This window comes from Rhinatrema bivittatum, chromosome 4, assembly GCF_901001135.1.
Source record: "Rhinatrema bivittatum chromosome 4, aRhiBiv1.1, whole genome shotgun sequence".
NCBI lineage: Eukaryota > Metazoa > Chordata > Amphibia > Gymnophiona > Rhinatrematidae > Rhinatrema > Rhinatrema bivittatum.
Window position 1 is genome coordinate 394,302,120 of NC_042618.1, and position 288,358 is coordinate 394,590,477.

Below are 288,358 nucleotides of genomic sequence, written 5' to 3' on the forward strand. Positions count from 1 at the left end.
GGCACTGCGGCCTATGCCGAGGGATGCCGAGGCGGAGCACGCAAGTTACGCCTGCTTCAAGCAGGCGTAACTTGCACAATAAAGGTAGGGGGGGATTTAGGTAGGGCTGGGGGGTGGGGGGATGCAGAAGGAAAGTTCCCTCCGAGGCCGCTCCGATTTCGGAGCGGCCTCGGAGGGAACGGAGGCAGACTGCTCGGGTCGGCGTGCACAAGCTGCCGATTTTGCGCAGCCTTGCGCGCGCCGACCTAGGATTTTATAAGCTACGTGCATATCTTATAAAATCTGGCGTACTTTTGTTCGCGTCGGTTGCGCGAACAAAAGTACGCGCACACATACTTATTTAAGATCTACCTCTAAATGTGCACAGTGGCATATACGTGCATATATGGCTGTAAACAGATATACGCAAGTATTTTATAACCCATGTGTACATATGCGTATTTTATAAGAAGTGTGTATATTTCCTACTACATATGTGTGTTTGCAGGTCTATGCGCGAATACATGCAAAGCATTGAAACCACATAAATCACTGCACTGAATGCGGCTAACTTGACTACCTATTTTAAAAATATATGCACATATACTTTACATGCAAAAGTAAAGTAGGACTTACTCATGTAAGCTGTCCAAGTTTAAAACATGTGCATGTATTTGAAATTAACCAGTTACCAATTAGTCCTCCAGTTTACCCAGTCCTTCTCCAGGTCATCAATACCTTCCTGGTTCTTCAGCTTAGACTCCCTCCTCACCAATTCACCAAGACTTTCCACCCAGTCAGTACTACACAAGAAAGACATTTAATATCACTTACGCCAGATAATTAGCTGCTGTACAAAAATGCAACCAGTTGTCCCAGAACACCCTTTTTTTTTTTTATGTGCGCCTGTGAGCACATGAAAATGAAAATATGCATACTTTTATAAAATTATGGAATACGCGAGGCTACTTACTCATGTATGTGCTAATTTTTATGTGCATTAAAGTTTTGAAAAGTCACCCCACCATTTGTACCACAATTGAAAATATCTGTGCTTCCAGAATTGCTAGTCAGAATGCCAGGCCAATCATATAGATCTTTTCCCCACTCATATTTGTGTTTTTTATGAACCTTGTGTGAGTTTAATATTTCTTTGAGGAAGGGAGATGGGTCGATGTGAACATCTTTTTTTTTTTTTACTTTTTTCCTTAAGGAGACTGATAATTAGAAAAGCATTTGAATGTGAACAAGGCATACTAAAAACTCCAGAATACCCAGAATATACTGTTTGTTTTATCAAGAACAATGAATACATATTAATATGAATACTGACCTCAAACAGGCTGCAGCTTATATATCAGATATGAAGTTTTAAACGGGGGGAGAGAGAGGGAAAAATTCACATCCTTTAGTACAACAAAAAATGAGTTATATGCTTCTAAACCTAACCCTCTGGGTTGTCAATAAATCTGTTTGTTCATACTCAAAGAATGGAATTAGTCTGTTTTAACATTTTCTTTAATATGTTCCAGGTATTAAACAGTACTGAAGATGTCTTCCATGCCATAAAGAAAAGCAGATAAATTATTCCAGGACACAACAGAATATAACATTTTCATATTCAAAGCAACTGGATGCTGACATCACGCAACTGCACCGCTTGTATTATCAGTTTCCCACAACAACAGCTTTTAACGTTTAGCAACTTAACATTTCTGTACATGGATGTAATTTTTTAAATCAGACTTTGGTTATTTTAACGTTGCTGACATTTTGGTACAGGTACTCTAACTGTTAAGTTACTTTTCTGATGTTTAAAGATTATTTAATCAACAGAAGGTGAAGTCACTGGAGGTGTTAGACTCTGGTAGGCTATGTACTAAATTGATGATATGATGAATCATAAAACTATTTTTCCCCACTTACCACTGACTACAAAAATCATACTTCATAATGTCCCTATGAACAACATTTGGTGGATAAGTAACAATAAGAAGTGTCTGGATGAAGAACCGTTTTTAAAAATTCCAATGCATGCAGTTCCAGGTCTGTATATTTCTAACACAAACAATATCCTCTGAGATTCCAAAATACAAAAATATTTTGTCAGTACTTTCATTTACATTCCATTTACAATGAACATGTAAATAACTTAAGATATTTGCATTGTCTGATAAACAAATTACCACAGGAAAATAGGTACTAAAAGTGAAAACAAGCAAAATGATTTGCACAGGGTGGCATAAGTTAATAGTAAACTAGTGGCTAGAAACATATAGTGGTAACTAAGACATATGGAGGAATCCATCGGAAAGAATGGCATTATTTTGGCTGAACAGAACAAACCAGGTAATACAGTTTAAAGTGAAAGTTGCTTCAAAGTGAAATGTGCAAAAAAATTCACCATGCCAATAATTATGATTATTTATAGAAGTCAATCCATAACTTTGCCATATTATTTTAGATCCCAGTCCTTAGAACTTTTTCGTTACAAAAAAAAGCGCTTAAATCCAAAACAGTGCAAGTTTGTAAATTTTACATTCTTGGATCACGCCTGTACTGCCTTCTAAGAAATAATACAGTTTTTGCTTTTTCGCCTTTTTCTGCTGTGCAACTGTCCTCTGCCACCTAGGGTGGAAGACTTGGGTATGCCTCCACCACCACATGAACCATACTGGTGAATGAGGTCCTCACTGGTTACATATCGAAGATGAGTTGGTTGTGGAATTGGTTCACCTAGGAAATAACCTTCATTGTCAGATTCAGAAGAGGAGGAGCAAGTTGAGCACCAATCATATTCATTAAGATAGGGCCCCCACCTTTCACAAATATGATTCTGCAAAGCAAGATCAGATGCAGTCCTTTGATAATGGTTGTACATATCCCTTCTCTGGCCGGGTTCCATTGTGTCTCTTGATCCTCGTTGGAGCATAAATCGATCGTAGTCTTCTCTGGTTCTCAGAAAAGGCTTGTCTATCAATCTATTGCACTGCTCGCTAGCAAGGTGGAGGGCATTGTCTGAACGAGATCGCCTGGATCTCCTCTGTCTATGATGCCGATAGTTTTGATCATTGTCACGGGTTCGTCGTCGAGTGCGCTCACTTAACGGAGGAAATTTCACACTGCTTTGTCCTGCCATTTCATTCCCTGTCATTCCACCTTCAAACTGAAATCCCTGAAGCATTCTTCCATGCGATGACTTCTCCCTGTACTTGGCTGGATTTGCAAGCTGGTTTAGATTTGGCTCTATATCTTGGTATTGTTGTGCAGACAGCAAACTTCGAACTGATTCAACACTCCTAAACTGTGCAGAAGAATTTAGCGTCCCCATATTACTTAATTTTTCTGAAACGTTCATTCCGGAATCTTTGCTTAAGTCTGGCATTGAAAACCTGGAGAGATGCTCCTGACGCTTGGGTCCTCCGTCTGTAGATAAACCTTGTTGGGGGAGGGGGAAAGAGTTAATTGAAAGGTTAATTCATTATTAAAGACTTTGTCCAGAGAAAAACAATAGGAGCAAAAGATTAAATCTTGAATGGCTTTGGCATTTTTAATTTCACAAAGATGACAAAAACACTACAAAACTAACTAAATCAATTGATATTTAGAAAATAAAATAAAAACATTTTAAAGAAATAATTGTCATATTTCTTCCTAGATAGCATGAAACAGTAGTAATAATCATGAATTATGATATTTTCTGAGGAAATACCACATGTCCACCCCAGGTCTTCATTCTCAGGAAATGCTATGGACCAAAATCATTAAAGCAAATATAGTCAGCATGTACTGGTAATTACAAGGCCATTACAGTTGTTAATACATGAACAACATATGCTGTCTTCCTCAGAGTTGTTGTCCTCTTGTGAAAAAGGAAATCACTAAATCACTGTATTTTAAATCCTTTGTCTATCTTGCCATTATAATGTTACCAAGAGTGATAAAAGCATTGTTTTTTTAAATTTGTATAGTCTTCTAATTACAAGACATCCAGATTGGATAGTCCAAGCTCCATGTAGTAGACGTACGCTAATGAAAGTTAAATCAGCTTTCTAATTAGACTATAGCTCTCATATCCATGACATTTATAGAAACCTAGGGGTACATATTCAAAAGCCATTTAGATGGATAATGGGAAACAAGTTATCCAGCTAGAATTTAACCGGGTAAATTGGGGGCATTCCTGGGGCTGGAGATAGACGTTCTAGGGAGAAGGAGAGTTTGCTGGTTAAGTTACCTGGCTAACTAGACATGCCATAGGGCAGGTTTAGAGTTAGCTGGATAGATGGCTCAGCAGCTGAATATTTACCCCATAGAACATAGAAACATGACAGCAGAAAAAGACCATCTGCCCTATCTAGTCTGCCCATCCACACAATTGTTCAGCTATACAATACCTACCACCCTATCAATCCTTTTTAGCATTTGAGCAAAACTGTAAAAGTCCAATGATGTCATTTTTTTGACAAATAACAATCTGATACTAAATTTAAAGATTATGTTGTCATGACATGACATATATTGTCTTTAAAAATAAAAATGTCTTGCAGGCTAGAGCAAAGATCTCTTGGACAACTGTGGGTTTACGTGGACCTAGCTGGGAATTTCAACCTCCAAGCTTAAAAGCATCATTTTCTCTCTTTAAACTTTTAAACTCATTAGACCATAGACAACAATAGTAGGATTTGAAGAAGGAGTTTCACCCTGGCTGACTGCTTTACACAAATTTCCAAGCAATTTATCATGTAAGAGAGGACAACTCAAGAAATCTCTCCACCAAACATACTACAACAAATTATGAAAGAACTCATTCTTCTAATTAAGGTCTAGATTAATAACTGCTAAGAAGCCATAGCTAAAAGACAGATCTACAGCAACATTTTTCAGCTATGCAATTCTTTCAATTGATTATTTTATGTCTCAAAACCCTGAATGCTTAGTTTTGCTGTTGGCCTTTGAAGACTGGTACTTCTACAGCAGCCTTTGGACTGGTACTTCTTCAGCAGCCTTTGGACAAGATAATTTATTTTCCCTCTAATGCTTTTTTTGGTTGAGCAGCAGAGGTCAGTCAGTTCTCTTCTCCACCCCCAGGAAAATGAGTTAACGTCTGACGTTGCCTCTAAACCAATATGTAATAAATTTCAACACTGAGGTAGATATTGAGCTGCTGTGCAGCTTGGCTAGTTAGCTGGATAGATTTATCCAGCTAACTTATTCCATATATTCAGAGGCGTGGCTATGCCACTGAATATATCTGGCTATCTTAAAGTTAACTGAATAAGTTTATCCAGCTAACTTCAGAACAGCCCTATGGGCTAAGTTGGTTGCTCCCAGAATACTGTTGCCCTGCCTATCACTTAACTGGCTACTTAGCCGGGTAACTAGTTAAAAAGGTGAATAGTGGAGTGACCCAGGGATCTGTTCTAGAACCAATGGTTTTTAAATGGGAATGGAAATGGGAGCAACAAGTGAAGTGGTCAAATATGCCAATGACACAAAATTATTCAAAGTTGTCAACTCACAAGAAGATCGTGAGAAATTGTAAGAGGACACTGCAAAACTGGGAGATTGGGCATGCAAATGGCATATTAAATTTAATGTAGACAAGTATAAAGTGATGCACTCAGGGAAGAGTAGCCCACATTATAGCTACAAAATGCAAGGTTCCACATTAGGAGTCACCACTCAAGAAAAGGTCCTAGGTGTCATCATTGAAAATACATTGAAATCTTCTGCTCAGTGTGCAGTAGTATCCAAGAAAGCAAGTAGAATGCTAGGGATTATTAGGAAAGGAATGGAGAATAAAACAGAGAATATCATAATGCCTCTATATCGCTCCATGATGTGACCTCATCTTTAGTATTGTATTCAATTCTGGTCACCATACCTCAAGAATGATATAGCAGAATTAGAAAAGGTACAGAGAAGGGTGTCCAAGATGATAAAGGGGATGGAACAATTCCTCTATGAAGAAAGGCTAAAGAGGTTAGGACTCTTCAGCTTGGAAAAGAGATGGCTGAGGGGAGATATGATAGAGGTCTATAAAATAATGACTGGAATGGAACAAGTAAACATTAATCAGTTGTTTTTCAAAAAGTAAAAAGACAGGGGATACACAATTAAGTTACTGGGAAATACATTTAAAACCAATAAGGGAAAATATTTTTTTACTCATCGCATAATTAAGCTCTGGGATTCATTACCAGAGGATGGGGTGAAAGACATTAGTATAGCTGTGTTTAAAAAAGGTTTAACTTTGGACAAGTTCCTGGAGGAAAAGTCCATTAACAATTATTAAGGTACAGTTGCAGAAATCTACTGCTTATTGCTGGGATAAGCAGCTTAGAATCTATCTATCCCTTGGGATACTGTCAGGTACTTGTGCCCTGGCTTGGTCACTGCTGGATACAGGCTACTGGGCCTAATGGACTGACCCAGTATGGCAAGTCTTATGTTCTTGTATTCTTATACTGCACGAAAGTCCACTTTGAAAATTGGTGTAGTTTAACACAATGTTACAAAATTACTCTCATAATGGATGAGCATATGGGAGAAGCTTTCAAAAATATTAAACAAAATGACTGTTTGATGCCCAACTGTAAAATCTATAAAATCATGCAGCCAGTGCTGTTGCTTCAAAAATTCTAGACAGAATGACTAAGACATTTATTTATTTTTTTTACATAGAATATACAGTTATTTTTTTCCCTTTTTGAGGGAAAGAAGAGAAAGACAAGTTGCCTTAGATTGCTGCTGAATCTCTCTCTTCTGAATGTTCTTTTATAATATGAGAATCCCCTTTCCCATTGTTTCAGACCCCAACACCATAGCTGTTCAATTATTCCTTCTGTGGTACTGAGCACAGAACGGAAGGACAAGACGACATGCTTTTCCTCATACAAACTTTAATCTGTAAACACCACCAAATATGGAGGTGTGCATGGGAGAACTTCTAAGCGAAATTCTTCTGCCAAAGCAGCTCTGGGCTTGTGATGCACATGGATACATGAGATTCCTCAGAGCTTACTTTAAATTACACTTAATATAAACCAGGGTCATTATCCTTCACAATGCAGAAGTGATTTTTCTAGTTGGAATATTTAGAACATAACAGACAGACATCATGGGGCCAATATTCAACTGCGTTAAGTTGAATATTGCTATATATATAGCTATGTGGCTAACTTAACAGGGATATTCAGCAGCACGGCCACGCCAATGAATATCCCCGGCTATCTTAAAGTTAGCCAGATAAGTATATATGGTCTACTTTAGGACAGACCTACGGTGTGACCAGAGTTAGCCACATAAGTTATGCAGCTAACTGCCCCCCGAAGCCCCTAGAACGCTCTTGACTTATGTGGCTAAATTACAGAATTTAGCCGCATACGACTTTGAATATAGCCAGGTAACCATTTAGGTGGATAACTTTCAGTTATCCGTCTAAATGGCTTTTGAATAGCGACCTGAAAAATTCCTACTTTTAGGTATAGCCATGCTTTAGTCAACACAGTGGAGAGGCAAAATTAATTTAGGTTCTTCATGCATGAACTTCAACAAATACTATTACCTCTCTTTGCTGTAGGCTGAAAGGTGAGGTATAGGGTTATTTAAGATAAGATGTGGCTGTAATTTCTGCATTAAAACACAAGAGTATAATTCCCAAATCACGCTTGTGCAATTGCTGCTTGTAGGCGTGCAATATTTCTGAAAGCCAGTAACAATACAGCTCACAGAGTTACAACAGGTAAACTTTACTGAAGAAGTACCTCAAAACTCTGTGGGGCGGATTTTAAAAGCCCTGCACGCGTAAATCCGGAAGGATTTACGCGCGCAGGGCACTCGCGCGCCAGCGCACCTATTTTGCATAGGCCGCTGGCGCGCGTAAGTCCCGGGGCTTTCTAAAAGGGGCATGATGGGGGCGTGGCCGGAGCGACGCGGCGTTTTGGGGGCGGCGACGCGCGTGACGCGGCGTTTCGGGGGCTGCGATGCGGGCGTGGTTTCGGCCCGGGGGTGTTCCGGGGCATGGCTGCGGCCTCCGGACCAGCCCCTGGGACCGGAACACGGAGCGGGGCTGCTGGCCGGCGTGCGCAAAGTTAGGGGGGGGGGAGTTTAGATAGGGCCGGGGGGGTGGGTTAGGTAGGGGAAGGGAGGGGAAGGTGGTGGGAGGGCGAAGGAAAGTTCCCTCCGAGGCCGCTCCGAAATTGGGAACAGGCAGCGCACGCTGGGCTCGGCGCGCGCAGGTTGCACAAATGTGCACCCCTTGCGTGCGCCGACCCCGGATTTTATAAGATATGCGCGGCTACGCACGTATCTTATAAAATCCAGCGAACAAAAGTACACGATCGCGCAAATTTTTAAAATCTACCCCTGTATATATGTTAGATACAAATGAATCAGCATTCTTGTTATGTGATTGAATTATGAATGTATATGAAAAATGCGTGAATTGTTTAAGCCATTGGCACTACCGCTCACAAATTTCAAATTTGTGCAAAAACAGACCCTCTTTGTTTCTATTACCATGTGACCAATATATGCGTACATACATATGCTTCCAAACAAAAAATATTATTGAATTTCTCCAGTAACAGGATATACATTAAGGGTTCAATTTTCAAACCTGCGTGCACATGGACATGGCTATTTTATAACATGCGCGTGCGTTGGCACACGCACGATATAAAATACAGTTCCCATCCGCGCATGCACGCCAGATTTTAAAATCCATGCATGCATGTGCGGGTGGGTCAGGACTTGCACGTGCAGGGGGGTGGGGGGTGAATTTCAAAAAGCAACGGACTGGGAGGGAACTTCTCTATACCCCTACCTAACCTTCCTACCTTTTCTCCTCTCTTCCCCGACCTCTAACCCCCCTCCCTGCCTAGACCACGCCCCTAGCCCGCCCCTTTCCAATGGCCTGGCACATCTGCGCATACTGGGGGTTACACGTGTAGCGGGGCCCCTTTGAAATTGCACTAAAGTGGTTAGGACTGTTCAGCTTGGAGAAAATATGGCTGAGGGGGAGATATGATACAGGTCTTTAAAATCATGAGAAGTCTAGAATGGGTAAATGTGAATCGGTTATTTACTCTTTCAGATAATAGAAGGACTAGGGGGCACTCCATGAAGTTAGCAAGTAGCACATTTAAAACTAATCAGAGAAAATTCTTTCACTCAATGCACAAATAAGCTCTGGAATTTGTTGCCAGAAGATGTGGTTAGTGCAGTTAGCATAGCTGGGTTTAAAAAAGGTTTGATAAGTTCATGGAGGAGAAATCCATTAACTGCTATTAATCAAGTTATCTTACGGCCAAATTTTCAAACCCCCATGTGTAAAATCCCGGGGTTACGCACACGGCTGAGCCTTGCATTTTAGAAGGGGCCTGGCCGCTTTGCAGCGCGCGCAACTTACTCCAGCTCAGGAGCTGGCGTAAGTACTGAAATAAAGTAAAAAAAAGGTAGGTCGTGTTAAAGGGTCGGGGAGGAGATGGGAAGAGGGAGGGAGGGTAGGTGGGGGGTAGGAAAGTTCCCTCCCAGTCCGCTCCTTAGTTGCAGTGGACTGGGAGGGAACTGGGGGAGGCCTGATCTCGTCGCTGTGCATAAATTGGCCAAATCTAACCTCTCTGCGCGCGCTGGCCTGGATTTTATAACACGCACGCGCTGGCACACGCATATTATAAAATTGTGCGTCCATGTGCACACGCCGGGTTACGCGTGCACATGGAGGCATGCACGTATTTTTTAAAAATATACTCCTTAGAGAATAGCCATTGCTATTACTGGCATCAGTAGCATGGGATCTACTTAGTGTTTGGGTACTTGCCAGGTTCTTGTGGCCTGGTTTAGCCTCTGTTGGAAACAGGATGCTGGGCTTGATGGACCCTTGGTCTGATCCAGTATGGCAATTTCTTATGTTCTTATTGCACCCTTTTAAAATGTTTTGCTCATGAACATTCTACTGTGGGACATATTACAAATATAAAAAACAACAAAACAGTGATATGAAACGTATTCAATAAATAAGGGGCACTTGTATAAATCAACAATTGGATATGTAGCATGCTGACCATGTACTTGCAATATTTTCTAATTCGCATTCCTCACATATATACATATTTTATAATTTTTTACACATATAAAAAAGTCCTTTAAAAATTGTGTTGATTTGGTAGCCAAACAGGTCCTAACACTGTAAACATTAAAAAAGCTTTCATATTAATGTGTCATGCACAGAACACTCTCCTGCAATATTGAATAAAGCACATACCAATTTATACTGTTCCACTAAGGGTCTGAAGATAAAAACATGTCAGAACTGTTTTCTGAGAAACAGCCAACACGGTCTATGTTTTGATTTACATCTGTATCAAGGGGTGTACAATCACTGTCTTAATAGAGTATTAAAAGGGTATGCATGGAGAATGATGATTAGAAACCATTGCTGAGTTCATGGTCCATTTTATGAAAGAGTTAACTTGTAAGTGGATACTGTTCTGTTCAGAGGGTCACCACTAGATGGCATGATGGGACAGGAACCTTGAAGTATTACTGGGGGGAGCTTGCAGAGCCAGGTAGATGTTTCAAATACTGCTGTTAACAGCAAAAGTTCTTCTTTTACTAAACCACCTCCAATCTCTTCTGTGAGTGAATGGGTGACACCCATGACAGTCAGTATGCTGTATTCCCAATATTGATGTTTATGAATGCTCACTGTTCTTATGATTTTTGGATTTCTGAGGTTCAGTGGCCTTTTTTTGTGTTTGTTTGTTTTAATTGAATAAACCCTGGATTTTATTCAAGTAAGTGGTTGCTCCTATTTTGTTGATTAGCACCAGATGGATTCAGACACAGATAGATATGTGCTTACAAAGGAGGAGGAAACTTTACATAATATACTTATTTATGTCACTAACTGACAAAGAATGGGAGAAAACCCTTGGTAAATCAGGCTCAATGACAGCTGTAACAAATGATGAACAAGAATTACTGTGGGAGAACAAAACATCTGTATGTTGCAATCAAGATTTTGTACAAAGGGGTTTGTTGTAAAGATAAACCACTCTAAGCACTGTTACACGAGGACTGTGGCCAAAAGTCTAGGAACATCAGTATTTCCCCTTCACCGCATGCCAACAAAATGCTATTTCATTAGGTTCTATAACTGAATTTTCACATGACATGCTAGGGCTAGAAGTTTCTGGTTTTCTACCAGTGATTTTCCTTCATAAGATAGTTTATTCTCTATTTATGGTTGTTAAAAAAAAAAAAAAAAGGAATCAGACACTAAACATTGGGACAAAAATGAAGAAATTGCTCATAATTGGTACAATTTTCTATTTGGTCCCTGAGAAAAAGTAAAATAAAAAAACATTCTTCCCACTGTTTTTGGATGGCATCTTTAACATACACTGTATTCTAATCACTTAAAAGTAGAATAGAATAGACAAGTGAACCTATAACTTCTAATGATGTCATCACCATTAATATTTATCAATGTGTTCTGAGTACATATGCACACACCATTCATTTCTGTGTGCACACTATCCATTCATCAGATACGCGTGTACCGCTGAAACAAATCAAATGAATAGAGTAACAAATGCACATGCCTACCTTTACTGCACACACAAACACACACACACACACTTGGGGAAAAAATAAAACCTTCCACAGAAGAGCTTATTGTAGGTTCCTAATATTTTATTGCAGGCTTACCACTGAAATCAAAGATCCGGGATACTGTCATCACAGCAAACCAGCCAGATAGCGCACACTGACATTTAATGAAATTTATATATGATCACAACTAAAGTGTTATTCACTAAATGTTCATAGCTGGTACTAGCAAACATCTTGAAGTTGTCACTCTGCTATGAAAGATTGACCCTGGACATGATCTGATGCAGTTGAGTTCACCATAATGTTTACTAGTACTTTCTAGCTGGAGAAGTGAGCACAGTGTCTGCTGCTGAGCATAGACAGAGCTTTGAGTATTCTGGCAAATACAATCGTATTTCAAAGAGTGGGACCTAACAAAGCTTTTCTGTTTCCATTCCTCCTCAAGAATGTGCCTTTGTGATGGCAGATGTAGGCAAGAGGCCCTTTGTCTGAAATAACATTTGTTGATCCATGAAGTAAACTGTGACTAAGATGAAGCCAACATTAATATTAAACATCTAGTAAACAATAACTCTCTGCGCTGAGTGAAGATACAATGTCAATGTATAGTGGAAGCACAAATCAAGTACCAAGACCTCCCGAACACCTAACCCTCAGGATGGCAAAAATGCCAAGCCCTACTGAACTGACAGCGCAACAGATTTCTCCTTTCTATCAGCAGGCAAGTAGGGAGTCAACATTTCTTTGTGATAGGATTTTCTATTTCAGATGACTATAGGCCTGATTTACTAAGCTTCTCTCTCCTCCCCCTTTAGACACAGAATGGGAGAAAAGCCTTAGTAAATCAGGCCCAATGACTGTTGAAACAAATGATGTGCAAAGATTACTGTGGGAGAACAAAACATCTGTGTGTTGTAATCAAAATCTGGTACAAAGGGGTTTGGGAACATTGGGAACATCAGCATTTCTCCCTTCACTATATGTCATGCCAAGGTAAAGGAGCATCACTTTTTTTTTTATTGTTGCATTTTGACAACTGTGCCACAAAACCACAAGTCAGTTGTATGCAGAAGTATGTATTTGGTGCTAAAGGTTTTGATAGGGTACCCAGCTGCAAAGTTCCACATGCACTTTTAAGCATGCACAAAACAAACTGATATTCAAAGACAAGGGGGGCCTGCCCAAATGAAATCTGAAAATGAGACAGTTATGTGGAAGATGACTTATGCGCATACAATTAGATCAGGGGTGGCCAACTCCAGTCTTCGAGAGCCATAAACAGGCCAGGTTTTCAGGATATCCACAATAAATATGCATGAGATAGATTTGCATGCATTGCCTCCATTGCTTTCCTAACGCGTGCCCATCCACCTCTCCTGGGCATGCGGGAGGCGGTAGGGGAAACTGTGTGTCCCTAGTGCCCCCTTGGCATCGGGTGCCCAGGAGAAGTGGCTGTGCACAGATTAGGAAAATGGACCGAGGAGGCACTAGGGATGGGTGTGCGTTAGGAACTTTGCAGCTGGGTACCCTATCAAAATTTTAGCCCCAAATACATATTTTCTGCGTTTCTGTAAATGTTTGGGGCTCCTCAAGACTTAGCACTAGCTCCGGGGCTGGCAGTAATTTTTGAGGGTAAAAATGTGCTCATCGGGTGAACATTTAGTTTTTACATAAAGGGGTACTAGGTAATAGCCTCATCAACATGGCATTTACATGTGATGAGCGCTATTAGCTATGCGCTGGTTTGGACGCACGTTTTGGACATGCTAATACCCTTATTACATAAGGGGTTATGAACACGCGTCTAAAACGTGGATCCAACTGGAAGTTAACCTGTGCACTAGCCTGAGCGCATGGTATTGCATCGGCCTGTAAATGATGACTTATTCTTATTTTACACATGGGCTAAGAATGAATTCCATGCCAGCTATGAAGTATTATTAATTTTCTTACCTGACTAGTAGATACATAGATACATGAGAGAAAATAACAAAACAAAGTAGGTGGGTAAACAGTCTTTCCTCTCCAAAGACAACTAGCGATCTCACCCTGGGGTCTATGTACTAAAAGGCGTTAAACCAGTCTAGTAAGTGTGAGTTATCTGCCAATTTCAATGTCTGATATACAAAACTAACGAGATGCCAAAGGTAGCAGTGTCACCATAGCCATGGTAAAGACAGTGCAGGCACACTAATGCTGCCGTATTTGACAGCTCACGTGTTCTCGCCATTAACCATTCTAAACTGAAAGCTCAGCTATGGGCTTCTGTGTCCTCTTACCCACCATAAAGACAAAGGCCTCTGGATCTACCAACCCTTCTCTCCCTCTCCGAAAACTAGCTACTGGCCTCCAGGCTTTGGCATTTGGCTCAGTGGTGCCATTTTTATTTTGCTGTTCTGGCCAGTGGACGGGAATCTCGCTCCCTCTTGCCTGCAAAGGTTAGGACAACCTTGAGGGTGAGATGCATGTATGTGTGTGCTGGAAGGCTTTTTTCTGATTTCTGGGGTGGGCACAATAGGCTTACACATTCATAGCTAGCTTAGGGGCTGGACCCGGAGGATTTTGGTTGGTTTGAAAAGGGGTTAGGGGTTGGGGGGGGGGGGGGGGGGAGAGCTGTCAGACTTCTTAAGACCCAAGCTGCCTACATAGAAACATAGAAAATGATGGCAGAAAAGGACCAAACGGTTCATCCAGTCTGCCAAACAAACTTATGATAGCATCTGCTGCAACATACAAGTCACCCCCTTACTTGGTTTCCCAAACCGTCAAAGTCAGGGCCCTTGTTGGTTGCTGTCTGAGTCCAGTTTTGGAGTTGCATCCAAAGTATCAAGCATGTTGGCTAAGGGTAGTACCTGCCATACCAGTAAGTTACCCCCATTCTTATTTGTTTTCCCAGACCGTAAAATCCAATGTCCTTGTTGGTTGCTGCCTGAATCTATTTCCCCTTTTTCTCTTTTCCCCCTGCCATAAAAGCAGAGAGCAATAATAAGAGTTGCATCAACAGTATGAAGTCTTATTGGTTAATGGTAGTAACTGCCACACCAGCAAGTTACCCCCATGCACTCTTTTCTTCATTTCCATCCTCTAGCGTTTAGGAATCCACAGTATTTATCCCAAGCCCCTTTGAAATCTTTCACCGTTTTTACCTTCACCACCTCCTCCATAAGGGAATTCCAGACATCCACTACCCTCTCCATGAAGAAGTATTTTCTGATGTTGACTCTAAGTCATCCTCCCTGGAGTTTCATTTAGTGACCCCTAGTTCTACTGATTTCTTTCCAACGGAAAAGGTTTGTTGAATGTGCATCATTAAAACCTTTCAGATATCTGAAGGTCTGTATCATATCTCCCCTGCACCTCCTCTCCTCTGGGGTATACATATTTAGGTCCTTCAACCTCTCCTCATAAGTAATTTGATGGAGACCCCCCACCATTTTTGCTGCCCTTCTCTGGACTGCCTCCATCCTGTCTCTGTCCCTTTTGAGATATGGTCTACAGAACTGAACACAATACTCCAGGTGAGGCTTCACCAAGGACTTGTACAAAGGGCATTATCACTTCCTTTTTCTTACTGGTTATTCCTCTCTCTATGCAGCCCAGCATTCTTCTGGCTTTAGCTATCACCTTGTCACATTGCTTCACGGTCTTCAGATCGCTAGACACTATTACCCCAAGGTTCCTCTCTTGCTCCATGCACAACAGCCTTTCACCCCTTAAGACATACAGCTCTTTTTGGATTACTACACCCCAGATGCATGACTCTGCACTTCTTGGCATTGAATCCCAGCTGCCATATCTTTAATCAACATTCAAACTTCCTTAAATCACGTCTCATTCTCTCTATTCCTTCCGGTGTGTCCATTCTGTTGCAGATCTTAGTATCATCTGCAAAAAAGACAAACTTTACCTTCTATTCCTTCCACAATGTCGCTCACAAAGATATTGAACAGGACCGGTCCCAACACCGATCCTTGTGGCACTCTGCTTAACACCACTCTCTCTTCAGAATAGGTTCCATTTGCCATCACACGTTGTCTTCTATCCGTCAACCAGTTTGTAATCCAGGCCACCACCTTGGCGCTCACTCCCAAGCTTCCTCCATAGGTGTAGTTAACTTTTGGAGTGTTAGCAGGATATGCTAAGTCTAGGTATTAATGCTGCATAGTAAGCCACTGTTAATATCTAATGAGGTAATTTAAATATATATAGATTTTTAAATTTTATATAAATATATATATATATATATATATATATATTTATTTTATTTTTTACTTTTGGGGCATTTGTATGTGCATTATATTAATTGGTGGATACACTGATGTAAATGAAAATAGCAAATGCGAATGTACTTAGTACATGGGTGCTAGCTAATACCTGTGTTAATGCTAACGCCCATTAGTACAAAGGCTCCCATATGCCCTCAGTGTATAATTTGTTCAGCAGTAACTCATGGCCCTGTTTAAAATGATTGCTTTCTAATTACTGTACATGTTTGTGCAGCTCCCTTTTTTTGCAATGTTTTAGCTGTAAATGGACCGCTCTGATGTGATGACCTCTTAGGAGTTGAAAACAAGCACACGACAGATGTGTCAAGGGTTATTTTTCTGTCATTGAAGGCTTTATGCTGGAAATTAATTGACCACAAATGTCTAAGCAAAGAAACATCAGTTCTTTCCTGAGTAACTTAGGTAAAACACTTGCTTGTCATAGGGCCTTATTCTGCGAACTTAGAAAATCCAGCCCATGCAGAAGAATTTCTATCTAAAAAATATATAGCAAAATGTGACTGTAAACAATGACAATTTCCAGTCTGTTGCCTGAATTCTGATCAATCTGTATTCTGAAGATCACAAGAAAGTAATATGAGCTAGGCTGCAAGTATCATTTAAAATTAGGGCACAAAAGTAATATTGCTTGCATGGTTTTGAAATAGCACATCTTCTGCCCATCAGACTAATTTCCTGCAATTTCTAGAAGGGAAAAATTCCAAAGAAAAATACTGTACAAAGAAAAACGTATGCAAAGCGTGTTGTGGGATTTTAGTCCCACCCTTCTCCCCTGCAGTCTAAAGTTTTATGAAGTGTAAAACTTTAAAAAGATTTGAGGCTGTGCTCCTGCTCGCTTGGCTTGCCAACTCTGCCCGTGGGTTCATTGCTCTAGAGTCCATGTTCCTGCCTAGACGTAAAATGCAAGGAATGGCTGGATGGGGCGAGACATTTAAATTCCTGACCTTGCCCCCCCCCCCCAGCCTGAGCATATCTGAATGTTAAAGGGCACCCCCCAAAAAGAGGAGTTTAGAATTGCATACCAATTTCTAAGAGCGCATTTTATGGCTCCATGATGTGCATATATGTTATAGAAGCTCCAGGTGTGCTGATGTCTTGTAATTGTTCTGTGGAGGTGGAGAAATGGAGGTAGGTGTCTGTGTGGAAGGCATGAAAAGGTGTGGAGTGGATAGGCTTGCATGCATGTATGTATGTGGGGGGTAGGTGCAGGGTGTGTGTCTGTTGTGTGGAGTGCAAGTGGTGTACTGGTGGGGGTTGTGTGTGTGAAGGTGGGTGGGGGTACTCTTTCCCCTTTCTCTCTCCACTTTGTCCCCCTCTCCCTCTCCTCCCCTCATGTGTATGGATTGGTGGTGATATAGGTGAGGTGGATGTGGGAGGTTGGTAGGGTTGAAAGAAGGGGGGTAATTACACAATGTTAGGTTCTATCTTAGGAGTTACAACCCAGGAAAGAGATCTAGGAGTCATAGTGGATAATGTATTAAATCGTCAGCTCAGTTTGCTGTGGCGGTCAAAAAGGTAAACAGAATGTTAGGAATTATTAGGAAGGAAATGGCAAATAAAACAGTGGATGTCATAATGCCTCTGTATTGCTCCATGGTGAGATCGAACCTTGCATACTGTGTGCAATTCTGGTCTCCTCATCTCAAAATAGATATAGTTGCACTGGAGAACGTGCAGAGAAGGGCAACCAAAATGATAAGGGGCATGGATCGGCTCCCCTATGAGGAAAGGCTAAAGAAGTTAGGGCTGTTCAGTTTGGAGAAGAGATGGCTGAGGAGGGATATGATAGAGGTCTACAAAATCATGAAAGGATTTGAACAAGTTAATGTAAATGAGTTATTTACTCTCTCAGAAAATAGAAGGACTGGGGGCACTCCATGAAGTTAGCAAGTAGCTCATTTAAAACAAATCAAAGAAAATTCTTTTTCACAGTGCATAGTTAAGCTCTGGAATTCATTGCCAGAGGATGTGATTACAGTAGTTAGTGTAACTGGGTTTAAAAAAGGTTTGGATAAGTTTCTACAAGAAAATTCCATAAACTGCTATTAATTAATAGGCAATAGTAGCTTGAGATCTATTTAATGATTGGGTACTTGCAAGTACTTGTGACGTGGATTGACCACTGTTGGAAACAGAATGCTGGACTTGATGCACCCTTGGTCTGACCCAGTTTGGCATATCTTATGTTCTAGGGGTGTATTTTATATAGCAACAGAATAGATTTTTTATTTTACATAGAATAAAGATATTTTTTCCCCTTTGTTTTAAACTCTTAGTTCAGCTGTCTCTCTCTGCTGTGCTTCATGATGCATCTATCCACAAATTTGCTATTTCACTAAGTACAGTGAACAAGATGCAGAGAGAGAAAGTCGGCCTTGCATACAAGACCACATATGTGTGGGTGGGGGGATAACCATATAAAGTCTACCATTGACTAGGCCAATCAGATTTTGACAACACATCCTGACATAGCCAAGTGTTTCCTGGAGTCAGATAAGCCAATCACATATCTAGAAGATGTGGCCATAAGAATTGGCTAGAGATACCTAGGGCCGGATTTTAAGAGGTATGCACGGGTGTACATTTGTGCGTGCAATCCGGCGTGCACAAATGTACACCCGATTTTATAACATGCGTGCGCAGCCACGTATATGTCATAAAATCCAGGGTCAGCGCGCACAAGGGGGTGCACAATTGTGCAACTTGCTTGCGCCGAGCCGCGCAGCCTTCCTCTGTTCCCTCCGAGGCCGCTCCGAAATCGGAGCGCCTTGGAGGGAACTTTCCTTCCGCCCTCCCACTTCCTCTACCTAACCCACCCCCCAGCCCTACCTAAACCCCCCTTACCTTTATCTTATAAGTTGTGCATGCTGGCCAACAGCCGGCCCGCTATCCCGGGCACAGCAGCAAATGGCCGCTGTGCCTGAAGGCTCCGGCCCCGCCCCGGCCCTGGACCGCCCCACCCACACCCTGCCTCTTTTTTCAAGCCCCGGGACAATCGCGCATCCTGGGGCTTACGCGTGTCGCCGGGCCTATGCAAAATAGGCTCGGCTCACGCGTAATATGTGCCCCCTAGCAACCAAAAGGTAGCCAATCATGAATTAGATACTAATTATGACAAGCTAAACTCTGCCCATGATTACAACATATAAACCACCAGCACAGCAATCCAAACAAGGAAAAAAAGGAAGATTGGAGCAGAAAGTACCCAGGACTGAAGAGGGTTCCAGCAGTAAAGATAGATGTCCTGCTAAAGCCTTTTCATATTGGCCAAAAGACTTCTGATACAACCAAATTTCACATAAAAGAAATCTTAGATGGGGATTAGATATTTCTCTGACCAGCTTCACAGAATAAGCAATGAATGTGGTGAACTTTTATAAATAAACCTTCCACAATTCTTCATTTCAGATCTGATAAAGTGGGTCCTGGAATTAGGGGGATGGTCCCCTAGGGGCCCCAGCTTACAGTAAGAAGAATGGGAGTGATGTAGGTGGAGTATATATTGTGTGTGTGTCTGTGCAGGGGGTGGGAGGAATGTGTGCCAGGGTTGGAGGTGGTACAGGAGTAGGGTAGAGCAGTATTTCCCAACCCTCACCTGAAGGCACACCCAGCTAGTCAGGTTTTCAAGGATTGCCACAAAGAATATACATGAGAGCTTTGCATACCTCGAGTCTCCAATATATGCAAATCTATCTCATTCATATTCATTATGAATATCCTGAAAACCCATCTGGTTAGGTGTGCCTCCAAGAGAAGTCTGGGAAACACTGGTGTAGAGGATGCGTGTATGGTTGGGGAGGTGGTGGTGGTGTAGGGTTGTACATGTGCTGGCAGAAAGCGATGATGTTAGGATGGGTTGTGGGAAGAGATGCTGGTGTAGGTGTGTGTGTTGAGGGGATAGTGGAGGGTGGAGGTGTATGTGAGGGTGGTGGTGATGAAGGTGAGGTGTTTTGGTGGGTGCGGCGGTAGGAGGTATGTGTATGCATAAACAGATTTTCTCCCTCATATACTCCATTTTGTAGTCAGCCTCTCCCCTGCACTCTTCACCCCTCTGTCACATTTTTCCTACCCCTCACCTCCCTTCCTCTGTGTGTGAGGTTGGTGTTGGGGAGATGTATGTTGGGGGTAGAAGGGTGGTATTGGGTGCAATGTTTGGGATGTGTGTGTGCGCACAATTTTCCCCTTGCACTCTTCATGTCCCTGTACTTCCTTGCACTTTCTAGGTCTATCCCCTTGTCCCCACATGTAAGGGGGGGTGGGGTATAGAATGTTTGAGAGTAGTAGTGGTGTAAGAGGGATGGGGGGAAATGGAGTGGGTATTCACAATCTTTCTCCCTCATCCTCTACTTCCAATCCCTCTCCTCCTTCCTTGTGAGTTGGGGGTGTTGGCAGCGGCAGTGGTGTAGGTGGGGATATGCTTAAATCTCCCCCTTGCATTCTCCCCCTCCCTTCTCCCATCCTTCTCCTTCAATTCACTGCTCCCTTCACTAACCGCCCCCCCCCCCCCCCACCCTACTTCTCCTCTTCTATCCCATTCTCTTCAGTACCCTCCCCTCCCTTCTCCAACTCTCCTCTCCCCTCCCTTTTCCACTTCAGGGCTCCCTGGTGCTGGTGAGGCCTGGGAACTCCACAAGCCTTTCTATCTCCTCCACATCTGACTTACACCGGTGAGGCCTGGGAATCCACACCAACCTTTCTGCTGCCAACCCTGGCGCCGCTGCCACACTGATCCCACCAGACCTTGCCTCGACGCTACCTCTGCCACCCTGATCCTGCTGGTCCCGGCCCCACTCTTGAGGTCTCCTGCTACGGTTTCAGCAGCATGCTGAGCTGTCCTTTTGTTCTGAGTATTGCTATGCGTGCACATGTGCAGATGCACTGCAGTGTTCACCCTGAGTCCTTAACAATTTTATAATATGAAGAGACAAGAAAAGAAAGGAAATGTGTACATCCACACAATTTTAGACATTCCTTGAGCCATTGGTTTGACTTACTAAATCTTGTGAAATCCTATGCCTAGGTATGTCAGGCATTTCTCATAGAAAAACCAAGAGAGCCTTTCATCTGACCTAGGGGCTTTTGGACATGGAAAGCTGTGGGAATAGAACAGGTTTCTTGTCTTACGAAGTGTATCTTTTCACACCCAGTTACCATTTTTTTAAGGTTTTGAAAGCAGAGGTAATTTTCCATCTCTCAGTATTTGTATAATGCTATAGACCTGTAAAGCTCAGTTGGCAGGCTCGTTCTGAGCCTTCTTAGACAGTAATATTCCAGATGTTCCATATTATGTTGGGCAGATGACTAATCTGAATGCACAGCATCTGTCAACATCCAAACTGCTTTTGCAAATGCTAGTTTAATAGATTTGGGGCAATTTTTCAGTTCTGCTGCTCCAAAAATGTATTTGGAGTAAGTTTCTACACTATAGAAAAATAAGTTTCATTAAAAATAGAAACCTGCATGCACCAAACACAAAATAGGCCTATGGAACATCAAAATCTATATGCTAAAACAGTGTTCCTGCTGTTCAAAACAGGCATCATGTGTGTACAGACCTATTAAATAGTGTTATACGTACAAAAAAAATACTTTCAGCATCCCTAGAACAAGACAGGATCCCTAAGATGATGACCATATTGATATCCTCTGCCCTCTCCACCCCTGGCAGAGCTGATGGCTGATTTAAAACTTGCTGCAGGTTATCAGTGGGCCAAAGAAGGCAGGAAATGGACAGATATTTTCAATAGCTGACCTGACAAACTATCCAATTTAACCTCTTTTATGCAATTGTGTAATGCCACTTCATAGGGCACCCTTGGGGGGAGGGGGGAGTCAAAGGGGAAGGACATAATTTTAAAAACATCGTTCTCTATATTTTCAGGATCATGTATGCCAAGAACTGCTTGTTCCTTCTCTGGTAACTCTTTATTTCATGCCCAGCCTATTAAGGGTGATCAGCTCCCAGGTGGGGCCCAGTATGTACTAATTAAACAGTAACTAGGAATGCATCAACTGGGAAAAACACCCACAGAGGAAAGTCATTACATTTATATCTATTATGTATTTTATAAGAATATTAGGGGTTCCTAGTGATCACATCAGCACAACTGCACATGTATTCGCTGCAATGCATGCATGGACTGGCAAACAGTAGGGAGGGCAGGCTCCAGAAGGAGAAACAAATGCTGAAAGGGAGAGATCACGGAGGCTGCTCGATGAGAGGCAATTGCTTGCTTCAGAAGTTTCAGACAGGCATTAAGTCAGTGATGAGGCCGGCAGAAACAGCAGGCTCCAGTTGCAGACCAGATGCAGGCAAACAAAACGTTCAAACTCCTGCCAGGGCTTTACAACTTTGCAATATTCCCAGTCAATGATGGTATCGGTGGGGGACAGCAGGCAAACAAATCCTGTGAAACTTGAGTCACCAGGAAAACACACGAGGGAGGGAGAGGGTCAAGTACAGAGAGTGTGCAGGAGAGAAGCAGAGAGAGTGAGGAAGTAGACAGACAGTAAGAAGGAGGACAAAGTGGAGATTGCAAGAAAAAATAAAAAGTGTTCACATTCCTATACTCTCCCCCATGCTCTTCCATGTTCTCCCACCTCTATCACAGACAACCCACAAATATACCTCTGCCCCCACTCACCCATCTCTTACCATCAGCAGATAACAGAGAAACTCCTCTTCTGGCACCTCTCCACACACTTCCACCTGTATGCAACCTCCTATGGCCACTCACAGCACACACTGTACCACTAAGGATTTTCAACACTGACACCACCACCACCACACACCCACCCACTTACTCCCCTTGAGATCACCACCCTCCCTCACCCATTGAACACTCAATCACCCTCTCATACCATTGACAGCACAACTACCCACAACACACTTACCTCTATAATAAACAACCACACACACACCACTGCAACCCATCACAACATTCAAAATCCTCAAATCCTAATCTCTCCCAGAAACTCACCCCCTCACACCACAAAAATTTGTCCTCACACAATGTCATTTGCAGCTGCCCTACACATACGCCTACCTACAGCCATGTACTGTGCGCACACCACTCATCCCACCACTATACACCATCGATATCCCTCCACCACAAACCCTGTCACAACACTTAATCCCCCTACCACTCAACATCTAGTCAGTCATCCATCACCACTTAATCCAGCGACATTACTACAGTCTTCCCATACAGGCCCCCCCCCCCCACCCATACGCACACTACACCTACACTACCACAGTACAGTCATTCATAACATCACATACAAGAAAAATATATCCTCACGCGCTCCCCTCCAGATACACCCACTAACCTCCACATCCCCACAATGTGCACAGCGACTGCACACAAACAGCCCCATTCACACACAACTCACACCATCCATAAGACCATGTATTCAGTCACAACTTGCACACCCCGCCACACACATTGCACCACGCACATCCCCACACACCACCAACACACCCCCATGGCCCATATACTCACACTCCACATACACTGTACCCTTCCTACAAACACCCAACACAGTGGAAGAAGTGGTAAGTAAAGGGAGGAGTATGAGCGAAAGGGATGAGGAAGAGGGAAAAAAAATTGCATAAGGTGCAGAGACAAGGCTGTGGGAAGGTTGCACTATATGGATAGTGCAAAGCAGAGCCAGAGAAGGGAGATGGGGGAAAAAAAGGGAGTGGGGAGGCAGAGAAAATGTAGCATTGGAAGAAACAAATGTGAACCCGCCCACAATACACGTCCACACCCACACACAAAGATGCATTGCTGCCCTCTCCAATACATCTAACACACCAGGGCACACCCGCACATATACCCCAGTACCCCTGCACACCCCCCTCAACCATACGTATACACCTTCATACAAACCCCACTCAAATTCTCCATATGAACACACTCTCCCTTACAACTTCAAACCACAACATCCCAAATCCCAAATTTTCTTACACCCTCCTTGTAATGCTGCAAAACCTCACCTCCCAACATCCATTCACCTTTACAACCCAGACATATCCCATGTCAACTGCCTAGTCACCCCACACACTCTCCCACCCCACAACCATAGACACACCCACATATCCTATGCAGACTCCCCCACACACACTTTTTCAAAGCCCTCGCCACACCGCCCACACCCCCGACCCAAATAAAACCCCACAGCCAGTCACAGCACCGAAAACTGTCACAACTTATAGCAACACACTACCATATACAATAACTCCCACCAACACACCCCTGCAAAACTAAATTGCATCCCAACATGCCACCACCTTAGACATCAGGAGAGGGCCGGGAGGAATGGAGCCACACCACGGGGCCACAGAGGGAAGAAAACGTTATCGGCTGCACCAGCAGGGTAGGTGGAGTTCCAGAAACCTAGGGACCTTCGTTTTCAGTTATTTTATTTTTCCTGGGGATTTCAATGTGATTAAAAGAACAACAACAAAAAAAAAACAAACAAAGGAAAAATGTCTTTTCCACTGATTTTTTTTCTTGTGTATTATATAACAAAGTAGGTTTTTTTTCCACTGATTCTTTTTTTTTTTATCATCACAATGGAATTCCCAAGCAAAATAAATAAAAACTGAAAATAAAGGTCCCTACCCGGACTTCTCTAGCAGAAAAGAATCAACCATGGTGCGAGGAGAGGGAGGGACTACGAGCAGAGGTGCAACTCCGAAAGGCTGGTTGGGGGTTCTCCAATCCCCAACAGAGGAAGGAAGTGGCCCAAGGTGGAGGAGGAGAAAGAAGAAGAAGAAGAGCGCAATTAGATTGGGAGGGATGGAAGGAGGGGCCGGCCAAGGTCAGTAATGAGTCTCAGAGTAGGAGGGGAGGGCTGACTGAAAGGAAAGAAAAGAAGGGGAGGGGAAGACAAGAGAGTGCAGACACAACCCCCTCCCAAACACACAAACCCATATCACACACACAACCACCCTCGCCACCAGTCCCACACATACTCCCTTCACACTTAACCACACACACACATCTCAAACATACCACTGCCACCCCCATACCTCTCACACATGCCACCAACCCCCTACCCACACACCACCGCAGCCAACCCTCCTCCCCCACCGCGCCCCAAACACACAACCGCTGCCCCCACCAACCCCACCCCCCCAAACACACGTACACACACCACCGCCCCACAAATCACCACCACGACTTTATCTCCACAGGAGGATGAGGAAATAGGGACAAAATTGAGAGTGGAAAAGAATGACCCGAGCCATACATGCACACATCTCCCACTCACCCATCTTCACCTCCCCCCCCCCTAACAACATCCATCCATCCCTATACAAAATCTGCACATTCTCCCACTGCTGGGGTTTGCGAGCGAAGCAAGCAGGGGCACAGCCCAGCCAACCCAAGCACCTCTGAAAGTTCCATGTTAATCAGCAACAGATGAATCGGTTGCAAATATTAAAGGATTCATTGATCCTTTGACAGCTCTTCAGGGTTCTATCAAGGCCTGCAAATATTTCTTAAGAATATAGACTTTGCCCTTGGTCTTAACCTGGGTGCTCCATTTATGGTAGGGATAAGAAATAGGAGGGGGAGGAAGGCTGATGGTAGGGGGAGGGGCAGGGGCGACGGGAGTCTGGTAATATTGGATGAATGGAGCTTGGACCCAGACATACAAAACATACATTTACTGATGCAGAGAAAGTTTCAGGAATCTTTTTTCCTCCTTTTTTTTTTTTTTTTTCGCTGGAGGTCAGTTCTGTACTCATTGCTAGTTCACTTCTAACACACAGATTAAAAGATTTTCCTTTGCAGCAAGAAGCCATTTAGTTTTAATTTTCAATATGTGCTTTTTTTTAAACAATCATTTTCATCTTTAGCTCTGTTAAAACAAGTGGAGTGTATTTGGTGAACCTGTAAAATCAAATGGAACTATTTGAAAATGAGATTATTTAATGTCCCATTTGGTAAAATCATTGAGATGAAAGAGTAATTTAAAATAATTGGTTAGTGGCTTACAGTGAAGTAAGTAAAAAGGTGACACAAATTTGAGTTGCAGAAGTTTGTATAACGTGCAGTGCATATTTGCCCTTAGCAGCATTTGCATTTATGAGGCAGCCATGTCCTAGGCTAGCTACAATGAGCTCTTTCTGATTTGAGAAACACTGTCTTTGGTTGTCAGATCTGGCAACCGTATTATGCAGAGACCTGAACTAACTGCTGCTAAATTGTGCTTGGCAGGAAAAAAAAAAAAAAAGACATCACATCTAATTACACACAGGATAGGAAGTCTGAGAGGTACTAGTGACTTGGACAACTCCTGTCTGGGATTTTAATAGATCTTTGGTCACAGTACATTCTGCAACACTTAACACTTCTTTACATGGCTAATATCTGTCAGCAAATTCGGCATCCACCGCACTTCTCACAATACAGGAAAATAAGCATAAAGGCACTTGCTAATGACAAAAGTTTCCTTTTCCAAGCTTTTACATGTGAAATGTAAAAAAATGTAATGAAATACCCTGTTTAGAAATAGAAGAACAATAACTCAGGTTTGATGAGCTCAGCCATTTTCTCATCAGAGAGATGACGCCAAACATTTTTTTCCAATTAAAACAAACTGTATGAATGCTTTACGTTAAAGTACATTTGCTATATATTTATAAGCCAAGTGAAATGTCCTGTTTTGACTTCAAACTGAAATGTATGAAACTATAAATGAGAAGAGATCTTTTGCTGTTGCTTGCTGATACTAGCAGTAATTTAGAGGCAAGTTTTACTAAGGGGTCAGTTTTAAAAGGATTTAGGTGCTTAACTTTGAGAGTTAGGAACATAAATCAGCCTCTCTGAAAACTGACTAGGCCTAAATACCTAAATCTAGGTGCAACTAGATTTTCAATGTTCTAGTGAACTTTCCCAGGACTCTTCACCCCTCTCCTTAAACCTCTTTAAAAGGTATCAGCAGCAAGAGGTTTTGAAAATCTCAAGAGAGGCTATTCTGCTTATAAGGAAGATTTATTTATTGCTATCCAGAAGAAGTCTGGGGGAACAAGGAGAAACAGCCAGGACTGGGAGCTGAACCACAGATAGCTTGCACTTGACCGAGCTTTTGGAGGAATAATCGGTGGATGAAGTCAAGAAAGCTACTCTAATGATCATTTTTCTGTTTGTGCAGAATAGACGCAATAGACGAATATTATTTTTAGGGCAGAACATATGGATTTTTCTAGACCTTTAGAAAGCTGCTTAGGAATGTAGAAAGAAATTTATTGCTGTGTGCCAAGAGTCTATTGTTGGTCTCTCTCTCCTAATGTAGGTTTGTTTGTTGTTTCATTTTACTTTTTACTTTTAAGGTTGGCTTTTGGGACATTTTTCATTGGATCTTCTTAATTATTGGGGACTATACTTTTGTATGATGGCATTGTTGTTGGATTTTTATTTATATGGTTTCCTTGATGCTTCTTCCATTTTTCCTTTTTCAAGTATATACTGATGGAGGCCAGATCCCGATACCAGGGCCTTGGCCCGGGCCCAGGCCAGATGCCATGGCTCAGCCCAGAGGCTGGGTCCCAACACCGGGGACTCGACATGTACCCAACGCCAGGGCCTGGCCCAGAGACCGGCTCCTGACGCTGGGGCCTCGGTCCGGACCCAGGAGGCTGGGTCCCAATGCCTGGGCCTCAGATAGGTCAGGCCCAGGCCCAGCGCCAAGGCCTCGGAGCAGCTCCGACACATCTGACACCATCTTCTTCTTTAACTGATGCTGCCTGCTGGGGTTGTGCTGGAGTTAATTCACTCTGGGGCATTCGTCCCAGTGGACGGAGCCATTTTGATGTACAGCAAAGACCTGGCATTGGGCCTGGGTCCAGGTCGAGGCCCTGGTAGCACAACCCAGCCTCCGGACCGGGCCACGGTGTTGGGCTCAAGCCTAGACTCTGGCCTAGGCCAAGGTCCAGGTGTAAGGACCTGGCCTAGCCAATTCTGCGAAAACCCGATGGATCGGGTAAGTTTGTTTGGGAAGAGGAGCTCGGCCGAGACTCCGGCATCATGCTCAAGCCTTGTCTGCAGTGAATGCTTTGGGCCGTGGCCTCGAGCTTCCGCCAAGGTCTGAAGTATTCATTTAAAATGATTGCAATGACTCGGCCTTATTCATCGTGTTATGCAAATTTGTTTGAAATGAATGCACATTGCTAATAAGATGGAGGTGTCTAAACAGTGAGCGACAATGGTGGTGGAGAGATAGGTCAGGGAAGAGTCAGGCACTTAGCCAGAGGCGTATTAATAGGAGGAGGGCGAGGGAGGCGTCCATTGGTCCTACCATGTGACAGGGGCCTGCCAATGGCACTGATAATCCCTGTCACATGGTAAGGGCAAAGGGCCATCAGCGCCATTTTGTTTAGTGGCAGCCGACAGCGGGAGATTGCTCCCGGGACCCCCGCTGGACCACCAGGTACTTTAGAAAAGTTTTGGGGTGGTCGGGAGGGTGTGGGATTCTAAATAATTAAATTTAAAAGGTCGGGATGGGTTTTTTTTTTCTTCGGCTCGGGACAGCCAAACAAAAGCGCTCAGAACTGTGGGCAACGAAGATTTCCCGCGGTGGTTCTACAAACACAATACCGGAAACGACTCCGGTACCAATTCACATCCCTAGTGTGCATGTATGTGTGTGTGTGTGCGCATGCGTGCCCCCAGTCTACAACAATGTTAGGATGACAGATATGTAGTACGGGAGATTTTTAAAATTCTTATTAGTTTTAATTAAGGGTGTTATTTGATGTGTCTGCTGTTTTGAAATATTTTATCGATGTTTAGGAAATTTTAAAATTATATATTGGGTGGGGGGGGGGGGGGGGATGTGTGTGTGCCAAAGAAATATCTGCCCGGGTGCCTCTGCACTTAGCACTGATTTTCAGGACTAGGCAAATGCATTGCAGGTCTAAAATTGAGGACCTAAATTTAGAACAATTGTCAGCTGAAAGTCTAAACCCCTAAATTCAATTGAAATTCTTACTAAATTTAGGTGCTTAAATTCACGGCAATGTGTATTTTTGGAAAACTGACCTCCTGAGCCACCTGGTAGTAAGGTGTTTGTGTACCCACCTAACTTTACTCAGTTTTCAAAGAGAAGCTTCCCTATTGTACATGTATGTCTAACAGATGATAATACACATATGAACCAATCAGATTTCATTCTCTAGCACATAGAAAATGAAATTGTATGTGAAAAGCTTAGAGAAAAAACTGGACTGCCCCGGTGTGGTTTGATTCCCAGCTCAAGGCTTCCACTTCCTGTATCTGGCCGGAGGAAGCTGGGGATGCCTCAGTGGCAGTGCTCATAGCCCCTGGGTGGGAGGGTGTCATAGTTATCATGTCATGGCAGCAGGGCCGGTGCAAGGGGATTAGGCGCCCTAGGTGAGCCTTCTCCCTTGCGCCCCCCCCCCCCCCTCCGGTCTCGGCCCCGACTCCTACATCGTTCTCTATCACGCCCACCGGCTGTGTGGTTTCCTGGGTTGCAAGCAGGTTGGGCACTGCTTGCGGCCCGCCAAATCTCCACTCCTCTTTAACGCCGCTTGCAGCCCCATATGGTTCGCACCCAGTGGCGCACCAAGGGTCTCCGGCGCCTGAGGGCCAATGCATTTGTGTGCCCCTCCAGCATCCCCCCCTTAATCCTTCTTGTACTAATGCTTAAGGTCACAGAAAATCAGTGGCATCTCTAGACAGAAGAAATTTTTTTTTTTGGGGGGGTAGCCAAAATGACATTTCTTCATCACACCCACCTCTATAGCATGGATCCTGCTTTAAAATTGGTTACAAAAAAAAGTGTTAATAAAAAAGTCCAAAGGGTCTTCTGTGTAATTTTAAAAAGCTGGCCAGTTTCACACTTCTAGTGAAACTACTATAAAATTGTTTGATAGCCTCATTCAACTAATTCTATATGGCTATGAGAGTGAAGTCTGGAATATATAGGAAGGGACAGAATGTCAATACAAATCCTGCACCTCCACTTCTCTAACTCTGTGCATCCACTGAAATTCCCCCAAACAATGGAGCTTGGATGTTTCCCTTACAGCTCATCATAGTAAAAGATATTTTCAAATTCTGGTGTCATCTCACAGTAACAGCAGCACAAACACCTTCCACTGCCAGGCACATTGTGAACTAACACAAAACCCCGCAAAAAAAGACACTCAAAATCTATTCTGCAAACCCATCGTAACATAACAGTAATAACACAAAGGACTCAAACAACATACCTGTGAAAAAGCAAGGGTAAATATTACACTGGGTCCTAGAATACCAATATATCACCTACTGAGGAAACAAAACAAACCCGACTGCTAGACACTAATGCTAGCAGAATCTCTCATCACGGTCACACACAGACGCTCACCAAAATACAGAATACAAAATGAAGGAACACAAATTAGACAAAAACTGAAATGGAAACTCCAAGAAGCCAGACTCTGTGTATTAACAATAAAAAAAATGGAACCACCATTCCTCATAAAACAAATAAAATCAAGAAACATAAAGCATCAGTTATAATAGTAAAACCATAATAAAAGAATATTTTAAAACTACTGATAAATAGAATTTCTATTAATTAAAATCATAATAATTGTTTACAATTTCCCAAACACTAATAAAATATTTCAAAACAGCACATATATCAAATAACATTCAATAATTAAAACTAATACGGATTTTAAAAAGTCCCTGCTGTCCCCTTCTGTGGGAGCTCTTGATTTCCTGTCACCCTGATATTGTCGAGGATTAGGAGGTTATCCTCTCTCTCTCACACATACTCACATGTCCATTCTCTCTCACACATACACTGTCACATACCGTACATACACATTCATGCTCTTATACCCACCATAACCCCTCGCTCTCACTGACACTGACACACTCTCAGGCTCTAAGACACTCTCTCCCCCTCCACACCCCCCCCCCCACACAAACTGTTACTCCCTTGTATTTTCTCATACACCCTCATGCTCTCACACTCACTGGGTCCCTCACATACACACAAACACACACACCCAGGCAAGCTCCCAGTCATTCTCTCTCACACACACACACACACTGACCCCCAGGCAGGCTCCCATTAATTTTCACACCACTCCCTCCCCATCCCCCAGGCATGCACACATTCATTCTCACATACACAGACCCCCAGGCAGGCACCAATTCATTCACACACATACACCCCCAGGCAGACTTCCATTCATACACATGCACACACTAAAGGCAGACCCCCCCCCCTCTCTTTCTATTGCCAGCAACCTCGGAACCTCTCTCATTCCTCTGCTGCCACTGTCACTGCTGCCGCATGGCAATTGGGGAGGCGCGATTGCTGCTACTGGCACTGAAGCCCATTCTGCTGCCTCCTATGTGCAGGCCCCGTGGGCTTCCACTTCCTCCATGCTGATCTCGTACATTGTGAGATCCACGTAGAGAAATTGCTATTCTTGCACATTCCCAAAGATTACATGTGCCAATCACTAAAAAGTCTTTTTTACCTTTGCTGTCTGATCTTAGTTTTCTAATTGGTTGGTCACAGGCTTTTTTTTTCCACCTTCCCTTTCTTATTTTTTTGCCAATTCCTTTTATATTGTCTTTTTTTCTATTTCTTTTCTCTCCATCTTCTTTATTTATTTATTTAAAACCTTTTTTTATACCGGTGTTAGTGTGAACATCTCATCGGTTTACAATATAACAAAATGAATAGAAAATACAATTAACAAGGGAATAAAACAGGTGGGCGAAGAGAAACGCGGGAAAGCAGCATAGAAAGATAGTACAACTGGTGTAGAGTTCTTAACATAGGTAACTGTTGGAACATATCATGTTGGATAATATCATGAATGCTAGTTATTCCCTCAAATACACAGTCACGTTCTCATTCTCACATGCATTTCTCTCTCACACACACACACACAGGCTCACATGCTCTCTCTCATACAATCATTCATACACACAGTCTCTCACTGGCACATGCTGTCTGAGTCTCACACAAACAGGCTCTCTCTCACTCCCACATGCTGTCTTGCTCAAGCACAGGCTCTCACTGTCACATGCTCTCTCTCATACACACAGAGGCTCTAACATGCTGTCTCTGCATACATTCAGGTCCTCACTCCCACACACAGTCTCTCAACTTACTCTCACACACAATCTCTCAACTCATCTCATACACGCACACACACACACACACACTCTACAGACCCTCAGCCTCTCTTTCACCTCTGGGCCTCCTCTTCGCGGGGCGCCGCAGGATGGGCTGTGCAGCGGCCCTGATCTTCTCGGCCGCAGCGGCCCTGCTACCGGGCCTCTTCCTCTCCTCAGGCCGCTGCGACTTGGGATTCACGGCGGCCCGTATGCGCTGCTCCTCTTCTGCACTCGCTGATGCTCCTCCTCCTTCCTGCCCGCGCGGCTCCAGCAACGTTTACTTCCGGGGCCTCGCAGGCAGGAAGGAGGAGGAGCATCAGCGTGTTTAAATGCGATCTTTTTCTTCGGGCCATGGTGACGTGAGCCTCACCACGGCCCTGCCGATCTACCTGCTATATGCGTGTCACTGCTCAGCCGCCAGTGGGATGAGGTCCACTGGCAGCCGCATGAGCCTCCCTGCGCCCGGGATACCACTGCTCGTGGCACCCCCTAATACTTGTCGCCCTAGGCCCAGGCCTAGTTTGCCTAGTGTTTCCACCGGCCCTGCATGGCAGCACCTACCGGCTGGATTTAAGAGGAATGATTGCAGGGTTCTAGAAGGAGCCCTGGTGCTTGGGCCCTGTTTGAGGACAGTTGCCACAATGACTGGACTAAAATAAATTGAGAAGGGGATATAAAATAGGGGAGAAAAAAATCCCTGGTTAATTGCAAATGAAGCCTTACGGCATCAGATGCCAACCCTGGTCCCATTTGAGCTGAAAGCCCAAAGGAGCAGGAGGAAATTGTGGGATCAAAAACAAAAAACCTCTGCCTTAGTAGTGAACATTACAAAGGGTAATTGTAAAGCTGTGCTTTACTCGCAGAAATGGTCCTTTAGAAAACTGCACAACTGATCCATGCGTTACAAAATGTGCAGACACATTATATGCAGTCACTTTTACACGCATGGGGGAGAGGCATTACAGGGGGTGCAATCTGGGCAGGGAATGAGACTTATGTGCAATGCTTTTTGATTTAAAAATGTATGCATGTAAATTATCTTGGCAAAAATACACACAGAAACATGACGAAAGAAAAAGACCATATGGCCTATCTAGTCTGCCCATACACCCAGCTGATGTAAGAACATAAGAACATAAGAACATAAGAAATTGCCATGCTGGGTCAGACCAAGGGTCCATCAAGCCCAGCATCCTGTTTCCAACAGAGGCCAAACCAGGCCACAAGAACCTGGCAATTACCCAAACACCTAGAAGATCCCATGCTACTGATGCAATTAATAGCAGTGACTATTCCCTAAGTAAACTTGATTAATAGCAGTTAATGGACTTCTCTTCCAAGAACTTATCCAAACCTTTTTTGAACCCAGCTACACTAACTGCACTAACCACATCCTCTGGCAACAAATTCCAGAGATTTATTGTGCGTTGAGTGAAAAAGAATTTTCTCCGATTAGTCTTAAATGTGCTACTTGCTAACTTCATGGAATGCCCCCTAGTCCTTCTATTATTCAAAAGTGTAAATAACCGAGTCACATCTACTCGTTCAAGACCTCTCATGATCTTAAAGACCTCTATGATATCCCCCCTCAGCCGTCTCTTCTCCAAGCTGAACAGCCCTAACCTCTTCAGCCTTTCCTCATAGGGGAGCTGTTCCATCCCCTTTATCATTTTGGTTGCCCTTCTCTGTACCTTCTCCATTGCAACTATATCTTTTTTGAGATACGGCGACCAGAATTGTACACAGTATTCAAGGTGTGGTCTCACCATGGAGCGATATAGAGGCATTATGACATTTTCCGTTTTATTAACCATTCCCTTCCTAATAATTCCTAACATTTTATTTGCTTTTTTGACTGCTGCAGCACACTGAGCTGACGATTTCAATGTATTATCTACTATGACGCCTAGATCTCTTTCTTGGGTGGTAGCTCCTAATATGGAACCTAACATCGTGTAACTACAGCTAGGGTTATTTTTCCCTATATGCAACACCTTGCACTTGTCCACATTAAATTTCATCTGCCATTTGGATGCCCAATCTTCCAGTCTTGCAAGGTCCTCCTGTAATGTATCACAGTCTGCTTGTGATTTAACTACTCTGAATAATTTTGTATCATCTGCAAATTTGATAACGTCACTCATCGTATTCCTTTCCAGATCATTGATATATATATTGAAAAGCACCGGTCCAAGTACAGATCCCTGAGGCACTCCACTGTTTACCCTTTTCCACTGAGAAAATTGACCATTTAGTCCTACTCTCTGTTTCCTGTCTTTTAACCAGTTTGTAATCCACGAAAGGACATCGCCTCCTATCCCATGACTTTTTAGTTTTCGTAGAAGCCTCTCATGAGGGACTTTGTCAAACGCCTTCTGAAAATCCAAATACACTACATCTACCGGTTCACCTTTATCCACATGTTTATTAACCCCTTCAAAAAAATGAAGCAGGTTTGTTAGGCAAGACTTCCCTTGGGTAAATCCATGTTGACTGTGTCCCATTAAATCATGTCTTTCTATATGCTCTACAATTTTGATCTTGAGGATAGTTTCCACTATTTTTCCCGGCACTGAAGTTAGGCTCACTGGTCTATAGTTACCCGGATCACCCCTGGAGCCTTTTTTAAATATTGGGGTTACATTGGCCACCCTCCAGTCTTCAGGTACAATGGATGATTTTAATGATAGGTTACAAATTTTAACTAATAGGTCAGAAATTCATTTTTGAGTTCCTTTAGTACCCTGGGATGCATACCATCCGGTCCAGGTGACTTGCTACTCTTTAGTTTGTCAATCTGGCCTACTACATCTTCCAGGTTGACAGTGATTTCGTTCAGTTCGTCTGACTCATCACCCCTGAAAACCAACTCCGGAACTGGTATCTCCCCAACATCCTCACTAGTAAACACGGAAGCAAAGAATTCATTTAGTCTTTCTGCAATGGCCTTATCTTCCCTAAGAGCCCCTTTAACCCCTCGGTCATCTAATGGTCCAACCGACTCCCTCACAGGTTTCTTGCTTTGGATATATTTAAAAAAGTTTTTATTATGAGTTTTTGCCTCTATGGCCAACTTCATTTCAAATTCTCTCTTCGCTTGTTTTATCAATGTTTTACACTTAACTTGACAATGCTTATGTTGTATCCTATTTTCTTCAGATGGATCTTTCTTCCAATTTTTGAAGGATGATTTTTTGGCTAAAATAGCCTCTTTCACCTCACCTTTTAACCATGACGGTAATCGTTTTGCCTTCCTTCCACCTTTCTTAATGCATGGAATACATATGGACTGCGCCTCTAGGATTGTATTTTTAAACAATGTCCAAGCCTGTTGAACACTTTTAACCTTTGCAGCTGCACCTTTCAGTTTTTTTCTGACTATTTTCCTCATTTTATCAAAGTTTCCCTTTTGAAAGTTTAGTGTTAGAGCTGCAGATTTACTTATTGTCCCCCTACCAGTTATTAGTTTAAATTTGATCATGTTATGCTGTAGCTTTATAATTCCCATCACTCCCTCAGAGATCCTTTGCATTTACCCTATGCTTTCTTAAATTCAAGTACCATTTTTGTCACCATTTGGAACAGAAGGCCTTTCCATGCATCCACCATCCTCTCTGTAAAGAAATATTTCCTAAGATGACTCTTGAGTTTACCCCCTTTCACTCTCTTCTCATGACTTCTCGTTCTAGAGCCTCCTTTCCATTGAAAGAGGCTCACCTCTTGTGCATAGAAACCTTTGACATATTTAAAAGTCTCTATCCTATCTCACCTTTTCTCCAGGGTATACATGTTTAGATCTTTTGACTCTACCTCCATCTATTTTAGAAAGAAGACCTCTGACCATTTTAGTAGCCACATTCTGGATTGACTCCAACCTTTTAGAGATGCAGTCTCCAGAACTGGTCATGGTATTCCAAATGAGGTCTCATCAACTTCCTTTTTCCTGCTGTCTATTCGTCTCTCCCTATGCAGCTAAGCAACTTTCTGGCTTTTGCCATCGCTTTATCCACCTGTTTGGCCAAGTTAAGATCATCAGATACAATTACCTCCAGATCCTATTCTTCTTTCGACCTTGGAAGAATTTCATCTCCATTACTATATTCTCCCTTCAGTTTTTGCAACCTAAATGCATTACTCTGCATTTTTTTTAGTATTAAATCTTAGCTGTCAGACCATCCCTCAAGCTTCACTAGATCTCTCATGTCTTTCATGCTTTCCTGGCTGTCTACCCTGTTACAAATTCTGGTATCATCAGCAAAAACCAAATGGTTATGTTATGCTTGCCGGCCACGGAATCCCGCAACCGGTTTCCCTCACCTCCCGCCACCCTGCAGTAGCGGCAGTGGGCCCGAGCTTTCTGACAGCATCAGGGAGCCGCTGCTGATGCGAGCCGTCCCGTCCCAGGGCTACGGGAGTCTCCTCCCTCTCTTCCGCGGCCGGGACACCGCTGACTGCCATCCTTCTGCGAGCTCCTCCTAGGCGCTCGTGCACGCCTCCTCCCAGTTCTTAAAGGGCCAGTGGTGGGAAAATGCTGCCGGCCTTCCTTGATGACATCACAGGTCCAGCCTTATATAAGGCTGCATCTGGCTCCCAGCAGACGGCTTGGCAACAGGTCTCCTTGCTTCCTGAGAGTTCCTGCCTTCGCTCCTGCCCTCCTCGTCTCTTCTGCTTGACCTCGGCTTGACTTCGGACCGGACACTATGCTGCCTGCCACAACCATACGCCTGGACATTGACTACGAGCTACGCCGCCTGCCCCGACCTTTCGCCTGGACACTGACTACGAGCTCCAGGCCCTTCAAATGTGAACACCAAACAGAAATATTTGTTAACATTTTCCTCATTATCTTCTACATTCCTCCCCTTCACCTCTGAGTCTCACAATGCCACTTTTGCACTTCCTTCTATCATTAATGTACCAAAAAAATGTTATCCCCCCATTTTACCGTATTTGCTATTTTTCTGCCATTTGAATTTTTGCTTTCCTGATTACTTTCCCAGGTTCTCTTAGCTTTTCCAGATAGCCTGTTTTCCTGTTTTTGCGATCTCTTGTAATTTATGAACATTAAAAGACAAATTTTAAAAGCCCAGCAAATGCATCAATTTGGGGATGCGCAAAGATGTTGGGCTCACACGCACCAACCATATTTTAAAAAGCACCAAGATATGGGCATTTTGGGGCCTGACCAATAGATGTGCACTCAAGTGGCCCCGGTGCATACTGAGGTCCCCTGCCATGTAACTTTACATCTGCTATCGATGACATGTAAGTTATAAAATAAAAGGATCACACCATTTTGACGGGTTTTAAAAGGTCTGGGGTAAATGGGGGGGGGGGGGAGTGTAGACTATCAAACCAGAGGAGTTTGGAGGGTCTAGCAGTTAACTGGGTGAACTGGTGGACAAACTGGTAAACTGGCAATGGCGTGGGCATGTGCCCTTTTTAAAATCCCATGACTTATGCGGCAGAAGTGGGATTTATGCCCACAGGCACACGCAGACTGTGGCAGATTTTTAATCCTACGCGCGTGGGGTAATTTGTGTGCGCTACCCAGCGCGCACAAATGCACACCCGATTTTATAACATGCGCGCACTGCCACGTGCATGTTATAAAATCCAGGGTTGGCGCGCGCAAGGGGGTGCACACTTGTGCACCTTGCGCGTGCCGAGCCCTAGGGGAGCCCCGAAGGCTTTCCCCGTTCCCTCCAAGGCCGCTCCAAAATCGGCCCTCCTTTACAAGTCACTTTTCTTTCGCTCCCCCCCCACCTTCCCCTCCCTTCCCCATCTAACCCACCCTCCCGTCCTACCTAAATCCTCCCCCAGCTTATTTTATTTTTTTACGCCTGCCTCTTGCAGGCATATCTTGTGCGCGCCGGCCTGCTGCTGGCGCGCCAACCTCTGGCACAGCCGCTGTGCGGAGGCCACGGTCCCGCCCCTGGACCGCCGCCACACCCATGACCCCGCCCCCTTCCCGCCCCTTTTTCAAAGCCCTGGGACATATGCGCATCCTGGGGATTGCGTGCGCCGAGCTTATGCAAAATAGGCTCGGCACGTGCAGGGGCAGGTTTTCGGGGTTACACGCGTAATCCTTTGAAAATCTACCCCACTATTTTTATAGTATGCACTCATATACTTACACGCACATGGCCACATCCCTGGGTGCAGGCTGACACACATGAGCCAATGTGTGCCCGCGCACTGGTTTGAAAGTTACCGTCAAATCTTATTTCCCTTACCTTTTCAGCTCCTTCTTTAGAAAACCATTACTGCCTCTTTCTCCTCTTTCCACTTTCCTAACAAAAAGGTCAGTTGCCCTTATATGTCTTTTTAGTTTTGCCCAATGTTCTTTTACTTCCCTAGATTTTCCCATCCTGTTAATGACTCATTTAGGTACGCCCTCATTTCAACAAAGTCACTTTTCCTGAAGTCTAGCAGGAGTAATTGTATACATGTAGTTTTGCCGGGTTAATTTTCAAAGCAAACTTATGCGCGAAATTCCACTTTGAAAATTGGTGTTACTTGTGTACATAATATTTGCCAGCTAGCTTATGTGCAGTGTTAAAAATGACCCCCTTAATTGATACAGGATGAGTGTATGCCTTTTTACTTGCTTATGTGCTTGTGAAATGCTATACTCAGAGGGTCCAACTTTCCTTTACAAGTCACTTTTTGTGCAGATGACAAGCTTGAGTTTCACGCGTCCCCTGCTCAGTGCTGGTGAAGATCATTTTTCCAGTCTCTCAGACATTGCTGTGACAATGCATTGTTCATCCTCGCCTGGCTTCAGGCCATGCTCCCCCTTTTCTCCTGATGGTATCAGGCCATTCACACTGTGCATTGTCTGATGATAACAGCAGCTGGTAAAACCCAGCTTCACAGTTCTGTACAATAAACAGAAAGGACTACATAGCTACTGAGCAAGGGACATGCCTAAATCAAGCCCTCTCATGTTTACAAAGTGACTCTGCGTAGAGCAAAGATGCTTTAAGCCTCCAGTTTTAAGGTTTGTTCTGTCTCTCTCTCTCTATATATATATATAATTTTTTTTTTGTCATAGGAAAAAAAATCTCTATCAAAGTTATATTTCACAAGAAATAGAACAAAGCCAGGCTTGAGACAGATCATTGTGGAAAAAGACTGCCAGGGCAATGGAAAGTAAAGCGTCTTGCAACAATGTGGTTAGCAATCTGGCGGGGCCTCAAATTCACAGCTGGAGGTAGTAGACAGGACCATCTGAACCATGTGGGCAATGAAGTGTCCTACAGTATAGTAACTGAGCATAAACAAACTGAGACATATTTCCTAATTATTGCAGACCTGCTCTCTTGAATTCCGATATTGTCCTCATCTCCAGCAACACCCACCCCCCCCCCCCCCCAACAGGGAGGCTGTTCTATGCATCCGCCATCTTTTCTGTAAAGAAATATTAAGTTATATATAACTCCTGTCTAACCCTTTTCACTCTCATCCTATTGAAAGAAGCCCACCTCCCGTGCATTTATTTAAATGTCCCGATGACATCTCTACCTTCCTTCCTTTCCTCCAGAGTATGCAAGTTTAGATCTTTATGTCTGTTTCCATACACTTCACTATGAAGACTGCTGACCATTTTAGTAGCTGCCCTCTGGGCCAACCATTTGGTTTATATCTTTTTGAAGGGGGGAGGGATCATCAGAATGGTACATATCACTCCAAATCAGATCTCACCAAAGACTTATACAGAGGCAACATCCCTTTTCCTGTTGGCCATTCCTATACACCTATGCCTCCTTTTGCCAGTGCATTATAATATACCTTTTTGGCCACTTTATCATCAACAGATAGGATCACCCCCAAATCTCGCTCCTGTTTTGTGCACAGAAATTCACTCCCTATGCTTGTACTGCTCCCTTTTTTTGCAATCCAAATGCATGACCATTTTTTTTTATTAGCTGCCATACTCCAGACCATTCCTAAAGATTCACTACATCCTTTCTCATGTTTTCCCCCCTTCCACAGTATCACTTATGAAAACGTTAAGCAGAACCAGACTTCAGGATCAATCCCTGCTGCACACCACATGTAAACCCCATTTCCTTGGAGTGAACTTAACCAGTTTCTAACCCATCCCGAGTGTACTTAATTTATTTATAAATCACTGATGTAGAAGCATACCAAAGGACTTGCTTTAAATCCAAGTACATTATATTCAGCACTCTCCCCGATCTAACTCTCTGGTTACCCCGTCAAATAAAGTGATCAGATTCGTCTGAGAAGAATTACCTCTGGTAAAACAATGGTGTCTCAGATCCTGTAATCCAGTGGTTCTCAACCTTTTTTCTGTCGGGACACACCTGACAGATGGTTCTCACATGCGTGCAACACTGAACACATGACCATCATAGGGCTAAATGTAAAAGTACAGTTTGCATCCACAGGAACCCCCCTGACCCACAATTATGGATGTAAAGCAGAATTATGACATTCCCCGTTCAACTCACCTCACAAAAATATATTCTGGTTCTAGTGTCATCTCAGTAACAGCAACACAAACCCCAACAACCAGGCTCAATAGCCCTACTTATGAAAAGACAGCAGTTTATCACTAATGCATGTCCTCTTTAGAAAATGCAACAAATAAGACTGAGTCAGTAAAATACCTCACCTCGGTCACATACACAGAGCCGACCTAACATACTCCCAGGATCTTCAGTTATGTACATAAACTAATCCGCACGCAGTTACACTTGTATTATGGAATGCACTCAAACAGAAACAACCCTACCTATGAAAAATAGGCCCTAAACACCAATACACCTCCTATTAGGAAAACAGAACTAGCCAAGCAGCTATAGATCCCAACACAGAAATAATTGTATAATTATACTAATAAGCAGAATAAATGTTTCACAGCAACTATGAACAGAATAATATCCAACAATTAAAATTAAAATTATTTAAAATTCTCCAAACACCAATAAAATATTCCAAAACAGCAGACACATCACATAATATTCAGTAATTAAAATGGAAGTCAATCAAGAAAAATAAACTTAAAAAGCCACCTTTACTAACCCCCTCCAGCAACTCTCCTACTCCTCTTCCATGCAGGCCAGTAGCACACACCAGAAGCAGTAGTGGCTGAAGCTCTGTACTCATGGTCCTCTTCCTTAGTGCCCATGACCAGTCTCTCTGTCTCCCCCCATGACCAATTTATGTCTTTCACACACCAATCATCTCCCAACCAGTCTTTCTCTTACATACACACCAGTCACCTTCCCAAACAGTCTCTCTCTCTCATGCACACACACACACACACACACACACACACACACACACATACAGGCTTCCCACTCCCATGTTCTATCTTACATATACAGGCTTCTCACTCCCATGCCGTGTGTCACACACACCCATGTTTCTCACTCCTATGCTAGCTCTCTCCACATGCACAGGTTTCTCATTCCCATAATTACTTTCTCTCTCTCACACACACACACTCCAGTCATCTCCCTGACCAGTCACTTCCATTGTCTCTCCTATACACACACATCACCTCTCTGACCAGTTTCTCGCAATCACACACATGCTCTCTCTCACACACTTTACATAGATGATCTCAATCAAATGCTCTCACTTACACACAGGCTGTCAGACACAGTTACACATGCACACTGTCAATCACACATACATTCTCTCACTTACAGACAGGCTGACTGGCTATCTGTCTCTCATTTCCTGCCCCCCCCCCCCGAGCACAAATGGTAGCTGCAGCAGCCTCCTCCTCTAGCCCCCGCATGCCAAGAAAGAAGAAACCCATCGGCCACGGGAGGCTAATTCTGCTGTCTCCTGTGCCGATTTCTGGCTGCTTCTGATTTTGCTTCAGGCCCAAGCTACAGCTCGGGGCCGCCGCTACTTTTTCGTGCAGCATGGCTCTTTCTTCTTCCCGCACACCCCACTGCACATCACTTCCTGTTCCGGGCCAGGGTGGGGGCAGGTGCGGGAAGAAGAAAAGGCCCAGCCGCAGTTGCCAGCCTCCACTAACACTGCTGCCGTTCCCATCCAGGCTTGAACATGCTGATAGCCCGGGCGGCAACGGCAGCAGTGGAAGATAGCCTGCCTCTCGCTCGGTGAAGGAAGAAGGGGGTAGAGCAGCGGGAGACCGGTAGCACGCAACACACCTGCCACTGCTTGGCGACACACCGGTTGAGAAGCGCTGCTGTAATCCATAAGATTCTAGGAACTGCACTATTCTTCATTTTAGCAGCAAGTCCACTCGTTTACTCACTACAGAGGTCAGACTAACTAGTCTGTAGTTTTCAGACTCCTCCTTACTTCCTCAGAGAAACCAACTCTGCAGTCTCAAGTCCTTTGGAACCACTCTTGACTCTAAAGAAGCTTTGAAAACATCAGACAGCGGAGATGCCAGAACCTTCCTAAGTTCCCTAAGTTACCTTAATAATCTTGGATATATCCCATCCAGCTCCATTGCTTTATCTACTTTTAAGTTTCGCTAGCTCTTCACAAACACAGTCTTCTCAAAATTGTTTGTGGCCTGCCTTGTTTCCATTCCTATTTGTGGCAGTTTTCTGTGGCCTTGCTACTGACGTTTCCTCTGTGAACACTGAACAGAAACATTTGCCAAGCAATTTTGCTTTTTCCTTATCAGCCTCTACATATTCTCCCCTTTACCTTAGAGTTTTACAATCCTGTTTTTGCACTTCCTCCTGTCAATAACACCTAAAAAATGTTTTGTCCCCATTTTAATGTATTAGCTGTTTTTTTTCTTCCATTTGTGCCTTCACTCTCCTGAGTTCTTTCCCAGCATCTCGTAACATTTCCCAGATAGTTTTACCGGTCTTCTTTTTTTTGATCTCTTGTAGTTTATGAACACTTATTCCATTACCTTTTCAGTTACTTCTTCACATAAGAACATAAGAATTGCCATACTGGGTCAGACCAAGATCCATCAAGCCTGATATCCTGTCTCCGACAGTGGCCTGTCCAGGTCACAGTTACCCAGCAGAACCCCAATAGTTGATCTATTTCTTGAACCTCACGCCCAAGGATAAGCGCTGGCTTTCCCAAGTCTACCTGGCTAATAACTGTTTATGCACTTATCCTTCAGGAACTCGTCCAATCATTTCTTGAACCCCATTATTTTATGTGCATTGACCACATCCTCTGGCAACAGATTCCATAGTTTGACTGTGTGCTGAGTGAAAAAATATTTCCTATGATTTATTTTAAATCTGCCATTTGCTAGTTTCATAGAGTATTCCCTAGTGCTAGTATTATTTGAAAGGGTAAATAACTGTTCCCTATTTACCCTTTCTACCCCACCCATGATTTTATAAATCTCAATTACATCCCCTCTCAGTCATCAATTGTCCAAGCTAAAGAGCCCTAATCTGTTTAACCTTTCTCCATAAGGGAGCTTTTCCAACCCTTTTATCATTTTTGTTGTTCTTCTCTGTACCTTTTCTATGTCCACTATGCCATCAGAAAAACATAGTGGCTTTTCTTTCTCCTTAATTTATTTAAAAAAAAAAAAAAAAGTTTGTTGCCCTTACAATATTTCCTTTTAGTTTTGCCCACTGCTCTTCTACACTCCCCAGCTTATCCCATCTAGTTAAAGCCTCCTTCCATTACTCCCCTGACTTAAAGTTAGTTTTTCTGAAGTCCAGGACCCCTGCCTTTGAAGCTACCCTGGCTGCCAGTAGAGTTTCATCTGCAATTTAAGATCCTCTGCTTAGTATTAAATATTTTTGCATAATGTGGAAGTTTGTTTTTTTATATTTGTAATCAAACACTGTGTTCTCCTCAGGCATCACTGATGGTTTGAATCTTCTCTGAAAAATGTACACTTTAGTGGCACTAGGAAGTGTGCGGTTTTTTTGGAGCCAATTGTCTTATGATGCTCACACTGCTACGATGCACTTTCAAAAAGCTCATTAAGGCTTACTTCTTTGTGCAAACTTTTAAGTGACCTCCTATTTTTTTTTTTTTGCCTTACTTGGTTAGTTCTAAGCTTTGACTTATTGCTGCTGAAATTAAATGTATTTTGATTTAATGGATAGTTATAAAGCATTGTTTTTAAAAGTCAGCAGTATAACATTGATATGTTTTGTTATCCAATTGTGCTGCCATATCTGTTGCTGTTCCTCATTCTGAGAACTCTTTGCTAAAGAGCATGTATGAAGGCCAATAAACAAATGACGGCCTTTATTCTCTGGAACAGAGGAATGTACATTGCCCATTACAAAGAATGATTGGTAACTATCCATGGATACTTCTTCCCTTTTCTTTTCATTTTTAAGAAGAGTCTAAATGTTTATTTGCCTTGAGGCTCATTATATGGAAGGCCAAAGTCTATTCTTGCTCTCATTATTACTATAATTCATTCTTAGAATTTCATAAGAATTCTTTTTTTTTTTTTTGTAATGACAATCAAGCATGCTAGCTCATCTCAGCTGAAAAGTTCCAGCATGGTGATTTGTTGATATTCCAGTTTGTTTTGAAAGATGTTCTAGGGCATGGCATGTTATGTGTTCTAAAAAAATGTGCACAGGATTGGTAGGGACACAATTTTATCACATCTTTTTGATAACTCTAAAAAGGCAGACTCCTGACAAATATTCAAAACACAGATGCAGAATTAAAACTGAGATTTGGACATCATAGTTTGTGAATATTTAGCTATGTATGTTAATACCAAAATATCATAATTTACAGGAAAATGGTACTGTTTTTTTTTTTTTAGCATATCTAGCTGCAAAATAGCTCCTGTGCAGTTAGTTTCAGAATGAGTTGCCCCACACTGCTTTTTCTGATTTTTTACAGGAGTTGACGATAGGGTGAATACTGATGTAGCTCAAGAATTTATGACATCCCTTTGGTAAAAGCTGTATCAAATATCATCATATTGAAAAATCCAATCTCCCCCCCCCCCACCCATTTCCCTCCTTCCTGTCCATCAGGTCAATGGCATTGTCAGGTGACAGCAGGCTGGCAGCCTGGGAATGCAATAAGCATACACTCCCGATCTCTGCAGCTGCTGTTCCTTCTATGCTTACTGATTATGAAGGAAATGTGCAGCATGGAGAAACAGCAACCAAGGAGAACATACACTGACTGTGTCTCTGTCCTGCTGGTCTGCCACTACTCTGCCCACTGTACTGTGCTCCAAGAAACTGAAAAAAACCTATAAAGAGAGGAAGGGAGATGGAAAGGAACCTGGGGATAGGTTTTAGGAACCTAAGGAAGAAGGGGATAATGGGGAGGGGAGGGGAGGGATGGAGAAGTACCTAAGGAAAAGGAGGGAAGAGAGAAATCCAAAGGTATGGTGAGATGAAGAGGAACCTATGAGCACATGAAGAGAAAATGGAGAGGAACCTTGGGAGGAGAATGAATGGAATTTAAGGGGGATCGGACATGGAAAGATACTTAAGGAAGAAGAGAAGGAGGAGATGGAGAAGAACCTTGGGGGGGGGAGATAGAAAGAAATGTGAGGGAAGTAGGAAAAAGGGAACCTGTAGGAAAGTAGGAGAAATAGCAGAAGGGGAGAGTGAGAGATGAAAAAGGGATGACTACACCATCAGTAACCCCGCACACACTTGTTAAAATTCTGTATCTGATAACCTATGTCATGTATGAAATTCAGTTATCTTTATTGTATAAAACTAGATTGAAAAATGGAACAATTGTGCATCCTGTTCTTGCTTAAGCAGGACACAAGACAGTTTCTTATAAAATGGGGCAGTCTTGTACAAAGCAGGATACCTGGCCACTCTAGCTGAAGGGCTTAGTTTTCATTTGTATTGAATCTTTTACTTCTTTGCTTGGACTCTCATTTAGGGTGGCAATTAATGACAACAACTAGACTGAGACCACTACCTCATTTTGCACAGGCCACTGAACAACTTTCGGGTAGTCCTGGCTTTCAACCACCACCTGGACCAGATTTGACCTGGTGACCTAGATCTGTGTATCCCTCTGCCAACCGACTATGTCTCCCAATGCCATCATCTGTTGGCCTTTATAATAGCATGACTGCGCACCTCATTTCCTACAATTATTCAGCCTTGTGGAACCAACAGTGGCCCACAGAAGCCAGCTGGAGCTCTGCAGTCAAGAGCACAATGTTGCCTAGCAACATTAGAATGAATTCGTGAACACAAGTAGCAAAAAAAAAAAAAAAAAAAATCACCAAATGCTCCAGTTTCGAAATCTGAAAACTAGGATACATCATCAGGAGAATACTGGACAATGAGCTACAAGAGAATTGAGAATAAGATACATCAAGGTAGCCATGGAGAGGAGAGCTGGGAATGGATGAGCTCACCAAATAATTCTATTTCATGTTGCTACTAGAATTCCTTGGTAAGGCTACAATAAAACTATAGAAAAAGCAAAATGAAATAAGCCATTAAATCCTCACTGTTCCTCTGCACTTATTTTCCTGTTTAAAAATGTGTCTGAACATTAATTTTTCATTTGGATTTCCTGTTCACGATTTTCTTGAAGGTGCATTTATCTGAAATTTCTATAAATATATATATTTTTTTTTAAATGTGTGTAATTTTAATAAGGAAACATGGATTTGTTTGGGCAAGCCTGAGAGAGATTACATTTGAAATGATTGTTCAGCACTTCATTAATTTACATGTGAAGAGTTGTATGACCTTTGAACCAAGTGATTATTCATAAATGGTGAGTTTAGTGATATCACTACTCAATGATTAAAAATTACAATGTTCAGAATTGAATACAGTCATTGCACATAGACATCCTTTTTATATGTGGAGAAGGAGGTGAATTATTTTCTCCTTACTCCTTTGACACGTTCATTTTTTCTTCACCAGCTGCAACTAATGAGAAGGTATCAACAACATACCCCATTGCTGCGCTCTACCAGTAGGCCATGCGACTTTATGCCATGCTTTTGCATTAAAAAAAAATAATAATGAGGCTGTCAAACCCAGGGCCAGGAGTGCTACTAACCCTTTCCTCCTCTACACACTATTTTTAGAGTACTAGAACAGTGTCTCTCAACCAAATGTATGCATACGCTTGTGAGTACTTGGAAGCCTGTCAGAGGGTATACAGCCAGTCCACTACTGCCACGCAAGAGAGGGCAGTCCAAACTGCAGGAGAAAGCTATCTGCCACTGTACAGAATGAGCCAACTTCATGGTCCCTTCTCAACAAGAATCCAGTCCCAAATTTCAGCCTGCTTGTCAGACATCACCACTTAAACATCCCGCCACCACCTTTAACCTAACATGGACAAGCTGGAACTTCTTCTCTCCCCTCCCTCCACCCCCAAACAAACCCTCGTCTCTTTTTCTGTCTCTGTGGATGGTTCTCTCGTCCTCCTGGTTTCCTCAGCCTGTAGTCTTGGGGGGCATCTTTGATGCCTCTCTCTCCTTCTCTAAAGCATAATGTTTCTTCCATCCCTTTCTTTTTAAGCATACTACCAAAATTCTCATCCATTCTATTATCACCTCCTGCTTACACTACTGCACAGAGCCGTAACGTGCCTGTGGCCAATATGGCCTAGGCCATAGGTGCCGCCACCAGAAGGGCACCATGGTGCTGCTGGTGATGTTGCCCTAAGGAGGAGCAATGCCGCGTCCCTTCTGGAATTGCCAGCAGAGGCCTGAAGAGGAGGAGCTATGTTGCAGCCCTGCCGCAATCGCTGGCGGGTCCCTTTGAAGGGGGAGCAAAGCCGCAGCTCTGCCGGAATCGCAGGAGGGGCCTGGGAAGGAGGAGGAGCAACACTGCAGCCCTGCTGGAGGAGGAGGAGGATTGGTACAATATGCTCTGCAGGAAGGAGCTCAAAACAGAGCTGAGTCGACCCCAAAAAGAAATTCTGTTGGCTGTGAGGGATTAAAAAGTAGATTTCTGCTGCTATTTCAATAGGTGGGGAAGTTAAGAGTGTGTACATGTTGTGAGAGAAAGACAAGAGGAGCATGTCAGAGTATGGAAGATTGAGAGAGAGCATGTGTGTATGTGTGAGAGAATGAGAGCAGGTTTGTGCATATGTGTGAGTGCATGTGTATGTGTGAGCCTGTGCATGACAGAGTGCATACGTGTGAGAGTGAGAGAGAGCATATGCGTGTGTGTGTGTGTGACAGAGAGAGTATATGTGGGTGAAAAAATTTGTATGCAAACAACTTCCGTCCTCTCTTCCTGCTAATCCATGACAGTCTCAGGGCATCTGGAAATCAAATGTTTCTGGGGATGGAAAGCAGGGGATATTTAAAAATCCTTATCTTTTTTAATTATTGGGTGTTATTTAATGTATCTGTTTTGAAATATTTTATTGTGTTCAGAAAATATTTAATGAGTTTTAATTATTTGTTGTTCTATTTATGAGCTATTTTGAATTATACTCTTTATTCATGTGATTTTACTACTATTAATGAAATTTATATTTCTTGATTTTATTGTTTTTTTGAGGAATGGTAATGTTTGTTTTATTTTCCATTATTGCACTGCATATAGAGTCTGGCTTCTTGCGATTTCCAGTTCAGTTTTTGTTTGCACTTTTCCATTTATATTTTATGGACTCTTTATTCTGTATTTGGTGAGGGTTTCTCTGTGTTCTGCATGTGTGACCGAGGTGAGGTATTCTGCTAGTGTATAATTTCTGTGTAGAGATCTATAGCAGCTTGGCTTGTTATGCTTTCCTAATAGGGGGTGTATTGGTGATTTAGGTCCTATTATAATGCCTGCATTATTACATTTTCATAGGTAGGGTTGTTGCTGCTTGAATGCTGGCAGTTAGTGCTGTTTTGATAGAGATATTTTATTGTGTTGTAATTCTGTTTTCTTGTGACTTTCAGAGAGCTAAGCCCATGCCCGTGGTGTGTTATAGTAGGCTTAATACCATATGGATTCCAAGTGTCTGTTTTGCTTTTTTTGCAGGGTTTTCTGGTTGGCACAACAGCAGTACATGTAAATATAATATATATTGTAAGTAATATTTTATCTCAGAAGACTGTACTTTGAATAGCCTTTTTGATGTAAAATCTATTATAAATGTATAATTTTTAATTGTGTGTAGGGAGGATGTGACAAGGTGGGATGGGACTGCAAGGCTGTAAGGTTTACCTAGGATGCCTAACACCTTGTACCCACCTTGGCCATTGCGGTACAAACATTTGACAGTCTCCTAACTCGCAGTGTCATGTTTTGTGTAATGGGTGAGGGTGCAGCTTTTCACTTGGCTGTAGGCACCAAAATACTTGGCTACGGCTCTGCTACTGCAATTTGCTGCTGGCAGGCCTCCATCTTTCTCCATTGCAATCTATTCAAAATTTGGCTTCAACATCTTCCTTCAACTTCCCTCTGCTGGAGTCGCTACAATGGCCACGTCCGCACACAATTCAATTTTCTTTTACTCACTTATAAAATGCATTCACTCTGCAGCTCGCACCTCAGACTTTGGAGGGTGTGCATTACATATATATAAATAATACATTTAAGTTTAATAAATATAGTTATTTTCTCTTTTCTCTCCCGACACCCTTATTCATGAACTGTTTTCATCAACATGCAGGGCCAGTGCTAGTTTATTTTGCTGCCCTGTGTGAACAACTACTAATGCTGCCCCCCATCCCCCCACCCTGATTCATCCAGTTTCTGTCCTGGGCCTGTAAAAAAAAACAAAAAACACAACAGCTCCCTCCAACAATTTATATTTTTAATAACAGATGCCTGCTGCCCCCTCTCCCCCCCCCCCACCCCACCTGGGAACCCATGGTCCATGGAAGTTTATTAGACAAACCTTACAGCCATGCACACCTCCACACTCACCTTCTACACACATATACACAATTAAATTATGCATTTATAACAGATTTTACAGCAAAAAGAACATTTAAAAGTACAGTCTTCTAAGGCAAAATATCACTTACAATATACATATAATATTTACATGCACTGCTGTTGTGCCATCTAGAAAAAAAAGACATATGGAATTAGACCTTTTGGTTTGGGCTTGGCCCTCCCATACCAAAATAATCCAGACGGCCAGCACTCAAACAGTAACAACCTTATCAATGAAAAGGCAACACTGCATATATTACAGCAGACCCAGAATACCAATACCTTCCTATTAGGAAAACAGAACAAATCAGACTGCTATAGATCCCAACACAGAAACTACATGCCAGCAAAATATCTCATCTCAGTCACATATGTAGAGCAGACAGGCAGTCCCTGACCAAATACAGACCAGAAAGTATAAATAGAAACATGCAGAGAAGAACTGAACTGGAACCCCACAACAAGCCAGCCTCTATATGCAGAGCAACAATGGAAAAACAGAAACATTACCATTAAACAAATGAAATCAAGAAATATAAAACGTCAATCATAATAGTAAATCCATATTTATAAAAAAATAAATATTTCAAACTAGTCAACAAATAGAATATTCAAATTTTCCCAAACACCAATAAATTATTTCAAAACAGCAGACACATCAAACAGTAAGCAATAATTAAAAGAAATAAGGATAAAAAATGTCCCTCTCTCCATATCTAGGAACTTTTTATTTCCAGTTGCCCTGAGATTGCCATGAATTAATGGGGGTGAGTAGGGGAAGGCTCACATACACACAAAGACACACACACACAAATCCCAGGCAGGCTCCCATTCACATACACACATACACATACATTTCCCAGGCAAGCTCCCATACACACACTCATGGAGGCATGCTTCCTCTCTCTCACACACACGCAGGTAGGCTTCCTCTCTCTCACATACACAACACACACAGGCAGGTGGGTTTTCTGTCTCACACACACACACACATGTATACAGGCAGGCTTCCTCTCTCATACACACACGTATGCAGGCAGACTTCCTCTCGCACACAAAAACACACACACACACACACACACACACACACAGGCAGGCTTTGTCTTTCACACAAACAAAGACACAGGCAGGCTATTCCATGGTCACCTGCAGGCTGGGCTCTGGCAAAGGTCACATGACCTCTTCTCTTTTTTGGCAGTCAGTGGGTTGGTATCCACCGGTGGCCCAGCAGCCTCTTTTTCTTTGGCTGCCGGAGGGTTGGGCTCCACCAGTGGCCACGTAGCCTCTCCTCTTCTTCCGTTGCTGGCAGGTTAGGCTCCTCCAGTGCATCTGTAGCCTCTCCTCTTTTTTCGGCTGCTGGCAAACTGGGCTCCACCGGTGGCCCCATCGCCTCTCCTGCTACTGCTGCCTCTCAGATATGCTGCCTTGTGCCTGGTTGCAACAGGCCTGCAAACAACTCACTCTTATCTATTCTCTTCTCCTCCACCACCAATCCCCAACTCTGTATTTTCCACCTTGCTGCTCTGCCAAATGCCTGGAATAGACTTCCTGAATCAGTGTGGGTCATGCTTTTTCTCTGGCCATATTTAAATCCAGTTTAAAAACTTACCATTTTGAGTATCCTTTTAAATCCTGAGCTCTTCTCAACAGTAAATACACTTCTCATAGACTTTTGTTTGTCATGTATATTTATCTTGACTAGATTGTAAATTCCATGAAGTAGAGACTGTCTCTTATGTGTATCTGTACAGTGCTAGGTATGTCTAGTAGCACTTTAGAAATGATAAATATTAGCAGTAGCAAAAACAATAATCTATACTCCTAGCTAGACTACACCATAAATTATTTTTGGCTTATTTTCTGATGGGAGAGGTAAAGTGGATAGAGAAATGTTTACTTGTAATATTCATTCCCCTATCCTCATATTGGGCCAGATTTTCAAAAGCATGTACACATTTAAAAATGGATTTTACACGTGTAAATGCTCTTTACCCATGTAAAAGAGTTTCTGAACATTGCTACAATATGTTCTATTGAATTGTGCATAAGATTTACCCTTGTAAGTGCACTTTACGCACGTAAATGGCTTTTGAAAATAGGTACGGTAGTATGTTACATTTACAGACGTAACTCCTTTGAAAATTTACCTGAATGTGAGCAATGTAAACTTGGTCTATCCTACACTCCCTCCCATCCTGCCACAGCTTCCTCCATTTGTCCCCCAAGCTTCAAACTGGTGACGGTTTGTGAAAATTATCTTCCAGTTACTTCAGCACTGCTGGTTCTGCTGCACCGATGTCACTTCCTTTTAGTCTCAGTTTGAATTAAGCAACATCAGCATCTGACGTGTATGCTAGTCATTTAGCAGTTCAATGCACATTAAAAGACAGGCCAAAATAGTGCAGAGATACAAATATAACTTTTGTTTATGCATTTCGAATTTTTGCAACCTTGTGGGTACACAAGACAAACTCCTCTAAGGGGTACAGCAGTCATGAAAGATTGAAAAGCACTGAGCTAGAGAGCGCATGATATTAAATAGAAGTCAACAATAAGCTACAACACAAAGATTCAATCATGTGCATGATTCCAGTCTTCAAAGGCAAATTCTTTCAAGATTTACAATGAAGGCAGTACAGCGCTTGTTCCACAGTCTTACCTGTTAGATTGGAAAGAGCAAGAGATTCCATGGATCCTCTTGGAGTCCGTTCTGTAGGTGTCAGCTGCTTGCTGAACTTGAGTGCGTTGATGGGATGCCTGGTTCGACTCTGCTGAGCAGTCATGCTGCTTCCTTCATCGTAGCTGGGAACTCGGACATTTGTTCTCGTCTCACTGAAACTTTGGTTAGACGTGTCATTGAAACTTTCCTGCTGCCTGAGCCTTCCTTGATAATAATCATCCCTGCAATCCTGGGCAAAGCTCTCGCTGTGTCCCATCATAGCTGATGATAAGCTTCTCTTTTGATTACCAAAATGTTTTGCCCAGTTGTCTGGCTGAGCACTTGCTATCTGTCCAGGGCTATAGGTGGTCCTGATATTACACTGGCTAAGAAGTTGCAATGGGCTTTGTGAACGACTTCTTTCCATTTTGTTTCCATAATGGTACAATTCATCTCTGCTTCTCCATATCTGGTCCCGGTTTAGGCTTGGAGTTTGGCTAGACAAACTTAGTAAATCCATCTGCAATGATAAAGGATCCACATCTGCAGAAAGTCTATTGGATGTCACAAGTAATTGATTGCACGGATTTAATTTGCTTTCTTCCAGTTTTCCTTTGTTTTTGCCAATTTTCGCACTGTGACGCGATTCCTTTGCTCTCGCATTCTGAAATGTGGAGTCTGATGAGTCGGAGCCATTAGGATCTTCACCAGCGCTGCAAGCTCTGGAGCAAAATATCTGGCCATGTTTGGGCAGGAAAGGACGTCCCAGTAGTGATTTTTTACAATGAGCACAACAAAAGCAAGTCTCGGTGGCGTGCCAGTGCTGACCATCGTAAGTCATCTGACCCTGATCAATTCCTTTCAGAGAAAAACAAAAATATGTAGACAACATGAGTACCATAGCAGCAGACAGAGCTAAAATCTCGAAAAAGTTTGATCTATTAGTTTTGACAGCTGAATATTATTATTCTATTATTTTACTCATCCAAACTATTTAAAGCATGAACAGATGCAAAAGGAGAAGGCAATTGTCTATTCAACTTTGCAGAAACATTCCCCACTAGTTACTGGCTGATGTTTCTGTACCTGTAAAAAAAAAAAATGAGTTATCTGTGCCGTTTCCCTCATCTTTTAATAAAATTGAAAGAGATTCTTTCCTTTGGATGCCAGGCACAGTGAAATCAATCAAGGAACCAACCCAGCTTTTGTGGAAGTGGGAGCAAAGCAGGGTGGAGGTTTACTTGGCTCAGATGCTACTTTTCAGAACTCAATCCAGGGCAGGCTCAGCACAAGGAGTTTCCATTTTCCCCAAGTGTTCCTCCCTTTATGTGATTTTGTAATTTAAAAAAAAAAAAAATCCATTTAGTACTTTGCAATGCTGTCCACAAACAAAAACATCTCAGTGCTCTTTAGTAACAAATATACTGTTAGTCTGTTGTCATGGAAGAGCCTTTTATAGCTCTCAACTGACTGCACTCCATTAAAGAAAGGGTGAGCAACTCTGGCCCTTGAGGGCCTCTAAGCAATTGTGCTTTCAGGATGTCTTTAATGAACATGCATGAGATAGATTTAAATGCACACTCTCTCAACTGTGTGCAGATCTATTTTATGCATATTCATTAAGGTTATCCCACAACCCTGACTGGTTAGGGGCTCTCACAGATCAGAGCTGCCACCCCTGTATTACAAAGACAGTGAAATAGTTCTGTTTTTGGGGGGGTTTCAACTCCTAAAGCACTGTGGGATCTGTCAATACAAAATGCATGACTCCAGAGTCCAGAATGCTATCAGGAGCTGTAAAACCAGGACAGGCTCCAAGTGTCCCTGATAAATTGGACACAAATAATATACCCGTGTTCACAATTAAATATTTCAAATTTTATTCCTTATAATATTTAAAACACATAAAACATACCCTATTATATCAAAACATTCATACCTCATTCATTCTCTAAACATCATACCATACACAATATATTAAAATTCACAATACATCACTATTTCACTTTAACAACCAGTGCACAAATATTACAAACATATTGCAACAATCCCTAATTACACTGTAAACAATTTATTTCACAAACACTTTTGTAACAATTATTACTAGTCTTTAATGTTAATGTTCCCTGAACTCATCCTATTTCATATAACTTTCAATAAACTGCTTATTAAACAGATATCCCTTTTTAACCTAATTTAACAGATATCCCTTTAATATTAATTCCTTTTTAGACAGATGTCCCTTGTTAACCTTATTTAGTAAATGTCCCGACAGGAAGCTCCTGTTTCACCCGTTGGTTGCTTCAGGGGATTTATTCTTATGCTTACATCCAACGACTTCCAGATAATATCTTCTTAGACATACAACTCCAATTCCAAATCAAAGTTATTGGGGAACCTATATTTCAATCCACACTTAGTATCTTCCCTTTCCAATTCCTCTTTAGCAATTATTCATTTCATTGTTGCCATCTCCTTACTTTTTTCCACTGAAGCCATTTCGTATTGTCTGCACTCTACTCACATATTCATGCCAAAAATTGATACCAAAAATTGTTTTCGCCGAACAACTGTCTTTACTTCCACTTGCAACCAAGACCGCAACAGCTTACCCTCCGCGAAACAACGCCGCACAGTTGTTTCGCTATGCTGGGTTTACCTGTGGTAAACCCAGCATAGCTTAATAATATATGCCCGATAAATTGGAGCCAAGTGAGAGGTATGGGCAAGACTAGTTAAACATAAAGGAAATTCAGACTCTTTAGACACTTTCTGTAGCTGTGTAACCTCTCCATATCCCGATCTGAACTTACTTATGATTCAAATTCAATATCTAAAGGAAATAAGATTTCTTTCTCCTACAAGCTTGACTGATTATTTTAACCTGCAGCCACTGAATATATTTCTCAACTGGCATGCTTATATTTGACAAACAATTTTGTTTTCCTGTATCAAGTGAAATATTTGTAGAGTGTCATAGGTTATGAATCATAACTATGGCCTGTCCTGCATATCCTAGATCAGGGATGGTCCTAAAGAGCCATAAATGGGCAAGTTTTCAAGACATCCATAATGAATATGCTTGAGACAGATGTTCATAAAATGGAGACACTGCTTGCAAATCTATCTCGTGCATATTCATTGTAGACAGCCTGAAAATCAGACCTGATTGTGGCTCCTGAGGACCGGAGTTAGTCATGCCTGCTCTCAATAGAGATTGAGGTGTAATCTTGGAGTGAAGTCCCCTGAAAGAAAAAAAATCTACGTATCAGAAATGGTCTGCAAAAAAAAAAAAAGATTGTAGTCACAGACCCAAACCTAGATGTGCATTACTGAATTATAAGAAACAAGTGAATTAGAGATATGTCCATCTCATCTCATATTTTTTTCTGTTCATAATAATGCAATTTGTGATGGCAATCTAAGCAAGTCCACCCAGTGGGGAATATTCAGATTATGGATGGGGGGTCTGTAATGGTTTATATTCTATTACTTATGCTTCTCTCTCTCATATGTGTGTGTGTTTTGTGTGTATATATATATATATATATATATATATCTGTACACAAACACACACACACACACATAAAAATATATATTTATATATAAGGCTTGTGTCAGTCGGTCACACTATCGTGTCTGTTACACCCGAAAGGTGCACTATGCAAAGACAATATGCTCTGTCTGCAAAAAACTGTTCCACACACATACAGAGGCAGTCACACATGCACAAGCGCACACATACACAAACAGATACAGGCGCAGGTACAAGGCAGAAGGTTAGCCTAGAGTGCCTAGCACCCTTGCACTGGCCCTGCACACAAAGGTAGGGAAACAATCACACAGACACAAACATACACAGGTAGAGAGAGACACACACACACAAGACCCCCCAAAACACACACACATGCAGGCAGAAACACACAGATACACATACATGTACAGGCACCAACACACAGGCAGAGGCACAGGCTCTTGCACAAACATACACACTCAGGCTGTTATATATCTGACTACCACGTAACACCAGGCAATTTTCAATAGGATATACAATAAAACATTAGGGGCTGCAGGTAATTATTGCATCACATCTGTGCATGTGCGACGTAATGACCTAACCTGGAGCTTGGGGCAGAGGGGAGCTAAAGGCAGCAAGGGAGGAATTCCAACATCTGTACCATGGGGCCAATGAGTGCAGCTGCAGCGAAGCAGCAGAAGGGCTGATGAAGGATTCCCAGGCCCCACCAGCATAAAGGAAAGAAACCAGAGCTACAGCTGCAGAAGGTGGGGCTTCCCAGGCAAGATAAAATGCAGAGGTGATGTGGCAGGCGAAAGGCTGGTGGGGGTTCCTAGGCCTTACCAGCTGCAGGAGGATCACCTCAGAGCCCAAAGTGGGGAAAGACTAGAAGGAGGAAGAGAGGGGTGGGCAAGAGGAAGTGAAGGAGGTGAATAGGAGTGTGAGTAGGAGGGGGAGAAGGGGGAGGGAAGCAGTGGGAGAGTTTGAGAGGGGAGCAAAGGAGGGGGGCAGTGAGAGAATGAGGAAGGAGAGAGGCAGAGGGATAAGGGCCGGAGGAGAGAGGCAGTGGGAGGGGCAGTGGGAGGGGGCAGAATGCAAATCCTGCCCCTACAACACATAAACCACAACTGCCTCCTCCTCCTCCATCCCGACACACACACACACAGATACACACACGCCCCTGTCCCCCATGCACACGCCAACTCCTCTCCCATATACTAAATTCTCTTCCCCCCAACACACACGAACCTCCACTTTCCCCCTTCACACTCATTCTTACATCCCCAACCCTACACACACATATCAGTGAGGAGCGAGAGGACATTATTCCTCATCCAACTCATCCTACATCCACTCACCCTCATCCTACATCATCCTCACAACACAACACCCCTCTGGAGAAGGAGAAGAAGAAGAAGAGAGAAAGTGAAGGGAAGTGCACAGCTCCCGCCCACACCCCAAGTAGTTCCCCTACACCTTCTCACCAACACCCAGTCTTCCTCAGTTACTCCCGACATCCCCCAATCGCCCACTGTCACCACACCAGTCACTCCTCAACCCTCCAAAACACAGCCCTAGACATCCCCCACACAGATACCACACTCCCAGTCATTCCCAGACACACACACCAGTCATACCAACCTTGTAACACATATAGACAACCTGCCCCATCCACCAAGTGTGTCCCCCACCCCCACCTTACACAGAGGGGTGGAGGGAGAGTGGGTGCGGGCAAATGGAGAGTGTGAAAGGGAGACCACACACACACACACACACACACCTCTCCCCCATCATCTTTGATATGCACATCCCAACTCACCCCTTACATTACTCACACCAGCCCCATAAACACATACACCCTCTTACCTGCCCCCCCCCCCCCCACATACAGGGGGAATCTGTGGAGACTGCAAGGGGGACAGAGTCCATTCCCCAATACCCACACCCTAACTCTCACCTCCCCACAGAATACACTCATATCCCCCCCTCCCCCAACCAGCAAACACACACACACACACGGGGGAGGAGGGGAGAAGTGCAATGCACATATATTTGCACTACCACACTTGCGCAGGGGAAAGGATTGGAAAGAGGATAGAAAATGGGGTGGGCCCTCCTCCAACACTCACACACATTTACACTCAACTCACCTCCTGATAACCACTTACACAACCACAACACATCCACATCACTGCCCCATAGGCGGGGAGGAGAGGGGTAAGGGGAGAATGTGGGGAGTGCAAGGGGGAAAAAGTGTATGCACACACCCTTGCCCACACTAACCCAGCACCACATACATGTATACCACCACATACATGCACTCCATCATCACCATAGATCCCACCTTCACACACACTCTGCAAGCCTTCTGAGCTACACTCCTCCCCACTGAATGCCACCACTCCACACACACACACACATACACACACACACACAAACACAAAAACATCCCTACCTTCACTCCACTGTCCCCAACACAGCATGTACCACACTGATAAGGTATACATCCAGCTGATGGAATCATAAAACCTGCTTTCTGACTTTGCCAATCAATTATCCCCTGTCAAAGGGAAAAAAGGAGGCAGGGCTGAAAATTCTGTGGTACATTTTCAAAACCGTACGCACGTAAATCCCAGGGACATACATGCATGGCCGGGCTTACGCTCACCGGGCCAATTTTCAAAGGTCTGGCCATGCGTGTAAGTGCCGGGGCCTTGGGAAAGGGGTGGTCTGGGGGCGGGGCGTGGCTAGAGGCACCCAGCACAGTGGCCATTTGCCGCTGTGCTGGGTGACCGTGTGCTGGCAGGGTGCCAGCGCGTGCAACTTGCTCCTGCCCTGAGGCAGGAGCAAATGGTAAGACAAGGATTTTTTTTTTTGGGGGGGGGAGGGGTTAGGATAGGACTAAGGGCGGGAAGGCTAGGGGAAGGGGTAGGAAGGTGAGTATAGGGGGTAGAGAATGTTAGGGTTTAGACTGCGGAGTAGCAGCCTTGTTAGGGTTTACTCCCCCAGAGGGGAGGAGTTAGCAATTTGTTGTGGAACCTGCTAGGGAGTTGGCAACCTGTTGTGAATGAGCTCCCCAGAAGGGAGGAGTTAGCGATCTGATAGAGGTTTGCTCCTCCAGAGGGGAGGAGTTGGCACTCTGTTATAATCTCCGTGCGGAGTTGCAATCTGTTATGGTTCTGATGTCTGATGGACGGAGACATAGATGAGTTAGCACTCTGTTATGCTCAGCTCCTGAAGTGGGAGGAGTGAGCACACTGTAGTAAATAGGAGAATCCTTGAGCCGATGGCAAATGACAGCGCCTCCAAGAGGATATCCTGAGAGGGACCACCGGCTAGGCTTGAGTATGGAGACAGACACAGATAGTTCTTTCATTAGACAGGTTAGTAGAACCACCCGAGGTGGCAGAAGTGAGCTGGGATGCGCGGCAGGGCTGAAGTCCCTCAGATACTGGAACTGAGATCCCAGGGTTGCTGAGCTGTAGAGTGACTATAGATAGTGAGTAGACAGGGTATGCTGTATACATAGCCAGTAGTAGATGACAATCTCACATAGAATCTTAAGGAGGCTCAGTAGCTGGAAAGAGTTAGGCTCTCGAGAAACGAGTACCTGGTTCCAGGAAAAGCTCTGAGAAATCGGTGGCAACTCACGATAGTCTGTATCTGTAATAGCTTCTAGGCAATAGAGAATCTTCAGAGTCTTCAGGAACATAGGCCCTCGAGGAGCGAGTACCGGTTCCTATCTGCAATCTGAAAAAGAGAAAAGAGCGCGAGGCCCCCTGGTAAGTACGAGGAAGCAGAGTAGCTTGGACGAATCCATAGCGAGTCCAATTCGTAGTCCTTGCTAACTCGAATAGTCAGCACAAATGAAGACCTTTTATGTTGGAAGTGGATGACGCCATGCCCCTGAGGTTCGCGCCCCTGCTGGTACATACTTCGGAGCACGCGCGTGCGCCCCACGTCATCAGGAACATGGTGGATCCGCAGTGTCGAGCCAGTCCGGGGACGCCGGGAGAAGCGGCATGGAGACGCCGCAGCAACAAGCCGTCCAACAGGCCTGGAGGGAGTCGCCACAGAGGTAGAAAGGGTGGAGCGAGGGCGAAGAGCAGGCCCGAACGCAACAGTACCCCCCTTCAAAGGGCGATCTCCTCTTCGGGTACCAGGCTTAGGTTTCAAAGGATGTGCGAGGTGGAACTGATGAAGCATCTCTTTATCCAAGATATTGGTCTGAGGCTCTCAAGTGATCAAATCGGGGCCGAAACCTTCCCAAACCAGAAGGTATTCAAAATTCTTGCCTTTGTTACGAACATCCAGAATCTCTTTGATCTTGAGTTCAATTTCGTCTTTCACAGAGATAGATGGATCTTGAGATTCGGAAGAATCTTGCAGAGTGTTATTGATGGAATCAGCAGCAATGGGTGGAGCTGCTGTGGACATCACTGAGAGATTCAGTGGACGTGGTGGTGTAAATGAATGTCCAAAATCCACTTCTAAAGATGACTCTCCGTAGATGTAGCTGGATGAGAGTTGGTAGCGTCACCAGCAGAAACGGACTGGCTGGTTGCTAGAAATATCTTCTTTGGATCTATTAAGTGCTGTGGTTCATCAGGCACATCTGAATGAAATGAGTGTAACAGCGCGTCTGCTCTGGTGTTTCGATCTCCCGGTCGATACTTAAGCACAAAATCAAAATGGTTGAAGAATAAAGACCACCTGGCCTGTCTGTAATTCAAATATGCATGGCGGAGATATTCGAGGTTTTTGTGATCCGTGAAGATGTTTATTTGATGTTGAGCGCCTTCGAGCCATGGCCGCCACTCTTCAAATGCAAGCTTTATAGCTAGGAGCTCTTTGTCTACGATTCCGTAGTTCTTCTCGGCTGGAGAAAATCTTTGTGAGAAGAATGAACAGGGTCATAATGTCTTTGAGTCTCCCGCTTGGCTCAACATAGCCCCTACCCCCACATCTGAAGCATCAACTTCGACAATAATGGGGCCTGGATGCCGCAAGCACGGTTCAGTGGAGAAGGCAGTTTTCAATCTCTCGAATGTGGAAATGGCCTCTGTAGACCAATTTGAAGCATTGGCACCCTTACGGGTCATCGCAGTCAATGGTACAGTCAAAGAAGAGTAGTTCTTAATAAAACTGCAATAATAATTGGTGAACCCCAGGAATCTCTTCAAGGCCTTTAGGCTGGTGGGTTGAGACCAATTCTGGATACCTTCAAGTTTGTGAGAGTCCATCTGAAAACCCTCCTTAGACACGATGTAACCTAGAAAGGGCACTGAGTCTTTGTGAAATTCACCCTTAGAGAATTTGGCATACAGCCGATGTTTGCAGAGACGGTGGAGCACTTGCTTGACATCTGAGATGTGGGTCTCCACATCCTGGGAGATTAATATGTCATCCAGGTAGACCACCATGTTCTTGTATAACAGTCCCGCAAGATGTCATTCATCATATTTTGGAATGTAGCGGGTGCATTGCACAACCCGAACGGCATTACAAGGTACTCAAAATGGCCGTCTTGCGTATTGAAGGCCGTTTTCCATTCATCGCCACTTTGAATGCGAATAAGGATGTAGGCCCCCTTCAAATCAAGTTTTGAAAATATCTTGGCCCTCTGCAGCCTATCAAATAACTCTGAGATTAATGGCAAAGGGTAACGGTCTTTAATCGTGATCTCATTTAGACCACGATACATGGCCGTAGGGTACCGTCCTTTTTCCCCATGAAGAAAAAACCTGCGCTGGCTGGCAACTTAGATGGTCTAATATACCCTTTCTGGAGATTTTCTTTTATGTATTCGGACATAGCTGTATTCTCCAGAGCTGAGAGAGCGTATACCCATCCCTTCGGTGGTTCCGAATTGGGCTTCAGTCTTATGGCACAGTCATAGGATCTATGTAGAGGAAGAACATCAGCCGCCTCTTTGGAAAATACATCCCCGAAGGATGCATATTCAGGCAGCAGTCCTGGCATTGCTGGAGTCGTAGGCATGCAAATAATAGATGAGACCTCCTTGAGGCATTTCCCCTGACATTCAGGGCCCCATTGTGAAAGATCCAGAGATGCCCAGTCAAATTGGGGTTGATGCACATGCAGCCAGGGTAACCCCAGGACGATAGAGTGCATGGCCTTCTCCAGTACAAAGAAAGAGATTATTTCCATATGAAGTGCTCTGGTGCGAAGTGTAACTGGTACGATCTCGTAAGTCACGTCGCCCGACAAGGGCTCCCCATGAATGGAAGACAACAGTAGTGGATCTTTTAATTTGATAAGAGGGATCCTCAAGCATTCCACTAAACTTCTGGTGATGAAGTTGCCTCCTGCCCCTGAGTCCACCAGGGCAGGAGTCTGAACTGTGACTGGTCCATAAGTCAGAGAGACTGGAAGAGAAAGCGGAGGAGAGGATGTGGTAAGTCCCTTGAACAGTTTCTCTGTCGGGCTTGAATTCATCTGTCTCCCGAGCAAAATGGGACATATAGAAACATCATGACCGGGTTGACCACAGTACATACACCGGCTGTGTTTCTTCTGGCCTCTTCTCTCTTTAGGGGTCAAATGACCATGATCGAGTTGCATCAGTTCCTCTTTATCAACAGCAGGAATTGCTAGACCCATCCATAGCGCAGGGGCACTGGCCAGTGTCAACCCAGGTAGCACCTTAGGCCAGAGTTCCTTCACCTTGTCTCGGAGCCGACAGTCAATCCGAGTAGCTAAGGCTATCAATTCTTCCAGCGAGTCAGGTGTCTGATGAGCGGCTAGCTCGTCCTTCAAACGGGTATCCAGGCCTCTGCAGAAGAGAGCCTTGAGACATCTGGGGTCCCAGTGAAGTTCTGCTGCAAGAGTCTTGAATTCTATAGCAAATTCTGCCAGAGATCTGTTGCCTTGCTTCAAGTCCACCAAAGCAAATTCGGCAACAGACATACGAGCAGGGTCATCAAAAACGGATTTGAACAAGTCCACAAATCCTTCTATGTCCTGCAAAATAGGGTCCTTGCAAACCCACAAGGTAGATGCCCATGACAAGGCTCTCCCATCCAAGTATGACAGGATGTAGCTGGTTTTAGAGAGACTCGTGGGAAACAATAAAGGTTGTAAGGTGAAATGTAAGCTGTACTGGTTCAGAAAGCCCCGAGTCTTCTGGAGTTCTCCGGAGAATCGAATAGGCGCCGCCAGTGGAACAGCTGGCTTCAAAGTTACCTCCTGTAACTGACCTTCTTGTGTAGAAGCTGTGCCTTGTATCTTCTGTGTGTGAAGCTGATGGAATGCTGCAGTAACTTTCTCCAAGGTTTCCTGCTATTCTGAGATGCGTTGAGCCAGGCCCAGTATAGCCTGCAAAGCAGAGAGGTGTGCCGGGTCCATGGTTACTGACTTCCAATATCTTAAGCTGGATTCCCAGGAGTGCTGCTTCTCCAATTTTAAAGCCGGATTCACTGGAGTTAGCAATCTGTTAGAGTTTAGACTGCGGAGTAGCAGTCTTGTTAGGCTTTACTCCCCCAGAGGGGAGGAGTTAGCAATTTGTTGTGGAACCTGCTAGGGAGTTGGTAATCTGTTGTGAATGAGCTCCCCAGAAGGGAGGAGTTAGCGATCTGTTAGAGGTTTGCTCCTCCAGAGGGGAGGAGTTGGCACTTTGTCATAATCTCCGTGCTGAGTTGTAATCTGTTATGGATCTGATGTCTGATGGACGGAGACATAGATGAGCTAGCACTCTGTTATGCTCAGCTCCTGAAGTGGGAGGAGTGAGCACACTGTAGTAAATAGGTGAATCCTTGGGCCGATGGCAGATGACAGCACCTCCAAGAGGATATCCTGAGAGGGACCACCGGCTAGGCTTGAGTATGGGGACAGACACAGATAGTTCTTTTATCAGACAGGTTAGTAGAACCACCCGAGGTGGCAGTAGTGAGCTGGTATGCCCGGCAGGACTGAAGTCCCTCATATACTGTAACTGCGATCCCAGGGTTGCTGAGCTGTAGAGTGACTATAGATAGTGAGTAGACAGGGTATGCTGTATACAGAGCCAATAGTAGATGACAATCTCACATAGAATCTTAAGGAGGCTCAGTAGCTGGAAAGAGTTAGGCCCTCGAGAAGCGAGTACCTGGTTCCAGGGAAAGCTCTGAGAAAGCGGTGGCAACTCATGATAGTCTGTATCTGTAATAGCTTCTAGGCAATAGAGAATCTTCAGAGTCTTCAGGAACATAGTACCTCGAGGAGCGAGTACCGGTTTCTATCTGCAATCTGAAAAAGAGAAAAGAGAGTGAGGCCCCCGAGGAGCGGGTACCCCTGGTAAGTCCGAGGAGGCAGAGTAGCTTGGACGAATCCGAAGCGATTTGTAGTCCTTGCTAACTCGAATAGTCAGCGCAAGTGAAGACCTTTTATGTTGGAAGTGGATGTTGTCAATACAGGGGAACGCCCCTGAGGTTCGCGCCCTTGCTGGTACATACTTTGGAGCGCGCATGCGCGCCCTATGTCATCAGGAACACGGTGGATCCGCAGCGTCGAGCCGGTCCAGGGACGCTGGGGAGAAGCAGCATGGAGACGCCGCGGCAATAAGCCGTCCATCAGGCCCGGAGGGAGTTGCCACAGAGGTAAGAGGGTCGAGCGAGGGCGGAGAGCAAGCCCGAATGCAACAGCGAAGTTCCCTCCCAGGCCGCTCTTAAACTGGAGAGGACTGGGAGGGAACTGCGGAAGGCCGCGGGCATCAGTGTGCGCAGGTTGCACAAATGTGTACCCAATAGCATGCGCCGACTCCTGATTTTAGAACATGCGCACACCGGCGCGTGCATGTTATAAAATCGCGTGTCCATGTGTGCACGCCGGGTAGCGTGCGCACATGGACGCGCGCACAAGTTTTTAAAATCTACCCCTCTATTTTTTTCTTCCTACCTTTCCTTTCATTAAGGTCACTTGCCCTTCCCAGCCATTCCTTGCATTTTCCATTTAGGCACGGCTATGGAGCCCACTGGCAGGGTTGGTGGGCTAAGTGAGCAAGGGTGTAGCCCCTAGTATATATAGTGTATATATATATATATATATATCGATATCTGTATATAAAATCCTTTTGCATTGCAAGTCACTTGAGATCCATGGAAATTGTGAAAAAGGCTGATAATATGCTTTTTTTTGCACGTATGTCATACTTTCCTTTTTTTGTCACTGTTCTATGGATTACAAACTGGTACAAGACACTGACAGTCTACTATAGGACAGGGATGTTCACAAAATCGGTTATACAGCCATACAGTATTCTCTCTTCCCCCTCCCCGCATTACAGGGCTTGGACATATATACTGCATCTTCAACATGTATATGTCTTCTCTCTCTTTACTGTGCTGTTCACAACAAAATGCACTGTTACCTTGGAAACAGCCGCATCACATGGTATTTATAGAAGGGCTGCAGAACATCCTCCATGTTAATGTATTCTGCAAAATCTTCACTAGCAACCTCTGATATATAATGTATACATACACACACACATGCAGAGGTTTAAGCAAATGTTCCAAAAGCAAACAGACCAAATAAAGCCTCAAAAACTGCAGTTCAACTCTAACTGACCTAGTTCTTAATATTCCTAAAGGTTATTTTCTCATACTTTCTTTTTGGCAGCGATCTGGAACTGCTTCTTGCTGGGAGTAAAATAATTCCAAATCTGGATATATATATATATTTTTTTTAAAAAGGAATCCCTTTGCAGCTTTGTGCTCTGTGTTTCTCTGGTGATCAGCATGTGCTAGGCTAGGGTAGGGCTAACTGCACAGAAACAAAAGGATGCGTTGAAGAGCAGTGAATGTTTGCATTCCTTCAGTGAACTGCACATACACAGTGCACTGACAGCGTAGGATTCACTAAAATTTACAGCTACATTCCTAGCAAGTAGTTCACAGTGAAAAACTTATGCCGATCCTTTCACCACTGACATTCACATTACTGTGATTAGTTGGCAGGAGTCAAGAACATATTCTTTTTTTATGGTGAATGTTGTTTGAAAATGGTGTGCATAGAAGTATTTGGCTTTTTTATTCCTGTGGCAGGATATTTAATTCAATAAGAAATGCACAAAATGGGTGGAATATCTTACTATAATAAAGAGGAAAGTTGCCCCATGACTGCATTATCGGTATGCAAATTGAGCCCCGCCCCCTCCTTCCCTGTACGAAAATTGAGCCCCGCCCCCTCCTTCCCTGTATTCTCCAGTTCTGCCCCTCTCTGAATGAAAATTGAGCTCTGCCCCTTTCTCTTCCTGTATTCTCCAGCTCCGCCCCACTCTCAAGCGCTGCCTCTCTCGCTCTGTCTCTATGGACATTGAGCTCCAGCCTTCTCATGGTCTGTACTCTCCAGCTCTGCCCCCCTCTCTCTCTCCAAATTGTTCAATCTCTACTACTACACAGTACACCCAAGCTCAGTCTGCACTCTCTATTACCACGTCTCATTTATGCACTTCCTACACTTCTCAATATTTACCTGTCCTTGCACAAGCTTTTACTACTAGGTGACTACAACTAAATACTACTGAAATATCTGTCCCATTCCCAACACTAACGGTATCCTCCTACTGCTCTCACAAAGCAATAATCTTAACCAATAGCTTTAGATCAAGGCTGTCTAATGTATTGCCTCGAGCTTTGCCAAGAGATGGAGATTTAGACGCTTTGTAAGGTGAAGGCTCTCCATTTCAAGTAAGCTCTTAGTTGTAACTGGGATCATGAGTAACAGTGGAGTACAACTTTTAGGTTTTTTTTAGGAGGGGGTTGGGGGTGTTATGTCTAATTGCATGTCATTATATGTTTTAAGTAGTATTTGTTAGAGAACTGTATGTTGTACTAGTCCCAATTTGACTCTGCTATGGTCCATTAGTGAATTAACAGGCTATGAAAGGCATACATAAAATAAATAAAAGAATCTAGTGGTTAGTTTTTAAAAAATTTTATTTTTTTGCTCAGCAGTTTCCTCTTGCTGTTTTTGGACTTCTGGTTCAATCAAAACTGGCCTCGACTGGCGCCACAGTGCTACAGAGCCTTCATATTCACAAATACTCAGGTTTTTTCCACCATTTTTAAGGCTCTCCCCCTTCTCAGTCATTGTAGTGACAGTTCTTGGCCAGGGGCAGCAAGCCACAAAGCCTTCAAGAACCTGGTATGACTGCAATCCTGAGTGTAGCCATTAGGTGTTGCTGTTGTGCAATAGCTGGCATGCCCTCCCTCTTATGGGATTGTGACTGAAGCCACTGGACTGGCCCACTTTGCATTATTTTAAACTATCAAGAGTGCACACAGTTATTTTCTTGTGTTTTACCTGAACAGCTATTAAATGCAGGAAACATTTTCCTATTGGAAGAAATTGCTCTCTTTGGTTTAAGGCACATTACATTCTGGTTCTACAGTGGTTAACATATGCTTTCTTCTCCCAGCTTAAGAAGTTTGCTTCAACAAGATACAAATAACTTTTCTCATCTTCTCTGAATGTCAGTAAGCAATTGCCAGCATTATCCTTTGCTCTCACCTATGTGTTGGGCACAGGTATCACAGTACTCTGCATACAAGGACTCAAAGCAGTTGCAGCAATATGGACGTCCTTCCTTCATGATGTACCTCTGGCCCCCTAGAGCAGTTTCACATTCAAAACAGCAAAAGTGCTTCATATGCCAGTGTCTCCCTTCAGCCTCTGTGCATTCATCAGCAAAAATGATCTAAAAAAAGAAAAACCATCAGTAAAGCAGTTTTTATGAGTATCTGGGGAACTAAAAGCATTGATGAAAAAGCTGTGCCCTCTATGTTCTATTTATTTATTTATTTGTGGTTCTTACTCTCCTTCTCAGTGAGTGCCCAAAGTCACTCACTGAGAAGGAGTATAATACTCTGCTGTATAGACCTTCAGGCCATTGATTTGGTTTAAACTGTTCTCCTGCAATGCTACTCTTCTTCTGAAAGAAGTTCTTCTGGAAGAGGGTAAGAAATAAAACTGTACAGGAATATTCAATTCACATAGTAGTGTGTCCATGATGCCCACCGTGATTAAACCTATCAGATAACACTGGATGTTGGGATGCACGATTCTCTTGTTAACATGGTTATTTTGGCAGGAGGTGCAGGGAAATTGCAGCCTAAAAATACCTTTAAATGGAAAATAAACTTGGCAAGATTAAGAATTTGTAATTGATTTGGGGTGATTACTACTAAATGACATGTATTTCAGAAATACTGCACAGTACAAATCGTAAGTTGTCCTTTAAAAAAGAAGACAAAATGGATATACAAACCCTTGTGAGTCATATATTGCTAAATTAAATTCTGTTGGTCTATAATTAGATTCTTTTTTTAGGTTGTTACAGCTTGGACTGGACTAACAAGAGTTATAAAGATGATCTTATCCTTATCGTGTATAATATAGAAGCTTTTGAGACCATGTATATTCCATCTTCACATTATAAACAGCATACAGACACTATTCTCATCTATTTATATGTACATTAAACATTCGCTGAAACCTACCTTCCTTGAACCAAATACTTTATATTTATTTATTTATTTTCATAATTTATAGCCCACTCCAAGGGCTATAACAGGTAACAAAAAATACATACATAATTGTACAAACTATAAATAACACAATTAAAGAAAGCAAACATTTTAAACAATAAATACATGTATTAAACAGCAAATAATAATACAAAATAAACTTGTTAAAATGAGAAAACTATAATAAAAGTTACCTATCTACATTAAAAGCTTGCTTAAAAAAGAAAGCTTTAACATGCTTTATAAAAGTCAGAAAACACTCAATATTCCTGATTCCTTCACGAAATAACTAGATTAACAGAAATATTTATTTGAACGGTATACACACAAACACACGAGTGCTGGACAAAGTGAAGCTGTGCAGAGAGCCCTTCTCTTTAAATAGTACAGTAACTAGCATGCAGCTTTAGAAAACCAAAAATGTTCACAGGTATAAATGCTGTGCTATCTCTTTATATAAAGAGGGCAAGAGAAAACTGTTCCTGTTAGACCTCACAGAGGTCCATATGCTGGTCTCCTTTACATGCTATATACGATAACAGACAGGGATTTAGCAGTCAGTCATGCTAGCAACGAGTCAATGTTGTTTTTAATGTCATTTTTATATACCCGTTGTTTCCTGCTTTTGATATGCAAGTCACTCTTGGCAGCAGTTTGTTGGTAGGGTGTCAGACAAGTGAAATCTAATACGTAAATTTTACAAGCATTATTCAGTAAATTCTTTCTTCCCATGACAACATTTCTTTGGGAGGTAGATCCTTAGCCTGTACACTGCCATTGATACTTGACAGTTTTGTATACAGATAGTTTGTATGATTCATGACCAGGACAATTCTCTTCACTGTCCCTTTAAATTTTAAAAACTGATGGTCGAGAAAAGCCCAGAATAAACATCATTGACTTTTTGTATTAGATTACAGTTATTCTGCAGTCACATCACATTTTTCACATCCTTTTATCCTCTCTTTCCTCCCATTTCATTCTGTCATGGGAAATCTTACAGTTCGATTCTGGCTGAGGAATAATATAGCTGAAGGCAAGATATGCCTTTAACAGAATCTTATAAGCTCAGCAGGTCAGACACCGCTATGCATATAATATTTTCCAGAGCCCTTGCGTGACCTAGCCTAACTAGATTTTTCCCTCTTTGGGGGCCCAGTTACATTTTCTCAATACACAGCCTACAGTTATGATGATTAAAAATGAAAGGTGTCACGTGCAAAGATATAACAACTGCAATACTCTATGCATGGGAATATAAACATGGGATAAAAAAATACTCCAAGCCACGGTGGTCGTAGAGAAAAGCTGATTCTCTGGATACCAGGATATCTTTTGTTGAATTAACAAAAGTGACACATATGTTGTACATATGGTTGCCTAGGTAAGTTTTGAAACTTTTTAAAGGACCAAAAAAATGTATTACATGATCTTTCAAGACCTTTCAAGCTCTTCTTTGCATCTAGTATTGAGTTTCAGGGGGCAATCTTCACAAGGGATCTAGCTGGCTTAATAAAGATTGAGCTGTTTAGATCTTACAGGATGAAATTTTGCCCCCCCCCCCGAGAAGATACATTTATTTTAGCTGTATAGATTCACTAGCCAGATACTTAGCTGGACCAAAAAAAATGGGCTGACCTGGAGGCACAATTGGGGCAAGGATTTTCTAGCTGGCCTGTGAGAGGGGACTTTGGGGGAAGAGGAGAGGAGTAAGTCAGATCTGAGAAGGTCTGAGCCAACTACCAACTGGTGGGGAGAGAGAGAGAGAGAGAGAGAAAGAAATAACTCGGGGTGAGGTTTGGGGGGGTTGGGTAGGTTTTGGCAGGCAATTTTACATACACAGTCAGAAGTACGAATAGTAAAGTTGACATCAGTGACATTTTCTCTCATTTGGAGTGATGAAAGGTAAAGGAGTTGATTTGTACAATGTACTCGCTACCTAGCTTGATGCACTCTCCACCTAACTGCAATCATGCTAGGTAGCGAGTACACTGTACAAATCAACTCCTCCTTTACCTTTCATTACTCCAAATGACAGAAAATCTTCAGTGACGTCAACTTTGTTGTTTGTATCTCTGTGTATTTAAAACTACCCCAAAACCTACCCCACCCCCAAACTCACCCCGAGTTATAAGTGCCCTCTCTTACAGGCCAACACTGTAAGGGATGCTCAGCCGAGCACACTGTTTAACAAGTACTTGGCCATGCGTTTTTGATGCGCATCCACTACTCATACTGTAAAGGGATTAGCATGTCAAAAACGCACGGCCAACCCCCCACCCCTGGAAATTAACAGCGCTCATCACATGCAGATGCATGTTGATAAGGCTATTAGTTATTCACCCAGGATACTGAAAGTAAAATGTGTGGCCAATCCGCACATTTTATGCTCAGGAATTAACGCCTGCCCAAGGGTGGTGTTAATTTCCGAGCAGCCCGAAAAAGGGTACAGAAAAGCAGGAAAAACTGCTTTTCTGTACACCCTCTGACTTAATATCTGAGCGATATTGTTGGAAGAACCAAAAATGTTAATAAATAGATAGATAGATAAATAAAAAATTGTGCTGGCCGGTCAGGTTAAGAGAATGGACACTCACTTTTACCGGCATCCTTTTTCCTAACCTATGGCTATCAGCAGGTTTGGAAAACCGACGCTCGTAAAATTGAGCGTCGGTTTCCTGAACCCGCTGACAGCCACCTCTCCTGGGTTGCTGCTAATAAGAAGGAGCTAGGAATGCACTATCATCCGTAGTTCCTCCTTTTTAGCGGGACCCCTCATTTAAATACAGGATCGCATGCCCAGGAGAGGTGGCTGGATACGCATTGGAAGAGCGGGCGCTTGACACGGAGCGCCCATTCTCCCACGCTTCATATTCAATCGGCCTGTTACAGTGGTATAAATAGTAATCTTATATATGGGCCTCTCTCTCTCTCTTTCTCTCCCCCCCAGGATGGCCTGGACAGCTAGGCTGGTGCTCCGGGAGCTTCAAAACTAGTAAAATAGGCCTTTGAGAACACATCGCAAAATGCGATCAAGCCTTAACGCAACCTATCGCACGGCTTAACGCTACTGAAAAAGGTGTAGCTAAAATTGGTGTTAAAGCCGTGAGATAGGACTTTGCAAAATGGTAAACCCAGCCCACTCCTGCACTTTTCACATGCGTTAAGCCCTTAACCCATGCGAAAACACCTTATAGCATTTTGATAAATGACCCCCTACGTTTCTGCTGAGCAATTTGCTCAAAATTTACCCCTGAAGAGGTATCCCGCAGATATGGCTAGAAATGAACAAGACCTGTGAAACTCCTAAAACCCTAATACGTAATAATATCCACATCATTCTATTTAGCTTTACGAATAATATCAGAATCACAAGCCCACAAGTGAGGACAGGGTGTATTGCTCAAGGCCGGCAGGAGCTATTATCCTGTCTATTAGCAAACACGATCAGCTATCCGTGCCCCTACCTCGTCACAGGCTGCACAGCGAGGCTTCAGACATTCAGCATGGTGCCTCCCACAGTAGATCTTTCCATCTTGGTAAAAGTAGATAAGGTCAACTAATAATTCATTGCAGATGGAGCAGACAAAACACTGTGGATGCCAACAAATCCCATGTCCGGCTCTTGATGCAAATACAGCCATATCTCCTCCATTGATTTGGCCTCCGCACTGTTATAAATGCAAAAAAAAGGAGTTTTACATAGTATATGTATTGATCTCTCCCAACTACACAAAAACCCCCCAATATGGATATTGTATATTTTAACAAAATATAGAAGAAACTTGTTGTGGTGATTACAAGTCCCTCATCACAGTCAGCCTACTTTCTGAAGGGCGTGTGTGTGTGTGTGTCCCCAGCTAATAACTTTTGTGTTTAGTGTCTTAGCCACACCAAATTTTCAGTACATGTTATGAAGTTCAACCAGATCCGGAAAAGGGTATTTTTTTCATCCATGCACATACATGGATGTGTGCACGTGCGTGCATCCTGGAAAGTAGGCTCCATTAGTTCTGCATTGAACTTCTTGTTTTAAAATACACAGATTTCTTTGCATTCTGTTGTTGGTAAGAGATGAACGGATTATATTTTATCTAATAAAAACTTTTCTCCGGAGGGAAATCTTAGTAAACATGCAATTCCTTGTTATGCCTCCTGCTTACTTTTTAGTTTACAATTCATGAATAAAAAAAAAAAAGGAAAAAATAAAAAGGTAATAACTCACTGACACCTGCAAAAATAATAAAAAGGCAAATGTAGCTGTGGGAAAAAATAAATCGCTGAAGAATGAGAAAAAAAATCCCCACCGTTAAGTAAATATAGAAATTAATGATTCAACAAGAACACTAGCAAGAGCAGAAAACTGAACTGAAAAAAATGGTATCATAAATAATAGCTCCTTAAGGCACCACCATCCTCAAAAAAGAAAAACAATGCAATGATCGCCATAAAAAAAAAATGGAAGTTGTTTTAACAACGTATATTTAATTTAAAATAAAAATCCTGATTTATAAGATTTTGACTATTAGAAGTCTGTATCAAGGGTAAAGTTCCTTTGGCTCTCTTATTTCTTTACTCTTAAGACAAAGCATTTCATCATATCTCAAAGAAAAACAGAAGCCTGTGTGTACATTTTGTGATTAGTGATTTATGTAATTGATCTGTTGTAATTGTTTACTCTTACTTGGCTCTAAGTACCTTGCTACCCAACCCTTTCTCCCTCCTTGGGATGTAGCTGAAAAGAAGGCTTTTGTCCTTATCTTCAATAAGTTTATAAAACATGCATAAACAAGAATTTCCTTGACTCAGGTCCAAAGAAAGCTTGTCCTGACTCTGTTGTGAAACTGAGCCACATGAGCACTCACAGCTTAGCACTGGGTCTCCATTAATGCCCTTTTAACTACTATGCAAATGCTCATTATTCCTAGCAGGAAAACAGCCCATCAGAGACAACACTCACTTTAATGAAATAAGTATGGGAGGAGGGAAAGGCGGGGAGGGACATAGCATCCCTGTTTATCTTTGCCAACGCAGCAGAGTAAACCTGATGAATTTTTGGGTCCTTTTTCATCCCATCCCCATAATATGCTACATATATTTCAAAAAAATGTCTACAATTATATAATTTTATTTATCAAAATATATCAAAGTACAAAAAGTATGCAACTAATAATCTTTTCAAAAAATATTATATCTACTAGCAACAGTTTAAAACAACATGGGGCGGATTTTAAAAGGCGCGCGAATAGCCTACTTTTGTTTGCGCTCCAGGCGCAAACAAAAGTACGCTGGATTTTAGTAGATATGCGCGGAGCCGCGCGTATCCACTAAAATCCTGGATCGGCGCGCGCCGAGCCGCGCAGCCTACCCCCATTCCCTCCAAGGCCGCTCCGAAATCGGAGCGGCCTCGGAGGGAACTTTCCTTTGCCCTCCCCTCACCTTCCCCTCCCTTCCCCTACCTAACCCACCCGCCCGGCCCTGTCTAAACCCCCCCCTTACCTTTGTCGGGGGATTTACGCCTCCCGGAGGGAGGCGTAAATCCCCGCGCGCCAGCGGGCCTCCTGCACGCCGGGCCGCGACCTGGGGGTGGGTACGGAGGGCGCGGCCACGCCCCCGGGCCGTAGCCACGCCCCCATACCCGCCCCCAAAACGCTGCCGACACGCCCCCGAAACGCCGCGACGACCGGGCCCGCCCCCCGACACGCCCCCCTTGGAGAACCCCAGGACTTACGCGAGTCCCGGGGCTCTGCGCGCGCCGGGAGGCCTATGTAAAATAGGATTCCCGGTGCGCAGGGCCCTGCTCGCGTAAATCCGCCCGGTTTTGGGCGGATTTACGCGAGCAGGGCTCTGAAAATCTGCCCCCATATACACATCTCATTTGCCACCATTCACACTTACACATACAAAATACATTAAAAGTCACGGAGGACTGCCACTTAACATGTTTCGCTTGACAAACCTTCTTCAGGGGAGAGTTCACAATTCATATCTCAATTTAAAAGTAGTGAGATCCAGGAACACATCTTCAACTGGGGAAATTCACAGCTGACATTTTGGAGAAATAATTATTCCTTATTATTCTTACTAAGAACATAAGGACATAAGAAATTGCCAAGTTGGGTCAGACCAAAGGTCCAAGCCCAGCATCCTATTTCCAGCAGTGGCCAATCCAGACTACAAGTACCTGGCAAGTTCCCAAACACTAAGTAGATCCCATGCTACTCATGCCAGTAACAACAGTGGCTATTCATTAAGGGGTAGATTTACAAAAAATGTGCGTTCGCGTACTTTTGTTGGCGCACCAGTCGCAAACAAAAGTACGCTGGATTTTAGCAGATACGCGCGTAGCCGCGCGTCTCTGCTAAAATCCAGGATCGGCGCGCACAAGGCTGCCGATTTTGTGCAGCCGGTGCGCGCCGAGCCGCGCAGCCTGCCTCCGTTCCCTCTTTCGCCCTCCCCTCACCTTCCTCTATCTAACCCACCCCCCCGGCCCTATCTAAACCTCCCCCACCTTTGTCCGGGGATTTACGCCTCCCGGAGGGAGAAGTAAATCCCTGCGCACCAGCGGGCCGCTAGTGCGCCGAGACGCGACCTGGGGGCGGTTCCGGAGGGCGCGGCCACGCCCCCGGACTGCCCCGGGCCGAAACCATGCCCCCGGCCCCGCCCCTGAAACGCCGCATCCCGCCCCCAAAACGCCGTGCCGATCGGCCCCGCCCCCGACACGCCCCCCTCGAAAAACCCCGGGACTTACGCGAGTCCCGGGGCTCTGCGCGCGCCGGCAGGCCTATGGAAAATAGGCGCGCCAGCGCGCAAGGCCCTGCTCGCATAAATCCGCCCGGATTTACACGAGCAGGGCTTTTAAAATCCGCCCCTAAGGGGTTAATTGTTAATCCGTCACGTGCGTAAAATCCGGGGGTTACACGTGTGACTGGGCCTTGTGCGGCTGCGCGCACATGTTATAAAATCGGGCATAGATTTGTGCGCACCGAGTTGCGAGCACAAATCTACACCCGCATGTAGGTACAAATATCTGGCCCGCTGTGCGCACATGATCTGATCATTTTGCCCAGGAGGACGGTAGTATACTCCTATCACTATACTCTTACCCAACACACAGGCCGATGCAGTAAAGTGCACCAAGGCTGAGCACACTGTTAGCCCCCTTAATCAGTAAGGGGTAATAGCGCATGGAAAACGCGCGGCCAACCCCCCCCTAAAACTAATAGCACCCGCAACATGCAGGCGGCCCAGAAGACGGAAGCTCAATTTTGCCGGCGTCCATTTTCCAAACCCGTGGCTGTCAGCGGGTTCGAGAACTGACGCTGGTAAAATTCAGTGTTGGCTGTCAAACCCGCTGACAGCCGCCGCTTCTGTCAAAAAGGAGGCGCTAGGGACGCGCTAGTGCCCCTAGTGCCTCCTTTAACCGCGGGCCCTAATTTGCATATGGACCGATACTGAATCGCGCACCCAGGACACTGGCCTGTGCATGTGTCGGGAGAGCGGGCGCTCGCCGGCTCTCCTGCAACTTTTACTGTATCGGCCCGACACATGGAATTTCTATCCATACAGATTCTACTGAGCATTTAGTCTCTTGTATGATCTTTATCCTGTTGGACTTTATGCCCTCTCGTACATAAAGTGCCACACCTCCACCAAGTTGATGCTCACTATCATTGCAATATGATTTGTACCCTGATATAGCACTGTTCCATTAAAAACAAAGAAATACAAAACAATGAAAAATGTGCCACAAAACATTATTCAAGACAGATTGAAACTTACCAAAAGACAGTGAAAATAATGCATCAAGTATTTCATACTACTCAATAGGAGAGGGAACTAATCAGGAAAGCAAAAAAAAATCAAAACTACAGACAAGACATCCAATCAACCTTGTCAATTAAACCACCCGGAGCTAAGGTCTTCAAAATGAAGATCCTATGTTGTTCGGCCCTTAATAGGTTCTTTTTAATATTCCCACCGCGTCTATTGGTTATATGCTGTAAGACAAAACATCGGAGCTCATCCACAGAATGTTGGTGTTATCGCCAATGTTCAAGTAGTGGGGCATTAGTGACCAAATTGCAAATCCTGCCAGTATTCCATAATACATGTCTTGAATTTCCTTGGATGTCTTGCCTTTAGTTTTGATTTTTTGCTCTCCTAATTGGTTCCCTCCTGGTATATATATTCCTATTGGGTAGTATAAACACCTGATGCATTAACCACAATGGCGATTTTTCAGTGGTAAGCATTTCTGTGTTGGATTACTGTTGTCTTTTGGTAGTTTCACTCTGTCTTGACTAATGTTTTGTGGCACATTTTTCATTGTTTTGTATTTATATTTGTTTTATCGTCTTTATTGTTTTATTGATTTGCTCTTTATAGAACTCTTGAATGCTAGATTTGTTTGGGATACACTGGGGATTCAGCTCCAAATACATACATACAGGAAGAATATGTTTGAATATAATGAGGAGGTTTGTTGTCTAAACTCATTTTTTTGATTTTATGGGTTCAGATATCGATGGGGATGGCAAATTTATGATGTGTAAATTATATTTAATTTTTCTAGAATTAATGGGATGATACAATGTATGTGAGGAGAATAAGAACAATAAGGAATAATTATTTCTCCAAAATGATGTTGGCTGTGATTTCCCCATGTGAAGATGTGTTCCTCGATCAAGATTTGAAATACAGAATTATATCCACTACTTTTATATTGAGATACGAATTGTGGACTCTCCCCTGAAGAAGCATTTTCAAGCAAAACATGTTGGGCAGCAGTCGTCTGTGACTTTTTAAAATGTATTTTGTATTTCTGAGTGTGAATGGTGGCAAATGAAATGTATATATTGTTTTAAACTGATGCTAGTTGATATATTATTTTTTGAAATTATTTATATTTGCATAACTTTTGTACTTTGATATTTTTTGATAAATAAAATTATATAATTGTAGACATTTTTTTTATATATCACTCTATGGTTTAATTAGTTTGTGTGTATGATATACATTTTTTTCCTTCCAATTTGAAAGTGTTCCTTTGGATTTACATATGTCTTTCAGCAAAAAAAAAAAATCAGCTTAGGCGGTTTTAGCTGTTTCAAAATACAGCATCTCGGTTAGTGGCAGGTATTAAGCTGCAGGATGCTATGACCCCAATATTGAGATCCCTACATTGGCTGCCAGTGGCCTCTGGGATTCGACTTAAGCTTATTTTCTTAGTCATTCAAAATATGGGCCCATAATACCTGGCATTGCATCTTAAATATTATACCCCTGTTCATGCTCTTCGTTCTTCTCAACTTTCTCTTCTTCAGGTACCACGAAAAATTAAGTTAGTGGACACAGATAAGAAAACATTTTCTTGTATAGATCCAACATTGTGGAATTCTCTTCCTCTTGAACTTAAAGGCTTTAAAGGTTGTTGCCATATTCCGCAAAATTTGTAAAGCCTGGCTATTTATGGTGCCCTTCGATTATATAAGCAGAAATGCCCTGTGCACGGAAAATAACATGGCACCGGGAGCTCACCCGGCTCCCAGCGCTGCACACTTACAGGGATTGAGGGGGCATTGGGCCTGGGCGCCCTCCTTCTGCGCATGGAGCCTGTTGGCGGGGAATGTGTCAGCGCGCGTGACAGCAGCCCATGCAATGATGTCAGCGGTGTTTAAAGCAGTGGCAGGACATACGGTGCCATCATTCTGTTCTCTCTGGGCACCCATCCTGATACTTCACTTCATTTTTAATGTCAATGAGGAGAGCGATCATGCCAGGTCATGCTTAGATAGTGACAAATGTTAGTCAGGCATTGTTTGCTTAATTAAAAAAAAAAAAAAAAGGTAAAAGAAGGGAATTTGTCTGTTACATGTAACAGACCGGTAGTGTTGATGGTTAGTTAGCCAACAAATATTTGCCAGCTATCAGATTGCTGATGTGTTTGATTATAATTGTTCATATCTATTTTCGACTTTCGCCGTAGTGGGACATTGGAGAGCGGGATATCAGAGCTCGGGTGGTGGTGAACCTGCAGATTGGGAGATAAAGACTTTCATTGATGGTATACCCCCCGCTCTGCCAGTGTCTGAATTACTGATTGGGCATGGTGAGCCTGGGGACAGGGCCCCCTTGCTTGGAAGCACAGCAGGGGCTGGATACATGGTACTGTCTTGTTTGATGAAAAAGCAGATAGCAGAAAGGGCTATATGGTTTGTGGTGAGTTGATTGGGGCTCGGGTACATTTTGGTAATAATCAGTGTAAGATTAATAAAGCTATAGCTTTTATACCCATATGAAAAGTTTCTTTTATTTTTAATTTTGGCCAGTGTGTTTGCTGGGAGTGGGGAATCAGGAGACGACCCGGCTGGCATGTTACGATAACCTTATTCGCTGTATTTAGCCAGGACAGTATCAGTAATTGGGGGACTATATGTTTAAGATTTAGAATTAGTTGCTGACATTACCTTGTTATTCAAGTCTATTTATTTTATCCTATTTTATTTAGTCATTTTTACCTTATTATTTGTATTTTTGGTTGTATGCTTATATTTTTAAGATTTTACACTGCTTTGAGCTTTTAGGATGGGTTGCTATATAAATGTACACAGTAAAAAAATAATTAAATGATTTATTTTAGAAGGCCAAGACAATGAAAACCTTTAAAAAAGTTGTGCACAGTACTGTATGCTCATGAGAATGGGCATCATGCCTTGTCTAAAATATTTTTGCTAGGCAATCCTTTTTGTTATCTGATTTTCCTAAAGATGATTTACTATAGGACGAATTTCGAAAACAGATGGAAGGTGTGCATTGCCTGTAAGCACTACAGATTGCTGCCTCATACCTGTTCACAAATGGCTCCAGTCATCGTCACAGGGAAAGGCCGAACATTGCCTCTACCTAAACTTTCTCTTTTTCTTTGGTTGCTGAAGAGTTTTAATTCTCTTTTCTCTTCCTCATCCAATGAATTACAATATCGGACCTGTAACACATGAAGAGAAGTTTTATAGAGGGAGTTAGTAGGTCTTTCATCTTTACCTCAGAATATATTTTTGAATCATATATTTTGATTTCTGTGCAAGTTGGTACCAGAGAACAAAATAGCAAAAAAGTGTCATCTTTAGGTTCAGTTTTTACAGGTGTGCATGCAGCGGAAAAATGTGTCTAGCATTTGCAATAGGATCATAGATCGAGAGCATACGGCAAAATCTCACTAGGCAAAAATAAACTTCTCTGAAAGGTCTTGCGGAAAAAAGAAAATCTGGAGGCTTTCCATGCGAAAGTGATACAACAAAGCAAAAACCAGGCATGCTTATGGATGGCTTACAGAAGGGATGTTCAAACCATCCTTAGGGACCCCCCCCCCAAGCCAGTTGGTTTCAGGATACCCCCATGAATATGCAAGAGATGTATTTGCATGCACTACCTCCTATGTATGCAAATATTTCTCATGCATATTCATTAGGGATATCCTGAAAACCCGACTGGCTGGGAAGGAAATGCCCAAGGACTGGTTTGAGCACCCTTGGTTTACAGACTACATTTTCATACACCAAACATGTCAAAAGTTTTGATTTCTAAATGCAGCAGCAGGTATAAGTGTACTTGGTGTTTTTTGCTTCTATGAGGCCAATTTACTAACCCGTGCAAAACTGCGCACACTAAGCCTGATTTTGAAAAGCATATGCTCACTTAAAATTGGGTTTTACATGTATAAATGCACTTTACCTATGTAAGTGGGCTTTTGAAAATTGCTACATTATATGCCATTGAATTGTCCATACATATTCATGATAAGTGCACTTTACACACATAAATGGCTTTTTAAATGTATATGATAGTATGTTACATTTATACATGTATCTCCTTTTAAAATTATTGCCACTATTTGCAAAACACATGCTATTTTTCTACTGTAACTTATATGCAAATAATCCCCTGAGAAAAATTGGACATGTAGTTTTGCTATGGAAAATGTCACAAAAATAAATAAAGTTTGAGGGTTATTTTTTTTTTTTGCAAGATCTGGTTTGAAAAGCAAATTTTATGTGTAGTCAACTATGCACTAATCGTTAATGAGCAGCTTTTCATAATTTTGCATCACACTCATTCTATTAATTTAAATAAAATTTCTCATGCATAAAACTATTCACAATTTGTGAAGGCAGAAAATTTCACAAAGTCCGCTTTGCATGCTAAAATGGCAAAAAAGTGTATGCTTTAGCAAATAATGTGCACTATTTGCCGGCTTTGGGGTAGATTTTTAAAAACGGCGCGTTCGCGTACTTTTGTTCGCGCTCCAAGCACAAACAAAAGTATGCTGGATTTTAGTAGATACGCGCGTATCTGCTAAAATCCAGGATCGGCGCGCGCAAGGCTGCCGATTTTGGGCAGCCGGCGCGTGCCGAGCCGCGCAGCCTGCCTCCGTTCCCTCCGAGGCCGCTCCGAAATCGGAGCAGCCTCGGAGGGAACTCTCTTTCGCCCTCCCCTCACCTTCCCCTCCCTTCCTCTACCTAACCCACCCCCCGGCCCTATCTAAACCCCCCCCCTACCTTTGTCCGGGGATTTACGCCTCCTGGAGGGAGAAGTAAATCCCCGCGCGCCAGCGGGCTGCTGGCGCGCCGAGACGCAACCCGGGGGCGGTTCAGGAGGGCGCGGCCACACCCCCGGACCGCCCCGAGCCGAAACCACGCCCCCGGGCCCGCCCCCGAAACGATGCGTCCCGCCCCCAAAACGCTGCGTTGATCGGCCCTGCCCCGACACGCCCCCGACACGCCCCCGACAAAAAACCCCGGGACTTACGCGAGTCCCGGGGCTCTGCGTGCACTGGCAGGCCTATGGAAAATAGGCGCGCCGGCGCGCAAGGCCCTGCTCGCGTAAATCCGGGCGGATTTACATGAGCAGGGCTTTTAAAATCCGCCCCAGTGTGCATAAAAAACTCTTCTGCAAAGATTTCCACAATTAGTACACTGGACTCTTTATTAGAGATGTTAATCTGAACCAGAATCGGTTCTGGTTTCGGATTCGTGGCCCATCGAGAAATTATTTTTCCCGCGGTAAAATCGTTGGGTTTTTTTTTTTTTTTTTTATCGGCTGTGCCGAGCCGATAACCCCAAAACACAGCTCGACCCTTTAAAATTAGTTCTTTAGTATCCCCCCAACCTCCGGACCCCTCCAACCCTACCCCAAAATTTTTAAGTACCTGGTAGTCCAGTGGGGGTCCCGGGAGCGTTCTCCCACTCTCGGGCCATCGGTTGCCAGTAAACAAAATGGCGCCGATGGCCCTTTGCCCTTAGCATGTGACAGGGTATCCATGTCATTGGCCGGCCCCTGTCACATGGTAGGAGCACTGGACAAGAGAGCGGGAAGGGACCCCCCACTGGACCATCAGATACTTAAAACTTTTGGGGGGGGGTTTGGAGGCGTCCGGATACTAAAGAACTAATTTTAAAGGGTCGTGCTGTGTTTTTGGGTTACTTTTAAGTGCCCTTTCTTCCCCCCCCCATAACGATAAGAGAACCCACAAAATTAATCATGGGGTTTCCTATCGCTATCGGGGACCCCCCGATATCTGATGAGATTGAAAATATCGTCCGATATTTTCAATCGTCAGATAAACGATTCACATCCCTACTCTTTATATGTTATTTAAAATAGGCACATAAGCCAGGCATTCAATTACCAACTCTATACCTATAATTAGCAAATTGCAATAGCTAGGGCTTCTAGATAAACCTTTACAGACCAAGGACACCAGTTAGGATGAAATAGGGACAGTAACTTTCAAAGGGGTGTGCAAGCGCACATTGACATGTTTGCATTGGTGTGCGCCCAGGAATGAGGCAATTTATAAAATACATGTGTATGTTATAAAATAGCCTAAGCGTGCATATGTGTGTGCTCTATTTTGCAACTAGGTGCGCCCAGCCACACACATCCGGGTATGAGCAGTACAGGTGGGGGAATTTTCTATCAGGCACATGAACTTGACATAACAAGTTTTACCGGTTCGCCCAGTCTAGAGCTAGGTCCTCGAAACCCCTCTGGTTCTTCAGCTTGCATGCCCCCCAGTCATCCCAGACCCCTTAAACCACTCAGGGATGCCAGCTTTTTTTTTATTTTTACACCTCCTCCATCGCAGAAGTAAAGTTAAGCGGCACTGGACCTGGGCGTGCGCCCAGGCACATAAGTATTTATGCAAGTACTTGCATGCACACTTCTCTTAGCCTTGCCCCACCCAAACCATGCCCCTTTTTCATTCCAAGTGATATTCATGCATGGAGAGATGTGCACGCATGTAGGTGGCTTTTAAAATAAGGTGGCAACGCGCATGTCCTACATGCACGCACATCTCCTGATTTTGGTGCGCTCCCAGCTTTTAAAATTCACCTTTATGGCTCCATTAACTCCTGGCATTCGCAGGCTAAACATTCAATTAGTCATGTGCCCAAGCATTTAATTCTGCTAAAAATATAGCCCTGATACACGTGTTCTCATAACAGATTTTTGGGTGGATTCAGAGTGCAACTCTTGCTGGAGGCCACACAGACAATGGTTTCTAAAATACTTGTAGTGAAAGGACAATTTAATGAGTTCAGATTAACAATATCATTTCTTTGTGTATTGCTGTATTTCTGCTAATCTCCTAAAGAGTGCATAGTGCAAAATATTATGCACAAGCACTGTGACATTACACTATGCAGGCAATATTTAAAAAAGGCTCATTCCCTACATTAGGTCCCTAAATGTAGGAGGATTTTCACTTGCAACAAGGACCCTAAATTTTATGCTAAAAATTCACCTAAATTTAGGTACCTAAAACATAGGCTCCTACATTTAGGCCTTCAATTTATTTGTCTAGAACTAGGATCCTTAGTTGGGTGCCTAGTGCTGGAAATCAGTGCTAAATCCCTAACTTTTCCCTGTCCTAATTACGCCTCTTTGCAGTCCACTTTTCAGACACCTAGATTAGGAGAAACAATGTCCCTAAATGCTGGTGTTCAGCTCTAGTCACTTTTCAAAAGTGCTAATTTAGGTGTATATTTAACTCCTGAAGCTAGACAACTATTCTTCAAAAACTGAGCCCATCTCATGTCCTGGTGCGTCCTATTCTGTCTGTGGTGATCAAGGTGTGCAGTAAACCAGTCATATCTGAGCAAGCATGTCATGTGCCTCTTTTTTAACCAGGTGACAGACAACTCAATTCATTTGCTTGGACACTCCATACTAACCTACAAAACATTAGCTAACCCCTTAAGAAAGGCTGCCCTCAGGTATGTAGTATGGGTGTTTAGTAAGAGACAATTGGCTTGACTTTGCAATGCAGTTTTCTATGGCTGCAAAATGCAAATGCAAGAAAACATTTTATAAATTAAGCCCAATGGAGCAATTTTCAAAAGAGGCCACAAAAGAAGATTTTAAAAAAGCTTATTTACCAGGGGTAAATGTTGTCTGAAAACAGCCCACCCTGTTCATGGGTAAAAGTACATGCAGAGATAAATATGAATACTTTTGCCCAGTGGGAGGGAATAGGTGGGATAAGAGGCGGGGTTAGGTTGAGGGGGGCAACAGCATGCATGATTTTGCATGCTCAAAACTATTGCACATGGGTTTTTTTGTGGATACCTTGTCCCACAAAAACAAAGTACAAATCTCTGCAGGTACTTTTCCCAGGGCAATTTTCAAAGGGAAAATGCATGCGTGCTTTCTCTTTGAGAACTGGTGCTAAGTCCATAGGGAAAAGTACCTGCAGACTTTGCAAATACCCTCATAGTTTTGAAAATTGCCCCCAATGTTTATTAAGTGGGTTCCTTTTCTTGTAAAAACTCCTGACCTATTTTCAAAGAGGTTTCACACATTCTGTCAACCATGGAGACACTATTTGGAAAATATAGCTGGAGATGTACCAAAATCTCTGCAGCAAAAGTGAAAAAAGTGCAGTACCTGCTGAATTTTACAAAACAGAAAGTTATTTTACGCATCCTTGGAAACATATTGGCATTAAACCACTGATTTATCATTATACTACACTTTATTATCTTAATATTTGTCTTATTTGAATATTTATTTGTATTGTCGATTTTCGGGCAAATTTTAAATTGGCCACGTGCATAAAAAATGGGGGATACGCATGTGGTTGGGCCTCGCATGCACTGCGTGCATTTTCAAAGGGGCCCAGCCATACGCGTAACCCCTGTTACGCGCCGAAGTGCCGGGCCCGAAGAAAGGGGCGGTCGGTACAGCGGCCATTTGCCGCTGTGCTGGGGAAGTGCGTGCCGGCAGTCGGCCAGCACCTGCAAATTGCTTCTGTTCCAACGGAGCAGTAAGAAACGAAACAAAAAAACCCCAAAAGGTTAGGAGACAGCATTTAGGGGGTGGGAAGGAGAGGAGACGGGAAGAGGGAGGAAGTATGGGTAGGGGGTAGGGAAGTATCCTCCCAGTTTGCTCCTTAATTGAAGCGGACTGGGAGGGAACTTGGGGAGGCCTGATTGCATTGCCGCACGTAATCTTATAAAATAGCCCCCCCCCGTTTGTGCCGCCCACACGTGCGCGTGGATTATAAAATCCCACCTGCATGGGCATGCGGCCATGGGATTTTATAACATGCGCACGCATGTTATAAAATCGGCGCGGCCGTGTCTGCGCGCCGGGAAGCGTGCGCATATGGACGCACACATGCGACTTTTAAAATCTACCCCTTTATGTATTTATTATGAATGTTGTATTGTAAGTAGCCTAGAGTTTGTCACCAGGTGACTAATAAATAAATACAAGTTGTCAGCATTTGCACTGAACCCTGTGGGAAGAGGTGAGTTTTCTAAACTATGTTGCTAGATGAGCCCTCTGCTTACCTAGGTAAAGTTCTGATTGAGAACTATAGTACTTCAGCACGAGCACATCAGTGTTAAATTTTCTTCAGTGCAACAGTCATCCAAACATTCTTAGGAAAATATTCCACAGTACGCTTACAGCCAGTAGCAAACACAAATTATAGTTTGTCAAAAGGTAATGCCTAAAGTCACTTGACACTCTTGAAGGTGAATTTTAAAACCGGATGTGGGCCAAAATCGGGAGATAAGTGCGCTTTTAGGGGCAGATTTTAAAAGCCCTGCGCGCCTATGTCGCATAGGCCGCCGGCATGCGCAAAGCCCCGGGACTCGTGTAAGTTCTGGGGCTTTGCTTGGGGGCATGTCGGGGGCGGCACGGCATTCGGGGGGCAGGGCCAGGGGCGTGGTGCCAGCCCGGGAGCATTCCGGGGGCGTGGCCGAGGCCTCCGAAACATCCCCTGGGCCGGGGAACAGCGCGCCGGCAGCTGGCCGGCGCGCCCAAGTTACACCTGCCTCAGGCAGGCGTAACTTTCTGAACAAAGGTAGGGGAGGATATAGTTAGGGATGGGGGTATGTTAGGTAGGGGAAGGGAGGGGAAGGTGGGGGGGGGGCCTGAAAAAAAGTTCCCTCCGAGGCTGCTCCGATTTTGGAGCGGCCTTAGAGGGAACAGAGGCAGGCTGCTTGGCTCGGCGTGCACAGGTTGCACAATTGTTCACCCCCCCCTTTACTCACCAAGCCTGCATTTTATAACATGCGTGCGGCAGCGCACGCATGCTATAAAATCGGGCGTAGATTTGCTCACTCCGGGTTGCGCGAACAAATCTACACCCGCGCATAACTTTAAAAATCTACCCCTTAGCATATGTGCATGTCCACCCAATACTAAGATGAATTTTAAAGCCCAGCGTTTAAAAGTTACCATCTCTATAAGCTGCCCACTTATGTGCATAAATACCAATGTGCGACTATCTTGCATCGGTAAAGAAAGGAGCGGAATGTGCATTCCGGGGGATTGGGGCCCTAAGAGATATGGGTCACCCAGGTCCAATTCAACACAAAGTTACTTTTGCTATGGACGAGGAGTAAGTCTGCATAAAACTATTTCCAGTCATCTATTAAGTGCTTGAGGGGTTTGGGGTAACTGCGGGGAGTGCAGGCTAAAGAACCAGGGGGGGGGGGGGGCAGGGTCTGGAGGACCTAGCTATAGACTGGGCAAACTGGTGGACCTGCATGGCTCAAAGCCGACTTTGCGCTGCTGTGCGTTTACAAGCGTTTACCAGAAGAATCATTAAACAAAAAAGGAGCAATATCAAACACTCTTTAAATGACTTTCTACTACTTACCTCATTGTCATGAGGTGGAAGCTGGTGTAGAAGTTGTTTTATTCTAGATTTTTCTCCTGGGCTGTTCACATAGGGCACCTTGTCATCTGGGAGGCAGCTATAATACTGGTGAACCTAAACAACAAACCAAAGCTATATGTATCCACATCTTATTTCCATGCTCACTTAGTACGAATACCTGCAGAAGATGAACACCGGTAATTCAGGCAGAGTAAAAATGCAATTTCTTTTTGACAGGTAAGCATGTGTTTTATACTTTGAGAGCGTAATTTTGTAACAGCCCATGTAGGGCTAAAGTTTGCGTGTAGAAAGTACTGGTAGATGTTAGCCTGAATTTACAGAACAGGCTTACATGATTTAAGTCCGCTTTGAAAATTAGCCGTTTCGCAGGTACAGGTGCTGGAGTTCTTAGGGAGCAGATGTAAACGTGTATGTGTACATTTAAGCATCTACTTTCAGACATTGAATGTATGCACATAGAGGGGTAGATTTTAAAAGAAGCGCGCGCGGCCTACATGTGCTCATGCTACTTGGCGCATGCACATGTACACCCGATTTTATAACAATTATAAAGTCCTGGGTCGGCGCGCAAGGGGGTGCACAATTGTGCATCTTGCGCACGCTGAGCCATGCTGCCTTCTCCTGTTCCCTCCCAGGCTGCTCCAAAATCGGAGCAGCCTGAGAGGGAACTTCCCTTCCCCCTAGCCTGACCTTCCCACCCCTTCCCCTAACCTTCCCCCCCCAGCCTACTCTAACCCCCCCCGACCTTTATTTTAACTTTTGTGCCTGCCCCCGGGCAGGCACAAGTTGTGCACACTATCCGACTGCCAGCTCGTGATCCCCGGCACAGCGGCCAATATGGCCGCTGTGCCGGGAGCCTGACCCCGCCCCCAGACCACCCCGCCCCACCTCTTTAGTAAAGCCCCAGGACTTATACGCGTCCCGGGGCTTTACGCGCATCGCCGGGCCTTGAAATAGGCCCGGCGCGCGTAACCTTTTGAAAATATGGCCCACATGGTTTCCCCAGCCCCATTCTGCCCTCCAGGATGACTCTTTGCAGTGTGTGTAAAAGTACAAGCAGGATCCCAGATAATTTTCAGAAGGCGATTTACACACACAAAATCAGGCTTTATGCGTGCAACTGCTTTTGAGAATTCAGCCCTGGATGCTCAGACCCTTTTCCAATGCCAGTTTTAGTAAGAAGAGCTGATGTATTAACTTAGGTGGTTGAGCCTTTCAGGTTGATTGTCACCTTTTTCCTCCTTGGTCTCCAGCATACTTCTCTCGGCTCAGAAGATATGTCAACAACTGCCTATCAACAGGTGTTGCCGCTGCTCCCTGGTTCTCAACAATTTGTCTCTGCCTCCACCTATAATAACAGACCCTGTAGCTGTTCTGTAACAATCTGCAAAAACTGTTTAAATTAAATTAATATTAAATTAAAACAGATTAAATCTGTTTAAAGTTTTTTTGTGACAATTTTAAATTTAAAGAGCATCAGGCTTAATTTACCCAAGTAGCAAATGTCATAAGAGCAGATATTCAGAAAAAACATTTGTCACAGCCTAAAATAAAGATAATTGTACTCACAGAGAAGGTTCTTTCACAGGTGTTCAACTGATGCCCTTCACACCACCCACAAACCTGCCTAATATTGATTTACTTTAAGAAAACATTATATATGCCTTTTCTTTGCCTCTGGCACACATCACATGTAAGTATATTTACTCATGCTCCAATCTGACACCTACCCAGTCCTGAGCACTGCAACAGACAGCTGTATAACCCTCTCCATTTCTTGAAATGAGTGTTTTTTGACCCTTGTCAAAAAAAATGCTTGTGGAAAAATAGCAAAGGTAGTTGAAACAAACCCTTTTCTTTAAGTCTATCAGATAAGAAAATAATAACCACCTCGCCTTATTTTTAGATAGGTGCTAAATTTTCCCCTATGAAAGCCACTTTTAAAAGGTCAGTTCACTGAGGTTTTAACAACCACTGTCATACTCTAATAGCTAGAACCTCATCACACATCTGCCTTATTCTAACCTAGCCATAGGTTTTCCTTAACTATCACGTCTTTATTCTCTCCCTCTCTCACACACACACACTTATTCAGTCACACCTCACATACTCCAATGTATTTCACAACATTTTTACATGTATGCAAATGGTTTTACACATGTCCTCTTCTCATCATCTTAAACACACAGCACACAGACATGTGACTATATAGTTCTAGGACCGTACAAATATCAAAAGATGCACACAGGGCTGTCTTGTCCATTGGCTTATAGAATTCTTCCTCCATGTTGTGCAATGCTGTTCATAAATGAGCAAGGGCAATGCTAACCGTGCAATGATGCTGAAAACGTATCTACTTCTAATCTTTTTCCAATACAATTATGTCAAGTTTCCATAACTTCTATAGAACAGCCTCTGTATGGATACAGAAGTGTTTTCTATTTTAACTTTAATTACCCATTTTTCTTATTGATTATTATAGAGTTGGTGCTTTGAAATGTTTTGGAAGCCATTCAAATGAGATAACGGGGCGACTGACATGTAGTTAAGCATTTTTGGCTTCTTTCCCTTAGTTTAAGATGCCATTGCAGGTGGTGCCTGCTTACTTTAGCCTATCTCAGATGTTGAAGACATTATGCATATCAGGCAAGGAATAATGAGGATCATGCATATTGTAATGAAGTTGATAATGTATTATTCAAATTCAGGTAGGGCAGCCATAGATTGGTCAAAAAAGACTACGTTATTTAGAAATTGTAATTCTTTTGTCTATCATACAAAAAAAAATATCATATTTATATATTCACATACATGTTAATAATAGCTGTCTATCTCTATCTGGGCTGCACCACACTAGCTATGTCTAGGACAAAAGGATACTTTATTGTTCCTGATGGAACACACAACTGCTTCTCTGGGACTATAGAGGGTATTTATTTGAAATGTATAAAATAAGCAACAGTGCACTGCTGTTATCAACGGCACTTAAGCAGCCTGATAAATTTGTTCCATTGTGCTTTTAAATAACAAAAACGTTTATTTTGAAAAACTGCTGCAGATCTGCTGGGAAGATGGTAGTTGACCATTTACTAGGCTGTATTTATCCTCACTCTCCACTCACATCTTACGGGAGAAAAAGCAAAGGAAAGAAGGCCTGGGGTGTGGGGGGGCACTACTGAAACATCACAGTTAGTGGTTATTACAGTCTACAGAGATCAAGTGCTGTTTCTGAATACTTTCCCCTGCTTACGCATGGCTTATGCACATAGATGTAAGGAGATTGTTTTGCTACCAGAGAAACGCTCTTGAAATTATAGAGTCCCATGCTGTTTAACGAAATGGAACTCTAGGATTGTGAATTTGATGGCAAAACCCCCGTGGTCCATGCCTTCTTTTCTATGACTATATAGAAAGGACCAGCCAAAGCAGACGATCTGGTTATGGTAGTGCCAGTCAGACACCTGTGAAATCTGTCATCCGTGCAGCCACACACAGCCTATGGGATGTGTTCACCAGTTCAGAGGGCTGTGGTGGTCATGGGTCTCTCTGGATGCCACACTCAGTTTCTGATCTTGTACTACGTCAGTGCCGTGGTCTGTACCTTATCGATTTCCACACATTTTGGTAATTTAATTTAAACATTTATGAAGAGCTCTTCCAGATTAAAAAAATAGCTCAAAGCGATGTACAATAAATTAAAGGCTAACTTATGGCCATGACGTTCTTGGCAGGATACGTCAGCAGTCTGCCATTCCCTTCTGGAATCCACAGAATCCAGACTTCCCAAGTGGTCTACTATCCAATCAAATTTCTCCCAGTCAAATTTCTCCCCATACAGCTCTACCAAATACTTTAATTACAAATACATTTGCCCTATTTTACCACAATATTTTCCTGATTTGGATCTTTCTTAAAATAAGTGTTGCTGTTTCACTGACATTACAATGACCACCTTGTAAAGCACAAATCTTCTTACTATACCCTATCCAGTACATTCAGAAGCATCTCTCAAAATCATGACTCTCCACAATACTTTTCCAATAATCCAGTCATGCATGCTGCTCATCTGATCCATGAAGTATTTTATTATCAGCAAGACCATATTTAAGAAATGGTAGCAAATTTTAAAATGTTGCTATATTTTTAAGGTATTAAAAATAAAAATGCAGAAAATTTTTTTAAGGAGATGATTTATATGGTTCCATTCCCAAACGCTCTAATTGTTAAGAATTCCAGTACTCCTAGGACAAAACATCCTTTACCTGAAACTTCTAAAGTGATAGAAAAGAATATATTCCTATTAAAATGTAACCTTTAGGTCTATGTAGTCTATGCTTAAAAAGGTGAATTTTAAATGAACTGCGTGCTTATAAATGAACACATGTGTGCACAAGTAGTGCATATTCGCATAAATGCTGTTTTATAAATCTGAAACATACACGTGCAAGTAATGCTGTGCGAATAAATTTGCTCGTATAAAAAAGGGGCGGGCTAGAGGCAGACTGGGGTATTTCAGGGCAGGGCCAAAATTTACGAGATCAAGAGGCTATTTTATATCCTGCAAATGCGACATGCTTAGGGCTGCTACCTGAACATATTTACATCTGCTAATTATCCGGGGGTAAATATTCGGTGGCTGAGCTGCTAGTTTAGTTAGATGGATACACATATCCGGCTAACTTAACTGGGTTATCCAGCAGTGCAGCCGGGCCACTGAAAATTTGGGCAACGTTCTCTCCACCTAGCTTGATGGACACTCTACCTGGGCAACAACAAGCTAGGTGGAGAGAATGTAGCCCAAATCTCTTCTTGGAGTGAGTTTCCTCACTCCGACGGCCAGAAAATCTTCACTAGAGACCACTGTTCTTTCCGTACGTCTCATGTGGAATGCGAAAGTGGCCCCCAACCCCCGAAGCTCATACCTAATCCCCACCTCGAGTTACTAGGTGGCCCTCCCATAGGGATACAAATACTTGTGTAGGGCATAGGCATTATAGGAAGTCTCTCTCTCTCTCTCTCTCTCTCTCTCTCTCTCTCTCTCTCTCTCTCTCTCTCTCTCTCTAAAGAGAAGGGCCTCTATGAAGAGGAGAGTAAACAATTGGATTAGCTATTCCCTCCCATATAGTAATGTGTGGCCTTTTTAACCAACTGTTTTGCTGCGTCTTTAAACCGCTAATTTACCGCCTACCCTGACCCTGGCGTTAGAGGGATGTGACAGCAATAGGCAGGCTCCGGTCAAATAAGTGGGTGGGTTGGAGCAAGCGAGTAACATGGTGTGGCCTGGTTCTCCTATGCTCGGGCATCGGGGATTGCCAGTCCTCTCTCTCCCCCTCCCGAAGCAAGGCGCAGGGCGAAAATCGACTCGACATGTTATTAAAGCAAATAGAAATTGTAACAAAAGTAAACTTACTGCATGCTTCCAGCAGCCCCAGTCCTCTCTCCCCTCCTCTCGAGGCGCCCACCACGGCTTCCAGCAGCCCCGCCGGTGAAGGTGCATGAACGCACGTCCAATTTGGGCGCTCAAGCAGCGAAGGCGCATGAGCGCACGCCGTGACCTGAGCGCCCGGATGGATGAACCTGAGCGCCTGGATGGATGAAACATCCACTTCCTGGTACCTGTCATTTCAAATGTCATTTGAAATGACAGGTACCAGTGCACCCAGGATACTGTACAGGCGCTGTATAGCGCTCTATACAGTAAAATGGATTGCGCTTCATGGACGCGCTTTGGACGCGGCTTGCATTTGCATGCCATTTAAATACTGTATCGAGCGGTATGTGATCTGAACTGTGCGCGCGGCAAACGAGGGGGCGCCCGTCACTGCCGCACTTTTTCTTACGCGCCCTTACTGTATCGGCCTGTAAGAAAGTAATTTATCATTTTGCTTTAGGGCCTTAATGCTAACTATGCAAGTGGGAGGAGTTTGGGTGGAGTAAATGGTAATCAGAAGCTCCTAACGTCAAATGCAATACAGTAACGCATAGCAACGCAGGAAATAACTGGTTTTCTCATTGATGCTGGTTCAGTCTGCTGGAGAGAAACAGCAAGATAGAGAGAGAGACTGAGACTCCATAGAGGCTTATTTATACCACTTTAAGAGAGGCACGTTTTGGGGGGCAGTTTGATGTGCACAGTCAGAGGTACAAATAGCACAGTTGACATCAGTGAAGATTTTCTGTCATTTGAAGTAATGAAAGGTCAAAGAAGAATTGATTTGTACAATGTACTCTCTACCTAACTTGAGAGTTTTACTGTGCACGTCAAACTGCCCCCCCAAAAAAAAACTTACCCCATCCCAAGTTACTAGTGCCCCCTCTTATAGTGGTATAAATAGTTAACTTATACGTGAGCCTCTACAGAGTCTCTCTCTCTCCCTCTCCAGCAGCCTGCACCAGTATTTGTGATGCAGAAAATACCAATGAGGTAGCTGGAAAATTAGCTTAACTATGCCCCCTTTTTTTTTTTATCGCGGGCACTATTTCCATGATATTTATAACAATTTGATAAATCTAGGTCTAAATTTGGCATTACTGTTTATGGACTGAATCCTCTCTCAGGATTTGGATTTGCCTGAGGTGGAGGACTGACAGCAATCGGTGGTGTAACCGAAGATGCAGTCATTTCAACTAAGGGGAACTTAATGGGAGCCACAGGGGGTAAGAAGGATCACTGAGAGATACCATTGGAGCATGGTCCATACTACCATCTGCTCAACCGTTTTATTTTAACCCCTAGAGCAGTGCAAGGATGAGACCCCCTCATTACCTATTTTATTTTTTTATTTTTGTAACCCCAACAGCAGTTACAACAGTCATTGCAATGCTTTCTTGCTATAATCCCCTTGCCTATCTCCCTCCTCAAAAGCAACTGCTTTTCTGTTCATTATTTCTGAGGTGTTCTGCCTGACAGCTGTTACTTCAAACTTTAGCTCCTAGCGTTTCTCTGTTTAGCCATAGACTACAATGCAGAGAAATTAAAAAGTGGCCAATTTGTCTCTTTCGTTCATTTGAAATCCCTCATACAACATACACATGCAGGTCAGAAAAGCTTAAGCGTCCTATAAAACTGATTTAAGTGGGACTGGTAGTGTGTATTAAAAGGGTTGGCTATTGCTAAAAAATATTGTAAAAATTGCTATATCCTTTAAGAACAGTGGAGAAATGCCAAGGGAGCAAAGATTCAGATTTTTTTTTAAGGGAGCAGAGATTCAGGCATGCAAAATGCTAATTAGTTTTAATTAAAGTATTGCCTATCGCAGTTTGAAAAAAACTTGTACTTGTGAAACAAGAATATCACATTTGGAAGGAATTTGTTTTCTCTTAAGCACAGAAGTCTAGTTAAAAGTGGTAGAAAAAAAGTGAAATTAAGGAGCAAAAAACCTGTGTTATTTTCTTATACAGTCCTGATATTTTTAACCAGTCTGTCTCATAATGGGTGTTTTTTCTATTATTATTGTTAGCAAAGAAGCTTTCCATGCTATTAGGAATATGCAAATGTCTTTATAGAGATTTACAAACTAATTTGTCAAACCGCTAGACACAAATTATTTTCTGAATAAGTCGTTGACAAAATTTATGGTGGATCTGTGAAAATCCATTGTCAACACTACCCAAAAATCCAGCATGGATCTCCTGAAGTTCCCAGCAGATTTCCTCAAAATTTATTTAAAAAATACCTCTAGATTTTTCCTGTGGATTTCAAGAAAATCCACTGATTGTTTTGAACTTGGTCCTAGCCTGAAACTGGTTTGAGTTTGAAATGAATTGGTTCACACATCCCTATTCACACATACAGGAGTGGAAAAATAGGTCAAACGGTAATTCAAAAAAGAAAAAAAAAGAAGCAAGAATCTATTAAAACTAAACAAAAAAAAATAGAAAAATAAAGAACAAAAGCAAAATAAAATAAGCAAAATAGCAACAAAAAAAGAGTGAAAAGCTTGAAAAAAATTAAGGAAAACATTTTCTCTGGCTCGTCAACATTTCTGACTGGCATCTGAGTTTTCTAAATATATTTCCGCCCCATGCACAAATTAATGCTGTTTTGTACTATCTAGAACCTTCAAAATATCAAGTTGCCTATCTCTACGCGCCCTTTCTTTTTGGCTGTACCATATTTTGTGTGTTAAGACTTTAGAAAAAGCTTCTAATTCCAAAAAAATGTGAAGTCATAGCTCAATTTAAAATAAAAAACTTCATCTGACTACTTTTAATTCTTTTGTGTAATATTTTAATGTTCTTCATTTTCAATTTAAACTGATTTTTACCAAAAAAAATCAGGGGGTTTGCAAAACCTGTTATTCATTTTCATGGTTTTTCACAGAAATTTGTAACAGTCACCAAGCAGAGTTTGGATTTGTCCCACAGAATTCCTGACTGGACTGGGCCCCCATCCCATCCCTAGTATAGAGTTGTCTTTCTGCATCTCTGATTCCCGGCTTTTGTTTCCCATCCTCCTGGCATCCCCTACAAAGGAGGAGAGACTGAATGGTGCTTCATACAACAATATTTATCCTGAAAAATCCATTTCCGTCGGGATAAACCCTGATAAATTCCTGAGAAAAACAAATGAAAACGAAGCTCTTGGCTATAAATCGTAACCAAGTCATACTGTATATATTGTATATAGGATATATGCTACAAATTTATACTCATATTCATTTGTATTCATATGTTACAATGTTTTTACTGCAATAGTTTAATTAATTGTTATCTTAAATGTAAAATAGGGCAGATCCCGCCCTATTCAACCTGTTATCTGGAAACCGATGTGATATCTCGATCGAATGTTGGTATACAAAATAAATAAATAAATAAAATAAAATAAATAAATAAATATTCTGCTTCACATCAGGGCCAGCAGGAGGCATTAGGTGAACTAGGGGGCTGCTTAGGGTGCCGGAAGTGGGCAGGGCGCCACGGTCGATGTGAGGGCACATGTGGCACAATGCACACATTAGCGAGATCGCGGAGAGAGAGATCACTTGGTAGGACGTCACCGCCTAGGGCGGCTGAACATCCTTGCACCGGCACTGCTTCACATGTATCAAGGAAGCGCGTGCCTTCAAATACAGACCAGAGCAGGAAAAACCTATTTATAGTGGGAGTGACTGAATAGAACAAGCTCCCTGAAACTCTGGACACTAGCATTATCTTAGGAATGAGATATATAAACAATGGGAATCTGAAGGATTTTGTTTTAATTGCCAACTAAGGGCTAGATTTTCCTATGTCGCAGGGCTCCCTGAATTGCGCGCTATGGGGGGTGGGCCAGCATTCACACCCAATAGCGCCATCACAAAAGGTGGTGCTATTGGGTGTGAAATAGGCAGCGAAAAGGGTTCTTTCCTTTTCGCTGTCCGCAATGTCCTCGCGACGTCCGCCCCAGTACCGCCCCGACTCCTCCTGTTCCGGTCTTGACGCCGCCCCCATTTAGTGATCGCACGCAAAAAGGGACTTTTCGCGTGTGATCGCTTTGGAAAATAACCCCCTAAATTATCTAAAACATTTCTTTTCCCTCTTGCTGTGCGACTTTACATTTTCACACTATTTTTCGAACTGTGGTTTAGAGCTCTGGTATCTTTATTGCCCTGGACAAAACCAGGGAATCTTTGCAGGTTGCAATACCTTAAAAAAAGAAAGAAAAAAAAAAAACCAAAACGAATGTTGCCACACATGAGCTTTCAGGACCACATCATCCTTTCTTCAGCTGTGGCACTGAAAGGTCAGGAACAACCACATCCATGCCAAGTAAGAAACATAAAAGTAGGACAAGGTTTCAGCATCTCTGAGTGTTCAAACATACTGGAAATGCAGCACTTCTAATGAGCAGTTAATGAGTTGTTGTTGATTTATGCAAATCAGTACTGCATACATTGAATAACAGGCATTTGAAATTAAATTTAAGGCTGTCTCGCAACATTTTAATTTGAATAAGTGTCTTTAGACACACACCTTCCCTTTATGTAAGCAGCAATTTCATTCTGTTAAGCTACATTACCATACAGAAAACATCATGGGTGATTGAAGATACTGCACTATGTAGGTCTATTCTCATCTACATTTTAACTCACTCCATGCAGCTATTAAGAAAATGTAGTTTGAGTCTATAACACATGTCTCCAATGTTAGCACCAAGATAACTTGCTCAGCGTTGCACTGCTTTCAATAAAAAATGGTTGTCTTGCAGTTCATTTTTGCAAGATGGCAGCATACATCATCAATTTTATTCCTCTGAAGACTAGCAGCTCACTGAATGAGACACATTAGGTCATGAAAACTGCTCTTGGCACCAATTAGGATTCTAGAGCTTTCTGGAGAGGCCTAAAATCCTTTCACTGCCCCTAGCAGAAGCATTCAAAATATCAACTTACCTTTTCCTTGACAATATTATTTTCTACATTGCTCACCTTTCAATTTTTTGGCCCAATATATTTCATTTATCATACATTTTCACACATTTCTGGAATAAAAAGGTGTGGATTTATTACTACAGCTCCCATTTAGTCAGGAAAAAACTCATGCTTGACAAGTATCATCTTCTGGAGATATGTCCACACTTTTGAAATACCGCCCCCCCCCCCCCACCCCCAAATATATATATAGAAAACTAGGATTTGTTTCTTTTGTAAAAAAAAAGCCAAACTTGCTGAAAATGTCTCCTTTTCCTAATTTTTTTTGCTGTTTTTGCATGAGCCTACCAACCTGCACACAGCTAAATGCTGCTAGCTTTGAAGTTTTTTGCTATCTTTTGCAACTACCCCCTCAATTTTATTTTTTTCTCTCAAAAACACCCCCTCCCCCAGTTCTGCCAGGTTTCACATATCCTTGTGAAAGCTTTTCTGTTTAAAGCATCTGGGGAATATTTTTGCAAATATGCAGTTTTTCCTAGAGTATTCATGAAAAAATGTCACCTTATGCATGTCCTTGGATGCCTGTGAGGGATCCTGATGAAGGCTGCTATCGTGTGGGGCCAGTGTACTTTGATTCAACATGGTACAACTGCCTAGGCAGGTAGCGTTTTCACAAACTTTAAGCAACATCTCTTTGCTGAATGAAATGCAAAGAACAGAAAAGTCAAACAAATTCATATGGAGGGTCATATTCAAAAGCAATTTAGACGGATAACATAATAGGTGTTCGTCTAAATGGCTTACCCAGCTATATTTCAGCTTTATCCGGCTAAAATCTAAATGACCAATAAGTTAGGAGGCTAGAATTTAGCCAGAAAAGATAAGGGTGGTCCAGGGGCATAAGTGGGAGGAATTGAGTTAGCTGGCTAAGTTAACCAGCTAACTCTGATATGCAGAGCTAGCCGGATGACTTAGCCAGCTAAGTATGGTCGAGTCAAAGAGCTGTCCTAAAGTTAGCCAGCTAACTAATTAAGAAGGTCATTCATCTAAATGTGTTAAGGCCTTATCGTGGTCTCCCTAGGCGCATGTGCACTAGACTTCGCTTAATTTTTAGGGCCAGTGGCAGGAAAAACCTTGCGGCACTGGATGATGATGTCACTATTAAAGCCCTATAAAGGACTCACTCGCTCCTGCTATTATTGCATCAGCAGCAGATCCCCCTACTCGTGCCGTAGAGTAGGCACGAGTAGGGGGATACCATGAAGGGGGGATACTATGAAGGGGGGATACCAAGGATACCATGAAGAAATATATGCTTCAAGTACTTAAGATCTTAGAACAGGCTCTTCCAGTAATACCAAAGGCATATGTTATACCACCATTTAAAAAAGGTCCCTTAAATCGAGAGAGTCTTCAAGTGCTTACACCAGCCTCCCCACCAATGAATATCTCTGGAATGTTAGAGTCAACAATGTGGAAACACTAGTGCCTTCCATAATGTTTGTCACTTTCCTTATAGAATCTGACAAAGAATGGATTATGAGACTATACTTTCGTCACTGACAAGAAATGTTTATGGGCTTAAAAATAAGTATATTCCCAGATGTGTCATGAGTAACACAGATGAAGAGAAAATAATTTCTGAACCTTAAAAGTAAAGTGCTAGAATTAGGAGTATTTTACTTAATAAAATTTCCTTGTATCCTGAAATATCAGGGAAACCCTTATGTATTCTTTACTCTAGACCAAGTATTACATTTCTTGGCAAATAAACATGTGAAGTTTTAAGCTCTGCATAAGTGGGAGAACTCAGTAAGAATGCTTGTTGTAATTTATGTAATTAAGAGACCTCTCTGTACAACAGTCTAGTTAGTCTTTTTCTTTTTGTTAATGGAAATTGTAATGAGATTGGGAATACTTCCCCCCTAATAATGTGGACTAGGTTGGAGTAGATTTAGATTTAAATGTTTAAATAAGGAAAAGTTATTTCTGTATATTGTTATTGATAAATCCTCCTTGTCTGTATATGCATTTGTTTATGAATGTATAATTGATAATTATAAAAATTAAATAAAAAAAAAAATCCAGGACAAAATGTAGCAAATGTTTGACAAATGTATTGCTAATCAGTGAGGAAGGGAGGAGGCACTGTAATTTAAGGTCCCACCATACAATCCGAGGTGCTCAGTCTACATCTTATTGGTACAACAGAAAACATTAGACTGTATTACTATAATGAACTAGATTCCAAATTTGTCTTAAAATTTATACAAACAGAAACAAAATATACTCTATAGCCTTTTTGTTGCAATGCTCAAATCACAAGCATTATTTTAAAGTGCAAGTTATTTAAAAGCAGTATTTCAACTTAAGCTTCTTAAAAGTCCGCTATGCCGAATTGGCCCAGTGGCAAACTAATACACTACCATGAAGAAGGCTTTGTCTGGATTTCCAGGTCAGGTCTTCTGCCTCCTTCTCCCCGCTCTGAGCAGGCAATTGCTGAGAATAATGTGGCGGTAGCATTTCCAGTCCTTATAAACTGGAATTTGGTGGATGGGGTAGAAGTATCATCCATGGCTCAACAGCGACACCTAGTGGTGAGGGTCCACACTGGTTGGGTTTCAGAGTGAGCTGCAATTTTGCAGTTTCTGCCTGAGGACTGCAGACATCATTACTGGGACAAATTGGCAAGAGAATATAAAATTAGGGGAAAAATCCATGGGTAGTTGCAAACCAAGGCTCATTGTGCTGCAGCACACGTCTGCTTGTTGCAGTTGGGCACTGCTGTGGAATAGTGGACCCTTGGGCCGACCTACCACGAGAGGCGGGGTAGGCCGGGAGGCGGAGCCAAGGCTCAAAGTGTTCACCAGGTGATTGCCCGGAAACCAGGAACCCCCCAGGAGGAGCCCGTAGGGTCCTGGCTCCTAGGGACTTAGGTACCAGAGAGAGAGTCCAGTAACAGAGAACCAGGAAGTCCAATGGTAATTGAGTATAGCACAAGATCTTCACCCGGGTACCCAGAAGCCCCCAGGAGGGGCCCGTAGGGTTCTGGCACCTTGGCACTTGGGTACTAGAGAGAGAGTCCAGCAATAGAGAACCAGGAAGTCCAAAGGTAACAGAGTAAGTGAGCAGACGTGGGTAGGAGCAAGTAGAAACCTGGAGCAGGGTCCGCAGCCAGCAGGTGTAGGCAAGGCTGAAGGCTGAAGCAGGAACAGAGACGAGCCGGGATCCAAGGCAGGCGACAACAGAGCGTGGTCAGGGACGAACCGGGGTCGAGGCAGACAGCAGGCAGAGCGTAGTCAGGGATGAACCGGGGTCGAGGCAGGCAGCAGGCAGAGCGTAGTCAGGGACGAACCGGGGTCGAGGCAGGCAGCAGGCAGAGCGTAGTCAGGGACGAACCGGGGTCGAGGCAGGCAGCAGGCAGAGCGTAGTCAGGAACGAACCGGGGTCGAGGCAGGCAGCAGGCAGAGCGTAGTCAGGAACTCCAAGGTCAGCGGCAGGAACTCAGCAAGACGAAGCGCAACTCAAAACTACAAGACTGTAGTGAACCTCGTTGCAAGGCGATGATGGAACGTCCGGACGCCGGTTATATCTGTCTCAGAGCGTGACGTCATCAGCGCAGGCGGGGCTTGACTTCCGGGTTCTGGGCGCTCAAAGTGGCCGTACTCGCGCACGTGCGAGGCCGCGGTGAGAGAGACAGGCAAATGGCGGATGCCACATGGAACTGAGCGCGTCCTTGGGTCCTGGAGACCGCGGAGTGCGGCGTCCCCAGACGCGGAGGTAGGCGCTGGTCACGGGGAAGAGAGGGGAAGCGGTGCAGACCGCAACACTGCTTCCAAAACGAACATGAGAAAACTGCCAAGCCAAAAAAAAAAAGGCTGAAGCATACTCCATTTTGTACAGAAAGATATTCCAATTTCACATCATGCCTTGGTGTTGCCTTGTTTGGACTACTATAATTATTTGTACAGTGAGCTCCCAGCAAATATTTTAAGAGCAATGCAATTAGTACAAAATTCAGCAGCATGGATTTTTCTAGAACAAAATATAGTCATCAAATAACTTCCATACTTTTTCATCTCCACTGGTTGCCAATCCAGAGGCAGATTAAATTTAAGTTGGCTTTATTGGTTCATAAATTATTAAGTTGTTCCTCATGACCCTGGATTTGTGTGATGTTTCATATTTATGTAACAATGGCCAAACCATGGAACCATTCCGTGGTTGGCCTTATCTACCCGGATTCCCATGCTAGGATGCCCTCCCTAGGTACGCATGTGGGCCTCCTACTCTCCTTATTCGCATTGTGGTGGGAATGGGCTGCGGTGTCAGAATATGACATCAATACCAACAGGCCAACTAGCAGTCTTCCTTGATCCAATTCTCTAGTCATCCAATCAAAAAAAAAAAAATCAATCAGATTTGTCTGCAGGATTTTTCTCTGGTGAATCCATGCTGCCTCAGGTCCAGCAACCCACAGGATTGTAGGTAGTTCACTATCCTTTCCTTCAGCAGAGTCTCCATTAATTTTCCCACCACACAGATGAGGCTAACCGGCCTATAGTTTCTGGCCTCCTCTCTGCTACCACTCTTGTGAAGTGGGACCACCACCGCTCTTTTCCAATTCCATTTCCAAGGATCTATTGCACAGATCCTTCAGCGGACCTGCCAGCACATCTCTGAACTCTCTCAGTATCCTGGGGTGTATTTTCATCTGGCCCCATGGCCTTGTCCACTTTCAGTTTGCCTAGCGCCTCCCATACAATCTCTTCTGTAAACGAAGTTTTGTCTACCCCATCCCCATCTACGGTCTTGTTAATCAGCAACAGGCCTTCTTAAGTGAATTCCGAACTGAAGTATTTGTTTAATATTTCTGCCATTTCTTCGTTACTCTCCACAGACTGGCCCTTGTCCCCTCGAAACAAGCAGTTCCTTTGCTTCAAAACAGGAAGGAAGGGTATCTAAAACTTCCTCCTGGATCTTAAATAGTGTCTTTTCCCCAAAACTGATATTAACACTGGAGTTGTTCCTTGCAGCGGGTCACCACCTCGAGGGCGGGTCTTCCCTATCCCTGGGCGTCCCAGACACAGGGTTTCCCAACCTCTGTGCCAAAGAAAGGCCAAGTGTTTTACAAGGCTCCTACCAAGAAAAATCTCAAAAAATTTCAAACACACCCGAAAGGGATATCTCAGCCAGCTAGTGATTTAGACTGGAAGGAAACCTCTCCCAGCCCTGGTCAGAACCACCAAGCAGGGCTTGCTTGACTGACTGGGCCTGAAAACAACAAAATCTAAGCTCCTAATTACCTCTTTCCTGTGTGCAAACCAAAAGGGAACTGCCTCCCAAGCTCTAGCCAGAGCACTGCTATAAAGGCTTGCCAGGGGGGGTGGCCATTCCAGACCCCCGCAGAGGAAAGGTCTGCATTTGAATGGAACCTCCCCACTAAAACATCCTACACTAACTAGCGGGTCCACTACACCAGGTTTAGTCATTTTTATGCTGATTTGTTATTTGTTTGTAAGTTTATTATGTGTGTCTGTAAGTTGTACCTCATCTAAAACTGTGGGGATGAGTGGGTAATAAATCTTTTAAATAAACAGATTTTTAATTTTAGCTATAATACCACTTACCCATAGGAGGTAAACGTTTTTATGTGTTTATCTCAGTATTTAGTAGATAGCATACATTCTTTCCCCTGTAAACCACAAACTCTTGGTGCATCTTGTCAGAGAATGGGTCTGAGCAGGCATATCCTTGATAGGCTATAGATTGGTCGTGTGACAGTGATGGGGAGAGGGGATAATAAGATCTGTGTTTCTGCAGCATGCACAGTGAAAACAAAAATTACAGTAAACAATTTCTACAAAGCGTGTTCGAGGCCCAAGTCCGAGCCACCCTCCCCAGTTCCTCATTCACAGACAGGAGTAATAATATTGTTCTTGGGCTTGTAATCTTTAATTGACAAAAGCATTCTTAATCAATTAAAGAAATATTGCCAATCATCTTTCCTCTCATGCAATTGAAATTACTTAAAGTGGCCACAGTAGCTTCTCTGACTACAGTAATAGGACATGGAACCATGCATGACATTTACCTTAAGTGGTATGGTTGGACTGTAGCCCAAGTATCTTGCAGCTATGGAGGTACTAGCACAATGTAAATTCTATCTACTTATATATCATTTGAGCTTAAATAACCTTTGAGTAAATATGTTTGAAATTCTAGTAGTGGAATGAATTGCAAACTCATTTCAGGGGAAATTAAATGAGGATTATACTATATTTTGTTTCTGCAGTGAAAAATAAATGTCTATGACTAGGATCTTAGCAGTTTGAAAAATATTACCCAAATACACACAAAGAGTGATCAGACCTCTTTAAACTTACTACTTAATACCTTAATTATTTCTCCTTGAGAGCTGAGTTATTTCTATTTAAATACATTTATTTGCTGTAATTACAAGTGCTCATATGGGAAGATAATATTTTCACTGTGTGTCATGGCAAGGTGAGAGAGCTCCAAGGTCTAAACAGCCTGCAATAATGAGCTTTTGTCCAGTATTTTTCTTGATTTTGCAAGTTTCATGCCACAGTTCAGAATAACTGGAATATATTGTTACTTTTATTGCAAGTATGATAGACTGCTTTGGAACATGAGCTTGATTTAGTTCCACTATTTATGAACATGAGGTTGCCCACCTGTCATAAACCTGCCCCTAGAGCCACTCCTATTTTTTTTCATTTAATATGTATTGAAATTTCTTATTATACATTCAGAAAAATAAATTGGAAATCAGACATTGTGATGTTATAAAGAAACAGATATACAAGAAAACACAAATCAGTATGGTACTTCCAACATATCACAAGTATATAGCCCGCTTGTGGGGGAGTATTCCAAACAAGATTAAGAAAAATGAGGAAAAAAAAATCAACCAATTGATTAATAATTTCTCAGATTACTTATAGACTAACTGTTCTCTCCTGGAGAAATCTTTCCAACTGGTCAGAATCAAAGAAAACAAACTTTACATCATTTAGACTAATTTGACACTTGCAAGGGAATCTAAGCAAGAAGCTGGCTCCCAAAGCAAGAATCCTCTAGTTATATCTAAGAAAAAACTTCCTGCTTTTGCTGGGTGGCCTTGGACATATCAGGAAAAACAGATATTTGACAACCAAGAAAACTCCTAACCCCTGACCTAAAAAAAATGTTTAAGCGTCCAATATTTATCAGCCTCCAAATTTGTCCAATAATGTTGCACTCAAAGGAGTATCTCCTTGAGAGGTAGAAACTGAGGAAGGCCAAATGTCACGAACAGCTGAAACCACCTGATCAACTGACGGATTAAGTGAGATATCCATTCCCCTAACAGGTAGATAATAAGCTTTAACAAAGGATGGAAGCTTATCAGGGGTAATATTCAAAACATTAATTTTTTTTAAACCATCCACAACAGACATTGAGGAGATCTTAAGAAAGTTCAGAATACATAAATTAAATAGCTGCAAAAAAAATGTTTCCTTGTTCTTGATCTTCCTATGCAAGATTTCACTGTTTCTAATTAAAGCCAGGGAAGAATTCTGTATAGTAAACACCTGGGATTCCAAACTTTCAATCTTCCTCTGCTGATCCTAAAAAATCTGGGAATGGGTATCAGTTTGTTGATGCAGTAATTCAAAAGAAGATAAAGCCTTATCAATCCTGCTTGTAAGAGAATTTTCCACGGTAGCAACTGCAATCCACAATGTGTCTAGGGCAGAGGTTCCCAAACCTGTCCTGGGGGATCCCCAGCCAGTCAGGTTTTCAGGATATCCACAATGAATATTCATGAGATAAAATTTGCATGCACCCGACTGGCTGGGGATCCTCCAGGACAGGTTTGGGAACTACTGCTCTAGGGTGATGGTAGGAGGCTTTATCAGAGGTAAGGAGGCAGATGAAATCTGTTAGGATTCGTGGGTTTCGTGGACCCTTGGCCTGAGGTGGAGGTTGTGCTACCTGAGGGGTAGGGTCCCACAGGTCCTCACCGTCGGGAGGCGAGGTCAGCTGCAGCAGGGACATGACTATAGTTTAGTAAAGTGAGAACGTCCTGCATCACTGCCACGTGATCGCAGGTACCTGCACTGAGATATACTGTGAGGCGCCCTGAGGAGCGGGATAGAGAGGCACAGTTCGGAGGAGTCACAGTACTTAGGCAGAACTGAAGATACGATGCAGCTGAGAAGGAACTCCAAGGCAGAGGTGCGCTAGGCAGGCCCCGAGGACCGGGGGAGTGCGGAGACAGGATCTCTGAAGGAGTAATGCAGGGACTGTCCTGAGGGGCGGGACAGCGTAGCAACAGAGTCTCTGGTGTGATGACGTAGGAGCTGCCCCGAGGAGCGGGGAAGTGCAGAGTCTAGTCTCTGATGTAGTGCGTAGGCTGCCCCGAGGAGCGGGGAAGTAGGAGTCAAAGTCTCTGATGAAGTGTCATAGAGGCTGCCCCGATGAGCAGGGAAGCGAAGAGATGGAATCTCTGGTGAGGAGTGCAGGAGCTACCCTGAGGAGCGGGGAAGTGCAGAGTCTAGCCTCTGATGTAGTGACGTAGGCTGCCCCGAGGAGCGGGGAAGTAGGAGTCAAAGTCTCTGATGAAGTGTCATAGAGGCTGCCCCGATGAGCAGGGAAGCGAAGAGATGGAATCTCTGGTGAGGAGCGCAGGAGCTACCCTGAGGAGCGGGGAAGCCTGGAGACCTGGTCTCCCGAAGGAAGCGCAGCAGGCCCCCGAGGAGCGGGTACCCGAGCCAGAGTCCAGATCAGCAGGTGGAGATCCAAGGCAGGAACCACGTGTCCGGAGAGACAGGAACAAGCACCAGTGAGGCGAAGGAACTCGTTGCCAAGTCAGTTTGCATAGGCCAAAGGAGGTGCTTAAATATCCCAAGGTAATTATGTCATCAGTCAGGGACGGCCCAAGGATTCCCACCATTGACCCTTTAAATAGAGAGCCAATGGCGAGCGTGCGAGCCTAGGAAGGCCCGGAGTCAGAGCGTGGACCGGCGGCGTCCCAGCCACCATGTGGAGCAAGGAGGCCAGGAACAGTGCGGCAAAAATGGCTGGCCAGAGCCGCGAGTTCCCCTGGAGTGGAGGACCAGGCATGGCAGGATGTGAGTTGGGTTGGCCGCGGCCACCTGCAGCCGATGGTCATAACAAAATCTGGGTACCAGAATTCCCACCAATGTAATTGGGACTGAAACTTGCCCACTCCCAACAACACCAGAACCAGCTTGCACAGCCAACTCAGAAGACCTTTCAGGTAACTGAGATACTTGCTTTGGAGTTATAACTTTATTTCCAAGAGAGGAGAAGGTCAAGGGTCAGGACTAAGAGAGATGGAAAACTCCAAGGGAGAAGAAGAACAAATTTCAAGCTCCACTCTCTCTGAGCCAAACTGACTGTTGAAAATATAATCTAGACTTGCTTGGGGAGTCGAAGTTGGAGATGTTATCTTAGCTGAGACTGGACAAACAGCTCCCACATTCCAGTGAAGTGCTGGATGGAGAGTCTGCATAAGGGATGCACCTTTTTGGTGCACTGCAGACACCCCACTTGAAAAAGGCCCCCTCTGATGACATGAGGCTCCTTGCTTCCTCACAAGGTTATTCCAGGAAGCGGCACAGGAATCTGGCAGGCAGGCCATCCTTCCAGCCTCCCTGTTGCATATTATAGATTCCGCAGTTGAGGAAGGTCCCCTCACTCCCTCACAAGGGGGTTCCAGAAAGCGACACAGGAATCCCGCAAGCAGCTCCTTCCAGCCTCCCCGTTGCATACCACAGATGCCGCAGCTGAAAAAGGCCCCCTCTGATGGAATCAGGCCCTTTGCTCCTTCATAAGGGTGTTCCAGGAAACAGAACAGCAATCCGTCAGGCAGGCAGCTCCTTTCAGCCTCCCTGAGCCATTTTGATGACTAAATTTGCCTGCCTTGTGATTTTAGGAAGGTAAATCTGGCTGGTCAGTGGTGGGCAGTTTTTAAAATTAAAGATTTAACTGGTTAATTCTCAAGGTTAGCAGGTATAAACCTTTCCAAATTTGACCCCTTTGTAATCAGAATCAGGATTATTCAGGTATTCAAGGTCTTGAGTGAATAACTTCCTGATGTTCTGTTTGACATATTAATAAAAAAATAAATTGCTGTGACATCACAACAGCATTGAGAGATACAGCACAACACTATGAAGGGATGTGCACTATTTCCAGTTGCTTAGCCCCATCACTGCACTAACATGTCTCTTAAGGTACAACAGACATGATAAAGCATCTCTGTTTGCACAGTCATCACTTTGAATTTGACACCTTGAATGGTGAAACACATTGCCGGAAGGATTGTGTGAGCTTAGTAAATTCCTCTTCATGGTTGCTCAGAAGATTTCATGGTTGCACTTTTTCAGATGTCATTTCTATGCTTGCAATTGCACATCCACCTCCACCTGCTGTAACACTCACAATACTGCACTGGATGCTTTACGCTCTTTAGACAGTTTCCCTACACCAGCCATGACTAGAAGTTAATCCAAACAAATTGTATAGAGCCTCAGTAACAGTATATCAGTACAACCCACACCTTTCTGAACTGAGCAACAAGATTTCTACTGTTCTATATGGTTTGCATTACTAATTAAATCAACTTGGCCCAGACCAAGTTTTATTTATATATATATTTTTATTTAATTCTCTCCTTATAGTTGATTAGAACAGAGCAAGTAACTTAGATAAAAAGGTTTTGCCCTAGTAGGTTGTCCTACTGTCTAGAGGTCATTAAATAAACTCTGTCTCAACATTCTTGTTGGTTAAGAAATGGATTAGCTTCCATAAACAAATTTAAACCAGTTCACATTTGGGGAAGATGCTGCAAAATTCAGACAAGAGTTAAACACTTGGTAAACTTTAAAATATGAGAGCAAGAAAGAGTCATGAAACTAATGCTCTGTGAATACAGATCTGTGATTACAACTAATATAAAACTGCATTTACCATAAGGTGCACTGTCTTGCATCTGTTATAAATATTTTTCAGATATTTAAGAGATAATAACATCTACATGTTGCTAGTGCTCCAAATAAGGTATTTCCCCCCCTTAATTGGTTACCTTTTTCATTTATATTATATTTATTATGTTTCATTTATATTATATTTATATTTTTCCTCTTAGATCTGGATTAAATTCTTACCCTTTTACAAATTTTTCTGTGAAGAAGGGGATACAAAACAGTAACACATAACATCTTCCAATTTTCTTTTTTTTTTTTGTCTCACCAGGGACCTATACAGGGGGCAGTATCACCTCCCTTTTTCTGCTGACCATTCCTCTCCCTATGCATACTGGGTCAGCCCAAGGTCCATCAAGCCCAGCATCCTGTCTCTGAAAGTGTCCAGTTCTGGTCACAAGTACCCAGCATATCCCCAATAATTGATCTATTTCTCATATATCACTCCCAGGGATATGTACTTGCTTTCCCCAAGTTTATGAACTTTTCATTTAGGAACTTGTCCAACCCTTTTTTGAACCCAACAGGATCATTTATCAAATCGTGTGCCCGCGATAACGCCATAACGCCCATGATAAATAACCCATCGCGAGATGCATATGCAAATTTAAAAATTTTTTCCAACTGAGAGGAGTTAGGGTGGAGTAAATTAAAATGACCGGTACTTAGCGTAAAGCACACTATTGGGGGTTTTAGCACAGGAAATAACTACACCTTTTTTTCCTGGTGTTATGCCTGCGATAGCTACTGCAGGGGTCTAGGTTTTGGGAGGCAGTTTTACATGCACAGTCAGAGGTATGAATAGTACAGCTGCCATCAGTAAAGATTTTATGTGATCTGGAGTGATGAAAGTTATAAAAAGATGAGATTTGTACAATGTGCTCTCGACCTAGCTTGATGCACTCTCTAATCTAGCTGCTATTAAGCTAGGTCAAGAGTACAATGTGCAAATTAGTTTTGTGTACCTTTCATTACTCCAAATCACACAAAATCTTCACTGATGGCAGTGTGCTCTTTGTACCTCTGACTGTGCAATTAGAACTGCCCCCCAAAACCTAGCACAACACCAAAACCTCACCCCAAGTTACCAGTTCTGTCTACAATGGTATAAATAGTTTATTTATATGAGAAATTTATAAATAGTCTCTCTCTCTCTTTGCAGCAGCCACAAAAAGTGGTAAAAGCCTGTCAGGGCACTTCTCAACTCACAATGTAAAAATATCACAGGTGTGATAAATTTAACGTGCACTGTGCTAAAATACCTATGAGATGTAGTAAAATAGCACGCATTGAAGTATTTTATCACGGGCACTATTTTTGCTATATTTATAGCAAAATGATAAATGATAAATCTAGGTCTAAGTTAGTTGTATTGACCACATCCTCTGGCAACAGATTCCATATCTTGAATGTGCGCTGAGTGAAAAAAATATTTCCTATGATTTATTTTAAATCTGCAGTTGCTAGTTTCATGGAATGTCCCCAAGACCTAGTGCTATTTGAAAGGATACACAACCGTTCCCTATATATCCATTCCAACCCACTCAAGATTTAGAAGTCTCAATAATATCATCTCTCAGTTGTCTCTTATCCAAGCTAAAGAGCCCTAATCCATCCCCTTTATCATTTTTGTCACCTTTCTCTGTACTTAAATATTCATCGACTCAATTATCTCTAAGAACCTAGTCCCCATTTTAACAAAACATTTTTGAGCAGATGGTGATTCAGTTTCTATGGACTGTGAATAAAATGGCAAACCAAGAAGCCTCTCTGGAATATCGAGAAATTATAGCAGGCCTCGTGGGCCGCAAATGGGACAGGATTTTTAGGATATCTCTAATGAAAATGTATGAGATAAATTTGTGTACAATCGAGACAATGTGCAAGCAAACTACCTCTCCATATTCATTAGCCTGAAAACTAGACTCATTTGTGGCCCTTAAAGACAGGAGGTGAATATAATTGAGTTATGGAGTCAGGATGAGCACATAAGAAATGCCATAATAGGTCAGACCAAAGGCCAGCAAAATCCAGCAACTTGTCTCTGACAGTGGCCAATCAAGGTCGCAAGCATTCGGCAGCATCTCAAAAAATAGGCCCTGCTCATAACCAGGATAAGCAGTGGCTCTCCTAAATCTATATGGCTAATAATATTTTATGGACTTTTCTTAGGGAACTTGTTTAAACCCTTTGTAAACCCAGCTATACTAACTGCTTTCACTACATCTTTTGACATATTCCACAGTTTAATTGCACGCTGTGTGAATAAAACACTTTCTCAGATTTTGTGTTACTTATTAGCTTCAAGGAATGCCCCCTAATCTACTAAAAAAACAAACCAAAAAACAACCCCAAAACAAAAAAACCCAGTTCACTGTTTACCTGTTCCACCCCACTCAAGATCCACAATAGTGACAGGCACATAGCCCTGTTATCCTTGAGCTCCAACTGGTCAGTGATCACCACTTTTTCAGTTCAGAGCCAACACTCATTACCATGCAGCTGGGAAAGAGAAGGGGGAGACCAAGGATGTACCCTGGTGAATCTTCAACCTTTCTGCATGATCGACCAATTTGTGAACAGAGTAAGAGCAGTGGCTAACTTGGAACTGTCACTGGTAGGAAAATCCCATCGGTGGCATCCCACCAGACTTCAATCTATCTCTGAGCGCCAGAAAGTGATCCCTCCCTTTCACACCATTAGCGTGATACTGTCAGAGTCCTTGGCTGTTTCAGCCAGCTGGGAAGCTTCAGGAGCCAGTGGAAGGTGGGGAAGTATTACCAACGTGATAAAATCTGTAAAGTGTGAAATCTGTAAAGTGCTGTGGCAATGCAATGGTCTCCAGGAAGAGTGGTGAAACTGGAAGTCTCCACCAGATTAGAGGCTGCTGCAGTCATTATCTCTTTGGTCTCTGACTTCAGCTGGATACTGTTTTGACCTTGGGATCAGCTGATCCCCTTCATGCAACTGGCATCTAGGTTGTGGACCCCTCTGCTTCACTTCCTGCTGTTCAGACCACCATGAGGATAGTACTGGAATGCAATATAATCTATAGCTAAACACATGGATGATTTTTCCACTTTAATGTTGAAACAACCAAACTTTTCATCCCATGACCTGCTTCTTTTCTGAACATACCATAAAGCTAAAAGTGCTGGATCAGCAGGAATCTGCACTGCAGTCTTCCAGTGTGACTTTAATTAAAGATAATATGGCTTTACAACTAAAACTGGAAAACTCTGAAAACTTCAACATGTGATTCAACTTGAAGGTCCTGAATTTTCCCCCATTCCTCCTGAGGTATCTCCCAAGGACAAGTGGAAGGATTGCCTTTTGAAAATCCTGGAGATACCAGCCAAGGCTACCTCGCCAAACATCAAGGAAATACTATGTCTTGGAGAAACGGAAAGAAGCAGGAGAGGCTGAACAGAATCCACAAGAGGGCATACTATAGAAGGTAGATTTTAAATTCATGCGTGGGTGCACATGTTTGCCGGCATGCGCACATGGACGCGCCAATTTTATAACATGCATGCAAATGCCGTCTCGAGCACATGGGGGGGAATTTTAGTAGGTATGCGTGGCGATGCAATAGGCCTATTTCCCAGTTCCCTCCCAGTTCGCCCCGTAAAGGAGCGGACTTCCTAAACCACCTACCTAACTTGATTCCCTTTTACCCTACTAGCCCCGACCCCTAAAACCCCGCTGACTACACATTTTTATTTTATTTTACTACTTACACCATAGCAGAAGCAATTACGAGGTTGTGGGATCCCGGTGTGCGCTCGTGCATATAACTGACTTCATGGGTGCAGTCACGCCCCGCCCACGCCCCGCCCAGACTCTGGCCCCATCCCACCCCTTTTCTGCCTAACCTTTTTTATCCGCATACCGGGAGATATGCACATGGCTGCCGGCCTCTTAAAATCCATGCAGCACAACGTGTCCTAGTCATGCGCATATCTCCTGGCTTTGACGCGCGTAGGGCTTTTAAAATTCACCTTAAAATGAATAGCCTGCACTACTGCTGGGTTCTACAAAACTCTTTATAGCAGTATGTTACCAGAAAGAATTTGTTTGTATTGTATGTTTTTGAGCCAAACCAAGAGTGGACATGAAGCTTTTTCCTACCACAAACATGAATCATTTCTTCAGTAAAACATATGTATCTTTACTGATATTTGCAAGGTAACGCAGACTAAGTGTCAAAAATGTGTTTCTGTGTGCTAGGATGCAAGTAAACCAAGAGCATACTTTTGCTTAGATCTCCCTGAAGATGCCTTGTAACGTTCTGTGAAAACGAACGCATACAATTTGATGCTGCAATTAAGATCCTTTTTGAATGGCATAGCAATTCATCCATATATGGGTACTGAGTTTTCAGCCTAGGTTTTTGAAATGACTGTTTAAAATGGGTTAGCTCTTGGTCTTCTATAAGCTCAACAGGGTGATATTGAAGGGGGGGTAGGGAGTGGAATTACTTGTCTGTATAAATTGCACAAGGTTATTAGCGTCATTGGTGCTGTTCATCTGCGTCTCTTCATTTTACTTCCTTTTTCCCTGAATTATTCTTCTTTATATGGATCCCCCAATATGGACTATGAATAGGGACCTTTGTGTTCAGTTTTAATTTTATTTTCCCTGGGAATGTATCAGTGTTTATTACAAAAAGAGCAAATATGGGAGAATTCAGTGGAAAAATGGCCCATTATTTTTCCAGGTAAATGTTTCGGCTGTTATAATAAACAATGAAATTCCTGGGAAAAATAAAATAAAAACTGAAAATGAAGGTCTTTAACTATAAGAGTCTTGGCAACTTTCTTATTTCCTTTAATATTAAATGGAGGTTAAGTGGAGGGCTGTGGTTCTTCCCTCTGGACTGACTCCTTCCTGTTTATATCATTTTGAAGGTGCGGTCTTCAGAATTGCACACAGAATTCCAAATGAAGTCTCACCAGGGACCTATACAGGGGCAATATCACCTCCCTTTTTCTGCTGACCTTTCCTCACCCTATGCAGCCAAGCATCTTCTGGCTTTTACTGTTGCTTTATTCACCTGTTTAGCCACCTTAAGATCATTAGATACAATTACCTCCAGATCCCACTTTTCCTTTGTGCTTAGAAAAATTTCACCGTCAATATTGTACTTTGGATTTTTGCATCCTAAATGCATTAAACTGCATTTTTTAGCATTAAATCTTAGCTGCCAGACTTTAGACCATTCCTCGAGATTCGCTAGATCCGTCCTCATGTATTCCATTCCTTCCTGGTTGCCCACCCAGTTACAAATTTTGGTATCATCAGCATAAAGACAAACCTTTCCCAACAACCTATTTGGTTTAGAAGAACCAATCCAAGGACTGAACCCTTAAGCACACCGCTAGTAACAACCTCCTTCTCAGAGAAAACTCCATTTACCACTACCCTTTGTCACTTCCCACTCAGCCAGTTTCTAACCCTGTCAGCCACTCTAGGATCCATATCAAGAGTGCACAATTTATTTGGCTTCTATGTGGAACTGTGTCAAAGGCCTTGATGAAATCCAAATACTAGGGCTCTCCGTTGATCCAACTCTCTGGTTACCTAATCAAAGAAAATGATCAGATTCAACTGACAAGATTTACCTCTGGTAAAATCATACTGCCTCAGATCTTGCACTCTATTGGATTCCAAACATTGCACTAATCCTCTGTTTTAGCAGTGATTCCATTAGTTTGCTCACCACAGAAATCAGACTTACCAGTCTGCAGTTCCCAGCCTCCTCCTTACTTCCACTTTTATGAATAGGAAACACATCTGCGCTTTTCCAGTCCTCTGGGCCTACACTCTAAAGAAGCACTGAAAAGGTCAGCCAGCAGAGCTGCTAGGACATCTTTTAGTACCAGCAGATGTATCCTATCTGGTCCCATCGCCTTATCTACTTTAAGTTTAGTTAGTGCCTCAGGAACACATTGTTCTGAAAATTGATTGAGGTTTACCTCACTTCCAATCTTATTTGTCTTTTTATTATGTGGTCCTGCTTCAGGCCCTTTCCCTATGAGGAAAGGCTAAAGGAGGTTAGAGCTGTTAAGCTTGGGGAAGAGACAGCTGAGGGGGGATATGATAGAGGTCTATAAAATCATGAGAGGTCTAGAATGGGTAAATGTGATTGTTATTTACTCTTTAAGATACGCAGGATGAGGGGGTACTCCATGAAGTTAGCAAGTAGCACATTTAAAACAAATTGAAGAATTATTTCACTCAACGCACAAGCTCTGGAATTTGTTGCCAGAGGATATGTTAGGGCAGTTAGTGTAGCAGGGTTTAAAAAAGGATTGGATAAGTTCCTGGAGAAGTCCATTAACTACTATTAATCAAGTTGACTTAGAGAATAGCCACTGCTATTACTGGCATTAGTAGCATGGGATCTATTTAATGTTTGAGTACTTTCCAGGTACTTGTAACCTGGATTGCCAGCTGTTAGAAACAGGATGCTGGGCTTGATGGACCCTCGGTCTGACCCATATGGCAAATTCTTAGGTTCTTATATTTCTCCCCTTCTCCTTTGAGTCTTACAATGTGTCACGATCAGGTCCCTCCGCTCAGCATGCTGTGGGGCTTTGCTGGGCTTCAGGCCTCTGGCTTCGCTCCTATGACACGTCTTGTCCCCTTGCACAGCTCAGGCATAGCACTGCTGTGGACTCCTCACAGCCTCTAGTCAGAGTGCCAGGCCCAGTCCTGGCACTCCCAAGCAGTGCACAGAAAAAGGATCTTAATCAATAAGGAGTTTAATGTGGTGCTGTAGCTCAGCGGCTGCAGCCTTATATTAATGCGGGGTTGTCCTTACAAGCCCCAGGGTACACAGCATTTAAAACACAATTCCCTTCCCGCCTGTCTCATACATCCATACAGCAATACAGGATTTACCATCCCCCAACCTCCTGGTTATTCCACCTCCATAGAGGAACAGCTGGAGCTTTCCTCTCCCCAGCTTACCTCCATCTCCTCCTCCAGAGACTCTGAGGAGCCGGGCTTTTGTGGCCAGGTCCACCATGGAGGCACGCCCTCTTCCTCAGCCTCCATAGATTCTGCTGAGTCATAGGGATCAGTCCCAATTTCCTCCACCTGTTCCTGCTCAGGCTCCAGCCAGGGGTCAGGTGTTGGTTCAGGGAACCTGGGAAGTGTAGTCTTTGCTACCTTCCTCAGCGCCCTCCGGTGGCTAAGTTTGGTACCACTAGCTTCTGCTCGGCTGTGTCTCAGCTGTTTCTGCCCTGGGCCAGGTCGTACTGCATCACAAATGCCACTTTTGCACTTCCTTTTATTACTAACATATCTAAAAAAGTCTTGTCTCCCTGTTTTACTATATTTTTTCTTCTATTTGAATTTTCACTTTCCTGAATACTTTCCCAGATTCTCTTCATTCTTCCAGATACTGTCACCTGTCTTTGTTTATGAATGCTAACCTTGTCTCCCTTACCTTTTCAGCTACTTCTTATTTTCTTTCCAATTCCAAGTACGTATCCAGCAGCATTAAGCATTCATTGGTTGCTTAATGAAGATCATCATTCCGCCCGTGCACACTAACTGGTAAATCTTTAAAGGCCGTTGCACGCAAATCCCAGGAGATAGGTGCATGGCCGTGCTGAGCGCATTTTTAGAGCAGCCAGGCCTTTAAAAAGGGGTGGGATCTGAGCGGGGTGGGATCCAGCCAGGACAGCACCATTTTGCACTGTCCCAGTGAAGTGCGCTCAGGCAGCTGACTGGCATGCATAACAAAGGAGCAGGTAAGTTTTAAAATAAAAAACAAATAATTAGGTGGGGTTTAGGGGTCGGGGTGAGAGAGGAAAAGGGAAAAGGGAAGAAGGGTAGTTAGCAGGTTAGGGAAGTTCCCTCCCAGTCTGCCCCTTAATTGGAGTAGTCTGGGAGGGAACTGGGCAAAGGCCTGATCGCCTTGCTGCGCTTCAGTTAAAAAAATTCCCCCCACCACGCACAAGTATCAGATTTTATAACATACGCGCAGTTGGCCTAATACCATCTAAGTGTCTTTAGGCAGAGTTTTCTAGTTGGTCCACAGCAGTGCATGTAAAATTAATACATGTTGTTGCCTCAGAAGATTATGAATGTCCTTTTTCATGCATAATTTTTAATTGTGTGTTGTGAAGGCTGGGAGGGAGGGGGTGCATAGCTCTATGGTTCACATAGGACACCTAATAGCCTTGCATCCACCTGGACAGAATGCATCACACAAAGTCCCCCACCATTCACCTAATTCCCATTTCTCCAAGGGGCAAATGCATGTTGTTGTGATATTTTTATTTCCGAAGACTATGAATGTCCTTTTTCATGCATAATTTTTAATTGTGTGTGTTGAAGGCTGGAAAGGAGGAGATGCATGATTCTAAGGTTCGCCTAGGGCACCTAACAGCCTTGCACCGACCTGGAGACAGTGCACTACACACAGACCCCCAGCATTCACCAGCAAATGCCAGAGAAAGGTGGGAGGCAGGAGGTAGGGTTCCTGGGAGTGTGGCAGGGTTGGAGGCTTCCTAAAAATATTATCCCTGACACACTATCTGCCGCTCCTCTAAGAACTATGATCCTTCCTTTCCCCCTTCTGCAGTTTTTCAAGTCACCGAAAAGGCCAGGCTACAAGGGGACTCCTCTCGATAATCTGACCTGTGCCATGCCTTGGGGGAGGGGGGAGTGCCATCTTCTCCCTCGCCTCAGGCAGCAGATTCCCTTGAGCCACCCCTGTACAAAGTTACTCTAGGTCCAAAGAAAGAATTTCAAAGTATGTCATTACTTTACCTTTCATTCCCAGTGTACATAATATGTTAAAATACAGTAAGACTTTGTGCTAAATAAATCAGAGTGTGCAGGCAATTCTTTCTACTCAGACTCCAGAGATGAAGACCAATGATTGTATTTCTCAGTATCTCTTTCCAGTTCTTGTAACAACCAAGAGAAATGCTGAACAAATCAAAGCAACACACTTTCACAGAAATGATCCAAGACCATAAAATTGTGTTGGACCCTGATTTTTTTGTTGTTATCAGCAGACTCTTACCAGCTCTGTTCCACTCTGCTTTCTTTAAAAAGTAAATATAACAAGAGACTACCGAGAACCCCTGGGAGTCTTCTCCAGCACATTACTGGAAATTACTCAACAGCCTTCCTCTTGCTTACATGCAGCATCCTTTTGTCTCATAAACTTAGCTATCAGAAAATAAGTACCAAAATATGATTTTTTAATGACAAGTAGCAACATCCACCAGAGCTAAAAAAAGTAAAACACAAATTTCTTACTTCTCATATGCTCATCTAACTGTATCTAAGGCATTTGTTGAGGTCATCTATGAACTGCTGAAAATAGAGTTGGATAAACAGTTTTCTAGCATAACTTTCCATTGCTTGGGACTAAACAGACAAAAAAAAAAAACCAAACTCTGAATGCTTAAAATGCCTCCCCTATGCTTTCCAGACGAGATACAGTAAGCCAGGAAAGACCAACGTTCTGCCTGCAACTTCAACTGATACTTGTTAGTCAAAGGCTATACCAGATTGCGGAAAAAATAAGACAAAAATGTGCAAACCACACCCCCCTAAAAGTAAATTTATGTGTGCAATTTTGAAATAATACATTTTTTGGCCAAGGATTTTAAGTTCTTGACTTCAGGAAGGTTAAAAAGAATTCACAGATAAAATTGGGTAAGCAAAAATGCTGGGAGCTGTGGGGTGACAAGTTTTTGCATGCACAATTCTTTTGTGGATTTTTTTTCCCTTTACATAGCGTGTCATGTACTCCTTTGGGGAAGCCCTAAGGTAATGGTTTCCACACTTTTCCTGGGGTATCTCCCTCATGCATAATCACTGTGAATATCCTGAAAATCTGAATGGCTGAGGGTTCCCCTAGGATAGGTGTGGGAACCAATGCCCTAAGGCAAACACAGAGTATTTTCTGGAGTCTCTCTTCCAGTCTGACTGAAATTTGCACCTTAGCAACATGTGAAAGAGGTTGCCAGATAATACTAGAACTCTGGAGGCTAACTACTTACTAAGAAAATTAGCAAAAATGGCACAAATTAAAGAACTATTGTCTTAATGTATTGGGAATAATAAAAAAGACCTTCAGTTTGTGCAGGATTAGTAGGATATATGAACATAAGAATGGCTAATGGGCCATCTTGTCTCTGACCCTGGCAAGCAGTGGTACTTACAGGAAGAGTTTGTCAATAGAGTTCTCCATCCTCCTTCATACTCTTCCAGTTTCTAGAAGCCACAGTTTAGGGATGGACTGAACCCAGTGTGATATCCCCTATTAACCTGTGCTTGTTCACTCTTCCAGAAAATGTGTTAAATCCCTTGATGAACCCAGTTAAACTATTTGCTTCCACAATGTTCTGTAGCGATGAGTTACAGAGGTTAATTATGTATACAGCCCAGATTTTCCTTTAGGAAGAGTTAGCGCCTACCTATGGGACTTCTAAGGTTAGAGAGGATTGTCCAAAGGAAGGAGGAGGTGGCACCTATTGATCGAAGTCCGGGAGGGCACTTTCTGTGTGTAACAAGGGATTATTTTCATCCATTTTGTCTAGGTGTGGCGTCCCCCAGGAGTTGTCTTTATCCCTTTTGTTGTTTAATATCTTCATGAAGCCTTTGGGGACATAATTTCATTCATTAGGGCTGTGAGGCTATCTGTAAGCCAATGATATCCAGCTCATTGTGCCTTTGCAGTAAAAACATTACTCAAGCATTATCTCACCTTAGTGCTAATTTACAAATGCTGGGCTGGATGTGGTTCCAGTGCCTGTCCCTACTGAGTTAAACCGTATTATATCTATTGATTATAGTAAAGAGTCTGGGGGTTCTCATTTGGACTCTAAGATTAGTTTGGAAACTTGTGTTTCAAGAATGGTTTGAGTTGCTTTTCTGAAGTTGCAGCTTGCCAGCAAATTGTGTGTTTAAGACATGACTTATTTTGTTGGTTATTCAGCTTTTGGTAGTTTATCATTTAGACTAGGGTAATAGCCTAAAGGTGGGCCTCCTTCAGCGGTTCACCCATAGGCTTCAGGTAGACCAGAATGCGTCAAGACAGTTTTAGCCTATCTTAAATGATGCTTAGAGCTATAAATGTACTCTCTTTGCTGCAAGGGCTCAATTTAAGATCATGCCTCTGACATTTCAGGTGATGAGGGAGTATTGATCCTCTTTATCTATTTAATAAATTGAATTGGCATGTACCTTCAAGGATCCTGCTTTTATGGAGGTGTGGGGAGAGTAGATAAGATCAAGAGCCTTTTCTATAGTGGCCCACACATTATGAAATGGTTTTCCTCTTGAGATTAGTCAGGAATTGGTCTGTCATTCTGCGAGAAGGTTAAAGTATGTCTTTTGCTTTTCCCATTGCTGAAAAGAGGTAGCATTTAGAAGGGTAGTGGTCTTGGGTTCCTGTGTATGCATATCCTTGCACTCTACTGTAGGTATGAAGTAATTTCTTTGAATGGAGGTCGATAATTATGTTGGGAGTCAGATATATGTTTTTTTTGTGTTTATGGTTTTTAATTAATTTTGTTTTGTATATTTGCTGCTTATGTATGTTTTAATATTTGTTGTAAATCATCTTGGATGATCTTTCAGGATTGGGAAGGTGGTTCAGAAGTACTTTGATCCATCCACCCAACCCATCATCCACCCCACTTCCCCAACTTCGGAGGATGTCACCCTAACTCCAGTGCTTAAGGGTGCATGAGAAGTAAATCTGACCCAGAATGATATAAAAGATGTTCCCCTTATTTGTCTGTGAAAACATCTTTTAGTATTCATCTGGCCTATGTGCGTTTTGAAAAAGTACTTCCATTGCTTGTTATAAATGTTGCTGCCTTACAGGTTCATCAGGGATCCCCTGTACTGTGAGCCCACTAGCTCACAGGCTATATAGATAAGTCACAGATAACACTGAAATAAATTTCTCATGACACATCAAGAGAACGACTGATCCAAAGTTTGTGATCCAGAGATTATGATCTGCATGTCTAATGGTCTGTTTTGGTTTATTACAATATTAGCAAACAAGCAAAGCCATGTTTTGGTTTTTCAGATTTCTTTGAAGTTATCTTAGCATTATTCTTTGATACCACTGAATCAGTAACTATTGTTTTACAGCAGCTCTTTCATGATAGTCATTATTGCAACTTTAACCCAAGTTTCAAAAATCATGGTTGAGTGTCAATTCTGGATCAATTTGAGGAGTTTTTTGCTAGTAGTTTACTGAACAGATTCTCCATATGCATACATGAAGAGTAGAAAGTACATACATATTTGTAGCAAAGGTGCTACTTAACCTGATAAGTCAGAATTTAGCCAGATAAGTGTATGCAAATGATATACTCACGTATTTGTGCTTTGAATTTTAAAGGGATACGCAAATAGATTTTAATCGCATAATTTAGAATCCCCCCCATAAGTTAGCTTTTACATGTGTATGTTAGGGAATTTTATAACATGCGCACGGCAATGAAACTACCAGTTTTACCAATCAGTCTACCAGTTCACCCAGTCCATCTGCAGCTCAAGAAAATCCTCCTGAAGTCCTTCCATTTCACCCAGAGCCCCTACACAGTCATTTTTTCACTTTTAAGATGCATATGATCAATTACACCAGATTCTGAGCAGGAATAAATATACGTAAGTAAAAGGCTTATGCATGCCACTTTGCAGGTTGTAAAATAGCAATTTATATGTATAAATGTAGGCCCCCTCCCCAACACCCCTGACCCACCCCTTTTATTTTTCACACAGTTTTCTCGCGGTTGCCAATATACACACATATGTTGCATTTTTTTTAAATATAGGTGCATTTTAAAAGCCCTGCATGCACCAAAGCCAGGAGATATGCACACAAGTCAGGCTGACGTGTGTTGAGCAGATTTTATAAGCCGCCCATGTACGCGCATATCACCTGCTATGCGCACAACTCAAGTTTTGAAAAGGAGGTGGGGCATGGTCTGGGCGTGGCATCAGCGTGGGCATGTCGGGGAAAGACCAAGAGATCTGCATATAAATACATGCACAGGAGCATGCCAGGGTCCCCTGCCATGTAAATTTACTACTGCTATGGATGTCGAGTAAGTAATAAAATAAAAATATCTAGGCTAGTCAGCGGGGTTTTAAGGGTCAGGGCTAACGGGGAAGGGGAGACTATTAAACTAGGTGGGTTGGGAAGTCCTATCCCTTAACTGGGCGAACTAGGCATGAAGTGGTGAAACTGGCAATGGTGTGGACGTGCACCCCTTTTAAAATCGCCCCACTTCTGTGGTGGAAGCGGAATCTGCACACGTGTGCACCCACTTAAAATTTTGTGCACATGTGTATGCACTCAGCCTATTTTATACCATGCACTCAAATATGCGCATATGTTATAAAATGGCCACATCTCTGGACGTGAGCCGGCAAATGCGTGCACATGTGCACCCAGGCGCCTGTTTCAAAGTTACCATCATAGCGTATATATGCATACTTGTTATTTTATGCATACACATGCTCCAACCCGGTGAACAAGTCATTGTGATATTAAGGGAGATCTTGAAGGAAACAGAATCATTTGGTTCAACCAGTAGGAGGGAAAATGAATGGGCAGAAGTTACATTTGAAAGGTTCTGAGCACTTACAAAGCTTTGTTCTTGCTCTATATTAATAAAGTGAAACCTGCAAGAGATTTTATATTTTAAAATTCTATATTTGCCAGATGACCAACTAGGTATCATGTGCTGCTAGTGTACTGGATCATTTAGACTTCTTGAAATTATTTTGCACTTCTTTTCTGATTGCACAGAATCTAGAACAAATGAGCAGTGAAAGAAAATGGGCTCACGAGCAATGGAATTAAAAGCCAAACAGCACTCAAAGGAGCTCGGTTGGTAATAAATCATGGACAAGAACGAATCGTCCCATATACATGTAACTTGCTCCTTCCAGGGCAACGGGAAAAATGCTAAGCAATTCTCTTAAGTCTGGTCATAAAAAGTAGGGAATAATTTACCGGAGCAAAAAACAGTACAGAACCTTCTTCAAGGATCCCACGCTGAACAAAGGAAAATAATTCCAAAACAGTGGCCAAGTTTAGTTTGACATTGGTTTCAAGGAGAAACCACCAGAGGCCACAGTTCCCAGGTACAGGCTGAATGAAGAAGTTAAACAGTTTTCTCTCTTTCCAGACAAGTTTCACAACAGGGTTCCAGATTAAGCAGAAACCTGCTTCAGATTCTTCAGAACTCCATACATTTGACCGAGTAGTAACAGAGATATTAATCTTCAGTAAAAATATCTAGTTATCAGTTTACCAAGTACTTCACCAACACCTCCTGTGACTGGTCTGGACCTCCGCAGGCCCAGTTCATAAAGGTGGTGCTAATCCCTCCAGAGATCAATAGCATAAACTATTCTCAGATTTTTTTTAAGCAGAACATCATTCCTGCCTACAAACTCTTAAGGTGTAATTGTCTGGCTCACCAGTACCTCCCTAGGATATATATAGTCTACGCAAGGATCCAATTAAGGAGAGTGACCATCTTATCATCAAAATGACAAGGGGAATGGAACAGCTCCCCTATGAGGAAAGACTAAAGAGGTTAGGACTTTTCAGCTTGGAGAAGATACGGCTGAAGGGGGATATGATAGAGCTATTTAAAATCATGAGAGGTCTAGAACGGGTAGATGTGAATGGGTTATTTACTCTTTCAGATAATAGAAAGACTAGGGGGCACTCCATGAAGTTAGCATGTGGCACATTTAAAACTAATAGGAGAAAGTTCTTTTTTACTCCACGCACAATTAAACTCTGGAATTTCTTGCCAGAGGATATGGTTAGTGCAGTTAGTATAGCTGTGTTTAAAAAAGGATTGGATACGTTCTTGGAGGAGAAGTCCATTACCTGCTATTAACTAAGTTGACTTAGAAAATAGCCACTGCTATTACTAGCAACAGTAGCATGGAATAGACTTAGTTTTTGGGTTCTTGCCAGGTTCTTATGGCCTGGATTGGCCACTGTTGGAAACAGGATGCTGGGCTTGATGGACCCTTGGTCTGACCCAGTATGGCATGTTCTTATGTTCTTATGTAATGAAGTCTGATCATGTAAAATTCTGTCCTCTGAGAAGATATTATTTTGTTACTCCATCCACAGAACCACAAGAGGAAAAGATTAAGGTTAAACAACTTTGGGGTCGAATTTCAGCCATTATGCAGCTCAGCTGATTAGCCAGATAAGCATATCTGGCTAACTAGCAGGATATATTCAGTGGTGTGTTCGTGCCCCTGAATATACCCGGCTATCTTAAAGTTAGCCGGTCTAACCGGTTAACTTTAGGCCAGCCCTACGGTCCGACCAGAGTTAGCCACATAGGTTAAGCGGCTAACTCTGAATATCGGAGTTACCCATATAACTTATGCAGCTAACTCTGCTCTGCCCAGAAACGCCTCCTGTCCAACCCAGGAACACCCCCGATGAATATTGCCATATAGTCATTTAGACGGATAACTTTTCAGTTATCCATCTAAATGGCTTTTAAATATTGATCTCTTTGTTTATAGCCATAAAGCTTCATCCACTATTTATTTTTCTTCCTAGATTGTCTTGGGAGCCATTTTAAAAAGGTGTGAAGGAGAACTCCTTTTTCTGTTTCAATTAGTGAATTATTGACTTGCAAAATAGATGTTGATACTTCATCTGCATCATCCGAGGACGCCCATATCTTTCTGGCCAGGCACATTTTGTTTCTCAGTTTCCCTGACTTCACCTGTTTTAAACACGCATTACCACTGCACAGAAATGGGTAGTTTTATTTATTACAATCCTGGACAGGAGTCGCACCTTTTTGAGGCAGTGAGTTTGGATTTATTTAATAAAACACATTTCTTAATAGTCTACCATGACTATATGAACAGAGATAATCAATTTCAGCTGCAGATGGACATAATCAGAGGATATAGAAATAATACTTCACCTGACAAAAAACATCAGTGCTAAGCTGGTGCTATTAATTGATCTTTTTCAGTTTTGATATTTTAAATTTAACTTGGGTCCTGCAGAAAGGTTGTTTAACAGGAGCTGGCTACTTGCACTTATTATATGCCATGAGAAACAAAGCTATGAATTCTCATCTACAAGACTAAGTATAATCATTTATTTTGCATGAGTCACTGCCACTGTATAACAAATATCCATTTTAAACACATGCTGCTCAATCTTTCCAGTGCATTTCTTGTTTAACAATGCATAAGCTTAATTTCCAGTACTTTGTAAAATTTACTGCAGATTGTCATTTGTTATGTATACGCCTACACTGTGTATCTGTCGAACAGTTTGAGAACCATTTAAAAATAAATAACTGGCTTACCTGTTCTGGTTTTAATCCAGGGGGAATCCAAGCGTACTCTTCCAAGGCACAACCAGAGTCATCATCAGAAGTTGAGTTCCTTTGGAAATCAAACATTAGCTTGTTCATGGTTTTCTCCATTTCTAGTGGCATAGCTGTCACACTGTGCTCCTCCCGTGGGCACTTACAGTGGAGGCAAATCTTCCTGCAGACAGGAGAAAATCCATTTGTAAGTTTCATTTCAAAACAGAAACAATCTTAACGATTTCTGCCAGTCAACGGAGCCTAGATACCAAACTATAAACACATTCCTGGCAAGGTACCCTGGAAGAAACCCAAAGCATCTAAAGCTGTTTTATAATTCACCATGTGTGCCTTTATGAAACTAGCCCCTCCATGTGTTAAGATGACTACAGAGGCCATTTGTTAAAAGTAATAGAACAAAGAGTCTCTTAACCTTCCTGACAGTAAAAATGCCTTATAAGCATTGTACAGAACAATAAACTATTTTTACAATAAAAAGCTCATAAAAATATATACATGGTACCAGGTCAATAGCAAAACATACAAGTCAAAGACTAGAATGATAAAAATACTGCAGGTATGAATATATTAAAAATATTAATAGCTAAACCTTAAATGAGCTCATTAGCTATGTAATATATAAATCACTCACTCACTCAAATAACCAAGAGTTCTTCTTTCTTGGTTACACATTAGTGCATTTCATCTGTAACAAGATGCAGATAAAATGCCCAACTGCTTCAAAGGAACTGTGAACTTCTATCTACAGGATATAACATCTGCTTACAAGCTATTAAAAACAAACAATGTTAACCAATACCGAAAGGTACCAATGATTGCTAGATCTGCTTGCTACACATGCTTTGATTTATAAATTACAGAAAGGAAGCCTATTTGTATAAATAGATTTTTCTGGATTTTGGGGCTCCTTAATTAATTTTAGCAATTGGTTCAAAGTGACTGGAGAATGTGAATGCCCTCACTCACATTTGAGCTTGGTTTTTATGATAGCCACTACAGCATGAAAATACTTGTCACACCCCCCCCCCCAAAAAAAAAAAAACCCTCAAGAAACTCAGTTAAGTCAAATCATGGAGATCTGCCAGATTTTTTCTGCATTTCCTACTTTCCATCAGATCTAGAACACCCAGAGATCCAAACACTCAGATATCCAAATGCACAGCGGGTGCTTGGTTTGCTACCAGTCATTCAAAGGAGTTCAGGTCAGCTGTCACTTTAACAAATAAGACAGAATTTCATGTGAATACTTTAATTAAATAGCTGCTGGGAAAGAACAATTTGGTAGTGGGATAAAGTAACTGATTGTACAGCCACATCCACGGCAACTGATGTCAGAACTAGAAAAGTTAGATGTGCAAAGAGCCAGATGTATCAAATGTCTCGATTTTGGGTCTATGGGAAAATGCTTAGTATATATGGCCATTCATAGTAAGGAATAATTTATGAACTTGTTTGGTGCCAAAAACTTTATATTAAACAAAATGTACATTTGAGGGTTTATTTATTTACTTGATTTTCTATGCAGATGTTTGGTATTTACCTTCACAGGTCTCGTTCTCTGCATATTAACCGTATGCCTCAGGATGCAATAGCTATTAGCTAGTAGCAACATACAAAGTGCAAATAACTCTAAAAATACCTATTAGTATCAGAAATCAAAATGGAAACTATTTCAGAGGTACAGACAATAAAAAGACTGAATGTTGACGATGAAACTCGAGGGTTATAAACATTACTTGCTAGCTAACCTCAAAACTGGCCATTGTCTGGCTGCATTTTGCAAGTACAAAGTACATTACATAATGGAGAAAAATATTCACTGTGTTCCTCCAACCCCCAAGTACAACAACCATAAGTCTGCACACTACATTTTGGAGGGGCAGCTTCTTTTTTAGCCAAAAAGCATTCTCATGTGAACCCACAGCTGTAGCTTATATGGATGTGGAATATGTACAGTATTACTTTACAGAAAACAGAGTTCACAGCAAATGATAATTGACTGAAAAGGGAAGGGTTCTTTACTTTTTCCCCCCTGCCAAAAAGATTTGTTTTCGAAAGGTAAAATATGCAGCAATGGTTAAAAAAAAAAAAAAAATTAAATCACAGGGATATTTTTTTCTCCCCTGTGCATGGCAGATTTCTGAAATAACAAGACAGGCTTATTTTCTGTGATCCGAGTCTTATTCTTGCAACAAATGACTCATCCAAGCACTGCACACAGTCTGTTTTATTCATTTTGATGTTACAGACTGAAGAATTCTTTGCACTAGCTGAGGGTTGTCATGCAAAAAAACCTGTGTATGAACACGGTATCTAAGGGGGACGAATCAGTGTGCGGGGAAAATAAAAAAAACCCAAAAAACAGTGTATCTAAAAAAGCTCCCATTTTCTGTGTGCGAAACAAAAACATTTCTATATTAAGATAGCACAATGCAGGTATGCAGGATGACTCATGAGTAGATTAATTTATTTCACTTTGTTCAGACATCAGCACTGATTTAGAAAATGGAGCCATCAGCACATCTTTGTTAATAAAAGTCCACATCTTATCACAGAATGAGGCGGTCCATGATTTCTTTAATATTTTTTAAGCACGTACCCACAGTGTTACATCTATCTGCTGGACACTCCACAATGATCAGATATCTTGGAGTATTTAGAAAACCTAAGAACAAGGGAGCCCCAGTGAATTGAGTATCTTAGCCTAATGGAAGTAAAACTGCTTCTCATAGAGTAAGAGCAGAGAGGAAAGATTCTTTCTAAGGTGTTTACATCCCCAAGATATTGAATTCTTGGTTTCTGTCCTACTGCATTTTATGTCTCCAAAAATCCTCATCCTGAAATTCCATATACAGAGGATTGAGGTCTCTCCTCGAGAAGCTACTTGCTCATCTTACCAGCCAAGGCAGAAAGGGAGGAGGTAAATATAGAAAAATGTACATTCTCTTGTTTAAGATTTTATTGGAAAAACAGTCCTTCTTGAATCAGAGTCAAAAAATAGCACAAAAATTAGAACTCCTATATAAATTTTTTACGTGCCAGGTCAATAATATATTGGCTGAAATCATAACATTTTGCATATATAGTTTCATGTAACATGAAATATCTTTCTTCCTCAAATATTTGTAGCCAACATCAACATGTGAATTCTTCTAGACATGATGCTATAACTCAAGAGATTGTCCAGAGCAGTGTAGTCAATCTGGAAAACGCTGGAAAATAAGATAAAGCAAGACTGATCTGTACAATCCAACCCAAGGTCAATTTGTCATCATAACTCATGCTAGAAAGCTATCAGACAACACTATATATCCACTTCTTCTTCACTTCTCAAAGCGAATCCCAAACCAGTACTCTAGATCTTGCAGCCAGTCACATTTTCAGGATATCCACACAGAATATGCATGAGATATATTTGCATACATAGAAAAACTATATTTGCATATGCAAATATATCTCATAAACATTCGCTAAAGAGATCCTGTCAACCTGACCGACTATAGGGGTGCCAAGAATGGGTTTGGGAACTGCTAACATGTTAATGCTAAAAAAGGACATTCAATTTACTAACTGCTCCCTAAGGAAATACATGCTGAAGAAGATGCGTTTCTAGCAGGCACCATTTGAATTCCTCTCCTTCGCCCTACAGAGTTAGTTAAGCTGAGTGAAATAATACCAGGCGGAATAATAGGTTAATCTGAGTAGAAAAATAGGAGCCAGTTAATTTGCTCTTCATTATAACCCCAGAGATTGTGAAGTAAATCATAGATAACATCAAAGCATGGGGCAGAGCAATGGTAAAGCTGCAGTACCAAATAGTTTTAAATTATTCATTTGGAACAAACAAAAAAACATTCCCTTTTCCTGTTCCATTTAATTTGCAAGTGCGTTCATCCCCTTAGGACCTGGCACCAGGATTTTAACTGGCAAAATACAGCATTGCTAACAGCAGGCAAGCCTGTGCTGTGAGCCCAAAAGGGCTAAGTGTTTGAGGATTTGGAAGCCTGTTTCTAATTGGCCACTATTGGCCTTATCCATCTAAATATGGTAAGTTCTGCTCCTTAAGGACTGTATCTACCATACTGTGAATGCCCTCAATGTATATTAATGATATTTTAGCATCACATTCAGCTCCTATAATTTACATTGATTTCATTAAGCTAAAAAAACACAAGCCCTGTTTGCAAATGTTAGGCAGCAGAATTGACTAATCCTATGCAAAGCACTTTGTACAAGTACCACCCTAATAATTTAAAGCCATGCATGAACAGCTGAAAAAATGACTTTCGAAAAGAATACTCTAAAAACAGGTGTGGTTATAATTAACAGCTACATATATCTTTAATGTCATAAATGTAAGATATAAGAAAACAGTTTGGAACATGTAAGAGAACTGAGAATAACATTAACAGAGGAAAACAGATAAGAGACATGCTTCTGGGCACGTGCATCAAAGTTTTACTCCAGTGAAGAAAAAAAAATCAGTTCAGTTTTGTTCTAGCAATTTTCTCATTGAAAATACTGGGAAAGATTAGTTGATAAAGCTAAAGCAATTTTTGCACTGAAGCAAAATATTGACCCCTGATCTCTGCATTGTTTGTGGACCTTTTAAATTTTTAGGAACGAGGATGACCTTTCTACTTAAAGAGTGCTTCACCTGGAGTTCCTTTAGAAAAAAACCCACAAAGTATAAAAAAAACAAAAACAAAATAAATATTAAAAGCGGGCATGCACCCACCAAAAAAACAAGCCAGGCTTCAGTTACTGCAAATCAAAAGACGTGCATCTATCTGGCTCACTCTAGTGCTGCTTTCACTTCCCATTTCCTCTGATGCTCCACAGGAAGAGGATGTGACATCATAGCAAGCCATGTGGGTCCATGGCCGTAACTGATGAAAGCCTGAACTTAACAATCCTTCAACTGCCTCTGGCCAATGTTTAATGTTCTACATTTTCTCGATTTAATTCAAAGCCTATCTTCAGCAGCGCAAGCAGTGGGTAAGTCATAATCTTACACCTATGTTCAATAAAATGCAGACAGTTATATGTTCAGCTGAATATACCTGGATAAAGTCCAAGAAATCTGGATACCTTCAGGACTGCTTTTTGGCCTGACCAGACTAATCTGAATAACTTTTCCTGGTAACACTGTATCATCATTATTTTATTAAAAATAATATTTTTTTAAATGTATATTCTGCCTTTCCTGACACTTCAAAATGGATTACATTCAGGTACTGAATGGACCTCAATATTTTTGAAGGAGCAACACCAGATTAACCACACTAAAACTGGAAGAAATCTCTCTGAGAATAGAAATAACTAGTTTACCAGAAATGCTAAATGAAGAAATTACTTACCTGATAATTTCGTTTTCTTTAGTGTAGACAGATGGACCGGTGGGTTATGTGCTCTTCTGCTGGCAGATGGGAGACGGAGTCAGATTTCAAAGCTGACGTCACCCTAGATATACCCCTGCAGTGACCTCAGCTCCTCAGTATCCTCCTCGAAAAGCCACTGTGGATATATATCTTTCATAACAACCTGCTTAACACTGATTAAACTTGATTAAACTGACTGAACTGATTTAAAAAACTGGAGACCGCCAGTGCACCAAATTAACGCTGACACCAGACTAACTGCAGGTGTCCTGAACTAGAGGTAGGCAACAGCTTACTTGTATTTGTTTTAATCTCGAGGTTCACTTTCCAAGGCCCTCTTTCTCTGGGGCAGCCGTGGGCAGGATGCTGAGTCCATCTGTCTACACTAAGGAAAACAAAATTATGAGGTAAGTAATTTCTCCATTTCCTAGTGTGTAGCCAGATGGACTCAGGACCAGTGGAGTGTACAAAAGCTACTCCCAGACAGGGTGGGAGGCTGCCCGTGGCCCACTTAGTACTGCCCTTGCGAAGGCTGCATCTTCTCGGGCCTGGACATCCAGGCGGTAGAACCTGGAGGTGTGAAGGGAGGACCACGTTGCCACTCGACAGATCTCGGCGGGCGACAGTAGTTTTGCTTCTGCCCAGGATAGTCTGGGCCCTAGTAGAATGAGCCTTAATCTGTAGGGCCTCTATGTAGGTTGCTTTGATTACTTCCTTGATCCAGCGAGCTATGGTCACTGGCGAGGCAGCTTCACCTTGATTCTTCCTGCTGTGGAGGACAAACAGGTGATCCTTTTTGCACACCTGTTCCGATTGTTCCAGGTATCGCATCAGGAGTCTGCCGACATTTAGATGGCGAAGAAGGCGGTAGTCTTCCATGTCCTTAAGTTCCTCCGGAGATGGTAGGGAGATGGCTTGGTTCAAATGAAACTCAGAGACCACTTTTGGTAGAAAAGAGGGGACGGTGTGAAGCTGAATCGTTCCAGGAGTGAACCTAAGTAACGGTTCATGACAGGATAGTGCATGCAGCTCAGAGATGCGACGGGCAGAACATATTGCCACCAGGAATACCATCTTCAAAGTTAAGAGTCATAGGGACAGACTGCACATTGGTCTAAAGGAAGCACCCGCTAGAAAGTCCAGTAACAGATTGAGGTTCCATAAGGGTACCGGCCACTTTAGGGGTGGTCGAAGTTGCTTCACCCCTTTTAGGAAACGGACCAAGTCCGGATGAGCTGATAGATGGATTCTGTTCACTTCAGCTCTGAAGCAGGAGAGAGCTGCTACTTGAACCTTGAGGGTCAACCCTTTCTTCATACCATCCTGTAGAAATTCCAGAATCATGGGAATCTTAGCCATCCATGAGGATACCCCATGGTCTTCGCACCAGGCTTCGAATATTCCCCAGTTCTGTATGTATGCCAGCGATGTTGAGAACTTGCGCTCGCGGAGCAGGGTGTCAGTCACGGCCTTCGAATAACTGCGCTTCTTCAGGTGAGTCCTCTCAAGGGCCAGACCATAAGAGAGAATCGAGTCGGATCTTCGTGAAGAATCGGACCCTGGCTGGAGAAGGTTCCTGTGTGGAGGTAGCCACAGAGGGCTCTCCGCAAGGAGTCTTTGCATGTCTGCGTACCATGGGCGTCTTGGCCAATCCGGAGCCACTAGAAGAACCAGTCCCCGTGGTGCTCTATCTTGCGGATGATCTTGCCTAGTAGTGGCCATGGGGGGGAAGACGTACAGTAAGTTCTCCTCTGACCAGATCTGGACGAGGGCGTCGATCCCTTGAGAGTGTGGCTCTCGTCTTCGACTGAAGAATCTGGGGACTTGGGCATTGAGCGAGGTGACCAGTAAGTCCATGGCTGGGAGACCCCAGCGATTTACTATCAGTTGGAATGCTCTGTTCGACAGCACCCATTCCCCCAAGTCCAGGCTTTCTCTGCTGAGGAAGTCCGCCGACACGTTGTCTTTCCCTGCGATGTGGGAGGCTGAGATCCCTTGTAAGTTTTCTTCTGCCCATGCCATGAGAGGGTCTATTTCCAGAGACACCTGCTGGCTTCTGGTTCCTCCCTAATGGTTGATGTAGGCAACCGTTGTAGCGTTGTCCAACATTACTCGGATCACTTGCCCTCAGAGCCTGTGGCTGAATCGCAGGCACGCTAGTCTGACTGCTCGAGTTTCCAGGCGGTTTATGTTCCATCCCACCTCTTCCTTGTTCCATTGTCCCTGGGCCGTCAGTTCCTGACAGTGGGCTCCCCAGCCTCTTAGGCTCGCGTCTGTGGTGAGCACGATCCAGTTCGGTGGGGATAGGCTTACTCCCCTGCTCAGGTGGTCTTCCTGTAGCCACCACTGAAGCTGAGAATGTATTTCTGTTGGTAGATGAAGGCGAACTGAGTAGTCCTAGGACAGTGGGTTCCAGTGTGACAGTAAGGAGCACTGGAGAGGTCACATATGAGCCCTTCACCATGGAACGACCTCCATGGTTGATGCCATGAGCCTGAGGAAGATAGTCCCATACCTTGGGACGTGTACTGGTCATCAATCGTCGTAACTGTTCTATCAGCTTCCTTCTCCTCATGGGGAGGGAGGAAGACCTTGTCCTGCTTGGTGTTGAAACAGGCTCCCAGGTACTCTAGAGCCTGAGAGGGCTGTAGGCTGCTCTTGGCCGTGTTCAAGACCCAACCGAGTTCCTGCAGTAGGTTCTTGACTCTGCTGGTCACCTGTCGGTTTTCTTCCGAAGACTTCACCCTGATCAGCCAGTCGTCCAAGTAAGGGTGTACCAAGATCCCTTCCTCAGTGTTGTTGCCACTACCACTATAATTTTGGAGAATGTTCTGGGGGCGCTTGCTAGTCTGAAGGGTAGCGGTCGGACTGGTAATGGTGTCCCAGTACCACAAAGTGTAGGAAATGCTGGTGATCTTGATGGACTGGGATGTGAAGGTAGGCTTCGGAGAGGTCCAGGGAGGTTAGGAACTCTCCTGGCTGTACTGCCATTATTATGGAGTGGAGAGTCTCCATGCAGAAGTGTAGTATCCGCAGATGACAGTTGACGTTCTTGAGATACAAGATGAGTCGGAATGTTCCTTCTTTTTTGGGGACGATAAAATAGATGGAATAACGCCCCGTATTTTGTTGGGGCGTAGAAACCGGAGTTATAGCCTTCAGACTGAGTAGTCTTGTCAGCGTGGCTTCCACTGCCAGTCTCTTGGTTCGTGAGTGGCAGGGTGATATCATAAATTTCTCCTGAGGGATGCTGCAGAACTCCAGGGAGTAACTTTCTCGAATGATGTTTAGTACCCATTTGTCCAACATGATCTCGACCTATTATAGGTAGAAGAGGGAAAGTCGACCCCCTATTTTCTCTTCTTGTGGATGGGTCGGCCCATTCTCATTGGAGGGCATGGCTGGAGCCTGCCCCCGGGCCTGTTCCTCTCTTGGTTTGTCAGTTCCGAAAGAGCTAGGACCTTGCGGAGGGACGAGATGCCTGGAATGCAGAGTTCCTGTAGGGTCAAAAGCGTTGAGAGCCTCTGTCCCTAGATCTTCTCGGGGAGGGGAGCTGGTATCTTTTACCCCTATCCTCCGGTAGCCGAGGCACTGGAGATTCGCCCTACTTGCTATCTTCTCCAATTCACTTCCGAATAAGAGAGACCCTTTAAAGGGCATTCTTGTGAGATTCGCTTTAGAGGTCTCGTCAGCAGACCAATTCTGCAACCATAACTGTCTTCTGGCCGCCACTACCAAGGCTACTCCTCTGGCTGAGAAGTGCACCAGATCTGAGCTTGCATTCATCAGGAAGGCTGCTGCAGGTTCAATAGTTTCACTGGTATACGTTCTGGAATTGTTTGCCTCTCTCGAGAGGAGCAAGCAGGAATGTGCCACCAGTGCGTAGCAGGAAGCAATCTGCAGTGTCATTGCTGTTGCGTCGAAGGCCTGCTTAAGGATGGATTCTAATCGTCTATCCTGAGTATCCTTCAATGCAGCCCCTCCCTCAATGGGAATGGTTGTTTGCTTTCAGACGGCACAGACCATGGTGTCCACTTTCGGGAAACACAGGCGTTCCTTGGTCGCTGGTTCCAGAAGGTACAAGGCTTTCAAGGCCCGAACTCCTTTAAAGCTGGCCTCCGGAGCATCCCACTCCAGGTCAATCAGCTCCTGGATCGCTTCCATAATTGGAAAGTAGCATGAGGCCTTACGAAGAGACACCAAGATGGGGTTCTTCTTTGATTCCACCATAGGATCTGTGCCTGGAATACCCAGAGTCTTCAGAGTCTGGGAAACAAGGGCTAATAACTCATCCCTGTGGAAGAAGTGAAGCATGGTTCTGTATGGTTCCAGGCCTGGAGGGATTTCTCCTTCTTCCAGAGAGCCACCATCATCATCTGAGGTGTCCAGATCCCTGTCAGGGAAATTCTTGGTTAGGCGAGGCATATCTTGAGGCATCTGAGCAGGGCCAGAAGGATCTTGTGCTTCCAGTAGGGATTGAACCTGGGCCGCAGCCGGGGCTGATTGTGCCTGAATGAAGGCTTGCAGCCCCTGGAAAAATTCTAACCAGGAGAAGGTCCCTGGGTCCCCTCTTGTGGGAAAGCCATTTTGGAGTTGCACAGCTCTGGGGTGCCCATCCTCAGACAGTGAGGGACCAGGCTTTGGTCCCCCCTGGGCTTCTTCACAATGATGACACAGGCATGACTCCAGTTCAGCTTGTGTGGCTCTAATGTGGCAGGCTGTGCAAAGAGAGTGCCTTCTGGGCTTCTTGGACGCCGGTGCCATTGCCTCTATGTTTAGGCGCACAGGTAATGTGCTTCAATATGCTCGCTGTATTGCACGTGAGCACAATGCGCGCGTGTAGTTTTAAGTGCGGCTGTGTGTGTAGTTATGCACGCAGCTGTGCGCGCGGCTACGTTGAAGGCGCACAAGTTGGGCGCATTGACCAACCGGTCTGCCCCGCGCATACCACCGTACGAGAAGGGAAGATGGTGCCGACGCCCCCGCGCGTAAGATGTCCCCTTCCCCCCCCCCCCGAGGGTCTCCACGTGTCAGGACCCCCTGCACCAGACCGGGGCCTAGCCTAACCAAAGCTGCTCAACCTAATCGGTGCTCCCTTTTACCTCGCCAGGTGAAATTCGAAATCGGTATGGCACTCCGAGCCCAGGAGACCTTAGTTTAAAGTTTTCCGCTTACCTGGTCCCGGCGCTTACCGATCGCGTGCCAGGACGTCTCCAGCTGTGGGGGGGAAAGGGCTTTACCTTCACCGCCGTGCTCGGATGTGCACCTGCTGCCTTTCAGCCATTCTAGGGGCTAAATCGACGCCGGGGTTACCAGCTACTGGACCAAGGCACACCTTTGAGGGATATTGAAAATCACCTCAGGAATTCTCAACTGGGGGAGGGACCCTGGAGAGCGGGGCTTGTCTTCTTAAGGTAAATTTTGTCTTCTTGCTGAAATTTTCCAACACTGTGTTAGTGTGTGGGATAGTGTCCGCATCTGCTAGGAGACGGAGAGATACTGAGGAGCTGAGGTCACTGCAGGGGTATATCTAGGGTGACGTCAGCTTTGAAATCTGACTCCGTCTCCCATCTGCTAGCAGAAAAGCACATAACCCACTGGTTCTGGGTCCATCTGGCTACGCGCTAGTAAATTCATCTTTAAAGAAAAACTATTTAAAAAAAAAAATAAGTCCGGTAATATTTTAAAATGTAAAAGAAATCTTACCATACAAGTTTTCAAACACTGCATAGACTAAAACTAGTATGTACGGCCACGGGTACTTGATGGCTGAAGGAGCCCTTCCTTCTCCGTTGTGCCTGAGTGCCTCTATTCCTCTTCCCTTCAGTATAGGGCACATCGCATTTCTACATATCTGATGATAAAGTGCGAGGACAGATAAACAGAAAACAGACAGATACTATGAAAATTATCTAAGGTGACACACAGTGGGAGAAAGACACCTTTAAAATAGTGAACTCACAATGTGTATCCTTAAAGAACAGAGATTTTTTTTGTCTTACTTTTGGTCAGAGACCCACAATACCTAGAAACCCCTCTCCTGGAATTCATGCTAGCTACAATGGACCCAGCCTGATGGCTTTGTGGCAGTGCCAGGTGGAAGGGTCCTGGTTTGAACCGTAAGTAGTGTTTCTTCTACTCTCTGAATCGGGCTGAAGATGCTACAAAGGCAGCTCACAGTCCCCGGAAGGGGGAGGAAGAGAGGGAGTTGTGGTCATTACTTAACCGTGACTCCTAATGGCCAGATTCAGGGCGCATGACTGCAGTGACCAGCCTAGGTATAATGGAGAGAGAAGGATTGTGGGAATATAAACTAAGGGAAAAATCCTCAGGTAGTTGCAAATGAAGGCTCCTGGTACCAGGCTGCAACCCTAGTTCCCACTGAGTTGGAAGCTGGGTCAAAATTTTTTTTAAAAAACAACAAAAAAAAAAACAAACAAACCCCAAACTCCAAGAAAGACATAGTTGGGCAGATGTCCCAAAACTAAGAGCCACAGGGAGCGATCAGACTTGCTTAATGGGAAATTCTTTACTGAATGCTGACTATGATTTTAATTCTATCCAAGGCCAGGAGCACTGCCGGTTGCATAAACATGGGTGTGCCTTCCATTACATGCAGGTTATCATTTGATCTTTGAATTGGAGCATATAATTGTTTGCACACTGTGTACATGCTAAATTCATTATTGTTTTCCTTTAATAAACTGAACAGAAGTGAGACAGTTCTTCTAGAAATACTGGGTCCTTAGGAATGGTAGGAAAATTGAAAGTGGATATTCAAATGTATCAGTACAGAGAGAAGCTCAAGACAAATCCAGTATCTCTAGAGACATTTTTGTTCACTGATCTTACAGTGATCCAGTTATTTTAACATTATTCCCATGTTCAGTCTAAAAACAATATTTAAGACTAGCCTTTATATGCGCAGACTACTTTAGATTAATGTCAAATCCTTGGTGGCTTTACCCTTCTAAATTATTTTTATTCTGTTCTCATTCCTTCCGTTGGTTATGGTTACTTTTCTCCAAAAGATCTTTCTTGCAGCTATCCACGAATTGTCCAGTAACAAAATCAATCAAAGTGCTTTTTAAACACAGTACCCTGCTTCTTCTCTGTCTGTAAATGTGGGCATTTCAGATAAATCTACAAAAGGTTTTCAGACATTCAGAGCTGTAGTATTGTTAAAAATGTTTCAACTATGGTAATTATTTCAAAGTTGTGACTCACTTGGTGCCCCTTAGGGACTGCTAAGGCTGACCCATCTGTGAAAGCAATCATCAGTAGAATAGCTTTTTGTGTATTTCCAGATAACACCAACAAATATAGCCTACAAGCAAAGCTGCTTCACTGAGTTAAGTACAATGCAACAGAAATGGCCTGTGATATCTAAAATATGCTACAAGAAAAATATCCCAAATCGTGAAAACACCACAACCCCGTAACACTGTATTGTATCCAATGATGTTTGCTATACAAGCATATATTCTCACACTGTAAAAGGGAATACACTGATCCCCAACGTCTGGATTTTGGAAACATTCACACTGAATGCTGAATACAAAGTAAAAAGTGTGCAAAAGCTACACCAGAACAGAGCTGAAACTAATAGGATAACACTGCATCTGGTGGAAATAATTATTCTGTTCAACTGGTTCATAAAAGGTTCAATCTAGCGTTCTTTAGCCCAGCTAAAGCAACATGACTTCCAACAAAACAGAGTAACTAGATTAAAATCTTTAAACGGTCACAGGTCATGTCTATGTTATAAATGGCTGTGCAAAGTGATGTTAAAATATTTTCCATGAAGACAGAAAATTAAAGGAGTAAACTAAATTATAACAAGCATCCAACCCACTGTTTTTAAATCTGTCAACTCGTGTACAAGATGCTGCACTGTAACAAAGCCTGTAGATTTTTAATATGATTTTCTCCTGAAATATCTGAAAAAGTATTTTCATATTGTTAAACGTGATTTCATTTTTATAGCCCTATTCCATTTTTGTCTTTATGACATACATTGTGTTATATATATTGCTATAATCAGTATTCATTTGATCTGTAGAAGAGTCAGTTACTCACTGTATTTAACATAGGAAAATACTATTTCTGCCCTTCAAATCTTAAACTGCACAAGACATTCTTGGGCTTGCTCTCCTACTTTCTAAATTATTTTGAGTGAGAAAAAAAATCATATTCCCTCCCTTTAGAATTTAAAACATTCATTGCTACAGCTTCATTTAAAAATTAGCATAATTAAAAATACAGCAAAAAGCATGTGCATCTAAAACCTAGTAAAGGTCAGGAGTTAACAACAGCATGTCAGCAAGCTAATGTATAGTCACTCCAGGTTCCCACAAAAATGCCCGTCCATTCTCCCCTTTTATTGGCCATTTGCATGTGTAAAAAGAAAAATACACTCTCACTTAAATGTTGCCAGTTGAGGGGGAAGGGGAGTTTATTTCTTACCTATTTCCAGCAACGAGGAAGCGGCCAGTTGGAGAACAAGTCTGTTAGATCCTTCAAGCCCTTTCACTTCCTCCAGTTACTGCGCTTTTCACATGCTTCCTCCAGAAGTACCAACACCACTGCGGCGTAATCAAGCATCGGGTTTTCCTCCCTCTCTCGCTGTGTGTGTCTGGAGATAGACATTTAACTAGTTGCTTGGAAAGAGCAGTGGGCTTTTGTCAAAGAGCCTTTTAACGGACGCGCATACACATCAAGCACAACTGTTTGCCTGGAAGGAAGTCTACGGTGAAACCATCAGTTGGACAAACGTGATGCCTGCTCTCTGTTTGGACCTGAAACTGCCTCGCTCACAACTCCGAGGGCTTTTCCCCCCATCTCTTCCTACCATATCGGCTTCCAGTAATCCGAATGAATCCAGCCCAGCAGGGTCCCCTTACCCCCCCACTGCCGGGCTTTACTAAATGACCCCGAAACGCAGCAAGACTTGTGTCCAATTTGCTGTCCACGAACAAGGCATTTAAAGAAGGAAATATTCAGCCTACGGAGTATAATTGCCAGCTTGGTGGCGGAGCCCCAAGTCGTTGCTGTTGCAGTGCTCTCCTCCTCTGCATGCTAATGAAGCAGTGATGTCAGCAAGTCAGAGGCATTGCAATGGGACAGCTAGAACAGTCACTGGCCAGTCTGTGTAGCTCATTTCCATGTAAATCAATCGCTTTTTTTTTTTCTCCCCCCAAATCAATAATCCCCCAAGGAAGTTATAGCAGAAACAAAATCCCTTTAAACCGGATTGTCTCTCTCTCTCTCTCTCTCTGTGTGCTAGGAATAACTGGTAAAGCAACACTAATCAAAACAGGATGGTTTAAGGACACTAATTATTCTCCTAGAACTCTGATCCTTCTTGGTACTTGACCAAATCTGAGCATACTTTCCAGGGCGAGTTACTCTTTTATAGTAAACATGTGTCTCGTGCAATGTTCTGAAAAAAATTATAACCAGGTTATTTAAGGTAAATGTTTTAATATATCATTAACCCTTTGTTGTCCCGACTGCAAAGGGCCTTCTTCCATGCCGTGGCTATGGCTAAATTATTTAGAACACAGAACCTTTAAATTATTTGTGGATGTTTCTTTATTGCCCATACATGGGCTGATAAAAATTCATCAGCCAGATTTTTGTCTGCAGCTATACTAGCCAAAGGCGTTCAATAGTGGCAGTGGTGTGAATTTTAGGTGATGCTGTGACAAGGGGGACACCTGAAAAACACGCCGGATTACAGGTTCCAGCACTGCAGCTTCATTATTTCTCTGATTTCTATTATTAGGGGTGGACCTCAGCTCGCCCACCCATTCAGTTGTCAGGTAGTCATTAATTGTGCTGGAAGGCACTGATGTGTTCCTTGGCTCTCCTAGGAAGGAGAGCAGAAGATAGGGGATTCAGAAAAATCAAACAGTCAAGCACTGAAGCATCATGAACAGGGTTTAGCTAAAGAGATTTTGGGTGCTTTCGGGTCTTCTTCTTTCCCCACCCATTCCGATAGGTTAAGTTTAAAACTGGCCATGTCAAGGACATCATAAGAACATAAGAACATGCCATACTGGGTCAGACCAAGGGTCCAACAAACCCAGCATCCTGTTTCCAACAGTGGCCAATCCAGGCCATAAGAACCTGGCAAGTACCCAAAAACTAAGTCTATTCCATGCTACTGTTGCTAGTAATAGCAGTGGCTATTTTCTAAGTCAACTTAATTAATAGCAGGTAATGGACTTCTCCTCCAAGAACTTATCCAATCCTTTTTTAAACACAGCTATATTAACTGCACTAACCACATCCTCTGGCAAGAAATTCCAGAGTTTAATTGTGCGTTGAGTGAAAAAGAACTTTCTCCGATTTGTTTTAAATGTGCCCCATGCTAACTTCATGGAGTGGCCCCCTAGTCTTTCTATTATCTGAAAGAGTAAATAACCGATTCACATCTACCCGTTCTAGACCTCTCATAATTTTAAACACATCTATCATATCCCCCCTCAGCTGTCTCTTCTCCAAGCTGAAAAGTCCTAACCTCTTTAGTCTTTCCTCATAGGGAAGCTGTTCCATTCCCCTTATCATTTTGGTTGCCCTTCTCTGTACTTTCTCCATCGCAACCATATCTTTCTTGAGATGCGGTGACCAGAATTGTACACAGTATTCAAGGTGCGGTCTCACCATGGAGCGATACAGGAGCATTATGACATTTTCTGTTTTATTCACCATTCCCTTTCTAATAATTCCCAACATTCTGTTAGTTTTATTGACTGCTGCAGCACACTGTACCGACGATTTCAATGTGTTATCCACTATGACACCTAGATCTCTTTCTTGGGTGGTAGCACCTAATATGGAACCCAACACTGTGTAACTACTGTTGTGGTCCTGGCCGCGAACACAGTGGCCAGGCCCTTACCTCTTGATTCCCGGACTTGCTCCCGCCTCCGGAGTCCTAGCTTGCGGCCTGTTTGGCGGCATCCCCATTGGGGCAGCGCCGCCGTGAAGGTTCCGGTGGACACCCTGCCCCTAGGCACGCGCGTGCGCCACTTGGGCGCCTTTGTAGCCAGTTTCCCGCCAGTGCCGCGGCCTTGATAAGCTGGCCGCAGCCATCCAACCTTTGCCTTGCAATGGGTTAGCATTCTGGTTTCCTGTTGCATTGCGCCCCGGAGTGACCTGCTTAGCTATGTCACTCAGTTCCTGCTACAGTACCTGCTTGGTTCCTGCCTGCTTGCTACAGTACCTGCTTGGTTCCTGCCCGGTTCCAATACCCGAGTCTTGCTACAGTTCCTGTCTGGTTCCAATACCCGAGTCTTGCTACAGTTCCTGCTTGGTTCCAGTACCCGAGTCCTGCTATAGTTCCTGCCTGGTTCCAGAACCCGTACCCAGTTATAGTATCTCTACTGTCCTAGTCTGGTTCCAGTTACCTGTCCCGATCCACAACCCTCCTAAGTCCCAGCGGCCAGGCCCCTACGGGCTCCTCCCGGGGGGCTTCGGCTTCCAAGGGTGAAGCCACCTAGGTCCCAGCGGTTGGGCTCCTACGGGCTCCTCCCGGGGGAGCACCAGCTTCCAGGGTGAAGAGCATCTACGTCCCGCCTGAACATCTGCCTCCCAGCCCGCTGTTCATCAGAGACATTGTCCATCTCTTCCTAGTCTCCAGCAGGTCGGCCCAAGGGTCCGCTAAACTGAGACTCCCACAACAACTATAACCTGGGTTATTTTTCCCTTATATGCATCACCTTGCACATATCCACATTAAATTTCATCTGCCATTTGGATGCCCAATTTTCCAGTCTCACAAGGTCTTCCTGCAATTTATCACAATCTGTTTGTGATTTAACTACTCTGAACAATTTTGAATCATCTGCAAATTTGATTACCTCACTCGTCGTATTTCTTTCCAGATCATTTATAAATATATTGAAAAGTAAGGGTCCCAATACAGATTCCTGAGGCACTCCACTGCCCACTCCCTTCCACTGGGAAAATTGCCCATTCAATCCTACTCTCTGTTTCCTGTCTTTTAGCCAGTTTGTAATCCACGAAAGGACATTACCACCTATCCCATGACTTTTTACTTTTCCTAGAAGCCTCTCATGAGGAACTTTGTCAAACGCCTTCTGAAAATCCAAGTACACTACATCTACCGGTTCACCTTTATCCACATGTTTATTAACCCCTTCAGAAAAGTGAAGCAGATTTGTGAGACAAGACTTGCCTTGGGTAAAGCCATGCTGACTTTATTCCATTAAACCATGTCTTTCTATATGTTCTGTGATTTTGATATTTAGAACACTTTCCACTATTTTTCCTGGCACTGAAGTCAGGCTAACCAGTCTGTAGTTTCCTGGATCGCCCCTGGAGCCCTTTTTAAATATTGGGGTTACATTTGCTATCCTTTAGTCTTCAGGTACAATGGATAATTTTAATGATAGGTTACAAATCTTTACTAATAGGTCTGAAATTCTAGATTGCTTTAGAGAATAAAGTATTGCCCTTTCTTGAAGTCCAAATCAACTCTCAGACTCTGGAATTTTCTGTGGTGTAATAATAATAATTTTTGTATTTATATTCTGCATTTTGTGACACTTCAAAGTGCATTACATCCAGGAACTCTAGACATTTTCCTACCTCCAGAAGATTTATAGACTAACAGGCTCAATCACAAATTGTATTAGGCCATTTACATCGCAATAAATACTGTTTATTGTGTGGTAAATGACTTAACTCGGGGATAACGTGAGGAATTAGAAATATCTCTTGTTATTTCAGCCTCGGCACCACGTGTATATAATAAGTTGATTATAGAGTGCACATATATGCTAAAATCATCTCAATAAAATAACATGGCTTGCTTAAAAAATCATTTGAGTTGTAGCTAACTTCCCCCAAGTGCATCAGGATGCTAGTGCACATCTGGATGCTCCCGGGGTCATTGCTCTGAGTGAGCCCTCTCCCTCAAACGTTGTCAAAAACCCGGATCCTATATCCCACCCTATTCTCCTACTGGAGCCGGATGTATTAAAAAAAAAAAAAAGTTAAATTTAAAACATTTTTAAGGCCAGCACCGGCCCTGCCCCCTGCCCTCCAGGGGGTGGGGAGTCCCGCTGCCAGGAGCTGGGGACTCCCCACCCTCTAGATCACCCCTTACCTATAATATGAGCCCTGGTGGCTATTGAAAAATGGCCACCACCCAGCCCAAAGCCTAGGAGGCATTCTGGGCTCCCACTGGACTTCCAAGGTTTACAATGTGAGTAAAGGAGGGGTCCAGAGGGTGCGCTAGGGTGGACATCCGAGCCTCCAAGGGCCAGAATGTTGTATTGCAGGGGAGGAGTGGAGGGGAAGGGGGGAAATGCTTAAATGTTACTCTATTTTTTTTTATATGGCAGCTTCCAGAGACGTTGGGGGGGGGGGGGGGGGAGGTTTAAGACAGGAGGTTTGTGGAGACCCCAGGTTATTTGGCAACTTTTGGGTGGGGGGCTTAAAGGGGCTGTCAGTCCCTTTAAGCCAAGGTGGCCCCACAGTCCCGGGGCCTCCACTGTGTGAGGGTGTTGGGGAATAGCTCGCTTCACTTCACTTCAAAGCGGCAGGGTTATTTACTGCTGCTTTGAGATTCCCACAGCATTTTTCCCCAGAGGAAAAAAAAATACCACAGCTTAGTGAATAAGCCCCTAAATTTGTACCTGCAAGAAATGAGGACAAAAAGACTCAACCCAGCAATTCTACTTCAATCAGTGCTAAGGTGCTGGCAGCTGAGCTACTAGAAGTACTACTACCACTACTTTTCACTACCTACTCAGCACTGTACAAAATCAGACAGTCCTTGCTCAGTAGAGCTTACAATGTAATCAAGACAAACATACAGGACAGAACTGGGAAATTTCATTGGCTGAACCTCCGCTCCCAATTAATTATTCTTTTCTACTTTACCTTGTTTACAGAAAGATTGAGCAGGATGATGATAATGGTGTGTGCGCTGGGGAAGGGGACAGAGAGAGAAGAACAGATGCAACCTAATTAATAGCTACTGCTATTAATTGCATCAGTAGCATGGGATCTTCTTAGTGTTTGGGTAATTGCCAGGTTCTTGTGGCCTGGTTTGGCCTCTGTTGGAAACAGGATGCTGGGCTTGATGGACCCTTGGTCTGACCCAGCATGGCAATTTCTTATGTTCTTAATTCAACTCCCTGAAATTATATCTGCACACCCCCCCCCTCCCCCCGGCACACTATCCTTTACGAATAGCAAACCTATGTGGCATAAGCATCCAAAGTGCCATTGGTAATCAGTTCTAGTGGCTCTCAAGAGGCCTATAGACATGGGCACAAACCAACCCAGTAATTCTAGATCCTTGGGGCTTGACTTCACACTTGAGGCATAAGGTGTTCCCAATCCCGTTTAGAGCTGCTAAAATTGCACCTCAGATATGAATAGAAGCTCCGTCTTGTAAAGCGCTCACTTCATTAGCTGAGCATGAACATACACCGCCGATACCATTTAATCTAATAGGAGAAAAGAGTCAGCAGGAAGTAGGTAGTATGTCTGGATAACTATCCTTTACTTTGTATAGTTCTATAAAATCTTCTCATGAAAAATACACATTGTAAGCAGGTTGTATTTCACTTCTCTTTCCTTTTCTTTTTCCAACATGATCTGCTGCTCACATCTCTCTGTAAGCAGCCATGGTTTCCCCTCTGCCTATGGCAGTAAATTACCATCTAGGCATCTTTTCCTTTGTCACTGCTCTTCTGTGAATCAGTTGGTAGCAGACTGACCTTTCCTTCCTGCTCGAGTGACCAAGTGGATCATCATCTGTAATGTTTTTTCTAGCTTAGATTACAGGCAATGATGCATTTTATGTCTGTGTGATGTAAATTCACTAAGGGCCTTTGGGGAATGGCAAATAAATCAAAGAAATAAAACTACCAAATTGGCAACACAATATAGAAATACAAAATATGACAGCAGATCTGGTTTGTCCAATTTCATTCCTGTTGTTTTGCCATATGCTTCAGTTAGGAGAGAACTTGGGGGTAGGGGTGACCATCCTATGCTCCGCACATTGGGGAACCCCATGAGACTGTAGCAGTCCCGTCCCTGGCACTATAATTTCCTGGCACAGCTGCAGATAACATTACTCGGGCTAATTCGTCCTGGGCCCTGCAATCCTCCTAGTGTCAGTCATAGCTCCAGTCGATCTCTGACTTCAACTTCACTCCTCTGCAGCTAAGGATCCTTTGTGCGTATTCCACATCTTCTTCTCTCCACTGCTTCCAGCTGGAGGACATTCCATGCATCCATCAAACTTTCCATGTAAAGATATTTTCTAATATGACTCTAGATTCTACCCTGAGCATCATATACATTTATCATATACTATTAAATGGTCCAAATTTCAATCTTTAAATGCATCTAAATTTCACTTCCTTTTTTTTTTTTTTAGGTTTTCTTTATAGTATGTGTACTGTGGAATGCCTTCTATGCCTGATCACGTCATTTTTCAACTTGCGTGCTTAACGCTCCTGTCCATTAAAAGATACACACACAAGTTGAAAAAACATGGATGAAGAACAGCAGACAGCATGGTCAGCTTTACACGGGGGCCTAGGGCTGAAACAAAGGAATGGGCCTAGCCAGTGCCTGGTGGCCTGAAACTCAGCTTTGCCATGGGGGCTCCTTATGCACTGAGGGCCTGAGTTATTTTTCCTCACTTGGCTCCTTCCCCCACCCCTCAAAACGATCTCTGGCAGGAGAAACTGGAGGCCAGAGCACTGGGACTCCCCAGGCCTTGCCAGCTGAAGAACAGTGGAAGAAGCTGTTAACTGAAGAGAAGGGGTAGCCAGCAGCTGGAGCAATGGGACTGGTGGGGTTTTCCAGGCCCCACCAGCTAAAGAGGAGGAGAAGGAAACAGCAGCCAGAGCTTTAGGGCTGGTAGGGTTCCCCAGGCCCCCATCAGCCATAGAGATGGAGGAGTTGATAGCTGGAGCAGCAACGCTCCTCAAGTCCCACCAGCTAAAGAAGAAAAACGTAAATAATGCCTTTACAAATTTTGTGTACTCTAACGTACACATTTCCAGTCTTGTTATTCATTCTTTACCTCTATTTGAGAAATCCCCATATTTAATGAGGCAGAATATAAAATGAATGATCACCTTCCCTGGAGAGGGAAATCTGGCCTATAACTCAAGGAGAAAAATATGTAGTTAGTGATATGGAAACCTCTGCTAATTATATGCTAATTTCTATTACAGTAGGCAACACAGTGAACATTAGCATTATAGTGCAAACCTACAATACATTTGCTAGCTTTAACAAATGGGCCACTGTTTCTTTGCAATTTTGTTTTCACTTAAATTCTTTTGACATGTCAATTTATCATCTTATCATTCTGCTAAAACTACAGTTATCCAAATTAAAACCTCTTCTTGCTCATTACAATGTTCCAATAAATGTACAGGTCATAATCAGTTACACTGCTGTATACTAACAATACTTGTACAAGATATGTAGCCATCCGGCTGGTCCTCTAAAAATATGGAGAATTGGCATGAATTTCCTGTAGAGATCCTGATAGATTTCTTCCCCAAGCAATTTGGCCATGAATATCTAAAATGTTTTGGAAATAGGTGCAGAGTGCAAATTTCTTATTTGCGTTCAAAAGGGTCGATTAGAAACAATTTCATTTTGCGAATATTTTCATAAGTGTTCCTCGGAAATGTACATATTTGCAAAACAATTCCCCATGGATTTAAAAAAAAAAAAAAAAAAAGGCAGGCTTGTAAATACAGCCAAGAATGTAATGGAAATGTGAAATTTGTTCCATGTCAACATTTATCTTTTTTTTTTTCTAATGTATCCCCCCATTGTCTAAGTTTCTCTTTAAAAAGCTGAGAGAGAGAGAGAGAGCGTGAAAGAGTGAGAAGGGCATGAATCATGCTCAGTTGGATGCTGCTGCTTTACAGCAGCCATGCTTAAGGGCAATGCACATGCTCAGTAGCTAGAGAAACCGCATGTGGAATAAGTGAATATAGCCAGCAGGAGGGTGAGATTTTCTCCTCCCCTGAGGAGGTAGCAAATCTGTGATACAAACAGGCCAGAGGACAGTGGAAATCTGAGTGGGTTGCAGGACTCAAGTTGTGTCAACTTTCCTTTCAGATGGAGTATTGGACTCCTAAAAGCTGTGGAGCCAGAAGAATACTCATAAAGAAGAAGATTACTTCAGGAACTGAAGGAAGTTACAAGTAACAAAAAGCTTGAACTCTAAGAAAGGGACTGGGAAATTAAGAAATTCTGTTTGTTTTTTCTGTTATACTCAGAAAGATAATTATAGAAAAATGATCATTTGCATTCTTTTAATGAGTACTTGATTTCATGGTTGATGAAGAAACAACTTTATTTTTTCAGGTATAAATTACATATATAAAATTAAATTGTTGGTTAAAAGAAATAACTTTCTCCCCCTCTCTGGGTTTTCCTGAGAAGCTGATAAATGGCTACCAAAGGGGAAATGAAAAAAATCTAGACACTGAATTGAACTCTTAGTACTTGTTATATTAATTCTTCCTGAAACATGAGAATACCACATAAGATATGTTTTGCAGTGAAGTAGCCCAACGTGCATCTATGTATTTGTACTATAAATATTCTTAGTAATGATCCTCTGCATTTGTAAATACGAGTAGAATAAGAGGAGAAAGCTTAGTTTTATGCGATATCGTTTCTGTATTCCTGCACAGCATCACTTTTTTTTTTTTTTTTAAAGCTTATCTTTTACAAATAATAATTTTCTTGAACACCTCTAAGGTAATTAAAAGGAACAAGGACAGACTATAGTGCTTGTTTGGATTGTCAGCAAACAACAGGACATGGAGAGGGTAGATACAGTCGGTTATCATTAGTAGTCTGGTCACCAGGGCACTAAAATTGAGGAATAACAGATCAGGTTGCCTTTCTGAATTATTTAGTGGATAATCTCTAAGGGGGATCTTATCTTGTCACGGATGTATGCTCACAAGAAAGGTTGCATGCCGCTTGCAACCTGGAAGCTCCAAAACCTCCACCAAGGGTCATAAAACGCAAGGAACTTTGATCCTGGGAAGCTGCTTTGCTGTAAAGAATGCTCTATAAGGGTGCATGAAATAAAGTTAAGGTGCAGTGGCAGTGTCTTATGCACAGCAGCACTACCGTCAAGGACTCCGACAAATCCACAAGGAACAATCGTCTTCTGATGACTGAAAACCTGCGTCTCATTCACAAATCATGACGACTGGGCAGCAGAAGGCATTGGAAATGGCTGAAATCCTCTCTGGTATGCACACGATGCCCCACGGGTGGTCCAATATGCCTGTGCACCCCTCAAAGGCAGGGCAAAGGAAAACATTGCTATTTTCTAAAAGGAAAGATCTTTAGCAACCAGTGACAACTCAATCATCAAAACACAGAAGAGGGAGCTTGTCTCATCGGTTTGGAAACCACCAGTGCCTGGGGCTATTTCTGATATGGTCACCGAGGTTCCAATGCATTTTGAAATGTCTTTCAGTAGAGAGGAGTAATGTAAATTTAGCATCCAGATATCAAGCTTATCCACATCTTACTCGTATCCTGGGTACCTTGCCTTTCTACAGCCATGTGATCTCAGTACTGCTGGCTGCAGCAGGGCTGAGGGCTGGAGATATTAGACATGCAGCTTTTTCTTGAGATAAAAATCTTCACAGTGATAATGATCTACTCCCACGTATGCACACTTGAGAAAGAATCAAACCAAACCCCTCCCCCCCCCGCCGAGTGTCCTAGTTTTTGAGTTTAGGATGTGCATTACATCTAAAATTACATGCGTTTCTACTGTATTCAGTGGTGAATGTGCAATGATCAAGCAGCATGACTAAATAGCAATAGAAAAATATTATGTACTAATGGAGTTTCCATGAACCCCCCTCATAAGGATTTAGAAGACTCCCTGAGCTTTCCTATAATTACATTGTAGGGAGCCTTATCAGCCATTCAAGTCGGAGGGAAAGGATGACAAAGCAAAACTCAAGTCATTTTATCCAAGACATGAGGGGCAAACAAAAGCCATATAATTGAATTATTGGAAATATCCAAGAGCCCTTATGAACATACTATAAAACTCAATGCGCTTTTTTAGGCTGTAACATAAAATGAAAGAAACAACCTCCCTTTTACAATGACTCACTGCTTAAGGCTTTTCCTACGTAGAATTGTAAGGTCCAGCTACTGAACTGATTCAACAGCATTTTATGCTTTAATATCCTGCTCAGAGTGGCCTCATGGCCAGAGACATATTTTTAAATTAAAAAAATGAAAAGTGAAGAAGAATGGATGCAGCATCAAATAAGAATGAGTGTGTGTGTGTGTGTGTGTGTGTGTCTTATTAGGATGCAAGATTCTCGCAAAACTCAGCAACATCCTATTATCATTGGATAGAAAAAGAATGAAAAATGAAAGGCATACAGGTTTTGCCATATTTTGCTTCTACTTTTCAAATGTGGCATCAGCAGTTCACACATGAAACCTCTTACAGAAATCAGAAGGTGCAGGGTGTGTGAAGGCTTCTGACTTCGTTATTTATTATAAAGGCATATACAAAATGTATTTTTAGACTTCTTTCAGAAGGAAAAGGCGGCTCATGAGATGGGAGGGGGAGGAGAAAGAGAGAGAGTGAATGAGTGTGTTTCACCCTAATAGCTAACTGTTTCGTTTGGTGTCCTGGTCACCCCGAACTTTCTGGATATGTTAGGGAAGACCTGTCCGGGCTCTTTTTAATCCTGGATCCAGTACGCATGTAGATCGCAGGCATGCATGTCCAGGGACGAGAGAACATCTCTTTTGTTGGGGGTGGCCAAGCAAATCAACCAGGCTCTGCCTCCAACTTCACCCCCCCCAGCCTCCACTGCCAATTTCCTATACTTGTACAATTAGTCAGTCAATCACAGAGTCGAATGAATCATTCCCAGACTAATCAATAAAAAGCCCGATGCTAGAAAACCAGACATAGTGGTAAAGGATTAAATGACAAAAACAAAATTACTAATACAAGTGTCAAAGACTATTTCCCCACACATCTCACCATACAAAAAAAAAAATATATATATTCTGGTGTCATCTCAGTAACAGCAATACAAACTCACATTGTGAAATACAAAATCCTACAAAAAAAACCCCCCACAACACATATATAGCTAATTTGTCATGACAAAGCAGTACTAACTCTCAGGACTCAAACAGCACTACTTATGAAGAGGCAGCACTGCAAATACTGCAACAGACCATAAAACACCAATTTCTATCCTCCTGGGAAAACGCAAGAAACCAGACTGCTACCTGCTAGTGGACAATGAGGGAGGCTCAGGGGCCCCAACATAAATCCTACTCCACCTCTTTCACTATTTTGCTCCTTCTCTCCACATCCTCTGCTCAGCACCTAGCGTCCCCCCCCCCCCCCCCAGTCCTCTCTCTCCCCCAGCCCAGAGTGCAGATTCCCGCCTCTCTCTCTCTCATCCAGCCCCCACCAGAAAACCAGGAATGGCAAGAGGAGAGAAAAAGGGTGCCAGGAATAGATAGGGGGATTAGAGGTCCAGGTCTGGGGGAAAGGGAGGGGGAGTGGATGGGCGATAGAGAGAAGGGAGGATCTGAAATGGGGAACAGACTCTAACATAAAGGGTAGACTGAGGGGAGGGAAGGAGGTGTTCCCTACCTCTACACTGGCCCAATTCCCTCTCATTCTCCACCGCCTCACTAGCCTCTTTCTCATCCCCAATCCTGCATATGATCTCACACACACAGATAGCTGCCGGCCACCCCAGTCTGCCTGTGCATTCTACCACTACCACCCCTCCCCCTGCCAGCTTGACCCACCATCACCCCTCCCCCAACCATACTACCTGCAGGTCCCAGCAGAATCCCAGCCAGTCTGCCTGCCTGCACATCCCACCACCCTCAGTGAGCTTGCCTGCGTATCCCACTACTCAGCCAGCCAGCCGGCCTGCTTATCCCTCCCTCCCCAGTCAGCATACCTTCCTGATTTTCTCTGAGATTTTCTGCCGCCAAGAATTTTCAGTGTCTTGGCCAGTCGTCCGTCCCCCCTCCCCCCCCCCCCGAAACAACTAATGCTGGCACCACGCGCCTTTCTATGATCTTGAGCCGCGCAGGCATCTCCATTCTACGATAAGTTTGCAAGACTTTAAGACTACAAGATCAGCGTGGTTGCTGCTGCTCTCATACTGATTTTGCAGTCTTCATCTTGATGATCACCGTAATTGGAAGTCAGAGAGCCATTCTGTGCCTGCATTAGTAGTTTGGGACACCGGACAAGACAATGAAGATCCTTGGTGACAGGAAAACTTGGTGGGGCCAAGGCCTGGGTGGCCCACCCTATTCCGACACCTATGTGCATGTCCCGGAAAACAGACTCCTTTAGCCTTTGACTCTGGGTGGAACTTCTTGTTTTCAGCTATGTTTAAACATGACTAAAATCGGAGATTGTCCTTAAATCATGCTGGCAACATCTCATTAATGTTTTTAATATTTGGATTTACAAGCATAAAACCCATATAATCTAAATAGAATGCATACAAGCTCATGCTGATTATATTTGATTAATACCTTAGACAAGTTACAAGAAAAAAAACTAGGATTATTAAAACAGAAATGAAAGCTCAACCCCTTCCATAAATTTCACATTAAAATTAGATTAATATCTTAATAAAAGCAGAGTTAAAAATTCTGAAACTAAATGTGTATTATAGAAACTTGAACAGATTTACTATTTAAATATTTTTCCTGGGATTTTCCATGATCAGTTAAGCTTTCTTTTAAAATGTATTCTGAGAAAAGTGTATAATAAATCAATTTTCTTAGTTACTAAAGATACAAATATCTAAACTTTTCATCAGTTATGTTAATTAAAAATAGAAAGAGAATAATGATGGAAGATGAGGACTAAGCTCTATCTAGCATGCCCAATGCCACAGACTCCAGTTCCTCTCTGGCATTCCCCTCACTTCCTTGGGACTAGGGATCTCTCTATGCTTATACCATGCTTGCTTGAATTCCATCACCATTTTTGTTTCCATCACTTCCACCAGAAGGCCATTCCATGCATCCATCATCCCTTCCATGAAGCAGTATTTTCTAATGTTGCTCTTGAGTCTACCCTTTGGAGCTTCATACTAGGGATGTGCAATTCTTTAAAATGAATGGCACATCCGAAGTGAAAAAAGCCATTTCAGTTCATTACAAATGGAACAAGCTAAAAATAGCCTTGCCCGAAAATACCCGAAAATTGTTGGGTATTTTCAGTCCATTAAAGGACCCTTCTGATTCCATTCCCCCCTGCCAATAAGCTGGGGCTCAGGCCTGCGCATGGATGGAGTTTGGTAAGAGGTGGCTGTGGAGAGTGTCATGGAACCCCCACTGGGATCAAACTAAAAGGGTGATTTATTTGTCACAGGTTATATAGGGATGACTCCCTGATGACAGCTACATGGGAATGGAGGACAAATTTGAAATTTAATATTTAAAAAGTGTGATGTTCAAGTATGTGCTTTTTCAGGACTGTTCTTGGGCGGAGGGAGGTGCTGATTATGATTGAGTTGTTAATTATCAAAATCTCGGGGAGGGGGGGAGAGGAGAGAACTTATGGATCCGTGACCGGATCTATTAGGTACTGGCTTTGTCCACTCTAATATTTGCCAATTCCATGCAAACCCTTCTGTTCCATATCTGAACCACTACTGTATGTACCCCTTCCAACCTTCTGCCATCCTTCTCCTACAGCTTGGTGGACACTTGTTTTTTGCTCATCCTCCTCCACAAGTGTCCCTTTCTGCTCTGTCTTAAGTCCCACCCCTGCACTTCCTGTTACCTCCCTTCAGTGTCATTCTCTTTTCTTCAGCTTGAGCACTTTCGCGGTTTCCCTCAGCTTTTCCAGAGATTGGTTCCTATCTTCCTCTTTCCAAGGCCCAATTGTACCTTTTGAGTGTTAAAATCTGCCCTTACTGTATTAGTCACCTCCTTGGAAAGCCACTCCGGTTCTCCTTTTCCTCTTATTTACTTTTCCTAACAAAGATTTGCAGCCCTTTCTGTCCTTTCCTTTTGCCCACTGTTGGGCTGTATAAAGATTTCCCCTTTTTAACAAAGTCGGTACTCTTGACCTCCAGGTCGCTGACCTTTGTGTGACCCCTATCTGGTTTGGCTCTGGAGCTCAGGTGACCATTCTTGGATGTTAGACAAACTTTATTTAAAAAAAAAAAAAAGAAATTTGTATTTGGGCAAAAGCTACAGATTATGTCTTCCTTGCTTCACTATACCGGTAACCATCAGATCTAAAATTGTGTTGGTTTTTTTTTTATTTACTCGGTGAATATTTTGGCCCAAAATGACTGCCCAATAGAGGTGGAAACACAATATTTTACATTAAAAAAAAAAGACTAAGAGCTGAACTTGGTTGAAGGCTTTAGTGATCCCTATAGACATTAGAGGTTATCTATGGCCATTAGCGTAGTGATCGGTACATGAACAAATGTTTACAGGAGTTGAATTTCAGCAGAAAAGTAAATGAGAACTAGATGCTACACGACCCACCTGCAGCTGTAACTTGCCACATTTAAGTGGCACTCAACTTGTCATGTCTTGTCTTTGAATGAAGACACATAAAAAAAACACAATAATACTAACAAGATGTGTTGTCACGGTGTTTGACCTCTTCTCAGACTGCTGGTCCAGTTGGCTTGCTCACCTTGCTGCTGCTTACAGTCACTGAAGCAACTTGTCTCATCCACTGTGACTGAATTAAGTGCAGTTAAACACAGATAGGTGGCAATTAATAGAAAGAGGAAGGGAGCCCTGGGTGTTGTACGATGCATTCAACTAATAAAATGGAAAGACAAAGCTGACTTAAAAGAAGACGAAGTATAAACAGTAACAGAGCTTTAATGCATTCTCAAATATTATTGAGAAGACATGGCAAGTTTCCTAGCATGGACTGCAGGCAAATTGGCTACACTACCTATCTAAGGGCAAAAAGCAGAAGGAGCAATTTCCTGCAGGAGGTCAAGCCTGTTTGGCTGACAGCTGGGAGACATTCTAGTAGTAAAATGTAGCACAGTGTAGGCAGTCATGTTTGTATGACTGACCGCTGAGTAATTTTCCTATACATAGCAGACCAAGCAGGTAGAACCAGGCAGACTTGGCCTAGGCACATAAATCCCATTTCTACCGCGTAAGTTAGGGTATTTTATAACAGGTGCGTTTCCACGCCATTGCCAGTTTCACCAGTTTGTCCATCAGTTCACCCAGTTGAGAATTAGGTTCTCCAACCCCCCCCCCCCCCCCCGATTTAATAGTCTGCACTCCCCCCTGTTACCCCAGACCCTTTAAACTTGTCATAAATGGCTGTTTTTTGGTTTTTTTTTAAGTTACACCTCCTTCATAGCAGAAGTATACTTTCGTGGCATGGTCCTGGGCGCGCACCCAGGTGCATATTTACGTGCATATCTCTTGGTCCCGCCCAGGAATGTCCATGCTCCACCCCTTTTTGAATCTCAGTGAGATATGGGTGCAGCCCGAGTTGTGTGCACATTCCTGAGCTTTGAAAATACAGTGGGCGCGAGAAAATCCAATTTGTGTACGCATCCCCTAATTTTGGCACACACCAGGCTTTTAAAATTCACTTATAATATCTAAAAATTGCATATAATAAAACAAAACACAGAATATCACACTACAATAGATCAGAAAAATAAAGCAGAAATGTTTCTGAAATAAATCTGCAATCACCATCAAAGCAGGATGATTAGTAAAAAGAGCCCTTGGTAACTGATTGACTCACACATCAAGAGGCAATTATACTAACCAGTGTTAAAAATGCTATCGCAGTGCAAGGTGCCAGCTAGTTTTAATGCTGGTGTTACACTAGGCTCTAATGTCCGATGCACTACCTAATGATACAGACACAGCTCCTGGCTTCCTGTGGCATATTTTTCTAGCTTCTGAGGCAATTCTGTTTCACATCCCACTGTGCAAAAACCTCAATTTTTTTTATTGAAAACAACGTGAAAGGTTTTCAAACAACATTTAAACTATAAATAAATAGGAAATTTACCATGTGCAAAAATCAACTATTTATAAAATAAAGACCTAGAGAAACTTTTAACTCTGAAATGTCATTTTTGGATTGAACTACAATACAACCATCCTTTCTATATTATCCTGAGTATATGAACTTAGGTATGCTGAAGCTGTGCTCAGCATCAACAAAGTTTGTCATGCTGTTAATTGAAATTAATGCCATCTCTGCCAGCTGTGAGACAGGAACAGCTGCACACTTCCAAAATACATCCAGGTCATTGCCAACTGGCATATGGCTGACCACAAATGCAAGTACAAAGACTATTGTATAAAGATGAAATTCTAAAGGAACATCTCATCATCTAGGAATTATATTTATTTATTAAAAAGGTATTTATCAACTGCCATTCCAATGATTGCAGTGGCTCATAAATAAAACACATAATTTACAATCAAATGCAAAAACACAAAATATTGATATATAATCAATATACAAATTTACAAACTAAAAAAATATGCAATAGTATAAAATCAAAAGTAAGAAAAAAAATTAAAAACAAAGTAAAATATCTAACCCAATAGCACTATTTGAATTTTTTGTTAGTGGTGGTGGTGGGGGGGGGGGGGGGGGGGGCAAAAAGAGTTGGAAGGCAGCAATGTCATACAATTGAATTTTGAAATTTGAGATTATTGTATCTGAAATCAATGTGTTTTGATGTTACATTTCTTGATATTGATGTTGCATGGTAGTGATGTCTTTTGTACTCAAACAGATTTCCTAAATAATGATGTTTTAGCATCTTCTTGAATGCTTTTGGGTTGGTTAATACACATAGATATCCCAACATCTTGTTCCACAAGACCTGCAACTAATATTGTGCGATTTCTCACTTCTCTTAGGTGTACCTGAGGAATGCTTGAAATTACCATGAGATCCTTATTGGATGATCTCAATGTTTGCTGTGGGGTGTACACATGCAATGCTGCTCCTAACCAAAGCATATCTTCATTGTTATTTTGTGAATTGGCATTAGGATCTTGTAGTCTATCCGATATTGGATTGGAAACCAATGAGGCACTGATAGAATCGGCATATTTGGATGTGCCCAAATCATCTTTGATTTGACTTAGAAATCTTTGAGAAATCAAACACTAACTGCTTACTCTGTCCACTCAATGTTGCGCCCATCAGTCGCAGATGGCTGTGACCTTTGCTGCTCACCTCATTTTGCCCTGAAGCTCCAATTCTGGCAAAGATGGCCACCAATGCCTCTGCACACCGACCTCCCTGTCGTTCCCGGGATGGTGTGGGCAATCCCGGTTGCCATCTTGAATCTGGTGTAACATAGGACGTGCGCACGCCTGCCTCCATCTTATCCACCTCGAGGGCGTCCGCTCTGCATGACGTCACTGCCTACGTGTATCTAAGCCTACCAGACCTTCCTACCAACAAGTTAGCAAGGATTCTATCTTGCTCAATTACTTTTCTCAGAGATGCTTTGCCTCACTGTTCCTGCGTTCCAGACTGAGTGACTCAGGTACCCGCTCCTCGGGGGCCTTGCTGCACTCAAGGCTATCTGCTCCTTGGAGAGTCTTCTTTGCAAGTCTCACCTTCACCAGCTTAGTGAGTACCTCTCGCTACTTCTATGGACGACCCTTCAGTGTTCCTGCTCCGGGGTCTCCGCTGCTGCTACAATGTAACCTTTCAAAAGGGAAACTTTGATAAAATGAGAAAAATTGTTAGAAAAAAACTGAAAGGAGCAGCTACAAAAGTAAAAAAATGTCCAAGAGGCATGGTCATTGTTAAAAAATACCATTCTAGAAGCACAGTCTAGATGTATTCCACACATTAAGAAAGGTGGAAAGAAGGCAAAACGATTACCGGCATGGTTAAAAGGGGAGGTGAAAGAAGCTATTTTAGCCAAAAGATCTTCATACAAAAATTGGAAGAAGGATCCAACAGAAGAAAATAAGATAAAGCATAAATGTTGGCAAGTTAAATGTAAGACATTGATAAGACAGGCTAAGAGAGAATTTGAAAAGAAGTTGGCTGTAGAGGCAAAAACTCACAGTAAAAACTTTTTTAAAAATATATCCGAAGCAGAAAGCCTGTGAGGGAGTCAGTTGGACCGTTAGATGATCGAGGGGTTAAAGGGGCACTTAGAGAAGATAAGGCCATCGCGGAAAGATTAAATGATTTCTTTGCTTCGGTGTTTACTGAAGAGGATGTTGGGGAGGTACCCGTACTGGAGAAGGTTTTCATGGGTAATGATTCAGATGGACTGAATCAAATCACGGTGAACAGAGAAGATGTGGTAGGCCTGATTGACAAACTGAAGAGTAGTAAATCACCTGGACCGGATGGTATACACCCCAGAGTTCTGAAGGAACTAAAAAATGAAATTTCAGACCTATTACTAAAAATTTGTAACCTATCATTAAAATCATCCATTGTACCTGAAGACTGGAGGATAGCAAATGTAACCCCAATATTTAAATAGGGCTCCAGGGGCGATCCGGGAAACTACAGACTGGTTAGCCTGATTTCAGTGCCAGGAAAAATAGTGGAAAGTGTTCTAAACATCAAAATCACAGAACATATAGAAAGACATGGTTTAATGGAACAAAGTCAGCATGGCTTTACCCAGGGCAAGTCTTGCCTCACAATTCTGCTTCATTTTTTTGAAGGAGTTAATAAACATGTGGATAAAGGTGAACCGGTAGATGTAGTATACTTGGATTTTGAGAAGGCGTTTGACAAAGTTCCTCATGAGAGGCTTCTAGGAAAAGTAAAAAGTCATGGGATAGGTGGTGATGTTCTTTCGTGGATTGCAAACTGGCTAAAAGACAGGAAACAGAGAGTAGGATTAAATGGACAGTTTTCTCAGTGGAAGGGAGTGGGCAGTGGAGTGCCTCAGGGATCTGTATTGGGACCCTTACTTTTCAATATATTTATAAATGATCTGGAAAGAAATACGACGAGTGAGATAATCGAATTTGCAGATGACACAAAATTGTTCAGAGTAGTTAAATCACAAGCAGATTGTGATAAATTGCAGGAAGACCTTGTGAGACTGGAAAATTGGGCATTCAAATGGCAGATGAAATTTAATGTGGATAAGTGCAAGGTGATGCATATAGGGAAAAATAACCCATGCTATAATTACACAATGTTGGGTTCCATATTAGGTGCTACAACCCAAGAAAGAGATCTAGGCGTCATAGTGGATAACACATTGAAATCGTCGGTTCAGTGTGCTGCAGCAGTCAAAAAAGCAAACAGAATGTTGGGAATTATTAGAAAGGGAATGGTGAATAAAACGGAAAATATTATAATGCCTCTGTATCTCTCCATGGTGAGACCGCACCTTGAATACTGTGTACAATTCTGGTCGCCGCATCTCAAAAAAGATATAATTGCGATGGAGAAGGTACAGAAAAGGGCTACCAAAATGATAAGGGGAATGGAACAGCTCCCCTATGAGGAAAGACTAAAGAGGTTAGGACTTTTCAGCTTGGAGAAGAGACGGCTGAGGGGGGGATATGATAGAGATGTTTAAAATTATGAGAGGTCTAGAATGGGTAGATGTGAATCGGTTATTTACTCTTTCGGATAATAGAAAGACTAGGGGGCACTCCATGAAGTTAGCATGGGGCACATTTAAAACTAATCGGAGAAAGTTCTTTTTCACTCAACGCACAATTAAACTCTGGAATTTGTTGCCAGAGGATGTGGTTAGTGCAGTTAGTATAGCTGTGTTTAAAAAAGGATTGGATAAGTTCTTGGAGGAGAAGTCCATTACCTGTTATTAAGTTCACTTAGAGAATAGCCATTGCCATTAGCAATGGTAACATGGAATAGACTTAGTTTTTGGGTACTTGCCAGGTTCTTATGGCCTGGATTGGCCACTGTTGGAAACAGGATGCTGGGCTTGATGGACCCTTGGTCTGACCCAGTATGGCATTTTCTTATGTTCTTATGTTCTTACCTCTACTGCAACTCTACAGAGTGAGTACTAGACCTGATCTACAACTCTGCTTCTTTCTTGCTGTGCGGATCCTCGGGTTACCCCGCTCTGCGGACCACTACCGGATCCACGCTGTCTTGTGCCTACTGCCAACATCTACCTCTGGCCTACCCCGCGCTGCGGACCACTATCGGAGCTACTATGCACAAGAACTACCAAGAAGAAAGTATTTCCCGGGTTACCCCACTCTGCGGACCACTACCAGAGAATCCATCTCAGGTCTTCCTGCTCAAGGACTGAGTTTCCAAACCTGCTCCTCGGGTTTCTCTTTGCTGTATAATAAATATGGGCTAGCTTTTAGTAGCTACGCCCGATTTTATAACATGCGTGCGTAGCCGCGTGCATGTTATAAAATCCAGGGTTGGTGCATGCAAGGGGGTGCACACGTGTGCACCTTGCACACGCCGAGCCCTAGGGGAGCCCCGATGGCTTTCCCCGTTCCCTCCGCTCCCCCCCAACCTTCCCCTCCCTTCCCCTATCTAACCTGCCAATGTGCAGCCAAACCGCACATTTTACTTTCAGAAATTAACGCCTGCCAAAGGCTGGTGTTAATTTCTGCCGGCACCAGGAAAGTGTACAGAAAAGCAGAAAAAAAATGCTTTTCTGTACACACTCCGACTTAATATCATAGCGATATTAAGTCGGAGGCCCCAAAATTAAAAAAAAATCAAAATTAAAAAAATAATAATTTTTAATCGGCTGGCGGCCCGTGGGTCAGAAGACGGACGCTCAATTTAGCCGGCGTCCATTTTCCGAACCCGTGGCTGTCAGCGGGCTTGAGAACCGACGCTGGAAAAATTGAGCGTCGGCTGTCAAACCCGCTGACAGCCGCCGTTCCTGTCAAAAAGGAGGTGCTAGGGACGCGCTAGTGTCCCTAGCGCCTCTTTTTACCGCGGGCCCTAATTTGCATCTTCTTCCCCCCTGAATCACATGCACAGGAGAGTGGCCGGTGCCACGCCGGCAGAGCAGGCGCTCGCCAGCTCTCCCGTGACTTTTACTGAATCGGCCCGAAAGTTATTTGGCTCTTGACTGCTCCAGCCTCAGCCTCACCTTCCTGTTCAAGATGCTGGGAGAGGAGGGGCAACAGCATGAAGTAAAAAGATTATTTGTAGGAGACTGAAACAAAAGGCAGTAGCTTCTAGTTTGCTGATTGTGTGGCAGGTTGTAAATTATATGGCAACAGGCTATTTATATGGTTTTACCCATAGGTGCAGAATCGGGGATGCTGATAGTGATCTCTATATCCACTATCAGCATAGCCATGGAAGTACAGGTTGTGACCTGCAAATCAGACTTCTCCATTATAACTGGCCCAAAGTGACAGGGACAATTAGTGTGGGAAAGTCCAGCCTCCTACCCCCAGACCCATGACCATGATCGTGCCACTAGGCCCATGACCACTCCACCCTGGGATTTGCTCTACTGGGACAGGACTTTCAGGGGTGGGAGTGGGGCCACCCGGTTAGACCATGAGTGTGCCCAAGACCAGAGACCCCATCACAGTTGGGTTTTGGGTGGTAGAGGAGGGTTCATGGGCCTAGAGGTACAACTGGGGCTGGGGCATTCGAGGTATCGGCTGGTGTGGCATACATTAACCTGGGCAATTGGCTGGAAACCTAACAACATCTTTTGAGGTGTAATACTTCCAGCCTCATGTGGCCCATCTTAACACGCTTAGGTATTTATGCTGGACAGCACAACTAGTGTGAATACTTGAGCTGATTAATATAATATGTATGCAAATAACACACTATTGATGTGAGCATTAGGTAGTGCCTGTATTAATGGACATTTATTTGTATTTAATATGAGTCCTAACCTTAATGCCCATTAGTACATCGGCCCATAAGTGCAAACAACATCACTGCTCCAGCTCTTGATTGGAGCCATCTTACCCCAGGTTCCTACATATTGCCATTCCACTTCAAGGAAGTAATGCCGTTGCTGAGCTATCCCACTTAAATATATAGGTGAGCAAATAAGTTACCAGCGACTCCTGTTTATTTAACTAATTTCCACTGATTTGATGAAGAGAGTATACATTTTAAAAGCAGGGCTGATGCAAGGATATTAGGCTGGCGCCCTCTCTCCCTCACACACAATTAAAAATTCTGCATTTTTAATAACAGATTTTGAGGTAAAAATATCACTTAATAACATGTATATTATATTTACATGTACTACTGTGGTGCCAGTCAGAAAATACACACTTGGAACCCATGTGATATTAGGTCTATTGTAACATATGCTGGGTGTGGTTTTGGCTCTCAGAAAGCTATGAGTAAACTGAAATACAATTACAATAAGGTATACCTCCCATACCAAAACAGCACTAATGTCCAGCACTCAAACAATATTACAGCAGGTCCTAAAACACTAATACACCTCCTATTAGGAAAACAGAACAAGCCAGGCTGCTATAGATCCCTACAAAGAAATTACACACTAGAGGAATACCTCACCTTGGTCACACATGCACCACACATACAGAACCTCATCAAATACAGATTAAAATATAAATAGAAAAATGCAGAAAAAAAACTAACTGGAAACTGCAACAAGCCAGACTCTGTATGCAATGCAGTCATGAAAAACAGAAATGTCACCATTCTTCATAAAGCATCAAATAAAATAAAATAATATAAAACAATCATAACAGTAAAACCATATTAATAAAAAGAATAAATATTTTGAAATACCTGATTAATAGAATATACAATAATTAAAACCTCATATACCAATTATTAAAAAGTTCCCAAACTCTGAAAAATTATTTCAAAACAGCAGACATCAAATAATACCCAATGATTAAAACTAATAAGGATAAAAATAATCCCCACTCTCTCCATACCTGATTTCCAGTCACCCTGGGATTGTTTTGGATTTTGGCGAGGTGGGATGCACAAATTTTCTCCTCTCTCACATTTACACATTACAACACACCCACACACAGAGACACATACCACAACACACGCTTTCTCTCACACTCACTTGCTTTCTCATATGCTCTCTCATACACATATATACACATACTCTCACACATTTGCTCTTTCATACATGCTCTTGCACACAATTGCTCTTTTATACATGCTCTCACACACAAATGCACTCACATATATATGCATCCTCACATGCTCACACACATACTAACTCACTCTCTCTTTCTCTCCCTCCCTCCTGGAAGGTTCAGATCCCGATGACACACTATGGTGGCAGCAGCAGCACTCACCACACACAAACAAGGCAACAGTGCTGAATGTATCATCTTATGTTGCTTGGAGGTACCCTTCGAGGGCGGCACCTCCATAGTGTCCTCAGTGCTTGCTGATGTTGATGGCATCCCATAACGCCTATGCATCCAACAGAGAGGACACCTGTGGTGCTCAAAGGCATGGAAGGTGCCCCTAGCACCCATCTGCGCCTGGCACATGATGGCGACCATGTCACTTGATGGTGTCCTTGGCATGTGAAAGCAATCCTGGCCCTCAATGGTGCCCAGGTGCTTGTGGTGAACATGATGCACCTGATAGGCGGATGATGGTGCCACTGGCATCCATGGCAGCTGATGGCATCTAAGCTGCCCACACTGCTTGATGGCACCCATGGCACCTAACGGTGTCCATGGTACGCTATGTTGAGGCACCTGATAGCACCCCTGATACTCAATAGAGGTGAGGACAAGGCTCTCGATGGTGTCAAGGGCCTCTATGGTGCTTGCTGGCATCCATGGGACTCCATGGCACCAAAGGTTACGATGGGCCCTCAGTGCTCGATGGCAGCGGTAATGCAATGTCCTTTGATGACAACTTCGGCGCTCAAAGGCACCCGCAGTGACAACATGGATGGTGCTCATTTGTGCCTCTGACAGTGCTGGACGGAACTTGTGGTGCTAGCCAGTGCCCATGGCACTTGACCTGAAGGTATCAATGGTGCCCATGATATTCAACCTTAAGTCTTCAAAGGCACACACGGCACTCGATAGCCCCCTTGGTGCTCGATGGCATCTGTTGCATTGATAGCTCAATGGTCATCATGCCACGGTGCTTGACAGCACTGATACAATGTGATGGCATTGATGGCTTCAGTGGCACCCATGGTACTTGATAGTACACATGGCGTACACTGGCATCAATTGTGCCCACAGGGCTTGAAAGCACCCATGGTGCTCAATGGTGCACATGGTGCTCAATAGCATCCATGCCGCTCACACTGTGTGATCATGCCTGTGGCGCTTGCTTGCTCTGAAGGTGCCTATGGCACATGATGGCCTCCATGATGCTCGATGGTGTTGAATGTGCTCCTGGTACATGATGCTCAATGGCATCGATGGCACAGTCGGCACATGATGGCATCCATGGCCCTCAATCCAGGTTGCCAATTAGTGTCCATGGTGCCCAATGGCATCGTGGTGTCCATGGTACTGGATGGCATCTATGGCACTCAACAGCATCAAGGGCATCCATGGTACTCCAGGGCCTCCATCGCGCTCAATGTAGCTATATCCCTTGACAGTGCCCCCAGCAGTCAATGGCAGCCATGGTGCTCCTGGTTCTCGATGTGCTTCTGGGGCCATCAGTGCTCTGCCACACATGTGCACAGGCAACCAATTTTGGGCATGACACCAATGGTGCATCAGTGAAGCTGAGTGCCCAGGCCCCTGCTCACCCTCTCTCCAAACAAGATGCATTGCCAGATCGATCTGATATGCAGGAGGGGAGGTCACTTCATCCAGGGCCCCAGCCAATAGTCTACTTCCCCAGAATGTGGGGAGGATGAGCTCTCCTCCCCATGGGAACATCTGGTCCTGAATTTCTCCATGGTCTGAGCTTCCGTCGATGCCCAGTGGTTGGACAAAATTTCCTGGAACTCCAGCCTGGGTAGGAATTCAAGCAATTCTCCAGGCCAGAGGCCTATTCGGACCACAATGGACTGCACACACTGCCAGCCTAAACAAGCACCTGACAAAGGCAAAAAAACAGACAAGGAGAGGACAGGGAATAAGCTTCAGATGCAGTATTATTTATTAAGGGGAAAAACCTCTGTTGGCTGCACAGTGCACAAGGCCTTCCATGTGGCCTACAGAGAGGTACTAGAAAGAGAGAGAAAAAACAAATTAAACCTAAACTACCACAAGAGACGCAAGGGAAAATAAAAAAAACACCAAGGCTTTGCCTGAAAAAAACAGCTGCTTGCAGCTCCACTGCTATCACAGCCTTAGCTGTGAGGAGAGCAAAGCTGAACCCGTGACCACACGGCTTCACGGAAAAGGAAAGACTGGGGGACTCTGCCTGAGAGACAGGAAGGGGGCTACAGCTGCACATGCTCAGTAGAGCATGCTGAAAGCTCTAGAATCTTTGAGATCAAAGTTTCATGCCGGGCTCCATCAAATAACGTCACCCATGTGCGAGGACAGACATCCTGCTGTTCTCAGAGAACATGTTGTTCACAAAGATGAATAGTGACCTTTATTCTCTCTTTTGATTCTCAATGAGTAAAAGAAGCAAAACTCATATTGCAGCAGGACCAGGTCGCAGAGTCTTTATTGGTATAACTTCTCACGTGGAGTTTACTCTAGAGCTATGTTCTCCCCTAATCTCAATCCAGCCACTCCCTAATGTTTTTTTTCACAATAATTATGACAAAGGAGTTATACTTATTGATCCCAGAGCAGGGGAGGAAAAACAAATCCAGTCATTCCAGGTGACAGTGTAGCCGAGGACTGCACGCACATGTTGTAAAATCGGGCGCACATTTGTGCGCACCGGGTTGCACGCACAAATGTACGCCGGTGTGTATGTTTTAAAATCTGCCCCTTAGTGTTTTAAGTCCGAGGGCACACAAACTAATTTATTTATCTTCAGGGGCTGTTCTGGCTAGCACTCTTCCCAGGTTCTGAACACTTCTCAGAGGTGTTTTCATTTTATGGGGGGAGACTCTTGTCTATGGTCCAGACATTGGTGTGATTTATCCCTTGAGTGTATTGGTAGCTGTGGCAACTCCTGGAGGGAGTTACTGTAACAAAACAGGCAGGACCAGGCACTGGATGTTAAATAATAATTTACTGATAAGTTAAAGGCAAATTAAAGTCCATCTTTAAATAAGTGTGGAGTTACAGATGATTCTTTGTACAGTTGGGGTGTTTCATTTTGAGTAGGTGTACTTTTCTTCAGCAAACTGGTAGAGTTTCCCATAGTGGTGTAAATGTGCAACTAAAGCTCTCTCAGCGGCTTATCCGGGATTCCAATGCAGGGGTTCCCTTTTAGATTAGCAAAAATCTTCCGGCCTCAATCTTCAGACTCTCACTGATCATCCAGCCCTGTATCCTGGTCCCCTGGGGTAGGGTGGGGGGGGGGGGGGAGATCTGGATGGGGTCTCCGATGATCTTACTTGATTCCTGGAGTTGTTTTTGAATGGGTGACTCCTTGAGTTGAAAAGTCTGAGGTTCAGAAGCATGCTAGATTAGCCTGGCTCCTAGTGAGGAGGGGATGGCTCAAAAACCCTCCTCACGAACAAAAAGAGAAAATACTTTCCTAATCAAAAATCTTCCCTGGTGTTCTGCTGTTACAGGTGCTTGCCACATTCATGGGGTGAATGGGCTTACTGGTCTTCAGCCCCTGTCCTTTGAGACAGCCAATAAGAATGACCTTTCCCAAAGGGATAGAGTTTAAACAAAGTCCCTTCCAAAAATAGGATTCTTATAGCCTTCAAATGTCTCACACAGCCAAGCCTGTCACAGATGCTTGCCTCATTCATGGAATGAATAGGCTCATTGGTCTTCAGTCCTGGAGTGGGAGTCCTGCAGGGGTTTCAGCTCAAAATGTCCTTACTGTAACTAAGCTCCTAGACCCTCTGGCAGGGAGTGACGCCCCTCAAAAGCAAAAACCTGACGAGGCAGGGAGGCCTCACCAAGGAGGGAAAAACAGACATCTTTACTGCTTGGTGTCTGCACTGAACTGAAACTGGCCAAACCTTGATCTGCAAAAAGGCCAGGTTATAAAAGCAAGGAGTAACCAATCCCAGCTCTCCTAAGTAGGAGGAAGGGGATGGATAGCTCAAAGTTACTAATTTCCAGGGAAAGGAACTACGGGCTTTTAGTGGCAGACTGGATGGTTCTGCCGCACATTTAAAATCTTAAAACTCAAAAGAAGGAAAATCCTAACCAATCAGTGAGTGGACTGGAAAAGGAATCCCCTCCCAGCCCTGGTCAGGGCCACCAAGCAGGGCTTGCCTGACTCCTCTGACTGGGCCTGAAAAAACAACCTATGAAAAGCTCCTAACTACCTCCTAACCCTCAGCAAACCTAAAGGGAGCTGCTAAACAGACTCTCAGGGGGGACAGCTGTTCTAGACCCCTCAAAGGGAGGGTCAGTTTCCCCTCGTCAGCATTGGAATGGTACCTCCCTATACACTAATCTGCACTTCTCTAGCTGAACTAAGAGCTCAGCCAGGTCTTAATGGTGACATGACAGTAGGGTCTGTCACGTTTGTATTCCAGACCTACAAATCTCAACTGACAACTGCCTGCTGGTCAGTATTGCACACGCTCCTGGTTTTTATATCATACTATATACACACACATGCACACTAATAAAGATGTCCTGTTTGGGCATTATCTGAAAGAATAAATGCAGTAGTTTAGTTGAAAAAAATTGTGTGATTTTTCTACAAAACTAGAGCATCTACTTGAACACACAAGAAAAAGAAGGTCTGTTAAAAAAAACAAAACAAAACAACAAAGAGCAGATACCCTTAGTTATAATGTGGCCAGTTACATCAGCCAAGGGCCAGGGGATTCCCTATCCTGGCTCAGTCTAGAGAAGGAAGCAAGCTCGGGCTGGCAAATCCCCTCCATGGGCACAAGGAGCTCAGAGGCAGGAAGCCTGGGGTCAGTTTCCCCTCGTAGGCAAATCGGTGCCCAGGAGATTCCTTTCTCAGGACCCAGTAAGAGAGAAACAGAGTCCATGGGGGGGGGGGGGGGGGGGGGGGGCAGGGAATCTTTTGTGATTTATCACAAGTTTGTACTTGCGTAAGCATGAGATGTCTCTTTTTAATGAATACAAACAGCAATAATATTTTATAGTCATTTGGGCACAGTAATACATTGTCATGGCCATTAACCAAGGAATAGTTAAAAGCTCCCCGTGCATAGCAATCTGCTTCACTAAAGCTTTTTAGTAGGAGCTTACTTAGGAACATCCAAGTCATTTTTGATGAATTTAGCTTAAAATTTCCTACCTGTTCAGGTATGGCTAATTAAGCTCAAAGCAAAAGCTAGTGTGGCTCAACCTGCAACACAGTGGGAGTCTTAAAATATTCTCTCCCTATAACACATCACAACTGTGATGTGTGTAATACAATGGTGTTAACTTTCTTTTTTGATTTGTCTTTTCTTTCAGATACTGACTCGCTGCCCAAAACAAACCGTTGCTGTCAGTCAGCGGTGGTGGCCAGGAAGGGGCAGGCCACGGGGAGGAGGGAATTTTCAAACTGTTCATTTTGGGACAAAGTCATCGGGCACTCTTTGTTATTGAAACTGCGCGAGTTCATGCTATTTTAGCTTAACCAAATTCATCGGATCAGTTTAGGAATTTGTAAAGCCAGCTGGATTAGGGTGGTCTATGCACTGCATTTTTTAATTGTTTGATGTTATTCCTTTTCTGATATCCATTAAATTAGGATGGTCATGTATTTTAGTTTAGTTATATTGTGACTTTTTCATTTTTGTTTTGTATTTGTATCAGGTTTGATAACAGTATATTTATAGTGATGTTGTATAGGACGTTTGTTAGGTTTTGTCTGTACTATGGTATTAATAAGATGATTGTTGTTGATATGGCGTGGTAATGAGCATTATACCTGTGTTATGATTTAATGTATTATACTGTGTGCTATGTTTTATGTTTATTTGTGTTTTCAATTCTTATAAGTTTTATGCTTATATTATGAGGTTTCTAACTAATTGCTGTTATCAAGCTGAGTATTGATGATGTGTATTATTGATTATTGATATGGGGATAATTTTGTAACATTGTGCATACATTAGTTGCAGCTATACACAAGTCCACTTTAAACATTATCCCACCACATACCCACTAAAATTTGCGCAAACTCTTGTCTTGAAAATTTAGGTGCATGCTTTTGGAAAACCAAGAGTATGTAAGCCCAAACTCCTCCCCAACCTCGTCCCTGGAATGCCTCGGCTCAGTCCAGGCAAACTTACGTGCATACATGGCATGTGTATGTGAGTTCACCTGCCTATTGGGTGGGCAATTTTGTAAAAGTTATTTTCTATTTTACTGGAGGAGTCCTTTTGATAATTACCTTGGTGAGCGTTGGCTGTTTAAGTCTGAATTTTGTAAGTCATGCTGGGCAGCTTGCAGGCGGCAAATAGATGTAAACAAATAAATAAATATCCTGGACTTTGAACCAGTATTCAAAGAGAAAATATGCGCGGACTTTCAATATGAAACTTGTCACAATCACTTGCAATTGCTTTCTCTGTAGGCAGAACAGGTGGAGATATGAAAATGCCATCTATGTGCCTACTTTCCCCCTCCCTTGATCTAACCAGCCCCCAGAAAGACCTCCTCTCAATGCAGATAAAAATCTGTGCATATGTAGGACGCCGCACTGATTTTTCAGCCACATTCAGGGAAGATAATTTTCAGAAAGTCATTTAATGTGGGTCAAATGCTTTGAAAATAAAACTCTCTTTTTTACCTACAGCTTTACCTAAAAAGGTAGATTAAGCACTAACAGTGCCAAGTTTTTTAAATTCTGATACCACTGTTTATATAATGTAACTGCTTGTACACTTTGAATTCATAGACTATATATTCTTTTGTTCTACTGTATTCCATTTTCTTCCTGAACTATCTTCACAAGGGAAATGTGGCTCTCGAAAACTAGTCACAAATATGTTAAGTTACTCTTGTTACGCGACTATTGCCTACATTATGTCTGTTTACCTCTATTTTTATTCATTCAAATGGCCTAACACAGCAACTACACACCATTTTTGAAGAATCAGACTGAAAAACATGTGCAGTTCCCAGGTAGTACATAATGTAAAAAGTCATTAAAAAAAAAGTTTTTCTCTCCCCACATCTCCAATATATTTCCATTTTCAAAACTCCCTGCCACAATCTGGTAGAGAGCACCCCTGCAGAAGTGGCAAAGGGCTACAAGGCAGGATTAGGGCTGGTCTTCTGCCTAACCAGTCCCCTCCCCTGCAGCTTGAGCCCTTGTATTCAGGGGGCCGGTAGGACTTTCCTCTTGACGAACATCATGCCTAGTTGCTGGGAATAGACCCAGGCTGGGAGCTGGATCCAGGCACTGGCTGGGCTCAAACTAAGGACAAAGGCAAGGCCTGGGAAATAGACAATGGACTCAGGGCACAAGACTGGGCAAGGTAATCCTAGCAGGCTCAGAGGCCATAAGGCAGGAAAGATAGCCCACAAGGCTACTGAGCAAGGCAAGAGAGCCTAGAAGGACACAGAACAAGGCAAAAAAGCCTGAAAGCCTACAGCACAAAACAGGGAGCCAAGGTAGGCTACAGAACACAGCAGGAGGCTAAAATATGCCACAGAGCAAGGTAGGAGATTCAGATAGGCCACAAGACAAAGTGGAAGGCCTAGATAGGCCACAAGGCAAGACGGGAGGCCTGGGTAGGCCACGAAGCAAGGTATAGCAAGACAAGGCTGGCCAGGTCAATGTCAATGAAGAGACAATGAAGGACTGGACAGGCTGGATTAATTAGGGCTGAAGCATCAGGTGATCAGGAAGGAGTTGGCAGGCAGCGGAATTCACTGGAGACTCCTGGTGGAAGGGTGGCTGCATAGAAAGAGGAACCATGGCATGGGGAAGCTGCACAACAGGAGAAACCACGACAATTTCAAGGTCTTTTATAGCACAGTTCAAAAGACTCAAGTTACATATGAGTGAGACTTTCTATTAAAGTTACAAATGTCCCGAATCCCCATTAAACATAGCAAACGTCTAAGATATATATATCCATCTTGAAAGAAATTCAGCAGAAATAAACCAAAGCCATCAAAAAGTTTGAATATCTACTGCTGTAAGTTCACACAAGAAAAAAAAAACTGTAGAAGGGTCATAAAAATATAAATAAGGTATCCCTAAAGAAATAAACTTCAAAAGTCATAACCAAAATTCATATACCCAAATTCTTTATTCATTTTGGAGGAGGATCGACAGATAAAGGTGAATTTTAAAGCCCGATGCACACATCAATTAGGGGATGAGCAAATATGTTGGGCTGGCGCGCACCAAGCGGATTTTAAAAGCTGCCAGAGTATGTGCATATCTCCCACTGCCTACACAAAATGAAAAATTCCAAAAAAGGGGCAGAGCGTGGGCATGGGTGTTCCTGGATTTCAACTTCAAATTAGCATGTAAATACTTACGCACACAGGCGCATACCAGGGTCCCCTGCCATGTAATTTTATTTCTGCTATGGGTGGCGTGTAAGTCATAAAACAAACAAAAAAAAAAAGATCAGCAGGATTTTAAGGGTCAGGGCTAACGGGGGAAGGAGGGCTATTAAACTAGGGGGATTTGGAATTCCTATCCTTTAACTGGGAGAATGGGCAAATCAACTCATCTAGTTATACTTTTCATCCATTATAATGACTACAAATCTTTAGTGATGTCAATTGTACTATGAATACCTCAGAATGTTTCTGTAACCCCCCCCCCCCAAATCCCACTCCCCTTCCAAAACCCACCCCGATTCAAAGTGCTCCTCTACAGAGGTACATATATATATAGAGCGAGTGTCAAACTGACGTGCTCTCTCTCTCTCTCTCTCATTTTGATAAATCTATACCTTAGTAAAATTGGCAGTATGATCCAAAGAACATTTAAAAAAAAGATAAAGCATAATTAAAAAGGTATAGAGAAGGGCAACCAAAATGATAAAGGGATGAAACAATTCCCCTATAAGAAAAGCTAACGAGGTTAGGGCTTTTCAGCTTTGAGAAGAGACAGCTGAGAGGAGATATGATAGAGGGCTAAAAAATAAAGAGTAGAGTAGAATGGGTAAACGCAAATTGGTTGTTTAATTACTCTTTCAAAAAGTACAAAAACTAGGCACAAGCAATGGGTAAAACATTCAAGACAAATAGGACAAAATATTTTTTTACTCAGGAATTTGTTGCTGGAGATTTTGGTAAAAGCTGGTTTAGCTGGGTTTAAAAAAGGCTTGGACAAGTTCCTGGAAGAAAAGTCCATAAACCATTATTAAGAGGGACTTAGGGAAACCCACTGCTAATCCCTGGGATAAGCAGCATGGAATCTATTGACCATTTGGAATCTTGCCAGATACTTATGACCTGGATTGGTCACTATTGGACACAAGATATTGGGCTAGATGGATCCTTTGGTCCAATTCAGTATGGCAAATCTTATGTTTTGTTCTATTCTCTCTCCTGTTGGAATTGCTGATATTGTGATTCCGCTTCTGCTCCCAACAATGTGAATGGTGCCTTCGAAGCTATTAAGTGGCTCCACACTGGAGCTCATACTCAAATCCCCTATATCCACCGAACTTTCCAAAGCCAGCTAAAATACATTAGAAAGTGGAAGGGGTTCTGAAGATGCATTTGTGAATGATGATTATGTTACTATGGAATTCTTTGCACTGTGGGGCATCCAGGCTAACATGATCATATCCCAACCAGAATGATGAGGAAGGAGTTGATCATGCCTATTACTGTCATCATCGCTGGAGGAACCACAGAGGGAAAGGTATATCTCTTTCATTTTTTCTTCACCTTTTAAGGTTCAGGATAACTAAAAGTTCAAAACCTCCAGTTTTTGGTGGCTAAATCAGGAGATCAAAGTAACATGTCTGCTGCAGATGCCATCTTTCCTCTCTACACCTAACTTGAACATAAGAACATAAGATATGCCATACTGGGTAAGACCAAGGGTCCATCAGGCCCAGTATCCTGTTTCCAACAGTGGCCAATCCAAGTCACAAGTTACATACACGACCCAGTGATGTGACAATTTTGGCTGTGCTAGCATCAACAGCAAACATGGACATACCTTTAATCTGGAAAATTATTAGTCAAGACAAGCACATTGGTCTTCTCATTTATCATATTATCTTCCAATCATTTCGTGTGGAACTGGTGACTCATTCACAGTATGCAAAATGACAGAAGGCACTTATCAGAGCCAGACACAGTTGTACAAACTTCCCTACATGGATCCACCAACACTTCTTATTCCTGTCCTATAATATTTCTGCTGTTCTATTCCAGAGCCCCTCCTAACCAGCCTATATATTCTGCCAAATTATATGGACAAAATGCCCTCTTAAGAATTACAACTATAAACCACAAAAAAATGTATTTCATGTGGGGCTTAAATAAAATTTGAGCTTCAGGAGTGAAAAGCTACCATAGTTCTACACTGCTCTGAATTTCACTAGTCACATGATTCCAATTTCAAAATTCAGTCAGTCAGTTGGGTATTTTTCATCCCTTTGAATATTAATTTATTCCTGGACTAAGATCTAAGAATTTTGGTGCCACAGTTGCAATTGTCAAAATAGGCCACTGATTTATTTTTTTCACTCGCTTACAATTACTGAAGATTCCCCTTATCATAATTAGCAATGTGCTAAAGCAAGATTCCAGCTTCATAACATCATTAATCCCCTAGTTATAGGAATTTATTTACTTGTAGAAAGATCCATCTAGAATGACAGGATAATAATCACAGCACCTCCATCCCCATCCCCTTCCTCTGGTCCCGCCACTCCTATGTGACCAAAATGTTGAACCCTAACCCCTACCTGACTTGCAATATCATCATGTCTGCCATGTCTCGCGGATGCCCCGAGCCAGTCCTCACACCCTTTCACCCTTACCCCCACTCCATGGCTTGCTGAGATTTTCAGGGGCAGGAGCAATACTTAATTGTTCAATCAGCCATGACATCCAAGATGACGCCAGCTGAAGCATGGCTTTCTGCTTTCCCAATGTCCACTGCAGTGCATGCACAGAGTGTTACCAGATGAAACACACAACTATCACTGCCACAACCCTCAACTGCTTTTTATATATAGACATTAAACTTAAATACATTGTATTGTATTTAGCTGCACTGTAGAACAGTAACAACATTATTATTAAATGTTCTAAGGAGTCCTGACTGATGTGCAGCAAAAGTTTACACAAAGTAATACACGCAGTCTGAATGAGCAACCTAAGTACTTTATAATTAGGTATCTTCCAGCTTGAATTAAGTAGTGTGGTTGATGTGTTAGTCTACTTGGACGTGAAAAAAATGAATTAGGGGAACCGCATACATGTATGTTTTACTTTAAAAAGCACCCATTGGCAGTAAGAATGTCTGTATATATGATAAGTCAAATCAACATAATATACATGAGCTTTTGAGACCATCTGGGTCTCTTCTCCTGATATGGTCTTGAAAATTCATTTGTAGCATCGTCTTTTTGCAATTCTTATGTTGGTCCAGCGAAAGGTTATCACTGCTGGCAAAGAATTCAGTTTTCTCCAGGACTAGTGCGCTAAGAGAACTCGGCATTACTTGATATATATTTTTATGTGTCTTAATTTTTTTTATTCTTACAATATTTATTGTTCTTAGGATTTTATTTGTTTTTGATAGAAATTTAGAACATGATGGCAGATAAAGACCAGTCCACTAATCTTTAATTTTTTTCTCACATTTGTAGTCCCTTCCTCTCCCTCTGAGATCCTCGGTGCTTGACACATGCTTTCTTGAATCCGGGCACTCTCCTGTCTCCACTCCCAAAGGGAGGCTGTTCCATGTGTCCACCACCCTCTCTGTAAAGGTATATTTTCCTTTAATTATTCTTTTGTCAACCCCCGTTTGCCAAAAGGTCATGGGGTGAAGATGAAAAGGGGGGGGGGGCAGACTTGGGAGTGATGATATGCAAAGTGAAGAGCATTTAGCTTTGTTTGCTTAAACTTTTAGCATTTATTGTATTACTTGTTAAATTTGCCTTGGACATTGTTAAAGTGGAAAGGTGATTCTGAAATAAAAATGGGATGATAATGCTGATGAAATTTGCTTACCAACTTGGAAAAGGTTGTGAAATTAACATGTTTTTAATGGCAAGAGATCTAGACAATACAATCATAGACAAACTGAAGGAATAGTCCCAACTTTGTACAAGAATTGCAAAAAAAAAATGTTAGCAAAAACTATTTAATTTCATTTTTGGTTATTTAGAATCTGAAGGTTCATCAAAGCACATCATTTCAAAAAGATTTCTAATAAAGGTTCCCATAACCAGCCAGAAAGACATTGCATGTGTTTCTTTTCATTAACCTCAAGAAAACTGCTGAGTATCACATTTGACAATAAATATTCTTGGAGGTGGTGGGGGGTAATTTACTGATAATTAGGCAAAGCCTGTACAGGTTTACATGCAAAACTAAGAAATGCCTATGCATTTCGATATATTTTAGCAAGGAAAGGCTTGCCAATTATACCCTGTAGATTTGTCAGAGATATGAAATGCTAAACACTCCAGACACAATGTAAAAATAACCAGCTGCAGCAGGATCATTAAAGCCTTGCACACATATAGAAAAAGGTCAGCACTTCAGCTGTCAGAAATCTGTAGCCTTCATGCGTAGATCAATCAAAATCCTCAGCTCAGGGAGCTGAGAGGACGCCAATAAGAGGAGCCCTGTAGGAAACCTGCGTCCTCTCATTGCATAATGCCGCCCCTTTTCTATAACTTTTGCTAAGCCAAGCGTTTGCCTTATTGCAGGATGTAGCAATGCTTTTATCTTGCCCTGACCCAGGGAGAAATAGGAAGCAACATCAATAGCTCAAAGCGGCAAAGACCCTGATACTGTATTGATCTTTTTTCGGCTCGCGTTGAAGAATAAAAGCAGAACATGGGTGTGACGTTCAGACATCAAGCAAAGCTGAACCAAATTTTACACAAAAGGATAAAAATAGAGGAAAAAGAACTACGCTGCTGGAATGCTTCGGATAAAACAAAATTATTGAATAGCTTTAAAGAAAAAGATTACAATCCTTAAACCAATGTTCTCTATCTTTTTAGAGTCAGATGAAGATGTTCCTCTTTAAACATGGTCAGGCTTTAAGTACATCAACCCTTGGTTGTTCATAGCTGGTAAAATTCTACCCTTTCTTGCCAATCTGCGTTTCCTATAGCATTTTCTCTACTGTTCTGGATGCTCCCACAGAAGGATTTTCATTGCAATGAGCATGATTTTTCTTACTGATACCCACCCTCTCCAAAACAATTCAGATGGTGCCCCCATAAAATTGCCTTTATTTATGATGGTTCACTTTATAATAAGTGCTTTAACACACACAAAACACATCCAGTAGATTTTAAAGGCGTTGCTCGCACAGAAATGCCCCCTTTACATGCGAATGTGAGCCACGTGCGAGCAACGCAAATTTTACGAAGCCGGGAAGAACATGTGTGCATACCTGTGTGCGTGTCAAGAATAAGGAGGCAGACTTACACGCATAACCCCAAATTTTGCAAAGCCTGAATATGGCCACGCACACCATATTACCTGCATAACTTTACTACTTGTTCCGAGAGATTTTGAGCCAGAGGGGTCCTGAACATCGGGGAGGGGAGAGGGAGAGAATCCAACACTCTTCATATATCCCACTGTAAAAGGGGCACTTTTAACTCAGGGTGAGTTTCGGGGAGGCTGTGTTACATTGGTCTGCCTAGGAAGCAAGGGTCTATAGACCCTTGTAACACCACCCCTCCCCCCTCCAAACTCACCCTCATTTGACAGTGCTCCTCTTCCAGTGGGAGATATAGAGTATTAGATTTCCTCTCGTTACTTGTGCACATAAAGAATGCACACATATGCATGGCAGGGATATTTTAAATGATATGCATATCTTTGCTCACATACCCAATACGTGCGTTTATGGGCGCACGTGCACTCTTTTTAAAATGTATCTGTTTATTAGCATCCAAGAGCAGGAAATACAAGACCTTGTGAGGTTTTGACTAATTACTAACAAATTAAAACAATTCATATGGTATAACTCTGCAGAGTTAAACTTAAAAAATACCCAGGTTCCCATCTCATCGCTATCAGCTTTACTATGTAACCCTAGACAAGTTACTTGACCTTTTAAGGCTCAACCTTCGCTTTTCTCTAATTTCCATAATCTCTTAATTAAACTTGTAAAATCTGTGAACTAAGGATCTTTGACCCTTCACTTGCTGCACTAACTGAAATGTATAGGAATGTAAGCACTGATGAAGCTTAACAAATAATAATTGAATAAAAGCCCTAGGACCCATCATGTAGGGATAAGTGAATTGCTCTAACCTGATTTGGATTCTGAATGGAATAGCCCTGGCATGTTGTGGATACAGAATTTAATTATTTTGATTATTGGCTTGGCAGTTTCTTCCTGTTCCTTTTGGGCTTCCAGCGGATCTGGTGCCATGAACATTCAGCTGCAACTACCCAGGGATTTCGTTTCCCTTCCAACTTATTCACAACTTCAAACATTTTGCAGTCCCCAGCCGGAAATCACCAGGGTTCCTCTGGAACTATGCAGTCATGGGCCCTAAATTTAGCACTAGGTATCACCATTGCACTGTAAGCAGGACTCCACATACCGATACCCTCTCAGCGCTTATGCAAGAGTATTAAGTGCCCTGGGAAAAACTCCCAGTCTTGCACCCATCACCACCCCAATGGGAACATCAGTAGAAATCCATGCATGCAATGGGGAAAAACCAGGACTGGAACAGCCTGCTCTTTATGACTAGGAGCCAGCTGGCAACAAAATCTGTGAGGGTATGCATATCTTTGGCATCGGATTGACCCAAGACCTTCAAATACAGGCTCTAGAAGATACAAATGTTCATTTAGTCCAATAAAACAGTACCTAGCTTTCAAGAGTTATGCTTTGGTCATCACATCAGTGCTCTGACTTGATAAAAGGAGTATATAACTCTTCTAAGCCAGTTACAAAAGGAATTAATTTAAATCAATAAGAAAGGTCAGCAAAAAGTGTAGGCAATACCTTATTTCTGTATACAGTAGTTAGGTTAACTTTATTCAAACACTGGCTCTTAGAGTGGGGTGGGCAAACTACAGCCCATGGGCCAAATCTGCTCCATCACCATCTTTCTTCTGGCCTGCCTATCTCTTGTAAAATTGACATTATGTGTGGCCCGTTAATGCCTCTAGCTGCCTGCCTGAGTGTCTCTCTTCATTGTGTGCGGAATGATATGCATATCTTTGCTCACATACCCAATACGTGCGTTTATGGGCGCACGTAGAAATTTCGTGGTGTCACATGCTAGTGGGGTTCCCATCCACCATCAGTAAGAAGAGGACCTGCACCGTGGCACCTGAAGTGGGGCACTGATGGGGGTCCCACCTCCCACCAGCAAGAAGACAACCTGCACTGTGGCATGACACGCTGCAGGGGTTTCCCATCCCCACCAGCAACAAGCGGCCCTGCAGTGCTGTGGAATGTCGTGCTGGCGGAGTTCTCACCCCATGCCAGCAAGAAGAAGCCCTGCACAGCAGTGGACTAAAGTTGGCCTGTTGATGAGCTTCCAGCACCAAGTCGGCAGGAAAAAGATGACAATGACTTGAGGAGGGAAGTGAGTCACATGGTGGGTTTGGAAGGGAAGGGGTATGAGTAAGAGAAGGAAAGGGGGTGAGGGTGGTAACAGAAAGGAAGGAAGGGAAGAGAGTACATGAGAGGGAGGGAGAGACAGATAAAGGAAGGGAGCCAGTAGGGAAGGGAAAGTGACAGAGGGAAGGGAGTGGAGGAGAGAGAGTGAATGAGAAGGAAGGGAGTGAATGGGGGAGGAAGAAGGTAAGTGATGGAGAAGGGAGTGAATGGGAGGGCGGGCTGAGTGATAAAAAGGGAAGGGTGTGAGGGGTGAATAACAGAAGAAAAGAGGGTAGGTACTAAAAGGGAAAGGAAGGGGATTAAGTGGGAAGGTGAATGACTATCAGAGGGGAGAGAAGGGAAAAAGGTGAATGATTGAAAGGTGAGTGAGAGGGAAGGATAGGGAAGTAGGAGACGGGAGTGAGAAGAGAGGTAGAAGGGTTTGTAAGTACGAGTGTGTATGTTTATATGAGAGAGGAGAAAGTGTGTGTGTTCACCCCCATCTCCCCTCCACTAATCCACTACAATCTCAGGGTGACCAGAAATCATAAGTTCACAGGTATGGAGAGGGGGAAACCTTTTAATCCCAATTATTGTAATTATTGGGTATTTGATATATCTACTGTTTTGAAATATTTAATAGATTTTTTTTTTTTGGGTGGGGGAGATATTTAATTTTTTTAAATCCTTATTCTTCTTAATTATTATATTTTCTATTCATCAGCTGTTTTGAATATTTTTATTAGTATGGTTTACTTTTACTATCATGATTGATTTTATAGTTCTTTATTTTGTTTTATGAGGAATGGTGATATTTCTGTTTTTGCATTCTTGCACTGCATATGAATCTGGCTTGTAGTGGTTTCCAGTTTAGTTTTTTTACCTGCACCTTTCTATTTTTACTTTATGATCTTTTTATTCTTATTTTGTGAGAGTCTTGTCTGTGTTCTGCATTTGTGACCAAGGAGAGGTACTCTGCTAGCCCAGAAAACGCCTTGTATCTCTTGGATTGAAAGTTTTGCTGATTTTGGTGGAGGCTGGGATCCATGTTTGCAGGTGCTAAAAATGCTGGCTCTTAAGTTTGATGAGTACTGAAATGCCTGCAGCAAGAGCCGGGAGTTTGACTATCGTGCTCAGGAGCTCCAAGGGGGACCCCCTCCCACCCCCTGGCCCTTGTTGCAGCTGATAACTTATAATGTGGCCCCAGCACAAAAAAAGTCTTACAGCATGCTCACTTTACAACAAAATGCTTCAAAGTCTGTCATTAGCAGGCAGATGGAGATCTATATCTATTGATATCTATAGATGTAGATAATATATAGATAGATAGATATATGGCCCCCACTGGGATCCCTACTAAGGAGTATGGTCAAGTAGTTAGGTCAGAGCAGTGTAGAATAGATGAATGTACCACAATACCCCTAATAAAGGCTGCTGTACTGGTTTATTCCTAGATGCATTAAAGCATGTGACCCTCTCCCCCGGTGTCAGTTAGGATTTAGAGAGAGGAGTTTTTCTTTTCACTTCTCTTAATTTTGTAAAGTAAAGGCCCAATGCCTTGGCTGAGGAGTCTTAGAAATTAGAGAGTAATTTCGAACTTGCAACAGTGATTGGCGATACATCTCTAGTGATTTCTGCAGTCAATTATTTTGTGTGATTTTTTTTTTTTTCATTTGGGAGGAAGCTTGGATCCAGCCTTCCTACCCATAGAGAGAGAAGTAAGAAAAAAAGTTTCTTTAATCATATTAGTGCCGCAAAGCTTAAGAGATTCCCTTGTCAATCAGACAAATTGGAAAAGAAGTGGGTACTCCACTGGTATCATTATCAGGAGGAGAGAGGAGAATCTGAGCTACCATTTTGATGGTCACAAATGGCAAACCACTCAGATGTTGCCCTCAGGGTACTTGGAGATGGAGAGGAGAAAACAAGAGTTCAAGATCAAGCAGTGGACCCCAAGTATTGTGAAGGGAAACCCAACAGAGGGAGAGGAAGACCTCACATTTAGTTTCACCCAGGGAGGCTTTACATTTGTCACAATTTTGTCTGCTGTGCAGCCTCATCGTGCCTTGATTCAGTCTATTATTATGATACTTCCTCACCAGCAGAGACCTCCAGTGAGCTCTGTTCCGAACCGCCTCCTCACTGACTACCTGATTGCCTGTGGTGCAGCCTCCTCTCCACCAGGGGACCTCAGCAAGCTTAACTTCCAGCCTTGCCAAGCTCCTTTTCACTGCTCGCACCACATCCAAGCTGCAGCCTTATGTAACCCAGTCTTTCGAATAGACCTTTGATTTTTAATGAAGTCACTTTGGCTCTCTGACCTGGCTGCTGTTATTCTGCTCTATGCCTTGTGGCCTCCAGGCCTTCTTATTCCTTGCTCCTTGCCTTGCAGCCTATCTACCTTGCCTTGTGGCATCCGGGCCTGTTACGATTCCTCTCGTAGCTGTGCCACAAGAGGCCTCTCACCTTTTCTCTGGAGGTCGCACAGAAGCCAGGGCCTTGCCTGGATAGTCTATCCCGGTTTTGCTCCATGGCCTGGGAGGCCACTGTTGCCATCTGGGCCTACCTGAGGCCTGCTCTGCTTCTTCCTTGACTTTCTGGTTTGGGCTTCGCCCCTTCTTCCTAAGGGGTCGGCCCACAGCTCTTCTCTTTAGTTATAGGGCCAGCCGAGTGTGGCCAATCTAAACTCCTCCCAGGGAGTTGCCTGCTTCCTGCTCTATAAAAGGACTTCTCTTTCAGTTCTGCTTGGCCTTGCATTGGAGTTACTTGCTCCTGGATGTCTCGCCTTCCAGCGCTCCGTCAGGCCTTCGTTCTTCGTTGGAGCTCCATGTCTCGTCTTGATGTCGGTGATCCCGTCCTGACGTTCCTCGCCTGTTCCTGATGTCCTGAACCCCAGGTTCCTCTTCACCTCCTTTCCTGGCATGCCATGTCGTGGTCCGTGACCAGCCCATGGGTAGTGGCTGTGTAGGGGGCTCATGGTACAAGGCCATCTTCACCTGCGCAGTACATGCCTCCGGAAGACTTCTGCTTGAGTCCTAAGTTGTCTTTGAATCCTTGCTTGCTTCCGTCCCAGTCTTCGGAGTTCCTTGCATTGTGTCCGTCCATGCCAAAGACTCTGTCTGAACTTGTGCCATTCCAGCGTGGTCTGCGACCAGCCTAGGATGGGCTGTGTAGGGCGCACCTTGGTACAGGCTTCTACCGAATCTTCGCCATGTTCCAGTTTTCATCTATTCCACATCTCGTCTAGAGCCTGCTTCGCATTCAAGCATGGTCCGTGACCAGCCCATGGGTAGTGGCTGTGTAGGGCGCGCTGCGTCGCAGTCTCAACCCAGTACTTGATCTTACTCCTGAATACCTTTGCCTGCAGTACCTTGCTTCTGAACCTTTGTCCAAAGTCCTTGCACGAGTCTTCGTCTGCGCACCCAAGTGAGTCTTCGTCTATACTTCCAAGTTCCTCGTCTACGTCTAGAGTCTCTATGTTCCAGAGCCTTCATCTGCCCTCGTCCATAGTCCAGCCTGCTGCTTCTTGTCATTCCTTTTGGCAGGTCCGAAAGGGCTGGGAACAGTGGGAGGACTGTTCAATAACCAACACCATGTGCTGGCTCCAGAAGCATGCAGGTCCAGCAGAGAGTCCATCTCCACCCATGCTGGGACACATCATGCCTACCTCGGTGCTGCCTCGGAGTCCTCTGGGGTCGTGCCGAGGCCTAAGGGCACACTATCTCCACAAGTTGGGACCGCTCTCCCAGCGCTCTCTAACAGAATGCAAGGCCTCCCGAAACATAACAGGGCCTTTCTTGCTCCTTGCTCCTTTTCAGGACTCTCATATCTAGGGGCCTTCAGGCCATTAGTTTAGTGGCCTACGGGCCTCCAGCCTTGCTGCCTTCAGACTTCTAAATTTCTTGTTCTCTGTTGTCTTGCCTAGTCCTTGTTTGGTCCAGTCCTAGTCTGTCTTGGCTAGTCCTGTCTTTGTCTGGACTTGTCATGCCCTGCCCTGTCCAGGCCCTAGAATCCATTCCCTGTCCCAGTTCCTGCTTAGTGTCTTGTCCAGTATCCTGCCTTGCTTGTATCTCTTCCTGGTTGTGCTCACTACCTTACCTTGTCTCTTGTCTATTGCAGCCCCAGTCCTTGTTCTGTGACCAGCTCCAAATCCAAGCCTTGCCTCTTCCAGCTCCTGTACCAAATGTTGCTTTGTCTGGCTCCTGTACCAAGCCTTGTCTTGTCCTACTTTGTTTCACTTTACCCAGGACTCATCATGATGTACTGCTGTTGCAGAGACCTACTGGCCCCCAGAACCCAAGGATTCAACCTGCAGGGGAGGGGGCTGGCTAGCAGAAGATAAGCCCATGTCTTGCCTTGCAGTCCTGTACTGTTCCTGGGGTGGTGTACCCTGAACCCAACCCAGCACCTTGTATGACAACATTCTTCTGATGGATAAAGGAGAAACTCTGAGGGAAAGATTACGGGTCCACAGAGTTACTATTTTGAATTGCTTTATGGTTATTATCTGAGAGAGACTTGTACCAAGTGCTGTATTTTCATGTTTGAACTATTTCTGTAAGGAACTGCGTATGTGTGAGCCCCTCTTGCTGTGACAGACTCGTAGGTAGAGTCCTGAGACCCACACAATGGCAAATAAGCAAGTCTTGGCACGGGCCGGACTATGACTGAATCCAAAAGTCTATACAAAGACCAGGCTGCAGCTGAAGCCAGGAAAGGACAAGACTGATGGCTTGAGGCAAGGCTGATGGTTTGAGGCAAGGCTGAGGCTGATGCGGAGCTGAAGACTGCAGCGGAGCCACAGGCAAAAACTGAAGCAAAGCTGAAGGCTGAGAAGCTAGAACTAGGCAGAAGCTGAAGACAGGAACCAGGCTGGAGGGACTGAGTAAGACAGAAGACTGGAACCAGAAGGCACAGGCCCAGGAGGCCTTCTTGCTGAGGCAATGAATCAAAGTCCAGGTAGGCTAGGAAGTCTTGAGCATGTGACATCATCGGGGCGGGTACCCGAATCTCCTGCCAAGATATGCCAAATCGTGTGTACTGATGCATATATACGCCCTAAGCATCTCTTTGCCAGGTCCTAGTATCACATGCATCAAAGCATCCAAAGGCAGCTCCCTGCTGCACTGTGAATGTCCACCACCGAGGAGCCTGGGAAGGCGGCTGGATTCTAACAGTGTCCCCTCCTCAAGCTTCTTCTCTTTGGCTTCTGAGGAGACAAAGGTACTTTTTTTCCAACTTAGGGCTCGGGGGTCCAGACTCAAGACCCAGAGATTCTTTATTTTCGAGACTGAACAAAAAAACCATTCAAAGCAGGTTGAAAGCTTGGATAAGGAATGAGACTGGTCCTGACTGACAGACAAAGGTTCTTTGGCAGAAGGACAACACAGTTCAGAATTCACATTAGAACAGGATGTACATTGAAGCGGCAAAACCAGCACTTCAGACAAGGTTGTCTAAAGTGAAGAAGCCAGAGACAAAGATGAAAAGATACAATTTCCTTGGCAGGACAGACTCCATTGGTCAATCTGTAAGGAATTCCAGTCAATAGATGGTTGATGAAGACTCAGTCAGGGTAGTCCAAGTACAAGAGGGCTGGATGCTTCAGATAGTACATAGAACTAAATGTTGTCTTAATGAGACCCAATCTGCATCATGATGAGCGAAAAAGCTAGAGTCACACGACCAGATAGGGGTTCTCCATAGATGGACGAAATGACACAGGGTTAAGCTGGTAGTAGGGCAACCACATTGACATAGCAGTGATTCTTGAGTAAAGTTGCCCCTGGCTCTGGAAGCTACTAAAGCTTCGGTCTGAACTGAGTGTTTTCCCTAGGTAAGACACACCGGAACCGTTAGTAGTGGAGAGGAAGCAGGATGGTGCAAGGCTGCCTTCCCGATGAGACTTCTCTTTATAGATTTTTCCGGTCTCAGGGGACACCAACGGACAGAATGATCTTGTGCGGCACAGTAGAGACAAAGATTTTGCAATCTTCGCCTTTGCTTCTCATCAGGAGAAAACTGGGTATTACCCAATTGCATGGGTTCTTCGAAGGCAGCCACCTTTGATGGTTCCAGAATGGACTGCAAGAGATTTTGAAGTCTGGGAACCACGAGCGAGGTCTGCTAAGAGTTCTTTTCATGGGCCTGTTCCTCGAATCTCAGGTCAATACGAATAACCAATGCAATCAGTACTTCGAGGGACAGAGGAAGGTCCCGAGCTGTAAGTTCATCTTTTATTCTCTCAGATAATCCCTGCCAAAATTGGCAATTTGGCTATCTTCACCCCAACCGAGTTCAGAAGCTAAGGTATGGAATTCTACCGCATATTCGCCAACAGAACAATTGCCCTGACGAATACAAAGGAGCTCTGTGGCAGCAGACGTGACATGCCCAGGTTGATCAAAGATCAGACAGAATTGCTTATTGAAATTGTTCAAATTCCTGAGAAGCAAATCATCTTGTTCCCATAAGGAAGAGGTCCAAGCAAGAGCTGGACTGTCCAACAAGGAGAGTATATAGGTGATCTTGGAGAAAAAAACGAGCTAGCTATAAATCAAATTGTACCTTGCTCACATTAAGGAATCCTTTGCATGTTTTTAGATCACCTTGGAGGTGGCGGTTGTTGAATCAAGGACTCACCAGTCCGGTATAGGGTTCACCAGAACTGAAACTAAGACTGAAGCTGGATGTTGGACTTGATTTACATTTAAATGCTGTGACAAGGTCCGTAATGAGTCTTTTACTTGATTGAGATGCTGCTGGGCCTGTTGCATGAACTGGTGCAGGAGACTAATCAATTTTGTTTTTCGCTCCGTCTTCTGGGTGGTCAAGGCAGTGATGGTCCATCGCGAGGAAGCGTTCACCAAGCTCATGGCCTCAGCAAACTGTAAGGAACTACGTATGCATGAACCCATCTTGCCGTGTTGCAGCCTCATAGCCAGCGGTGGGCGAGTGAGTCTTGGCACGGGCCAGACTATGAATGAGTCCAAAAATCTATACAAAGACCAGGCTGTGGCTGAAGCCAGGCAAGGACAGGGCTTATGGCTTGAGGCAAGACTGAGGCTGAAGCGGAGCTGAAGACTGCAGTGAAGACACAGGCAAAAATGGAACCAGGCAGAAGCTAAAGAAAGGAACCAGGCTGGAGCCGAAGGCAGGAATCAGGCTGAAGGGCTTGAGTAAGACTGAAGACTGGAACCAAAAGGAGCAGGAACCAGGAGACCTTCTTGCTGAGACGAATCCAAGTCCAGGCAGGCTAAGTAATCTTGTGACATCATCGGGGTGGGTACCCGACTCTCCCACCAATGTGCACCAAATTGGGCGCACCAATGCTCAGGCACGCCCTAAGTGTTTGTTCTCCAGGTCCTAGTATCACACACGTCAGAGCATCCAATGGCAGCTCCCTGCTGCACGATGAACCTCCACCACCAGAAGTCTGAGAAGGCAGCTGGATTCTAACAATTTTTCATCAGCAAGATTTATGTTGGAACACCCTCATGGTGTCCATTTTCATTATTGGCACTCTGAAGAGGACTACGTAGTTAATGCCACAGGCCTAGGAGGCTTATCCTTCCCCCTACGGAGAACCTTCCAACAGGGTACAACGGGAAAAGGAGAAAAATATATTATCAGAGATTTAGCCCCGATATTCAGTGTGCCATATGTCTCTCTGAGGATTACCCAAATCAGGGGTTACATTATTTGTTTACTATATAGATATAACACACACACAAACACAACGAGTCTTAATGTTCATGGATTAAGGAATTAATGCTTTAACTTAAAATCAGATTTAGCTCACACCAATCTTGGTGCAAACTTCTGCATCCTGATTCTCTGAACACATGCATCCCAGGTACAGTAGTAAGGTTCTATTGGGCAAAGACTGTAAAATCGGATTAAAGATGTACCAGCTTCTGCAGTAGACTGCAATACGATAGAGAAACTAAAATTCATTTTTACTGGTGACCTAAGCTATATTCTCTGGAGGTGAACAGCTAGTTCATTAAGTGTTTATACTGCACAACACCCTAGGGTAACATAAAAACACACAGACAAAAAAAATCAAACCAAGAGCTACTTAAACCATATGTCCTTCCTTAACAAAGATCAGATGTATTAAAGTCTTCCAGCACAGGTCAATGTACATGACAGTGGTTTCACAGACCAAACTCTTTGTGTGGATATTTTGCAATTAATATGTTCCACACAGCAGGTATAATATAAGTTAGTAGCAAGGTAAATGTCATTTGTGACCTTTGGTTAGAAATAGGATTTGGCTAGAAGTAACCTATGACATTCTGAAAAATTTGAAAGCAAAATCAGAGATTTATTTTGAAGGACAACTAAATTAATTTGGAGTTTACGTGGCTTTAGCCACCTGCCTGGTCTTATCAGCTTCTGGATGGATTAAGAACACTTTTCCAATGCCTTACGACACCATACGGTAAAACAGATCCTACTAAGATTTTTTTTTTTTTGGCCCCGCAGGCTCCTCCAGCTCTCTGGTCTTCCAGCAGAATTGGAATCAGCCCCTACTGGGCAATAGCAGCATGAGCTTCCACTCATAACTACCTGGGAATTCTCCCCATTTTATAACCCCCACCTGCCATCTAGCATAGCTACTGCAGTGATCATCCTTGGCATAGAGACTACAGATCAAAGCTTCTTCCAGAATCTGGTATGTGTTACTCCTGGGAGAATTCTGCGCTTCTGCGGAGCGCAGAATTCCCCTCCTGTGCAGAATTTTTTTTCACAGAAATTTTAAGCTGCCTGGTGGGCTGCAAGCACAGCCCATCCTGTTCGTGACTGAAGTGGAAGGAAGCCCCAGAAGTGCACGAGCAGAACCCATTCAACTCATGGCCGATGACAAGGGAGACGCTGGTGGGCTGTGGAGTGGAGCTCATCCTGCTTTCGACCAAATATGAGGGAGGTACCAGTGGACCGCAAGCGAAGCCCATCCTGCTCACGGTTGAAGACGAGGGAGGTGCCGGTGGGCCGCGAGCAAGTTGTAGCCAAGGAGCAGTGAACAGCTGACGACATCGATGTGGCCTGTGATGTGTATGTGCACAGAATGACAGGCACAGGAGGGTATGTGTGTGATTTGGAGCGAGTGTGCCTGAGTGAGGGTGTGTGTGAGTGAGGAATTTTGTGAGGGTATGTCTTTCAGTGTGAGAGGGAGCTCGGTTGAAGGGGTGTGTGTGTGAGTGAGAGAGAGCCTATGTCCAGGGGTGTATGAGTGTGCAAAAGAGAGAAGGAGCCTGTGTGAGTGGATATAAGTATGCGAGAGAGAGAGGGGGGGATCCTGTTTGAGGAGGGGTGTGTGTGTGCATGTGAGAGAGAGAGGGAGCATCTATGTGCGAGAGAGAAGGAGCCTATGTGAGGGTGTATGTTTGAGAGAAGGATGGAGGGAGCCTTTTTGAGGGTGTGAGTGTGTGTGTGTTACAGAATGACAGAGGGAACCTGTTTAAGGGTGGGTGTGAGGGTGTGTGTATAAAAGAGAGAGAGCCTGTGTGAGTGTGTGAGAGGGAGAGAGAGAGAGAGAGAGAGAGGGACAGAAGGAATCTGTGTGAAAAGTTGTATGAGAGAATGGTCAAATTCTAGGAGTAGAGGGCTGCAGGGTGGAGATAATGGAAAGGATTTGAACCTGAAGAGGGAGAGGAGAAACAGTGGAGAGCAAAGGGCAGAGTGAAAGGGGGTCTGGCCAGGGTAGTAGGGAGAGAGTGTTGAAGGGACACTCCAACAGTGTACTTCTAGGGGAATTCTGCTCAAAATATTTAAAATTCTGCATCTTGGAATAATAATTTCTCTGTACTACATTTTAAGTTAATTAGTTACTCAAAGACTGTGATGTATATTATGTTATTTTGACCAATATAAAGTATGCAGAACTTTGCAGCATTTTCAACTTTTGTGCGCAGAATTCCCTCAGGAGTGTGTGCTCCCCAGGTTTCACCACTAGTTGAAACTCCTTCCATCCCATGCTTGGCCCCTGCTAACCCAAGCAGCAGACACTCAGGAACGAAAACAAAGTCTCCTGTGAAGCAGCACACATCACTGCCAGTGAAGCGGTCCGATCCTATGAGGTTGTGATGGCTGAGTGAGACATAATATGACCTCAGGAGGCTGACCACCAATAGTACGGAATCTATTAATCATAAGAGAAATCCGGTGTTTCAGTGGGATTGGGAAGGCTGTCCCTAATCTGTTTACAAAATAGTAAATGCAGAGAATATGGAACAGAAAATAAACAAGTGATTGTTGGTAGGGCGGTAGACATCGATATCCTAATTTCCAAACTATGAAAAAAAAAAAAAGATAATTAGAGACAAATACATTATTAATATGGGTGGCCAGGACATATACTTCTTCCGCAACAGCCCTTTTACAAAAGCTCCAATAAAAACACAGACACAAGTTGGAATCAAACAGGCCGCAGCTTTATTACATAACAAACAGGTGCCCGAGCCCCCAAAACTCAGTAATTTAAGGAACCATCTGCCACCACCCATCAAGATGATCACCACCAGCCACCCGGCCAGCACGTTCCTGTATGACTTAAACTCATTATCGTGACCCCCGCCACCTCTCAGCAAGGAGTCCTATGGTGACACCTGCACTCAGTTGTCCTCATAAGTTGAAACATGACCGAAGTCAAATTAGCAGAAAATAAGTAACGCTGAACCCCTAATCGGATCGGGCAACCTGCCTTCACCCCCTCCCTGCTGCGACTAGATCAAACCCGAAATACAACCGAAGAACAAAAGGGCGGGTGGGGGGGAAGCGACCGCGGCAGCAACGGAACGCAACTGAAGAAATGCGCCGTTGCTGCAGCCTAGAAACCCCCGACGCCTCCTTTTCCCTACAGTCTTAGCGCCCAAAGAGCCAATTGGCTCTGCTCTTACAAAGTTTAAATTACACAATACTGGCTAACAACGGACTGAGATCCAGTCCAAACGCTCACCTATCCCCCCCTCCCTAAACGGTCCAGGCCCCCACCCCCTCTCCCCTCCTTCACTCCCTTCGGCCTGCTTCCAGTGTGTGCCTGGCACCATATTACTTTGGCCGACCAGGCACCAGGCCTGTCTGACCTCCCAGATCCACAGCAGGGCTGTAAAAATATTTTGAAAATGTAGGTACCAGGAACTTTTTTTTGCCTCATAGTTCACGTTATATATATTTTTTTTTGGGGGGGGGGGGGGGGTTACATTTTTCCATTTATGTCTCGTTATTTTTTTGTCTCTCTTTTGGCTTCTTTTTTCATTTTCTGCTTGTCCTTTTCCTTTTTTCTACCCTTTTCTTCTCCTCCTCACTCCCTTCTATCTCCTTGTGCCTCTTTCAATGCCAGCCTCCCTTCCTCAGCACAGCACGGGCCAACAGCAGGGAACTGCCCAGAACTGCAGCTGCGACTCCTCCTGTGAATGAGCAGCAGGGGTTTGTTTCAGGCCAGGGCTCCGGCTGCTCCTGGCAGCCTGGCTGTAGGTCTTGCTCTGGACCATGAATCCTTACTTTATGTGGCCCAGTGGCAACTCCGCTTGGGGGGGGGGGGGGCAGGATCCGGGACAGTCTCCCTTTGGGCCAGGGGCAGTGCCAGGTGCCAAATTTGAAGGCATATACAATGTGAATTAGCACAGTCAGAATTACACCCAGGAATTACCATCTGAGAAAGTAATGTAGCCATTCTTGTACACAATGGTGAATAAAAATGGAGAGCATTTCAGGATAGAGTCTTGCTTTGAAGTGAATTTTTCCAGCAACAGCACAAGCGCATCTCAGCCGAGCACGCGACTGCACACTGCGTAGGCAGCCCCTAGAATCTTCAATCTGGTAAGAACTGTTTGTTCCAGGACCAGGGTGCTAGATCATAGGCTCAGCTACAAGCCGAGTTCTGACGTGGGTGTTAAGCCAGCTGGGAAGCGACTGCCGTCAACACTACACTGAGGCAGGTGAGAGGGAAGCAAACGAGGAGAAAAAAAAAAACATGACAGTGTGCAAATCAGAGCAGCGTTGCTGTGTGTCACTTCCCACTACTCAAGTTTCCGTTAAATGACAAAACCCAGACAACAAGACAACTTGAATCAGCGAGTCATAACGCCAAAACCATGGTGCATATGGATTGTACTATGTGTCTGCTATCCACTACGTCTAACCTAACTGCCACCTTAATTTGCCTAACAAGCAGATTTTTTTTTTTTTAAAGAGGGCAATTCTCGAGGGATTTCCACATGTAAAACAGTTTTTATATGTGGAAATGGGCTTTTAAAAAATTGCCTACCCATTTTGCTCATAAAAGTGTGCGGGGTAGTGCCAGTGCACGTGGACTTTTACATGCAGAGAGGATGTGGTTCCTGGGGGCGGAGTCTTAAGGAGGAGTTAGCGCTCACGGGCATGGGGGGCATAGTTACGCGCAGACTCCTACGCATGTAATTAATTTCACTGGAGAGAGTGCCCGCATAAATAGCAGATGCAGGTCTGTGCGCATATTTTTTTTTCCGACCTAATTTTCAAAGGGAAAGATTTTCCCCTTTGAAAACTGACGAAAAGTCTGTGGATAAAAAAAAAAGCATCCACAGACTTTACACACTTCTGAATGTTTGCGTACTATCTATGGTTATGTAAGGGATAAGTCCTATCCGCGTCAGGTGGATTCTACTGTATTCTAACCCAAATATATCATTGCCAAGGCTACAGTGGTTGAGTAATGACTAAGCAGCAGAGGACGGTATTGTTGTATATTTGCCTGTGCTGTCCATCAGATGTACCACGCCAAAGATGAGGGTAATTATCTAGCAGAATGGTGCTTGGACCTCTGCCCCAATACCCCCAGCCAGACACAGGCAGCGCAAAGATATATTTTATTTATTTCTTCATATCTTTTTATAGTCTGCTACCCCCAAAGAATTGTTCGGAGAGGATCTCGTGCATATTCATTAGAGACAGCCTGAAAACCTGACTGCCTAGAAAACATTAAAAAAAAATGAGTAAAATATTTTTGAATTAGATAGTATTAGCATCCTTTTGTTACCAGATGTTGTCCGTTGGCTCTAATCTGACCGGCTGATGAAGACATTACATTATCCAACAATAGGTTTTTGGGGTTTTTTTTTGGAAATTTACATAGATCATAATTGTTGCTAATGTTTCCCACATTGTAATATTAGGCTGGATAACCTTTAGTATCTACACTATAAATTTGTCCATTTTCTTAACATTGCTGCAGATGAAGCAAAGCTGTTTAAAAATAACCTTACTGCCTTATTGACCTTTCCACACATTTATTTTAAATGCAGTAGGAGCTTTAATACTTCACCTTAAAAGCTTTGTGATGTTATTAAACACAGCATTTCTCTCACAAAATCTTCTCAGGCCCTATAGGGGCGAATCCTTAGAGGTTGATGATGCTTCACATGGCTGTCACTTGCAGATAGATCCAACCAGCAGACACAATAGCAACCAGAAGTAATACATTGCTTTCTAAAGGAGAAGGAGTCATAAATTTCTGCTCCAGGACAATTTCCAGCTCTTCACAGAAGAGAAATCTGCTAATCTCCAGAGAGGTTTGTGGAGGTTAATAACCACCTTGTCAAAATGCTAATGAATCCCTGCATCCAGCAGCCTTTTTTGCTACATATACAGTACATACATGCACATAAATATACACATATCTGCTATTCTATGCATTAATCCATCAATAAAGCCTCGTATATGTAAGCAGATTCCGCGTATTGAAAAATCCAGACAAAAAAGGTGTAGAATGCTATCTTTTAAAGTTGTTGCATTTTTCTAGAACCTGAAACTAATATGATGTAATTAGAATTTAAGGAGGATTGTATTGCAGGAATTCTATTATCACTACTCCAACCATGGCAGTTTGCAATTCAGACTTGTCGATTGTGCTGGGGCAAAAAGGACTCGTGGATTGTGCCCTGGTGCAGCTCTTCATTTGGAAGACTGAGGACAGAGCAACTTGCTGTGGAGAACGATGCACAGATGTGACAAGCTGCATCAGAAAATCAACAGGACTGAAAAACAATGCTAAAATGATTTCCTAATCAGGGCTCCTGGTTTTATGACATTTACTCTTTGGGCTTAAAATCACATGGTATTTGTTTTGAATAGTACAATAGCAAAAAAAAAAAAAAATGCCCTATAAACATTCACTAGAGAGAGGACATAAATATATACCAAAGCTGGAGATTGTATAAATAAATCATCCCTGATAATACACACGGCTGGTGCAACCCATTGTGCAAACTGTGCACTTGCACAGGGCAGCCGCTCCAAGCGGGGCGGCAGACTGGGCCACCTACAGCCAAAATGGAACGAAGGCTGTGGGTTCACTCCACCCCGCCGGCGGCTGAAGTAAATAAAAAGCTAATCAATAAACCGACAATTCTGCACCTGTGGCTCAAATGTTGTTGTCTTAAGTTATATGAAGGATATGGATGACCATCATAAGTGTCTTGTCACTGGCTCATAATTGAAGCCTATAATGACACTAAGACCTGGTATGTATAGTGCAACAGGCTAAAAATATTCAATAAAGCCTTAAAGCACAATACCCAGTTTAATCATTGGTCATTCCTCACCAAAAGATTTTTTATAGGCTCAAGATCGCTTGGCTGTGTATAGCATAGGATAGTGCACAAACCAAAACATAAGGTGCACTTATCTGAATCCTGAAGTTAATCCTCCAGGATTAACTTCAGGATTCAGATAAGTGCACCTTATGTTTTGGTTTGTGCACTATCTTATGCTATACACAGCCAAGCGATCTTGAGCCTATAAAAATCTTTTGGTGAGGAATGACCAATGATTAAACTGGGTATTGTGCTTTAAGGCTTTATTGAATATTTTTAGCCTGTTGCACTATACATACCAGGTCTTAGTGTCATTATAGGCTTCAATTATGAGCCAGTGACAAGACACTTATGATGGTCATCCATATCCTCCATATAACTTAAGACAACAACATTTGAGCCACAGGTGCAGAATTGTCGGTTTATTGACTGTTTCAAAGTTTCTGCTCCATACAGGGGTATATGAATTCTTGTAAATAAAAAGCTAGCAGACCACCCGTGGCATAGAAGCCGCTAAAGGAGGCTTGCCAGCTCAGATTTAGTTATCGGATTGGGCAGAGGTAACCCAAACCTCTGCCTGATCTGATGCATCAATCCTAGATCTCCTGCACCAGCAGGCAGTGGCAGCAGCATTTGAATGACGACATGACCTGCCGCAAGGCCAGTCTCGCGAGAGGAGCAGCGATCTTGCACTTCTTCTCACAAGATTGGTCCCACAGCAGCAGGACACGACGTCATTCAAATGCTGTTGCTGCTCCTGTTGCCAGCTCGTGCAGGAGATCTAGGAGTTGATGCATCGGATGAGGCAGAGGTTTGGGTTACCTCTGACCAATCCGATAACTAAATCTGAGCTGGCAAGCCTACTTTAGCAGCTCCTATGTCACGGGCAGTCTGCTCGCCTTTTTTTTTTTTACTTCAGCTGCTTTGCTGCTCCTGCTGCCTGCTCACGTGAAAAGGAGGGGAAAAGGAATCCTAACAGTAATAATCTGTACCAAGGAGTGGGAGGAGGAAGAGCTTGGGGAGGGCTAAGAAGCTGGAATTGACTGGGTGAGAAGGTAGGGAAAGGACATAGGGAGCCGGCAGGAAGAAAGTGGGGAAAGCACAGGAAGGGCTGAAAAGAGGGGAGGACAGAGCCTATAGAGGAAGGGAGAGGGGATGAAGGCAAAAAAAGCAGCGATAGTGACTCACTAAGGGGGGGGGGAGAAGAATCTCTAGAGGGACAGGGATGGGGGAAGAACTGAGGTAGTGTGAGAAGGGAATTTCTAGAGGGATGGAGGGAAGGGGATGAAAAGTGGGAGAAAGAGCAAAATAGTGAGGGGAAAGGGGAGGAAGAGCTGAGGTAGTGAGGGAAGGGGATGAGAAGTGAGGGAAAGAGCTGAGGTAGTAAGACCGTGGGTTATTCGATAGACCCCATCCCGTCCACTAAGCAGAGAAGGGGCTGTGGGCTTTCAGCAGACCCCATCTCATCAGCAGCTAAAGTGGAATGTAGGCCACTTTATCCTGATCGATGGAGGCCAAAGTGAAGAGGTGGGCCCAAGGCTGCTGGAGGAGCAAGTGGAAAAAAAAAAAGAAGGTGAAGCTCCTGTGTTTGAGAGAACATGTGTGTGTGTGTAAGTTTAAGAAGGAACACTTATGTGTGTTTGCAAGAGAAAGGGAGTGTGAATGTGAGACAGAAGGAAAATGTGACAGAGATAGTATGAATATGTGGGAGTGTGTGAGCGAGAAAGAGCATCTGTATGTGTGTGTGAACGTATGTGTGAGAGGGAGCATGTTTATGTGTGTGTCAGTGTGTGTGTGTATGTGCACATGAGAGATAGGAACTGTGTGCATCTGAGAGAGGAAGCATGAGCATATGAGGATGAGTATGTATGAGAGAAAGAAAGTGTGTATGCATTCATGAGAGAGAGAGAGGAGAAAGTTTGTGTGCCCTCCCTCACCCACTAATCCACAACAATCTCAAGCGGGCCGATACAGTAAAATCCACGGGAGAGCCAGAGCTCAGAGGCGAGCGCCCACTCTCCCGACGCGCGCCCAAGCCACTCTCCTGGGCATGCGATCGAGTATTTAAATGAGGGCCCACAGTAAAAGGAGGCGCTAGGGACACTAGCACGTCCCTAGGGCCTCCTTTTTGACAGAAGCGGCAGCTGTCAGCAGGTTTGACAGCCGATGCTCAATTTTACTGGTGTTGGTTCTCGAGCCCGCTGACAGCCACGGGTTCAGAAAACGGACGCCGGCTAAATTGAGCGACCATCTTCCAACCCGCGGGCAGATTTTAAATTTTTTTTAAATTTTGGGACCTCCGACTTAATATCACTATGATATTAAGTTGGAGGGTGCACAGAAAAGCAGTTTTTTCTGCTTTTCTGTACACTTTCCCTATGCCGGCCGAAATTAACTTCTACCTTTGGGCAGGCGTAAATTTCTGGAAGTAAAATGTGCGGCTTCACTGCACATTTTACTTTCTGTATCGCGCGGGAATAACTAATAGGCCCATCAATATGCATATGCATGTTGCGGGTGCTATTAGTTTCAGGGGGGTTGGCCGCACATTTTCGACACGCTATTACCCCTTACTGTATAAGGGGTAAAAATAGCGCATCGAAAACGTGTGGCCAAACCGGGGCTAAAGATGCGCTTGGCCGAGCGCACGATACTGAATCGGCCCGATTGTGACTAAAAATTCCCAGGAATGAAGAGAGATATATATTTTTTTTATCCTTATTAGTTTTAATTATTGGGTGTTATTTGAGGTCTGCTCTTTTGAAATATTTTAGTAGTGTTTGGGAAATTTAAAAAAAACAATGAGTTTTTAATTATTGGATTTTCAGCTGTCTTGAAATCTTTATTTTCATTATTAATATGGTTTTACTATTATGATTGATGTTTTATATTTCTTGATTTTATTGTTTTTATGACGAATGATGTTTCTTTTGTTGCACTGTATACAGGTGTGCCTTGATGCAGTTTCCAGTTCAGTTTTTGCCTGCAAATTTTTATTTATACTTTATGGTCTCTTTTTATTCTGTGATGAACTTTTTATTTAGTGATGGACTGTGTTCTGTATATGTGACCAAGGTGAGATATTCTGCTAGCATATAGCTTCTGTGTAAGGATGTATAGCAGCCTGGCTTGTTCTGTTTTCTAATAAGGGGTGTATTGGTATTTTAGGAGCTGGTTTATATTTGTAGTGTTACTTTTTCATAGGTAAGATTGTTATTGTTTGAGTGCTGGCAGTTAGAGCTGATTTGGTATGGGAGTATTCAAGGCTTTCTGAGGGTCAATCCCACATCCAAAATGCATTACAATAGGGTATGTGCATTTTTGCAGGGTTTTCTGGTTGGCACCACAGCAATGCATGCAAATATAATATACAGGTTGTTGTAAGTGATTTTTTACCTCAGAAGACTATATTCAGAATGTTCTTTTTAATATAAAATCTGTTATTATAAGTGCATAATTTTTAATTGTGCATTTGTGTGTGGGTGGGACTTTAAAGTTTGCCTATGACATGTAATACACTTGACTGACTATGGGTTCCAGAGAAGGGGGTAGACCTGGGTAGGGAGGAATGTCAGATTTTAAATTTTAGATTAGTGGAGGGAAGTGACCTGGGGGCTTGGGGGGGGGGGGGGGGGGGGGAATAGACCAGCACAGTAATTGTTTGCACAGGGCAGCAAAAAAGCTAGCATGGGCCCTGATAAGACATATTTCAATTCAGGATCTCAGCTGAAACTTGTCAAGGTGTAAATGTTTTCCCATTGGTATACAATACTTTAAAGCAAGTGCTGCACACCATGAAAAGGTAAACATGTGTAAACTAGGGGGTTGGGCTGGCCTGATGGCTCACAATGCGGCACACTAGACAGCAAGGTGGAGGCGAGAGGGTTTAACATGTGGAATCCCACCAGGTAAGTGCGAATGAAGGCTGATGACGCTTAGCACTGGGACAGGGGGCCGGTTCTGATTGAGCTGAAGCCCAAAAGAGCAGGAGGAAAACAAAATAAAATTACTGGAAATAGGAACTTTATTTACAGTTGTCAAACAAGGTGACATCTGAGAAAGATTTAGTGTTACATAAGGCATGAGACTGAATAGTGGTGACTACAACTGTCCTCCTTGAAACACAGTCTGTATAAGCATTTAGCAGCAGAACGTGTCTTCACAGACCTGAAGTTAGGTTGCCAAGGCATTTGTAACCTGTTGTTGAAAGTTGGGACTACATTTTTATCTCTATCAGGCTGAGGGTTTAAGGCTTCCTGGAGTTAAGATTAAGCTTTCTAAATGACATTTGTTGCCCTTATTTGTTAGACATTTTTTGTCGTCATTTAGAAACAATTTTTGTAACTTTTAAGAAACATTTGAGTATTTCTGGTGGTGGATGCCTGGAATGCCCTTCCAGAGGAGGTGGTGAGGACAAAAACTGTAAAAGATTTCAAAGGGGCATGGGATAAACACTGGGGATCCCTAAAGGCTAGAGGATAGAAATGAAGAAATGAGTTCATGGGGATAATTTGCTAGTGTGGCGGTTACTACCCTTAACCAATAAGCCTGAACATCTTGATGCAACTCCAACATTGCTCTCTGCTTCTACGGCAGAAGGTAACGGGGATTTGGACTCAAACAGCAAGCAACAAGGGCCCTTGTCTGGAAAACTGATAAGTATGGGGGTGACTTGTATGGTGCAGCAGAAACTTTCATGAGCTTGCTGGGCAGACTGGGCAGACTTTCCAGGCAGATGATGACCAATAGCCTTTTGGACTGCAACACTTTCTTGGGTAGTAAATGAGCTGTATGATGTCCTGAAATACACTTATTTTTCTGAGTGGCCTATAATGTTGGTCTTTTAAGGTTTTATTTCATTTCTTCAAATATTTTCCTCAGGCCTTTTCATTTTTTTGCAAATTTGTTTCACCATATGAAGAGACCCTTTAGAGATTCTCACTAATCTGTCCTCCCATTTACAAGGTCAAGTTTTTGGAAAAAGAAGTATGTGCTATCTTGCCTTTGCAAGAGCACCCTTTTCTATTCATGCCATAGTGGAATGTGCCTTTGAGGGGATAAACAGACCCTTAGTGTTCTAAAGAGTTCAGTCTACAGGAATTGTAGGACTAGCTGCACACATATGTTCAGGACTCTGTAAACTCTCTCTTGGGCTGTAGAGAGGGGTGAGCAAAGCAGAAGCTTTCCATGCCCAAAGTAGTTAATAGAGTCTTAAGGTCAGGGACAAAAAGGAGCAAGAGGTTCCCCAAGCAGTGAAAGATCTTAAACTAGGAATTTTAAGGGAAGAAAAGGTCCAGTTTGGATTGTCCAGAAGGGATTTGGGACCTAAACTGCTATTATTCTCAAGAAGAAGGAGGATTGTATTAAATTATCTTATCAGTATAGTAATGTATTAACAAGATGCTTCACATTTGGAAGAAGGGGAGTTGTGCCACCAATATGGTACTTGGAGAAGAGAGGAGTTTGTTCTGCAGAAGGACTGCTAAACACTTCCAGGCACAAGGAGTATCCTACAAGGTATAGGAGCTCTCCTGAATTATTCAGTAGGAGAAAGCAAGGTTGCTTACCTGTAAACAGAGTTCTCTGTAGACAGCAGGATGAATTAATTAACCATAATGCATGAGAACGTCATCCAACTGCATGGACACAGACACAGTTCAGTGAAGACTTTATTGAGCAGGCATGGAAGTCCCTGTGCACACATGCTGTCTCATGAGTCTCTCAGTCTCTTCCAAAGTTTAAGATTTGGTGAGTCAATGCTCCAGGGAGGCAGGTGGGAATGAAATATGGCTAATTGTATGGCTAATTCATCCTGTTGTCTATGGAGAACCCTGTTTACCGATAAGCAAACTTGCTTTCTCCTTTGATAAGCAGACATGAAATAGCCATAACACGTGGGGAGACACAAGCTGAGGATTGCAGCACAGAGCAACAACTGAAGAAAGAAATCCGGACTCCAGAAGTGGTTAGTAAAGAGTGGATTACTAGGTGAACAGGCTGTGCAAAACTGATTGTCCAGAGTTACTATCCCTTCAAGACATGTTATCGAGATTGTAGTAGCACGGAAAGGTGTGAACTGATGAACAAGTAGCAGCTAAGCAAATGTTTCAATGTGGCCCTTAGGTGAGACACTGAAGTCACCATGGCTTTTCCTTGATGAATTTGACAGAATCTGCAGTCTGCAAGTCAGCCAGTGCATAACAGTGCATGATAACTCTAATTGGCTAATCGATTCTATCTTGCAACGCAACTGTCTGTCCCAATCTAGCTGGATCAAGGCATATGAAAAGCTGAGAAGCTTGATGAGGCAGAGTCCTTCTTAAGTAACATAGTACTGATGGCAGAAAAAGACCAAAATGGGCCATCCAGTCTGCCCAGCAAGCTTCCCAAGGTAGCAACCACTACTCTGTGCAGGTTACCCCAAATATGTAATATGCTAGGACTCTCTTGCAGTCCAGAGAGAGAAAAGCCTTTCTCCTTTGTGTGCATGTGGTCTCAGAAAGAAAGTAGGAAGTTAAATGTTAAAATTAGTAATGCGAAATTCAGATACCCCCACTTTTGGAAGTAACTTAGGGTGAAGGCATAGAACCACCCTATTGGGAAAGAACTGCAGGTACAGTGAATATGAAACTAGAGCTTGTAATTTGCTTATGCTTCAAGTCACCTTACACACCCCATCACTCAAAACCGCTCACCTTGCCCTCACCAGAGAAAGAGCCTTCTCGATCGCTGGAACCTCCCTCTGGAACTCATTACCCACCTTTCTCCGTCTAGAGCAGTGATGGCTAACCTATGACACACGTGTCAGAGGTGACACGCCGAGCCATTTTTGCTGACACGCGTAGCATTTCGGGACTATCACATTTTTTTTTTTTTTATCGGCTGCGCCGAGCCTTTTTTTTTATCGGCTGCGCCAACCCTTTAAAATTAGTTTTTTAGTATCCCTCCACCACCACCCCCATGCCCCCGGGCGCAGGGAAGCGCATGCGGCGCAGTGACAGGCAGATAGGCAGGGCTGTGGTGAGGCTCACGTCACCACAGCCCAAAGAAAAAGATCGTGTTTGAACGCACTGATGCTCCTCCTCCTTCCTGCCTGTGCGGCCCCGGAAGTAAACGTTGCCGGAGCCGCGTGGGCAGGAAGGAGGAGAAGCATCAGTGCATGCAGAAGAGGAGCATCGCTTGTGCTTACGGGCCGCTGCGAATCCCAAGTCGCAGCGGCCCGAGAAGAGGAAGAAGCCCGGTAGCAGGGCCGCTGCAGAGCCCATCCTGCGGCGACCCGCGAAGAGGAGGCCCAGAGGTGAGAGAGAGGCTGAGGGTCTGTAGAGGGTGTGTGTGTGTGTGCGCGCATGCATGAGATGAGTTGAGAGATTGTGTGTGAGGACCTGAATGTTTGCAGAGACTGCATGTGCATGAGCAAGACAGCATGTGGGAGTGAGAGCCTGTGCTTGAGCAAGACAGCATGTGGGAGTGAGAGAGAGCCTGTGTGTGTGAGAGTCAGACAGCATGTGCCAGTGAGAGACTGTGTGTATGAATGATTGTATGAGAGAGAGCATGTGACAGTGAGAGCCTGTGTGTGAGAGAGAGAAATGCATGTGAGAATGAGAACCTAACTGTGTGTTTGAGGGAAGAAGATGGAGAGAAAAGAAACAGAAAAAAAGACAATATAAAAGGAATTGGCAAACAAAAATAAGAAAGGGAAGGTGGAAAAGAAAAGCCTGTGACCAACCAATTAGAAAACTAAGATCAGATAGCAAAGGGTAAAAAAAAAAAATCTTTTTAGTGATTGGCACATGTAATCTTTGGGAATGTGCAAGAATAGCAACATCCCCAATAGTCATGTGGCAGCAGTGACAGTGGCAGCAGAGGAATGAGAGAGGTTCCGAGGTTGCTGGCAAAAGAGAGGGGGGTCTGCCTTTAGTGTGTGCATGTGTATGAATGGGACTCTGCCTGGGGGTGTATGTGTGTGAATGCATGGGTGCCTGCCTGGGGGTCTGTGTGTGTGAGAATGAATTGGTGCCTGCCTGGAGGATGGAGCGGGAATGGTGTGAAAATGAATGGGAGCCTGCCTGAGGTTCAGTGTGTGTGTGTGTGTGTGTGTATGTGTGTGTGTGTGAGTGAGAATGACTGGGAGCCTGTCTGGGTGTGTGTGTTTGTGTGTATGTGAGGGAGCCAGTGAGTGTGAGAGCATGAGTGTGTATGAGAAAATCCAGGGGAGTAAGAGTTTGTGTGTGTTGGGGGGGGGGGTGGAGGGGGAGAGAGTGTTTTAATTGAAGATTTAGCTGATGAAATTCAGCAACAAAAAAGTCACTAAGCAGGTAAGGTAAAGAATTATTTGTTTTTGCTTTATTAATAAATACAGTACATATATTAAAATTATAACTTTTTGTTATTAATTAGAGCTACAAATATCACAATTATGGATTTTTCTAGAAGTGACACACCACCCGAGTTATGCTCGGTTTTTTTATGAATTTTGACACACTGAGCTCAAAAGGTTGGCCATCACTGGTCTAGAGTCTTCCTCTTACAACTTTAAAAAAGGACTCAAGACTTGGCTCTTCAAGCAGGATTACCCCGACGCCAATCAAACCTAGACACTTACGCTACTCTGTTATTTCCTGCCCTAACCTTCCTGCTTCCCCCTTGGTACCCTATGTCTCACCCTAGCCTTTCCCCCTTTCCCACCCTGCCTTAACCAAATCTTAATTAGCATATCCCTGTAAAATCGCATTGTAATTTCGTACCCTTGTTTAACTTTTAATTTCATACACTTGTAAAACAGCTCTGACGTTCACTTCATTGTACATCTGCTCAGTCACTTAAGGTATATTATCTATGGACTTCCACCACCTCAGTTTTAAATTGGCATCTTTCAGATGTAATTTAATTTCCCTGTATAACTGAATTTACCCACTACATGTATATTATGTACATAGTTGTCTGCTGTTCTCAGTTTTTATGAGTTTACAACTTCATTGGTTTTTATTTGCCTTTCCTTTCTGATCTTTGAATTGCTCCTTTAGCACTTCTCTCGCCTTCCCTCCCGCCCCCTTCCCTGTTCATTGTAACTTCATTTCATTTTTCCTATCTTCAGTTCATTGTAAACCGGCTTGATGTGCTCCTCGAATGTCGGTAAATAAAAGTTCATAAATAAATAAATAAATAAATAAATAAGTCGAAGTGACAGCAACAAGAAACAATAATTTCCAGGTGAAAAACTTCAAGTTCACCAACTCAAGAGGTTCTAATGGAGGTTTCGTGAGTTAATCAAGGACCTTGTTGAGGTTCCAAGTTACTGAAAGTTTACCTACTGGAGGTTTGGATTGCCACAAACCTTTCATGAAGTTTAATTCTAATGGATGGAAGAGAGATCAGAGCTCCCTTCATCTGCTGGGGATACACCGCAATGGCATGAACTTTAATTGAAGAGGTACTTAGGACCAAGGACAAGAAGAATAGATATTGAAGCAAGTTCTCAGGTGACAGGAGAAAGGGTCCAGCTGGCTGGTTTCACACCAAGACAAGAACCTCTTCCATGTGAAGCTATAGGATCTTTGGGCCAAAGACTTTCTAGCTGAAATCAGTACATCCTCCACTTCCTTATTTTGTACTTATTATTTTAAAAGATTTATACTTTGCACTCCTTAGGAAGGAGTAAGAAGAAGAATACTGCACATTCAATGTTCACATTCTGATGACCAGCAATGGTAGGCTCAGATGTTAGAGTCTGTTTCCCTCTTGTGTGATTAGAGTCCGAGAGCTCTGCAATGAAACTGGAGGCTGAGCTGACAGACAGACAAAATATGGATATCACATATGACATGACCATGCAGTTGCTATGAGAATCAATCTTGCCTTTTCATAAATGACCTTCTAGACAGTCTTGGCAATGACAGGAATCAGTAGGTATGCATAGAGGAGACTGGCTTTCCAGTGTAGCACAAAAGAATCAGAATCTGAACTGAATTTTTCTGCTCCATGATTCCACTTTTTTTTGTCTTCTGAAGCAAACAGATCAATCATTGGCATTCCCCAAAGATTAAACAACTTTTCGGGACCCTTTGATCCAAGAACCTTTCATGAGGTTGCAGCACTCTGCTTAGGTGGTCCTCCACTATGTTTTGGATTCTTGAAAGATAGCTCACTTGAAGATGGGCATAGTGATAAGCCCACAACAAATTGCAGAGGGTGTAAAAGCCTGTGCTTCCCTGCTTGTTCATGTAGAACATGGCCACCTGGTTGTCCATCTAAATAAATATTCTCTTGCCCAAAATCATGTGAGAGAATGCTCCTAGTGCATAAATGATAGTTTGCATCTCCAGCAGGTGGTTCTGCAGATGGCTCTCTGCTACCGATCATAACCCCTGTGTCCATGTGGCCTCTGTGTACACCACCCCCACCCCTTGGTGGAGGCATTGGAAGGCAGGATCACTTGATGCGCTACAATGTGCAGCAAGAGGCCCATCTTGAGAACCTCTGGGTTCAACCATCACTGAAGGAATGCCCTCATCTCAGGAGTTAGGAAGGTAAGGGAATATGCAGACTCTCTGTCAACGCAGATTCATAGACACTACTGCAAGGCATTTTGTGAACATTCTCAGGTCTGTGAGAGGTGAAGAGGAAGCAGCTTGTACTAGTAGTGAACATCCTTTGCCACAACCTGAGGAGCTTCCAGTGGCAAATGTTAATCAAGCTGTGCGCACAAATGTCTTTCAGGTCCACAGCACATATCCAATCCCCCTAATTGAATGAAGGGAAGAACTGTCTGTGGGGAATTCATCTTGAACTTCTCCTGTACAAACATTTGTTCAGCCCTCACAAGTCCAGAAGAGGTCTTAATCCCTGTGACTTCTTGGGGGATCAGAAAATGCCTGGAGTAGAACCCCTGGCCATTCCAGAGAAGGGACACATTTGATCACCTTCTGTTGCAGGAGTAATTCTACCTCCAGCTGCAGCTGGGCAGACTAAAAGCTGAAGACTAAAACCTGCTGGGTTGGAGGAAGGTGAAAAAAAAAAAATTCAACCCACAAATGGTAACCAAACTCCACAATTTTCGGGACGTACTGGCCTTTAGTGACATTGATCAATTTCAGAAGAAAGGATTGTACCCTTCTCCCCACTGGAAGTGGCAAGCCTCAAAGATGTCAAAAACTGGTCCTGGACTTAGGCTGCAACTGATGTTGAGCCTTCAGTTGACACGCTTCCCTCTGTCTGCACAAGCAAGCAGCTGCAGCTGTTGAAGAATGAGAGGAGCCCAAAGACATTAAAAAGAGCAGGAGGACATTTATGGCCAACTTGTCCAAAATAACCAAAATAGTCCCTGGACAACCAATCTGTACCTTGGGTGGAGAGAACAGCAGTGGAGTCCTGACCAAAACTGGAGAATCTCAGAGGGCTTCCAAAATGCAACTCAAGAAAAATTCCAACCTTCCTCTCAAAGGCTCAACGAAGACTGCCCCCATAGTTCTTTGTGGAGCTCTGCTATAAAACATCCTGCAGGGGATATCCATTGCAGCCCCACAATGAGACGGCTGCCAAATGAATGGATTCTCCCACTAATTATCTTTCTAACTGCACCTCTCTATATGGTCACAGGGCTTACTGGTAACCCGGAAAGGTGCCTGGGTTACATATAAAAAATATCTGACCATGGTGATGTGATTATGGCTCCCACCCAGTCATCACAGATCAAATAAAAGCCACAGGATTCCCCACCAACACTCCCCCTTTCAATAAACCAATTGCCAGGCAAGTCCCTCCTACCCCCAAGTTTCTAAAAACATCGTTGGGGGGAGGGGGCGGGTCTAGTAGCGACCATGGCTAGATTCATATACTTTTTTGGTCAGGGCTGCCTAAATTGGCAGCACAGGGTGAGGAGGGGGGGTCAAATTTGACCCCCAGACACTTTTTTTAACATGTTTGGTGCTTTTTTATTTGGTGGGCCCTTTAAAGCGATGGCAGCCCTGTGTCTTGGGGGCTGCCATCACACGGTAATGGGCAAGGCTCGTGAAATTCTGGTGTGCAACAAAAGAACACGGCAATATTTTTAGAGGGAGGGGCCTACTATCACAGGTACATCCCCTCGCAATAGTGGGCCCCTCCCATTAAAAAAAACACAGCTTAGAGAATTCAGGCCTGAATGAGAATCTGTGATGAACGTCCGGTGCCCACAAATGCGGGACTTAAAGCTGCTGACCACAGTTTTCTTGACCCCGGACCTATTTCACTTTTTTTTTTTTTTGTTTGCAGAATTGAAAAGTTCTGAGGGCTGCTGAGGCAGCAGCTTGAATAATAATAAAACAACATTGCGATGAGGCAGAAAAATTAGATTAATAAAAAGGCCAGAAAACAAACTGTAGAGAGAAACTGGGAACACGTCCATGCGGTAGCTCTGATGGAACAAGACTGAGGAACTCAGGAGGCAGCGCGCACGCGGGGACTTCCCGTATGCTCAGTAAAGTCTTTACTGAGCTCCAAGAGCTGGGTCCATGTTGGCACCGTTAGATTAGGTCACCCACACATTAATTCATGCCTGCTTGTCGAAGGACAGCCTGCCACAATGAAGTAAGGAGATCCGGACTGATTGCTCTGTTTGGATGTGTGTGAATGGAGGAGACTACTGATTCTTTACCCAGTAAATGTACTTTCTCTAATCATTTATTGTTAAAGATGTTGTTTTACAGTAAAGACTTTTGTTTGGAACATCCTTCTTGAGTGTGAAGCATGTTTCTATGATCCTAGTCACTGCATTCTAAATGCCTTGAAACTTCTCCACTTCCTCAGGAACAAACCACACCCAGTAAACTCTCCCCCCTTCCTCTTCCTAGTAAGGACATGGGAGGGGGGTTATGCATAAATTTGACCGGAATTCTGATTTTTATTAGGGTGGAAGACCAAGTTCAGGCAGTTTTATCTAAATTTGCCTTCATTCAATAACTTTCATTCATCCTTGGAGCACAGCAGTGCACAGTCGGCTCTGCCTACCTATCTTCTGCGATTGTGTGAAAAATCAGATTTTCATTTTGCAAATAAATTTGCAGCCAGTCTGTAAAACAAGGTCATTGTAGGCGGCGGGATAATATTCTGTGCAAACCGAGGATAAATGGTGACACTGACCTGATCTGCAGAGGTTCTCTATTCTCTACAGCATAGTTCAATCAGCCTGCAGAAGTTGGCATTTTCTTTGCTAAGCTTGTAATGGTGAATAAGACAAAAAAAAAAAGCACCACTTTTGCTTTTACCATAGAAGAAATTGCAAATGTCTACTCTCTTCCCTGGCCTTTTCCCTTTTCGCCATGTGTAGATCTCTGTATATATGCAGGCAAAAAAAAGATTTAAAAATCCTGGGGCAGAGGCACAGGCATCTGTACATTTACAAGAAACAGAGATGCCTTTTAAAAAGCCATACCTTCCTTGCTTTTTTGGAAAAAAGGCCCATTATCTCAGTGGCTCAAAAGCGAACAAGTGAATAGCTTCAGAGAGTGTCTAAAACCAAACCCGTTTCTGGATGCCAAGGTTACCATTGGCACAGTTTTACAATATGCAGGGTGAATTCCCCTTCATTTGACCTTAAAAGTTTAAAGACTTCAGCTCAGCTAGGCCAAATTACCTTCCAACACAGTGAAAGAAAATTCTGCTTACAGCCAAACATATGGCAATTCCGACAGAGCTGTTAACCATGCAGCCCTGTGAGCAGTCCTATTTCAAAGCCTGTTTTCACTTTTAATAGAGGGTGCTTGTTCCCTCTGGTACACATTACTCACTGCTGGGTGCCTCTCCAAAACCAACTAAGATGAAATACTGAACACTGTCATTTCTCATGTCTAATGATATTCTTGCCTGCTGTTCAGGCAAGTTCCATGGCATAATGGCATCTCTTGTATACTACTATATCACTTCAGAAAAAAAACAAACAAGGAACATCTGAAACCATTACTTCCAGCACCCACACACTTGTACGCCAGCGTTAGGAAAAAGAAAAATGTAGTCTTTTAGGTAATGACCCCTGCACCTCCAAAACACAACACAAGACTTGAAAGAAGCACACTGCACAAATTCCTGTCATTTTGTTAAGCTCAAGCAGTCCGTTTGGTCTCCTGTCGGCTGCAGAGGGTGATGCCTCCAGGTTCCAAGAGAGGCGGAGGATGACTCCTGTCCTCAGAAAAGACTTTCCTTCCAGCCATCAGTCAACAAGGGGGGCATTTTGTTTGCTGTAAGACTGACATGGGAGATAAGGTTTGAGGGAGATTAAAAAAAAAAAAAAAGAGAAGAGGTAGTGGCGGGGGGGGGGGGGGGGACTGTGTAGGTTCACCTGTTTTCTAAGATTTTCCCTTTTGGGGTTTTACTGCCAAAATAATGTAACACACACACACACACACACACACACATATATGCACTCCTGTGGCCAGAAGGGTTTATAAATATGCCCTAGCAGGATGTCCTTTTCCCCTTCCCCCACATGCCTGCAGTCTCAACTTCAGTGCTTGTGGGGCGTGGCTTATATTCGAGTGCTCTGGTGAAGCATCAGCAGCAACGAGATCCTCAATCTTACTAAAAGGACTTGGGCAAAAGAACAACACCCCCCCCCCCATCCATAAACCTAAAAGCGGGCCGATGGCCTACTGCAGGATCAGCCCTGACACAATGGACAATGGGATGGGGGAGGGAGGGGATAAAACAAAAAAAGAGAAGAAATAAAGGAAGGGAAAGGCAAAGACAGGAAGAGGAAGATGGAGGGATTGAAGGGCAGGAACAGGAAGTGAAGGAACAGGGAGAAGGGTTCTGAAGAGGAGGAATGGGAGATAGAAAGTGTGCAAGAAGGAAACCATAGCGGATACTGGAAGAGTCAAAGGAAGAAGAAACAGCTTGGGGAGGGGGAGGAAAGGAGTGATAGGGAATGTTCAGAAGGGAAAAAAGAAAAGATCAAAAGATAAGGACAGTGAAGAGGGCACTGGGATGAGGAGGGAGGGTCTAAAACCCTGACGAAGAAAGAAAAAAGATCAGACAGATCGAAAAACCAGGGTAGAATATAGCAGTAATCAGACTGTATAAAACAGAATTATAGGAAAAAAGTCTATGTAAACTTTGCAAATCATAAGATGCTGACAAAAACAGGCCTTTCTCCCAGGCCTAAAAAACATAGAACCAAGTATCTAATTTTTTTTTTTCTTTTTTGCCATGGGCTTGATGTGCAATGGGATGTGGGGGGGGGGGGGGGGGAGGTGCCTGATAATTGCCTATGATTATCCCTCCCTCTGCACCTTTTATATGCTCAAAATGGGGGCATTAACAAGGTCCCAAGTTCTAGATTATCTCTCTTCAAATAAAAGACAAAATGCTGGGCAACAAAAGTGTATGTGAGAGAGAGAGAGACTCTGGAGTGGCACACATAGTACTCAACTAAATCACTAAAGGAGGGCCAGCTAGTAACTCGAGGTGAGGTTTTGGTGGTGGTCTAGGGTTTTGGGGCCAGTATTACATGTAGAGAGACGTATGAACAGGACAGTAGACATCAGGGAAAATCTGATGTGATTTGGAGTGAGAAAAGTCACACAAAGATGAGATTTCTACAATGTTCTTTTGCCCTCTCTCTTTCTCAGATTTTCATATCCACATCTCTTTTCCTTATCACGGGCATTATCCATGCGATAATTATCACATTTTGATGAATCTAGGGGATAATTTGTAACTTGATGCCTTACTGCTTAGTCATTGCTCACAAAGGAAAAACGGAATGGGTGCTAGGCTTCTATGGAGGAAATGGGGGCCCACCTCTACTTCTTCCTAGGAACACAGAAACTGAACAAACCAAAATATTTTCTAAATTGAGATTAATGCACACAGAAATCTATGGTGTAACTTTCTGACAATAATGGGTAGATTTTAAAAGGCCAGCGCACGCGTCCATGTGCGCGTGGTTCCCGGCATGCGCACATGGACGTGGCTATTTTATAACATGTTCGCGTCGGCGAGCGCATGTTATAAAATGCGATTTCCGCGCGCACATGAGCACTGCATTTTAATGTCCGTGCGCTCATGTGCAGGCAGATGGCCTCCTCCGCGCACAGGGGGGGGATTTTAAAAGAATCGCTTGGCAAAGCAATTGGGCCTCTGCCCAGTTCCCTCCCACTCCGCTCCAATAAAGGAGCAGACTGGGAGGGAACTAACCTAACCCTATCCTTCCTCTCTCTTCCCCGACCTCTCAACCTACCCTAGCTTTCCCCAATTTTTTTGTTTTGTTACTTACTCCTCCTCTGGAGCAGAGGTAAACTGTGCACTGTCTGGCTGCCGGCACGCACTTCCCTGGGACAGCATCTAAAGGTGCTGTCCCTGCCCGCCCCCCTGCCCCTCCCTGCCCAGACCCCGCCCCTTTTAGCTGGCCAGATACTTCTGCGCATATCAGGGGTTACACGCTTGGCCGGGCCCTTTCGAAAATGCACATAGCACGCGCAGGGCCCAGCCTTGCGCATAACCCCTGAGTTTCACACGTGCATGGCTTTTAAAATTCGGGGGTAAGTGTTTTTACTCCTGCCTTCATGAACCAAAATGAAACGTGTGTGCAATTATTACATTGCATGCTGATGTTTTAGTTCATGGGGGCTTCTGGGTAAGGAAATTTTGCATAAGAAATGTATTCTATAAACAAAAGCAGAGCCATCTTCTGTCAATATCAAAAAAACAAATGAAAAGAGGCAACTCACACTACTTGCATTATAATTTTTGCAAAAGTCATAGAAACACAGCATCCTACAAAATGGTGCTCAAACTTTCAATAACCTGTCTCTTGCCACGCAATGGGCTGCAGACAGGGTCAGACAAAGACCTGCAAAATCATTTTAAGTAAAGGATTTTCCTTTGTACCATCTAATGCTATTGATTTTTTCAAGTGGAGTTATGTTTTCAGTGATATGTAAGGTCATTATGCTTACATCATTTTTTTGCCAATGAGCTCCCGTTAATATTACAAGATTATTATGGGTTCCATCGAAGTGGGTCCCTCCTGGCCCCATTGACCCCATGATTCATACATTTAGGGGTAGATTTTAAAAGGCCCACGTGCGCGTCCATGTGTGCTTGGTTGCCGGCGCGCACACATGGAGATGGCTATTGGTGTGTGCATGTTTTAAAATATGATTCCTCCAAGCACATGCATGCCGGATTTTAATGTCCATGCACACGTGCAGGTGGGTGACCTCCTCCGCGTGCAGGGGGGGTGGATTTTAAAAGAATCGCGTGGCGACACAATCAGGCCTTTGCCCAGTTCCCTAACCTTAACCCTATCTTTCCTCCTTTTTCGCCTCTCTTCCCTGACCCCTAAACCTACCCTAGCTATCCCTAATTTTTTTTGTTTTTATACTTACTGCTCCTCCAGCAGAAGTAAACTCCGCGTGCTAGCCGGCCGCCGGCGCGCACTTCCCCAGGACAGAGTCTAATGGCACTGTCCTGGCCCTCTCCCCGCCCCACCCAGCTCCTTTCTTCAGGCCCGGAACGTCTGCGTGTATTGGGAGTTGCGTGCGTGGCTGGGCCCCTTTCTGAAATGCATTCGGCGGGCGCAGGACCCAGCCACGTGCATAACCCCTGGTATCTGCACATGCGGGCCTTTTAAAATCGACTTGTTAGTGAATTGGTGCATAAAGATATTTGAAGTCTTTCTAGGCACTATTTTTCGGCTTTATACAATATAACTAGAGAAGAGATTGCCTCATTTCAGGACTTGCACAAGGATCGCACAGTTACGTTTAAGGCAGCAGATAAGTGGTAGTAATGGATAGTGTAGCCTATAAAGAAAAAGTTCTGTGACAGCTTTCTGACCAATCATTTTATGCCATCTTGGCTGAGGATTCAACTCCTGATTTACAGGCACGTATAGATTGCACTTTAGAGGCAGCTTTGACAAGATTGTGGATTAGTAGCAAGGCGTATCACTTTTTTGAAAATGGATGCACTGAAGGTATCAGTGATGTACATTTTTTCCCCAAATCCACAAAACATTAATAAATCCCCCAGGATGACTGATCGTTTCGACTTGGGGTTCTTGCGGGAACCATTATTGGTCTTTGTGGACAGGTTTTTGAGATCATATATTTCCAAGTTGTCATCATACGTCAGAGACTCTGCAGACATTAATATTTTAAAAGAATATCCTGGCCCTTTTCATTCTTTAAGCCTGGCTACAATTGACATTGTTTCTTTATACACTAACATACTGCAGACGGAGACTTTGACGATTATTGAACAAACATTACAATCTAAATAAGTTTTTGAGTGAATATCACTGTCTTTTATTTGTGAATTAGCAGCCTTTGCTTCACGTTTTGCCAAACTACAAGTACATCCTGACATCATTTACCATATTCGCTTGCCAAGGTGTTGCATATATTTTATGGTTACTTGCTAATTAATATATATTGGGAAGACAAAGAGAATGTTGAGGATAAGGATGATAGAGCATTGGAGATCTATCACTAGACAGAGAATGGAAGCACCTTTGGTAGCTCATTGTCTAGCTGAGAAACATTCCTTTACCGATTTTATTTTTGCTGTTTGGAAAAGACTGTTCTTGATGTGTGGGGTGGTGACTTGGATTCAGTGCTTATACTTAAAGAACAACACTGGAATTATATCTTGAATGTGGTTCACCCATTTGTGCTGAACAAAGAAATTGAGTGGTTCTCTTTTTCATATATGGAAAGGGCTAATCCCTAGATTCATCAAAGTGCAATAATTATTGCATGGATAACACCTGTGATAAGGAAAAGGGGATGGATATGATAATTTTAGAATTACTTTATTGTATCTTCAGAGAGAGAGAGAGACACAGAGACTTTCTAAGGCTTTCATATTAGTCAACTATTTATATTACTATAGGAAGGCCAGCTAGTAATTCGAGATGAGGTTTTGGTGGTGGTCTAGGGTTTTGGGGCGAGTTTCACAACAGACGGGCTGATACAGTAAAGCGCGGCCGTGGTTGCCCGTTTTTAACCCGCTTCGGATGTGCGTTTAAGCGCGTAAGGCGGACCCGCGATACAGTATCGGCTTTTACGTGTCCTTATCACTTGCAGAAAAAGACGCGTATCCCTTTCCGCCCGCCGCATGTATATGATATGTTAATGATCGGATTAGCTATTCCCTCTGATACAGTAACGTGCGCCCAAATTATCGCCTTTTTAACCCGCTTATTTACCGCATCTTTAACCTGCATATTTACCGCCTACCCTGACCCTGGCGTTAGTGGCTCTGGCGCTATGCCTCCATTTATGGATGCCCGGATACAGGCGGGAAGGTCCATGTACAGAAGCCACGACTTTGGACGTCCGGCTTCCATTCATGGACGTCCAAGGTCGGGGCTTCCATTCATGAACCTTCCCGCCTGAATCCGGGCATCCATAATCTGAGGCCTATGACCTTGGACGTCCATGAACGGAAGCCCCGACTTTGGACGTCCGGACTACGATCATGGACCTCCAAGGTCGGGGCTTCCGTTCATGGACGTCCGTTCATGGACGTCCAAGGTCGGGGCTTCCGTTCATGGACGTCCATGAACGGAAGCCCCGACCTTGGAGGTCCATGATCGTAGTCCGGACGTCCAAAGTCGGGGCTTCCGTTCATGGACGTCCAAGGTCGGGGCTTCCATTCATGAACCTTCCCGCCTGTATCCGGGCATCCATAATCGGAGGCCTATGACCTTGGACGTCCATGAACGGAAGCCCTGACTTTGGACGTCTGGCCTACGATCATGGACCTCCAAGGTTGGGGCTTCCGTTCATGGACGTCCGTTCATGGACGTCCAAGGTCGGGGCTTCCGTTCATGGACGTCCATGAACGGAAGCCCCAACTTTGGACGTCCGGCCTACGATCATGGACGCCCGGATACAGGCGTGAAGGTCCATGAACGGAAGCCCCGACCTTGGATATCCATGAATGGCGCCCAAGGCAGTGGGGCCTCCGATCATGTAGAAAAGAACCATCCACCTACCTGGTGGAATGACATTTCAAATGACATTTGAAATGTCATTTGAAATGACAGGTACCAGCGCACCCTACATACTGTATAGGCGCTGTATACTGCTCTATACAGTAAAATGGACTGCGAATGCCTACTGCTTCATTGACGCGCTTTGGACACTCGTTTACCGCCGCTTGGATTTGCGTCTAATTTGAATACCGAATCGAGCGGCTTGTGAACCAAAATGTGCATGCGTCAAACGAGCAGGCGCCCGGCACTGCCGTACTTTTTCTTAGGCATCCGTACTGTATCGGCCCGAGAGTGAGATGTACGAACAGCACAGTAGACCTCAGTGAAGATTTGTCCTGATTTAGAGTGAGGAACGTCACACTAAAATGAGATTACTTCAATGTTCTCTCACCCTAGCTTGATAGTACCCTGGTAGAGAGTCTAACAAGCTAGGATGAGAGAACAATGTAGAAATCTCATCTTAGTGTGACGTTCCTCACTCCAAATCATGTCAAATCTTCCCTGAGATCTACTGTGCTGTTCGTTCATCTCACTCTATATGTACAACTGGCCCCAAAACCCTAGACTACCACCAAAATCTCACCTCAAGTTACTAGCTAGCCCTCTTACAGCATAATAAATAGTTGACTACTATGTGTGCCACCTCAGAGCCTCTCTCTCTGTGCCCAAAAATGCCTGAAATGGAATTTGCAATATTATTTATTACAAATTGTGTTTTGGACATATCGCACAGCTTAATGCTAGGAAAAAATGTGTAGTTATTTCCAGCATTAAAAGTGTGCATTACGCTATCACACGGTGTGATAATGCTCCTCATTTTCATAAATCCTGCCAAAACCCCTCCCGCCTCTTTGAATAAATTTGCCAAATTTACATTTGTACTGTAGGTTACGCTAACTATTGCGTGCGTTATGGCGTTAATCGCTAGCTTTAATGCTATAACGCATTTTGATGAATGACCCTGTAAGTTAGTTGCTGTACAAAAGTTGTGATTAGTGAATAGGGCTGCCTATTAGTTGCTAGCATGATTCTGGTTGTGTGATTGATGGTTGATATGGATTCATTTGTGAGATTGGTGTGGTTGATGTACTTACTTGAATGATGTGATTTCACTGGCTGATATGCACTTTTTAAAAAAGTTTGTGGGAATTGGGTTGACATTGAGCTATATGCCATTTATAAAATGCATGAATGTATGTGTGTTTGGTTTTATTGTTTTTGTAGGGGAGTTTATTGGTTTGTTGTGTTTAATGTCTACTTTTTTGTATATTTTTAGATAAGGTGACCCCTGAGGCAGGTGAATTGTCCACAAAAACATGAGCCTGTATCGAGTTGGGCTTTTGATAGATTGAACACAGTGTCTGTGATGGTTTATAGTGCAATGAGCTGAATGTTTGTAAAACATTTTTCTACAGTGCCATCTGGGACAATTGAGATAAGTATTTTCCATTTCTTAAATCTGATTTGCTTAAGATATGTTTACTGAATTAGTTCGTTGGAGCAGCAAATGAATGATTTTGAAGGTGCTTTGTCTGACACTGTCGGCAGCCCAGAGATGGGTTATTGAAAGTTTGAGCACCATTTTGTCTGATGCTGTGTTACTAATGACTGTTGCAAAAATATAATACAACCTCTTCTTCAGCATAAGGAATTTATGTCATACATACCTACAGTACATGCAGAATTTTGTCTGATTCCAGAAAAGATAACTTGTGGCAGGATTCTTTATTGCTCAAATATTGTTTCCATGGGGAAAGGTGAGGGGGAGTCACTTTACTTTAAAACAAACAAACAAACTAGGACCCGCTCACAATTTTCCTTGTGGAAACAGCAACTTAAGCCTGCCACAACTTACACTTTATGAGACTTGACACAATGACATGGAAAAAGACATTTTTGCACAAAGGCTCTGCTGGGAGCACACCTAACCTTGTCTGCCTCCTCCCACTGGAAATTCAGCATGTACATTCGCTTCAGGGAAGGGGATTATGGATTACAATACCTGAGTGAGATATTTCTTCTTACAGCCCTCTCTAATTGCTTTAGCCCAGTGTTTCCCAACCCTCTCCTGGGAGCACACCTAACCAGTCAGGTTTTCAGGCTTGCCATAATGAATATGCATGAGATAAGATTTAATACCCTGGGTCTCCACGTATGCAAATCTATGAAATCCTGAAAACGCAACTGGATTGGTGTGCCTTCAGGAGAGGGTTGGGAAACATTTAGCCTAGTTTCAGGATTATTTTTGTAACCAAAGTCTTCATAGAAGGAAAAGGCAGTGGAGTCCAGGTAGTCATGAAATCACATGCTGCCAACCCTGTCTCTTTTCCATTTAAGAATGGCAACTGCACAGTGAGCTGTCCACCCATAAGCTAGATTTTCTTGAACTATGCATAACAATTGTTTGAGTTGAGGACCCTTGTGCTGGAATGAGGTTGATGCCATCCACTGAGAAATCCTAGTAGGTTCTCACTGCAGCTGACAAAAGATGATGTAGAGACTTAGCTGGAGCTTCGCCTATACCAGCCTCTTTCCCCATGGTTGAGCTTTTTGGTTCTGGGGGCCGGCAGGTCTTAGGTGAGTGTCTCTGGTGAAGGCTAAGAGAGGTTCCATATTAGGCTGTGGTCGAGACAAGTGACACCCAAGGATGGTCAGGTCATAGTCTAAAATCAGGGCAGGTGGCAGACAAGGATAATCAGGTCACAGACTATGGTCCGTACCAGGAGTCGGACCACGGAAGACAAGTCAAGGCTGAAGACATGGAAGGCAGGACGAGGCTGAAGACGAAGGCAAGGCAAGGCTGATGACATGGAACAAAGTGGCAACACACTACCAGGAGGTAACTGACTGTTCTGAGTTGCCTTGGTGTTGCATGGCCAGGGTTTAAATACCTGGCGGTGTGATATCATCAGGAAGTGCCGGAGAGCTGGTTTCTCGATGCAGGGCCTTTAAGTGTTGGCACACGCCATGCACATGTGCCTAGGGAGCAACAAGGAGAGGACAGCAGTGTGTTGGAAGGCTGCAGGAGCTGTGGCAGCCGGCTGTGCGATGGCATTCTGCTGCACTTCAGCATTGGGGTGAGTGAGCCAGGAGCCGGCAAACGTAACAGTAATATAGTAGATGTTGGCAGAAAAGATCACCTCACCCATTCCAGTCTGCCCAGCTATTCCTGTCCATATTGCAAAGGATATATGCCAGCTGTCAGCCAAAGAACAATATTGACTGCATATTAACGCTAGATTTGAACCGCTGGATAGTTTTTCAACCGACATATAAGACTTAATTAACACATAGTCTTTTCTTATTAAAATATGTTACCGTACTATGTTGGCACATGAATAATTTGTAATCTATACCAATTATAGTTTGGGTTTTTTTCTTATTGTGCCTTTCTGTAAACCGTTGTGATGGTGAATTAACTTAACGACGGTATAGAAGAGTTTTAAAATAAATAAATAAATAAAGACTGTAGGATATTTCTCCTTTTCCAAGTTTTTATCATCTTCCTCCTATGTTTTCCACCCTTGCAAGTAGGCGACCATAAAACAATCTCCTATCTCGTTCACACCCAGTACCCTTCCCATATCTAACCACAAAGCCCTCCAATAATCCAAACCACCACCAATATCAGTACAGCCATTGCTCAAGCATCTGGCCTCCTAGGTCCCCTGTGGCTTTTCCAGATGGTACTCCACTACCAAGCACCTAAGGCGCCAACATAGTCAACACAAGGAGTTCGTACCCTGCCAGACAGACCCAGCTATGTGGAGACCTGCCATTTCTGCTTCTACTACTGGTAATTATTGTTCTTGCAGGCCTCCAGCCAGACCTTTCTGCTAGTTTTGTCACTGCACATGATGAGGATTTTAGGAGGGGGTGACATTTCTACATTGGCAAAGATATTTTAGTAGTCACAATCCTTTTGAACTGGAGTACTTTTGCTAAAAATTGTTATCATTCCTTTACTTTGCTCCTGTGCTCGGGGGTTTATGGGTGACAAAACTATGGGAGAAAGATGGCTCACTCACTTTTGATGCTCTCATTTTAAGCAGTTTAAAAAAATAATATAGGTGGTACTAGGGTATATCTTGTTGTTCAGATTCTATCCTCACAGGGAAAAAAAAAAGAGCTATGGTCATCTACGACCCATTACCTGCTTCCCAAATAAATATATTTTTTATTTATTTTATTTAACAGTTTTATATACCGACCTTCATAGTAAATAACCATATCGGATCGGTTTACAATTAACAAGAATAAAAAACTGGGGTAACTATTCAAGTAAACGAAAGATAAACAGTAAGTAGGAATGAGTCAAAGTTACAGTCAACAGGGAAGAGAACTTGGAAGCTTGCAACAAGCTGGAAAGAAGATAAGGCAGGAAATAAATATGAAGTGATGCCATAGGGCGTACGGGTTAAAGCTTAATGGTGCTTTAACCTGGGAGAGTCAGAGTCCATTCGTGAGTATAATCACCATAACGGGTAAGCGTGAAGGACAACTAGTGATTGTCTGGTGAGTCGGCGAAGGCTTGGTGAAAGAGCCAGGTTTTAAGTCTTTTTCTAAAAGTTAACAGGCAAGGCTCCACTCTGAGACTTGAAGGGATGCTATTCCAGATAGATGGGCCAGCTATCGAAAAAGCTCTGTTTCTATAGTTTATATAGTTTCTATGCTATCAGATATTCTAACACCGAGCATACCTTCTCAAAGCAGATTATATGACAATGTCAGAGGGTGAGTGGAAGTTGTTTCCTCTACAGTACCTGAATATAGCTTGAATTGAGCTACCAGTGAAAAAGTGTGAGCTAAATACACATAATTAAATAAAATGTATCAAAAACTAGTGTTTTTTCCTATTAACCCCGCGCCCCCCACCCCCCCCCCCCCCCCCCCCCCCATAAACTGGAGCATTACTACCAAAACGTTGGATATTCCCCAATATTTGCTCCAGTTCAAGACAGACTCTGGGTAAGAAAGCTTTAGGTGGAAACAATCTCGCCTGAAATCTTCATTTGGGGTACCTTCAGGAAATATAACCTGCAGTAGGACATCAGCTTTTTCAGATAAAACTTTTATGAGTCCAAGAAGGGCTAGGACTCAAACAGAGAGCAGTGATTTACAGCCCTCCTCTACACAGTCATAGATCCTGCCCTTCTTTGCTTTGTGAAAAGTGCATCTGCACAATGAGCATCCTGTCTCAAGGTTATCTTTTCAGAAACCAGACAAAATGAGGATTTCAAGAATTGAAGACTGGCCGTCCTCTTGCTGAATGTTATTATCCGCAGCTTCCCTCAAACTGTTGCATTCTTACCGAAGAGTTGCACCATTCCATGCCTTAAGCTCCAGTTCGGGAGGTTTATGGGTAAGAAGACAGATCCCCTGCCAATTCAAGGCCTGTCTAATATCAGAAAAGACACAACCCAGGGCAGGATGTTGTATAGCTTCGTTGTGAAAAAAATGAGAGGGCAGGTCCCAACCACAGACCACACGGAAATAAATCTTAGATATAAGCCTCCTTTGTAAAAATAGTGTCTGCACACTGAAGCACCCCAAAAGTTATTGACCGAAACTAGACAAAATGAAGGTTTCAGGAATTGATAACTGTTTTTCCCAGTTGCAAACATTTTCTCCATAAACCTCTTCAACTGGAGCATTTTTACTTAAATGTATGGTAGTTCCATACTTTTATTCCAGGTCAGGGGGATCTGGGCTAAGGCAACTTTGGGAAGGAAAATGTTTCATCTATTCTTGAAATCTGCATTTTGTGTAGTTTTAGAAAATGGAGGTTATGCTTAGTTGCTTTATTGTTCAGGCACTGAACAACAGAGACAAGGGGGTTGGTAAGTAAATAGATTGCATCAGGGATGTATGTTACCCACTGCCTATTTCTTCTATGAAATCAGTGTCTAAACAATAAGGCATCCTGCCAAAACTTAATTTTCTTAAAACTAGTCCAAATTATGGTTTTAGGGAAAGAAGACTTTTTTTTTTAATCCTGCAATCTTATTCTACTCATAATCCCTCTGGAACTAGAGCATTATTACTGAAAAATGTTGTATTGCCACATGTTTGCTGCAATTCCAGAGGGACTGTGGATAAATGTGACCAGATATATCCACAAAACTCTTACATCACAAAGCAAGCCCTGGTTTCCCTGCGAAAAAAAACAGATGATGATATATTTCTTGCCTAGCTTTTACATGAAGAAAGAATGTGTTGTAGTTTAGAAATGTTATTCAACTCTCACACCCTCACTAAATGCTCACTGCCTTGGCAGTGAAAGGGTTAGGGGTAAATTATAACCAATAACAACAGAACGACCGCATTAGGCCTGACCTGTTTTGGACTTCTGTCTTTCTGAGCAGGCTTAAAAGCAGTCTGCCATCCACTTTTGTGGCCTCCAGTTAATAAAAATCTGCATGCAGTGAAGCATATTTAAAGACAAGGATGCAGGCATCAAAAGAAAAACTGATCATCTGGATGGAGCCAACCGATCCACGCCATATTACTGGGGCCTCAGTGGATGATGCAAATGGATTAATTTGCCCACTCAGTCTTACCACTTGCCTCAAAATCCCTGTTCATTTTTTTTTTATTCAATTTAGTGTTTGCTAATAATGAATCCACTAAAACAATTAAAAAAAAACAACCCACTGTGGTTTCAGGGCTGCCACCATCTTCCTGCATGCATGTGAACTCAAGAAACAGAAGTGTTTTGCCTCATTGGTGCCTTTGCCGAATTATTTTAGTATCTATTGCATTTATTTGTGAAAGGTCTTTTCCCATCTCAGAATGGTGAAAACCCAAGTGCTCTCTCTCCCTCCCCCCCAAAAAAAAAAAAAAAAATTCCCTTTAAAATGAAATGACATGGCTAAATCAAGTAATAAAATAACTTTGCCACACAGAATTTCACATATCTAATTCCAGAATCCTAAAATGCAGCAATGACTTAAATGGTAACCTAACAAAAAAGTTTCCAAAAAAAATCCTAATTTAGAGGCAAACTTTAAGAATGATACAAAGAGACAGTAAAAGCCAGAAAGATTGCTATGTAACATTGTTTTCTTGTCCTGCCCCAAGCCCTGTACCATCTGAGGCTGATTCAGGAAAATGCTCCTATCTCAGGGCAATTTCCTGCAGACAGAAAGTTTAATCATTGCTCAGCCTGCACCACAGAAATGCAAAGTAAATGATTCACACTTTGCAAGGAATTTGCCTGCTGAACAAGAGCAGTCTTTTGCTTGGGCTGGGGGTGGAGGCAACATATGCAGCCCTGCTCTGCTGTTCCAACCTTGTTTCTTTCTTAAAACCCAAAGGATTAAAGGTGATAGACGTCTGAGTTATTTATAATGCACCTTTCTGATCTGCTTTTCTAGCCCGGACCGGATTTCTGCTCTGGACACCGGGGACGTCTGCGGATTTTCTATCTAGCACTAGCTTCCCCCGTTTGTATGCCAGATGGATAAAGGCTGCTCTTTTTTTTAAAGTCACCCTGAGTCTTGTTTGTCAGACAGACTTGACAGCATATAATGGCAGGTCCTTATCCTTTGATTTTAAAATCACCTTTGGTGCTGCCAGTTCAATTGCGCTAACTTTCAGGATTAAGGAATGTCCCCAATACTAGCCCCACGGCGGGTATTTGTCCTGTCTGGGGTGCACAGGATCACTGGGTCTGCCTGTTTCGTTACTCCACCAGTTCCCTAGATAAAAGCATCTGTGGAGCAGAAAGCAGGCTTGAGTACTACAAACGATTAGCAACAGATTGCAAAGAAAGAATCGTGTGTTGATTTCATCCCGACAGCCAAGTACCAAAATCGGTGAAAAGTGGGCTAGTCAAATTCAATTATCAGCATTCTCCTACCGGCTACTTTCCATGTTCCTATAAGAAGTTTACACAAGACAGAAGTGCTCAAAAGCGTTGGGATTAAACCTGCAGCCGAGCAAGAATTTTCGGCAATTGGCTCAAAGCAAACACCCCAAAGAGCTTTCACAGTGTGACTCTTAAGACTCGGAGCGCTCTCTTTATCTGGCCTCTTAAACGTTAAACACACAAAATAAACCAAGCACTTGAAAGTTAAAAATAACATTTCTGGTCTGTGCAGAACCCCCAGCTGTCAAAAGGTTCAAGAGTTGCAGCTCGCTCTTCCATTCAAACCCCATCGGCAGCTGAGACGACACGGGCTGCAGCTTGAGAGTCAAATTATTGCGCTTTGCCCCACCACCAGCCCCGAATTTTCCACTATCCCAGACCCACCCCTGATTATAAACTGCCTTTGTCCCAGGCAAGCAAAGGGTATGCATGCAATTTTCCCCCCGTTACTGAAAAAAGTCGAACTCAAACAGGACGGTGCGCACAAAGAGCCGCGATGGATTTTCCTAGTGGAGTTTGTTGTTGGTTTTTTTTTTTATCCTCCTCCCCCCCAGGCATTGCGGGAACCGGTCACTGACAGCGGCTGCAACCAAGGTCCGGGGAAGCGGAGGACTAAAGCAACGCCACCTTTCTGCTTCCCGTCTGAGCAATACAGTTTCAGGCTCCTTGACCCAAAGGGCAGCTGCGACGAACTCAGCCCCATCCGTTTCAAACCGGATCTGGGGGTTTCTTTCATACGGCGTAAGTCTCCGGGTACTTACCTAAGTGTCCAAAGGCTGCTGGGAGTCACTGAGAAGAGCACTTCATGAAAATCATCATTATAAAAAAAAAAAAAAAAAGATTACAAAAAAAAACAAAAAAAAAACCTAAACAAATAGAAGCTCCCTTTTTTTTTTTTTTAGTGTCGCCTTAATGAGAAAAGTGCGGCGTCCGGAAGAAAGAAGAAGTGTCTGCGGAGAAGCATTCTGAGGCGGACTCGGCTCCTGCCCCGCGCAATGACTTCACCGTGGGAGCAGGCGGAGGAGCAGAGCTCACAGAAGACTTCCAGCGCTCGCACAGAGACGCCCACAGACCGTCCAGCCCATTGGTGAAAAACCATCCGGCACAATCCAATCCTACTCCTGTAACCAAATGCGCATTTAAATCCAAGAATCCACAACCCTGCAGCAGCAAAGGGCAGGATGGCAGGGAGGAGAAGAAGAAGGGAGGGGGGAATTAAAGGAGAGAAAAAAAAACCCTTTGCATAAATCAGCATTACTGACAGAGACATCAGAGTTTGTTTTCTTACTCTGTACTAACAGAAGAAAACGTTAGGGTCTTTTTTTTTTTTTTTTTTACAGTAATGTATGCCTGTGTGTCTGCTTAGCGTCTGTGGCTTCAGAGGAAATGTGTAGGGTCTGGCAGATGTCAGTACATTTTTCCTGTTTATCTGAAGCAACTTGCCAGCCTACACCAAACTCAAGGAATAGGTTCATGCAAGTATGTGCGCCTTATCCATGCAGGATCAGGAAATGCTAATTTTCAAATGAGCCGCCCTGGAAGTCAACTTTTAAAAACCATTTGGGGGTGTTAAACCCAACACAAATTACCCTTCCCTAGACACAGTGAAGGAGTTTGTTTAATACTGGGAGCGCCCAAGCACCACAGAACTGGCACCTAAGCCTCTTAACTGAACTGAGCTTCCTGCTGAAACAGACCCAACAAGCAATAACTTTCAAACTATGGACTGGGCTGTTTCCTGACTGTACTGCGCACACTGGCTGGGTCTCATTCCCAAATCCTGGAAGAGAAGAGCGTCACACAGCCCAGGCCCTCATGCGGTAATTAGGAGATTTGAAGGGTCTCAGACTGTTACTTGTGTACTTTCCACAAGCTGCCATTCCCCAGGCTCAAGACAAACTCAAGATAACTTCAACTTGTAATACATTTGCTCCCTTTATTGGTCTCTGAATAGGTGAATTAACCTGTTGGTTTCTTCTACCTGCCCGCTAAATTTTCAAAACACTACACATGTAAAAATGAGCACATAGGCATGTAAGTAGCCTCTACTTGCATATTCCATATTCTATAAAACTCCAAAATACGCATGCATTTTCACTTTCGCGTGCACATATGCATGTGTCAAAGAGGGGAGATCTAGGGGTGATCCTGGATGGGGCCAACAGTTATGCGTGTGAGTTGCTATTTTCAAAGGCACTTATGTGCATACAGTTTCTAACATACTCGGGTATTTTTTACACCTACTAATTATCTAGCATAAGTGATATTAATCATATTCATTGTGAGGTACTGACTAGCTGGGAAGAGTTGGTGAACTTGGTGGGGGGGGGGGACTTCAGGCTAAAGAACAGAAAGGCATAGATAAGATGTCGAAGGACTGGGCAAAACTCGCGGACTAATTGGTAAAACTCGTAATTTCATCGTCACGCGCATGTTATAAAATACACCGACTTGCGCGCATAAATCAGGACATACAAGAGCACGTCCAATTTACTTTCACAGGTAAAATGTATGCAAGTATATTTTTAAAACAGGTGGGCAAAGTGCACAGATACAATGCATTGATGTACGTGGTTTCAAAGCATTGCGTGCATTCGCGCAGAAGCCAGTGAGCAAACAAAACGAAGGACAGACCGGTCACCTTACATTTAGGGATACTTTTATTCGCTCTGCAACTTTACAGGATAAAATGACAAACGCCTGACTCAGGCCGAGTTTTGCCCAACAAACTAGGCTGCATCAGGGGCTAGGCTGATACATATCGCGATGAGCAATTGGAAATGCTTGCAGCTTCTGTTTTTTTTTTTTTTTTGCTTCTATGATTTATTCTCATTCTGGCAGAGAGAGCTCATCTGGTGATATCAACAGATTATCCAGGGTGGGTGGGTGAAGAGGGGAGAGACTGAACCTACAGTCGGTTCTGAGCTGAGTGGGGACAGGACCAGCGAAACTCGGCCTGAGTCGGGCATATGTCATTTTATCCGGTAAAGTTGCACAGTTGACCGGTCTATCCTTCGTTTTGTTTGCTCACTGGCTTTGCTAGACCGCCTTCCGTGTTGTCTTCACGCATAAGCCTACATACAAGCATACGTTGCATGGTAGAGATATGTGTATATTATAAAATGCGTGTATATTATACACGCATTTTATAAAATACTATAGTAAATGTATACACAGCCACATACATGCATATCTGCCACCACGTGCAGTTGTTTAAAAGTCATCCTCCCAATCTACTAGAGGTGCTGCTTTGAGAATAATCAGTTTGATTTTCATGTTGCTGATAATGTGAATATTTTTCATATTTGCTAATATCCTGGCAATGATTAATATAACTCATTTGTGTATCTTTATCTTTATTAAAATGTATGCTAAAGCCAGAGCACTAGCGATATACAAACCAACACTCATAATCTATAATACAAACAGTTGCCTAAAACATTTCACATAAATACATAATCAGGCATACTATTCCCTATAATATGATGGCATCTGCATAGCATGGCATGGGTTCCAAAACCTTGGGCAAAAGCCAGTCTGAAGAAAATGATTTTCAACATAGATTTATGTGTCTTCAGAAACTCCATGCGGCGCAGTGTTGCAGGTAGTGAATTCCACATGTGGGAGCGGTCACTGAAAAACACAGTCTCTAGTATCAGTAAGGTGTGCCTGCGCGGCAGATGGTATGTCCAGCAGATCCCTCTGAGATGATTTCAAAGATTGCATGGGATGATATAGTCTCAAAATAAGGTAAAGAATTAAAATTGATCAACTTATGAGCCATAGTGCAAACTTTATATTGGATTCTGTACTGCACTGTCAGTCAGTGTAAATCCATCAATACTGGATTAATGTGTTCTCTACAGCTCAGGCATGCAGCCGAATTTTGAAGTAACTGCAGAGGTTTCAGGGAGGAAGCTGGAAGTCCAGCATAGATAGCATTACAATAATCAAATAATGGTAGTATTCATGGTTGAACTATAAGATGAAAGTCAGCGTGATCCAGCAAGTGTTTCAATCTGCAGTGAACACGCAATCTGAAAAACCCTGCACGAACAACAGTCTTGATATGATGTTGAAAGGACAAATTGGAATCAATCCACATTTCAAGGCTCTTCACATACGGGAGAATCAGAAATGAAATATCATCAAATGTAATGAAAGATGATTTAAACTTAGCATATGGTCACTGAATTAAGATGAATTCCAGCTTTGCAATATTTAAGACCAGTTTATTATAAAATAACCATTGTTTTGACAGTGGACAGGCAAACTCCAAGTAACTTGTTTGTATTGGACCTTGCAGATTGTACATGAATCAAAACCTGTAGGTTGTTGGCATAGATTTTGTATTCATCATAGAGGGCTGCTAAGATCTTGCATATGGGTGTCAAATAGATGTTATACAGCATGGATGATAATGCAGACGACCAATGTGATTGTTTGCTGCCCATTCTCACTTGAGTTACTACATTCTCTTAATCAATATAAGAGAATGCTGTGATCCAGGGTGTCGACGGCCAACAAAATGTTGAGTGAAACCAAAACATAGCCTATACCATTGTCCAAGCCTCTCCTTAATGTGTCAAGCAGACACAATAAGAACGTATGTGCTCAATGATTTCCTAAACCCAAACTGACGGTGATTGATTATCTGATATTCTTCCACAAAATCAGTCGACTGTTGTAACACCATGAGCTCTAGGAGTTTTGCCATAAAAGATAAAGATGAAATTGGTCTATAATTAGCTGGATCAGAAATCAGACCTTATTTCTTCAACAAGGGCCTTATTAAGGCTCTCTTAAGTGATGATGGTACTGAACCCTCAGTCAGTTATGCATTAATAACCAGCATTAGTGATGAAATAATATCTCTGGATGTCTTTAAAATAGAAACTTCACAGGTATTAAAAGCACATAATGATGAATTCAATTTTGCAAAACCTTATTATACTTTAACAGCTGACACATTTTCAAATGAGATCCAGTGTGGGTCAGCCAACTGGGGTAAGTCAGTAAACCAAAACAGAACAAACATAAATGTGTTTATGTTGTGCTGTGGCTCCTGCAGAAGGAGGAGTTAGCAATCTGTTGCGGGATCTGCTGGCAGGTTAGCAATCTGTTGGGATCTGTTATGCGGATGGGAGGAGCTAGCAAATGAGAATAGCAGTCTGATAGAATCCCCTCCCCAAAGGGGAGGAGTAGCAATCTGTAGTGTACTGCCTCCTATGGGTCTGCTAAGGAATGGCAATAAGTTATGAAATAGACTACAGAGTTGGCAATCTGTACCAGCGGAGTACTAGAGATGGTGCTCAGTTGGACAGAAAGTAGATAGGTGAATCCTTGGGCCGATGGCAGATGACAGCACCCCCAGGAGGGAGTCCCGAGAGGGACCACCGGCTAGGCTGGAGTATGGAGACAGACACAGATAGTTCTTTTTATTAGGTAGGTAGTATAACCACCAGAGGTGGCAGTAGTGAGCTGGTATGTCCGGCAGGCTGAAGTCCCTCAGATACTGGAACTGCGATTCCAAGGTTGCTGAGCTGCAAAGAGACTGTAGATAATAAATAGACAGGGTATGCAGATTTACATAACCAGTACTAGGTGATAACTCACATAAGGTCTTGAGATGGCTCAGTAGCTGGAAAGGGTTAGGCCCTCGAGGAGCGAGTACCTGGTTCCAGGGAAAGCTCTGAGAGAGCGGTGGTCACTCACAATAATCTGTATCTGGAATAGCTTCCGGCAGTAGAGAATCTTCAGAGTGTTCAGGAACATGGGCCCTCGAGGAGCGAGTACCGGTTTCTAGCTGCAATCTGAAATAGAGGAAGAGAATGAGGCCCCCGAGGAGCAGGTACCTCTAGTAAGTCCGAGGGCAGGGTAGCTTGGACGAATTTGTATCTTTGTCCGAGTCTGAATCGAAGTCCTTGCTAACTCGATCTGTTAGCAAAAGTAAAGACCTTTTATGTTGGAAGCGGATGACGTCAATACACTGGGACGCCCCTGAGGTTCGCGCCCTTGCTGGTACATACTTCGGAGCGCGCGCGCGCGCACACACGCTCTAAGTCATCAGGAACATGGTGGATCCGCAGCGTCGAGATGGCCCAGGGACGCCGGGGAGAAGCGGCATGGAGACGCCGCGGCATCAAGCCATCCATCAGGCATGGAGGGAGTCGCCACACAGGTAGAGAGGGTAGAGCGAGGGCAAAAGGTAGGCATGAATGCAACAGTACCCCCTTCAAAGGGCAATCTCCTCTTCAGGTACCAGGCTTAGGTTTCAAAGGATGCGTGAGGTGGAACTGATGAAGCATCTCTTTATCCAAGATTTTGGTCTGAGGCTCCCAAGTGATCAAATCGGGGTCAAAGCCTTCCCAAACCAGAAGATATTCAAAATTCTTGCCTCTGTTATGAACATCCAAAATCTCTTTGATCTTTATCTTAACTTCGTCCTCTGCAAAGGTGACAGATGGATTTTGAGATGTGGAAGAATCTTTCAAAGTGTAATTGATGATATCAGCAGTAATAGATGAAGCTGCTGTGGGTGTCACTGAAGGATCCAATGGAAGTGGTGATGTTGAAGAATGTCCAAAATCCACTTCTGAAGATGACTCTCCAATGGATGTAATTGGATGAGAGTTAATAGTGTCTCCAGCAGGAACGGACTGGCTGGTTGCTAGATATATCTTCTTTGGATCTATTACGTGCTGTGGTTCATCAGGCACATCTTCTGAATGAAACGAATGAGATAGTGCGTCTGCTTTGGTGTTTCAATCTCCCGGTCAGTACTTAACCACAAAGTCAAAACGGTTGAAGAACAGAGACCATCTGTTCTTCAACCATTCTTCAACCATTCAGACGTTGTGCGCGGCGGAGATATTCAAGATTTTTTTGATCCGTGAAGACGGTTATTTGATGTTGAGCACCTTCGAGCCATGGCCGCCACTCCTCAAACGCAAGCTTTATAGCTAGGAGCGCCTTGTCACCGATTCCGTAATTCTTCTCGGCTGGAGAAAATCTTCGTGAGAAGAATGAACAGGGTTGAAGGGTTTTGGAGTCTCCTGTCTGGCTCAACACAGCCTCTAATCCCACATCCAAAGCATCGACTTCGACAATAAAGGGTCTATTGGGGTCTGGATGCCGTAAGCATGGTTCAGTGGAGAAGGCAGTCTTCAGTTTCTCGAACGTGGAAATGGCCTCCGTCAACCATTCTGAAGCGTTGGCACCCTTACGGGTCATCGCGGTCAAAGGTATTGTCAAGGAAGAATAGTCTTTAATAAAGCTGCAATAATAATTGGTAAACCCCAAGAATCTCCTCAATGCCTTCAGGCTGGTGGGTTGAGACCAGTTCTGGATACTTTCAAGTTTATGGGGGTCCATTTGAAAACCCTCTTTAGATATGATGTAGCCTAGAAAAGGCACTGAGTCTTTGTGGAATTCACACTTCGAGAGTTTGGCGTATAGCCGACGTTCGCGGAAGCGGCGAAGTACTTGCTTAACATCTGCAATGTGGGTCTTCACGTCCTGGGAGAAGATTAGTATGTCATCCAGGTATACCACCACGTTCTTGTATAGCAGGTCCCGCAAGATGTCATTCATCATATTTTGGAATGTAGCGGGTGCATTGCACAACGCGAACGGCATTACAAGATACTCGAAATGGCCGTCTCGTGTATAAAGGCCGTTTTCCATTCATCGCCACTTTGAATGCGAATGAGGTTGTAGGCCCCCTTTAGGTCAAGCTTAGAAAATATCTTGGCTCCTTGCAACCTATCAAACAGTTCTGAGATTAACGGTAGTGGGTAACGGTCCTTGATCGTGATCTCATTTAGTCCTTGATAATAGATACATGGACGTAGGGTACCTTCCTTCTTCCTCACAAAGAAAAAGCCTGCGCCAGCTGGCGACTTAGATGGTCGAATAAAGCCCTTCTGGAGATCTTCTTCAAGGTATTCTGACATTGCTTTATTCTCTTTAGCTGAGAGAGGGTATACCCGTCCTTTCGGTGGCTCAGCATTGGGCTTCAGCCTTATGGCACAGTCATAGGACCTATGCGGGGGAAGAACATCAGCTGCTTCCTTAGAGAAAACATCCTCAAAGGATGCGTATTCAGGCGGCAGTCCTGGCATTGCTGGAATTGTAGGCATGCAGATGATAGATGGTGCCTCCTTGAGGCACTTCCCCTGACATTCTGGGCCCCACTGTGAGAGATCCAGGGAAGCCCAGCCAGGGTAACCCCAGGATGATAGGGTGCATGGCCTTTTCCAATACAAAGAAGGAGATTATTTCCGTATGGAGTGCTCCGGTGCAAAGCGTAACGTCATCAGGAACATGGTGGATCCGCAGCGTCGAGCCGGCCCGGGGACGCCGGGGAGAAGTGGCATGGAGACGCCGCGGCATCACGCCATCCATCAGGCACGGAGGGCGTCGCCACACAGGAAGAGAGGGTGGAGCAAGGGCAAAAAGTAGGCACGAATGCAACAGTTTACTAAGTTGGTAATTTTAGAAATAAAGTACATCAAGACATCGTCACATGTAAGAGAGCCTGAGGAAGCTACTGACCCAAAATGTAACATACATACAGATAAAGAGAAAATACTGGTATTATATAACTTTAATTGAAAAATACAATAAATATACAAAAATATTCCTATTCAAATATCCTACCTAAACATATTAAAATCTACCTATCCTCACCTTCATTCATTTAATCCCATACATACTCACTCATACACTCCATTAAAATACCCTGTATCAATATACATCTACTCGAAATTACTATATGAAACTTACAAAAGTGTACAATTAATCAACATACATAATTAATTCATTAACAATTTAAAAATGTGTTCCTTGACATAGTCTTCAAATGTCCACTTTCAATTAATGCACATTAAGCATATATATTAGGGATGTGAATCATTTTATGATGATTTAAAATATCGTCCGATATTTTTTAAATCGTCATTAAACGTTAGAGTGCGATACAATAGAAATTCCACTGATTTATCGTGAAAAAATCATTAATCGGGTTAGTGTACACTAACGGGAGTTAGGACACAACCTAAAAACCCACCCCGACCCTTTAAAACCGCTCCCTTAGCCTCCACCACCCTCCCGACCCCCCCGAAAACGTTTTAAAATTACCTGGTGGTCCAGCGGGGGTCCCGGGAGCGTTCTCTCGCGCTCGGGCTGTCGGACGATAAACAAAAAACCCACCCCGACCCTTTAAAACTAATCCCTTTGCTTCCCCCACCCTCCCAACCCCCCCAAAAACATTTTACAGGTACCTGGTGGTCCAGTGGGGGTCCCGGGAGCGATCTCCCGTTTTCAGGCCGTCGGCTGCCACTAATCAAAATGGCGCCGATGGCCTTTGCCCTTACCATGTGACAGGGTATCTGTGCCATTGGCCGGCCCCTGTCACATGGAGGGAGCACTGGATGGCCGGCGCCAGGATACCCTGTCACATGGTAAGGGCAAAGGGCCATCGGCGCCATTTGCCCTTAGTGGCAGCCGACGGCCCCGGAGCGGGAGATCGCTCCCGGGACCCCCACTGGACCACCAGGTACCTGTAAAATGTTTTTGGGGGGGTTCAGGAGGGTGGGGGAAGCAAAGGGATTAGTTTTAAAGGGTCGGGGTGGGTTTAGGGATTATTTTTGTGTGCTGTTTTTCCCGCCCTCCCCCAAAACGATAAGAGAACCCCCATGATCAATATTGTGGGGTTTTCCTATCATTTTGGGGGAGCCCCCGATTTCTGACGATTTTGAAAATATCGACGATATTTTCAATCGTCCGAAGCCCGATTCACATCCCTAATATACAGACAACAACTAACAAGGACTGAATTACATAGTCTGGATAAACAAATAAGCATGGGTGTAGCTTGCTTATTGTGGCGGTTACTACCCCTAACTAATTAAGCTAGATATTTCACTTAAATGCAGCTCCAACACTGGTGGGGGGTAGAAGGGAAATAGAACCAAAAGATTACTAACAGCCAAGATTAACAGATAAGTATGAGAAAAAAAAAAAGTGCGAAACTTGCTGGGCAGACTGGATGGACCGTTTGGTCTTCTTCTGCCGTCATTTCTAAATATGTTCTTAACAACTGAGGCTAGCAAAAAACTTGATTATAAAACATGATGAAAAACAGGTAAGCCGAACTGTACTCAACCAACCATAACCACTGAACTCACATAAGAGTCTAGGTACCCCAAGCTAGGGACTGGAAGAACACTTACCAGTAATCCCTTGGGACCCAGAGCCCCAAAGAAGGACTATTGACACACTCTAGCGGTAGCCGAGGGCGGGAAGCTGAGTCCATCTGTCTACACTAAGGAAAACAAAATTATCAGGTAAATAATTTCTCCATTTCTTAGCATGTAGACAGATGGACTCAGGACCAGTTGGATGTACCAAAGCTACTCCCCAACAGGGTGGGAGGCTGCCCGCAGTCCAGTCAACACTGCACATGCAAAGGCTGCATCCTCCCGGGCCTGAACAACCAAACAATAAATGATGGTCTGGTTGCTTACTGTGTAAGTGTGTAAGGAGGACCACATCGCAGCTTGGCAGATATCGACGGGAGACAACAGACTAACATCCACCATGACACTGCCTGAGCCCTAGTGGAATGGGCCCTAACCTGAGAGGGCATCGGCTTTCCAGTATCCTCATATGCGGCCGTGACCCCTCCTTAATCGAATGAGCTATGGTAGTCCACGAAACTTGAGCATCCTTCTTACTCCCATCATGCAGAACAATCTCCCATCATGGAGAACAAATAGAAAAGACTCAGAGACCTCCAGATACTGTACAACAAGATGCTTAACATTCAAGGAGCACAAAATGTGAAACTTCTCCGCATCCCTGATCTTATCCAGGCATGGCAAGGAGATGAACTGATTCAAATGAAAGTCTGAGATTACCTTGGACAAGAAGGATGGAACAGTATGCAGCTGTAATGCCCCAAGAGTCACTCAAAGGAACGGCTCCCGGCAAGGCAAGGTCTGCAGCTCAGAAATCCGAAGCACAGAACATATAGTCACCAGGAACACAGTCTTCAAGGTCAACAACCGTAAGGAAAGGCTATGTAATAGTCGGAACATAGGGCCCACCAAAGTGTCCAGCACCAAATTAAGACTCCACCAGTAACCTAAAGGGAGGTCTAAGATGCTTCACTTCCTTCAAAAAATGGGCCACATCAGGATGAGATGACAAAGAAACAGGCAAGAGCCGCAACTTGCACCTTCAAGGAATTAAAGGCCAAGCCTTTATTCAATGCATCCTGCAAAAAAATCCAGAATGAGAGGAATCTTAACTGAATGAGGAAGGGCATCCTGCTCCTCACATCAGGCCTCAAAAACTCTCCAAACCCACACATAAGCCAAGGAAGTGGAGAACTTATGAGCACAGAGTAAAGTGGCAATCACCGCAGAAGAATAAACATGCTTTAATAGGCAAGCCCCCTCAAGGGCCAAACCGTAACACAGAATCGAGTTGTATCCTCCTGAAAAACTGGTCCCTGCTGCAGCAGATCTATGTGCGGTGGAAGACAAAGGGGGCTTCCACCAGGAGTCGTTGTAAATCCGCATACTACGGACACCTGGGCCAATCTGGCACCACCAGGAATACTTGCCCCTGTGGCCTTCAATCTTGTGAATTATCCTGCCCAGCAAGGGCCACAGAGAAAAGGCAGAAAGCAATCTGTCTTCTGGCCAGACCTGTAAGACAGCATCTATTCCCAGGGACCATGGATTTCTCCTGAGGCTGTAGAATCGAGGAACCTTCACATTTTGAGAAGTCACCAGCAGGTTTAGAAACGGAAAGCCCCAGTGATCCACAATCAGCTGAAATGCCTCGGCTGACAACACCCACTCTCCTGGGTCCAGACTCTCCCTGCTGAGAAAGTCCACTCTTAAAGTGTCTTTTCCTGCAATGTGAGAGGCCAGGATCATCTGCAGATGAGCTTCTGCCCATTCCATAAGCTGGTCTATTTCCTGTGACATTTGCTGGCTCTTGGTTCCTCCCTGGTAATTGATATAGGCCACCATCATTGCGTTGTCCGACATCATGTGAACCGCTTGATTCCGCAGCCTGAGGCTGAATTACAAGCATACCAGCCATACTGCCTTGTGAATGATGTTCCAGCAGGACTTTTCACATTCCAGCAGGCCTGGCCATTAACTCCAGACAGCAAGCCCCCCAACCGTGGAGACTCACATCTGTCATGAGTACCAACCAGGCTGGAGAGGACAAGGGAACTCCCTTTCTCAGATGATGCTCCTGCAACCACCACTGGAGGTGGGAGCAGATTTCCATCAGCAAGTGGAGCCGAGCTACATAATCCTGAGACTGCGGGTTCCAATTAGATAGCAGAGAGCGCTGAAGAGGACGCATATGCGCCCTTGCTCATGACACCACTTCCAGGATAGTTGCCATCAAGCCGAGTACCTGGAGGTAGGCCCACACTGTCGGGCGTATGGTGTTCATCAACTGATGTACTTGATCAATATCACACATCTCCTCAAGTCCTGCTCTATGTTACTGCATCTCACTTAGCAAGTCCTATGTATTTCGTTTTGCATCTGCTTATCTTTGGCCCAATCTAGCCCCAACTGTTCAATGCTATCCAATGTTTAATGCTATATTATGTTTAATTTAATTTAATGTAATGCTACCTAATGTTCTATATTCCTAATGTTTTATTCAAAGTTTATTCGATGTTTCATGTTCTATGTTACGCTCTCATGCGAGGTTATTGTTTCACTGTAAACCGGTTTGATTTGTATCCTATGCAAGAAGATCGGTATATAAAAGTTAAAAATAAATAAATAAATAAACATCAATCTCTGGATCCGAACTTCTGGTAGGAAAACTCTGTCCTGTCCCATGTTGAATGGGACCCCGAGATACTCCAACAACTGGGTTGGTTGAAGATTGCTCTTGGTCAGGTTCACCACCCAACTGAGCTCCTGCAATAAAGAGATCACCTTGCATGTCACTTTGTGGCTCTCTTCCTGAGACTTGGCTTGAATCAGACGGTTGCCCAAATATGGGTGCACCAGGATTCCTTCTTTTCACAAAGCCACCGCTACTACCATCATAATCTTGTAAAATGTTCCAGGAGTGGTGGCTAGACCAAAAAGGCAGGGTCCGAAACTGATAATCGCACCATAACACTGCAAAGCGTAGAAGGTGTTGGTATTCCAATTGGATCAGAATAATAAATTGGATAATGGCAGTGCAATCCGGGGACTTCCTGACCAAGGAGGTCAGAAAGTCCCCGGACTGCACTGTCATTATCACAGAGCGTAAGGTTTCCATTCGAAAATGAGTCAGCTTCAGGTGACCATTGACCTCTTGAGATCCAGGATGGGACAAAAGGAGCCCTCCTTCTTGAGCACTACAAATAAATGGAATATCGCCCTACGATTTCTTGAGACGTGGGCACCGGAACCACAGCCCTCAGACTGAGCAGCCTTTGAAGTGTGAACTCCACTGTCTGCTTCTTCTTCAGGGAGTGGCAAGGGGACACCATGAACACATCCTGAGGAATACTGCGAAATTCCAGTGCATACCCTTTGCATATCACCTCCAGGACGCACTAGTCTGACGTGATCTCTACCCACCTCGAATCAAAGAGAGAGAAAGACATCCCCTTATTTCCTGTTCCAGAAGGTGGGTCGGCAAACCTTCATTGGGAAGCTCGGGAAGGTCCACCTCCAAGCCCACTCCTCTTGGCCTGTCAGGAACGAAGGACTGAGACCTACCAAAAGGCTGAGTCTGCTGAAAAGTCATCCCTCTTCAGGGACGACAATGCCTGGAACCCTGGAAACGATCCCTCATACTAAAGGGGTGCTGAAACTGTTTCTTGTCTTCCAGCCACCGAGGTAACAGAGACTCGACCCACTTACTCCAACTCGCTCCCAATAAGAGTGAGCCTTTAAAGGGCATCTTGGTAAGATTGGCTTTGGAAGCTGTGTCAGCAGACCAGTTTCACAACTTGAGTTGATGCCTGGCTGCTATCACCGAAGCCACTCCTCTGGCCAAGGTCCGGACCAAATCACAGCCTGCGTCTGCTAAAAAGGCAGAAGCAGGCTCCATAACTGCTTTGGAATTCCCCCCAGACTCATCAACCTCCTGAGAGAGAAGCAGACAAGATCTCGCCACTAGGGCGCAACAGGAGGCAATCTGTAAATTCATTGCCACTGCCTCAAAGGCTTGCTTAAGAATAGCCTCAATCCTTCTATCATGCACATCTTTCCAGGCCACTCCTCCCTCTCTGGAGATAGTCGTCTGCTTAGAAATGGCACATACCAGAGCATTCACTTTGGGAAAACGCAAACGCTCTCTCACAGCCGGATCCAGGGGGGTACAGGCCTTCCAATGTCCAACCCCTTTTAAAATTTACCTCTGGGGCATCTCATTCCAGATCAATCAATTCCTGAATGGCAACCATTACAAAGAAAAAACAAGAGGCTTTATGTAAGGAAATCAAAATGGGATTCTTCCTCGGTTTTGACAAAGAATCCGAACCAGGGACACCCAGCTGCTTCAAGGTCTGAGAAATCAGGGCCGGCAGTTCATCTCTATGAAAGAACTGCAACATGTTTTGATGTGGCTCTAGCCCTGAAGGAATTTCTCCATCTTCCAGGCAATCAGGATCAACCTCATCATCAGTGCCATCCGAATTCCTGTTGGAAACACCCGCAGGGATCTGAGGTGAACCCTGGCGCTTAAACATTGGACTGCCAAGAGGGAGGAGCCACCAGTTGAGGGTCCGACAAGACAGAAATGGGGGAAACTGAGGACTGCGCCTGAAGAAAGGCTTTTAAACCTTGAAAAAATTCCACCCAAGAAAAAGCAGCCTGGCCAGACCAAGCCCATAAGGAACTGGAGCTGGTCCCACAGAACTGCTGGGGTCACTGCAGGTTTATATATACTGTGATGTCAGCTTGCCTAGTCGCTATCTGCTGGCAGGGGAGCATAAACCCACTGATCCTGAGTCCATCTGTCTACATGCTAGGAAACTGACATTATTCATATTAAAAGATGACAATTTTGCTGAAATCAGATCTGCAAATTCCTCTGAATCAATGTGATCCCTTCCAAAAATTAATTTGTAAGATGGTGCCCTAAAGTTGACAGATGTTACTATGAGGCAAACTGAAACTAATCAAGGAATGGTCAGACCACAGAACATCCAATACACTAACATTAATCGCATGATAGACTTGTGTAGATGTGTTAACAAAAATTAAATTTATGTATTTATTTATTTATTTAAAGTCTCTTATATACCGATAGCCGTTCGCACATCGCATCGGTTCACAATGAACAAAAAACCTTTGGGCAGCGCCCTTACATATAACTGATAACAATACAAATAACAGGGGGAGGAGGCAATGCAAATTAATAGATCAATAAATAGTGAAAACTATAAATATAACATACATAAGAACTATATACAAAGCATCAGTAGTCATAAAAGCAAAAATCAAAATCATAAAAGCAAAAATCTAGCCTATGTCCAAACCTATGTGTGAGTTGATGAACTAACTGAGTCCAACCTACCCTACGGAGAGTAAGATATCATGAAAAAGGACACAAGATAATGGCAGCAGGTCCAAATCCACATGCATGTTAAAATCTCCAAGAATTGCTATGTTGTTCAGGTTGGCCTTGGAAGAGATTAGCAGTTCAGAAACAGGAGACAAGTTAGATTGTAAAAGTGAAGGTGGACAGTACGAAAGGCAAAGGCTCAAATGATTTGAATAAAGTACTCGCATTTTGTACAGAGAATCACTGCTAAGATTTTCCACAAGAATGCTCCAGTGATCTTTGTAAATAATCATAAGACCCCCCAGGCTGGGACACAAGCACATAACCAGCTGGACATGCTTAACTGAGAGCAACATGGTCAGAATCTAACCAAGCTTCTGTAATGCAGAAGAAATCAGGTCTTTCTTTAACAATGAGGTCATGTATATTATGAATCTTCTTCTTAATAGCCCGTATATTTACTAATAAAAAAGAAACAGAGGTATCCAGAGCTAACTTTGCCTGGCCAATCGGAATATGAACTAAACAAGATGGCAGCTCCTAAGTACTATTATAAGCAGACAGAGTTAAATGAACATACCTGCCCTGTCCCATAATATCAGAAATCATCAATGTGATAAGAGATGACTCCAGAATTGAGGCAATAAATTACATGGTCACATCAGCCCTCATCACGCATGGAGTGCACAAAGAAGCTCCCTTATTGCACTCCTTCATGCACGCGATGAAGCATGCAACACCTCTGGTGTTGGCCGCCAGTTCTTGATTCCCCCTCCCAGTTCACTTCTCCCATATCCCCAACTCAAATGTGTGAATGCACAGCTTGCAGGCACTGTAGGGCAACTATCAGTCCATCTTGAAAAGATGCTTACAATTTATAATCTCAATTCAATCTAAAAGGATAGTATTTTTATTTATGTATTTATTTTAGTGGTTTAAGCATAGCTTAGTACTGTAAGACATAGCACTATCAATGCATTCCTACCTGGATTTCCCAGTACCACCACTAGCTTACTATGTAACAGTGACCTAACTTAGCCTCAGGTGCAGCCCCAAGGTGCCCTTCCCTAAATCCCCGTTCTCCCTACCCCATTGAAAGAGGTCCCACGGTCATCTGAGTAGGAACGATCCCCACTGGCTCCTGCCCTATTGGCTCCATGGTGTCAAATGATGCCAGCTGCTCGTTCTCCCCTTATCCCCCTGCTGCCTCCTCTGCTAGTAGGATTCACTTTAGTGATTTAAACATGCCCTACTGGCAAGTTACATAAGATTATGGGGCATCACACATTCACAGACTGATGCCATTCAGCAGAGGAATAGGACATGTTATCAAGCTCCACTCTCCTGCCTGCTGGAGAGGGTCATGCGAGAGAAGGGAGAGGCGGACTGGGAGAGAGAAAGAGAATCAGGGCAGAAGAGAGAAGGATTCAGGACTGAGAGTGGGCATGGGGTGCAAACCAGTTGGGGGGGGGGGAGGGGCAACATATACTAATTCCCACTCATGATGCCAGGCTTCAGCTTGCAGCCCCCCCTGGTGCCTACATTCGTGTCTCAGCTCTCTAATACATTCAGCAGTGGGAAAAGAAATGTGAAGTCCCATAAAATAAAACTTATGGACCAAATACCTTTTTTGTTACAAGTCCTTTTCTCCTTTTAATATTGCATAAAGCCAGGCTGGTCTGGTGGCTCAGTGGTTGTGTCCCGCACCCCGGATTGACTAAAGCTGGGGCTGATGATACTGCAGAGGCAGCAGTCACAGCCCCAGGGCAGGAAGGAGTCATGATCATCCTTAAGGGTGACACCTGGTGTCCAGATTTATAGCCCATGATGCGGGGCTGCGGACGGAGCCCGGGTGCATGGCTCCCAGCCTCGGGACCATTGCTGCAATAACCAGAATGGTAAAAGCGGAAGGGCCCATTAAAATGGAGAACAAAAATCCCTGGGGGCCAGAATCTCAGCACTGGTTCCAACTGAGATGGGGAAAAAAAAAAAGGAGAAAAGAAACAGTGGGACAAAAAAAGCAAGGAAAGGCAGCACGGTGCTAAACTTTAGCGCTACAGACCTGCAGTGAGTGTTTTATCAGAGCCACCACGTTAGTGCTAAACTGAAGCACTCCTTTAATCTTTTGTATACAAAGGACAACCTTTAATTCCCCAATAGGCAGGGGCGGTTCTATAATGAGGCAGGGTGAGGCGGTCGCTTCATGCGGCAGAATTTTGAGGCGGCAAAAAAAATGCACCTCTCAGAACGCCACTGTGGCGTCCGCCTCACTCTGCCTGCCCCTGCCGTGGCTGCCGACCCAGGCCGGCAGCGGCAATAAGGAGGAGGGTCACTGTCGCGGGCCGCTGTCACCAGAGGCTGACGCTGACACTGCTGGAGGCCAGGCTGGCGGTGGCTGAAGAGAGGAGGAATGCCGACGCCGGCGGAGGCCAGGCCAGTGGCGGCTGAAGGGAGGAGGAGCGCCAACACCGATGCCGGAGGCCAGGCCAGCGGCTTGGAAGAGGGACAGCGTGGAAGAGGTGGCGGCTGAAGGGAGAAGGAACGCCGTTGGAGGCCAGGCCGGCGGCATGGAGCAGGGATGCCATCGCTGACAGGGGCGGGGTGAGGAGGCGCCATCCCATCCCTCGCCTCAGGCGGCAGACTGCCTCGAGCCACCCCTGCTAATAGGCTTACCTACCAGCAAAGGGAAAATGTTTCAGATACATCAGCCTACTACAGCTTCTCTAAATTAATCGGATACAAATCTGTGCTTCGTTCTGGTTACTCAGATGAAAAAGCTGCATGCGACGCAGAGTTTATTTTTGTCATTGTTGCCACTGTGGGTCTCACAATCTCCGTTGCCACACAGTGATTACAGAAGTCGCGCTGTGCCCACCAAACAATTTATAAGAAGTGCCAACTGCTTCTTTGCATGCCATAAATAAAAGGACACGTGAGCACTCTACAGTGACAAATACAAGGAGAAGCAAGATTCGCATCTGCAAAGGGCAATCTGCTCAGTCAATTTATCATTACAAACATAAAACAGGTTTAAGAACTTACTGTGCTGCTAAAGAGAGATTCTTCTGCTCTGCCAAAGTGCGCCATGTGTTTCCAACAAGATAAGATTAATATGAAATGCCCTATGAATGTCAAAATAGCATCAGTAAGAGAAGTTAGTTATTTCATACAGAGCTCTGTGTTGCTGGCAGGATTTAAACTGTTTGGTCTATTTTCTGTAGCTTGTTCCCTTTTCCCCCCAACACTATTCATTTCACTTTTTTTTTTTTTTTGCTTTACATGGTCCTTTTGCATATTTTCTGAAATATTACATTTCAGAGCTCTTGTTGACATCAGGTTTTGGTTTTCCTGCCCACTGTACTGTTCTTTGTTATAAAAAGTACTTTGGGCTTCTCTTCGGAGGACAGGCACTATGTAAATCTATAGGAGAGCAGTTCTTCTTTATAACACATGGCCTGGAAGCCAACAGGTTTGTTCTTTTTAAAGAAGGCCAGCGGAACTGACCTACAGTGACAAATGGGGTATCATAGACCTTGGTTGGTTTGTTATACCCCCAGGTTACCTGAAATGAGGTTTGTAACAAATGAATAAAAAAATAACTATGACAATTAATAGTAGCAGTAGTAATAATTTTCTTTTTTACTTGGGTTACTATTATTTACCCCATTTTATTCCCTCAGTTTCTCTCTCCTCCGGGGCCTTATTTCAGATATTGTATTGCTTTGACTTTCCTGCATCCCAAGATATTCTCGATCTGCTCCAGTCTAACCTCCATCCTTCTCTATGCCAATGAGATAACCCTTGTCAATGTTTCCCAGTGACCGCTTCATGGCCAAGGCCAGGGGCCGCTATTCATTTTTGATATGCAATCAGAAGCTGCCCCTTCTCAATTGAATCCCACCTTCCTTAATCTCAGTTGTGGCTGGGCTATCTTAACTCAAAGCCTCTTACTTGTTTTTAATTGTTTATCCTGTCTGTACTCACTAGGGATATGTTTTCATTTGAAATGACAGACAATGTCAAATAACATATCATTTGATGCCATTATTTTAAAACAGTAAAAAGCATGACATTTCATTTTTTTAAATTTTCTTTCTTTTTTAGTGTGAGTTATTTCTGAATAGTGCATGCTATTTGCCGAAACAAAACAAAACAAAAAACGCTCTCAATGAAATGTAATTTGGATAAGAACCTCTCCCCAGCGAAATGAAATGATGTAACAGTTTTTAGCATGCACATCTCTAGCCTTGACTAGATTTTAAGGTCCAAAAAGCAGGGACTATCCATTATGTGCCTCTGTAAAGTGCTGCAGACATCTAGTATGCACTACACAAACCATAATAATTCTCAATTCCAGGGCCATTGCAAGAGTATTTGGCACCCTAGGCGAACCTTGGGTCATTCACCCCCCCTACCCTACCCCCAATTTACCTATTGGTGGCAGCTCTAGCATAGCACTCCCTTCTTTGGCAGTATTGGCTTTCCTCCTCTGGGCTTCAGGCTGATGGGGTTTTGCCACCCCCATAATTTTTGGCACTCTAGGCAATCGCCTAGTTTGCCTAATAGAAACACTGGCCTTGCTCAATTCTCATCCTGCTAGATCTATCTGCTGCTTTTGAAACTATTAATCACCATCTACTTCTTGATACTCTCTCCTTTTCTGGATGCTGGAACTCCATTCTATATAGTAATCTTCTTATCTCGCCCTTCACACTATTACTATCTATGTGGATCCTCCTCTACCACTATCTCATTATTAGCTGGTGTGCCCCAGTGCTCTATTCTGGGCCCTGTTCTCCTCTCCCCTTTATATTTGCTCCATGGTGCTTTGATCTCCTCCCATGGCTTTCAATACCATCTTTATACTGATGGGTCCAATCTCTCTACAGCAGAACTTTCACTTGGAATCCAGTCCCAGAACTCAGCTTGTTTATCTGGAATAGCTACCTGGATGTCTCACCACTACCTTAAACTTAACACGGCCAAGACTGAACTTCTTATCTTTTTTTCCAAACCCACTTATTCCCTTTCACATTTTTATATTTTGGTGGATAATGCCATTATCCTCTCTGTCCAAAACCTTGGGGCTGTTTTTGACTCCTCTAGCTCCTTCTCTGCGCACAACTAAAACATTTCTAAAATATTTTGTTTCTCTCTCACTAACATCGCCTAAATCTGCTCCTTCCTTTCTCAACACATTGCCAAAATCCTTATCCACTCTTTCATCTCCTCCCACTTGTACTACAGCAATTTCATTCTCACAAGTCTCCCACTGAACCATCTTTCTTCGCCACAGTCTATTCATAATTCAGCTGCTCAATATATCTTTCTACAGTGTCCTCACAACCATGTTAACACTCTTCTATCTGGGCCCCCTATCTGCTTCCATATTCAGTTCAAATATTTTCTTCTCACCTATTCACTCTACTGCTCCATGCTACCTCTCCTCTTTTGTCTCCCCATACATCCCTTTTTGCAACCTCCATTCATCAGATAAGTTGCTCTTATCTGAACCCTTCTCCTCCATTGCTAATTCCAGACTCCATACTTTCTGTCTTTTGATATCATATGTTTGGAATGGCCTTCCTATGTTGGTGTGGCTTGCCACTCATCTGGCCATATTTAGTTCCTGACTAAAAACTCACCTTTTCGAGATGGCTTATAAATCCAAACACCCTGAAACTTCCAGATCTTAGCTGGAAGTTTAAACATGCCTACTGTAACAGTTTAAACTTTACAGTAGGCATGTTTAAACTTTAAGCATGCCTACTGTAACAGTTAAGTGATTACTAGAATTTTGTCTTGTCTTTGAGTCTCAATTAGTTTTTAATCTTCATGGAGCAGGGACTAACTACTTAAAGGACCCTTGGCAAACTTTTATCAGGTCCAGAACTCTACATCTTCCTGTCCTCTCCCTCTTTTAATCTGATGCGTCTGGTCCACTGCCGCAGTTTTCTTTCTCTGTGCCAGCTGACAGGAGGATAGCTGCACATCATCTCCACCTTTCAGCCCATGCAGGTAGACAAAAACACGCTTCTACCTTCTTCTGGCCTATGTGAGCTGACACAAGCATACCTCTATCTTCTCTCGGTCCGTGCAGACCGTGAAGGGTCTTCCTCCTTCCAGCTTATGTAGGTTGGCATGAGCAGAGTGTTAAAAAGTCTTTCACTATGGGAAGGACCAGTGAAACGGCAATAGGCATCCTACTGTGCGCCCCTCTCCCATGCCAGTTAACTTTCAGAACCATAACTCCCTCTCCTTAGATTTTGGTAATCATATTCAACAGTTATTATGACGCCACTATCATTACTCCCAGAACAATTCTGAGAAAACACGTAACAACATCATGAGGTCCATATTCAGAGGCATTTAGCAAGATAACTCACTTGTTATCTGGCTAAATGAATATCTAGGCACTTATCGGGCTACATTTTAGCTGGATATCTTATTATCTGGCAAACATTTAGCCAGATAAAGTAGGGGCATTTTGAGGGTGTTTCAGGGAGGCGTTATGTTATCCGGATAATTTATCCGGCTAACTCTGCTAACTTATCCAGCTACGTCTGGTCGCCCCATACAGCTGTGCTTAAGTTAGCCAAATAAAGTTATCTGATTAACTTTATAACAGCTGGCTACATTCAACAGTGTTGCTGCACTACTGAATAAACCTCTAAAGTTAGCTGAATCATTTTATCCTGCTATCTGGACTGTGACTGAATAGGGACTTCTACATACATACATAGTACAAACATGTTTGAGAAATTGTCACAATGCCTGATGAATGTGTCATCTGTGATTTGGGGGGTTACAGTGCAAATAAAATGTAAGAAATACATACATTTATAAATGAAAAGAATTCTGCATTGGTTGATAAGCTCTAAAATGGCTGGCTGAGCTAAACTAAAATTTTTCCCCCTTACTGCACACCACAGGAAAAAATGTAAATTCTGTAGTCACTTCAATAACAGTGACACAAACTCCTTCCATTACCAGACACTAAACCAGTGATGGAACCCTCCAAAAAAGTCACTCAGAATCTATACAGCAATGCAGCAATACCAAAACAGTCCTAATTCACAGAACTCAAACAACAACAACCTTAGGGGTAGATTTTCAAAGGGTTACGCACGTAACCCCAAAAACCTGCTCCTGCATGCGCCGAGCCTATTTTGCATAGGCTCGGTGGCGCACACAAGCCCCGGGACGGGCGTATGTCCAGGGGCTTTGCAAAAGGGGCGGGAAGGGGGCAAGGCATGGGCATGGTGTCAGTCCAGGGGCGGGACTGAGGCCTCCGGCACATTGGCTGTGCCGGGGGATGGCGCGCCAGCAAATGGCCGGCGTGCGCAAAATGGCAGGCGTAAAAAGTGAAACAAGGTGGGGGGATTTAGGTAGGGCTGGGGGGTGGGTGAGATAGGGGAAGGGAGGGGAAGGTGGGGGGGGAGCGGAGGGAACAGGGAAAGCCATTGGGGCTCCCCTAGGGCTCGGCACGCGCAAGATGCACAAGTGTGCACCCCCTTGCGCGTACCGACCCTGGATTTTATAACATGTGTGCGGTAGCGCGTGCATGTTATAAAATCGGGTGTACATTTGTGCGCGCCGGGTAGCGCGCACAAATGTACCCGCGCGCGCTTCTTTAAAAATCTATCCCTTTCTGCAAGTAAAACTTCACTGGACCCTTGAACACAAATACACATTCTCTTCGGAAAACAGAACAAGCCAAACTGTTACAGACCCCCTACACAGAAATTACACACTAGCAGAATAACTCACCTCATTTTCACACATACAGAGCATAGACCTTCAACAAAAACAGAATAAGTGATCTCAAATTAGAAACAGAAATATGCAGAGAAAATGAATTCTTTTGCTTGCTGTCCTCTCCAGCCTCATCCCTCCCCTCTTACTTCCTGTAAACAGGAGGGGAGGGAGAAACAAGCAGAGAGGTGTGGCTAAATTAGGAAGTAGAGGGGGCTATTCTTTGCTCTGTGGTGTCTCCTCCAAATTCAAACCCTCCCCTTCTATCCCTGAATGACAATAGGAGAGGGGCTGGATTAGGGAGAAGAGTGGCTATTCCCTGCTCCAGGCTCAACCCATGACCTCCTGAATGCTGCCTGGGAGAGGAGGGACTGCAGCAGGAAGTAGAGGCCTGATCTCTGCTATCTGGAGATTTGGGGCACTGGCCAACAGAGTCATCTGGGCAGAACCGTGTGTGCTCCTGCAATGGGCCCCTGCTATGCAGAGCACAAGGAAAGTATCCTTTTTGCCAATAGGTATAGGTAAGGGCAGCTCTGCCTTTGTGTGTCTGTACAGTGCTGCACACAACAACTAGCACTATAGCAATGTTAAACAGCAGTACTAGCTTTGTCCTCCTTAGAAGAACAGTGATATTTCTCCGTTAAACTCCCTTTCGACTGCTGCCTGAATCAGTCATAGGAGTGCTTAGAGGGAGAATGAGCAACCCACATTTCTTTCAGGCCAGGATTACCTTGTCCAGATTCGACTCCACTGCATCCAGGGGCTTGTAATTCCACTTTCCCATTAAATTCCCTAAAAGTAGGCTTATTTTAGTCTGGATCACTGCTAAAACATTAGCTCTCTCTTAACAGACAACTAAACAGAGCCAGTATAAACTGAAACAAAAGCCACATAACTTGTGGCTGTAAATAAAAACGAAGTAAAACAATGCACAGAAATAAGGAAACAAGAAGTAAATCGAAATCCAAAAGGAGGGAGAAGATTGGGGGAGGGCCATTGTATCGCTGGTCAGGTGGAATTTAGGGGCTGCTCGCACTTTACCAAGCTGTGACCCCAAGTTGCAGATTTTAGGGCAGAATCGTCTTACTTCTCCCATATAAAGCCACCAGGCCTGCCATTGGCACCCGTTCCCAAAACAATATATTAATGTATAAAATGAACTCAGGGGGCACATGGATAGAGCAGAGCATGCCATTTAGTATTCCCTGCTTGACAAAGGCATCTACTGAACCAGTGGATACCACAGTGTGGTACTTGAAATGGGAAAGCAGCAAAGTCCATGTTGGTGGCAGGGCTGAAACCAGAACTGGATCAGCCTGACCTGAAAATATGCAGCTAACTGGTAACCCAGCTTTCCCCATGCTACTTGTTACATCTGTTGATTTCTGCAAGGATTAAACTCTGTAAACCTCCTAAGTTCAGAAAAGTTCAGAAGGGCAAGTATGAAGAAGTGAGAGTAATTAAGGCTGCGTGTTCCTGACGATAACTCTGTCAGCAGAGAGGCTGCTGCTTGTCTTTGTAATGCTAAAACCCTTTGATGGCTTCTTAGAACCTTAGATAAATCCATCATCTGTTAAACCTCTGGCTTCTTATCAGTTCAAGTCAAGCTTCCAAACTGCAGGTCAGACAATTCAGCCTTCCATGGCATGCCAGGACCCTGTAACAGCAGGAAGAGCTGTACCATGTCAGGAATGCCACTTTTCTGACCAACAAAAAAACATAGGTTGTTAGCAAATAGCAATTGCATCAGTCATCCACTGCGTGAATGGACAGCCCAGATGCCTGGCACTCCTCACAGGGTTCAAACTTGCATTAATTCAACCCTTTTGCATGTCTGTTACCATGTATCCAATCTATGTGCACATATGTTTCTATGATCCTTAAAAGAAACCCCCAAAAAATGTCTGCCAGCCTAAGCCACTTTTCATAAGATGCAATCTATAGCAAAGTCACAAGGTGGATATAGGAACCTCATAAGGGTATCTGAATCATCAGCGAAAAGATGTGAGCATAGATTTATAAATCCAAACCAGTAATGTTAAATTCAGACGTTTTTCTCAAGGATGAGAAACTCGTTATATAGCAGAAATATCTCATTATTCATTTTCAAAAATGAGGTTTCAAGTTATATTATCACTGTGTCATGTAAACTTCAGGCATTATGGTTCCCCGACACGGCTATGTTTCACCTGTCAGCTTCTTCAGGAGGGACTAGAGCTGAGAGAACTTAAACCAGCATACCCCTGTGGTTCCTGAAACTATCAAGCACTCTTATGGCAACAGAACTCCTTTTGACGACTTTTGCTCTCATCAAAAAGGTGACATTGAAAAATACCTTAACTGAAATCGCCAGCTCAGTGTGCTGCAGCAGTCAAAAAATCAAACAAAATGTTAGGAATTATTAGGAAGGGAATAGTGAAAAAAATGGAAAATGTCTTAATGCGTCTTATCGTTCCATGGTGAGACCGCACCTTGAATACTGTGTGCAATTCTGGTCGCCGCATCTCAAAAAAGATATAGTTGCACTGGAGAAGGGCGACCAAAATGATAAAGGGGATGGAAAGGTGTTTGCTGCTTATAAGGTTAGGGCTGTTCAGCTTGGAGAAGAGACGGCTGAAGGGGATATGATAGAGGTCTTTAAAATCATAAGAGGTCTAGAATGGGTAAATGTGAATCGGTTATTTACTCTTTCGGATAATAGAAGAGCTAGGGGCACTCCACGAAGTTAGCATGTGGCACATTTAAAACTAATCGGAGAAAATTCTATTTCACTCAACGCACAATTAAGCTCTGTAATCTGTTGCCAGGGGGATGTGGTTAGTGCAGTTAGTGTAGCTGGGTTCAAAAAAGGTTTGGATAAGTTCTTGGAGAAGTCCATTAACTGCTATTAATCAAGTTGTAATCAAGTAGTAGCATGGGATCTAATTAATGTTTTGGGTACTTGCCAGGTACTTGTATCCTGGATTGGCCACGGTTGGAAACAGGATGCTGGACTTGATGGACCCTTGGTCTGACTCAGTCTGGCAAATTCTTTTGATCTTATTTTCTTAACTGCCTCAGATTGCAAAGCTAAGATTCTGTATCCAGACACCTATACTTGCATGGTGAAATGAACAAATTCTGCATTCTTTACATTAAAAAAAAAGAATTTGCTAACATTACCCAACATTACCAAAGAAAACGCTGAGGTCCATATTCAGTAAGCTAGTGAGTGGACAAGTTGTCCTTTGAAAGTTAGCCAGACAACTTATGATGGCTGTTCCGCAGGATAAGTCTCCTGCTGAACAGAAGTCATGCAAAGTTATTTGGGTAAGTTTAGCCAGATAACTTTGGCCATCCCGCTAAATTTATGCTGCTAAAGTTATCCAAGCAAATTTATCCAGATAACTTTCAAGTTTACGAGCAATAGTGGGTTAAGTTAAAAAAAAGATACACACACATTCTCTGGGAGAGCAGGCCCAATCCTCCATCTCCCAACCTAGCACCATTCATGAATGTTGGTCCCTATTGGTAATCGGGCTGTTGTGTTTTGAATAATTTGGAGAGATCTTAATGTATTGTGGAGTAGTCCAGAATAAAGAGAATTACAGTAATCAACCTCAAAAATATAATTTAAAATAAGAATCTTGGGCCATAGCGTCCAAAGGCCCCCCCCCCCCCCCAATATGTAAAGATAGTAGATTACTCCTGGGCCCCCTTCTACCCACCACCCTACTCAGGGGGAGCAGAATGCATTTGTGGTTGGGGGAGGCCCAAACCTACCAAGCTCCTCCCCTTCCCACCCTCCTCCCTCTCTGTTCCACTGCCCCCATCCCTCTGGTGTCTATCTCCCCCACCTCTTTCTCTCTTCCCCTGCCCCATCCCCTTTTTCTCTCTTCCTTAGTCTCTCCCCCCACAATTTCCCTTTCCCTTGTCTACACTCACTCATCAGTGGCAGGAGGAGGAGAGTAGTGGTGCCTTGTGCCTCTACCTTCTCCTCCTCTGCTGCTTGGCCTGATTGCTGCTTTGAATTGAGTGGTTATTCAGAGTACCATGAGATTGAAAGCATCAGTCAGTCCCAGAGCTGAACAGGTGAGGATGCTGCTTTCACACCGTTATTCTCCTCCTCCTCCTCCTACCATTGAACAGCTGCTGCCTGCCCGGCCAGGCCTGGCCCCAGATCTCCCACTGTGACTCTGTGGTAAGGGCTAGACATAACCCCTGAACTCACCCCCATTCCAATGCCTATGATCCTACTCTGCCCACCAGAGCCATAGCTAGCCTCTGGCCAATGTGGTGTGGGCCATAGGCATCACTACCTGAAGGGCACCCTGCTTTCGCATCCCAGAGGGGGGAAAAAACCAATAGGAACAGAAGGATTGCCTTAGCGAGCAGAGTAATTCTGTTCTGCTCTGTCCACTCCAAATCTTCCCCCTCCCCTCCTGTTTATTTATTTATTTAAAATATTTATTACCTGCCCCTCCAAAAAAGGTTTTGGGCGGGATAGAATAAAAACCCGCATAAATCAAATTCACCATAGCCTATGAAACAAACAGAACAATCATTCGTGCTGCTGGCAATACATCACCAGAATAAAAATTCAACAGATCAGTTGCTGCAAGTTATATTCAACTTATATTCAAGTTATATTCAACTTGCAGTATATCAGCAACTTGCAGCACATCAGAAAGAGCATTCTGTTAACATAATGAGAAATTGTAGTCTAACTCACTAAGGCAAAGGTGACATTAAATAAAAAAGTCTTAAGGAGTTTTTTAAAATGCTTGAGTGTCCTTTGTGCTACAAATGCAAGATGATAGGGAGCTCTACAAAGTAGGCCCGAATATGGAGAATGATTTTTCCCGTGTCTCCAGCCATGCGAACCTTGGAGAGGGAATACCAAGAGAAAACTGGCTAGAGGAACGGAGAGTACGAGTCATAGGATTTTATTTATTTATTTATTGGTTTTTTTTATACCGGTGTTTGGAAAATACCGTCACATCGGTTAACAATAGTAACAATACATGTAAAAAGAACAATACAAATAATAATACAATACTAAAATTCAATACAACTAAACATATCCTAAAAACTCAGTTTTTACATGAAACTCAATTCTTAGTAAAATACTAAAACAATTCAGTTAAGGAAAAACTATAGCAGAAGTGTAGCATTGCCAAATTTGTTTGTAATTGCCTATAAGGAAATCGTGAATCAATGATGAACTCGCAGAGTTGAAGTAATCCACAGTGACATGACATTATTGAGGAGACTGTGTATTAAGAACTACTATTTTATATTGCATTTGCCAGTGTAGTTGCAGCCAATGTAAGACTTAAGAACTACAATGGTATGTTCATGCATGTTGGTCCCTGTTAGTAATCGGGCTGCTGTGTTTTAAATAATTTGGAGAGATCTTAATGTATTGTAATGTGCAGTAGTCCAGAATAAAGAGAATTACAGTAATCAAGACTAATAAGTTTCAGTGATTGGAGTACAGTATGGAAATCAGATGGGGCAAGAAGAGGTTTTAGATGATGTATGTAGCAATCAATTTCACAAAAGAGGTTTGAACTACCGATTTAATTTGAAGCTGCATAGATAATTTGGGATCTAACATTACTCCCAGGTTTCATACTTTCTCGGTTATCTGTTCCCTGCAATATAGGAGGGGAGGGGCTAGATTAGGGAGCAGAGCAGCTCCTTATGTTCTCTGCTGTGACTTCTCCAGTCTCTGCCTCGTCCAGCCCCTCCCCTAACCTGCAGGCTGCCTGGTAAGGGAAGGGCTGGAGCAGGAAGCAGAGGCCTGTTCTCTAGTCCTTGCACAAGCTCTGTGTGCCTAAGCCTAAGGAAAGGGTGAGTACTGGTGTCAATCCTAGAGAAAAGGGAGTGTTCTGGGATAGGGCTTGGGGATAGAGAGGAGAATACTGGAGTCATCCCTGGGGGGGAATAGAGAGAGAATATGAGTGTCAGAGAATGTGGTGGTAGTGGTGGTGGGGTTAGAAGAGAAAATGTTGATGCTTGTACCCTCCACCCCCCCCCCCCCCCATTCGCAATGAATTTCAGGGTGACCTCAACTCAAAAGTTCCCAAGTATAGCATTGATAGACAGGTGCCTGGTTGGAAGGAGGGTTTGCTGTTTAGACTGCATACAAACTACTGGAAATGTAACTGGGCCTGGTAGTGCCCTCCAAGATGGGGTATGTGCTGATCCTGGTCATAACAAGAAGAAAAAGAGAATGGGTTAGAAAACTAACCAAATGTGAAGGAGAAATATACAGTTGACAAGACATGTTGGACTTTTGGCAAACAGAGAAATCTACTGAAGGACTAAGTGGTAAAAAGTTGAAACGCCTGCTCAGAAATAGTTGGTGAGCCCTTGCTGCTGAGGGTTAATTAGTGCAGTCTAATGGACAAACTGGTTATGCCCACCCCTTCAGCTGGCAGATGCACTCTGTAGCGGACAGACTGGAGCTTTGCCTATACCAGCCGTCTCCCTCGCAGATTGAGCCCTTAGGTTCTGACGGCTGGCAGGTCTCAGTGTGTCTCTAGGGCAGTGGCGAGCGCAAGAGTCCAAAAGGCAGGCTGGAGGTCAGGACAGGCAGCAGACAAGGATGGTCAGAGTCCATAGCCAAGGTCAGAATCCCAGAAGCCATGTCGAGGGAGGGCGAGACTCGAAAAGCCAGAACAATACAAGACTGGGGAAAGGCACAGACAGGAACAGGATTTGGCAAGGCAAGGACTCAGGAACAAGGCAAGAGACAAAGGTCAGGACTGGAACGCAGGAACACTGGAACAAAAGACAGGAATAAAGCAACACGCACTGATGAGCTGTTATGGTATGGCAGGTTTGTTATAGAGGTTGGATGTTTTAGCAGGGTTTTGTGATGCATCAAAATGTGCCTGGAAGTGGAGGGAGTTTGCTTTGCTGTTAATGAGATCTAAAACCTAATTAGTTTAATATAATAAAAAAATCATCTATCTCAATAGAAGCAAAAAAAGGTATTACATCATCATGCCTTAAAGGCACACACTCCCTCTTCAAACCCTACTATTTAACAAGGTAGAGATGACTAATCATTTAGATAGAGGTTAATGATCATATCCATAAAGAGGTCAGGGTCACCCTTGTGTCTACTTATAGTTTATAATAAATAATGATAGCATTATGTTTTAAATAGTGCCCCCTCCAAAAAAAAGTAACAGACTCTCCCAGCTCATGATATCGTGCGTTGTGTATGGTGTGAGGGCAAACCTTTTTACTTGGCCACAGATGCTTAATTGCCTGGCTTCAGGGTCTGTTACCTACACACTACCAATCCCTACTCCTACCCTCATGGGCCACCTAGACCCCCCCCCCCCTCCAAAACCCTGAGAATGCACTGGGAACACAGTTGAGTGTAACTGCGCTTACCTGTCAGCAATGTTAGTATACATTACTAAGGTTGCTATCTGAGCAACGTAGGATGCCACTGGGAGCATGATTAGACTCTGCTGCACTACTGGTAAGTCCTTAGGGTTTGGGGAGGATCTAGGTAGGTTGTGAGGGATTGGCAGTGTGTGGGGAGGGTGGGGAAAATGGGCCCAGCAGCAAGTAATTTTCTTTAAATATCATGGGGGTGAGGTGGGTGGCCTCAGGCCATTATGGCCCAGGACTTTTTAGAAAACATTATTTTTAGTTTTAGGGGTGGGGAGAAGAGCGAAGAATCAAGAGCTAGGTCCTGACGTTTCTTTTTAAAACATTTTTTTTTTTGGGAGTGGATGGGCTGACCTGAAAGGTTTTTCTGTTTTGCTTTGATTTTTTTTTTTCAGTTACCCTTCTATATTCTAACTATAGCTGGTTAGGTTTAAAGTTATCCGGCTACATGTACCCGGACAACTTTAGTCCTGCTCTGAGCATGAGCAGACTCAGCTGGCCAGTGTTGACATTCAGTGCTACCTGGCTAAATTGAAACCTGCCCCTAGAGCAGGGCTTCCCAAACCTGTCCTGGAGATTCCCACAGCCAGTTGGGTTTTCAGGATATCCACAATGAATATAAATGAGATCAAGAGGGAGCACGGGGATTTTCTAGCCATGGCCCGTTTAAATATGGAGAGGCGACGCGCATGCTCGCCTAAGGAAGAGGTGCCGCATCAGGATTTGTCAGCGGCATCCCTGTCCCGTGTAATAGCTGCATCCTGTTGCATCTGCTGGCAGCATGCCGGGGCAGAGGCAAGAGCAGTGGTCCGTGGGGGTAGCTCGCGAACCGCCAAGTATAACAATATTTGGGTAACTTCAAGGAAATTTATAAAGTACATCTCTTCCCGCCCACAAAAAGTAGCGGGGGAAAGCAGAGAAATATATAATACACTATAATAAAAAGGAAATACAGAGATCTTCCAAAATTGGGAGACAAAAACACATAATTGAATTTTAACCCCTTCTTAATACTAAGCAGTATCCCCAGTCTTAGTTATCCATAGACTTATCTAGCAAAAATGTTCTAAATGGGCTGGATTTAAAAACACAAAATTGTTATTTTGATGTGAGACCAAACATTTGCAAGGGTATTTAAGAAAAAAGGTAGCTCAAATATCAAGTACCCTTTGTCTTAAATCAATAAATTGTTTCCTCCGCATTTGAGTTACCCATGCAGCATCAGTATCTGACTTCTTTGCCCACAGAACAACATATCCTCTTAGGAAAAATGCTTCTTAAAAATGTAATCTTTATCATATCTGCAGCAAAAGAAACAATTAAAGTAGCTCTAGTAGGTATGCCATCAACAGAAGCTTCAAGGAAAGTGGAAACCCCAGGGTTACCCGTTACTAATCTATCAACCCCTCATTCCTCCTCCTGTGCTATCTTCTTCCTTGGTAAATATATCTTGGATAATATAGGAAAATATTTTTCTAGAATAAGTACTATCTCAGACAAATATTTCTTAAATAGTTCTATTGCAGATAGAAGCCATGACTTTGGGAAATTCAAAAAATGAAAATGCTTAACTGTCAAATATTTCTCCAAAGCTTCCAATCGATTATGGGTAAAAAAAAGACTATCCTTAATTTAAGAAAAAGAAGAGGTCTAGAATGCCATAACATGAGGTGCAAGTGCAGAAACAAATCCCTCCAAACTTTTAAGTTTAGATTATTGATCTTCTAACTTTAGTCTTGTATCGGCAGAAAAGTTGCACAACTTGGTTACTGATTGGGCTAGACCTTTCTCCATCTTAGCTACCAATCTTCATACACCCAAGAGAGTAACATTTGAGGGTTCCTCAGTTCCACTTGTCACAATTACAAGTGGAGGAACTGCTAATGATAAGGAAACCTCCCCAGAGCCAGGTAAAGAAGACTCATTACCAAGATCTGGTTCAATAGGATTCCCACCTTCAGTCAATAAATTAGATGTAGGGTTTCCAGTTGGCAAAAGAATAAATATTTGCAAAGCAGTAGTGGAAAGCTGAGGTGCCAGTTGTGGAGGGGGAAAATTCTCACCCAGACTCTGTGAGAAGACAGATTATAGTCTTTACCCATATCCATAGTGGGCAAAAGAATCCTCAAATGGCTGATTTAGATGATATAGTTGCCCAGGGCTTAGATTTATTTTCTTGCCCATTTAGTATGAAGGCGCATGCCCCTTTTGCATGTGGCTCTGGCGGTGCGCCAGCGGCTGTACACCACAGGGACCAGACCAGGGGAGGGGAGGGAAACCTTCACGATGTCCTGAACCAATGGACAACATCCCTTCAGCAACATCGCTGTTAGGATTTCACCTACCTTAACGAGGCTTTCCTACCAGTAGAGACCCTCAGTATGCCTTGTCACTGCTCTTATCAAGTTCCTCCTCACTTGCCATGCCACACCCAAGTCCCAGACCTATGTAAACCTGTCTTGCCATAGTAGCCTTGTCTTTTCATGGTGTCACTTCTGGCTCCATAATCTGACCCTTGTTCTGCTTTGCTTTGTGACTTACAGGCTTTCTGCCTTGTCTTGTCTTGTGGCCTTCAGCCTTCTGTCTCTTGTATTGAGGCCCTCGGGCCTATATTGCCTTGTTCCCTGCCTTGAGGCCTTAGGTCTATTCTCTATTGTACCCTGTCTTGAGGCCTTCGGGCCTATTCTGCCTGTTCTAAGCCTTGCTGTCTTTGGACTTCTGTGTTCTTTGTTCAGTGTTTCCCTTATCTGCCTTGTCTAAATCCTGCCCTAGTCTGCTTTGTTGGTCTTATCCTGAATGTTCCAGTATCCAGTTTTGCTTGTACCAGAGTCCAGTTAGCTCACTCTTATCTTGTATAGTTCCAGGTCCTGCTTAGTATCCAGCCTGCCTTGTCCAGCCTGCCAAGCCAGCCTGTCTTGTCCAAGCCTTGACTCCAGCCTGCCTTTGTCCAAGCCTTATCTCCAGCCTGTCTTGTCCAAGCCTTGCTTATGTGGACTCACCATTATGATGTACTGCCGCCGCAGAGACCTACTGGCCCCTAGAACCCAAGGGCTCAACATGGGAGGGGGGATGGCTAGGGGAAAAACGGGCCTTTGTCTTGTCCTGAATCCTTCCTTGCCGACCCATTCCACTCCCCAGTTGGGTTTCCCAGACTGAGTGCCAAAATAGTTGCACAGTCAGCGTCCTCCTCCTCAGTCTCCCATCTCTCCTTCTGCTCTCCCAGCTGCGCACCATAGGGCTCCGAATTAATATAGGAGTTGTCGCAGCCTGATGATGTCATTTGCAACCAGACTGGGAAGGGGGAGGGAAGCCCTCACAATGTTCTGTGCCAATGGACAGTGTCCCTTCAGCAACCTTGCACAATCAGCGTCCTCCTCTCGGGTCTCCCACCTCTTCTTCTGTTCTCCTATCCTGGATATCACCAGTTTTTAATCCTCCATCTGTCTTTTAGCCTATATGGTCTGAGTTTCTTCTAAGAACCATTTAATATGTATTCTATTAGACTAATACTGATGCTCAGTTCACACAAAATTATGGTTAATTTATGAGGAATTTTATTTTGTAAAGTAGGTCAATGTCAGTTCATACCAGTAAGATAATTACTCTAACGGCACAGAACTAAACCAGAGCTGAGGTTGATGGCACTGCTTTCTCCTGTCTAAAATACAAATATATTTTCCATGGTATAAATCATTACCTCTTTTACAGAAAACCACATTCTTCTTTGCCACAACATTCTTGTCACAAAATGCATTCTTTTCTCATAACAAAGTCTGCCTTCTTCAATGCACCCTAGTTCTGTCATAGTAATTGAAATTAACTAAACATAAAGGGTCTACGCACTACTGAAAGCCTAGTATGCATGCTAACACTGTTTAGCATGCACAATATAGCATGAAATGTACTAACAGGTTCGTATGCATGCTAAACCAGTTCCCCTATGAATAAATTAGGTTTAGTGAGCATATGTGAAATAGCATGGTATGCTCTGCTCCATGCACATTTGCGATTTAATTAGCGTGCATTCTGTATGTTGAAATCCCTTGTGCTAACTGGCTCATAGTAGGGCCAATGTAACAAGTCATGTTAACCCTACTGGGGGTTTTTACTGCTGGGTTTTTCAGTGCTGACATAACCCTGGTATATATTAGGGGTTTTAATGCTGAAATAAAATACAGTAAAATGGGAGCAAAAACCTGCAGCAAATTAGCACAGCTCCATGCAAATTGCAAGATAACAAGCTTATTAGCTATTGCCCTGGAATGCATGGAGATGCACTAGGGGGGAGGTTGCCTAATGGGCCTTCTTTTACTGTGGTAAATTTAATTCCTAGTCAGAGGCAGGAGTTAAAATTCCCATGGTGGAGAGGAAGGCATTGAACTCCATTTGGGTTGTCGGTCTAGCATGGCTAGCTGGGTGGGTGATTCTTTCCCCTTCCCCAAGCAGGCCACAAACCCTCCCACCTTAAAATAAACCCCCAATATTGGCCTGATCAAGCCAGGCCAGGAGATTTCTCCCTCCCTCCCACAGCAGAGTGGGCTGGGTGAGTCTTCCCTCCCTCCCAGAACTGAGTGGGCCAGGCAAGATCTCCCTCCTACCCACCCACCTTCAAAAATGCCGTGTAGGGTGCTTTTTTTTTTACTCTTGGTCTATTTGCATATCATTAGCTTCCTCTTTCCAGCTGGGACCACTGTATTTAACATGTGCATTAAATAAAACCCATGCTTAAATGTAACTCCAATTTTAGTATAGGTTTTACTTTATCAGCCCCAGTGAAAGGGCTGGTTAGCATGGGTGATTTGATTACTTATTTTTTTATATTCTGCTTTTTGGCACTTCAAAGTGGATTACATTCAGGTACTATAGGTATTTTCCTATCCCCAGAGGGCTTGCAGTCTAATTTTGTACCTGAGGCAACAGAGGTTAAAGTGACTTGCCCAAGGTCACATGGAGTGATAGTGGTATTTGAACACTGGTTTTCCTGGGTTGTAGCACACTGCTCTAACCACTAGGCTAACCACTCCCCCAATTGCTTCCTCCCCCCCCAATTAAGTCCTGACCTCCTGATCCAGGCTCTGACCCCCAGTGAAGGTCCATAATCCCTGATTCAGACCCTGAACTTACCCCCCACATCAAGACTCAAACATGAACCTTAGCCCTACCTCAAGGTTCCTCCCCAACATGAAGCTTCTTCCATATAAAGTTCACATGAAGGCCACCTCCAATATGAAGGTTCCCCCAACATCAAGCCCCCTCCAAACAGCAAGCATCAATTCTCCCATAATGGCCAGATCCCAGCTACATGAAAACCCCCAACTTCTTGGCCTCCTTCCATACCTCCGGAATGAATCCCTTAGCATTTTGGAGCATCCTGGCAGAAGGAACATGAGAAATCTGCTGGCACAGCTGCAGCCTCTAAATGTCTTTACCTGGCATGTTTCACCACTATGTGATAGTGGTGAAGTACTACTAAGTGGTATCTGCAGTGGATGAGTAGGAGGGAACCAGATAGCAGGAGACTGTTAGGAGGGAGCAGCTCAGGAAGGAGGAGATGGGGGAAGTGAAATATTGGCATACCTGGGAACTTTTGATTTCCAGTCACCCTGAGATTACTGTGAATGTGGGCGGGGGGACCGGATGTGCACAAACTTACTCTCATACACACACACACACATTAATAATCATATGTTCACGATCACTTTCACACACAAATACCCGCTCATTCTTTCATGCTCTCATTCCTCATTCTCTGACACATTCTCACATGTTCACTTACACCTTTACTCTTCTCATTTTCCCACATACACAGTACACACCCTCTCAAACACAAGCTCACTCACTCACTTCTCTTCCTCTTTCACACACACACATGCCCACTCAACCTCACACCCATGCTCATTCAGACTTTCACTTCTTTTCCTCCTACACAAACACTCACACTCACTCTCACAGACATGCTGTTTCCCCTTCCCTGATATACTCTCTCCCCCATGCACACACCCATTCACATATATACACACACGCACCCCTCACATATTTGTACTCACACACATGCCCTCCCTCACATACAAATATACATGCCTCTTCACATATACATACACTTGCACACATACGCCCCCTCCCTTACTAACTACCTCTCCCCACCCAAACTCACCAGTAGCAGCAACCTCCTCCGGGAGTTCCTTCTTCCAGCCAACAGCAGCAGCAGCAGCAGCAGCAGCAGCAGTATCTTCCACTGCTTCATCGGCAGTCAGCTTCCTCCCATCTTTCTGTCCCCACAGGCCAATCAAAGGCCTCCTCCCTTCTTGCTGTCAGCACAGTCAGGAAAAAGGGAGGAGGCATACTATTGGTTTACAGGCACAGGAAGAAGAAAGGAGGCTTCTGATTGGTCACAGGGCAGGGAAAAGGAAGTGGGCATTCAACTGGCCTGTGTAGGCCAATCAGATGCCTTCTAGTCTGGCTGCTTCACTAGCACAGCAGCTGCAGAATACCTGGAGATTATAAGTGTTGACCCAGAGACCCGGCAATTCCATTAGAATTCCAGAATCTCTGGGTCAAATCCAGAGAGTTCCCAGGTATGAATAGTGGGACAGAGAGAATTAAAAGATGAGAAAAGTGAAGGAAAGTAGAGGGAGAGAAGAGGAGGGGTGAGTTTCAGGTGTAGAGAAGAGAGAAATAGAGCAAAATGATATTAAATGAAAATGTCAATGTCAGAAACAGCTGTAGGGGAAGAAATGATGAAGGCAGGAGGAGAGAGAAGAAAGGTAAAACTGAAAGGAGACCCTGGAAAAAGAGTTAGGAAACAAAAAGACAAGAGGAAAGCAGAAAAAAGAAACCAGGACTAGGTTTCCTTATTCTAATTGTGTTTAGGAAAAAAAAAAAACACCCCAACAAGAAAGCTAGCAAAAAGCATGTTATATTCAGAGTAATCAATATGTATTGCAATGCGATAGTAGCTGTATGGGGTAAACTGGACTCCATGTAGACTGTGATTGCTTTTATTGGATCATGTAAAAAATTTCCAAAAATATTGTAAAATGAGGTTTTGAGACTGCTTAGGTCTCTTCTTCAGATGTGAATGTCTGTTGCAACAGATAAGGACTTTTTGAGAAGGAAGGGAAGCAGTGGTTATTCAGAGCTTTTGAGGAGGATATTGAAGTGGCAGACTGACCAGGCCCAGATGGAGGGAGGGAAGAAAGAAAGGACAAAGGCAATAGCCTGATCAGGTCCTGAAAGGTGAAGAGCCATGGCCTGCTCAAAGCCAGGGGAAATGGCAAAGTGGTCCTTAAGAAAGAGAAGAAAAAAAACAGGAGAGCTTGAATGGGGGCAAGGTGAGGAGAGGTGGGAGAACAGGTCCTAAGGGGAGGGGGAAATGTGGTGAGGGGAGAGGAGATCACTATGCTCAGAATATAGAGGAGTCTATAAACTGTCCTTTGGAACTTTATACCACACTAAAATGATTGACAATTAAGCAGAAACCTGGCTTGAGTGAATATCCAAAAACTAAGCCCAACAAACCTCGGAAATCTGAGGAAAATCAATCAATCGCACATGCACCAAATAACCCCAGTAGTATATTATTTTTTGTTTTTTAACAGGTGATTTGTAGGACCTTCATGACATCAGCTTGCCAATGATCACAAGCTGTATTGACCTCTGGTCCAACTTTATTTTAATTTAATTATAATGCTCACTCGGAGTCAAATATTTTTTTTTTTTGTGTAATTTTTTATATTTTTCTTAAAAAGTCATGAAAGTTCCACGGGGTAGGGAGATCTTATGAAGCAAATCTTTGCCCAGGTCCAGGAGCAGAACAAGTAACCGGTATTTAACTTAATGTCGAAAGCTGTACATCACCCCGACATGGCCATGTTTCGATCGCATTCTGCATCAGGGGGTCTTCTCATACGATTTCCACTTGCTCCTAGTGAATACTCAAAATCTCAACATCTCCAACCCTCCCCGATACTTTTACCTGTATAGCTTTAGCATTTATATATGAAAACTTACAAAATGGCGTCAGTCTCTTTCTCATCCGTGACGTCAAATTGACGTCAAAGTCCTCAAATCAGAGAATACCAGTTGGTAATTTCATTAAGGCCTCTAGGTGCAATCACATCTAACTTAAAAATCCAAAATTGTTCCTCTTATTGAGAAATCCAGATGTATCACCACCCCGGGAGGAAATCTTCACTTGTTCTAAAATGAGCCAACGTAAATCATTAAATTGATGATGTTTTTCAATGCAGTGCGCTGCCAACATATATTTGACTCCGAGTGAGCATTATAATTAAATTAAAATAAAGTTGGACCAGAGGTTGATACAGCTTGTGATCATTGGCAAGCTGATGTCATGAAGGTCCTACAAATCACCTGTTAAAAAACAAAAAAGAATATACTACTGGGGTTATTTGGTGTATGTGCGACTGAGTGAATATCCAACATATAATAAATTTGCAGAATATTTTGAAGAGAAGATTAACAAGATTAGCTCACAAGCTGATGTTAACTACAATTCAAGTGATTACTGATATTAGAGCAGAGGAACCAATCAAATGGTCTGCATTTAGGTTGGTCATTATCAAAAGAGTTGACTTCAGTGACTGGTCATTTTTTTTTCTCAATTAAAACCCTTCTCTTTTACTATAGTTGAACATACGAAGTTTGAACTTTTTGAAATTTAAAAAAATGGAAACAAATCTCTCCACTGGAACAACTCACTTAAAATATCTGCAGATGAGTTAGCCCCTTTAAGACAAACAATGCCCAAGAAAGTGAGGAGTGCTCCATGGTTTTCTCACGAGCTTCAAACTCAAAAATGCAACTTGCGTAAATCTGAAACCTGTTGGAGGAGAAATTCCACTGATGATACCTTAACAGCCTATAGAATACAACTTGATCTATATAGAGTTTTCATTAATGCAGCCAAAAGGGCTTATTTTAATATCAGATTATGCCTGCCTCCTTGAGCTCTTGTGAGCTGTTCACAACAGTTCGGCACTTAACCAACCAGATGCAACCAAGAACAATAATTCCTTCCACTGATTGTAACATGAGTCTGTGTGAGGCATTTCCATCATTTTTCACTTCCAAAGTAACTAAGTTACAGAGTGCCTTTTCAAAGTCTTTGCGTCTGATGTAACTGTAGCAGATGAGACTAAATGGGAGCATATTTTTCCTGTTACAGAATTTGAAATATTAGAGATCATAAAGAAAATGAATCCTACTCCATGTCCCCTCAATCCCTGTCCTACAGCATTATTAAAAGTAGTCAGAGATGACATTTTGGAAATGCAGCTGGACTGCAGTACGTCCTATCTTTAAAAAGCCATCTGCTAATCCAAAGAATTCTCAAGTTACCATCTTATAATTGTCTTTTCCTTTTCTGGGAAAGGTGACTGAAAATTCAGTGCTGAAACTATTCTCTGAATTTATTGATAATAACTCTTAGTACTGAGACCCTCCCCCCTCTCCGGCCTCAACAAGATTCCCTGAGGTTTCAGTTCAGGGCCAAAGAATATGTTATTTTTACTTGAAACATCAGCTGCTTTCAATAGAATGAATCATAAGATTCTGCTCTCATGTCATGCCGAAGCTGGAGTAGGAGGAGTGATTTTGGACTGGCTCAGATCTTACCTTTTTCATAGATTCCAATAGGTTTCGCTTCGCTCTGATATCTCTTCATGGCCTGCAATGTCCACAGGGGTACCGCAGGGATCTGCCTTATTGGCTGCCCTGTTTAATATCCATATAGCACCTTTATGCAGATTATTAGCTCTGCTGAGTGTGTCATATATAAGACTATGCCCACTCAAAACATCTTGTCTGACAACGTTTCACTTTGCCATCAAATGCTTATCTGAAGTTAGAAGCGGACTGCAGCATAACCAATTATCTCTTAATACTGATAAAACAAAGACTTGATTCTGAGTAGATTTCCTCTCGTGGACATACCTCCAGTTTTTTTCTCTTTTGATGGTCATGAAATAAGCATTTCTCAAACTGCATAAAGTTTAGGGGTTCTCCTAGACTCATCGCTCTCTACGCGGCATATTAAATCAGTTGCAAAATCCTCTTTTGCTAAATTACGTTTACTTCGTCACCTTAAGCCAATGTTGGAACCTGCTCATTTCTGCACTGTACTTCAATCGCTATTGTAATTATTATTGTAATTCTCTATATGTTGGACTCCCTGATAACTCATTCGGCCCTTACAGAATATACAAAATGCAGCAGCAGGTATTCTAACAGGAAGCAACCCCCATTATCAAGTGACTCCAGCTCTTCATGCTCTGCATTGGTTTCAAGTGCGCTGGCATATACAGTATAAAATAGTAGTGCTGGTACACAACTTTTTAATGAAAAACAAAATACCTTGGAATAATGCCTTGCTTAGAATCTATGCCCTTTCACGGACCCTTCGGTCTGCGAGTCTGAACTTAGTAGATGTTCCATCTTTTCGAGAAGCTCATTTAAAAGAGATGCATGAAAAGGGCATTCTCCCTCGCAGGCCCTATATTATGGAATGCCTTACCAGTCCAGTGGCAAAACATCAAAGAAACTAAGGTTTTTAAGAAGGCAATCAAAACCTTTCTTTTTAAGGACGTGTTCAATAATACAGGAAGCTGATTGAACAGGAACACCCATCTTCTGCAGAGTTTTTTCTGTAATGTATCTGTACGGTTTTTATTTTTTAATGTGTTATACTGTAACCCACCCTGAGCTTAGGAGGGCATGGGTAAGACAAATTCTAAATAAATAAATAAGTGTTTATACCTTTTTGGTTGAAGGACATTTACCTCAGCAACTGAAAACTGCCACAGTGAGACTGGTAGTGAAATTTGAAAAGTTACCTTTGAGGGATCTGATGAACTGTAGACCCATAATCTAACCTCCCAATTCTTGCTGAAGTAATTGAAAAAATGTGCATTGTTGGAGGAAAATCTTGATGAGACTTAGATATTAGATGTAAACCAATCTGGCTTCAGACAAGCTCATCATATAGAGTTATTATTGATATCAATAACAGATGTTTTGTATTAGAAGGAAAGTCAGGTGCGCTTACTGCAGCTGCCTTTGACATTATGAAACACGATATTCTGATTTCTCAGTTACATGATGCTGGTATGGGGGGTGGTTCTAAACTGGTTTAGTTCATTTTTAAGAGATAAAAAGTAACAAGTCCAGACAGGAACTGCCCATTCTACTTGGAGAACCCTGAAGGGTAGATTTTAAACGGCCCGTGCGAGTAAATCTCAGTGTTTATGCACATGGCCAGACCTTGTGCGCACCGGGTGAATATTTGAAGAGGCCTGGCCACACGCGTAAATGCCCTTATGTGAGTAAGTGCTGAGCCTCTTTGAAGGGGCGGGCCGGGGAGAGGGGTGTCGTGTTCTGGGTGTGGAGGGGCGGGTCGGGGGGGGGGGGGGGGAAAGCCAGGACAGCACCATTGATCACTATCCTGAAGACCCAGCTGCCAGGGCGTGCAACTTACTTCAGCTTGGGAGCTGAAGTAAGTTGTGAAACAAAAAAAAAAAAAGAAAAAGGTAGGGTTTACGGGGTGGGGGAGGAGAGGGGAAGGGGAAGGGAGGTTAGGTAGGGGGATAGGGAAGTTCCCTTCCAGTCCGCTCCTTAATTATAACATCCGGCGTGTATGTGCGCGCGGCCCATGGATTTTCTACCATGTGTGCGCCGGCACGCACATGTTAGAAAATTGGCGCATCCATGTGAGCATGCCGGGAAGCTTAGAGTGGGCATGCTACAAGGATCAGCACCATCATCTGTGCTGTTTAATATATATTTGTCATCATTAGGTGCTTTAATCAGCTCGCAGGGAGTCACATATCATATATATATATATATATATAATCCAGCTATATATCCTTTGTACAGAAGATAGCTGTCTACCATCACTAGGAGTTCAGGAAAGTCTGGATTGGTTGATTAAAAGCAGGCTTTATCTGAACATACAAAAACCAAAAATAATATGGATGGGAAGACGTTTACCAAAGGATGATATGATGAGTATCAGATAAAATGATAGAATAAACTCTTTGCTATCTGGAGTTTGAAATCTGGGTGTGTATTTAGATTCCCAGTTGTCAGTAAGATCACGTATTCAACACCTGCTGAAGGTTTCATTTTATAAGCTGACTTTATTAAAACCACTCAGGTATTTTTTGAGTCCTGACTTGTTCAGGACTGTTTTGCAAGCCTCAGTGTTGGGAAATTTAGATTACTGTAGTAGCTAGTCTCCCTGCTATGTTACTACGAGCACTACAGTTAGTACAACATGCTGTGGCCAGATTAATTAGTGGTACCAAATACTGTAATTATAAAACGCCAGTCCAGGTTCCCTGAAGTTAGCTACCAGTGAGATGCAGATCTCAGTTTGGAATTGTGGCTATGATACATAAATTGCTGAGGATAGCTGTATAGTATCTTACAGTAGGGGTGTGCATTCGGTCCCTACATATTGGCAATCCGCAACGGATGTGGCCATATTTGTTGTATTCGTGGGGAAGCGAAATGTATCGCGATTCCCCACGAATACACGAATCTTCGCCGAATTATTCGGCCGCCTAAAGAAACCAATTTAAACAAACCCCCCACCCTCCTGACCCCCCCAAGACTTACCAAAACTCCCTGGTGGTCGGACCTGTGACATAGTGAGAGCAAAGGCGATGGCCTGCCAGTATTCAAAATGGCTCCCGGACCCCCGCAGGACCACCAGGGACTTTTGGCAAGTCTTGGGGGACCCTCCTGACCCCCACAAGACTTGCCAAAAGTCCAGCGGGTGTCCGGGAGCGACCTCCTGCACTCCGGTCGTCGGATGCCCTCACTATGTCACAGGGGCCGACCATTTTGAGTACTGGCATCCGACAGCCAGCGTGCAGGAGGTCGCTCCCTCTTTGTAGAAGAGGTAGAAGTGAGCCCAAGGTTACCATCTTGAACTTTTCCCGCTGGAGGTACTTGTTGAGGGCACTTAGTCTAGAATTGGATGAAGGCCCCCAGATTTTTTGGGGATTAAAAAGTACCGGGAATAGAACCCTAGGCCTTGTTGCGAAAGAGGAACAGGTTCTATTGCTCTTAACTGGAGAAGAAGGGAGACCTCCTGCTCCAGAAGGACAGAGTGGTCGGATACTCCCCACACTTGTAGCGGCGGGGAGTCCGATGGAGCAGCAAGAAAATTCAGATGGTAACCCTGAGCAATGATTGCCAGTACCCATTGGTCGGTTGTGATGGCTTGCCACATTCCATGAAAGTGGCATAGTCGACCTCCCACTGGTATGGCTGGGAGAGGGATCAGGCTGCTGCTCTCGAAGTGAAAGTCAAAAACCTGAAGCAGGCCCCGGTTGGGGAGCTGCTTGTGACTTTTGCTTGCGAGGCTGGCGAGGCTGGGACTTATGATAGGTCCTTGTCACTCGGGTCCTTGTCGATGGAAGATAGTACTTTCTTGGCCAGAAGAAAAACTTCTAAGGGTCGTTCTTGGAGGGCTGTCTAGATGGGAAGTCAGACGGTATCGATGAGAGCTGTTTGAGGGTCTCATGATGATCCTTTAACTCAGCCACTATTTGCTGAATCTGTTCACCAAATAAATTGTCACCAATACAAGGCAGGTCGGAGAGCCTGTCTTGTACTTCTGGGCGAAGGTCTGAAGACTTGAGCCAGGCCCAACGCCGTGCCGAAATGGCAGTCGCAGACACTCTAGTGGAGGTGTCGAAGATATCGTAAGCTGTTCTAATTTCGTGTTTCCCTGCTTCAAAGCCCTTGTTGACAAGGGTTTGAAGATGTTCTTGGAATTGGTCAGGCAGGGTTTCAGAGAAGTCCTGTATCTGAAAATGACCCTGTTGTATTGGGTCATATACAGCTGGTAAGCAGCAATTCTAGAGATGAGCATGGCCCCTTGGAACACTCGTCGACCAATATTGTCTAGGAATTTGTGTTCCTTGACAGGAGGGATAGAAGAGTGTGGCTTCATTCTTTTTGCCTTCTTCTGAGCTGACTCTACCACAACTGAGTGGTGGTCAAGCTGAGACTTTTGAAACCCGGGGCTGACTGTACTAGATAAGTAGTGTCAGCCTTCCTGTGTACTGGGGCTACGGAGCCAGGATTTTCCCAATTCTTTTTAAGGAGATCAAGAAGAATTTGATGAATGGGAATAGAGGTGATCACTTTAGGGGCATCCAGGGAGTAGCTCCATCATCTGGTGCCTATCATCTTGTTCCGTCTGAAGTTGAAAAGGGACCATCTCAGACATTTCCTTCACAAAATTAATGAAAGAGAGGTCCACTGGAGGAGAACGCTTTCTACTTTCAGTAGGAGAAGGAGGTGAAGGTAAATCATCGGTGTCTGTGAAGGTATCATCACCCCAAGAGTCATAAGGATCAACAGGCTGACCTGTAGGACAAGAGGGTGGTTGGATACCCGAAGGGCCCAGCTGAGGCTCCAAGAAAATCGAAGGAATCGCCAAGGGCACCACGGACACCTTGGGGGGCATCGGTGCTGGCATCGATGGTGCCGATGTGCATATCGCCCCCGATGAGTGAATCGGTGGCGAGGGATGGCATGGCATCGATGGCTGAGGCACTACCCCCGAAGGAGGAATGCGGAACGGTGTTTCTCCTCCCGATGAAGGAGTCATCGGGGAGGGCACCGGAGCCATCGGAGACCTGGGAAGCACCGGTGGAAGGGCAGTCATGAGCGCCTCCATCCGGGAAAGCAGCGGTGCCAGCGCTGCTGGAATCGGGTCGGTGACCGGTTCCACTCTCGGTGCCGGTGTCGGTGCTGGAGGGACCTGGAGTCGTTGCATCGCTTTGTCGATGGCCTCCTGGACCAGCCGGTCCAGTTTTTCCCAGAGACCTGGGGCAATCAGCTCCGGCTCCGTGACGGAAGAGGGAGGCTGAGGCACAGTCGGAGGGACCACCTTTACAGGCGGAATCGCGACTCCCAAACCCCGATCGGGTGAGGGTGGCCTCGATGTCCCGGTCGCAGGAGTGGTCGGTGCCGCTCCTGGACGGGGCTTCTTCAACGGTGGCTCGGACGGTGGCTCGGTCGATGATTTCGCTCCCTCGACGGTCCGAGACCTACGGTGCCAATGGCGATGCTTCTCCCTACGATCTCCTCGATCTTGAGGGGGAGGTACGGGAGTCGATGGCCGTGAAGACGTCGATGGCGGGCGGTCACCGGACGGTTGTCAACGGACCGACTTCGACGGTGCCGGTTCCGAGGACGTCGATGCGATGGACGGCGTCGGGGTGTGAGCACGGAAGAGGAGTCCCATCTTCTCCATTCTGGCTTTGCGACCCTTAGGTGTCATGAGGGCACACTTGGTGCAAGTTAGGACATAATGCTTACGGCCTAGACACAAAACACAGACTCCATGAGGGTCTGTGATAGACATGGTGCGAGTACAATCCGGGCACCGACGAAACCCCGACGCCATGGCCATGGAAAAATCGAGCTGCGGTATGGACGACGGCCAGTAGGCCGCGAGGGCCAAACTCGACGGTAACCAACAAAAAACGGTGAAAAAATTTACCGGAGTACCGCGGTCGAAGAAAGCTAGAGGGGGGACCCCTGTGGGGCGAAGTATTTTAAATTAATTCCGTTAGGAAAAATTCCTGTCAGGAATCAGTTCAGAGCTCCTAAACCTCGAGGCTACTGCTGCGCAGAAAAAAGAAGACTGAAGGGGGACCCTTGCTGGCTGCAGGGTTAGTGCCATGCTGGGCATGCCCAGTAGGGGCCAGTCAAAGTTCTGGAAACTTTGACAGAAGTTTTCCGTGATTGGGCTCCATCCTGATGATGTCACCCATATGTGAGGACTACCATCCTGCTTGTCCTGTGAGAACAGTGTGTACAGAGGTGTTTTACAAACTGCCCGACACAGTCTGTGTTTCGGCTGAAACCTCACCAGAATTAATTGAGAGAGTAATATAATCTATAAATTATAGATTATGCCTGCTCGGGCTTTCAGTTACACATGCCCTAAGTTGTGGAATGCACTATCACAAGGGTTGAGGACTGAGAAAGATGTTAAATTGTTCAGGAAGAAGAAAAAAGGCATTTTATTTTAAGAGAGTTTTTGAATAATAATTACCTGTAAGTATTTGTTATTGCTTGTTGCTTTTTTTTTTTATGAATATATTTTATGGAATCTGCACTATACAAAATTAATGGAAAATATGGAATATAAGATTATCTAATAAATAAATAAGACAGAGGATAAGCCTGGGACAGGAGAAAGATGTCTTTTCGTTATTTATTTTTTTAAATGTTCTTTAGCTAGGAAGGAAAAATTAATGTTCACAGGGGAATAGTTAACCAGTCCAGACTCTTTCCTCCTCTTCCTTCCACTAGCAGATCAGCATTAACCCACTGTTATGTTTGCCAGCTCGTGTACTGCACCAACATTTAAAGGCCCCACAGTGGGAACAGCGCAGGCTGATGTCTTCTGATGACATCACAAGGCCGGAAATTTAAACCCTGCCGTGCATCGCTCCAATGCCTCAACAACCGGCTGACTCTATCGAGAGTGTGAATTGCTGCTCCTGTGTCTCCAGCCTTGTCCTTGTCTTCAGCCTCATTCAGCTCTGTCATTGTCTTCATCTTCAGCTGCCTGCCCTCAGACTGATTCTCAGAACTGACTTTAGCCTGCAACCTGACCATCTTGCTTGCCGTCTGCCCCTACCATAGCCTGTGACCACTGTGTTGTGATTTCAGCTGATATGCAGCCTCACCACACCCTGATGAGGACACCTGCTTACCAGCAGAGGCCTCCAGTGAGACTGAACTGTTCTCACTACCTCGTCGTCCCCTGGTCTCAAGCCTCAGCCTGTCTTGCAGCCTCCGCTTCAATAGGGGACCTCAATGAGTATACTCTCCAGGCTGGTCAAGCTCCTTCCTCCTGTCTGCATCACATCCAAACTCCAGCCTTACTTAACCCTGCCTTGTCAGTCCCTGATGTTTCTGCATCAAGTCATTCTTGGCTCCTTGCCCTAAACATTCTTGCCTTGTGGCCTCCTCAGGCGTTTGTTTTGCCTTGTGGCCTGCCGGACCTCTAGCTTCTTGTCTTGCCTTGTGGCCATCCAGCCTTCTTGTTCCTAGCTTTGCCTTGTGGGCTAAGGGCCTTCTTGCTCCTGTTTTTTTGCCTTGAGGCCTATCTAGGCCCATCCCAGACCTCTGGCCTTTCCAGGCCTTACCTTGCCCTGTGGCCTATCTAGGCCTTTCCTTGTCTTGCCCCTGTACATTTTTGGCACCCCAGATGGGACACTGGTAATTGTCAGCATGCACATCTAATAAAATCCCCCCACTTACACCCCTTGGGGCTTTCCTGTATTGCTGCCTTCAGACATATATGTTCCATGTTCTGTGTTGTCCTTATCTCACCCTGTCCTGTCCTATCTTAGTCCAAGCCTCAGTTCCAGTCTTACTGCACACTGTTCCAGTCTAAGCCTCAGTTCCAGTCTTACCTGCATGCTGTTCCTGTCTAAGCCTCAGTTACATAAGAACATAAAAACATAAGATGTGCCATATTGCCATCAAGCCCAGTATTCTGTTTCCAACAGTGGCCAATTCAAGTTACAAGTATCTGGTTAGTATCCAAACATTAAACAGATCCCAAGCTACTAATGCTGGTAACAAACAGTGGCATTTCCTTATTGATTAATAGCAGTTTATGGACTTCTCCAGGAACGTATTCAAACCCAGCTACACTAACTGCCTTAACCACATTCTCTGGCAATGAATTCTAGAGCTTAATTATTGATTGAGTGAAAAAGGATTTTCTCCACTTTGTTTTAAATGTGCTACTTGCTAGCTTCATGGAGTGCCCCTAGTCCTATTTCCTGAAACCAATTCACATTTACTGTTCAAGTCCTTTCATGATTTTGTAGACCTCTATCATCTCCCCCATTAGCCATCTCTTCTCCAAGCTGAACAGCCCTAATCACTTTATCCTTTCCTCAAGTTCCATAGACTTTATCATGTTTGTCGCTCTTCTCTGTACTTTCTTCAATGCAACTATATCTTTTTTTGAGATGCAGTGACCAGAAGTGCACAGAGCATTCAAGATGCGGTCTCACAATGTAGCGATATAGTAGCATTATGACATCCACCATTTTATTCACCATTCCCTTCCTAATAATTCCTAACATTCTGTTTGCTTTCTTGACTGCCACAATACACTGAGCCAATGATTTCAATGTATTATCTACTATGAAAAAAAAACAACAAGTGGACGACCTTATTTTGTGGAAGGAATTTTATTTAAAAAGCCCGACTCTGGCCGAGTTTCACCAAACAAGGCTGCATCAGGGGCTCATATCTCAAGTGCTGATTGTATAGAACTGCATATCCTATGCAATAAGTAGGACGGCAAGCCAAAACCTTAGTTGTGCTCTCACTGCTACTTAAGCTAGTGCGTCAAGCTAGGTACAATAATCCTGCCATCTCCAATTTTAAAGTATAAAGGAACTCTTACACCGCAACAGTTTACCACAAGCAAAGATCTGCTTATAGTGTCCTAGACACTGCTAAGCAGATCTTTGCTTGTGGTAAACTTTTGCAGTTTACCACACAGGTTTCTTGCTTCAGATATATTTTGTTTACTACACAGGTTTTTTGCTTCAGATATATTTTGTTTTTTATTATGAGTTTTTGCCTCGATGGCCAACTTCATTTCAAATTCTCTCTTAGCCTGTCTTATCAATGTTTTACACTTAACATGATAATGCTTATACTTTTTCCTATCTTCTTAAGATGGATCCTTCTTTCAATTTTTGAAAGATGTTTTTTTGGCTAAAATAGCCTCTTTCACTTCATCTTTTAACCATACCGGTAATCATTTTGCCTTCCTCTACCTTTCTTAATGCATAGAATACATCTGGATGCCCTTCTAAGATTGTATTTTTAAACAATGTCCATACCTGTTGTACACTTTTAACATTTGCAGTTGCACCTTTCAGTTTTTTCTATTTTCCTCATTTTATCAAAGTTTCCCTTTTGGAAATTTAGTTTTAGAGCTGTAGATTTACATATTGTCCCCCTTATTTATTTTATTTATTTATTTTTATATACCATGGCACGTTCGGAACATCACCTCGGTTTACATGTAACAGTAATGCAGCAACAGGCTTTACAAGTAACATATAAGGGAAATAATGTAGCAACAGGCATTATAGAGTCAACAAAATATAGAGTAAACAAATATGGTAACAGAAGAGAACTAACCGATGGAATTATTTACAGTAAAGAAAATGGGGAGTGGGAATGTGATGGGGGGGTAAAGGTGCAGTAAGGAGGGGGGAATTAGAGGGGGGAGATCGGGAATTCAAGGGGGAAAAGAGAAACGGGAGGAAAGATTCAAATTTGATCATGTTATGATCACTATTGCCAAGTGGCCCTACCACCATTATCTCTCACCAAATCCTGCATTCCACTAAGAATTAAAACTAAAATAGCTCACTCATTGGTTCCTGAACCAATTGCTCCATGAAGTTGTTTATTCCATCCAGGAACTTTATGTCTCTAACATGTCCTGATGTTACAGTTACCCAGTCAATATTGGGGTAATTGAAATCTCCCATTATTACTGCACTGCCAAATTGGTTAGATTCCCTGATCTCTCTTAGCATTTCATCTCTCTGATCATTTTGGCCAGGTGGATGATAGAATACTCCTATCACTAAACTCTTACCCAACACACATGGGATTTCTACCCATATACATTGGTCTGAGCATTTAGTCTCTTATATGATCTTAATCCAGTTGGACGCTATAACTTCCCGGACATAAAGTGCTACACCCCCACTAAGTTGATCCTCCCTATCATTGTGGTATAATTTGTACCCAAATATAGCATTGTCCGATTGGTTATCCTTCTTCCACCAGGTCTCTGAGATGCCAATAATGTCTATCTCATCATTCACTGCTATACATTCTAACACTCCCATCTTACTCCTTAGACTTCTGGCATTGGCAAACAGATGTGCATTTTTTATTTGTATTAACAACCTGCTTTTCAGTTGATATGGATAATTTGGAATTCTTTAGCTCAAGTGATTCTTTACTTGTAGGCACATGGACTACTTTTGCTTTTATTGGAACCCCTCTGTTGGTATGACCTGACTCTCCTGTTTCATTAGTATCCTTCAAAGATACATTCCTCCGAGCCATGCACTGCTGAGTGACAGTCGGTTTTCCCCCTTATTCTATTTTAAAAGCTCCTCTATCTCCTTTTTGAAAGTTAGTGGTTTCATTCTGGTTAAGGTGGAGCCCATCCTTTCGGAAAAGTCTCCCCTTTCCCCAAAAGGTTGTCCATTTCCTTACAAAACTGAATCCCTCTTCCCTGCACCATCGCATTGAGACTCCAGAGCTCTGCCTGCCTTTGGGGACCTGTGCGTGGAACAGGGAGCATTTCAGAGAATGCTATCCTGGAGGTTCTGGATTTCAGTTTTCTACCTAAAATCCTAAATTTGGCTTCCAGAGCCTACCTGAAAGCTTTCCTTATTCAATATTGGATCAGGCATCTAGCCTGGTCCACCTTAAAAGCTAGAGACACAGGTAGCTCGGTGGCAGATCCTGGAGAGCAGGATAAGAATCTGGGCCCAGCTGGAAACAGACAGGGTCTGGGTCTTAAGGAGAAAACAGTTCCTGCAAGAAGGTGAACACTGAAGATAAAGAATGAATGTGAATACTGAAAGTAAATATTGGGAAGTAAATAGTGAATACTGAAGATAAATGCAGAGATGTGAATACTGAAGACAAATATTGAGCTGTGAAAACTGAAGATAAATGCTGAGTGTGAATGTAGCTGAAGGTAAGCCACTTTTTGTAAATAAGGTGTCGTGGGCCCTGGAGTCTGGAAAACCCACCTAGGGAGGGGTACGGTACTGCAAGGCAGGTCTCTAGCTTTTAAGGCTAGATGCCTGATCCAACACTGAATAAGGAGGGCTTTCAAGGACACTCCTTCACAGTGGCCCTAAGGATTTTTATCACAGAAAGTTAGAAAAACCTTTATGACCTTGTTCAACATGAATTTACCCGTTAATTTGTACTTATGGAAACATATTTCTTAAATAAGGCCTACATTGATTCCATTTTACTGGAGCACCATAATACTACTGATTAGAGATGTGCATTGGGTGCCCGATTGTTTCCGCTTTCGGGTTCGTGTGGCCGTGGGAAAATCTCGTATTCCCGCAGATCGGCATTTTTTTTTTCGTGAAAAATCATTTTTTGGCTTAGGGGCGGATTTTCAGAGCCCTGCTCGCGTAAATCCGCCCAAAATCGGGCGGATTTACGCGAGCAGGGCCCTGCGCGCCGGGAAGCCTATTTTACATAGGCCTCCCGGCGCGCGCAGAGCCCCGGGACTCGCGTAAGTCCCGGGGTTCTCGGAGGGGGGCGTGTCGGCAGCGTTTTGGGGGTGGGTACGGGGGCGTGGCTACGGCCTGGGGGCGTGGCCGCGCCCTCCGTACCCGCCCCCAGGTTGCGGCCCGGCGCGCAGCAGGCCCGCTGGCGCGCGGGGATTTACGTCTCCCTCCGGGAGGCGTAAATCCCCCGACAAAGGTAAGGGGGGGTGTAGACAGGGCCGGGTGGGTGGGTTAGGTAGGGGAAAGGAGGGTAAGGTGAGGGGAGGGCAAAGGAAAGTTCCCTCCGAGGCCGCTCCGATTTCGGAGCGGCCTTGGAGGGAACGGGGGGAGGCAGCGCGGCTCGGCGCGCGCAGGCTATACAAAATCGATAGCCTTGCGCGCGCCGATCCAGGATTTTAGTGGATACGCGCGGCTCCGCGCATATCTACTAAAATCCAGCGTACTTTTGCTTGAGTCTGATGCGCAAGCAAAAGTAGGCTGATCGCGCTTCTTTTAAAATCTACCCCTTAGTGCGCGCTAACTCCCGTTAGCGTGTACTAATAAAAACTAACAAAAACTAACATTTTTTTGTTAGCATGCACTAACTCCCATTAGCGCGCACTAAGCCGAAAAACGATTTTTTACGAAAATTCGGGGAAAGTGCAATCATTTTATGGGTTTCCTGATCCATGACGATTTAGGAAATATCGTTGAATTTCCTAATTGTCAAAAAAACAATTGCACATCCCTACTACTGATGTTTAGGTAGAGCTGTGCAATCTCAGAATAGTCTCTTGCTATACAAGTCCAACCAAATCCAACAGAGAAACATTCTTGCAAAAAAGATGTTTCCAGAAACTTTGCACTGAAATTACTTAAGTCTGGTACTGAAATGCTAATACATAATTCCATTATAACTACTTTTAAAGTTCAACCAAGGAACTGGGAAATAAGACAAAGAAAAAAGTGAGGCGAGATCAAAGAAAAAAAAGAAAAGAAACAAAGGGTAGATTGATACATTACATACTGACTTTTTTTTTCAAATTCTTTTAAGTGAAAACAGTTTAATTGTTCTCAAAGACAATCCATTTGATCTTTCATGCATCTGCACTTAGCACTATAAAAAACAAAAGAGCTGTACCATGTGAGAATAGTGAATGGATGACTTAAGTTTGCATTTTTCTATTGAGATGAACTGCGGCACAGCATTACCACAAATAATTTCACATACTAGTCGTATTTTCTATAGTTGTGGCTCTTTTAGTAAAACTTCCTGATTAGTACACAAAGTTAAAACATCAGTCCTATCCAGGCTGCACACAGTACTAAATTATTACTTAATTGGTTAGAAACAAAGACACAGAATATGATAGCTAAGGTCCATCAAGTCTGCCCAAAATTTACTTCCGGGTGCAATACCAAAGACTCCAGTTGATTTCTGGCATTCATCTTACTTTTTCACAGCCATGGATCCTCTGTGCTTAACTTAGGCTTTCTTGACTTTCTGTTACTGATTTTGCCTCCACTGACTCCCCTGGGAGGCTTTCCCATGCTTCTACCACATTTTCAATAAAGACATATTTTATGTTATTCCTAGGCCTGCCCCCTTATAGCCTCATATAACAACTTGTTCTAGAGCTCCCTTTTCATTTGTAGCACTGGTGCCCATTGGCTATATTGCTCCTTATTATCCTATGCTTTTGCACCTACAGCCTCACAGGTGAGCAGGGCTGGCCTTACAATACAGCGAGCCAAGCAATCGTATAGGGAACTGTGAGATGAGGGATGCCCCAGATACTGCTAGCATCGTCCTCTGGGATGGGCTAGCTTTCCCTCCATGGCACTATCCTGCCACACATATGACTGGCAGGAGGAGTGCTGCTTAATAGTGCACTATCTTCCTCTGCTCTGTGAGGCCAGTCTTGTGGTATGAGCTAGGACACTCTACATTACAAGACTGGCCCCATACAGCACAGGAAGCTGTGACACTATCAAGTGCTGCTCCTACTGTCCTTGGTGTGTGTGTGTGTGTGGGGGGGGGGGGGCACCAAAATAAAGTTAGAGGAAAGGATATGATTGCCGGGTTGAGGGGAAGGAAATTGAAAATATTGGGTATTGGGTATAGGTGGAGGAAGAGAGACTTACATGGGGTGGGGTTGGGGTGGGTGGAGCAGAGAGAATGAGCCCTGCATAGGTTGAGGGCAGGGAAACTGTATGAGATTGTGGAAGGGAGGAGAGAGAGAGAGACACCTATATGGGGTGATGTGGTGGGGCAGGGAGAAGGAGACTGTACATGGGATGGTGGGCAGGACACAGAGAGAGACTGTATATTAGGAGGTGGGGGGACAGAGAGAAGAAGACTTACATGGAGTATTTAGGGTTCAGAGTGAGACTGTACATGGAATGGGGAGGGATTGAATGGAGTGCGGGGTAGGCATAGGGAGAGAAGACTTGGGATGGGGCATGAAATGGGAGAGAGGAGGATACAGGATGGGGAGAGGGACCACAGATAGATGGGAGAGGACTGAGACTAGTGGAACAAAGAGGGAGAGGGGCCTACATTTTTGGTAGAGGGAAAATTGAGAGTACAGGTAATTGGGGGTGAGGCACACCAAATCTGGGGAGGAAGGAGGCAGAGAGAGATGAGGACATGGGGATGAAGGAGACAGAGAGATTGTTAACTACTAAGGAAGAAACCCTGGTGAATTATCTTAAATTCACCCCAAATCTCTTCATCTCAGCTATTTTGGTGTAAGACTAGCGTAATAAACTTCCATTGTTTATCTCAAGACCGCACCCTACACTAAATAGAACAAAAGTAACCTCACTGTTGAAACCCAAAAATAAGAATTCACCCAGATTTATTGATAAATCTTCCTAACAATAAACAAAATATATTGCAAAATATATTGCAGTCAAGATATATCATCACAATCTTTATGACAATTTTTCAGTGACCTCCAGTTTGATTTAAAAACATTGTCACTCGCCACAACAATTTACAACAATATTCTCAGTGACTCCTAGTTTAAAATCAAACATATCTCTGAAAATTATAAGGTAAATTTGATATTCTGTTACCTTAAACTTGTGACTCCTTTTTAAATGTGGATTACAAACTGGTTAAAAGACAGGAAACAGAGAGTAGGATTAAATGGTCAATTTTCTCAGTGGAAAAGGGTAAACAGTGGAGTGCCTCAGGGATCTGTACTTGGACCGGTGCTTTTCAATATATATATAAATGATCTGGAAAGGAATACGACGAGTGAGGTTATCAAATTTGCGGATGATACAAAATTATTCAGATTAGTTAAATCACAAGCAGACTATGATACATTACAGGAGGACCTTGCAAGACTGGAAGATTGGGCATCCAAATGGCAGATGAAATTTAATGTGGACAAGTGCAAAGTGTTGCATATAGGGAAAAATAACCCTTGCTGTAGTTACACGATGTTAAGTTCTATATTAGGAGCTACCACCCAGGAAAAAGATCTAGGCATCATAGTGGATAATACTTTAAAATCATCAGCTCAGTGTGCTGCAGCAGTCAAAAAAGCAAACAGAATGTTAGGAATTATTAGGAAGGGAATGGTTAATAAAACGGAAAATGTCATAATGCCTCTATATCGCTCCATGGTGAGACCACACCTTGAATACTGTGTACAATTCTGGTCGCCACATCTCAAAAAAGATATAGTTGCAATGGAGATGGTACAGAGAAGGGCAACCAAAATGATAAAGGGGATGGAACAGCTCCCCTATGAGGAAAGGCTGAAGAGGTTATGGCTGTTCAGCTTGGAGAAGAGATGGCTGAGGGGGGATATGATAGAGGTCTTTAAGATCATGTGAGGTATTCAACGAGTAGATGTGACTCGGTTATTTACACTTTCGAATAATAGAAGGGCTAGGGGGCATTCCATGAAGTTAGCAAGTAGCACATTTAAGATTAATCGGAGAAAATTCTTTTTCACTCAATGCACAATAAAGCTCTGGAATTTGTTGCCAGAGGATGTGATTAGTGCAGTTAGTGTAGCTGGGTTCAAAAAAGGTTTGGATAAGTTCTTGGAGGAGAAGTCCATTAATGGCTATTAATCAATTATACTTAGGGAATAGCCACTGCTATTAATTGCAACAGTAGCATGGGATCTTCTTAGTGGTTGGATAATTGCCAGGTTCTTGTGGCCTGGTTTGGCCTCTGTTGCAAACAGGATGCTGGGCTTGATGGACCCTTGGTCTGACCCAGCATGGCAATTTCTTATGTTCTTATCAGTTCTGTTTTAAAATAGGAAAACAACATTTACAAATCCCACCCTTCATGTAAATTTCCAAACCCACAAGCTGGAAACTGGGAATTGCCGGCGGCCATCTTTCTCTTCCAAATGTCCTGAAGTTTTCCCATGTGGGTCTCTCTCTCTCTCTCTCTGTCATATGATGGAACGTCTGCTATTCTGGATATGGTAGCATTTGTATGTATATTACTGTTAGTCTTTCACAAGTACTATGAATCTGTCATAAAGCTGAATGTAATTGCACTGGTACTACACTAGCTTGGTACTGCAGTTATGCACAGCTGGTTGTGTGTAAGTGAATTGGTTAGTAAATAAGAAGTTCTTTTAAGAATGAATACATGTTCAAAGTGTGTCCTGCCAGCAACATAAATCTTGCCATGATATCATACCAGCATTGTTCATGCAAGATATTGAAAACTTTTCCCAATTCTGCAGAGGTTGCTTGCCATCTTATAGCTGGCGTTTTCCAATGTACAGAATTTGAAACTGTTTACTTACAAAAGATCCACATTCAGCATTTTGAAAGACCAACAGTTATTTTTGAAGTTTTTGCAGTTTTAAATATCCATCTTTGATGAGTTGATGACCACTGATGTATACTTCTGACAATTTCCTAGCCCTTGGCTAATTAACAGTTCAGCTCGTGATTACTATCTCACCCACCATCTGCCGTTAGAAAACTGGTCTTTCCCCTCTTTCTTATCTCAAAGAACAGAAAAGTAACAGGAAACTTAAGACAATAGCCAATAAAGATGAAAGATATTTCTACTCATTGTAAAGCTTGTTGCTATGTTATGTTACACTGTGAACCGAGGTGATGTTATTTACGTGCCCCGGTATATAAAAACTCTTTAAATAAATAAATAAATAAATAAATAAATAAAGATCAGCTGGATAGAGGAAACCAGGACTTCTTCTAGAGTTCAGCAGAATTCAGAAAGAAATGGGAGAAAAACAAGATTACATGATTTACCTAAACAAATTATTAGTATCTATATAAAAAAGTCATATATAAAAGTTAGGCCAAAAGGAAATATATGAAAGGCCTTAACTTACATTTTCCCTCATGTGGGGGCCTATGGGTTCAAAGAAAAAAATAAGAACAAATCTGAGAACATACGGGAACCATAATTACATGAACATTTGGCATACTTGCAATTGCATAGATCAAGCAGACAGCTTTAACCACAAATGGTACATGTAAATAAATGTAATAAGCATCATAAAAGCAAGAATAGCTTGAGTAAACAGTAACACAATAATGGGGTGCTTCATAAATGCAAGAAAATGTTGTCCAGTTGCTGAGTAGCCAAACAGAGAATCCAACCAGGAAACTACCACTATGTCCCTAATTCTTTGAGCAATACCTTGTAATTTTCCATTTATTACAAACTTTGTTTCATTAAATTCTTCACTTTGGAGTAAAAGGTACAAAGTTATATTTTCTAAAAATTAAGAAATGTTTGATGTATAGGAATAAAATGGAGCTTCCAAATATTCAATTATTGGTTGGAGAGTAATATTCAGAAATGAAAATTGGGTAATAGGGCATTAATCTGCAGAAGACAATGGGAATCACAGATTACTGTAGTCTCATTATACACAAATGGAGCAGGTTGGGGGATCAAAAGAACATAAGAACAATTAGCTATATAGAATAGCTGGAGATGTGCTTTAGTAACTCTTAGGTTAAAAGTGGAATCTAAGGAGTTGCCATTCCAGCAGTTTGGTCAGAAGCATGGGATAAAGGGCATGGCAAAGGTATAAAAGTAGAATTACACAAGTATACTGGGCGGGGAACAATAGGAATTATTCAAATAACTTCAGACAAAATTCCATGATTCACCACATAATAAACATGAAAGGAGTAGCTTTACTAGGGCCAGTAAGGAGTACTTTCAGGGTCATGTTTCTAGATTCAAGAATATGAGCTTTCCATAATGAAGGAAACCTAACAAGGGGATAGGGAGTTTCAACTAAATAGGGATTTAACAAAGGTGGCCAAAACTGTTGTTGAAAAGTAGAGAACATAGAGGAATAATAATCTGAAAATAGAGTTTGTACTGTAACACACTGCAAATACCTTGTAACATTTTTTGTCATGTCAGAGGAATATGTTCGAAAATCAGTGTACTTATGTGCTACTGCTGTAAAGATAGAAACTACAAAATCAATATGTAAACTAGAAAATGTTTGAAGGCTTTGAAGGATTGTATGTGATCTGTCAAAACAGCAGCACCCTCAGCTAAACTTGACAGTTTATTAATCAAAGTTTCATTTTTATGGTAGTCAGGGAATCCATTAAGGTACCAGCACCACCAAAGATTTTTGTCAACACGTCCCTGGGGAGTCTTCTGCCTATCTGGTTATTCTCAGGAACCTGTGGGAAAAGACTATTACTTAATGCTAACATAATGCCTTCCATAGGTAGAGTGATCCCACCACAATGCCCTGTTTCATAAAGATACCCAATCCTGGCAAATTATTCTTATATCACAAGCCAACTAACAACTAATACATATATTGTGACATCAATATAATTCAATAATCTTTATTAGTGAAAAATATAAAACACACTCACAAATTATCCATAATACCCCGCACAATAGATATTGTATTTTGATAAAACATCATACAATATTCAAACATCACCTATACAACACATATCACACATACATTACACATTCAACCTCTCATAAAAACCATTTCTCAATTTCTAAACAGTCAAATTAAACATTAAATACAGATCTTTTCATTGCACAACATCAAATGTAGATACAGTACACTTTTTTAAGCAGAAAGAGTTATATTGCACATTAATCCTTGCGTTACAAGAACGTCAATCCTCTTGATCTTTTTTGTTCTCTCTCTACATGTTTCGCCTTCCTTCAGGCTTCTTCAGGAGAGCTTTCAAACAATCTCCCACTGCTCATGTATCCAACATCTATTTAAAGGGTTTTCTAAGAACATTCACACAAAAAATTCATCAAAATCCAATTAAACATATTTTATATAAAAATAATTAATTAGATAACTTTTTCAAAAAATTCTCATACCTGCACGTCCCACAGAACTTGCCCAGACGTACAGATCAGCACATCCCCGATTTTTATCAAAACGTATCAATTTTTCAAAAGCATTGAAAACACATCCCTTCGAATATTTCTGAACTGAAAATAGAACGAATCAGAACAATTTCAAGTCAAAAAACTTCCCCCAGGAGTATACCAATATGCCAGACAATCAAAAAATCCTTACCTTCCTTATCTTAGGCAGAAAAAACGCCATCACCTCATCTCAGAAAAAACGCCGCCATCGAGTGAATCAACGGAAGTGGTCAAACCCTTCTCTTACAACCTTTTAAACCGCGCTACACCAATCAGGACCCAGCCTACAACTAGCTCCACCCCCATCCAAAAAACCCTCGCCACCCCCAAGCCAGCCAGATTTAACCAATCACCAAAGAACAATCAATAAAGCTTTGTAGCCCAAGTGAAACCTAAAAACATGTAACCCAATCAATCCTATCGTTTAATCCTTTTGGCCATAAAGTCTGTAGATTAAAAATCCATCGTTGTTCTTTCTGCAACAGTATTTTGTTTATATTACCACCCCGTCTAACAGAGACTTTCTGAAGCACAAAAAAACGAAGTTCATCTACCTTATGGTTAAACTCTCGCCAGTGTTTCACTAGGGGAGCTGTCTCCACCACATTTCTAATTCTGCTACAATGCTCTAGGATTCGAAGTCTCACCATCCGCGATGTTTTTCCTACATATAACAGCCCACATGGGCATTGCACAACATATACATATACATATATGCTCTAGGATTCGAAGTCTCACCATTCGCGATATTTTTCCTACATATAACAGCCCACATGGGCATTGCACAACATATACATATACATATATGCTCTAGGATTCGAAGTCTCACCATTCGCGATATTTTTCCTACATATAACAGCCCACATGGGCATTGCACAACATATACATATACATATATGCTCTAGGATTCGAAGTCTCACCATTTGCGATATTTTTCCTACATATAACAGCCCACATGGGCATTGCACAACATATACATATACATATATGTTGTGCAATGCCCATGTGGGCTGTTATATGTAGGAAAAACATCGCGGATGGTGAGACTTCGAATCCTAGAGCATTGTAGCAGAATTAGAAATGTGGTGGAGACAGCTCCCCTAGTGAAACACTGGCGAGAGTTTAACCATAAGGTAGATGAACTTCGTTTTTTTGTGCTTCAGAAAGTCTCTGTTAGACGGGGTGGTAATATAAACAAAATACTGTTGCAGAAAGAACAACGATGGATTTTTAATCTACAGACTTTATGGCCAAAAGGATTAAACGATAGGATTGATTGGGTTACATGTTTTTAGGTTTCACTTGGGCTACAAAGCTTTATTGATTGTTCTTTGGTGATTGGTTAAATCTGGCTGGCTTGGGGGTGGTGAGGGTTTTTTGGATGGGGGTGGAGCTAGTTGTAGGCTGGGTCCTGATTGGTGTAGCGCGGTTTAAAAGGTTGTAAGAGAAGGGTTTGACCACTTCTGTTGATTCACTCGATGGCGGCGTTTTATCTGAGATGAGGTGATGGCGTTTTTTCTGCCTAAGATAAGGAAGGTAAGGATTTTTTGATTGTCTGGCATATTGGTATACTCCTGGGGGAAGTTTTTTGACTTGAAATTGTTCTGATTCGTTCTATTTTCAGTTCAGAAATATTCGAAGGGATGTGTTTTCAATGCTTTTGAAAAATTGATACGTTTTGATAAAAATCGGGGATGTGCTGATCTGTACGTCTGGGCAAGTTCTGTGGGACGTGCAGGTATGAGAATTTTTTGAAAAAGTTATCTAATTAATTATTTTTATATAAAATATGTTTAATTGGATTTTGATGAATTTTTTTGTGTGAATGTTCTTAGAAAACCCTTTAAATAGATGTTGGATACATGAGCAGTGGGAGATTGTTTGAAAGCTCTCCTGAAGAAGCTTGAAGGAAGGCGAAACATGTAGAGAGAGAACAAAAAAGATCAAGAGGATTGACGTTCTTGTAACGCAAGGATTAATGTGCAATATAACTCTTTTTGCTTAAAAAAGTGTACTGTATCTACATTTGATGTTGTGCAATGAAAAGATCTGTATTTAATGTTTAATTTGACTGTTTAGAAATTGAGAAATGGTTTTTATGAGAGGTTGAATGTGTAATGTATGTGTGATATGTGTTGTATGGGTGATGTTTGAATATTGTATGATGTTTTATCAAAATACAATATCTATTGTGCGGGGTATTATGGATAATTTGTGAGTGTGTTTTATATTTTTCACTAATAAAGATTATTGAATTATATTGATGTCACAATATATGTATTAGCTGTTTCATAAAGAGACAAACAGACTTCTCATGTTAATTGCTGTCAGAAGGATTTGGGTTTCTTCAAGAATCCCAACATTGGGAGACACAGGAAGGGAATAATTTTGCACAATGCCAAATACTGTTTTATATTCTTTAGAGACAGATACATTAACAATAGGCAAGGGCCAGTGGAATCACTAGCTGTCCATCAATTTCTCTGGTGACAAATGAAGTTATTCCACTTTACTATTACTGAACCATTGTTCTTTTCTGATTTTATTGAAATGAGTGTGTCCTGTCAAAGGAGCTGGTTTGGATAGTCTGTATTTCTAATACCTGCCTTCACAACTCTCAGGAGGATATAAAGGGGTAACATGGATTACCTGAGAGGATATATCAATCAAATGAGACATTACACATCTCTAAATATGTATATTCAATAAGATCATCAGCAGTGCATGGTTCGGAGGAAGGTATCTTTGAAGGATACTAATAAAACAGGAGAGTTAGGGCATCCCAATAAAAGCAAAAGTAGTCCATGTGCCTGTAAGTAAAAAATCACCTCAAATTATCTCTATCAACTGAAAAGCAGGTTGTTAATACAAACAAAAAATACACTTTGAAATGCCTGTATGACAATGCCAGAAGTCTAAGTATTAAGATGGGAGAGTTAGAGAGTACAACAGTGAATGTTGAGAAAGATATAATTGGCATCTCAGAGACATGGTGGAAGGAGGATAACCAATGGGACAACTTGGTGGGTATGTGGTGCTTTATGTCCGAGAGAGCAACAGGATAAAGATCATACAAGAGACAAAATGCACAGTAGAATCTACATGGGTAAAAATCAAATGTGTGTTGTGTAAGATTATAGTGATAGGAGTACACTACCATCCAAAATGGTGAGAAGGTGTTGCGACCGTCGCTGCCCGACATCTCCACCCCGCCCACCTTACCTCTGTGGCAACTCCCTCTTTGCTTGTTGGATGTTTGGCTGCCGCAGCGTTATCTTGCCTCCCTCCTCCAGCGTCCCTGGACTGGCAAGACGCTGCACTCCGCCATGTTTCCCAGAAGCCTAAGGGCACGCGCGCGGCGCGGCCCCGACTCAAGTACCAGCAGTGGCGCGAACCTCAGGGGCGTCCCCCTGAGATGACATCATACGCACCGGATATTTAAGGTCTCTGAATTCGCTAACTAATCGAGTTAGCAAGGAAAGGTTACTTACGCTCCTAGCTACTCTGCCTCCTTGGACTTTACCAGGGGTACCCGCTCCTTGAGGGCCTCGTTTCTCTTTTGCCTTTCAGGTCGCAGTCTGGAACCGGTACTCGCTCCTCGAGGGCCCATGTTCTCGGACCTGCTTCTGAATACCACTTCTGCCAGGAAGTCATCGCTGCCTACAACACCAGTGAGTTTCCATCCTTCTCTCAGAGCTTTCCCTGGTACTCGCTCCTCGAGGGCCTAATCCATTCCAGCTCCTGGGCTGCTTCAAGAGACTATTGAGTGTTACCATCAAGGTTCTATTCCTGAACTCTGCATACCCTGCCTACTCACTATACTTAGTTTCTCTACAACTCTGCCATCCTGGGATCGCTGTTCCAGTATTTGAGGGGCTACAGCCCAGCCGGGCACTTCCAGCTCACTACTGCCACCTCTGGTGGTTCAATATACTGTTTAATAAAAGAACTAGACTGTGTCTGTCTCCAAACTCTGAGCGTAACCGGTGGTCCCTCTTGGGATCTTCCCCCAGGGGCATGGTCATCTGCCACCGGCCCAAGGATCCACCCACAACTATCCCAAACAATAACGGACAGTGAAATGCTAAGAGAAATCAGGGAAGCTAACCAATTTGGAAGTGCAGTAATAATGGGAGATTTCAATTACTCCAATATTGACTAGGAAAATGTAACATCAGGACATGCTAGAGACATAAAGTTCCTGGATAGAATAAATGACTGCTTCATGGAACAATTGATTCAGGAAGCGACAAGCAAGGGAGCTATTTTAGATTTAATTCTTAGTGGAATGCAGGATTTGTTGAGAGAGGAAATGGTGGTGGGGCCACTTGGCAATAGTGATCATAACATGATCAAATTTGAACTAGTGACTGGAAGGGGTCCAATATGTAAATCTACAGCTCTTACACTAAATTTTTAAAAGGGAAACTTTGATAAAATGAGGAAATTAGTTAGAAAAAAATGAAAGGTGCACCTGCAAAAGTTAAAAGTGAACAACAGCCATGGACTGTTTAAAAATACCATCTTAGAAGCACAGTCCTGATGTATTCTGCGCATTAAAGTGGAAGGAATGAAAAACAATTTCCAGCATGATTAAAAGGTGAGGTGAAAGTGGCTATTTTAGCCAAAAAAAAATCCTTAAAAAATTGTAAGAAGGATCCATCTGAAGAAAATAGGAAAAAGCATTAGCTTTGTCAAGTTAATTGTAAAACTTTGATAAGACAGGCTAAGAGAGAATTTGAAATGAAGTTGGCTGTAGAAGCAAAAACTCATAATAAAAACTTTTAAAAAATATATCTGAAGCAGGAAACCTGCGAGGCAGTCAGTTGGACCGTTTGACGATTAAGGGGTTAAAGGGGTTCTAAGGGAAGATAAAGCCATTGCAGAAAGACTAAATTAATTCTTTGTTTCTATGTTTTTACTAATGAAAATGTTGGGGAGATATCGGTTCCAGAGATGGTTTTCAAGGTTGATAAGTCAGATGAACTGAACCAAATCATGGTGAACCTGGAAGATGTAGTAGGCCAGATTGACAAACTAAAAAGCAACAAATCACCTGGACTGGATGGTATGTACCCCAGGATCCTGAAGGAGCTTAAAAATTAAATTTCAGATCTATTAGTTATAATTTGTAACCTATCATTAAAATCATTCATTGTACCTGAAGACTGGAGGGTGGCCAAATGTAACCCCAATATTTGAAAAGGGCTCCAGGGGTGATCCGGGAAACTATAGACTAGTGAGCTTGACGTCAGTGCTGGGAATAATAGTGGAAATTATTCTCAGAGCATTCAGAAAGAATGTTAGGAGAGCGGGTGCTTAATCATGTGCGCCCATTTTACATACGCTGATATTGCATTGGCCTGTAAAAGAGGGGGTATGACTCATTTTAGATATGTCAGTGACAGAAGAAAGTGCAAAAATGGGATTGTAAGACTTACAGATGAAGGTAGGGAGACATGTTCAAGCTTTTGAATTAGAAACAGAATTGTTTAATAAACATTTCTGTTCAGTGTTTACTGAGGAATAGGTTGGAAATTCACCAGATAGCTGGACTCTGCTCTAGATTCTTTTTTTATTTGTAATTAGAAACTTTTATTGGATGTTAACACAGAATCAATGCAATAAGAAAAGCAGAAAAATACATCCAAAATTCTCTGTATAGTTTCCAAGTCCACCCCCCCCAATAATCATAAACATAAACAGTACTGCACACACAAAAAAGAAAACAGGTAAACATTGCACAGAAGAACAGCCTGAATAAATCATAATAAAAAAAATGCTCCTTGAGCACAGTAAATAAAATAGAAAATAAATAGAAAATAGAAAACCAGAGTCAATGTCCTCTAGAACGAAAGTCTTAATAGAACCTATATCATAAGCCATCCAATCCCTGAGAACACCTCCATTGAACAAAGGGATCCCAAATACTCTGAAAAAATGATAGGTGGTTGTGATGAAGAGCTGTTAAGTAGGCCAAGCGATAGTGGGTAGATAGGCGACACATTACAACTGTAAAAAAGGGTGCCTCAGTGTGTTTCCAAAATAAAGCAATCTCACACTAGGCTGCAATAAAAATTTGATGACAAAGACGCTGGTGACATTTAGCAATATATGACGAGCATTACATACATTCCCCACCCCCAATAATTGGATGTCCAAACAGCAATTTGTCATCAAAAGGGCATAATTACCTTACAATACCACCATATATTAGGGATGTGAATCGTGTCCTCGATCATCTTAACGATCGATTTCGGCTGGGAGGGGGAGGGAATCGTATTGTTGCCATTTGGGGGGGTAAAATATCGTGAAAAATCGTTAAAAATCGTTAAAAATCGAAAAATCGAAAAACCGGCACATTAAAACCCCCTAAAACCCACCCCCGACCCTTTAAATTAAATCCCCCACCCTCCCGAACCCCCCCCCAAATAACTTAAATAACCTGCGGGTCCAGCGGCGGTCCGGAACGGCAGCGGTCCGGAACGGGCTCCTGCTCCTGAATCTTGTCGTCTTCAGCCGGCGCCATTTTCCAAAATGGCGCCGAAAAATGGCGGCGGCCATAGACGAAAAGATTGGACGGCAGGAGGTCCTTCCGGATCCCCGCTGGACTTTTGGCAAGTCTCGTGGGGGTCAGGAGGCCCCCCACAAGCTGGCCAAAAGTTCCTGGAGGTCCAGCGGGGGTCAGGGAGCGATTTCCCGCCGCGAATCGTTTTCGTACGGAAAATGGCGCCGGCCATACGCGTATGGCCGGCGCCATTTTCCGTACGGAAAATGGCGCCGGCAGGAGATCGACTGCAGGAGGTCGTTCAGCGAGGGTTCCGGCGCCTCGCTGAACGACCTCCTGCAGTCGATCTCCTGCCGGCGCCATTTTCCGTACGAAAACGATTCGCGGCGGGAAATCGCTCCCTGACCCCCGCTGGACCTCCAGGAACTTTTGGCCAGCTTGTGGGGGGCCTCCTGACCCCCACGAGACTTGCCAAAAGTCCAGCGGGGGTCCGGAAGGACCTCCTGCCGTCCAATCTTTTTCGTCTATGGCCGCCGCCATTTTGGAAAATGGCGCCGGCTGAAGACGACAAGATTCAGGAGCAGGAGCCCGTTCCGGACCGCTGCCGTTCCGGACCGCTGCTGGACCCGCAGGTTATTTAAGTTATTGGGGGGGGGGGGTTCGGGAGGGTGGGGGATTTAATTTAAAGGGTCGGGGGTGGGTTTTAGGGGGTTTTAGTGTGCCGGCTCACGATTCTAACGATTTATAACGATAAATCGTTAGAATCTGTATTGTATTGTGTTCCATAACGGTTTAAGACGATATTAAAATTATCGGACGATAATTTTAATCGTCCTAAAACGATTCACATCCCTACCATATATGAATATAAGTGCCAATGGTTCTACAATTTCTCCAGCATAAGTCATTCACAGATGGATATATGTGATATAACTTGACAGGGGTCAAATGTCAGTTCTGATGGGTTATTTTTTTTTTTTTGTGAAGATTTTATAGTTTCCCTCGTCACAGTTACCTGTTATTCCCTGTTCCTTGTATCGCCCCTGAGCGAATTTACAATTTCATTAAAAATCGGTGTGATATGTATTTTATACAGGAACGTCGGTATAAAAAAGTTAATAATAAATAAATAAATAAATAAATAACAATTCTCCTGAAGGCTGGCAGAAATAGAGCATTTACTAGCACAAGAAAATACGGAATCCCAATCTTCTACACTCAAGTTATCCCCCAAATCCGCCTCCCAAGTACATATGTGTGAAACTTTATCATTTATGCGACTGTTAAGGAGACAGTAAAGCTTGGAAACCAAACCTCTTATCTTATCAACCTGAACACAATAATTTTCTAGCAGTGATTTACCCTGCCACAAGGCTAAGGCTTTCTGTTGTGTCAACAGAAAATGCCTAATTTGGGCATGTTCCAAAAAAGTCAGCTTCTCTATGTGATATTTAGCCATAATATAATAAGTTTGCATTAGCTCATCGCGATGGAATAAGTAAGCCACTCGCTTGACACCATGTGCTTTCCATTCCCCAAACGCCTTGTAAGGTAAACACAAGGGAAAAGTCACATTATGAAAAAGATACGAAAGATTAAAGTAAGTGCTAGGGCCAACCAATTTAAGCTTCCACTGAGATCATATACACATAGTTGTATGTAGAGTCCTAGGATAACATTGCAAAGAGCGCCAAGTATGGTGGGGTTGCCATGGGAGGGCAGGAAGAGGCATCACTCCTGTCATCTTCTGCTCAGGTAGAATCCATTGCTTTACAGCATAGGACCTATAAAAATTGAGGAACGCTTGAAGTTGTGAGGCAGCGTAGTACCATGATAAATTGGGGACCCTTACACCACCCCTCTTCTTGGGCTGAAACAGTATCATCTGAGAGACTCTAGGTGGGCGTCTTTTCCATAAAAATCAAAAATCTTCTTCTGGCATGAATGCAGAATCGCTGCAGATAAGTAAATAAGGAGGGTTAAAAACAAAGAAATCTGGGTAGGATATTCATTTTAATAATGGCTATACAGCCTAACCAGGAGAGATGCTCCTTATTACACTTTTCCATATCTTTGTTCACAGCCTGCATTAAGAGGACATAATTCAAAGTGAACAAATCAGCCACATTAGAGCCTATTTGAACCCCTAAATATTTTAGTGTTTAACCCACTGAAAGGGGAATTGCTTACTGAGTCTAAAAGCTGTAGATTTACCCACGTTAACGTTCAAAATTTCAGACTTGTCAAAATTAACTTTAAATCCGGAAACCGTCT

The 288,358-nt window shown here is 43.3% G+C and overlaps 1 protein-coding gene across 3 annotated transcripts; it reads right to left on the reverse strand.

Moving 5' to 3' along the window:
* Positions 1-1,479: 1,479 nt before the first annotated feature.
* PRICKLE2 (prickle planar cell polarity protein 2) lies at positions 1,480-221,234 on the reverse strand. 3 transcript variants are annotated; one of them, XM_029601026.1, is made up of 9 exons: positions 138,380-138,937; positions 135,620-135,767; positions 124,509-124,692; positions 86,745-86,858; positions 79,419-79,556; positions 72,037-72,240; positions 67,554-67,740; positions 52,526-53,383; positions 1,480-3,417 (listed from the first exon to the last, which is right to left on the reverse strand). In XM_029601026.1, the coding sequence occupies exons 3-9, from the start codon at positions 124,638-124,640 to the stop codon at positions 2,546-2,548; spliced, it is 2,505 nt and encodes an 834-aa protein (XP_029456886.1). In that variant the 5' UTR covers positions 124,641-124,692; positions 135,620-135,767; positions 138,380-138,937; the 3' UTR covers positions 1,480-2,545. The 3 variants fall into 3 exon arrangements, with proteins under 3 accessions (XP_029456886.1, XP_029456887.1, XP_029456888.1); XM_029601027.1 differs by lacking the exons at positions 135,620-135,767; positions 138,380-138,937 and adding an exon at positions 220,881-221,234; XM_029601028.1 differs by lacking the exon at positions 135,620-135,767.
* Between the last annotated feature and the right edge of the window lie 67,124 nt (positions 221,235-288,358).

What these genes read in the sequence shown, in the direction of transcription:
- PRICKLE2 (XM_029601027.1), bottom strand. Translation starts at nt 124,640, where the DNA reads ATGCCACTAGAAATGGAGAAAACCATGAACAAGCTAATGTTTGATTTC. An exon ending in CTGGAGCCATTTGTGAACAG is followed by an intron (nt 72,241 to 79,418) that starts GTATGAGGCAGC and finishes CATTTATAACAG; the next exon opens with TGCGGAGGCCAAATCAATGG. An exon ending in TACCTGTGCCCAACACATAG is followed by an intron (nt 53,384 to 67,553) that starts GTGAGAGCAAAG and finishes TTTCTCTGAAAG; the next exon opens with GAATTGATCAGGGTCAGATG.